The sequence below is a fragment of the Pleurodeles waltl genome, chromosome 3_1, assembly GCF_031143425.1.
Source record: "Pleurodeles waltl isolate 20211129_DDA chromosome 3_1, aPleWal1.hap1.20221129, whole genome shotgun sequence".
Lineage (NCBI taxonomy): Eukaryota > Metazoa > Chordata > Amphibia > Caudata > Salamandridae > Pleurodeles > Pleurodeles waltl.
In genome coordinates this window covers 1,934,604,193-1,934,892,550 of record NC_090440.1, presented here as the reverse complement: position 1 = coordinate 1,934,892,550, position 288,358 = coordinate 1,934,604,193, and the positions used below count along the sequence as shown (strand labels likewise).

Sequence of the window (288,358 nt, the reverse complement as noted above, 5' to 3'; positions counted from 1 at the left end):
CCTGTGCGACAGTCTTTTTTGGCGCACCACCCCCCATGACCACCTCCTCAGATTCCCTCACTACCACAAGGTAAACGTGCCCCTCGTCTCTCCATAGACCCCCTTTCACATACATTCATTTGTTTTAAAGCGCTTGTAAAGGCTGCCTTTACTAATCCACTCAGCTATCAACATAAAACATAGTTCTGTTCTTTGCAACAGGCATATTAACCCTCTACGCTATTTTATGGAGAGGCAAAGGTGTTGCTAGACAAAACTCCCATCTCTCTCCCTACCATGAACATTAATAACAAGAGGTATTTTGACATTTTACTTGTTTCCTAAAGGCTGGATGGACAAGGAACTTTTCAGCAGGTGCTTTTAAATCGCAAGTTTCTAAGTTATTGCAAAACACAGTGCCCCCCTGAGGTCAGCGCCCCCAATTCAAGTCAGCACCCGGTGCGACCGCACGACTCACACAGCCCTAAAGCCGGCCCTGGTCACATACCCTGTCTACCAAAGCCAGCACTCTGGGACTGCTCTATAAAGGCAACAATATTGCCTTTGGTCGTCGGTAGGCGTTGTACGCCTGACCCTTCTCCATAACTGTGACTGACCTTGTGCCCTTGGCCCCAAGGATGGTGGGATGCTTAGGACTAACAGGATTCAGTCTCTTCAAACCTATGACTCGGGGTACAAAGGTGTAGCTTTGCTATATCATCAATTGTAGATAGGAGATTCTCTGACAGGATTCCCTGACTATTAGCACCCTCATAATCATGATCAAATTGAAAATGTACTGCATAATAAATCGCCATTTAACTGTAAAATACCAATTTTACACTTGCTGAATTCTGCTGAATATCTGCTGATGTGTTTATAATACTCATGATCATTCTGTATATTTGTTATGTAGAGAAGTAATGCATAGTACATAACCATTTAATTGTAAAATACCACTCATTGTGTGTTGCTAGCGACTCGGTGTACAAGGGTGGGGCTTGGCTTGCTTTAGCATGAGCTGTAGATAAGAGATTCTCTGACAGGATTGTCTGATTCCAAACACTGTCTACCATTCCTGAAACTGATGACAATGCTCTTGAAGAAAGACACAAGGTATGGGCTTATGCCCCTGGTTCATCTGAGCTCATGCACTAATGTGTGCAGGGCAGAAGCACAGTTAAAAGAAGAGATCTGTTGATGTTACTGCCTACTCTGAAAAGGGCCATTGAGGTTAAAGTACGTTCTGATTTACCTAAATCCCAGTGTACAAATAGAGAACACATTATAAGAAAAAATGTTTAAAAAAGAAGACATCTATCATCTGAATTACTCCTTCACTCAAAAAGAAATAATTTTACTCCCAAGTTTCAAGAGTAGAGCAATTATAAAATGCTACAAGTTCTCAATCATACCAGGGTCCTTGGATGGAAGTCTGTATGGATGGAACGGCATCTTTCGACCACGAGACTTGTAGTGAGCAGCAGATAATCACCGTAGAGCTGCCAGGCTGGCTACACTGTTGTCTGTGATTTTCCTAGACTGGCTGGAGGTGAATGAGAAGGTACCCGCAAGTTATGGTGGTGACTACTGAGACCTCTAGAACACGGGGGAAGATGTTAGATGCAATTACAGACGGTGAAATCCAACTGGAGATAAAACCAGAGGATCGCCATGTGTCTTCTCACAGGCGTCAGTGTTCACTAAGAACGAAGAGTGGAGTAGATGCACGGGAGTTATAACACATGATGTACTACACAGACGTATTGTTATTAAGAACTGAATCTGATGTTTTCTGTACCTCTTTAAGGTGCCAACAGGAGGTCACTCACTGTCTCTCACGAGTTGAGATCCACGGGTATCAAAGTAAATGGAGCCACTTAGAGTTTGGTGGACGGGAGAACTGCAGTGTCCCTGTCTTGCCAAACGCTCGCATCCATTTCCCTATTTAGAGGTGGGAGAACTGCTGAACTTTGACGGTAGAGCCTACACTGGATCTGACTGAGCCTTAACTGATGCTCTTGCTTCACCACAGGAACACATTGAGGACCAGCTTTGTACTTGGGCCCACACCCCCTAAAAAGGACTGTGGCCACCTGAACCTTGTAGCACATTGACCTGCCCACCTGGTTGTTTGGCAGGAATGTCAGTGAGAGTCTTTTTCTGATGCTAAGTAGAAACGATCCCATCAAAACCACAGCAAATTGGTTTTATGAGATGATCATTTTCACTTTAAAGCCTTTAAACTGTTAAGGGGAGAACCAGACAGCCCTATGTGCCACCGTGGTAGAGTACAGCAGCAACATGCGGTGTCTCTATTTCCTCTCCACCTCGTTTCTGCACAGTAAAGAAGCAGAGCAAGAAAAAACACAACATATTGCCTTCTTTGTCAAAAGGTCTTTCTTTTGATATGTTAATTGATGTAGCACCTTAACCCAGGCTATTTCCTTTAGAGCCCGGCCCCTTACAAGCAGGTTCACTATCTGGCATTAAAAACAGGTCTTCGATAGACGAAATGTCTTTCGCTGCTTTGTCCACAAAGGCACAATCTTCTCAGGCCTGCATCATGCGATATCCACAAGGTGTCAACCTACATCCACAACAGAAGTAGGTAGCTCTGTATTCCATGATGAGTCCCAGGACAATCTACTTAAGACTGTATTTTATGATACCCAATGGGTTCACCTTTGTTTGCTACTGTATGCTATGATGATCGGAATAGTGCTCTATGCAGGGCCGGCTTTAGCGCTGGTGGTGCCCGGTGCAACAATCATTTTTGGTGCCCACCCCGACCACAGATTCCCTTGCTACCACCTGGCAAAAGTGCCCCTCATCTCTCCATAGCCCCTCTCTCACTCACATACGAATCATTTGTTTTAAAGCTTAACTAAAGCAGGCATATTAACCCTCTGAGCTACTTTATAGCGAATCTAAACTGGCTCTGGACAAAACTCATGTCTCTTTCTAGCAGGAAATTTAATCACAAGAGATATCTTGACATTTTTAATGCTGCACGAAAGCTGAACGCACAATGAACTCTGCAGCAGATGTTTTAAAATATAAAGTTATTGCTCAACACGGCACCCCCCTCTTAGGTCAGTGCCACCTTTCCAGGTCAGCGCCCAATGCGGCCACACCAGTATACCCCCCCAAAGCCCTGGTCCTATGGTACACCCTGCTGAAGAATCAAGAATCCTACAACACCAATCAGGGCACGTCTACATCAGGGCTGTATCCTACAGTACAGACGAATACACTACCAGCCCTGAACTTCATGCTAGGATGCCAATCAGGGTATCTGCACAAACTCAAACTTGTATTCTGCTCTAGGCACCTTGGCAGAATCAGGACGGTGCCCTACTGTAATGCCCACCATGTCACAACCAGCTCAGACCTGATTACTACAATGCCCAATGCTTAATGTGAGCTAGTGGTTGCATGTGGGGCCCGCCATAACTTATTTTTGCAGCACTTATTGTATATTATCAGACTTCGTCCTAGAACAACTGAGAGAAAAACAAAAGGGAGAAAGAAGGTCTAAGAGAAAGACAAATAGTGACAAAGGGAGAAAGCAGGGGCAAAAAAGAATGTACAGGAGTGAGATTGAGGGGCACGAAGTGCCTGGTGATGGATTAAAGATGCATGAGGGGGGATTCCGGACAGCGCAGCCCTGGTATTCGACACCACGGCCTTCTTCAACGCCGGCGGCAGCTTCTGGGCAAAACTTGGGCCCGGGCACATCTTACAAATAAAGTACTGACGGACACAACCGGCAATGACTATCATAAGATGCATGCTAGGCCACGGCGGACTGTCCTATATGCAAGAGAGCTGAACCAGCCTGGAGGGGCTCATAAGTACCTCAACACTCCTAGAAAGATGCTCGTGTGTGAAGACGGCATGCGTGACGCAGTAGGAAAGGCCACTTCTAACACTACTGGTATCTCTCTCTGCAGTGACTTCCTGCGGGGACTTCCTCAGCTCCTCCAGACCCATTCCATTTCCTCCCAGCCATGGACCGATTCCTTGGGTCACCCGCTGCATCCTGCTTCCTTGCAGCCTCGTGCCGCAGGGGCATCCGTGGGAATGTGCGGGCAAAAGCGGTGCACGCGCAGAGGCAGGAGGGAGAGATGCAAGCGAGGCGTACATGCAAAAGTAACATTCCTGTTATGTTCAGAGAGAGATATTAATGCTGCTGCCTCGTCAGGTTTATGAAGCTCTGTATAAATTCAAATTTGCTGGCCGCTTACAGCCCTGAGACGGCGTCCAGGAACCGGGACAGGGGAGGGGGCAAGGGTGAGAGGAAGATGAAGGTATATATAGTGCCCAAGCAGTGCCAGCTTTAGGACTGGTGGCGCCCTGCGCGACAGTTTATTGTAGCGCCCCCCCGTCCCATGTCCTCCTCCTCGGTTACACTCTCTACCACCCGGCACATGTGCCCCTCATCTTTCCATCGCTCCCCTTTCACATACAATCGTGTTTCAATGCACTTGTAAAGGCTGGCTTTACTAATCCACTCAGCTAGCCACGTAAAATATAGAGGCATATTTAAGAGCTCCTAGCGCCATTCTAACGCCACATTAGCGTCCTTTTTTTTACGCTAATGTGGCGTTAGAAGGCCAAAAACGCAGCGCCATATTTACAAAGTGGTGCAATGCATGCTTTGCACCACTTTGTATCCCTTTGCGCTACATTATGCCTGCGCCAGGCATAATGTATGCAAAGGTGGCATTCCTCCATTAGGGTGGGACAAAAAATTAGCACAAACAAATCTGACCGATTTCTTTGCATTACTTTTCTCCGGTACTTTTAACGTCTGCTCAGAGCAGGCGTTAAAAGGAGGCGTCTGCTGGCTACAATGGGCCTCTGGGTGCTTTGCAGAATTAGCATCAAAGTTTTTTACACTAATCCTGCAAAGCGCTGGACTAGCGTAAAAAATTCTGACACTAGTCCCTTAACTACCACCATGTTGCGCCGTATTTTAAATACAGCGCACACATAGTGGTGTTAGGGGAGTGCTAAGAGGCGCAAGAAAAGTGGTGCAGCACTGGGTGCAGCGCCACTTTTTTCAAATATGCCCCATAGGGGCATCTTTAAGAGCACCTAGTGCCACTCTAACACCACATGTGTACTTTAAAAAAAAGCTAATTTGGTGTTAGAAGGCGTAAAACGCAGCACCATATTTACAAAGTGTCGCAAAGCAGGCATTGTACCACTTTGTAACCTTTTGCGCTACATTATGCCTGAGCCAGGCATAATGTATAGGTGGCATCCCCCGTTAGGGGGCCAAAAAATGGTGCAATGAAATCTGACAGATTTCTTTGCTTTATTTTTTTCCGGCACTTTTAACACCTGCTCAGAGCAGCCATTAAACGGAGGCTTCCCTTGGTTACAGTGGGCCTTTGGGTGCTTTGCAGGATTAGCATCAACATATTTGATGCTTATCCTGCAAAGCGCCGGACTAGCATAAAAAATTCTGACGCTAGTCCCCTAACTACTGTCATGGTGCACCATATTTTAAATATGACGCACACATGGTGGCGTTGGGGGGGGGGTGCTAAAGGGTGCAAGAAAAGTGGCGCAGCACTGTGTGCAGCGCCACTTTTTTCAAATATGCCACATAGGGCAGTGCTTAGTTTGTAAATAAAAAGGTGCCGGTGCCCAAAGCCCTCCTCTTAAACATGTGGCTGCTACAATTAAATGTGTGAACATGGAATACAGAGGCAGCGTAATCCTGAAGCCATCTCGTGCCCCTTCAGTCCATTTACAGGCACCCCCCGCCCCTTCAGCTCAATCTTGCGGATTTCTGCTTTTTCCCATTTTGACGCTTTTTCATTTTTCTCTTCCTCCGTGTTTCCCATATGTGTCTTTTTCTCACAGTAAAAGCTTGAGGCAGAAAAATAAGCACCGGCCCTCAAAAATAAGTGCCGGTGCTACGCACCGGAAGCAACAAGCACAAATTAAGTACTGCCATAGGAGCATATTCAAAAGCCCCTAGTGCCATTCTAAAGCCACATTAGTGTCATTTTTTTACACTAATGTGGCATTAGAAGGCCAAAAACGCTACGCCATATTTACAAAGAGGCACAATGCATGCATTGCGCCACTTTGTAACCCTTTGCGCTACATTATGCCTGCGCCAGGCATAATGTATGAAAACGGGGCATCACCCTGTTAGGAGGCCCAAAACAATGACGCAAAGAAATCTGTTAGATTTCTGTGTGTCATTTTTTTCCGGTAATTTTAACGCCTGCTCAGAGCAGGCATTAAAAGGAGGGTTCCATAGGTTACAATGGGTCTCTGGGTGCTTTGCAAGATTAGCGTCAAAAATTTTCCCGCTAATCCTGCAAAGCGCCAGACTAGCGTAAAAAATTCTGACACTAGTCCCCTAACTACTGCCATGGTGCACTGTATTTTGAATATGACGCACACATGGTGGCATTAAGGGGGCGCTAAGGGGGTGCAAGAAAAGTGGCGCTGCACTGTGTGCAGCGCAACTTTTCTCAAATATGCCCCATAGTTCTGTTTTTTGCAGCAGGCATATTAACCCTCTATGCTACTTTATGTTGAGGCAAAGCTGCCGCTAGGCAAAACTCCCATCTCTCTCGCTCTAGCAGGAACATTAATCACAAGAGGTATCTTGACATTTTAATAGTTTCTTGAAAGCTAAACGCACAAGGAACTTTTCAGCAGGTGCTTTTAAATGGCAAGTTTCGGAAGTTATTGCTAAACACAGCGCCCCCCTGAGGTCAGCGCCTGGTGTGGTTGCACCGCTTGCACCGCCCAAAAGCCGGCCCTGCGCCCAAGTGTCCCAGGTCTATGCCTGATAAGCTGCCAAATGGGTCTAAACAAATGGGAGAGGAAGGATGGGCCGAGGGGAAAGTGAATGAGAGGTGCATTGGAGTAGAATGCTTCTCCCTTGGGGGTGCAGGTGGCAGGATGGGGATGTGTCACTTGGGGTGGGGGCAGGGAGAGAGAAATTTTGCTGAAGCCTTCCAGCATGGCAGCCATGGCATAGCAGCGTAACACTGCGCACCATTGCGCTTCCACGTGAGACGTTAGCACGCACATAGCCACGTGCACCTTGTGCACATGGAAGACAGGCAGCTGTCCTTCTGGTACTGGGGTCATGCGAGCCATCACAGCTAGTGTGAGTGTTTTCAATAGCAGCTTCTAATGCTTGCGAAGTTGCAAAGCTTTTTCTCCACAGACTCTATGAAGGTGCTGGGCCGGACTGGGAACCCAAAGCAGCCCTGGCATGTTTTGTCACACCAGCCCCCATAGGGCGCAAAGCAACAGGAGCCTGACCACTATAGTAGGGTCTTCCCCCACTCAAGTTTGGAAAAAAATGACAAAAACTGCATTCTACAACATTTTTTCATTATATGTTCAATTGTACACATTTTTAAAGCATAGTAAATGATGACCTTACAGAGCACCAGAATATAAGCAATCTTTATTGGAGCCTTTCAATAATACCATCACCCCCTAACATTGCCTCTCATCTCTCCATAGCCTCTCTCACATGTATTTCATTTGTTTTATAGCACCTCTCTTACCAGTGTAGGGTGTTGGAGAATTTTACATCACACACACATACCTAGACAGTGAATCATACCTATGTAAGGCAATGTATAGAAAATGTTATATAAGACAAAGGGGACTACAAGGTGTAGGATTCACAAGATCCGTAATGGTAGGAATTTTTTTTATTAAGTGTGCTTGTTCTGGGGAAGCATAAACTCAGGATTCAGAACAGGGTTGACTTTACTAGTAACAATTTATTTGTACTCAAACAAACCCTTTTTAGCAAAATTAGAATAATCAAAGACTAGGAAGAAACATTACTTTCTAACCTGTATCATGCTGTTTGCAGGTTGCTCTTTGATGATAACTGTGCTAGATTATGACTGTAACTCATGCATTACGAAGTAACAAAAGGATCTCTATGACAAATGCAGTATCATGCTGACCTATGTATATAAAATACTGTCATGTGATCTGCATAGTACACTTTCTTTGCAGCAGGCTTATTAACCCTCAGCGCTATCTTATCCCTCTGGGCTAACTTAGATAAACCAAAACTGCGACTAGACAATACCCCGATCTCTCTCCAGCAGGTACATTATTCACCAGAGTTATCCTGGCCTTTTATTGTTGCCTGAAAACTGTTGGATATAAAAGGAATTCTGCAGTGCTTTCAAAACTACTGCACTGCTATAAAACCAACCCCATGGTAACAAAAGCGCCCCCCATCCCTCAGGTCTCCCGGGAAAATGCCCAATGCCCGGCAAGGCCAGTCTGGCCTTGCAAAGGTGTTATTGAAGCGCAACCATCACAAATGTGCAAAAAGTTAGTCTGTGAAGACATAAGGACTCAGCGCAATTTCCGATTAAGTGGAGAATTTTCTCTCAAAATGTTTTTGTGTGAAAAAGCGCCTGCAAATAAATATTTGTGACGTTTCTGAAACTTCTCAAGATTTCGATAGTGCGAACTTATAAACTTGCGAAATTTCCATGCCGCCCATCCTCAGCAAGCTCATCACCTAGGAGTGCCACCCACTATTTGGAGAGTGGTTGCTGCCAGGGTCGCCCTCATGCACAAGCCTTGGGCCGGGCTGCAGTGGGAGTGAGGCTGCTTAATATAAGCAGATAGCCAAGTCAGCAGGTTCTGGTGGCAGGGTGCCGAGAAGAAGGGCGTAATCAACAGGCCAGCATTCTTGCTCCACGAGGCTATCATTTCATGCAACGAGACAACATCATAACAGCAAGTTCTGTTCATACGAGCCGCACTCCTCGCCGGTGATATCAATTCAGCTAGTGCTTCAAAATAATTGCCACGTTGTACTCTTTTCTGTCCCTGTATAGGGGTGAAGAGTGGTCGCTTTTAGCCTATTAAAACCAAGCTATGGTGTTGTGCATTTATAAGTTTGATGTTCAATTTGTAAAAAAAACAAAACAAACAAAAAAAAAAGTTCTTTGACCCAATGCTTTTCTTAGGAGCCAGCTGCAGGTGCTGCCGAAAAATAGGATTGCCGAATATCAAGACTGCTTGGTCTTGATTCCACCTCCGTCCTCTTCCACCACCCTCCACTTCCTGTCTCTTTAAATCACTCTACAAGTTCTTCTTTACCCTGCTCTCTCTCTTTGTTACTGTTTTGCTATACTTCTCTTCTGCTTTCTGTCTCCCTCTTCTGCTTTTTTTTCTCTTATTCTGGGTCAAAGTTTGATGGTAAAAATTAGGGGCCTGATTTAGAGTTCCGAGCACAGTATTTACTCCGTCAGAGGGACGGAGTGAAATACTCCATTGCCCTGATGGTGTACCCAACCTCCGAACTTATAGCAGTCCACCGGCCCCGCAGACAGCTCTAGTCATTGACAGGAACCGCCGTCAATGCGCTTCCTGTCAATGAGCTAACAGTTTGACAGACCGCTCTGTCAAACATGATAGCTGCCTGTCAAACTTTTAACTTGCTGTTTCTTCAAAAGCAAAACCCCAAAGTGATTTATATGTTTTTACTGCCCCTTACTGCTAGGTTTTTCATGGCCATTTGACCACCCACACTAAATCAGGCTGGTGTTGAATATCCAAAACTCCAACAACCCTTCCTCTGTTTCAAGGAGCATGCCAGTGACGGGGATGGAATAGGCTCCATTGCTGATATACTTAAGGTCCACACAACTGTAAATCAGGCAGACGGACCTTCAGTTTGGCAGAGAGGGTACTCTGTCACTGATGTGAAGGAGTACCCTGGTGCCCAAAAGACAGTATGAGCCCACCCACCTGCAACCACTGGCACAAACTGAGCACTGTCAGTATCGTTTGGCTACGTTGTGTGAATAACATTGTAGTTCAAATCCTGTCACTTCCCAGGCAAGGATTCTGACCCCACCACATTACTCAGTCCATCACAATAATCTTCCTGAAGATGCCCATACCTCAGCTTGTGAAGAGGTACTGCATTACAGGTAGCCAGTCTCAGGCATCTGGTCAGCTGGACATGAAAGTGGAAGCAGAACAGACAAGGTAGAATAGAACACAACAAAGCATAATTTTGGGGAGTTAAAAGGTATTCTATGGATTTTCACCAAGGGTGTAAAAAACTTTTTCGCACCCCTAGGTAAAAGGCAAGGAAGGAACACAGATTAAGGGAAAACAAAGATGGGAAGTGGACCAACAGTAGTGCTTAGTTCCCTTTCTGACACAGATCTCAAAGCTAGTGCCAGATGTTACTGGTCAAGGGACTTGAGGGTATGTCATGTTACATGTTTTAATAGCACGTATCTGTGAAATGCTTGGCCCTTTTGTACGTGTACTTGCACATGTATTTGTATATGGCTGTGGGTTTGCCCACAGAAGTTCATCTTTGGAGCTGCTGTTTATAGACCTTGCATGGTATAGTGAGAGTGGTGTTATAGAGGATGTTCGTTTTCCCTGGAGTTGTGTTCCAAAGGGGGACTGGGTCAATGCCATCCGCTGGCCAAAGGTGTTTTCGGAGGTGACTGTATCAGTTGTTTGAGCCCTTCTGCTTGGGGCTTTGGCAGACATTGCGCAATACGAGGTTAAATGGCACTTTTCTTCTAGGTGTTAGTCGACTGTATGGGAAGGTGTGTGGGTTGTATGGGGTGGTTGCAGTACTGAGAGTGTTTAAGGAGACTGTTGTTGGCAGGTCCCGGATAAAGAAAGACAGGATTCAGTTTGGCAAGTAATATGAGCCTTTATGAATAACGGCCGGGAGGACAGCACAGCTCTATGTCTGAAACCGTTCTCAAAATCATCAACTCAAGCAGCCCTTTTTATATACTGTTGCTACCTTGAATGCATCTTATCACTTGTCATGCATTTTGATTTAAGCGCTCACGTGGTACATTGTGTCACTGCTTTCGTCAGCATGAAGCCGCATTTCTCATGAGAAAGTGTCTAATTACACATTTGCAGAAAAGCGAAGGTTACATATCTATCACGTGCACATTTAGTGAAAAACAGCAATACCTTTTATCTCAAGTTCTAAGGCTGTCTGTAGCTCCACCTTTCCTAACTCCAGGCTTGGAGCCCTCCCCGACTGTCTGACCTCCCTCACACAGCTGCTGACCTTCTAGCATCAAAGCTTTTACATTCCTGTCCAGAAACTCCCTTTCCTCATTAACGTGGATTTGAAATGCGTGCCTTTCCTGTAACTATATCATTTGCAAGCTTCTAGGCCTTTCTACGTGTAGCTGCTTTGTGGATAACTATGCCTTTGTCTCTCTTCTCTGTCTCCTGCACTGGCCTTTTACTTGGATGCCATGAACACTCGGGGCCTGTATTTCTCTCTGAGCACATATGATTCTGCACGTTTTCCTCCCAACTTTTGCTTTAGCAAAAATGGGCCTTCTCTTTCCAGATTTTCAGTAACATTCCCCCCTTTAGTTGAACTTTCAACTACTATTCCACCCTCTCTACTACTTTCATTCATTTGGATATATACGTGATCCTCATCCTCCTTTACGTCCCTGACTGCCCTAGTAGTGAACATCCCACCTATCTTCTGGCTAACCTTCTTGCAGCATCCTACCACTAACTGAAAGATGCAGAACATTAATAACATCACCACAAGTACCGGGATTAACCCCTTAATCAGTCCTGATAACCAGGATGGTATCCATGCAAACCACCCTGAAAGCCATTCATTGGGGGCACCCCCCTCGTCTGCCATCTTCTTCCGTAAGTTATGTAGAGTCTGTATGGCCTCCGTGATTGTTCCATTGTCTGCATCGTTGGCCGGTATATATGTACAGCAGGCCGTCCCGATCTTGGCACAGACCCCACCCTCCATGGCCGTCATCAAGTCTAGCACATACCTATGTTGCATAAGCATCACTCTCACAGCCCGCATCTCTTCCTTGACTGGATTGAATCCATCTTCAGTTGCATTGATTGTCTTCATCAGTTCCCATCGTGTTATCTGCAGCCAGCGGGCCGTGGCCTTTGTTTGAACAAAGGGAAAGATGCTCCCAAAGAACAATTGGGCATCATTAAACAACCTGTGCTCTTGTGGAACGTCTCCCCAGGTTGCAGTACCCATGTATTCTGCATATCTCTTTTTTCGATGACGCAATAAAGTCGTTGGACGGCTCATGGGGTGATCATATAACTTTGAGATGTCCAGCCCTGGAATCACCAGGGAGGGGGTGTGCACAGTTACTAAGGAACAGAGACCTTTCCATCCGGAAGGAAGTCGCGAATGCAGCCATTCTCCGCATTGCCAATAATAGTCCATCAGACTGGAGGTGCCCCATTGCATATCAGCATTGTACTCGGTGGTGATGCAATTGATGTTCCTTCCCACAGGGACTGTTCCATTCCCTCTGAAACATAAAAAGAAAACAATTGGTGTTCTGCCTGCTCGGAGAGTTGTTGGTGTTTCCACCCAAGTTAATCTAGAGATATTTTCATCCCATATAGCCTGACACTTCTGCTGGGTGCTATTATCAGTCTGATTTCCCTTCCAGAGAGAGAGAGCTCTACATCCAAATGTTGCACCGTGGTACCACTGACCATGAACATACACTGATCCATTTACTCGAAAATATGGTCTTTCCTGACAGTCTTGGGACATGGGTGAAGCTGAATAATTCTTACAGAAAAGTGTAGATCTTGATATTCCCAGGAATCCCTGTTCTATTATTTTATTCTTCCAATTCCTACTTTTATATTTCAGTATTCCCGTCTCAGCCATCCTTCCTAATTTCACCACTAATTCCTTGCGATCTGTCAAGATATTTGTTATGCCGGCTAATTCCTCCTCATATTGTGTGGTGTTTACTAGAAATGCTCCCTGTCTTATCTGCAAGGGCTGCATTTGTGCTCTCATCCTGCAAAGGTACAAGTGCAATAAACATCGAGTAATATTTGGAAATACTTCTTTTGATGAATGTAGCCTATCTGTGTCACTAGCATGTGGAATCAAAGAACAAACAAAACATGATTCATTAGTAGTCTGCATGCCTATCTCTGTCATGTGCTGATACCATACATTGTCTAATAAGCTAGTATGAATATTGTGAGATATATTTTCATATTTATATACTTCTCTCTGTAAGCGCTTAGTATACTGACACATTGCCATGTGTGGACTAAGATACCATTGAAAGGTAATTGCTAACATAACAAAGTATGAACAGTAAAACAAAATCAAAATACATAACTGTCCACTAGTAGTGTCGAGTAGAAGTTCTGCTGGCCTCTTTAGGAAGGACGCTGTCCTTCGTCTTTGTCTTTGTCTTGCTGTAAATATTCCTGTGAAGATGGTGATGTATGACATGAAGCCGGGGACAATCGAACGTCTGATAGGTGTATCCATGGCTTCCTGCCCTCCACCTTCACCGCTGTGGGGGTGCTCTGGGTCACTAAGTAAGGGCCCTCGAACTTGCTGTCTTTCCATCGTCGCACAAAATTGCGGATGTACACTTGCTGGCCCACGGATATTGGACTGGTCTGCTGGGCTGCGTTGGTGCACTTCTCTTGTTGTGCCACCTGTTTAGAGAAGAACTTAACAGACTTCAGTAACTGAGATAGATAGCTACTCATTTCCTGTCCTAGGACTTCAGCTGTCTTTTGAGCATCTGTTCGCTGTCGAGCTATTGTTAAGGGAGTTGGCATAGGCCGTCCTGTTACTATCTGGTGAGGGGTCAAGTGATGGTCACTTCCTGGTTGGTTTCTAAGGGCATATAAGGCCAGGGGAAGGCAGTACAGCCAATTCTTGTTCATGGTGACACACAGTTTACTGATTTTGTTCTTCAGCAGGCCGTTAAGGCGTTCCACAATACCATTACTTTGGGGATGATAAACAGATGACAATTTATGTTTTATTCCTAAAGAGGTGCAGATGTGCTGAAACATGGCATTAACAAAATGGGTGCCATTATCTGAACGTATTGCTTCTGCAATTCCCCACCTAGGTATGACTTCTCGTATCAAAAAATTAGCTGCAGCTTTGGCGTCATTATGTACACATGGTCCTGCTTCAATCCACCTTGAAAAGGGGCAGACTACTACAATAAGGTATCTGTAGTTATTACATCTTTCAATCATGTCAACAAAATCTAGGTGCAAATTTTTAAATGGACCTGTTGGACGCGGTATAGTTGATGTAATTACTTTTAATGTAGGTTTTGGACTGTATTGTTGGCATACCGTGCATTCTGCAATGTACATCGTAATCATTTCAGATAACTGCGGAATGAACCAGTCTGTCTGTAATGTGGCAAGGAGGTATTCTTTGGCAGTGTGTGCAGGAAGGTGTAGTTGCTCAAGGGCAATATATAGCAGGGCTTGAGGCATCACTGGTTTGCCTGTACTTTCTTGCCTATAGATAAAATCTGTTGGTGACTGTATACACCCTCGCTGCTCCCACAACTCCCTTTCATGAGGTAGTGCTTGTTCTTGCAATTCGCGTAAGTGCAATCGTGCTGTCTCGGTGTATGGGGGTGGTAACTCAGTAACACTCTGTTGTCTGTTTATCATCATCCCTAACGTGTGTTCATCTTGTTCACTGAAGTTTGGAGAGGTTTTAGCTACTTCCTTTGCTGCCCAGTCTGCCAAGGCGTTTCCTCTGGAGATGAGATCTTGCTGATTGGTGTGTGCTGCACATTTTATAACTGCTACCTTAGATGGCAGTGCTAAGGCTTTTATCAATTGCTCTAATAGATCTTTATGCATTACAGGGGATCCATCAGATTTGAGAAATCCCCTCCTTTCCCACCGGCGAATACTAGAATGCACGGTGGTGGTGACATATGCTGAATCTGAATAAATGGTGACCTCTAGTCCTTCAGCGTGCTGTAGTGCTTCTATCATGGCCACTAACTCTGCAGCTTGTGCTGAGAAATGGGATGGAAGGGGTAGCTGGCTCACTATTTGTAAGGTGTCAGAAGATCCCTGCTGCTCTGCTCCAACAACAGCTGCTCCTGAATGTCGAATCCCAGTCTCCTGATCTATGAAAGAGGACCCATCAACAAAGAGTAACATGCTCCCAGGGATGGGGTCCTCTCTTATCTCACTCTCTTCCTCTGGGGTGTAAGTAGCACAGTCATGTACCTGCTCGTCCTCAGAAACTGGGTGCGCAAAGAATGTTGCTGGATTAACTGTGTGACACCGTACCACTTGCAAGGATGGTATTGACAGGATTACTTCGTATCCAGATACTCTCTGAGTTGTAAGAGTGCTTTTGCTTTTCTGTAAAATGGCAAATACCGCATGCTGTACATACAATGTTAAAGGTGATCCCATCACTATGGTGGCACTCTTTTGAACCGCAAAGGCTGCTGCTGCCAGAGCTTGTTCACATGGGTAATGCCCTTTCATGACGGGATCTAGCAGCCCACTGTAGTAGGCAATTGGTTTGTGTCCCATAGATGTCTTTTGAGTCAGTACTGCTGTCATTGTTATTCCATTACAATGACAAAAAAGGTAGAAATGTTTTTTGTAATCAGGTGTAGCTAACACTGGAGCATTGGTAATTGCTTCTTTCAGCTCCAGGAAGGCTGTTTCCCTGTCATTGGTCCAGTCTACTTTATTTGCGTTTGCGTGGGACTCTTTTAAGGCAGTGAGAAGTGGGGCAATTAGGGTGGCATAATCAAATATCCACTGTCTCACATAATTGCAGAGTCCTAAAAACTTCTGCATCTGTTTAGTGGTTGTGGGCTTAGGCATATTCCTAATACTCTGTACTCTGTCTGGTGTCACCCTCCTCCCATCTTTGGATATTATCTGTCCCAAGTAATGTACCTCTGTCTGCACATACTGTAATTTGTTCTTATCCACTTTGTACCCCTTTTCTGCAAGCGTGCAGAGGAGACCAATGGTGTCATCTCTACATATGTCTTCAGTAGCGCTGCAAACCATGATGTCGTCTACGTATTGTAACAAGGTACTCCTACACTTTATATTTGCTAAATCTTTCTTTACTATTCTGTTAAAAACACTCGGCGATTCACAATAGCCTTGAGGCAGTCTCATGTAGCAAAGTTGAGTCTGTTTAAATGTAAATGCAGTCAAATATTGGGACTCAGGATGCAGTGGCACGCTGAAAAAAGCGTTCTTGAGGTCGACCACTGAGAAATAAGTGGCTTCTTTAGGAATGTTTGTTAGTATGATTGATGGGTCAGGTACCACTGGAAACTCGGGTATCACTACATCATTAAGAGAGCGAAAATCTTGAACCATTCGCCAAGTTCCCCCCTTAGCCTTGCGTATCGGGTAGATTGGAGTATTGCATGGTGATGACTTCTCGTATATTACTCCCTGCTCAAGCAATGCTTGTATTGCTGGGAGAATACCCTCTTCTGCTTCCTTGGATAAGGGGTACTGGCGCATCCTGCGCAGAATTGCTCCAGGCTTTAAAGTAATCTTCACAGGTTCAGCCCCTTTGATCAGCCCCACATCATATGGACCCTTGGTCCACAGTACCTCTGGAACCTTTGCCAAGTCTCTCTCAATGATTGTTGGGTCTCTTGCATGTCTGGATGCTGTTCTGTATTGTAACTGTACTCTAATATCAATGTCCATTTCAAACACAACTGTCTCTGTTTGTGGGTAATCATCAAATAGTTCTTCATCTGATATATCTCTTAATTTTACCCCAGGATCTGTGAAAATTATTGATGCCCACATCTCCTCTCTCCTGTCAGTTGCGAATAACACAGCATATGTGGGTCTGATTTCAAGAGCAGATATTTCCAATATCATTTCACGTTCTTTAATAGGATCCACAAGCTCATGAGGCCTGAACAACAGTTCTTTTGGTAACTGCACTGTTTTCCCTTGCAGCGCTGGTGTGTGCGCTATTAGGGCATACACACCACGTAAAAAAGCTTCTGTATCAACAGGAGCTGCTCTGACCTGCTGTCCTAGCTCCTCATGAGCTATGAGGGACAATATTCTGCTCGGCGTAACACCTGGTGTGTAGCATACCATTGACCCATCTTCCAGGAAGGAGATGGTCATATTCAGTTTACTCATCAAATCTCTCCCAAGGAGATTAACTGGTGACTCTGGGGAATACAGTAACGGTCCTTGAATTTGCTTATCTCCCACAGACATGTTTACTGATTTGGTGAAAGGAACCCTACTCACAGCCCCAGAGAACCCTTGCGTGTCCATTGAATAGCAAGAAAGAGGTAATCTCCCTTCCTTAATACACGATTTGGTGGCCCCAGTGTCAATTAGAAACTTATAGGGGCGCCCTTCTATCGCTACCATCACAGTGGGTTCCTCGTCTGACCTGTGGGTTACCGATAGTATTGGACACACAGTGGCTATCTGCGGGCTCTGTCATTGCATATAGTTTTGAGGTGGTGCTCCCCCAAACATTTGGGGTGTTGCTTGGAAGGGGTTGCCTCCTTGCACTATTACCCCTCCCACCTGTGCCTGTCCTCCCATTGTATTGTTAACACCTTGTGGCCCGCCTTGCGGCATTGGCGCCTGAGGTGCAACCCACTGGGCTTGGGGCCCTAGCGGGGGCCCCTGCATGGCTTGCTGTTGGGGTGCCCACTGCACTTGCTGAGGCCTCATCTGGCCCTGTGAGGTATTCCAACCTTGCGCTCTCCCATCACTTCTTCTGGCTCTGCATTCCCGTGCAAAATGGCCCATCTTACCGCAATAATAGCATTGCTGTCCTCCTCTATAATTTCCCTGCCTTTTCCCTTGTGTTGTCCCTTGCTCTCTTGTAAAATTTCCCTGTCCTTTCTTCATGTCACTTACTGGTTGTCCCCCTGGTGTCTGCACCTGTACTGGCATAGTGACGGACATCGGTGGTACAGTCACGAGTGCCCCTTCTGTGCTTGGCTTTTTAAGTTTTTGTTGCACCAACTTCGCTGCGGCCCTTTCTGCTTGCTCTGTCCTCTCCTTATCTTTTTCTTGTTTTCGCTTAAAATAATGTATTATGTGGGCCTGTATTTCAGGCCACGGCTTAGCTTCTATTCCGACCACTCCATCTAAATTTGCTTGAATATCAGTGGGAAGGCCTCGCTTTAATACATTATAAAACAAAATTGCATTTCCTCCCGTATTTTCCCAGTTGCATCCTACTTCCTGAATCCATCGCTCTTTCATTCTGCTGATAAAATCTGCAATATCCTCAGTCGGTTTTATACTTTCTGCCATAAGGGCTCCAATGTCTGGCCTGTCTGGGTACGTCTGTCGAAGTGCATCCCAAACATATTGGCGGACATTGTTAAAAGATGACCCATCAAACTGTGTATTTATCAATGTTACCTGAGGGAACCCTGCTCTTACAAATATGGTATTTACTTCATCTCCCACTAATGAGCTGAGCAGGCTTTTGACATCTCCTAAGGCAAGGTTGACCCCGGCAGTATGTTTTTCAAAACTTCCTATCCATTTCCCTGCACCTTCAGACAACGGAGGCAATGCTCTCTTTAAATTTTCTTTGTCCATTTGTGGCCATGGTACATATGTAGGCACTTGCCCTCCCTTAAAGATAAGGGGCAACTGAGTTATTGGTTGAGGGCTCCCTGATCTGCGGCTTAATCTTGGATCTGGTCTGGTACTACGTATCACTTGAGTGGGTTTGCCCTCAGCATACTTTTCCCAGACTGCAAGGCATTCTTGCATGTAAGGGTAATTCCAACTTGGGTCACCCTGTCCATGTCGTATGCAATCTTCTGCAGTTGCTAAATAAAAGGGTTGAAAAGACCCTTGTTGAGGCCACGGCTTCCTTCCTTCTCTTTTAGTCCACTTTGCCAAATCATTTGAGAAGGGGTAACAATAATAACTACCCTCCTCTTGCTCTATTATCTCTATAGGTGTCAGTTCTGCCCTCTTTTTTACTGTTGACGGTCTTGTGGTGACTGAGACACCTCTGGCTGTCATTACTAATTCTCGTTGAGGGCGCGGGCGAAAATTGTATAACCTTCTATTAGCTCCTTGCTCATGTGCACCCCTATTAAATCCATTGTCCCATTCCTCATCCTCTTCTGCCCCCCCTATGCCTTGTGAGCCTTCTGGGGGCTCCTCATATGATGGCGTGTGTACACCTCCTCCCCGCTCCTCTTCTTCCTCCATCCAGTCCTCTGCTGCCTCTTTTAGTGTCTCTGCAGATGTGTCACCAAGCCTGAGAATAACATGCCCTGTAGTCCATTGTCCCCGAAGGGGTTGCTCTGCCTGTCCCAGTGTGTGTTGCAATTCACTTACTAGCCTGTCTCTCCCACTCAACTCTGGGTCAGCTCGAGGGGCTGAAGGGACAGGATCAGGGGTTGCTTCAGTTCCTTGTGCCTCTAACCTCTCGTCCTTAGGCTAAACCCGAACGGGATCTTGATATCCTGCAGCTGGCAGGATAGGGTACAACCCATAAGGTGGGGGTTCCTGTAGCGAATTCCCTGGGGACTCTGTTTGAGTTTGTGCCCCTTCTTGTATAGGTGTCACTGCCTCTTCAGGTGTGGTAGACTTGTCTCTTTCTTTCTCATGACAGAATACTTGCCACAGTGATAGAATAGCTTCCCTCTTCTGCCTTTTCTTTTTCTTGTATGTTGAACGAATGTAAGTCAATGTGTGTTCAACTATATCATGGTCAAATGTCCCATCTTTTGGCCATGGTTGAGCGTGGCCCTCAGTGCCTTTATGCCACTGTTTGCAATATTTTTGTATTCTTCCCTTGTCTGAAGGGAAAGTTTTCATCAAATGGTCCAAAGGGGTATCCATGATCCCCATAGGACGAATGTTTTCCTATGCGTACCTCTAGCAGCGTAACTGATGCGCTCTTTTTTCCCTGTCTGTTATCTTGTGAGTATTTTAATTATGCCACTGTCACTAACTCACAACAGTATTGTGTAAAGTCAGTCCTACTCAGTATTACCAGACTTCACATATATTGTTGTAAGACCGTATCTGTGGACATCAGCCATGCTTATCGCTAGTCTGTGTAACACTTCTTCTATGGTGATGTCTGGGGCAGGTGAATTTATGGGTGGTCTAAGTGGATTATTAGCTGAAGCAATGCGTGTTATCACATTATCATGTATGTAGATGAGTATTTGTGGTGCTCGGGGGTGCGTTGAGCCATTCATTATTTAAAGTAGTGAAGGCACGAATATCTGTGAGGAATGCATCAAGAAGAGCCTCTAATACAAGGGGTGATTGAGTTATTATTTCAAACCTCGGGGTGTTACATGGGCATGGGGGTTGGCCGTGAGCAAACTTAAATACTAATTTTAGCTCAAGTGTATCTGTTTCTTGCCACAGAGAATTATTAGCCTCAATCATAGGGATTTATTATCTAGTTTTACTTGCTTTGGTGTTATTTATTCGGGCCTCCTGCGTTTTTATTTTCACTAATTACAGCCCCTTCACAGAACTCTTTAAGGGTGTCTGTTGGGATGTCAAAAATATGGCAGAGATCTCGCACCCTCTCTTCTTCACTTATATCTGACTGCGTGACAACTGGAGGGGACACCTGCCACTTCTCTATAACCTGACCTTTATGATTGTAAAACACAGTATTATTTTTATTCTCTTTTTCACTCATTACTCATAAAACGCATTTACTAGTCCCTATTGCGCCTTGCAGGTCTGCAACCAGGGGTCTGACTGTACTCAGACTCTCACTAATATTTCAGCCCTGGTCGCTTCCCCTCAAAGACGCCTTCCAGAGGTTAGTAAATCTGGGAATCTGGTGATCAGAGCAAAATGTTCACACTTTTTACTCGGTCCACTTCACTATTTCCTACTCTAACCCCTCTGTTCTAACCGGAATATCTGTTAGGTATTCCCAAATGAATGTCTCTTCCGGGGGCTGTCCCCTAGGTAATGCACTACTTTCGTCCAGGGGCTACCCCCCTAGGTAATACACTGTTGTCATCCAGGGGCTACCCCCCTGGGTAATACTCTGAATACTCTAAGAGTCTTCCAGGGGCTACCCCCCTGGGTAATACTCTAAGTCTTCCAGGGGCTACCCCCCTGGGTAATACTCTGAATACTCTAAGAGTCTTCCAGGGGCTACCCCCCTTAGTAATACTCTAAGTCTTCCAGGGGCTACCCCCCTGGGTAATACTCTAAATACTCTAAGAGTCTTCCAGGGGCTACCCCCCTGGGTAATACTCTAAGTCTTCCAGGGGCTACCCCCCTGGGTAATACTCTGAATACTCTAAGAGTCTTCCAGGGGCTACCCCCCTGGGTAATACTCTAAGTCTTCCAGGGGCTACCCCCCTGGGTAATGCAGTACTATCTATTACACCAGCTAGTCTTCTAGTCTGACCAGGGAATCACAGTGTAGTAATAACATACCATCAAAACATTGCTTTAACACCCTAGCTAGTCTTCCGGTCTAACCGGGAAATCACAATTTATTTTTTAGCACACAGCATAATATTGCATTAAAACATTTAAACCCCACATAAATCATGCATGCATTTTGTCATATTATAGTTGCCAAAAAGAATCATGCAATTAAAAATAATAAGGTACAAGCCCGACCTCTCTTTACCCCTTTAGGACTGCAACATCTGGAATCCCCGACTGCCTGGTTGAATAGGCAGGTGTAATCTCACCTGTTTATGTTGCGCGCAGTGTTCTATTCAAGCAGTACAGACAGATTTTCCTTCAGCCGCGTCCGGAGAAGAGAAGGAGGGCTCCTGGCTGGCTCGCCAAATGTTGTTGGCAGGTCCCGGATAAAGAAAGACAGGATTCAGTTTGGCAAGTAATATGAGCCTTTATGAATAACGGCCGGGAGGACAGCACAGCTCTAAGTCTGAAACCGTTCTCAAAATCATCAACTCAAGCAGCCCTTTTTATATACTTTTGCTACCTTGAATGCATCTTATCACTTGTCATGCATTTTGATTTAAGCGCTCACGTGGTACATTGTGTCACTGCTTTCGTCAGCATGAAGCCGCATTTCTCATGAGAAAGTGTCTAATTACACATTTGCAGAAAAGCGAAGGTTACATATCTATCACGTGCACATTTAGTGAAAAACAGCAATACCTTTTATCTCACGTTCTAAGGCTGTCTGTAGCTCCACCTTTCCTAACTCCAGGCTTGGAGCCCTCCCCGACTGTCTGACCTCCCTCACACAGCTGCTGACCTTCTAGCATCAAAGCTTTTACATTCCTGTCCAGAAACTCCCTTTCCTCATTAACGTGGATTTGAAATGCGTGCCTTTCCTGTAACTATATCATTTGCAAGCTTCTAGGCCTTTCTACGTGTAGCTGCTTTGTGGATAACTATGCCTTTGTCTCTCTTCTCTGTCTCCTGCACTGGCCTTTTACTTGGATGCCATGAACACTCGGGCCTGTATTTCTCTCTGAGCACATATGATTCTGCACGTTTTCCTCCCAACTCTTGCTTTAGCAAAAATGGGCCTTCTCTTTCCAGATTTTCAGTAACAAGACTGTAATGTCAGGCTGTTGGCTTAGTGGTCTGTGTCATTTGAGAGTAAAAGTTTTATTTGGATGTCTAAGTCAGTTGAGATCAGTAAGTCTGTATAGTGTGATTTTCTCAGGGTGCACTATCTGTGCAGTCTATCTCTAGCTATTTCCCCTGTTCACTATTATCTCTTAATGGTGTCTCTATTTGAGTTCCAATTCTAAAGAGTTTCCTCTGTTCTGAGTATTTGTATGTTGCAACAATCACCCTTGGCCCTATAGATTAAAGGTTTGTGTGACATAGAGTCTCTACGACATTGGATTGGGGTGCATTCAGACTTTCCTTTTGGCCAGAGTGTGTGAGCGTGGTGTGTTTGTAAAATGATTATTTTCTCCACAATGGTGTTTATAGAGTAGGACAATCTTGCAACTCTCCAACCTAACCCGAGTGAGTCAGATTTATGTCATAAATTATCCCTGCAGTTTTCGAAGGATTTAGAAGACTGTGCTGCTGGCCTATCAGCTTGAATGCAGTACTGTGTGTTTTTGAACCTGGGATTCTATGGTAGTTTTGTGTGCTGCTAGCTCCAGAGCTCAATAGTAATGATGTTTGCTACGCTACAGACCACAAACCTCAATGATAGAGTCACATGCTACTTGTTCCACTGCTCAGTGGGAGGGCTGTGTGCTGGTGGGGCACAACAGCAGTGGGTGTCAACTGCTCGTTGTGAGATCTGCTGCTGGCTTGATGGTTATGCTGGGTGCAATTGATTCTCAGTGTTTGTGCTATGAGCCAGTGGGGGCACAACTGCAGTACTGTGTGCTCTTGGTGCGAGAAGGTGATCCGTGCTGCTGCTGGGTCAAGGCTATACGGTCGTACTTTGTGAAGCTGTCCCAGGCTGTGGAGTGTGCTGCTGGTGGAGGAACAGGGAGATGGGTGGGGCAAGCTGTGATAGGGACTTGGCCTGCTGCAGGCTCTTGGGCTCAATAGAAATATAAGCCACCGGCTCGATAGTAATCCAGTGGGCTGCTGGAGCAAGACGGAAGTTATGTGTGCTGCTGAGTGCAATGACAGTGATGCATGGGAGCGGCCAGAGAGAAGCAGGGTCAAGGCCAGGGGTGCTGGGAAGGAGAGGGCTGTGCAGCATACAAGAATCGGTCAATGTTGCTTCTTTTGATTTGTTAGCACTAACTTTTAACATTCAAGGACGAGATGTACTATTTACTGGTTGCAAAGTACTGGTACACATGTTTATGAACCAACCTATGAATCATTAGGTTAGTTCGTAAAAAACAGAAACAAATCGAGTCGCAATTCGAAACACCTAACTAATATTCATTAGGTAGATTGCAAATTGCAACTCAATCAGATTTGCCACAATGAGCCTGCAAGGGACCAAGCCACCACGTCTACACTGATAAAGTAATTTTTTTATTGCAGCTTGTTTCCCTCGAAGTTTCTATTAGTTAGATGTAATCCTTGATAGACGAACAATAGCTGTTCGCAGAGTGAGAGTGCAGTTAATGATTTTACACCTGGTCTTAGTTAATTAAATAATTCATTTTTCAATGCGTTTATATATAACTGTTCGCTGCCTATTTCTTATGGATTAAATTCTGTTTCTTTGCCAACTCCAGCTCCCCTATGTAGGATTTTAAAAAATTTCATTTTATTTCAGTCATTACATTTGTTTTAACTAAATTGGTTTGGAAAAAAGTATGTATTTCTTAACTGTAATGTTGTGCCGGTGTTGCTGCATAATACCACGTGCATTTTTCTCTGAGCAAGGACTTTCTTCTTGTGCCAAGCTATCAAGGGAGAGCCAGGCATTCTTCAGAGAACTAGGTTTACCCAGCAGGAATCAGACTGGTTTGGATTTAAGGCAGCTCAACCACATCTCACATCAAAACTGCAGCCCCCCTTTCAAACTGCTCCACGACCAGGTTTCTTTGTCTGGTGAGTATTATTATCTCCAATCTAAACTTCATTTCACCAGCATTCTTTGCATATACTTTCTTAAAGATCAAAGTGAGCTGCCTTTTCCTAAAAGTGAAACTCTAATAAGAAAAGCTAAACATGCCTTATTCACGCATTCACTTTGAATATAGTGTGTTCTATACTCCTTGATGCGCTAACCCTTTATTCTCCTCTTTGGCTGTTTGATGCGGGCTTGGCTAGACTCTTTTCTCCAGCGCAGACCCGCTGTAGCACCCACTCATATACCGTCTGAATATGGAAACATTACATTGTGTGAGTAAACACAGAGCTAGAAGGGTGTTGATGACACACACTGTGTGATTAATTCTGGCAGTTCCTGTCTGCTTGTCCTTCTTGACTTACTTGCTTCATTTCCTACAGTGAACCACTTTATGCCCATTGGCACGCTCAAAGAACACAGGACATTGATGGTGCCGTCCTCAATTGGTTTGACTCACACTTGAACAATCAGTTGTAGAGAATCAAAATTGACTCCTATTTTTCAGTCTTGTTGCTTTAGTTAAGGGGGTCTCACTGGACTCTATTCTGGCCCTACTTTTTCAACTTCTATACTGAACTACTTGGAGTCAAATCTAGGCACTTTGGGATCTTACATCATCAGCATGACGATGATACACAGTTATATCTCAAGATTTATTCTCCTAAAGATGTCTCACATCTTGTCCAACCTTAAAATCTGTTCAAGACTGGCTGATTACCCACAATTTAAAACCCAGCCGTACAACAATCGGGGTTGTTCTTAATTCATCATGTCAATCGACACTAAGGCCCATATTTATACTTTTTTAGCACCGCATTTGCGTCATTTGTGGACGCAAAAATGGCACAAACTTGCAAAATACAATTGTATTTTGTAAGTTTGTGCCGTTTTTGCATCAAAAAGCATCGCAAATGCAGCGCTAAAAAAGTATAAATATGGGCCTAAAAGTTTAATTCTGGATTTATTCACTTGGTATACTTGCCTGCAAACATGCTAATATTGACATAGCCATATTTGTGGGTGTCATTCTCAACACAAGACTCAGGGGGTGATTCTAACCCTGACGGGCGGCGGAGGCCGCCCGCCAGAGTTCCCCCCTCCAGAACACCGCTCCGCGGTCATAAGACCGCTGCGGTGATTCTGGGTTTTCCACTGGGCTGGCGGGCGACCGCCAAAAGGCCGCCCATCAGCCCAGTGGAAAACAACCTTCCCACGAGGACGCCGGCTCAGAATTGAGCCGGCGGAGTGGGAAGGTGCGACGGGTGCAGTTGCACCCATCGCGAATTTCACTGTCTGCAATGCAGACAGTGAAATTCCTTGTGGGGCCCTCTTACGGGGGCCCCTGCAGTGCCCATGCCATTGGCATGGGCACTGCAGGGGCCCCCAGGGGCCCCATGACAACCCATACCGCCATCCTGTTCCTGGCGGGAGAACCGCCAGGAACAGGATGGCGGTATGGGCTGTCAGAATCCCCATGGCGGCGCAGCGAGCTGCGCCGCCATGGAGGATTCTAATGGGCAGCGGAAAACCGGCGGGAGACCGCCGGTTTTCCACTTCTGACCGCGGCAAAACCGCCGCGGTCAGAATGCCCTGCGGGGCACCGCCAGCCTGTTGGCGGTGCTCCCGCCAACCCTGGCCCCGGCGGTCCATGACCGCCGGGGTCAGAATGACCCTCTTAATCTCCCTGCACAAAGCAACTTAATAAGCAAGAATTCATGCTCGGTTTGAAGTCTTCAACATTTTATCCCTGAAAAGATCTTAAGGGCCTTGAGGCTCTAGTACAACTCTTGTGTAGTCAACAATCCACTACGGCAACTCTCTTTTGATCTGACCTCCCAAAATGAATCTTGTCCCACTGAAAGCAGTGCTCCGTGCTCCTTTCAGTGTGTCGCACTGCTTTCAATGGACGAAATGCAGTTTGTCTCTGGAATCCACAGGTGTGGCTACATTAAACCAGTGCTACTAATACTCAAAAGACTTCATATGTAATCCATAGCTTTATATCAGACTACCAGCTTCACTCATAAATTTCCTCACACCTCTGCTTCATAATACCTTGCATCATAGTTGAAAATATCTAGCAGGCTGAGATCCTTGCGGAGCACAGAGTCACTGTCTCCAGAACCCTGGCATTTCAAAAGGAAAGCTCAATGTCACAATCCTTTTTGGCAGTGCTACTAAAATTTGGAACTCTATACCCCTGGGTTTATGTACGACTAGCTCACTGTCCAGATTTAAGTCTGATCTGAAAATTCTTCTTTTCCAAAGATACTTTTAAACTGCCTAGTTTACCTGCTGCTTTGTTGAGTGCCATCTTTTTGGACTCCTTCCTTAATTTACTCCCAGACCCTCTTTCTCACTTGTCTTATAAATTATTCTTCTTCTATGTCCTTACACACTACTTCCTTATACAGCCTTGGTTTGCCTCCGCTGCTCGATTATTATTAACTTCACATGACATTCCATAAGCCTCTATCATTGATCAAGTCTGAATAGCCTTCACTATTACGTGGGGCATCCAGGTGATCCTGATGGATGCGGTGCACTGTCCAATGTTTATCCAGTTTATTTCACATGCTTTCTCCTCCGTATCTTCAACTCACTGCTGTTATGTATTGTTACCACTGTTCGTGTTGTGGTCTGCTTTTTTAGGGTCGAGCTTGCGTTGCATGCGCTTGTGCATGCGTATCGCTTGCAAGACGCTTTAGTAGTTAGAAAAGGGCTCGAAGCAACATCCATGTCACGTCAGTGTCTTTCATTGGCTCGTGGGCTTGCCTTTTAAAATCTGCTTGCTTTCATTAGTGGATGGCATGCATACGTCATGCCTTTTCCAGTGGTTAGCCCTCCTCCAGCGCAGCTACAAGTACTAAAAACATACGAGGCTCGCTGTTTTCTGTCTGGTTTGTGGACTACTTTTTATCTTTTTTCGCAGCGTGATCTCGCTTTGCAGAAGTCGAGCCCTTTGCATGACATCGACCCTGTTACATAGTTAATTGCACTTTTGCCGGTTACATAGATAATTGCACTTTTGTCGATAGGTTTCTCTCTGAGTGAACTATAGCAGCACGATCACGCTTTTTTTCCATTTAATGTGGCAAGAAAAATACGGTTGGGAGTTTGCAACTGCTAGTAGCTCTAACTCGGAGAAATGCGAGACCCGTTGCATTGCAAATGCTTGTTTCTTATGTATTTAATTCATATGTAGGGTGCTTTAACTCTTTTAGGCAATGTTTGCTGTATATAAAACTACATAAATACATAAGATCCATGCGAATGAAGCAACAGAAAAGTTAGAAGGGACCAGCGGTAGGATGGCCAAGGGGGCTGGACTTCACCAGACAGTACTGGATTTTCAAGATCTATCCTGGTGTCTAAACCCTTTTCCTGAATCTAAATATATTTCCTGGTTTTGGGAGAGAGGGTACAGTGACCGTGCACATTAGTTAAAATGTTGGTAAAATTCATATTTTCTTATGTTGCTATATACAGCACACCATGGACAGAAGCTAATTGTATTAAAGTGCTCCCTCCTACACTTCCTGCCCGGTTCATGCAGCACATCTGGGGTTAAACAGCTGTGAATACCAGTCAAGGCTCAAGCTCACCTGCATTCCTCTGGACTTTATCACAGCCTGGCGGAGGAAGAGTGGTTAATCATAAACAATTGCTCTGCGGTGGTTCAGTTTACAGAGGGTTGTGACATTTTAATGCTGTATCAACACTGAAAAAGGGACCCTGAATGATTACTTTTCAGATCCAGACAGGGGGAATGCAAAGCACTCCCTTCAGGATTCAAGTATATTTTTTACCATCTCCCCCCTTGTTTTGCAGAAACACTAATTAAAGCTTAGCCTGTACTAGTTGTATAATTTCCTTTCTGGGGCTTGAAGTTTGGTTTCTAACAGAAAAGTAGGACTACATATCCAAGAATTCAGCCGAACCGGCACCGAAAGAGAGACAATGGTCTGACATGAAAAACCACCATTTTCTTTACCCTCGGGCTTCCAAAACGTTCTGAAATGTAAACAAAGCGCGCAACCTGTACAATAGCGGTTTCTTTGGTCTAGTTTGCCTTATAGGGCTGTGGTTGTGCCGTGTAGTGCTTCCATGCCAGTGTTTTCTGCCACTGTAGTCTTTCTGAGTCCAGGGCCAGTGCCATTGTTTAGTCCTACCTCTAAGACTGTTTCCAGTTTTTAGTTTTGAAATTCTGGTGACTCTAACCAGGACGCAAGTTCTAAGACTTTAGGGAACGTGTTGAACCTAACCCCTCTCTAGTTGATCTTGTGATCTTTCCTGCTAGTTTGAGGGAAGTGGTTTCTGCCCCTGTGTTGCAATGGTACTGATGTATGCTGTCGGGTGCCGAGTTGAAATTTGTGCTTTTTTTCCCTGGTTCGTCAGGGGTCCGAGGTAACACTAAGTGCGGGTGGCTTTAGGTCACAATGACAATGTTATGTACTGCAGGGGACCAACGGTATCACTATGTGATGCAGCACAGTGGTAGTGTTATGCGCTCTTAGGGTGATTGCAATGCTGTGCTTACCTGGGGCGCAGTGCTTAATTTGTAAGTAAAAAGGTGCCGGTGCCCAAAGCCCTCCTCTTAACCCTGCGGCTGCTGCAATTAAATGTGTGAACATGGAATACTGAGGCGGCGTAATCCTGAAGCCACCTCGGGCCTCTTCAATGCATTTAAAGCCACCCCTGCCCCTTCAGCTCACCCTAGCAGCTTCCTACTGTCTCTCATTGTGACGCTTTTTTGTTTTTCTCTTCCTCCGTCTTTCCCAAATGTGTCTTTTGCTCGCAGCAAATGCTTGAGGCAGAAGACTAAGCGCCGGCCCTCAAAAATAAGTGCTGGTGCTCAGCACCGGAAACAACAAGCACAAATTAAGCACTGCTGGGGCGCGACATAGTGATGTTTGCTGCTGGCTTGGTGGTATTTGGGGGTATGAAGGTAGTGCTGTGTGCTGTCAGGATGTGATGACAATGAGATGCTTCGCTGGGGTTCTTTAGCTGTGCGCTGCTGTCACATTTATAGTGCAAGCAGTGCTGGAGCTCGAAGATGGGAGCGCTGTGGGCTTTTATGGTGCAGTGGCAGAGCTCTCTGGTGTGCTTTCATGTGCAGAATGGTCATAAATGTATTACTGTACATCCCGAGGGTGCATGGTTGTGATAGAATGGATCTGGAAATAGGCAAATCATCCACCAGACTGACAGCTGCATAGCCACGTAGAGGTGCCCTGGCACACAGTCTGTAAGCAACCAAATCACTGAGAATCCTGGGGGTGGCATGGTTATAATCCTGAAGTGCCGGGCATAGAGTGTATGTTACAGAATTGTAGCTTAAGGTGGTGAAGCAAGTGCACTGGCAAGAAGAACCAGAGGAGTTAGGTCCATTGTTCCATAATGGCTGCCTTTACGCTAGAGGGCCCGTTGTACTTGCTTACATTAGGGTCCATGGCACTGTTGTTGCCCCACTGGTAGCTTATTCCAAAACATCCACCACCCTGAGAGCTGCACGGATACCCTATAATGCCCAATGACAGAGTAGGTCTTACTGGGTAGTAGGCTAGCTAAGGGAGTCCCCACACTACCACAGAGATTGCGTACATCTTATGACCATTCGATATATTCTAATATCACAAGAAAAGAGAAATCTCCCTGCCATACTGCTCCAGTGCCTCATGGCTTCTGACATCACCTGGGAGAAGGAACTCTTGCCACGGATCGTGAGGACACTTCCCTACGACCCTCCATCACGAAGGGACATATTTTCATAGGAAGCGCTTACGGATTCGAAGCTCATGCCCTCTGCCAGGGACCTCAATCTGGACTTCACTGATGGGCCACAATATGGGCTTAACATCCTTAAAGCAACTTCTGTGCCAGTGAAGAGGGGCAAAGGGCCTCACAATTTGGGCCTTCGGGTTCAGGCCAGGTCAAGATTGACCTCATTATGCTTGGTTCCTTCCTGTAATAACCAAATCACATGAAAATAATGGAATACAAACCTACCCAGAGGAACTAAAAAGGATAAGAAGCACTGGTTCACGAATTTTCATCCATGTGTTCAATACAATGTTATTTAACTTTATATGACACATAAAAGGAGGCACATACAAACAGCAGCGAATAGAAAATAAGAGAAAAAGTTCATCTAAAGCACACAATTCATGTTATATATAGATAGTACATAAAAGATAGCAAATACGGAAACACAAGATTCACCCAAATACATAATAGCTACCTTAAAATATACTTTCACGGCAATATTCTTAAATAACAATGTTTAATCTACATATTAAACTAACCTAACAACAAGAACTATACAACACGAAATATTTACATTTGCTAAGTAATCATAGGAGAGTTCAGATATTGACCGATTCGATCCGAAGGTCAAGGTATGAGTGAAATTAAAGGGAAAATGCAGAGTCTGGTAGAACAAGCATGATGTAAACATGCTGAATTATCTCGTGATGTTTACTATCACTTTTCATACTTCTGATGGGTGGACATTTTAAAGCTACCAATAGGAACAGAGAGCAGTTAAAGAGGTGACTTTCTAAGCCGAACTAGGCGGAGGTGCCAGAGATCTTCAACAGCAACCTACCTGGGGTCCGCGTGGTTAGATTTCTGCTTTCATGTGATGGCGGGAGCTTTTGTTATGCCAAACCGTGAAACAACTTTCGTTTTGAGCAGCTATGGCATTATTAGCCAGGCAAAATAAGCCTTCCAAACATTTCTTTAGGCTTTAGGCGTAAATTACAATATGGAGACTGTACTGCCCATTTCTATTTTCAAATCAAAGACGTTTTTTTCTCATTAGGAGCACTAGATATGCAACCGGAGTCACGTTACCGTGCGTTCGCCTGGGGTGCCTGAACGGTTTTATTATCAGGATTACAAATTCAGTAGTTAACTTTCAGGGCCAGCTGGCTTCTTCTTTTTCCTTTGTTAGGTCGCTGCACTGTCTCCACGGGAGGAGGACATATTTACTAAATACTGGTACATCGTGGGACGGAAGAGGTGCCTCAGGATTTATGCGAGGATGCTACTTACAGGCTTATTCGGCTTCATAATGAATTCCTCGCCGCACAGTAGTTGGAGGGAATAATCTGGTTGAAGAGAGAGAGAGTTGTTAGGTGCAGCCAGCCTCAGACGAACACTTGTTAAACGAGCAAGAACAGAATTATAGCCTTCTTTGTCCAACCCTCTATTAACTATTTCTTTGAGCAAACAACAGCGAAGTTTAGACTTTCAATCCCTATTATTTTAATTTACTGTCATTAGCAGTCAGTATAAGCAGACATCAAACTAAACCCTCAAGCCACTTCAGTGACTCCAGGTAATGTGGTGGCGTCGTACAGGGGCAGACACTCTTCACCAAGCTCCTCTGAATGAGGTAAATTGGAACAAAGTACTTTGTAAACAGAAAGCATCTCCCTGTGAGGCAGAAAAGCAGATTAGTGAGCTAAAGAGTATCTGTATTCATCACAGCGCTCAGTCAGTGAAAAAGTTTGTCTCTTTCACAGCAGACTCCATCTTAATTAAAAACGAAGGTCCTGATTTAGAGTGTGGTTTCTCTGTCATGGCGACAGAGTATTTTACTCTGTCACTGTTAGAAATAGGGTTTCTAGTTGGCAGTGGCTTGCACCCTGTCCAAGTAGGGACCCTCAATCTAGTCAGGGTAAGGGAGCCACACAGCAAAGATAATCCCTACTCACCCCCTTGGTAGCTTGGCTCAAGCAGTCAGGCTTATCTCAGAGGCAATCTGTAATGTATCTGTACACACACACACACACACAACAATGCAGTGAAAACACCAGAAAAGTACCCCACACCAGTTTAGAAAAATAGCCAATATTCATCTGAGCAAAAACAAGATAAAAACGTAAAAAATCCACAATACGCAGACAAAGATATGAATTTTCAAAGAATAAATCTTAGTATAGCCCATAGAAACATAATAGCTCCAACTGGAGCTATCACAACCTCCTGACAGAGTCACTCCCAACAGTCAGACGCCACTCGCAAGAGAGTGCGGGCCAGCCACAGAGTTGCACGGATCCCAGGTACAGTACTTTGAAAAACGAGGGAAGCAAAGACGTTGCTCAGAGTCAGGGAGGTAAGGTGTCGCTGGAGCTATTGCTGCGTCAGTTCCTTACTACTAACGGGGAGGTAAGGCTTCGTGCCTTACTGCTAGGCAGGGAAGGTGAGGCGGCGTCAGCTCCTTACAGTTGCAAAGGGAAGTAATGCGGCGTCGGTGCCAAGGCTCCGGTTCCTTATGATCCGGTGGGTCAATGAGTCCAGCAGGTCAAGATGCAAGGTGTCTATTTCGCAGTGTTGCGATCACCACAGGGACACAGGTGCTGTGACGCATCATTGGAGACATGGCACTCAGGACTCATGCTGTGGCGGGACTTCGGAGGCCCTTTGGTGGCATTGGTTGCAGTCAATGAACTTCGCGGCGACAACGGCTCCGGTGCAGGCAGGGGTGTGGAGTCAGACAGTGGCGCCGGTTCTGAAGTTGCTTTGGAGTCCATGTGCTTGTTTCTTCTTGGTTACACCAGAACACATTCCCAATGGCCCAGGAACTGGATTTAGCATCACTTGGCAAGTCAAGACTCTCAGCAAGAGAGCCCAGGTGCTTGCAGATGAAGTCTTTTATGTCCCTGAGACTTCTTAACAGGAGGCAAGCTCAGGCCAAACCCTTGGAGAACCTTTGGAAGCAGGATGTAGAAAGCAAAACCAGTCCTTTCACTCCCAGGACAGAAGCAACAAGGAGCAGGCCAGCACAGAAAATCAACAGGCAGAGTGGCAGTCCCTCCTACAGCATCCAGCTCTTCTTCCTGGCAGAATGTCCTCAGTCCAGAAGGATTCTAACTTTGTGGTGTCAGAGGTCCAGTACTTATACACATTTCTTTCTTTGAAGTAGGCAAACTTCAAAGAGAAGTCTTTGTGGTGCAAAAGACCCTGCCTTTCCCTGCCTGGCCCAAAACACACTCCAGGCGGTTGGAGACTGCTTTGTCTGAGGACAGGCTCAGACCTATTCAGGTGCAAGTGTCAGCTTCTCCCACCACTCTAGCTCAGGAAGACCCATTAGGAAATGCAGGGCACACTTCAGCTCCCTTTGTGTGTCTGTCTAGAGTGAATGGCACAGGCAGGCAGAGGCACAGAATGGTTAAGCAAGAAAATTCACCCTTTCTAAAAGTGGCATTTTCAAACTTACAATTTAAAAACCAACTCCACCAAAAGATGTGAGTTCAGAGACCCCAAACTCCATATCTTTATCTGCTCACAACGGGAAATTACACTTAAAAGATATTTCAAGGAATTCCCTGTATTACCCTATGGGAGAGATAGTCCTTGCAATAGTGAAAACCACAGTCAGCAGTATTTCACCAAAAGTGCATGTACAACACTCTAGTACATGTCCTACCTTTTAAATACACAGCATCCTGCCCAAAAGGCTGCCTTTGGGCTACCTTAGAGGTGACTTACATGCACTAAAAGGAAAGGTTTGGGCCTGGCAAGTGAGTGCACTTGCCAAGTCGAAATGGCAGTTTAAAACTGCACACAGACACTGAAATGGCAGGCCTGAAATATGTGAAATATGTTTGCAGGGCTACCCATGTGGGTAGCACAATCAGTGCTGCAGGCCCACTGGTAGCTTTTGATTTACAGACCCTGGGCACACCCGGTGCACTATTCTAGGGACGTTCTGGTAAAACAAATATGCCAATCATTGATAACCCAATCACCAATACTATTTATAAAGAGAGCACGTGCACTTTAGCACTGGTCAGCAGTGATAAAGTGCCCAGCGTCCTAAAACCAGCAAAAATGAAATTCAGCATAGGATCACAAACAAGAGGTCAGAAGCCAAAAGCCTGGGGAAACCACGCCAAGGACGGACAGGTCTAACAGTCACCATGACGTAGTAACCGCACTTCAAATTTAGAGATGTCCGCTGCCCCAGAAAACATCTCTTAGATTGGCAATAACGCCGCCATTACTGTTCCTGTCAATGCACATAAAGTGTGCCTTATGGTTCCGTCAACAAGACGGATCAGCACAGCACACTTTCAATTTCTTTTTTAAATGCGAAAACAAAATCCCAAAGCTCCATTTGGTTTTTGAAAATAAAGAAAGCAATGACCTCCTCATTATAGGAGCTATCTCCTATGTCGTGGTTGTCATTGGAATGTTTTTGCCACTATATTTTGGATGGCGGTATGTGAAAGCAGAAACAAGCTATTTGCTCACCCACTCTAAATAGGGCAGGCGGACAAATGGCAAAATCGCCAATGGTCCTTACTCCCTCGGGCCGTCCGAGGAGCATATCAGCAGCGGAGACGTAGCAGTCTCTGCCACTGACATACTGATGGTCCACCCAATGCTAAATAAGGTGGGAGGACCTTCAGGACAACAGCAAGGCTAGTCATTTATGTTTGCGACAGTATCTTTTCCGTGAACTCAAAATCAGAGATTTAAAAAGTACCATAGTTATTAGGCTGTTGTTTAAAATCTATAAATCAGTTGCTTTTTAACTCAAATATTGCTTGGTGTGAAGCTGGTACCATTTTGTGTGAATCATTGCTGGAGAAGAACCACAGACTTTCACAGGGATGACGCCATCTTGTACTGTTAGCTACATAGACCATCTATACCCATTTTTGCTGCTCCCACTAAGCCATAGGGAGAAGATTCCCCTTGGAAGTGTCCAAATGATTGCGACGGACCTTTGAATACTGCTTTCATGTACAGAATATCTGCCACATTTCTGTGTGGGGCAATTTCCCCTCACGCATATTGGATCTAAAGTCGAAATCACTAACTAAACTCCTCTAAAACAGCAATTAGGACTTTTGGTCGCCTTCATTACCAGATAATTATTGTTTCGTTGCCAGTTTGAGGGATTTAACTCTGCCTTGTTATTTGATTGAAGGTTCATATCTCTCTCCAATTATTAATATGATGGTACAGATATTTTTATACTGCAGTGTGTCCATTAGTATGTTATTGCAGCACTATCAAAGTTCAGGTACCTTCTTCGATTGGAATCTATGATTGAGTCATTGATTGGAGTCTGATTTCTGGTTGTGTGCAGTTAATATGCTGCTTTTCACTGTATTTTTGAGGTGTTCAGACTTCCAAATATTTCCAGTTGAAGCTGAGGTCAATAAAATACTGAATAAAAAAAATAGAAGGCTCAGAGCTTAACACCTCACCTCCCGTATGTGAGATCAGTTGAATGCGTTCAAAGGATTTCTCTCAGGAGTTGAAATCACTAGCTCTAAAGTTTGATCACAAGACTCTCTGAGGAGGGCTGTCACAAATGTGTAAAGCTCATGTTAAACTCTTCCATCGTCGAATGCACTACTTTTACATTTACCTAGCAAGTAGATGGAGTTTCCGTTCTGAGCAATACCAAAGAAAATAGTTGTGCTTTTGCTACACTAGGGATAACCCACTATGAGTCAACCAAAAACAATCACATTTTTTTCAGTGAAAGAAGAGTTCTTTAGTATAAACAATACATGAACTTTGAGTATCCGACTCCATGATCCGTGCAGCTGCTATGCTGCCTAGCGCTGACATAAACCCAACAGGAATGGGTTGGCCGAAAATTATACATACACAAACTGAAAGAGTACCCTTATGCCCATATTTACAAGCGGCCTGCGCCACCAGTGCATCACTTTGTGTCATTCACCAGCGATGCAGGCTGCACACCCATATCTACAAAGCCACTTAAATGGCCTTCTAGATATAGAGTAAGGCAATGCAGCACAAGTCGCTGTGTTGCCTTACTTTGCGTCAGGGAGGCGCTTCCATGGGTGTTGAATAGGTGTTTTTAACGAACACTCATGGATTTTGACGCATTCCCAGATATACAAGGTTTTGTAAACCTGGGAATGAGTCAAAAGCCTACACCTCCCCGGGGGTGGTATAAGAGTGACACAACAGGAAGAAACATCCTTATTTCTTGGAGTTCTTTCACCCTTTCCCAATGGTGCAGGGGTGCACAAGAAGACACTTGCTCGCCGCCCTGCAGCATGGGCCTTGTAGATATAGCCCCATGTGTACAGTGCATCACAGCCTAAAGAATCTGTTTGTGCTTCGGTAATAGGTGTTATTCTTTTACAAGGCAATAGAACTCTTTTGATTGGCTTTCAGCGGCTGTGGCACCAGAATGTAAATGCGCCCTATCGGTTATACACATAAAGCTGGCACTTAATCCACTGATCCATCACACCACTTTGTAGTTTAAAATACATGTAGACAAGTTCACAAATATAAAAGTTCATGCAAAGCCCATGACAATGAGCTCTGCTGTGTATCAGACCGCATTCTGGTGACACAGTCTCTTAATTTCATTTGAACACATTGACGACAAGATGGCAAGAACTAATCAGAGCCTCACAGTGCTGTTAAATACTGTTGACAAGCCCCATCGAAAGCATCTTCTTACTCCAAGTTTAGGTTACATCTCGAAAAAGCACAGGTTCAGCTGTTTGAGCAATGTCCCTCCTCCACGCCCAGGCACTGGTGACGTAGAGCCGAGGACACACAAGGACTCAATAATCGGTGGTAAGCAGTGGAAAGGCAATCCTTAGCAAGTCGCTGGTCTGTGTCTTTATACAGAAGCGGCAGCCATAATTCATACTATGAAGGTGAGGACCATGCAATTCCGAGTCTTTATACCACCTGAGCCAGGGGTCTTCACTGAGGAGATTTCAAATGGAGGTGAAAGGCCAAATAGTGAATATCTGGATGGTTCACAAGTTTCTCATTTAGTCAGTCACGGTCCAAGCCCCAGACCTTCTGCAGTAGCCGTCAAGGTGCAGTGCCTTTCCCTCATTCATTTTTTTTAGTGATTGGTTTCATGTGAGGTGCTCATGCAGGACAGGGCTTTGCAACGCGGGGAAAGATATACAGGGAGGAGTGAATAAGCCAAGAGAAAAGGAATCAGGTATACATGGCTGTTACAAGTTAAGCATAGCAGGCAGATATTTTAGGTTACTTACGTTCGGGTATGCCCAGGAAAGATGAGAATTTAGATAATGGCAGGAAACTTTGAGCACAGAACCTGAAAATCATTGCAAAAGCCCGGCTCCTAGATTTACCAAATGGTGTGATTCTGTGCAGATCACTGTCCCCTGTGCCTCAGAATCCTGAACTGCAAAACGTGGGAGTACTTAGACAGGCTAACACCAGAATTGAAATCCTTGTTAAAAAAGGATATTTAAGGTTTTGCAGCAAAGGGAGCTAGGCCAATGCACCATGTAAATATCCATGCACTATTGGTATCTTGGACCATTTGTAATTTGAGCCATTTGAACTTTGGGGAAACAGCAGGGGATGCCCTGAACAACATTGGGTCTTGTTACCTGCCGTCAAGGTAACTGTTAGCTCTTTCCCCCTTGGCAGTTGCATACTTTGGAGACAATGAATACGCAAGCACCAATGCACAGCACAGTACTAGAGGTGGGTGAGCCAAGAAGTCAAAAGGGGGAGCTAGGGCAGAGCCAAGCCTAAGGTTCCTCAGCTCTAAGAGCCCTTGCACGAGCTGTGCTATCAAACTATTTGGCATGTAAATCATGCAACAAACATCATGTAAAAAGATCAAAAATTATAATTTCTTTAACATGAGGAAGTGTTTCACCTCACTACATTAGATGATATGATTGCAATGAGAAGTACTTATTAAAAGTGATAGTTATTTAAACGTGAATTAGAAACATTTCTGCCCCCACCCTTGCTCTGAGGACAATGCCACTGGTGAGCTAAAAAGTATGATAATTTTCATGAGTACCCATATGTGGATTAGACTGTTTTTTATAAATGGAGGAACAATACAGCATAATAAATCAAACAATGAAACACGATAGGTTTATGTACAACACATTTCCTAAGTATTTGAAAGTGCTTTCTGATGCGATAATGAAATAAAAGGAGGCTTGGTGAAATAAAATATTAGACTAGGACGACACAATTTGGTCAAGTAGAGATGCCGGGATTGATCTCAGGTTTTCTAGTTTCACACTGTGCACATCAGCGACTAGATGGGAATCTATTTCCGTCTTCCCTTTTTTACATCAAAGGTTAATGCCTTTTCTTTAATTTGTGGTGCATGAGGTTAGAGCGTTGATGGCAGGCAGAAGCCACGGATGTGTTCCTCACACACAAAGGATTCCACACACTATAGGACAGGAGGATAGCGCTGGGGTTTCAGCTCATGCTACATAGATCGGTGTCTCCTGCAGATCCCAAGTTTCAATCCTAGCAGACCAGACTTTACCCTGCATCCTCTTGAGTTCAACCAGCAAGTCTGTTTGTAATGCAAGGATTATAAAAGGTAAAGGTATTATCGTGTTTCAAATGTGTCAACTCCTGCTGGATTCGCGGCTCTTGGCTTCGTGTACGTTTGAACAACGTTTGGGTTCCCCACATGAATACCCCGGACCTGGTTTTGCTGTCTCGGCCCTTTCATCTCTAATGATGTCTGCGTGTCCGCTATTTTTTCCTCAGAGCTGTACCTGAAAAAGGTAGCCACATACAGCTCATGTTTTCAACCAATCTATTTCTTCCCCTCAAGGGCCCTAAAAAAAATGTTCACTAAAAAGTCTTTAGCATTCTTTTGGTTAATCAAGATGGCTGCCCCGTTTTTCTGTGAGCTAGGCCTTCGCAGGCAGCTCGTTTCCACTCGGGAGTGTACAGTTCAGCAAGGCTAACGGAGCTCGAGCTTAATCTCCGACTGACAGCCCGTGTCCTGAGCACGGGTCAGAAACGTTTATGTTTGGATGCTTGCTGCTAAGAGCCTGAGGCGAAGAGAACATGCCCTGACTTGCAGTTTCAACCACATCTGAAAGAGTCATTGTTCGGTGGGTCCTGCGGCTGTCGTCTTCTCCAAGCACATCTAGGCTTCTCTCAGGTAGGAGCAGGCGCGGGGGATTCTGTCAACCACTGAGCCTCACTGACCAAAAAAAAGTTGTACAGCGGTGGCGTCACGGATTCGTGACCCGAGAATCACTCTGGTTTTTGAGGGAAGGGAAAAAGAAAACAAGGAGTCGATTGTATCGCCAGAAGGATCCTTGGGTGACAGGTGTCCTACGAGACGTTCTCTGGCCTTAGGACACATGTTCCTCTGAAGCAGAAAGTGGGAGGCCCAAGCCAGCTGGCAGCCTGTCTGCTGGCAGTGGCCTTCATTGCTGGAATTTAAAACAACAACTTGAAAATGTCACATCTCTACCACCTGTCAATAGTGTTGCCCAAAGTTTTGGCCTTTGTCAATGCTTTTTGCCAATGCTGAATCACCATTGGCAAAAAGAAAAAAATGCTTGTTTCTTGATGCTTAACAGCATCGGGAAAAACAAAAAAAGCTGCCACAGCATGGTCAGATATACGCACACCTGCATCACACGCATACGCAAGTATGCATCACGATGCAAGAGGCTTTTTTTAAAACTGTTAATTTACCGTTCCAAGATGACGGACACCAATCTTGGAGTGGTAAATAAAAATATTATGCAAAAGTGCACATTTAAGAAAAAAGAACAGGTCACTAACAAACTGCAGCTGCCTTGTCATCCAAAAAAGAAAATCAATAAAAAAAGAAGAAAACATTGAATGTCAGGGAGCAATGCAGGAGCAGGTGTGGAGGTACAGGTCAACACCAAGTGGGAGCAATGGGGAGGGCGGAACGGGAGAGCAATGGAGGAGGTGGGGGTGGTAAAACCAAACGAAAGCAAAAAGCTGCATGGGGCAGCGGTGAGGAAAGCAATGATTGAACTAGGCTGAGGATTAGAGCAACACATAGAGCATACATTGAGCAAATATGTAAGGAAGAGAAGCAGCACACAAGGGAGAAAGAGCAAGAAAGCACGTCACTCTTATAGAGTAGTGGCCTGAATGTAAGCAGTAGAAAGATATGTCATTTAATCAAAAGGATGGATAAACTATGCTTCAGAGAGTGGACAAACAGCAAAGAGGAATGACAGTAATTGAATAAGAAGCAAGCAAATGAGATTAATAAGAAAACTAACTAATGGTAAGCAATGGGCTGACTGAAAATCAGCTGTAAAATTTGGAGTAGTACACAACAGGTCTACACCATCAGACAGCTAAAAGCTGTGGTAGGCTTGACCTAAAACTCAGGGCGGGCACTGACATAGAAGTAGGACTACAAATTGGCACATATGATAGCCTTAGAATGATTGTAATGGCACACCCAGCTAATCCATAAATCCACAAACTGTAAAAGAAAAGAAAGAAATGTCAGTGTTACTGAGATTGTGTCCTTTGATTTCAGAAAGTTTGACAGTTGCACCTTTTCACCCATGAGAAGCTCATCCAGACAGGTTATCTTTGCATTTTGGAACTTTTAGCCCTGCATTTATAACAGTAAAAAGAAAACGATAAGAACCAGAAAGTAAAGAATGAAACCAGAACTGATAAACGCTTTTGTATCTATTTATGTGTGAGGAAGGGGCAGGTGGGGAGAAAATCCATAATATTTAATCTATTAAACTGTGAAAACCTGCATTAAAAACAATAGGCTGAAAACATTGCAAAATACACTTTTATTTAAATACCTCTCATCCATTCTGTGACCTATCCAAGTGGACTACTGGTAAGCTTTAGACTTTTCAATACCCACTGTGCAGTCAGAATGAGAAGAGACCAAGCAGCAGGGAACTCTTCAAAATTATTAACATCTGTTCATTTGAGATGTATTGAGAAAGGGCCAGTGGAGTGTGAGCACGCATATTTTAACAGTGCATGCTTACCTAACATTCTCTCTAACCAGGGCATTTATGTACTTTACTCAGATGTGCTGGGATGTCTGGGCAGACAGCGAAATACTAAGATTGTTCTGGTAAGTCCTGGATGTCTAGCTAGCCTGTTCTAATATCCACTTCCATCCCAATTCCCAATAAATTGCAAAAACATATAAAGCTCAAATGTCTTTGGTCCCTCTCATACAACTCAAATCGAAATGGTTGTTTACCTGTAGGTATAGTTTTGCAGCTTGAAGGACTTTCTGGATTAACATGCTGTACATTATTACACCATCTAGTGGTTAAGTCCAGACTTTTGTTCTTTGTTCTTTCTCTTTTTCTTTGTGGGCATTGGTAGCCATTTGGTGGTATGACACTCCCGGTATGCCCCTCCCCTTTGTGACCTGTGCCCCAGAAGCCTAGGTGCATGGTCACCATCTTCAGATTCTTTTTTCCCCTCAGTGACCCTCTGTCCATGTTTGTTTACGTTTTCTGCATAATGTGTATATAGATTTTTTTCTCTTCTTTTTTAAAAGTTTGTAAGGCACCTTTGTTCTGAGGAGGTTAATCCAGAAAATTCTTCAAGATGCAAAACCATACATACAGGTAAGTAACTATTTTGTTTTGCAGCGTGCATCTTTTTTTAATACACCTGTGGTGAGTTGATTTTGTAGAGGAATTCTTTTTCTCTTGGAGACTGTTGAAATCAGCTTCGGTTGCAAACAGATGCTTCAATACTTTTTGACCCACTTGTGCATCCTTATTAACTTGGATGGCTACACAATAATATTTTGAGAAGGTGTGTATTGACAACAAAGTGGCTGCCATACATGTCATTAAGGGAAACATTTGCTTAGAAGGCAATAGTATCTCTCTTTTTTTTGCTCAGTGGACTCCAGGGTTCTCTTCTAACTAAACTCCTGCTTTTGTGTAGCCCATTTGGATTGTTTGGACAATGCATTGTGCAATGGTACCTTTTGCTATTGGCAAGCCTTTGTGTGCTGGTGGATAGGTTACAAAGAACTGGATTCCATTCTTGACTTGTTTAGTTTTATCCAGGTAGAACATGACTACCATATGGACAGCAAGGGTATAGACAGCCCTTTCTGCCTGTGCATTTGGTTGTTGAAACAATCCCAGAATTTGAATGGTTTGGTTTACATGGACATGTGATACAACTTTTGTTAGGAAATGTGAGTTAGTTGGCATTACCACTCTGTCCTTGTGGATCTGTAACTAGGGTTCCTGTGTGTTAGCGCTTGCAGCTCGCCTACTGTGCTTCTTTTGCCATTAGGAATGCTGTTTTAACCGTTAATATTTTTTGTCCTGCTTTATGCAGTGGTTCAAACAGTTCCTTTATCAGCTATGTGAACAACAGATTAGGATTTGACATAGTTGATTGCGCAGATCTGTGTGGGGACATAGTGAAAAAACTTTGACCTAAGTGTCCCCCCATGTATGTTATAATGGCTGACAAGTGGACGTTTAGAAAAGTATATGATGGACAGTGTCAAACAAAAGAAGGACAAAAAGGGAAATCTGGGCCCCACCACAAGATGTCAGAAAAGATTCATGCTGCAAAATTATAATTATACATAGCTTTTTGTTTGTAAATAATATAGAGCCAACTTATAAATGTGTTTATGAGTACATGTAGTAGTCCTTCTGTAGTACTCATAAACGCAGTTCACATAGATAAGGCCTGTCACTTCTATATGGAGTTCTTAAGTGAGAGTGCTTAAAATTCCACTCACTTAGTCCTACGTTTTAGGTGTAAATGTGGAACTGGCAAGGGAAGTGGGTAAAAAAAGGGGACAAAAAAGTGGGTGGATAAAAGCAAAAATTAAGTAGATACACATGGAGAGACATCCATGAAAGAACAAGTTATTTGCACTTCAGTAAAGTTACACCCACATCTACTCCAGTAATACTATAGCCCAAGAAGGCTCAAATCTTTTCCACCCAAGCCTTGGAGTAAGCCACATGCCACACGAGTCGACTCATAGGTACAGCAAGAGAATCAAAAGAAATCAATGGAGGCAGGGAATAACTCTGCCAGCAGAAATTTGAAAACCTAACAAAAACAGAAAAGAAAAAAGGACACTGCTGCAGTACATATACATCACAATGTAGAAAATAAAAAACAAATGGAATTAAACCATGTACACCACATTGTACAAATATAAAAAATGAATGCACAAAAAGTCAGAACTATATCCATTGCATACACCTATGTATAAACAGTACAAGAATGTAAACAAAATAGATGCACATACATAGATAATTATCAAAATGTAATTTTTCATGATTTGAAGAAAACATATCATTCACCTCAGGTATAACAATACTAAAATGTACAGCAATTGTACACACGTATGTCAAAAGCATACAAGCACAGAACTGATGTCTGGTTCTACAGAGCTTTGCAGTACCAAAGGAAGAAGACTCATCCTAGGGCTTGCAGTCTATTCCTGTGCTTCCAGCAGTAATGTGTGTCAGGTTGGTATTTTTTTCCCTCACACAATGTCTGTTTCTCTATTCTTTTCAATTTGTAGAACTACATTTGGGTGATTAACACCTAAAATAACCTATAAACCTATTAGTAGCACGTTTACAGTCTTGTTTGAATTGTATATGCCCCATTACTTAATGTAAGGGGTGTGTGGGATATTCTAGCAGAATATCTCCACACAATGTTGCTGAATTGCACTTAGATGTTTAGATTCAACTTTCACATAGATTTACCCCTAGGCTTAATTCTACATGTGAAAATACTTTCATCCATAGATTTACTTTTGTGAATTGGGTCCTATATTTATATCTCTGTGCCAGTGGAACCAAGCTACACCCAACTGAAGAGCTCCAGTCAGGGATTGTGGGTTGCTTGTGTTTCGGTTCAGGGAGGGCCTGGCTTGGTTTCTGTTGGGGAAGGGTTGAGACTGATTTGCATATGGCTGGGTCCAGACTGAGGTGGTGGTGGGCAAAAGAATGATGGGTTGGAATGTTACCCTGAGTGACCGCCAGTGGTTAAAGTTATTGCAAACATTTCACCCATCACCTTTTGTGGTTTTGATGTAATGAATAATTCCATGCCGTCGGATGTGACTTTATAAATGTCCTCCTGATGCTGGGGAATTATTTAGAGGTTGTGAATCCGAGATCTGCCCTTTGCAAAAAGGACAATCGATCCTGCAGCATATATGTTCTCCTTAGATTGACTGTGGCACTTGACTAAGGCACTTGTCTCGCTCTTTCCCCAATACAAGGGCTTGTGGCCAGAATATAAAGCTGAGAAGGATCCAGTCCTCAAGAAGGAAATGTTACCTGTCCGTAACAAAGTCCTCCAGTATCTTTGACAGAATTACAACCCTACAAAAATGTGTCACAATCTGGAGGTACCAACGTCATTCTGTGTATCTGGGAATTATTCCAAGGTTGTAAATTCCTATGCTGCCGCAACACTGCAAAACGATTGCTACCATCCGGAAAATGTTCACTGTTCTCCAATGTCTAAAGTCCTCGATCGATGCGCCATGCTGCTATGGTAAACAGGCTAGGTCAAGGATGCCATACAATTAGAATGTCATAATTCACTTGGAGGACGTCCACAATGCAGAAAAACTACCAATAACAAAAGAAAATCACTAGGCAGGAGAACAATTTAGGGGCAAAGTGTCACTAAACCTCGAATCTAGATTATATGAACAATAATGCATTTCTTCAGTATGACTCACTGACTAACACTCTCGGTCCCTGAACTATGCTGAGGCAAAAAGCAAATGAGCTTTGACCGGGTTGTTATCGAGTGACTTGGTGACAGCTCTTCGCTGGTATTTAGTATGTTTAGTTAAACACGCCACGGAGATTATCGGCTGGGAGGCTTCTGAATTTCTTCCAGGGCGAGAGTTTCATCATGCTGATGGAAGGGCAGTTTCAGTCCATGACACACAAACCCTCGCTCCCTCCACGGATCGTCATGGCTGCTGGCAGCTCTTGATGGCCTATCGCAATCAGAGGCTGGCGCTGCAGATCTAGCACAGAGATATACCCAGACACCCATACATGGTCGAACGCACCTGCAGCCTCCTCCCACAATCCGGAAACATTCTGCATGCTCACTCGCATAGCCTGGATTCACATAGGCAACATACTCGCTCCCTCATTTGTAAACGGATTGGGCGCACTCGGTTTTCATTCTTTTTTCCTCACACACACAGCCCTCTCACAGTGTCCCCAACTATGCTGTGGAACCGGCCTCCTCACACTTCCCACCCTTTCCCAGGGACGCGGCTCACAGTCTCCATACACGCCTCTCGATTCAGGCGGGAGACTACTGGTTCCAAGGCTAGTTTCCCGCCTCCTGATTCCTGCATGCATACAACACGATTCCTCAGTGGGCTTCAGCCCACAGGGATTGGTTTTGGGTGACTCGGAGTGTCCACTGCCAGTAACCTGCTCCTGCTGGCAGTGCACAACATGTTTGTCATGCTCTTTCTGCCTGTCACAGCGCTTTCTCTGTGCTCCTGACAGTTAAGGAAAGAAACGCATATTGGCATTTCTCATATCCAGTCCTCTAGCAGCACACGTGCAAGTCCCATACATGCCAATAGAACCCCCTCAGACCTCTATAGAAGTCAATGGGAGAAATACATTCTTAGGATTTTTTTTTAAATATCCCACTTTCCTCTTATAAAATGTTGGCATAGATGCGCCTCCCACACTTTTAGCCACCACGCGGTCACCCAGATGGAACCTTCCCACACCCTTTCTCAAGGTCTCCACGTACTTGCTATCTCGAGACACTACCAACAGCCTCCTGACTCCACTTCCCCATAATTGCACTCGTTCTCCCAACACTCACCGTCCTCACACTCACCTAAATCATTCTCATACTCTTTTCCAGATTGTGTATAGTCTTCATGGTTTCTTTGCATTCTCTTCCAGATTCCACATTTTCTTAAATAGGCCCCTCACAGCTAACTTCTTCATTACCTTTTTGCAGGAACTCAGCACACCCTCACATTCACTCACAGCTTTCTCACACTTACACATAACCTCCTCAGCCACTCCAAAGACTCCACACACTAGCAGTCTCCACTCTTAAGTTCCCCACATGCACACCTATCTCACATACAACTTCCTGTCTGCCCTCCCTGCATACTCTGCACACTAAGGGCCTCATTAGAAGTTCGGCTGACAGTTTGCACTGTCCACCAAACTTCTGACAGGGAGGTTGCCGCCACACTGGCTACCTCCCCAGTGGACTCATTAAGATTTTCCTGAGTAATGCTGCCACGGCAGGGTGCACCAGGCACCATCGCAATGTCTGAACATTGCGATGGTGCTGGGTAGGAGGACCCCTGCACTGACCATGGCAAGTGCATGGTCAGTGAGGAAGCCCTCCTGTGCCCCCAGCACCTGTTCTCCGTCAGCCTTTTCATGGTGGAAAAACCGCCATGAAAAGGCTGGCGGAGAAGGGGTCGTAATCAGCAGGGCGGCGCTGCACCTGGCTGACTGCGATCTCCACCACCGCCAGGCCATCGTGATCACGGATCCCGACAGTGTTGGCAGTCTAACTGCCAGGGTCTTTTTTTTATTTTTTTTAAAATCTATTTTATTGGTTTATAATGCTTCAACTATAACAATTGCAGAATCAGGAACAGCTTCACAAGACATTTCAGATATGTGATCAAGGGGAAACTCTCACAATATAATGGAGAACACGGTTGTATCACATTCCATTGTACAATCTAAAGAGGGAATCATACACTCATTATTCTAACACACAGGCAGTGCAAAATTAGTGCAAAATTCAGAGTAAGTAAAACAGATGCAAGTGTTACATAATTGGACGTCAGGAGAGGCATGTGCCCTGAAACACCAAAGATTAAGATATGGGGGTTCGGAGCAATCTAAACGCACCTTCAATGGGAACAGGAACACGTAATCACCATCAGCAAGGAGTCCATCCACGATATCCCAGTATCTGCACTGTTAATGTATGTGAATGTGTACGGTCATTATGGGTAACCCTTTGGTCAAGGAATAAGGGTAAGAAGGTGTGATATGGGGTCATGCTGGATGTTAACCTCTTCAGGGTGAACGGATATCATTTCTAGCTTCAAGTTTCATCACAAGCATGTCCCATATGTTGTATCCTGTGCACAGCTGGCCACTATCGCAGAGGAATCCCAGAACACGCGCCCCCGCTCACGCCGATTTCTGCGTCAACTCGCACCATCTGGAAATCTCCAGCGGCAGAGTCGCCTTCCCCTGCATAGCAATTTGTCTTTTAAACAGAATAAATGCTCGGTCAGCAAACCTGTGGAGATATTTGTCCTGCTTGACTCTAGGATGGATGCTCAATAGGCAGGATTCTGGAGTGGGGGCAACAAGAGGTCTGTTATTTTTTTAAAATGTATTTATTTATTTATTTTGTGGTCCTCATTTACGTTCAGTCGTCCAGCTAAGGGGAGGGGGATCCTTTCAGTGCGGATTTTACGGATTTTACTCGTGGCCCAACTCTGCAAGAACGCTCCTGTCTGGAATACATCTGAGTTCTACTACAACCACTTTCCCAACGTACTGTCAAAGCATAGCGGTATACGCAGAACTGTATATAATCATAGGACCACGCCAAATTTACTGAATAACCGTATCCTCTCATATATCCAAGCATCCTTTCAGTGGGTTCCAGATTCTATTTCTCTTTTTGTCCTCCATCGTACCTAACTTCAAATTGTACATTAAAGAATCCTTCCAGTCCAAAGAGGTAGGAGGGAAGGCACTAATCCAAATTTTACAAATCTCCTCCCTCCTTGTGGCTAACAAGCATCATATAAAAAAGCAATTTGGTGCCATCCCTATTGATCTTCGATTGTTCATGCAAACATCCAAAAATAACTAACGGGATACTTACCTTAGAGCTTATGAGGAGTATTTTGCTAATTGCTTCACCAACCTCTTCCCAAAATGTACTGAGCTGTGGACATTCCACAAACATATGTAGATCATCTGCAGATGCCGACCCACAGTTTTTACATCTAACCAGGTTACCCTGGTCCAGTCTGGAGAGCTTTGCTGGTATCCAAAAGGCTCTATGAATTGAAAACAGATGATTTCTCCCTAAAGCAGCAGATTTAACTGTACTATACAAAAGTGTCATAGATACTTGCCATAAATCTTTCAGCTGCAGATCTGGCAAGCGTTCTTTACATACCTCTTCCGGAAGGGTGAATTCGGCGTCCACAATATCCATAATCAGCCAGTACCATCTTGCCACCTCCTTCTTCAGATGGATTTCCAAGTGCACCTGTTCCTCCAAGTTATTCGTCCCCTCACCTTTTCGTTCACGTTCCTCACCCAACTTATTATCTGGTGATATTTAAACTTAGAGAGCTTACCCCTTACCTCCCCATTAAGATTTTCATACGACCTGACATCTCCATTATAGCAGAATTGTCTCCACTCCGAAAGTCCAGTGTCTTCAATGGGACCGCCAGAGCATCTTTAGTCCACTCCGGCGAGCCTGGAGAGTCACAAACAGGGGCATGCTAGCTGTAGTACGGCAAGCTTGTAACCTTCCTGACCGCATGCGAAAGTCTTACTAAGTCCTGTAGCACCTTAAATCACATTTTCTTAAAGAATTTAGGATCTCCAAACTTATATAAAAAGCTCTTCTGCGACTCACAATTTCCTTCCATCATTGCTTTCAAAATATGCCCCAGCTCCGAGCAACCTGGCTCATTTCAGAACTCCCTCGCATTTTTCAAAAAGAAGGCCCATGCATAATTTTGCATATCGGGTACAGCCAACCATCTTTTCTCTTTCTTTCTTCTCAACTTTTTCCAGGCAATACGAAGACCCTTAGAAGCCCAAATAAAACTACTAATTTTACCCTGGAGTTTCCCTAATTCTTTGTTGTATATTAATGGTATTGAATTAAAAAACATGTAAATTTAGGTACAATCACCATCTTAATTAAATATACACACCCCACAATAGTAAGAGGGAGATTTAACCATCTCTTCATTAACTGATCTGCATCCCTCATCACTTTCATAAAGTTTGTTTCTGCTAATTTACTTATATCATGCATTATGGTGATCCCTAAATATTTAACCTCCTTTTTAATTACAAGCCTTCTTGTGTCCATATTCCGAACCATAACTTCCGTCTTTTGGTTATTGACGGCATAACCAGAGATTACCCCAAATTCTACCGTCACTTCTTCCAGGGTCGGTTCAGCCTGACTTAAACTAGATGCATAAATCATCAAATCGTCCGCATATAAAAAAAGCTTTCCAAATAGATTTCTACACATAAATGGAGGATTTCTCTGATCGCTTCTAATTCTGCATGCCAGTGGCTCAATATATAAGTCGAACAATAACAGAGATAGGGGGCATCCTTGTCTCGTTCCCCTTTCTACAGTAAAAGGGGGAGTTAGAGAGCCATTGACCAAGGGTCTTGATAAATCTTTTGTAATGTCCTAATAAAATTTCCACCCAGGTGATAGACCTCACATAACGTATTTAAGTAATCCCAATTAACCCTATCAAACGCCTTTGAAGCGTCAACCATTACGACCGCTAAAGGAGCTTGCAATGTGGTGGCTAAATCGATTATCCCTACCAAGCCCTTTGTCAGCTCATGCATATGTCTCCCTTTTAAAAAAACTTTCTGATCTGTGTGTATAAGCTTCCCCACAACTCCACCTAATCTGCCAAAATGTTTGTGAAAATGTAATAATCACAGTTTAAGAGGGATATCGAGCGGTTCGACTCACATTTTTTAAGGTCTTTGCCTGGTTTTAAAATTATTGTGATAATAGTTTTCTTCCAAGAAGGGGGGACATCCAATTGGCCTCTATAATGTTACTACACAGTTCCCTCAAGAACTTCCCAGACTTTATAGATTTCCATGGGTAGCCCATCTGGCCCTGGTGCCTTACCTAATTTGCCAGATTTTATGGCCTGCTCTACTTCTATGATCCTAATCGGTTCATTGACCACCATATTTTCTTCCTCACTCAAAGAAGCTCGTTCTAACTCCCCTAACCATCGCTTTACTGACTCTGATGACCCCTCTAGATCTTCTGTGATAATTCCTTAAAAAAATTGAAAAAGCTTTCTCCTACCTCCTTCCCACTTCTCCTAACCTCCTCTGGGTTTTCACCCCAGATTTCTGCCACCCTATTTCTAACTGTAGCCGTTTTTATTTTCTAGGCCACTATTTTGCCATTGTTTTCACCATACTCAAAATGCACCACCCTAATAGCCTCACATCTCACTCTAATCCTTCTGTCTATTACCACTGCCTGCTCCGACTGGACCTCCTGATCTAGTTTACGTAACTGATCAACTTCATCCTCCTCAAGGTCCATATGTGCCAATCTCTGCTCAATTTGCTGTACCCGATTTTCTAAGCTACTAGTCTCTTCTTTATAGATTTTCCTCTTAAATGAGACTACCCTTATCAGTCTCCCCCTCAAAAAAGCTTTGAAAGTGTCCCATATTAATGCTGGCAAAGCTTACCCTTTATTAAGATTAATAAATTCCTCTGTTTCAGCCCTTAGCTCTGCTACTACCTTCTCATCTAATAATAATGTTCTTTCTAAGGTCCACCTTTTCTCCCCCATGTTTACCGGCAGCCTAAGCTTCAAACTAAGAGTGGAATGGTCTGATAAATGCGCCCCAACATGTATTACTTCCTCCACCCATTTTTTTAAGCCACCGTCTATTAAGATATAGTCAATCCTAGACTGGTGTCTGTATGTTTTGTTGTTATAGGTATAACCTCTTTTAAGCCCCATCTTCTCTCTCCATACATCATATAGCCTAAATTGGGTCATCATTAATCGAACCTGAGCTTGCATCTTCTCATTAACTCTTGACCTGCTACGCGAGGACCTGTCCAGCCCCTAATTCAGCACGACATTAAAATCCCCCATCAATACTATAGGGTCCCAATATTGCAGTAAAAGCTGAAACAACTCTATCAATGGGGCTATATCATCTCTATTAGGCCCATAATATCCCACCAATGTGAAATTGCAGTCGTACGCGAGTAGTTTCCCCACAACCCACCTCCCGGATTTGTCTACCGGACCCTTAACAAAGGTTATATTAGTGTGATTCTTGATTAAGAAAACCACCCTCTTACTACCACCAGCATTGTTGGAGCTTACTATCTGCTGCACCCATCTACATGGTTTAAACACCTCGAAAAAGTCTTGCTTAGAAAGATGTGTTTCCTGTAAGACCAACTGCAGAAACCTCTTTTGTCTACTCTATACCCCTAAGCCATTAACATTCCAGGACAGGAAATTCAGATCTTTTACATTCATTCTCCAGAATTAGGCCCACGCCTACTCTCAGCATCTCCTCTCAACTCCCGCCTTTTTTTATTTTTCTTATTTTTTCACCTTATGCTCCCTACCCTGTGATCCCCATCACCTCCCCTATCACCCACCCCCAATCCACCCCAACCCTACATACCCCGGGAGAACCCACCCTATCTTATTAAACCCGGCATCTCCGCTTAGAGAGGGTCCACGTGCCGGACTCGGAGAGTGTTTTCGATGTCAAGCAATACATCTACACTGTTGTGTGCTGTAGGTGGGGTGTCATGTAGGATGCATAATAGTCTCCATATGTTTAGGAACGTGCTTTGACCCAGTATGAATCCAGACTGGTCTTCATGAACTAAGCTCCAAACTAGGGGAAGAAGTCTAATCGCAAGGATCTTTTCCAGTATTTTACAGTCGAGATTAAGGAGAGATAACAGTCAATAGAAGCGCACGTCTGTCAGGACACAACCCGGTTTGGGCAGCACTACACTCAAAGCCTCGTGCTGCGAGCCAGGGAGCTCGTCACATTTCTGTGCTTCTGTGTACACCTCTGTTGGGCAAGATGCGCTGAGTACACGGCCTAATAAGTCTATCGGCAGGCCATCTGTGCTAGGTGTCTTATTGCAAGCTATCTGGGAAATGGCTGTTCGTATTTCCTCCAGCTGCAAGGGTTCATCAAGGGCAGCGCTCTGCAGGGGGGAAAGCTTTGTCAGGGGGACAGCAGGCAAAAACTATTCCAATTGCTGGGGACCAGCTAGCAAATCTGGTTGATATAGCATACTATAATAGTCACAGAAGGCGTCGTTAATGGCAGCCTGTGTGGTAGCCATAGAACCATCAGTCAGTCTAATCGCTCCAAATGGGGTATGCTGATGTTCGTCGTGGACAAACCACACCAATGGTGTGTCTGAGCGATCATCTTCTGCGTGTAGTCTGGTTAAGTAATATTGGTGGTCATGTCGTTGTAAGCGTGTGACGGCTTTGTTAAACATTTTCCGTAGCTTCTGAAGACGGGTGGGTGCCGCCAAATGATTTGCGATTTCCTTCTCTAATGTGCGCATTTCCTTTTCCAGCTCATTAACTTCCCATTATAATGTATGCTGGGCCCCCCCACGTGGCTGAGAGGCAATAGCACCTCACTACTGTTTTAAGGGCATCCCATTCCGTAGCTTGAAGAGCAATTGAACCACTGTTATGTTTCAAATACTGTGCAATGCAACCAGAGAGTTCCTCTCTAAATGGAGTGTCCAATAAAGCCTCAGTCTGCAGACAGCACATGGGGATAGTAGAACGTGGTCTGCCCCACTGCACAGAAAGCAGTAACGGGGAGTGGTCAGAGACCGAACAAATAAAGTACTCTGAGTGCGCAACCATTTGACCTACAGACGTAGACCCCCAAATTAAATCTATCCTAGTATGGAGGTTTTGAACAGGGGAGTAGAAGGACTATTCCCTCTCCAACAGGTGCCCATTGCGCCACAGGTCGTGAAGCCCTCTGTCCCCAGCCTCAGATCACAAACAGTTTGGAAACGATTGATTAGGTTCCACATCCGGCACACAATTAAATCTCCTCCCCATGAACAAGGAGCCTTCGGGCCACTAAAGAGGGCAGGCATAAGAGTACTGAGGAAGTCTCCCTGGGCAAAGTTGGTCACGTAAACACCTACAAGCCACAGTGGTGTTCCGTCTTGCAGTTGCTTCAGAACAATGTATCGGCCCCCTGCATCCACCCTGTAGTGTTGCTTAACCGGTTCTGTGCCTTGGACGAGGTGACCTCGTCCCAGGCTACAGTTCCCGTGTGCCTTGGACGAGGTCACCTCGTCCAAAGCACGGGAACTTGGGGGAGCGCTAGCACGCCCCCCCCTGTGCACCCCCCTCCCCATCCAAGGCGGGGATGGAAGGGGAACACCTTCCCCTTCCACCACCGACCCCCCCCCACACCCACCTGTGACGTCAGCGCGCGCTGATTTGTCACAGGGGTCTCCCCCATCGCGCTAGAAGCTCTGCTTGCAATCCGGCTTTTGAAACCCCACTAGACACCAGGGATTTTTTCAGAAATTGACGGGTCGCTCCCGGGAGGGGGGGAGGGGGGGGCATTTTTCGGGAAGGCCTTTTCTGCCTTTTCTTGTTATTATTATTTTTTTTTAGGTGGGGAGCGACCCCTTAGGCAAGGGTCGCTCCCCTAGGGGGCAAATTATATTTAGGCCATTTCTGCCCCCCTTGGGGGCAGATTGGCCTATTTTGAGGAGGCCAATCTGCCCCCAAGGGGGGCAGAAACCACTAGACACCAGGGAGTTTTTTCTTTGCGTGAATTTCACGCAAGGGGAGCGACCCCTTAGGCAAGGGTCGCTCCCTGGGGGGGGGGGGAATTATTTTAGGGCAGAAACCTCTATACGGCAGGGCAATTTTGTTTTGTGTGTTTTTTTTTTTGTTTGTTTGTTTTTTTAGAGGTGGGGAGTGACCCATTAGGCAAGGGTCGCTCCCCTGGGGGGCAAATTGTATTTAGACCATTTCTGCCCCCCTTGGGGGCAGATTGGCCGATTTTAGGTCAATCTGCCCCCAAGGGGGCAGAAACCACTAGGCACCGGGGATTTGTTTTTTGGCGCCAATGTCACGCAAATTTATTTTAGGGCATTTCTGCCCCCCCCTGGGGCCGGCTGAGCTAGAGGCCAAAATCCACGTGTAGGCACTTTGCAAAAAACACCTCTGTTTTCTGTGAAAAAATGGGATGTGTCCATGTTGTTCTTTGGGGCATTTCCTGTCGCGGGCGCTAGGCCTACCCACACAAGTGAGGTGCCATTTTTATCAGGAGACTTTGGGGAACGCTGGGTGGAAGGAAATTTGTGCCTCCTCTCAGATTCCAGAACTTTCTGTCACAGAAATGTGAGGAACATGTGTTTTTTTAGCCAAATTTTGAGGTTTGCAAAGGATTCTGGGTAACAGAACCTGGTCGGAGCCCCACAAGTCACCCCATCTTGGATTCCTCTAGGTCTCTAGTTTTCAAAAATGCACAGATTTGGTAGGTTTCCCTAGGTGCCGGCTGAGCTAGAGACCAAAATCTACAGGTAGGCACTTTGCAAAAAACACCTCTCTTTTCTTTCAAAAAATGGGATGTGTCCACGTTGCGTTTTGGGGCATTTCCTTTCGCGGGCGCTAGGCCTACCCACACAAGTGAGGTATCACTTTTATCGGGAGACTTGGGGGAACGCTGGGTGGAAGGAAATTCGTGCCTCTCTCAGATTCCAGAACTTTCTGCCACAGAAATGTGAGGAACATGTGTTTTTTTAGCCAAATTTTGAGGTTTGCAAAGGATTCTGGGTAACAGAACCTGGTCAGAGCCCCACAAGTCACCCCATCTTGGATTCCCCTAGGTCTCTAGTTTTCAACAATGCACAGGTCTGGTAGGTTTCCCTAGGTGCCGGCTGAGCTAGAGGCCAGAATCTACAGGTAGGCACTTTGCAAAAAACACCTCTGTTTTCTTTCAAAAAATGGGATGTGTCCACGTTGCGTTTTGGGGCATTTCCTGTCACAGGCGCTAGGCCTACCCACACAAGTAAGGTATAATTTTTATCGGGAGACTTGGGGGAACGCTGGGTGGAAGGAAATTTGTGGCTCCTCTCTGATTCCAGAACTTTCTGTCACCGAAATGTGAGGAAAATGTGTTTTTTTAGCCAAATTTTGAGGTTTGCAAAGGATTCTGGGTAACAGAACCTGGTCAGAGCCCCACAAGACACCCCATCTTGGATTCCCCTACGTCTCTAGTTTCCAAAAATGTACAGGTTTGGTAGGTTTCCCTAGGTGCCGGCTGAGCTAGAGGCCAAAATCTACAGGTAGATACTTTGCAAAAAACACCTCTGTTTTCTTTAAAAAAAATGGGATGTGTCCACGTTGCATTTTGGGGCGTTTCCTGTCGTGGGCGCTAGGCCTACCCACACAAGTGAGGTATCATTTTTATCGGGAGACTTGGGGGAACATAGATTAGCAAAACAAGTGTTATTGCCCCTTGTCTTTCTCTACATTTTTCCCTTCCAAATATAGGAGAGTGTGTAAAAAAGACATCTATTTGAGAAATGCCCTGTAATTCACATGCTAGTATGGTCACCCCGGAATTCAGAGATGTGCAAATAACCACTGCTCCTCAACACCTTATCTTGTGCCCTTTTTGGAAATACAAAGGTTTTCTTGATAGCTATTTTTTACTCTTTATATTTCAGCAAATGAATTGCTGCATACCCGGTATAGAATGAAAATGCACTGCAGGGTGCAGCTCATTTATTGGCTCTGGGTTCTTGATGAACCTACAAGCCCTATATATCCCCGCAACCAGAGGAGACCAGCAGACGTAACGGTATATTGCTTTCGATAATCTGACATTGCAGGAAAAAGTTACAGAGTAAAACAAAGAGAAAAATTGATGTTTTTTTCACCTCAATTTCAATATTTTTCTTTTTCAGTTGTTATTTTCTGTAGGAAACCCTTGTAGGATCTACACAAATGACCCCTTGCTGAATTCAGAATATTGTCTACTTTTCAGAAATGTTTAGGTTACTGGGATCCAGCATTGGTTTCATGCCCATTTCTGTCACTGACTGGAAGGAGGCCGAAAGCACTTTTCTTTTTAAAAATGGGGTATGTCCCAGTAAAATGCCACATTTGTGTTGAAAAATTGGGTTTTCTGATTCAAGTCTGCCTGTTCCTGAAAGCTGGGAAGCTGGTGAGTTTAGCACCACAAACCCTTTGTTGATGCCATTTTCAGGGGAAAAACCACAAGCCTTCTTCTGCAGCCACTTTTTCTCATTTTGTTTGAAAAAAACGAAATTTTCACTGTTTTTTGGCTAATTTCTTGGCCTCCTTCAGGGGAACCCACAAAGTCTGGGTACCTCTAGAATCCCTAGGATGTTGGAAAAAAAGGACGCAAATTTGGCTTGGTTAGCTTATGTGGACAAAAAGTTATGAGGGCCTAAGCGCGAACTGCTCCAAATAGGCAAAAAAAGGCCTGGCACAGGAGGGGGAAAAGGCCTGGCAGCGAAAGGGTTAATGTATGGTACCCCCGGCGCTCACCATATCAGTATCCCTCCGACAAACGCGGATGAAGAGGTGCAATATATTCGTCCTCGCCACCTTTTCCTAAGTTTCCAAAGCCCACATTCTATGAGATGTGTCTCCTGTAATATGGCAAAGTGCACACGGTGATGTTTAAGAAATGCAGTGGCGGCCGGCAGCTTTGGGAGGGGGGCGGGCGGGGCACAAACACACACACACACAAACACACACACACACAGGCTCATTCTTTCACACACAGGCACGCTCATCCATAAACAACACTCATTCCATTCAAACATACACGCACGCACCAAACATTCATTTTACAAGATAACACACATTCATTCTTTCACTCACACACGCACGCACGCACTCACATCCATTAATAACACTCATAACACTCAAACATGCACGCGCGCACCAAACATTCAATGTAAAACATAACACACATACACACATACATACACACACACACACATACATACATACACACACTTACCTTTAGCCTCCGGGTCCCAGGAGGGTTGGGACTGCTGCCTTCCCTCACTGGCTGACCTGAGGTCAGCCAATGAGGGAAGGCAGCAGTCCCAGCCTCGTCACAGAGTGGGATGGGGTCAGTGAGACTGCTGACCCCACCCCACTCTGTGACGAAGTGTCACTGATTGACACTCGCCCTGGGCACTTCAGGGCTTAAACCTGAAGCGCCCAGGGAGAGTGTCAATGGGTGACGCTTTCCTCGTCACCCAGGGGAGGGCCTCGAGGCACCTTTGCTGGGCCGAGGAGGTCACGCCCATAAGGGTCGTGATCTGCTCAGCCCAGCAAAGTTCAGCTCAGGCAGCCAGGAGTCTGCACAAATCGCGCATGTCTGCTCCTGGCTGCCTGACCTGAACATGAAGAGTGTCTTTCAGGCTGACCTTTGTTCAGCCTGACAGACACTCTTCATGGGGTGGGGGGGCGTGGCCCCTCCGCCCTAAAGGACGGGCTGCCACTGAAGAAATGCATGGATTCGTTACCTTTTAGTAAGCAAGACCATACCGTGTACATTCCAGACATTACATTGTAGCGCGGGGCAACAGTATTAGTGTAGGTACCCTTGATAGAGAAATTTGTGTAAACGTGTGCATCGTGGTCAGCCCCCACAAGTGAGATTGTAAGTACCATGGCTGTGTACCATGGCTGTGTACCATATCTGTGTTAAAAATACCAATCCCCGTACTCCGATCCCCCCAACCACACCAATCTCACCCTCCCCATTCTGAAAAGTCAACTTAAAGAGAACTAGTATAACAACCATGAACATCAAACCCCAAAGCTGGTGGCACAGGGGTTCACCGCTAATTACTCTTGATTCAATAATGAGAGATAAACAAAATTCAGGGGTGAAAGCTGTCCATGTGGAAATCTTTGCCCGAGACAGGATAGGCTAATATGTTATGTATCTTGACCTTGGCCCTAAAATGGAAAAAGGGTAAGACAGAATAAACCTTTACAAGTAGAGGAGTGTGCAGTCTGGGCATGGGCATCCAATTGTGACACCGGAGGGGTCCACTCTATGCAGCCGGAGGGAACCATGTAAGACTGCAGGTGGACAAATGAGACTTGTCGGCAGTAACTACCATCTTATGTCGCATGCACTGGAAGTACCCCGAGACTGGTATTCCCAGTGTGTCTACATTCATGTTTCAGAGAACACCTGGGTGCAATACACCGCGGATGAAGTAAGTGCTGGCCGGACCATAAGCAACTATCAGAGATCATCCGCTGTCTGGGGGGTGAAATCAGGGCCTTTAATCATGTCAAGAAGAGTGGACTGGGAGCTCCTCGTATCTGAATCAGAGTTTGTCTGGGGATTATCCTTTAGCATCGCAAAGGCATTCTCAATATAAAATGCTATCTCCTGTCGCGCCTTAACTCTCTCTGCCGCTGCTTGGCTTTTAATGGATTTGGCTTGGGATCCATTCTGGTAGCTGCGACAGGCATGAGGCGTCAACCATTCCCCATGATCATGTTCTTCTGTCAAGGACTGAGCAATGCCCTTGGCGTGCAGCCATGTCCAAGCATCTGCAGGTGTAGAGAAAATATAATTCTTCGCGCCATCTATCACAAGGAGCCTGCAGGGAACATCAAGGCATATTTAATATTGTGTTCACAAATGTGTTACTTGATCTTTGTATAGGAGCTTCTTTGACATTGCACCTCTGCTGTAAAGTCTGGATAAGCCGTGATAGTAGCGCCCTCGCAGTGCTCTGGACCACGAGCCCGAAAGCTTTGCAGGCTCATATCTCGATCTCTATAATTGAGGAAGCAGGTGATGAGTGGGTGGGGAGGGGCACTGGGTAACAGCGGCCTGCCAGGGATCCTGTGAGCCTGTTGTATGGAAAAGAATTTCAGTATCTTCCCCTTCAGTACGTTGTCCATTAGCCAATGTTATAGAAAGTGCTCTGCACGTTGACCTTCCACTTTTTTGGGAAACCCCATGAAGCCCACATTATTACGACGAGAACGTCCTTCAGCATCCTCTGCTCTGCTATGTCTTCCACACCAAGCCACTTCATTTGTTCTTGAAGCTCTTGGACAGTGGGCCCCATAGTACACAGGGACGACTCAGTTTCCGCGACCCTGTCGGACAATTTGCGGTGGTCTGCTCAGAGAAGGTTGACATCCTGGGAAACAGAGTCTATCTTATTTTCCAAAGACGTTTAATGGCCAAAATAGCTTGCAATATTTTCTCGAATTGACTAGAGTGCGCCTGAAGTGTAGTTTCCAGGTGCTGCAGTGCCAGGTGCTGCTACCAGAATGGAGAGCCCTCCCTGACCGTCCTGCGGTGAGGGCCTGGTGGCCTTTGGGTTTCACCATCATGCTGCGGTGTCTTACTAACCCCTCGGTGCTGATGCAGCAAATCCCTGATGTCCTTGAAGCCTGAGAGTCAAACGCACTGATGTACCCTCGCCACGGTAAAAAGAAGTCCGCTTCAGGTGGTACCCACAAACCCCAAAACAATGTCAGTTATGCCCTCAAGTAATGTCTGTATCTGTGTGGGCAGAGCAGGGCAGAATGGGCAATGACCATCAACTGTTACCCACAAGGCTCTCCTCACCAAACGACACCCCCAAGCGCCAACACACACATCCAAGTGTTGTCTCCGCGTGACGTGGTCGGAGTAGGATAATAAAGCATGTGGCTCAGAATTATAGGTACATACAGAAGCATGGAGTTAAGTGCATGCAGACTGAAACCCTCCCCTCTTGTCCATCATGGGAGCCACCATGCAGGGGGACGCACTTAAGCTGACAGGTAAAGTCCCAGAGTAACTGAAATGTAAGGTGAAGATCCACCTCACCGAAGTTATGTGCACAGTCACTCACACGTTGAGCAATGGATGGCCTGTAGTGCAGAGTATCTTGCCTGGTCTGCGCGGGTCCAGATAAGTAGGCCCATATGTGGATGCACCAATTTGCACCTTTAGGCTCCAGCCGGCGATTGCACAGCTCCCCTCATGAACGGCCTCTTGCCACTTTCGAAGGCTGCCAATTCTTGTGCTCACCATGGGAGGGCTCGAGGTGAGGGCAAGCGCGGGTCTCCCAGGTTCGGGCGTGAGCACTGTGCCACAGAGTAGGCCTCACCTCATATTCAGTCCCGGACGCCACCTAGGGCACACCCCACAGGTCTGGGCTACCAGGCACCATGGTCCTCACAGTGTCCTCAATCCGGCAGCAAGGCCTGCTCAGCAGGAGGGACAAAGGCAGGAGCGATCACAGTCGCTCTGAGTCTGGTTCTGATCACAGGGCAACAGGACAGGCCGCACCGCCCAGCCCGCAGCACGCCCACCACGTCGCTTCAATCAACTAGGGGCCAAGTTCCTGGGAAGGAGGCCATCTGGTGAATCCGATATTATGCCCATGTCTGGCCGCTAATATTTATCCAAATGCTGCGGTCGGGTGGACAAGGTACATCAGGATTTTGTCAGGGCCTGAGGTGGCGCTGTACTCTAAGCATCCCTGCCAGCGGCCATCTGGCAACCGCCAGAGTCTTAATGTGGGGGTCAGACCACCCAGGGCACGATGGTCCTGACCGCGAGGCTAGCAGACTTAAGACCGCCAGCATCATAATGAGGGCCTAGGGGCCTGATATAGAGCTTAGCGGATGCATACCTGTGACAAACGTGACTGATATCCTTTCCACCTTACTTACAACTGCATTTAGAGTTTGGTGGATGGGTACTCCATTACAACCATGACAGATAGCCTGCCCACCTTATTACAACTGCATTATAACCCAATGCCCTACTCCTCGAAAAACTCTCTCATCCTCACCATAGGCTCCTCACAATCTCCCAGATTCTGCATACTCCCAACACTATCCTTACACTTTCCCTTTCATACTGTTCACACTCGTCCACATCATCCTCATGCTCACTCAACTGTGCACAGGCACCCTCAGCCAGCCTCACAGTGGCCCACAAATTCTCTGAACTGCTCCAGATCTTCCATATAGTCCTCAGTATCCCCTGTAAACTCAGTGCAGAAAAACGTGCACACTAAGTAACTGTTGTATATTCATCTAAAAATACAGTGCAAACAATGAATTGGACTCCATAGTCATTGTTTACAAAACTATCTTAAACAAAAGGGAAAAAAATAAATGCAGGTTTCTTGATTGCAAACTGTAGAATTGGGTAAAAGGTGTACAGAAGCAGCATGAGGCAGGTTATGTTTAAGAGAAAGCACAGTTCTGGTGAAATCCAGCGGTGTGTGTAAAGATTGACCACGCAGTTCTGCCAGCTAGGGGCACAAAAGTGCTACATCTTAAAGTCACACACACACCCATAAATTTTGGCTACCACAAAGTCTGCACACTCACCCTCAGTGTTGTTGCCCTTATCCACACACCCACCTACCAACTCAAAAAGATCACCCAGTGCACTTGCTCAACCACTGAGTGCAAATGCTAACTCACCAATGGCATACCCTCACCCAAAGACTCAGCATGGTCATCCACTGGCTCTACATGGTCACTCACTGACTCAGCATGCTTATCCACTGACTCCATTCACTGCCCCACTGACTCCACACACTTAACCACAAACTCAACACATTCACCTACAGACTTCACATGCTCACCCAGTGACTCCCCATGGTAACACACAAACTCCACATGCTAAAGCACCAACTCCACATGCTCAACTACACACTTCTTAAATGGTCCACATGCTCACCCAGTCGGGTTCACTGACAGAATATCGAAACCCTAAATATTGTGATACAAAAATATCGAGCACAAAAATATTGTTATCCTATACTTAAAAATTGAAAATACAAAAATACGAAAAAACAATATCATTTTACACTGATATAAAAAAATACATACAAAAATATAGAGGGTCATTCTGACCCTGGCGGGCGGCGGGAGTCGCCCGCCTGGCGGGAACCGCCAAATGGCCGCTCCGCGGTCAGAAGACTGCAGATGCCATTCTGACTTTCCCGCTGGGCCGGCGGGCGACCGCCAAAAGAGCGCCCGCCGGCCCAGTGGGAAAGGCCCTGCAACAAGGAAGCCGGCTCCGAATGGAGCCGGCGGAGTTGCAGGGGTGCGACGGGTGCAGTTGCACCCGTCGCGATTTTCACTGTCTGCTAAGCAGACAGTGAAAATCTGTATGGGGCGCTGTTAGGGGGCCCCACGACACCCGTTCCCGCCATCCTGTTCCTGGCGGTAAAAACCGCCAGAAACAGGATGGCGGGAAGGGGGTGGCCGCCATGGAGATTCATCCCATGCGGGGGAAATCCGGCGGGAAACCGCCGGATCCCCTTTTCTGACCGCGGCTTTACCGCCGCAGTCAGAATGGGCTGGGAAGCACCGCCAGCCTGTTGGCGGTGCTTCCGTGGTCCCCGGCCCTGGCGGTCTTGGACCGCCAGGGTCGGAATGACCCCCATAGTTTTTTAAGATATAGTTAAAAATAGTAAACGTTAAATATATTAACATGTAACAGTAATATAATGTAAATTAAATATATATAAATAATGTAAATATATATAATTTAACACACACATGCATATGTATGTTTATTTACAAATATATAATGTAAAACCTAATAATATAATAAGTTTAATTTATATTATAATTTACTATTTTGTTTCAAATGTAAAAATATAACAAGTGTTTATATGTTACCTAGTGGTGCTTGCCACTAGGTAGTTATAGTTAGGACTATGTTTCCTTCGAAAAATCTCTTTTTGGCTTCCTTATATCTTTGGCACCATTTGACGAATCTTCACGAAATGTTCCAAACAAGTTAGCCCGGTGATTATTGTTGTGCATGGGAAGTTTCGGGGTGATCCGTCAAGCGGGGGCCGAGAAACAGAGGGCTAAAAAAATGTTGCATTTCCCATGTTAATTCCCAAAGGACCTGTCAACACTTATACAGCCCGAACCACTGGACGGACTTACACCAAATTTGGTAGAAAGCTAGCTGCCGGTAAGCAGATTGTGCTTTTTGTTATTTGGTGTAAATCCTTTCAGTAATTTAGGAGATATTTAAGGGCAAATAAATTTGTATAACTCTGGCCGCAAATATTTGCAAATTTTCGCAAATAGGCCTGTGAAAAGAAGTGTTGCAATTGGCTGACAGCAACCTGACTACAAGATTGCAACTGCCATTTAAGTTCACGGGACACGGTCCTTGGGGGTGAAAATTCAAAGTGAAAGTGGCATAAGGGGTCAGGGTGAAGGTCCCCTTACCCCAGGGTTTTGATATAGGTATGTTTTAAGGGCAAAGTATAGGTTTCATATAATTTTGCATCCCGGCACACAATATTTGTGAAAATTCATGAATTTTCATGAATTTCTGTGAATTATTCACCAAATATTTGAGATTATGGAAAAACTTGAAAAAAACCACAGACTCGTTCATACACTAATTCATTCACTCATACATACACTCAGAGGCTCAGGCACCCACTCACACACCCACTCAGACACGCACCCACTCACATGTCCACTGACAGGCCAACCTGTGTTGCACGCGGCCAAAGCCATGTGTGGTACAGGGTTGGGTGGTTATAATGGCTTGCCGCGGTCAGAACCTACTGCTGTCAGAACACAACACCACATTGGACAGTTTGACTAAGCCACACCTGACACACATCCGCACACCAGACAACTACCCTCAGCACTATATAACACATCTTACTCTGGGACTTACTCGACACCACCGCCCCTGACGTGGCCTTCCTGACTGAAACCTGGTGGAACGACTCCTCTGCCCCGGACATCGCAATCGCCATGCCGGAGGGATACAAAATCACCAGAAGAGATCGAACCAACGGAATCGGCGGCGGAATAGCCATCGCCCACAAATCCACCCTCAAAATCCACACCCACACGGACGACACCCTCAAGACAGCCGAACACCTCCACTTCCAGATCCACACGGACCCCAAAACGACCCTCAGAGGAACCCTCATATACCGCCCTCCAGGACCAAGAGCCCCCTTCAGCGACACCGTCGCCGACCTCGCGAGCACCCACGCCCTTGCTTCCCCAGACTACATCCTCCTGGGAGATCTAAACTACCATCTGGAAAATAACAACGACGTCAACACCGCATCACTGACCTCAAACCTCCTCAACCTCGGACTCCGTCAACTGGTCAACACTCCCACCCACATCGCCGGACACACTCTTGACCCCCTCTTCACCTCAAGCAACCACATCTCTTTCAGCCACACCTCCGAACTCCACTGGACCGACCATCACTGCGTCCACTTTTCCTATACGAAAATCACGAACACCACTGCATCCCTCTACCTCCTCACCCCCATTGGGGAAAAATCACCCAAGACCAACTAACCAGCACCCTCGTCAAAAACCCACCACCCGACTCAACCGACCCGAGCTCTGCCGCCATCAACCTCCATCAATGGATCCTCGACTGCGCCAACACCTTAGCCCCACTCAAGAAACCCACCGCCAACCAAGGAAAGAAAAAACCAGCCTGGTTCACAGACGAACTGACCGCCTCCAAAAGCCTCTGCCAGAAGCTCAAGAAGAAGTGGATCTTAGAGCGCACACCCGACAACCTCGCCTCTCTCAAAGACGCCAACAGTGAACACCACCAACGGATCCGAGTCGCCAAGCGCGCCCACTTCACTGAACGCATCAACAACAACGCCCACGACTGCAAAGAACTCTTCGGCATCGTGAAGGAACTCTCAAACCCCAACGCCAACTCCAACGACATCCCGCCCTCCCAGAAACTCTGCGACGACCTCTCCACCTTCTTCCACCAGAAAATCACTACCATCCACGACAGCTTCAACGCCACTCCGCCGCCAGACCCCACCCCTGACATCTCCACAGACGCCTGCCGCCTCACCGCCTGGACCCACGTGGACGACACCGAAACAATAACAACCATGAACACCATCCACTCAGGCTCTCCCACGGACCCATGCCCACATCACGTGTTCAACAAAGCCAACGCCATCATCGCCCCCAAACTCCGCAAGATCATCAACCTCTCCTTCGACTCCGCCACCTTCCCAGACAGCTGGAAACACGCAGAAATCCAACCCCTCCTCAAGAAACCCAAGGCTGACCCCAACGACCTCAAAAACTTCCGACTGATCTCTCTCCTCCCTTTTCCAGCAAAAGTCATCGAGAAGATCGTCAACACACAGCTCGCCCACTTCCTCGAAGACAACTCCATCCTAGACCCCTCTCAATCCGGTTTCAGACGAAACCACAGCACCCAGACTGCACTCCTCGCCGCCACAGATGACATCAGAACTCAAATGGACAACGGCGAAACCTCGGCCCTCATCCTCCTCGACCTATCAGCCGCTTTTGACACAGTCTGCCACCGCACCCTACTGACCCGCCTCCATGAAGCCGGCATCCAAGATAAAGCCCTCAACTGGATCTCATCCTTCCTCTCCGACAGAACCCAGAGAGTCCGACTCTCCCCTTTCCGCTCCAAAGCCACCAACCTCATCTGCGGCGTCCCCCAAGGCTCCTCCCTCAGCCCTACGTTGTTCAACGTCTACATGGCCCCCCTCGCTAAACTGGCCCACCAACATCACCTCAGCATCATCTCCTACGCCGACGACACCCAGCTCGTCCTCTCCCTGACCAAAGACCCACTCACCGCCAAAACCAACCTCCACGAGGGACTAAAAGCCATCGCCGAGTGGATGAACGACAGCCGCCTCAAGCTCAACTCCGACAAGACGGAAGTCCTCATCCTCGGGCGCACCCCTTCGGCCTGGAACGACTCCTGGTGGCCCACCGACTTCGGACCCCCACCCACCCCAGCCAGCCACGCAAGAAACCTCGGCTTCATCCTGGACTCCGCCCTCACCATGTCCAAACAGGTCAGCACCCTGCTTCAACACCCTTTGAATGCTACGCAGAATTTTCAAGTGGATCCCAACAGGAACCAGAAAGACGGTGACCCAAGCCCTCGTCAGTAGCAGACTTGACTACGGCAACGCACTCTACACAAGCATCCCAACAAAAGACATCAAACGACTCCAGCGTATCCAAAATGCATCCGCCCGCCTGATCCTCGACATACCCCGCCGATGTCACATCTCCCCTCACCTGAAGGACCTCCACTGGCTCCCCGTGGACAAGAGGATCACCTTTAAACTCCTCACCCACGCTCACAAGGCTCTACACAACACCGGACCTACCTACCTCAACTCCAGACTCAACTTTTACGCCCCCACTCGTCAACTCCGCTCTGCCAATCTCGCCCTCGCCATCGTCCCCAGGATCCAGCGCAAGATCTCCGGCGGCAGATCCTTCTCCTTCCTCGCCGCCAAGACCTGGAACTCTCTCCCCACCTCTCTACGCCAGACCCAGGACCTCCTCACCTTCAGGAGACTCCTCAAGACCTGGCTCTTCGACCGCTAACAGCTCACTCCCCCCCCCCCAGCGCCTCGAAACCCTGACGGGTACATAGTGCGCTTTACAAATGAAATGATTGATTGATTGATTGATTTTGGCACAAGCCACAATCCTTTGCAACAAAAACAACTTTCACATACACCAAGAGTAGGCAACCACAAAGAGAGGCCACTCTTACACTATAGGCACACACACACCACATGCATCACACACCACACACCCGCACAGCTAACACACATAACAAGCACACACAAATCACAACTAGCATCCGTCACACATAACGCACCACCCACACACCATCACCCAACACTGCACTCTTACACACACACACGACAACCCCTCTCCTCAACACAACCACAACCATGTCCTCACAAAAGCACTCATGGTTCACAGATGACAAGTTGAGGGTCATGGTGGATGAAGATGTCAGGGTACAGCCACAAGTGTTTGGAGCATAGGTCCAACAAACGTTGATTGCCAGGAAAATGGAGTTGTGGTAAAGAATCGTCAACAGGGTCTAGTCAGTAGGCAACCATCCATGCACAAAGGACATGAGGAAGAGGTGAAACAACCTACGGGGTAAGGTACATTCCATGGCATCACAACACCAGATTACCGTGTACAAGACAAAACTGGCGGTGGGCCCCCACCTTCTCCCCACAGTTCACATTTTGGGAGGAGAAGGCATTGGGCATCCAACATTCTGAGGGCCTGACTGGAAAACCTGGGGGACTGTACTCTGGTAAGTACCCACAACTTCCCTGTCACACAATTGTTGTGTCCTGCATGCTTCCTCACCACTCACATTCTCCCCAGTTCACTGTATGTCTCACTACACCTCCCACCTATTCACCTAATACCCCTCTCTCCTGCATGCCACACCTCTACCCACACCAACTGCCCACACAGCCCTTTGGAAAGGCACGGATAGCATTAGCTAATACTATCACTATAACTCCCACAATGCTCTAGCCCATCTACGTCAAAACCTGGAATGTACACATCACATCTCTTGCACGTATGACTATTGTACGAGCTACACCAACTAGATGGTATGACTGAGGACCACTACATGCAATGACAGCTATGCAATGGCACACCACAATGGCAACCGAGGCTAAACACAGCTACAGCTCTGTGACAAATCCAAATGGCCACTCATCTAGATCTCCAACCCTGAAATGGACTGACCATGGTGTGGAAAGTAAAATGGCAGACTCCATGCACATGCACAACATGCAGCGACAGGACATTTAACCTTGCATACTCACATACTGTCCTCACACTGGGACACCATGGTGCAATGTCCAGCCATTTCGTGTGACATCTAGCAAGCCTGACTATTCACTAGGAACAGTCATGTGAAGTATCAGACAGTACCTGAACCCATCCACACTGCTATATGTACCAAGCCTGAATGACAGCACCCAACATGGCATATGGAACACATGTCACAGACTAGTATGTACCACTAAAGTAATGCTGTGCAGCATCTGTCATTGTCATAGCTGGGAATCATGTTAAGACACTGTATGCATCTGACAAATAGATAACCAAACACACTTTTTATATTTAACTCAGTGCCTCACTCCAGCCACAGGTACCTGTGCAAGTGCCACCATGGAGAGGATACCAGATACTGCCAACCCTCCTCAGGATGAAGGTCCCAGTGAGGACAACACGCCTCGTTGTCTGGACAGTGATGACCTGCCCATCTGGGACACCTGGTCAGGCTATGACTCCCTGCCTCACCCTGTCCACATCAATCCACCCCCATTGCTACAACATCACAGCCAATCCATCGTCCCTAAACCTGTGTTCCAAGGACTGTTCAAACTATTGTGTGCCCCAAAGTCAGGGACCTGACACCATGACACCACAGACAATGAAGGTCCTACTAACACTGGGAGTGGGCACACCATGCCAGGGGCACAGACACCTGGGGGCATGGGGTGAGGGAGGGAAGCTGTGGGCCAGATGAGGGGGCCCCCAATGGACTTGACTGACCAGAAAACCATCTCCCAAATCCTGGGAGCATACTAAAGTTCCCAGGACAGGATGGGCCAGATTATCACAATATTGGGGGAAAATCAAAGACTGCAGAGGGAATACCACCAGGACGTCATGTAGCAGTGGCAGGCCCACCATGCCACCATGGCCTCCATTGCAGGGTGCTGAGGGACATCAACACTACCCTACGTGGTTCTTCAACCCACCATCAGGCCTCTTCCGCTAGCAACCTTACATCTGCCCCGTCTACATCAGTGGTAGCTAGTGGGATGGAGGCCCTGCCAGGGTAAGCAGACGCCTCAGACACTCCTTCCTCTGTAGCAGAAGAATCCCCATGCAAACGTGGATGTCCACCCAGACATCCGGCTGGGGCAGATGCTAAGACCAAACCCACTGCCAGGAAGTGAACCTCACCTGATTTGTCTCCCTTGTGTGCCACTGAGACACCCTGTTGACTGTTCAGAGACATGACTCCATTTTCCCATGGCACTTGGATACTGAACCTGTGCAACCAACTGCTGTAGCAGCTACTCTAATGATTCCATCTACCATGCCCTCATTCATCACCTTTATGTCAATTTATGCACCTTTATTTTTACTTTCAATATTATGATATGCACAATAAATCACCATTGAACACAGCTACTATATATGTGTAATAAAACATCTACAATTGTTGTGCTTGCCAACTGTGGTCTGGTTATGCCCCCCCTACATTGAACAGGCAGTGTAATGGACAGCAGAGGGAGGCACCCTCAGCAGGAGACAAAAAAGTGATATGTCCCAGGACAGATGTCAGAGAGGTAGAAATCCAGCGCCACACAAGAGTATAGTCAGTATTCCAACATGCAAAATGACCATGACAGAGAGTACCATCAGGATGGAAGGCATGATGCCACAAAAAGCACATATGCAAGTCATGGATGTTGTGCCCAGTGTAGAATACGTCCTAGGCAGGGGCCCCCAGATATTACCACACATCACCAGTCACAGACTAATCACACAAATCATTTACTTGCCATCTGTCACGTTCAACCCTCATGTCTGGAATCATTTAGCAATGGCTAATGACTATTAACGCCTCAAGCCATAGGTAGCAGAGGCATAGATTAAAAACCACAGTCAGTGGGTGGAATAACATGAGAACAGGAGAATGTAGAAAGCACAGCTCAATACTGGTCTGTCCATTTGTGAAGTGAATGTAGGTAACTGTAGTGAACACACATGTTAGAGGTGAATCACTATCACAGTCCACCTTACATTCTATTAATCAGCTTCCACAACTCACACATAGGGATAGGACCACATTATACCCCCACTGATAAATCACGTCATGAGGACTATTCTCACCAATCTACCTCTGAATGTGGACATTCAAGACTTGAAAAACCCAACTCTACATACCTGTATGTCACTGGAAGTACTGATTGATGAGCTCTGTCATAGAGTCTGCTGCGCCTTCTTCCTCTGGCTCCTCATCACTTGCCATTTCAGCATTTCCAGCCACTGGTCCAGCTGCCTCACCCTCATCAGCTAACAATGGTATCTGATGTCTCAGGGCTAGATTGTGGAGCTTGCAGGAGGCAACGATGATTTGGCAAACCTTTTGGGGTGAGTAGAGGGGGGCACCTCCAGATATGGGTACAGGCACCTGAATCTTGCCTTCTGGAGGCCAAACGTGTGCTCAATTACACGTCTTGTCCTCCCGTGGGCCTCATTGAAATGGAATTCCCCTTCTGTGGCAGGGTACCTCACTAGTGTCAACAGCCAGTGAAGGTTTGGATAGCCAGTCACCTGTTTGCACAAATGTAGGACTTGAAATAATAGGTACAGCGACTGGGCAGATTGTGATGACAGGTGCCATAACGGTTAAACATCTACATAAGCATACATACCAAGGAGCCATGCCCTCTCTTTGTGTAGTTGTGCCATCATGTGTGGGACATTGCTGTTCCATAAAATGTAGGAGTCATGCACTGATCCTGGAAACTTGGCTGTCACTTGAGAGATGTACTGGTCTGCCAGACACACCACCTGAACATTTATGGGGTGGTAGTTCTTCCTGTTCCTATACACCTGTTCATTGGCACTGGGAGGGACCAGGGCTACATGGGTGCCATCAATGGCCCATATCACACAAGGAAAGTGTCCCATATCATAAAAGTCTGCAAGGGCCAAGTCCCCACATTGGGGGAACCTGATGTAGCTGTCCAGGTGCTTAAACAAAGCACAAAGTACATCCTTCAAGACAAGACTGAACATGGGCTGAGGCATCCCTGCTGCTAAGGCCACTGTATTCTGAAAAGAGCCTGTGGCCAAGTAGTGTAGCACTGACAAGACTTGTATAATGGGACGGATGCAATAGGGATTGCATATGACTGGCAAGAGATCTGGCTCCAACTGTGTACATAGATCCATGATGGTCTGATGATTCAGACGCTATGTCTGGATTACATGCCTGTCCTCCCTGGTTGCAAGGTCAGCTAGTGGCCGGTACCCTGGTGGTTGTCTCAATCTCCTCAAGGCAAGATATCTATGTTCAGAGGAGAGAATGTACAATGAGTAAAGCAGTCGGCACATGTAAGCACCACATGGTATTTTAGCTCACACTTAACACTATAGAGGATGTGTTGCACTGTTGACATATTCAATCACGACCATGATTATGCGTGTGTTACACCCTCATTGCTGCACACTGGTTGACATGTAAGTCGTATAGGACATATGTCACATGTGTAATTGAACATGTGTGGCTGACTGAGCTGTGCTGCACTGATCACACATTTATTATTGGAATCTACCAATATATAACCCTCACCTATGTGGCTCAGAGTATCTAAACATAGGTATCAACATTTATACAGCCTTAACACGTTATTGTGTCAAGAACGTCACAATTTGAAGTACTACCATGGTGGCACAAAATAGGGTCACACCACCATTTAGGCGAGTATGTGTATGGCGCACTTAATTAGGCTCATTCATTGATTAAAAGTGCACAAAATGGCATTCACTTGTCCTGCTGTAGTGGACAATTGGAAGTGACCTAAGTCCGCCAGCAGAAGTCGTCATGGCGGTAGGCGGTCGCAACCACTGTGCAACTTATCATTAGTTAACCCTGCTGTCTGTGGCGGACTGGGGTCAATGGCGATGACTGCCAGCGGTAACGGTCCTGTACGTGGTGGCCATGACTGCCATTTTCTGCAGCCTTGCTCACTGACTCCTGACACTGTTTCTAGCAAGACCTCCGCAACGTGAGCTGCTGTGTACTGCTTCTGGGAGCCATCATGCCACGTCCTGCAGGGAATAGGGCCCCTGCCTTCAGCTCGGAAGAACTGGAGAAGCTGGTGGAAGGGGTCCTACCCATGTATGGACAGCTTTGTTGGGCACCAAAGGACCAGCCATGTGTGATAGGGGTTGTGTGTGACGTTGATTCGGGCATGTGTACTGGCGAGGGAGTATATGCATGCAAAGGATATATAGTGAGGGCATATGGGCAGAAATATGGGTATGTGTGGGCACTTCTGTGACAGATGTGTAGTGTCCACACCTGGTGGTATGGTGCATGTGTACATGACTTTCTCCTTTTGTCTGTGTCATTCATGCAGGTGAACGTCCATCAGAAGAAAGGGATCTGGTGTGCCATCGCCAAGCAAGTGCGACCCTGGGGGTCCACAGCCGGCGGAGCACCTATTGTTACAAGCAGTGGAAGGACCTGAGACTGTGGGCCCAAAAGACTGTGGAGGCCCAGCTGGGGATGTTCTCCCAATAAGGGAGGGGTGCCCATCAGAAACTGACCCGCCTAATGGCCCGCATTTTGGCAGTGGTCTACCCTGAGGTAGATGGACGTTGAGGACAGTACAGCAACCACAATGCGGTGAGTACTGACTGTATCCAGGTACGTGGCTCTGGTTGTATGATGTTTGCTGTCCCACTGTAGCTTCAGTGGCAATATAGTAAGTGCAACATGTTTGTAGACTATTGGACATGTGTAGTTCCCACCTTGTCTGAGTAACAGATGTGGCTTCATGGTTTGCTATCAGTAAATTTACATCTCCTGTATCAAGACATCTCCATGTCTGCATTTGGAGATGGTCAAACGTGAGGTTGTGTATCACCCTACCCAATGAGTATGACTTGGTCCATCCATCAGTAAATAAGCATGAGTGGCTCTAAGGTGTTTGTCCACTACCATATATATTGATCATATGTATTTGCAACTGGCTGACTCATCTTTTGGTACATGGACTACAGACATCTAGTACTGGTACAGGTATATACTCCAAGTGAGGCAGCCATCTCTTTTACACCACAGATTGGGCCTGTATAGGACTGTACTTATGGCTTAGTTGTCACGTTGTAGATGCTCCTCAGACTCGGTGCGATGCAAATGGGAGTCCACCTCCTGACACCACCAAGTCACCGATAAAAACCACGGTGCATTGGAGTAATTAGGTGAGGGAAGGAAGGGGAAGGAACAGCAGGGAAGTGATAGCTGTAAGGAGAAGAATACACAGCGTTAATATCACATTAGCCTGTCTATTCTCGCAATGTCTCGCTAAAGCACCAACGACCGTACCTGCCAATATCTCCTGAGGGCAGGACTAGTCCAGCGCCTGTCTATGCTCCATCTGAATCATAGATGGACGCCACAGGCCAACGATGAACACCGATAATCTCTTATGGGTTGTTCAACACCCACTCTTGTACAAGATAGACATAAAATAGTGAGGAAACAAAACGAAGAGAGAGAAGAAAAAGAATGACGGTAAAACCCAACTCGGGCTCCTTTCTATAACTCAGTTAAAACACTGAGCCTCATGTCATAGTCACGCAAATGGTAGAAATGACCCATTCTTTCTACACCATGTACTGAAAAGCAAAAATGTCCCGGCAGTTCAATCCCCGCAAAAGTAAACATTAACACTGCGTCACAGCAGAATAAAAATGTTCTCCGGCTATGAAGACAACAGTTCATGAGTAACGAACAGTTCAAATAAAGGAACGCCGTGCCTCGGATACTAACTGTGTCCTGGTCGAACAGGATAGTGGGAAAAAGGCGAGGGAATCCGGCACCAGATCGCCTCACCGCTTACCACCTCTCCTTCATGTTTCGAAGATCCAAATGGAAGAACGCGAGACTCCCGACGATATCGGGAATATCCAAGACTTGAGGGAAACAGGAGAAAAACAAGTACTCCACTGGAAGCAGAACGAGAATCCACCCTCGGGAACGCCGTCAACAAGAGCCCTCGTTGACCATCCGACTTTGATCTGGGAAACGAATAACGCACAACGCTTCCTGGATGTGCGTGGTTTTACGCAACCTCTTCCGGCGATAGGCGTCATGGGATATGTAGTCCAGAAGTACTACAATATCCCGATCGTCAATGCAGGCGCCGCGGTTAACTCCTGACATTAGTAGGTGTATCCCCATTTTCAGTTCATCTTCAATCTATGGGGTATGTGAAGGTAGCAACAGTAGGCTAATATGATTTGGGTGTCTGATTTGGTATAAATGGAGTCATCATGCATTTCCATGTGCTTGACTTGTGGGGATATATCCTTCAACCCAAAGGGTTGGTTCTAGAGGAGGTAAGCGCCTAGATAGATCTTGCCTTTGACAATATGCTATGGCAATGCCATGTATGCCAGTGCCCTACAAATTACAGTGCAACATAACTCAGTTGCAGCCTACATCATGTTTCAATGGTTACTTGGGGTCACATCTGAAGAAGTGGGACAATGACTGCTAACCTTGGCCTAGCTGATGTGAATAATTTTGACTGATAAGGTTTTCTTTGACTTATGAAATGGTGATATGATCTTTATGTTGCATCATCATCCCTGTAGCTGCCCTATATAGTAGTGGGATATGTTGTCAGTGCAATGGCAGTCATGTAGGTCCATGTGTGCATAATGCGTACATGTCATTTCCATCTGACACGTGTGTTGTCTGGACTTAGGTACAGGTAATCAAAAGTCAGGAATTGTGTGAGTGATGTAGGTTTGCTCATGTTGTGAAGTGGAGCTACTGTAACTGCATGTCAGGTGGAATGGTAGGTGTCCTATGATGCAATATGTGGCTTCCTGAAGTTAATTACTTGTGACACTGCACTCAGTGGTTGTCTGTGGATGCATCATGTGGGCTATGGAGGCCATTGTAGAGGCGCATTGATGTATGCATAGCTCTGGTGTATATGTGTTAGGTGTCTGCAGATCTTCCTCTGTGATTGTGTCAAACTAATCACATGGCTGTACCCCAGACCTGTATTCTCCACATCAGATGTGACCTGTATGGAATTCCAACTTGTAATGGCTACATCGGTTAATGGATCAATAGTGGCATTTCTGTACAGAGTGTTAGGTCAGCCATATTATGTGACTGGCAGGTGCTGTGTGGTCTGTGAGTGTGTCGCGTGGGCTCTCATTATTCTAAATGAGACTACTGGATTTCTAGGTAGCAGGATCTATAACGGTGTGGGGGACTGAGTCTGACCCACGTGTAAAGAACTCTGTCACCCTAAATCCGGTTTTTGCTCCGGCTAACTAGCAGTGCCTCATTTCTCCCATGTGGAAGGAATGATTTGGCAGCCGAGCGCATGACATCTTTGGAACTTCTCAGGGAAGTCGTGGTTACTCAGATCCAAACCAACTCTCTTATTTCCAATTTGATCTCATATACAAATGACTAAGACAGTATAAGTTTTATATAATGTTTTTAATAAAACAACTGTATTTTAGATATTAAGGCGTGAGCCGCAATAACCAGAACGATACAACACAGTAGGATTGAAATAGTCACCAGGAGAGTAAAACATAAGAACAAAGCTATCATATTGTCTAACAGTTTCTACTCTCCCTCTGCTTGTTCTATTTAGAGCACAGCATGTTAAGCTTATAGGTTGCCTATTAGAATCACTGTGGAGACATCAGCCCTCATACCTGAGCAAAGACCTGTGATCTTGGTTCAGCATCTGCAACGAGGCAGTCAGCGTCTAGTTGTGGTTCCCTGGTCGGAATCTCCCTCTTGCGTGTATTGGGACAAGGAAGTGATTTTATAACTAACATGTCATCGTGATCACAAAATGTCCCTACGCAGGAATGCCAAGTCTAAACTCCTACCACGTCTATCGGCAATGTACCAGACTGTATCCTTGACTGAAGCACAGAGTAAATATGTTATGGAGAACTCCAGTGCTGAAGTAGGCAAAACAGTGTGATATGAATAAAAAAACAACACCGTAGAACTGGCTATTTGAAAAATAACAGTACGAAGCCTAATAAAAAGCATATAGAGCAAAGTGCACAGAGGCTCTAAGCTGTCAGCAAATGAATAAAATATAGGGCACAAAGGCCTAAAGCCTGAAGCTAAAGCGCAATGAATACGTAAAACTAACCACACAACACACAACACCCTCCCCTTGTCGGTAGCAAGTGGTTCCAATAATATAAAAGGATGCCCTAAATATAAACAATATCTAAAACAAGTATTTCGACAAGGTGAGAAGACAACAAAGTCATAAATTTAGGTAACATGTGATCATAAAACCAAATTCAACATAGTGTCAATTTCGTGAAAATCCAAACGTCAGATAGAAGCAATAGAACGTAGGAGTTCCTCCACTTCGATATATGTCAATATCGGAAGATCCACGCCACAAAGTACCATGGAGCAGGTGTGATCCAAAGCCCCAAAACCATTCAGGGCGGCACCCCATGCAGGGCCTATGAAAGAGACAATACCATCTTCCTCCAGGAAGAGAATCTCATAAACTGCCTCACGAAGCAAGCGCAACCGTAGTGCACAAGTCTGGGAATGAGCCCTAATCGGGAACATCAACAGATCAGTATCGACCATTGGAGGGCGCTGCAATGAGAGACAGAGAGCCAGTGCATGTTCAAACGAGCACCAAAGGCATCGAAACACGGGTTGCACACAATCCAAAACCGGTCTGAATGACAGAGACCAGTCACACTCCAAATTTCCCAGGAGTGTCGCTCCAAAATGCTGCATCATGCGTTCACGACACAGCTGCGCTGACGGGAGCAGCAATACAGGATCTCATTGTGACGGGACAGCCATTGCGAAAAAATAGCAACAACAGCAAGACTCCAGCCAATAAAGCCAAAGTAATCGGGAAACCCCCAAAAATGCTTCCGAAAATAGAATGTATAGCCGAAGGTATCAAACCGAATATGGAAGAGAAGGTATGAGCAAAACCAACACCAACGACTTTGAAAAAATGTGCAATACCAGCAGTGCTGGATGCATTAAATATACGTCCCACAAGTTCACTGAAGTGATTCGGAAAGTTAGTATTCAAAAGGGACTGCATCTCCGCCGATGACCTTGCCACCTGAAGTGCGTAGGTCTCGCTAGCAGATGTAAGGGCCACATGCTTTTGAAACAATAAAGCTTTTAGCCAACTCAACTTGTCGAAATCAACCTTGGAAGTAGCAATATGAGGCCAGATGTCCGCTACCTCCCTAAATTGAGTGGGGGGAAACAACACATTCCCGCAGCACGTAACGGCCTTGTTGACAACGACGATGTAAACTATTCCGGCATGCATGCCACAGCAGCGTTCCCTGTTAAGAACAATGTAACTGCCGTTAGAAAGCACCTGGAAAGTGTTTTTAATAACCGGGACTGGAACTCCCTTCAGATAACAAGCTAAGTTAGCAATCGAAGCGTTACACGCCCCGTGCAAGGACAGCTGTTTACAAACCATTGAATGGCTGACAGAAGCTTCGCATTCGCTGCCGCTAAGAAAAACCTCCTTCAAACCATTAACACATCTGTACTGAAAGGGAAGGTCCCACACCTCGTGTATGTAACTGTCTCCCAATAGTTCATATCTACCCACCGGAATGTGCTTCAAACACGAAGTAAATTGCAAAGTAGAGATAGGCAAATTAATAACCCCATGAATCAACCATTCAGCTGACGGAATCTCAGCTACTGTGAAAGGCAGTTTCTCTAATTTCTCAATATTTAACATAACATATGTCGCTTCCTTTTTAGCCATCAGTTGTTGTTGACGAGTCAAATTAAAAGAGATAAAGATCTCTCTGGCACGAACGTGCTGCCATGGAACGCGACCCGCCTTCAAGGTCTGAAGAGTCCAACCCAGCTGCATGATGGACCGCGTCTGACTCTGCCCATGATATAAAGACGACATGTCCGATTTAATAATGTCAATGGCAGAGGAAACAATGCTGTCAATCGTGTAAACACGGTCAGAAAGGGTATGCATGCCATTATCAACAACAGACAAAGGGGGTCATTCCGACTCCGGCAGTCATGGACTGCCAGGGCCGGGGATTGGCAGGAGCACCGCCAACAGGCTGGCGGTGCCCCGCAGGGCATTCTGACCGCGGCGGTTTGGCCGCGGTCAGAACAGGAAAACCGGCGGTGTCCCGCCGGTTTTCCGATGCCCTGAGGAATCCCCCATGGCGGCGCAGCTTGCTGCGCCGCCATGGGGGATTCCGACCCCCTCACCGCCATCCTGTTCCTGGCGGTTCTGACCGCCAGGAACAGGATGGCGGTGAGGGGTGTCGTGGGGACCCTGGGGGCCCCTGCAGTGCCCATGCCAATAGCATGGGCACTGCAGGGGCCCCCGTAAGAGGGCCCCACTTTGTATTTCAGTGTCTGCTTTGCAGACACTGAAATACGCGACGGGTGCCACTGCACCCGTCGCACATCCTCCACTCCGCCGGCTCCATTTGGAGCCGGCATCCTCGTGGAGGGGTGTTTCCCACTGGGCTGGCGGGCGGCCTTTTGGCGGTCTCCCGCCAGCCCAGTGGGAAACCCAGAATACCCGCGGCGGTCTTTTGACCGTGCAGCGGTATTCTGGCGGTTCCCTCCAGGCGGGCGGCTCCCGCCACCCGCCGGGGTCAGAATGACCCCCAAAGTCTGCATCAGATTTTCCTGATCAATCTGCCTCAACCGGGCTGCAGCCTCTTGTTGTGAAAGCTTCCAAATCTCATTATAAACCTCGTATAAGAACCTTTTCTTCCGTGGTACTTTGGGACCTGACAAAAAATCTTGTAAGTCAGTATCATTAGACAGTAACGTGAGATGTGACTTAACTGCATCCAGCGTGGATGACTTCAACCATTGCTGACAAAGCTTCCCCACACTGTATGTAGTTATAATATCAGCATGTTCTGGTGATACATAACGAGTGTCTGCCCTACTAGTCCTGAACCCCCCTGAAGAGGTGACAAAACGTTGATGACACACATTAGTGTCTACAGGCCATAATAACCACCCGCCTGGATGTAACGATGAAGTGTTAAGCGTACCATTTTGGACCCAATGTGTAAAGTCACTAAAAGTAGCATTTACATAGTGCTGCTAATTTGTTAATTTAGAAGGGACAGGTATACTAGGCAAAGTCAACTCCTTAATTGTCGCTAAGCCCAAACAGCTAGTCTGTTGTACTGTGTCATTGAGGAAAATCATTTGGACCGGGATAATACATGCTCTAAATAACGTGTCCCTGCCCCGCATATGCCAATTTTTCGAACCCCAAACACTTTTTAAGTCAACAGTTTTAAACCAGTATTCATATCCCTCGACCGAAAGTTTAGATACAAACAAATTGGAATACAGTAATTTAGTATCAGTCAATAACATTTGCTTATTAGAATACGGTGCAACTTTAAAATAGTAGGACTTAGCATTACGTTGATCATGCCCAGAAAAATATGCAAATTTATCATAATACGTTTTCGAACTCCTTGTGGAGGAGTCGAGCAATGTTCCCATTGCACATAATTAAACATGGGCTTAGGGCTACTAGCTTTATGAATAAAGTGGTGTCCATAATAGTTATAACAAAACATGTCACCATTATTATCTCTAAACTGGTAAGCATCTTCATCGTCATAGACAGTATAATATTGCAAATCCGTTAGCATAGAATCTACTGTCTTCACATCCCAATCATCAGAAACAATGCCAGGTATAACAATATCATTCATTGATAATTTGAGGACATACGGTATTTGAATCAATTCAGTGGGACCATATATATCAAACATTACTTTATCCCACACAATTCCATCCGGAACTGGTATAGCAAAAATGTTCACTGTGGACAAGTCTCTTCGAACCATATGAGACGAAAAATGCGGTTTTAACACAGTCTCTACGTGCTCAACGTCAGATCGATCAGGAAGAAAATGACCATGTATTATCAGAAAAAAAGTAACCACAAATCCCAACCATAATAAAATAGTCATCACGGACAAAAACAGCCAAAAATAGTTCCAAGGAAAAACAAAATATGTTCGTTTAAGCCATCCCATCAGCCGTCGTGGACAGAAGACATCGAGGACGAGGAGCCGGACCCATCATTATCAGCGTCGTTGAAGCAGCCAGAAGCAGTTCTAGCAAAAGGTGCAACTGTGAACGAAGAAGCAGGTGGAGGCTCTCGCCGTGGCACGCTATAAACCACATGTTCAGAAACGTCAGTAGAACGTACAGCAATTTGATCACAAGATTCCATATTAATCGCCGTCGGTGGAACAATCGCAAGATCATTATCCACCCTCCCCAAGCTCGGAGAGGAAACAGTGTTGGTGTAAATCACCTGCAGCGGGACTTCTTCCCCAGTAGTGAAAGGGATTCCGGAACTACTGGGTGTCCCTCTTGGTCTGCTGTGCAGAATCGGCCACATGATGTAACTTGACATTATCAATGGAAACAAAGCGATTTCCTTTGGCCCCTCGCAGCGGCGGTAAAATCACAGTTCTCGTGCCGCTCACCCCTAACACAGGGACTGGTTCTCGATAAGAAGGACCAAATTCTTTTTTAACTGCGACCTTTTCACGCACTAGATCCCCAATCCTGGGTATCCAACCAGTAGGTGTTACTGGCTCATCCTTAATTCCTGAGGAGGCAGCATTGGCAGAAGAGTTATCTTCACGGAATTGTTGTAAATCCTGCAAAACAGTGACACGATCATTTATGTCAAAGGGCGTATCTGCCGCCTCCACACCAGGACCATCTAGATCAGGAACATACATTTGTGTTCCAAACAGGCACTCATATGAAGTACGACCCCCCAGTGACCTTCTAGGCAAGTTATTAAGTGCTCTCTGTACTCCATATAGGTGGGCTAGCCAACCACGACCCGTACCTATAACTCTGGCCGTTAAGGACCGCTTTAAATCACGATTTAAACGCTCCACGACAGAATTTCCCTGGGGATGAAATGGAGACGAGAATTGGAGTTGGACCCCCAACGAAGCCATGGTGTCCCTGAATGCCTTAGAGGCAAAAGCAGGGCCCTGGTCCGAATAAAAAGCCGCAACTGCAAATATATCAACAAAGATGCACAAATCTTTAATAACAGTGCGAGCGTCAGCCGAGCGTTGTGGCCATACCCATACAAATCTGGAGCACGAATCTACAGCCACCAATATATATTTGTATGCACTATCTGGTGTCAGCGGACCACAATGATCCAAGTACACACACTGTAATGGTTTATTTGAAATCAGAAGGGGCGTCTGCTGCGGGCGTCTAGCCGACGACGCTTTAATCTGTTGACAAACTTCACAACAAAGGACATATTGCTTCGCCTCTTTATAGAGACCAGGCCACCAGTAACGAGCCTGTAAAAGTGAAATCGTGGCAGCCACACCAGCATGTGCAGAAGCCACCCCCTCATGTGCTGCAGAAATTAATCGAGGCCTCTCTAGTTTATTGGGAATTTCACGTACACCAATGCCTGGAATTGTAAAAGTAGCATTCAGCGCACCATTCAAGCAGTAACTATATTTTTAAGGAAATCCTTTAGGAAAGGGCGTGCCAGCAGCCGTAGCCTTTATGGCAGCCGAAATTTCTGTGTCTGGTTTGTAACTCGAACGAGTCACTGCGGCCACAGTGGCGACAGCCACTGTCGATTTCGCGGCTTCATCAGCCAAAGTATTCCCAGCAACGTGTATTCCAACGCGCTGGTGTCCAAGTGTATGCACAACATGGACGTTAGGAAGCGTTTCCTTCAGATCCGCAACCTTACCCCACAACATTTTATGTTTAATGGTGTTGCCTTTAGAATCTCTGAACCCATTCATCTTCCAATAGTGTAGATATTCATTGAAAGACTGAACACAGTAGTAGGAGTCACAGACCAGCAAGGTTAAAGTCGCTGTATCCGCGTGCTCCAACGCTAACAATAGAGCTTTGAGCTCAGCCAGCTGTGCCGTGCAATCTCCCAAGGTTTTAGTATAAGTATCTCGGGGGCAGAACACTTCCCCCTCCATAGTGCCGCTCACCACCGCACATGCAGCAGAATACTGTTGTTTAGTCCCAACCGCTGGTTGCGCAGAGCCATCGGTATACATGACCACTTGATATTGGTCAATAGGCAACGTACCAGCAGGAACAGGGTATTCCATCTCATATTGAAGAAATTCTTGAGTCTGCAGTTTAGGGTCAAATACATAATCTACATCAGTGGCTGTCAAAGACGTAGCCCATTGTATCCATTGCGGGTGTAAAGCTTTCGAATTTGGAACACTCGCTTTTGTAACTGCCTCTAAGACCGGAATCGGGGAAACGACAACGATGCGTTGACCCTGGGCCAGAGGTCTTTCTTTAATAACAGCCATCTGTACTACAGTGAGAATTTTCTCAGTTTGTGCAAAACGTTGCTCTGCAGCTGAATACAAGTGAGACTTGTATGCAATCGGGACTGTCTCCCCTTCATTAAAGGTGACATAAGTAAACCCAACAGCCCCAGGTATCACCCTGATGACTAAATGTGTCTTATTGTCCCGTGTGTGTAAGTGTTTAACTGCTAAGAGATCACTCTGTAACTCTCGCAGTATGTGTGTATGTTCAATCGTCCAAAATCTACTGGAAAAATTCGGGCGAATCAACTCGTATAAGGGTTTTATACGCGTCGCATATTCAGGAATGTAAGTTCTGCCAAAATTCAGAAACCCCAACAATGACTGGAGCTTCCGAACCGTATTAGGAGGCTGCAATAAAGCACATTTCTCCAAAAAATGTGACGCTAGGCTCTTGCCCTCACTCGACAACTCATATCCCAGGAAAATGACGCTGAGGAAGGCAATCTTTGATTTCTTAAAATTAAACTTATAGCCAATATCAGCAAACCCCACAACAATGCGCGATACACGCCTTAGATGTTGCAGAATCTCATCATCTGTCAGATATATGTCATCAACATATGATAATGCTTCAGGGTCGAACTCATGCAGCATTTCAGTTACACGAGCCGAAAACAGTCCTGGGCTATTCTTATACCCCTGAGGCAAACGACAATTTTTTTTCTGTGAGCCAAACGCACTGAAACAGGTATAGTCCGACTCTCGGGCGCTATATTCTGGCAGAAAAATCCATTCGAGATATCTAATGTTGTCTTGTTTTTTTTACGCACTATATTATTCATAAGCGCTGCGCTGTGTGAATTCTGTATTGCATATGTGCGTGTATGACTATTCAAATGTCGGTAATCCACCACTATCCTATATGAATGGTCCGGTTTAGCAACCGGAAACAAGGGATTAGTCATCGGCGAGACACAGGGCTCAATTACACCCTGGTACTCCAATTGTGTAAGAATTTTCCTAACCGATGCCCTAGCTTCAAATTTGATAGGATACTGCGGTTGTGGCTGAGGTTCGCCCTTTATCGGAATTACATGATAAGGTGATTGTCTGTCCCACCCCACGTTATTTCTATACAAGGCGGGAGCCTGTGCTAGAGCCCATGATTTACTATAGGACTCCGCTAGTTCTCTCGGAACAAGTGGTGAGAAGGAAGGTGTAATAACCTCCTCCCCAACTGGACAGTCGCGAACAAAGTCTGGTGGCCAATCCTGTTTGGCCAGTAGAACATCATATGATTTTACCACATGGTCCCAAAAAATGGCGTTTATAATACGGTCAATGTCCCCTTCCAATCGCAGAGTCACATTATATACTCTATCAGGATCAGAGACTCGCATATCCGCCGTCTCGACTTGTATGAAGTCATCAGTTGCTTTCACCTCCAGATGCTCTAGAAGACTCCGGCGAACTATTGTGACCTCTGCCGCGCTGTCTAACAGTGCTAACGCCCATGTCTTGTTCATCAAGAGAACTCTCTTCTGGAGCGGCATGTCTCACTGAGACAGCTGCCACTTTCTTCTTTTTAAATTGCTGTTTTTGTTGCAGCGGTTTCTCTTCTTGTTTAATAGAAACCTCCACTGAGCGTTGTGAATCCTGTCTCGGTTTCACGTACTCCGTCCTCCGCTCTGACCGGCCACCTCTCTCACTTCTCTTTTCCGAGGAGTCCTGAAAGGAACGAGATTGGCGTGTATCAGTATATTGATATCTATCAGGCGTCTTCAAAGTATCCCTATTCCTGAGATTATACTTATTCTGTGGGGTCTCCGGTTGCGGAGACTGCCCATCATCTTTCTTAGGTGTTTGCTGTTTCTTTTCCCAGCGCTTTGTTGAACCCTCAGGTTGTTGCTGTTTAGCATTATCTTTATTATTTTTACCCTGTAACTGGGGTTTTTGTGGTCTAGCCCCTAGGCTATCACTACCAATACTAGAATATGTTTCCGCTATTATTCTGGGAAGCTCCCGCTCCTGATTAAGCAGCGGAACATCCCGAAGACGCATTCGCACTGCTAGTGCTACTGCCTCTCCTTTGAGATTACTCAAAATAATAGAAGAAACTGTGGCAAAATTGCCCAGCAACTGCATGCCCAAATCTAAGGCAGGGGCAGCCCCATATTCATCCTGAATCTGTTTAAGCACATCCGGTAAATTAGCTAATGTCGGTGTACCGTGTGCCGTAGTGTAGAGCGCGGCAAACACCGTGCCCCAGGTATTACAAAGGTCCACCGGAGGAACCATCCCATACGGCAAACACATAGTCAAAATTCTATGTTTATCCTGAGGTCCCGTATGGGGAAATACTGCTTCCAGCGTATTATTTTTTTGCACCAGCCAAAATGGAGTCTCCTCTCGTTTAGCCGGTACTTTACCCATAACTGAGTGCACAGTGGCCGGATTAATACCCGGAACCACTGCCTGTGGGTGCGCTGGAGCAGCACGCGCTGCATTCGTATTTAGTGTCTGCATTACAAACTGAACTAATCGTCTATATGTAGCCGTTAATTCTGTATATAAACGACGAACTTCAACCACTGCCAATTGAGCAACCGCAGGATGTGGTGTATATGTAGCCAATAAAGGCCAGGTAGGACCATCATTACTCAGTGGACCTAACCTAACTTGTGCTACTGTGTGTGGGAGGGCGCCATCAAGCCAATTATGGTGTTCTTGATAAGATAGAGGTATTTCTAAATAAGCGTAAGCCCTGTATTGTCCAGGGACATTCGCAACAGTGTATTCGTGAAAAGTATTTGTTCCCCCATCCACTGCTGGAAATCCGACCCAAGAATAAAAAAGTTCAGTTCTATAGGCTGCATGGGCGTCCACCACAAAAGTGACTGGACCCCCCTGGACTGTCAGTCCATGTGTCAATAGATGTCCCGTGAGCGGGTGACGCATATTAATTGCTATATTCACTACATTAGGATTCGCCATTTTTATAAAAAATAGCTTCAGGTCAGAGAAGGCACACCAATATCGGGGTTTTTCCTTTCAAAGTTCAAGCTTGAACAACCAACCACTAAGCAATAGGAAGCACCTATGCCGTGGCGGAGGAAACCCTCAGCCCCACGGACGTCTCCGTATACGGGACCGAGGAGTCAAAATATATATGAGACCAAGAGAGTCAGTCGGACCTAAACATTAGAGCCTGACCAAACGTTGGCGGCGCCATGTCGCGTGGGCTCTCATTATTCTAAATGAGACTACTGGATTTCTAGGTAGCAGGATCTATAACGGTGTGGGGGACTGAGTCTGACCCACGTGTAAAGAACTCTGTCACCCTAAATCCGGTTTTTGCTCCGGCTAACTAGCAGTGCCTTATTTCTCCCATGTGGAAGGAATGATTTGGCAGCCGAGCGCATGACATCTTTGGAACTTCTCAGGGAAGTCGTGGTTACTCAGATCCAAACCAACTCTCTTATTTCCAATATGATCTCATATACAAATGACTAAGACAGTATAAGTTTTATATAATGTTTTTAATAAAACAACTGTATTTTAGATATTAAGGCGTGAGCCGCAATAACCAGAACGATACAACACAGTAGGATTGAAATAGTCACCAGGAGAGTAAAACATAAGAACAAAGCTATCATATTGTCTAACAGTTTCTACTCTCCCTCTGCTTGTTCTATTTAGAGCACAGCATGTTAGGCTTCTAGCTTGCCTATTAGAATCACTGTGGAGACATCAGCCCTCATACCTGAGCAAAGACCTGTGATCTTGGTTCAGCATCTGCAACGAGGCAGTCAGCATCTAGTTGTGGTTCCCTGGTCGGAATCTCCCTCTTGCGTGTATTGGGACAAGGAAGTGATTTTATAACTAACATGTCATCGTGATCACAAAATGTCCCTACACAGGAATGCCAAGTCTAAACTCCTACCACGTCTATCGGCAATGTATCAGACTGTATCCTTGACTGAAGCACAGAGTAAATATGTTATGGAGAACTCCAGTGCTGAAGTAGGCAAAACAGTGTGATATGAATAAAAAACAACACCGTAGAACTGGCTATTTGAAAAATAACAGTACGAAGCCTAATAAAAAGCATATAGAGCAAAGTGCACAGAGGCTCTAAGCTGTCAGCAAATGAATAAAATATATTCAGGGCAAAATGCACAAAGGCCTAAAGCCTGAAGCTAAAGCGCAATGAATACGTAAAACTAACCACACAACAAGTGGAGTTTTCTTCAATATCAAGGCACATTACAGAGGGACATGGACTGATCAGGTGTAGTTTCAGTACAAGTCTGATGTGCATTGTTCAGTCACATGTTATTCCAGTAGGTGGTAGGAGTATGGAGAGGTATGTTCAGGAATCAGGTAGTCATTTGTATTTCAGCCAGGGCATGATGTACATGCAGACGTGACTTTGCTGGTGATCATGTAGATTACTCCAGTCGTGCTAACTTACATGGAATTTGATGTGGGTGTGAAGCTTGACATACATGGGTATCTAGTAGTGACATATTGTGACATGATGTAGGATATGTGTAATGCCAACAGAGATAACCTAGCCAGGAAAGGTTTACCTACAGATGTGCATGTTTAAATGTGTGGATGTGAGGATTATGTTAACTCTCTCTCTCTCTTTCTCTTTCTCTCTCTCTATCTCTATCTCTCTCTCCCTCTCTCTCTCTATTTGTGTGCATCAGCATTGGCAGGCGAAGGAGATGGGGCACAGGCGAGTGGGGATGCAACAGGCCACGGGACCCGGAGTGCTGCAACCAGCTACAGTGAGGGACCCAGTGGCACGGAGGGCGAGGGGAGTGCCATGGGAAAGACCAGATCTTCCACTTCATCCTCGGAATCCTCCTCCAGTGGTCACTCCCTGGCGGTGGCAGACCCATCTTTTTATGCCAGGTCCCTTACTACCACCACCCTCCCTGTAGCTCCCCACCGAGTTGTCCGTGCCCGCTCACCCAGGACGGTAGGCCTCCCCTTCGCTGCAGGCATTCTGCATCTGCCCTAGTCAACCCTGCTGCCCTCAGTGAGAAGGCTATTGGCCTCCTGAGGTCGAACTCTGTGGGTCAGTCGACCATCGTGAATGCCCTCCAGGGACTAGCAACTCAAGTGCAACAGAGCAATGCGTTCCTGGAGGGCATTTACAGTGCACTGACTAGACTATAGAGATCCTTTCAGGCTCTGGCCTCCAAACTGACAACAGCCAGTTACCCTTTGTTTTCCGCCCCCTGTGAGAAAGTAGCCTCTTTCTAGCCTTGTTACCCCCACTTTTGGCCTGTTTGTGAGTATACGTCAGGGTGTTTTCACTGTCTCACTAGGATCCTGCTAGCCAGGGCCCAGTGCTCATAGTGAAAACACTATGTTGTCAGTATGTTTGTTATGTGTCACTGGGACCCTGCTAGCCAGGACCCCAGTGCTCATAAGTTTGTGGCCTATATGTGTTCCCTGTGTGATGCCTAACTGTCTCACTGAGGCTCTGCTAATCAGAACCTCAGTGGTTATGCTCTCTCTTTACTTCCAAATTTGTCACTAACAGGCTAGTGACAAAATTTACCAATTCACATTGGCATACTGGTACACCCATATAATTCCCTAGTATATGGTACTGAGGTACCCAGGGTATTGGGGTTCCAGGAGATCCCTATGGGCTGCAGCATTTCTTTTGCCACCCATAGGGAGCTCGGACAATTCTTACACAGGCCGGCCAGTGCAGCCTGAGTGAAATAACGTCCACGTTATTTCACAGCCATTTACCACTGCACTTAAGTAACTTATAAGTCACCTATATGTCTAACCTTCACCTGGTGAAGGTTGGGTGCAAAGTTACTTAGTGTGTGGGCACCCTGGCACTAGCCAAGGTACCCCCACATCGTTCAGGGCAAATTCCCCGGACTTTGTGAGTGCGGGGACACCATTACACGCGTGCACTATAAATAGGTCACTACCTATGTATAGCGTCACAATTGTAACTCCGAACATGGCCATGTAACATGTCTAAGATCATGGAATTGTCACCCCAATGCCATTCTGGCATTGGAGGGACAATTCCATGATCCCCCGGGTCTCTAGCATAGTACCCGGGTACTGCCAAACTGCCTCTCCGGGGTCTCTACTGCAGCTGCTGCTGCTACCAACCCCTCAGACAGGTTTCTGCCCTCCTGGGGTCCAGGCAGCCCTGGCCGAGGATGGCAGAACAAAGGATTTTCTCTGAGAGAGGGTGTAACACCCTCTCCCTTTGGAAATAGGTGTCAGGGCTGGGGAGGAGTAGCCTCCCCCAACCTCTGGAAATGCTTTGATGGGCACAGATGGTGCCCATCTCTGCATAAGCCAGTCTACACCGGTTTAGGGATCCCCCAGCCCTGCTCTGGCCCGAAACTGGACAAAGGAAAGGGGAGTGACCACTCCCCTGACCTGCACCTCCCAGGGGAGGTGCCCAGAGCTCCTCCAGTGTGTCCCAGACCTCTGCCATCTTGGAAACAGAGGTGTTTGTGGCACAGTGGACTGCTCTGAGTGGCCAGTGCCAGCAGGTGACGTCAGAGGCTCCTTCTGATAGGCTCTTACCTCTCTTGGTAGCCAATCCTCCTTCCTTGGTAGCCAAACCTCCTTTTCTGGCTATTTAGGGTCTCTGCTTTGGGGAATTGTTTAGATAACGAATGCAAGAGCTCACCAGAGTTCCTCTGCATCTCCCTCTGACCGCTGACTGCTCAGGACACCTGCAAAACCGCAACAAAGTAGCAAGACGACTACTAGCAACCTTGTATCGCCTCATCCTGCCGGCTTTCTCGACTGTTTCCAGGTGGTGCATGCTCTGGGGGTAGCCTGCCTCCTTCCTGCACCAGGAGCTCTGGAGAAATCTCCCGTGGGTCGACGGAATCTTCCCCCTGCTAACGCAGGCACCAAAAGACTGCATCACCGGTCCTCTGGGTCCCCTCTCAGCCTGACGAGCGTGGTCCCTGGAACTCAGCAACTCTGTCCAAGTGACTTCCACAGTCCAGTGACTCTTCAGTCCAAGTTTGGTGGAGGTAAGTCCTTGCCGCCCCACGCTAGACTGCATTGCTGGGTACCGCGTGATTTGCAGCTGCTCCGGCTCCTGTGCACTCTTCCAGGATTTCCTTCGTGCACAGCCAAGCCTGGGTCCCCAACACTCCTTCCTGCAGTGCACAACCTTCTGAGTTGTCCTCCGGCGTCATGGGACTCCCTTTTGTGACTTCGGGTGGACTCCGGTTCACTTTCCTTCCAAGTGCCTGTTCAGGTACTTTTGCGGGTGCTGCCTGCTTCTGTAAGGAATCCCTGAGTTGCTGGGCGCCCCCTCTGTCTCCTCCTCCAAGTGGCGACATCCTGGTCCCTCCTGGGCCACAGCAGCACCCAAAAACCTCTACCGCGACCCTTGCAGCTAGCTAGGCTTGTTTGCAGTCTTTCTGCGTGGGAACACCTCTGCAAGCTTCATCGCGATGTGGGACATCCGTTTTCCAAAGGAGAAGTCCCTAGCTCTCTTCTTTCTTGCAGAACTCCAAGATTCCTCCATCCAGTGGCAGCTTCCTTGCACCCTCAGCTGGCATTTCCTGGGCTCCTGCCCACTCCCGACACTGTCGCAACTATTGGACTTGGTCCCCTTGACTTACAGGTACTCAGGTCTTGAAATCCACTCTTGTTGCATTGCTGGTGTTTGTTCTTCCTGCAGAATCCCCCTATCACAACTTCTGTGCTCTCTGGGGGTAGTAGGTGCAATTTACACCTACCTTTCAGGGTCTTGGGGTGGGCTATTTTTCTAACCCTCACTGTTTTCTTACAGTCCCAGCAACCCTCTACAAGCTCACATAGGTTTGGGGTCCATTCGTGGTTCGCATTCCACTTTTGGAGTATATGGTTTGTGTTGCCCCTATACCTATGTGCTCCTATTGCAATCTATTGTAATTCTACACTGTTTGCATTACTTTTCTTGCTATTACTTACCTAAGTTTGGTTTGTGTACATATGTCTTGTGTATATAACTTATCCTCATACCGAGGGTACTCACTGAGATACTTTTGGCATATTGTCATAAAAAAAAGTACCTTTATTTTTAGTATTTCTGTGTATTGTGTTTTCTTATGATATTGTGCATATGACACCAGTGGTATAGTAGGAGCTTTACATGACTCCTAGTTCAGCCTAAGCTGCGTTGCTATAGCTACCTTCTATCAATCTAGGCTGCTAGAAACACCTCTTCTACACTAATAAGGGATAACTGGACCTGGCACAAGGTGTAAGTACCTCTGGTACCCACTACAAGGCAGGCCAGCCTCCAACACCCCTTTCCACCTACTTCTTCCCACACCTCTCTTCCCCGTCCCAGCCAAAGCACACAGACAGACAAGCATGCACGCACTTCAACATCCAAGGCTACAGCTGACAGACACAAGCACCACAAGACTCACCACCGACACGCACACAAACAACACCCACCTGCAGACACACCAACATACACTACCTGCACAGACTCCCCCACAAACCCCACCTTCGGGTTGGTGTGTGTTCTTGTAGTGTGTGCTGGTCATGGTGTGTGTAGTATGTGTGTGCTTGTGTGTATGTGGCTGTGTGTGAATGTGTGCGTCAGTGTGAGGGCACGTGTGTGTCGGCCTCGCCACCTGTTCCAGATGTGTATGTTGTGTGCCTAGGAACATTCACAAATTACAACAGTGACAGGTAAGTGTGGATAGTTACGGTTGGTCTTGTCGTTGCTGGCTCAGGAGTCGTTGGGCGAGCAGGAACAGTGGGAGGACGTGCAGTTCAGGTTCAATGGCGGCTCCAGCGGTATGGCTTCCTGAAGGTGGTGTGCAGCCTCAATCTGTCCGGCGGTAACATGCTTTCCGCCAGCCTGAAGGTGGCTGCCGCCACCAGTGGCAGGATGACCGCAGTGGCAGTGCATTGGCTGTATTCAGTTTTGAATAGCGCCATGGTCATAATTTGGCGGTCTTCTCCGCCGGCCTGTTGGCGGTACGACCGCTGCCACCAACATGGCGGCCCTGTGACCACCAAACTTGTAATGGCCCCCATAATATGCACAGAGTCTAAGGGTTTCCAGAGACTTAACAGAGGCTAAAGTAGATAATGCTAATGCTCTCTTTTGTGGTAGTGTGGTTCAGCAGTTAGGCTTGTCAGAGGGTAGTGCAAAGCATTTGTTGTACACACACAGTCAAGACATGAGGCACACATTCAATGACCAACTCCAGGCCAATATATTTATATTGGAAAAATATACCTTGTTACTTTATTTCTAGAACCAAAAGGATCTTGTTACAGGTAAGTACATTTGCAAGTAAGTATCGAGCATATGTATCAAAGACACTTTGATTAGGCAAATAAAACGGTTTACAAGCAAGTAACACTTTTCACTTTTAAAAGTTGACACAGTGCAATTTTCAGAACAGTCCTGGGGGGAAGTGTTAGTGCAGTTTTGAGGTAACTACTCGACTTACAGTTCCAGTCTCTGAGGATTAGGATGTCCACTGGTTGGGATTCAGGATGCTCTCAAACTTACACCACCAGCAACACGGGGCTGGCCAGGTGCAGAGGTCAAGTCTGAAGTTAGATTTTGAATGGGACCCTAAGGAGACTGGGGGCACTCGGAAACAGATCTGCTGGCAGGTAGGTACCTGTGATGTCGGAGGGCAGACCTGGGAGATTTAGGTGAGCACGGGGTGGGCTGCAGGGTGGAAACACAGCATCGAGCTCCCAATGCTTTTTCAGTAGGGGGACCCCAAGTGTCACAAAGGTGCTGCAGGCTGGGCCCAGGGGGTCGGTTCCAGGAAACCACAGGCTGGGCACAGAGGAGGACCACCTACTGAACGTTGCTGGAGTGGGGGATCAGATCCTCCAAGGCCAGGAGGCTGCTGGTGCAGGGGTAACTTTAAGGGTCGCCCGGTTCTCACGCAGTCAAAGGGTCCTCTGGATTTAGGCTTCAGGCGTCGTCTTGTTGGCCAGGAGGGGTCAACCCGGGGTGGACACAAGGTAAGAATCGCCTGGGGACCTGCTCAGGACCAGTGGGCCTCCTGGACTCGGGCAGTGAGCGTTGGGTGCAGAGAGGGCCGGACTCGCGGATTTGGGTGGTTCTGAGTCCTTCTTGGAGTTTCTTGTGGACAGGGCCGCTGTCCACCGGAGTTCTTGGTCCTCTGGTGGGCAGGCAGTTCTCTGGGGGTTTGCAGTGGACGCTGGTCCTGCAGGAAGCATCGAATTCTTGAAGCAGGGCTTCAGAAGCTGGAGACAGGCCGGTAGGGCCGGTGCCAAGTCAGTTGGGGTCTGGAGTCTTCTCTGCTGGGGTCAGCTTGGCAGTCCTTCTTGCTTCTTTTCTTTTTGAGGTCACCAGGAATCTGGTGAGCTAGGTTCAGGGGTGCCCCTAAGTACTAGATTTAGGGGCGTTACAGAGCTCAGAGGGCAGTAGCCAATGGCTACTGTATCTGAGAGTGGCTTCACCCTGCCTGTGCCCACTCCCTTTAGGGGAGGGGCACATTCCTAACCCTATTGGTCCCTGACCTCCAAACCAAGATAGAGTTTTCTGCAGGGAGAGGGTAACTTCAGCTCTGGACACATTAGGGGTGGTCCTAGCTGGAGCGTTCATTCCTTCCTGTTTTTCCTAATTTTCCAGCTGGACTTGCTGCCAAAAGTGGGGCTTCGTCGGTGGGCATCTCCACTAGCTGGAGTGCCCTTGGGACTGCAATAGGAGGCCTGAGCCTTTGAGGCTCACCACCAAGTGTTACAGTTCCTGCAGGGGGAGGTGTGAAGCAACTCCACCCAGAGAAGACTTTGTTTCTGATTCCAGAGGGCACAAGGGCCCTCACCCGGTGGGATCAGAAACTTGTCTTTTAGTGGCAGGCTGGCACAGACTGGTCAGCCTTACACTTAAGGGTTGGTTAAAATACAGGGGGCATCTTCTAAGATGCTCTCTGGGTGCATTGTATAAATAAATCCAACTCTGGCATCAGTGTGGGTTTATTGTTCTGAGAAGTTTGATACCAAACGTCCCAGTCTTCAGTGAAGCCATCATGGAGCTGTGGCGTTCGTAATGATAAACTCCCAGCCCATATACTTAATATGGCCACACTGCACTTATAATGTCCAAGAATGGACTTAGAAACTGTAGGGCATATTGCTCATGCACCTATGCCCTCACCTATGGTATAGTGCACCCTGCCTTAGGGCTGTAAGGCCTTCTAGAGGGGTGACTTATCTATGCCATAGGCAGTGTGAGGTTGGCATGGCACCCTGAGGGGAGTGCCATGTCGACTTAGTCATTTTCTCCCCACCAGCACACACAAGCTGGCAAGCAGTGTGTCTGTGCTGAGTGAGGGGTCTCCAGGGTGGCATAAGACATGCTGCAGCTCTTAGAGACCTTCCCTGGCATCAGGGCCCTTGGTACCAGGAGTACCACTTACAAGGGACTTACCTGGATGCCAGGGTGTGCCAATTGTGGAAACAAAGGTACAGGTTAGGGAAAGAACACTGGTGCTGGGGCCTGATTAGCCGGCCTCAGCACACTTTCAAATCATAACTTGGCATCAGCAAAGGCAAAAAGTCAGGGGGTAACCATGCCAAGGAGGCATTTCCTTACATGTGTCCAGCTGTGATTACGTCTGAATTCACCACACTACTTCAACTCCATTTTAAATACAGAAATTGTTTCAACTAATAAAGCCCTGCAACCACCCTCCAAAACACAACTGACTGCTATGTCGCTATATTCTCTATATTCTGCGGCTGCTGATAAAAAAATGCATGTATTGTGAAGTAGTGCGATAGAAACTGTTTAATGGCCCCTGGAAGCCGTTGACGGAAGTGTTTGCATCCTAAAGTGAGATTGAATGACAATGTGCATAATTACAAAGCCCGTCAGAAGAAAAGAAAATTAACTAACAAGGGAAAGGTACGAATGAGCCACGGAAGGCACCAATAAGTCTTACATTAAAGCAAATGTGGAGTGAGACTGTAGGAAAGATTTAAATGATGAAATTATATAATTCTTATTTGTAATGACACCCAAAGAACAAGTTACTTACCTTCGGTAATGCTTTTTCTGGTGGATACACTAGCTACCTGTGGATCCCTCACCTTATGAATTCGTCCTTGCGCCAGCATCCGACGGAAAGTCTTCTTCCTAGCTGTCCACGTCGACGAGGACGTCATAATGGCACAGCTTCACGTGACTTCGTCTGACGTCAACGTGCTCGTCGGCGTTCTGACGTCAGTTTCACCTCATTTTTTACGTGCCTTTGAGGCAAACAGGTGAGAACCGACCCATCAAAAACCGTAAAGAAAATTATATATACACAATAACATTTCCCATTAAACGCATATATTCACATAAATATAGAAAAACATATATATATATATATATATATATATATATAAATACATATCTCCAGATAAACAAAAATCAACCATTTACAAGATAACTGTGAAATCAGGCAGGCAACGGGGAGGCGGGAGAGACTGTGAGGAATCCACAGGTAGCTAGTGTATCCACCAGAAAAAGCGTTACCAAAGGTAAGTAACTTGTTCTTCTGATGGATACAACTACCTGTGGATGCCTCACCTTATGAATAGAGTCCCAAAGCCGTACCACACTAGGTGGTGGGTGCCCGCCTGATTACACCAAGAGATCTTGTAGAACCGAGCGAGCAAAATGACCGTCCCTCCTCACTTCAGAGTCCAAACAATAATGTTTTACAAAGGTATGGAGGGACGCCCAAGTTGCCGCTTTGCAAATGTCCACTAATGGAACTCCTCTCGCTAGGGTCGAAGAAGCGGGCTTAGCCCTAGTAGAATGGGGCCTGATACCTTCAGGAGGAACTTTCTTCGCCAGAGAGTAACAAACTTTTATACATAGGATGACCCACCTGGATATTGTTCGTTTCTGGACCGCTCTGCCCTTCCGCTGTCCAACATACCCTACGAACAGCTGATCATCCAGACGAAAGTCTTTTGTCCTCTCCAGGTAGAAACTCAGCGCCCTCTTAGGGTCCAACCGATGGAGCCTCTCTTTATCCTTAGTGGGGTGGGGAGGAGGGTAGAACGAGTGAGGGGTAATAAACTGCCCTATATGAAAAGGAGTGACAACTTTTGGCAGAAAAGCCGCCCTGGTTTTCAACACCACTTTATCAGGGAAAAACATGGTAAAAGGAGGTTTAACAGAAAGGGCTTGAAGCTCCCCAACCCTCCTAGCAGAAGTAATCGCAATCAAGAAAACAGTCTTTAAGACCAAGTATCTCAACGGGCATGAATGCAAAGGCTCGAAAGGCGAACCCATCAGAAATGTCAATACCAGATTCAAGTCCCACTGAGGCATGAGAAAGGGCGTGGGAGGAAACTTATTAACTAAACCCTTAATGAACCTATTTACAATTGGAGATTTAAATAAAGAAGGCTGGTCCGGAAGGCAAAGAAAAGCCGACAAAGCCGCCAAATATCCTTTAACCGTAGCTACCGTACAGCCTTTCCTTGCTAAATCAAGAGCAAACTAAAGAATATCTGAAAGGTGGGCCTTTAAGGGGTCTTTTTGATTCTCTCCGCACCAAACCACAAATTTTGCCCACCTACCGGCATAAATGGATTTAGTGGAGTGTCACCTGGACGATAGAATAACATCCACTACATCCGGTGGGAGAGAAAAGGAACTCCGGTAGCCCCGTTCAATCTCCAGGCATAAAGGTGCAGGCTCTGGAGGTGGGGGTGTAGAACCTGCCCCTGCGACTGCGAGAGGAGGTCTGCCCTGAGCGGGAGACGGAGCGGAGGGCACTGAGAGAGTTGAAGCAGGTCTGTATACCATACCTTTCTCGGCCAGTCCGGAGCCACCAAGATGACTTGGGCCCGGTCTTGACGAACCTTCCTCAGAACCAAGGGTTCAAGGGTATGGGGGGAAACGCATAAAGCAACTGGCCGCTCCAGGACATCTGAAACGCATCCCCCAAGCGCCTTGCAATGGATACAGGAGGCTGCATAACAACGGACAGTGCGCGTTCTCCCGAGTGGCGAATAGATCCACCTGAGGCGTATCCCACATCCCGAAGATGTAGAGGACCAGGTCCGGATGGAGACGCCATTCGTGATCTACTGAGAAGTGACGACTGAAAACATCCGCACGTACATTCAGTGCTCCGGCCAAATGATTTGCTATTAAGCAAATCTGATGGTCCTGAGCCCAGGACCAGAGTCGCAGAGCCTCTCTGCAGAGAAGGTACGACCCTACACCTCCCTGCTTATTTATATACCACATTGCGGTAGTGTTGTCTGTCAGGACCTGAACTGACTGACCGCGAAGGGAAGGGAGGAAGGCCTTGAGTGCCAAACGTATCGCCCGCAACTCCAACAGATTGATATGCGACATCTGTTCCGCTGGAGACCAATGACCCTTGATCTGCAGGTCCCCCAGATGAGCTCCCCACCCTAGAGTGGAAGCATCCGATATTACTGTGGCCACAGGAGGTGGTAGTGAAAACGGTTTTCCTTGGGAAAGGTTGACGTCCACTGTCCACCAATGAAGATCCGGTACAGCGTCCCTGGAGATCTTTATTGAATCCCCGAGCTCTCCTTTGTGCTGGAACCACTGCCTGCGGAGGCACCACTGAAGAGCCCTCATATGCCAACGAGCGTGAGTGACCAACAGAATGCAAGAAGCAAACAGACCTAGCAGGCGTAAGACCTTGAGGACTAGAACTGCCGCTCCAATTTGAAACATTGGAATCAGTGCCTGAATGTCCCGAACCCGCTGAGGCGGGGGTAGGCCCGAAACAATGTTGTGTCCAGTACTGCCCCTATGAACAGGAGGCGTTGAGAGGGCTCCAGGTGAGATTTGGGTACATTTACTGAAAAACCCAGATCGAACAACAACTGAGTTGTCATTCGCAGATGAGACAACACAAGCTCCGGAGCCTTGGCTTTGATCAACCAATCGTCCAGGTAGAGAAAGACCGCTACTTCCCTCCTTCTGAGATGTGCTGCAACAACCGCCATCACCTTCGTAAAAACCTGAGGTGCTGAAGTAAGTCCAAATGGAAGGACCGCAAACTGGTAGTGTTGCGTCCCGATCACAAACCGGAGATACTTCCTGTGCGACTTGATTATTGGAATATGAAAGTACGCATCCTGAAAGTCGACAGACACCATCCAGTCTCCTTCGTTCAACGGCAATAGTACCTGCGCTAGGGTCAGCATTTTGAATTTCTCCTGTTTGAGGAACAAATTCAAAATCCTCAAGTCTAGAATCGGTCTTAGGCGACCGTCCACTTTGGGAATCAGGAAATATCTTGAATAGCACCCCTGACCCCTTTCCTGCAACGGCACCAACTCTATTGCGCCCTTTGACAACATGGTCATGACCTCCTGTTGTAACAACAGAAGATGGTCTTCTGAACAAAATGAGGGACGGGGGGGAAAGGGAGGAGGGGACTCCTGAAAGGGGAGAGCATAACCTTTTTCCACTATTCTTAACACCCACAAGTTTGGAGAAAAAGACTCAATCTTCCCCCTACAGGAGAAGTATGGACAATAAAGTGGGGAAAACTAGGGCTGCTTCTGCTGTTGTCCACCGGAGAAGGAGGATGAAAATGAAGGCTGCTGGGCTGGCCCTCTAGCTCTACCCATACCCCGCCCTCTAAAGGCATGATAGGGTAGATTGGCAGGTTGCTGGGCCAAGTATTGGGACCTCCGAAAGGCAGAGCCACGTGTAAACCCCCTAAACCTGCGAAAAGGTCTATAAGATGCTGCAGCAGAAGTCTGTAAGCCCAAAGACTTAGCTGTTGCCCGACAGTCCTTAAACCGTTTAAGGGCAGAATCCGCCTTGTCTCCAAAGAGCTTTTCTCCATCGAATGGTAGATCCATTAAGGTGGATTGAACGTCCGATGAAAATCCAGAAGACCTTAACCAGGCATGCCTCCTAGTAGCCACAGATGTTCCCATGGCCCTGGCTACAGAATCAGACGTGTCCAGGCCAGACTGTATTATTTGCTGTGCAGCCGCCTGCGCATCCATAAAAAGAGACCCAAATGACTTTTGCATCTCCTGTGGCAGATCCTTGGCCATCTCTTTAGCGGAGTCCATAAGGGCGTGGACATATCTGCCCAGCACACAGGTTGAATTAGTAGCCTTGAGCGCCATACAACAGGATGAAAAGATCTTCTTCGAAGACTGCTCCATCCTCTTGGATTCCCTATCAGTTGGGACTCCAGGGAATGCTCCAGGAGCAGACTTCGCAGAACAAGACGCCTGGACTACTAAACTTTCAGGAGTCGGATGTCGTGACAGGAAAACCGGATCTCCTGGTGCGCCCTTATGTCTCCTCGCCACTGCCCTGTTCACTGCAGGAGTCGTAACTGGCTTCCTTCACAGGTCCAATATAGGCTCAGTTAAAGCCTCATTGAAAGGCAGCAAAGGATCAGCACTGGACGCTAAAGGATGCAACACCTCTATGAGCAGGTTAGTTTTCACCTCCGCCACAGACAAAGGCAAGTCCAAAAACTCTGCTGCCTTCCTTACCACGGTATGGAAGGATGCAGCTTCTTCTGTAAACTCCCCCAGAGATGCAATGTCCCACTCCGGGGAAGTATCCAGCCCACTTGCAGTGGCCAGACCTTGGAATTCATCCGAAGGCTCAATCTCACCTTCCACCAGCTGTCTGTATTCTTCTTCCTCCAAAAGTCTTAAAGCCTTCCTCTGGGACCGAAGATGAGTCTCCAAAGCCAGCGTTGACAAAGAATCCATCGACGCCGAAGACTTCGAACCTCGGAAAGGCCCAGGAAGAGATGGTTGACTTCTGGCCTCACCCGGCGCCGGCACCGGCGCCGACACGGAGTCCAACGATGACCTCCGTGGAGTTGGTTGGCAGGAAGGCGATGGAGCCGGTCTGGAAGGAGACATCATCGACGTCGAATGGTGCGGCGATGGCGTCGGCTGACGCAATGGTGGAGCCACCGTCACAGGTGGTGAACTCCCAGAAGAAGATACCCTTGGTGCCGATCCGACATCTGCTGGACAAAAGGGCATGAATGGAGCTGCTTTATACTGCGCCGGAGAGCCCAAATCAAATGCCAATGGCCCCGTGGGACCCGCCGGTGCACCAGCAGGGGCCATAGATTGAAAAACGGCATACATTGCATTAAAAAATGCAGCCGGATCCGCCCCTGGAGCCGGGAAAGCAGGGTACTGCTGAGTCGAGGACTGCTGTACATTAGGCTTCCTCGACGCCGGTGAAAATTGAGGGCTATGGTGAGCAACCTCAAAGACAGATGGCGCCGGCGACAACTCCGGACTCCTGGGCTGAGGCGTCACAGTAGGGCTCATCTCCCATGTCTTCTGGCATCGAGAAGACCTCGACCTCGATCGGCTCCGCTCCAACCGGTGCCGAGAGTCATGACGGCGCCGTGAATCACGATGACGCCGCTTCTTATGCTTTTTTGGTGAAGCATGGGAGGAATCCCTCTTATGGCCCTTCTTCTTCGCTTTCGCTAGAAAAAGCTTCGCCTCACGATCTTTTAAACCCTTAGGGTTCATAGTCTGGCACAATGAACATCCTTCAACATCATGCTCAGAACTAAGGCACCAAATACAGTCCGAATGAGGGTCGGTCACTGACATCCGACCCCCACACTCTCTACATGGCTTGAAACCGGACTTCTTTGGAGGCGATATTGTAACCACCAAAAGACGCAACAGTAAACAACGAGCCAGGAAGAAAACCGTTGGCGTCAAAGGCACGGAAAAAAGGAAAACTGATGTCAGAACGCCGACGAGGACCTCTTATTGGCACGTTGACGTCAGACGGAGTCACGTGAAGCCATGCCATTATGACGTCGACAGCTAGGAAGAAGACTTTCCGTCGGATGCTGGCGGAAGGATGAATTCATAAGGTGAGGAATCCACAGGTAGTTGTATCCATCAGAAATTAAGATTTCTAAAGGATCTGGCAATGGATTCATGGTATACTCTGTGTAAAGCCTTAAGCAGAGGCTCATACATACTATTCAGGCTCACACTTCCAATTGACCACCCCTGCCACCATACCATTACCGCTGCTCCACTCTCTCCTCATTCACAAACCCCGTGACCCCTCACCTTGCCCTGTGGGCTCAATTTCTCTCTGGTTTTGTAAACCACAGTGCTGACAGTAACCAGAACAAACAGAGAAAGCAAAATCACTGCATGAGACGCAGAAACAAGACCACAGCGAAGTGTCATGAAGAAAGAGGTAGGGCACTTTGGCCTTGCGGCAGCTGTGTCTCGATCAGACTCCCCACTGTCCTTTGTCGCAAAATATAACAGAAGCAAAGGAACATTTATTAAAGTAAAAATATATATGTAAGGTCGAAAAAACGAAGTGGGGTATGAAAGAGAAATCAGAAACAAAAATTTAAAAGGAACAGTTGGCTAAATTATGTACCAAACACAAGTAACTGCGACGTGACCCATGTGCTATATATCACACATAAAAAAGTAATTTACACTTTTAATTTTCTTGATATTGTACTTGTTTTTTTTTGTAAATAAAAATAAATATCTTTCTCTGTTGTAAGGAAATGATGGGGTAAAGTGGACAATGTGGAAGGTGCAGGAGGGGGAGGTAAGAAGCAGAACTGGGCAATAAAGAGAGAAACGATCAGAGGAGCCCACTTTGAAGCTGGGGAAACGGGTTTGAGTCTTGACTTTGGCTCAACATGCTGTGATTCTGGACAAATAACTTAGGCCGTCATTATGAGTCTGGCGAGCAGCAGAGGCCTACCGCCAAACTCGTACCGCCATCTGATCACCAGTGAGGCCAGAACACCGCCGGCCCTATTACAAGTTTCCCACTGGGCGGGCGGAAACAGCGTTTCCACCCGCCAGCCCAGCAGGAAATAGGGCCTCAACATTGACGCCGGTGCGGTGGCAATGTTGAGGTTCGGTGGGTGCAACAGCACCTGCCACGCTTTCCACTGCCTGTTATTCGGGCAGCGGAAAGCACAACTGGGCTGTCCATCCTTTCCATTGTGGTCCAACAACCATGAAAAGGCTGGCGGATTGGGGAGTCGTAATCCGCCGACTGGCAGCAACCTGGCGGTGTCGGCGGTCAGACCATGGCGGCTCCGGCACGGTCTTAATGTGGCAGTCGGACCGACACGACTGCGGCGGTCGGACCGCCACTGCAAGTCTGGAAGTATGAAGACCGCCAGACTCCTAATGAGGGCCTCAATTTCTCCCTGTACATCTGAATACAAATGGTGGTCATGTAAAACATTCCGTTACCTTCGGTTTAGTTTGTGCTAAACAAACACATGCACTACAGAGAGTGGAAGACAAAAGTAGAAAATAAAAATAGTACCTCTGGAGCGTGCACGGCCAGTGGAAAAACACCAACTAGCAGTCACTGACCGCCAAACAGGAGGGGTACTTTGTCCGAGCTCCAGGGCACAGCCGATGCCCAGAGACAAAGTTCTGCTTGATGATATCAGAAGCGGCTGCTAACCAGTCAGAAGCAAGAAAAAGAAAGTGACTGGTGAAGCATGCAAATGGTAAGTACTGCTTGGCCTGTGGGTGGGATGTAAGCCCTTGTATGATTTTTTTCTGTTGAAAACAAAATACTTCGCAAGCACAGCGCAAACGCTGTGCAGGCAAAACCTAAAAAAGGCAAATCTGCATTAGTTAGAGGTACTTTCACAGGTGGAGATTTGCTTATTTTTTTGTGAACTGTCCCCATTGTCAGTAAGTGGTGGGAACAACGTTGAATTGTCTCCAACTTTAAGATCTCAATCAATTCATCAGTGATTAAAAAAAAGACCCGAAAATCTTTTTGGTTTGAAAACATTTGGCTAAAAACAAATCACAACAGGGCCCTCACTCATCAATAAGGGGCCTGATCTCTCCAACACTAAGGGCCTCATCACAACCCTGGCGGCCGGCGGTACACTGGCGGTAACACCACCAACAGGCTGGCTGTGTACCGCCAGTGTATTATGATCGTAGCGCATTAGCCACAGCCATACTGCTGGCCCATCCACTTGACCGCCAGGCTTCTGCCAGGCGGTCATAAGCCCCAACCGCCAGTCTGTCCATGGCGGTAAACCCCGCCATGAAAAGGCTGGCAGTAAGGGGCCCCCAGGCACAGCCCCATCGCACAGGGCAGTGAAATGCGCGACGGGTGCTGCTGCACCTACGTCACATCAACATTGCCGCCGGCTCTATTATGAGCCACCGGCAATGTTGATGTGACTTTTCCGCTGGCCCAGCGGACGGAAACTCTGTTTATGTCCGGTGGCCCAGCGGAAATGTCAAAATAGGGAGCCACAAATAGCGCCGGCACTTGTAAGACCGCCAAAGTCATAATGAGGGCCTAAATCTTAACTGAATGCACACAACCGTACCAACATGACAATCTCATCAAAAAGAACTGTGGGCACAAGTGCATGACAAACATCATCCCACAGCTCTCTAGGAACAGTACCATCTGAAACATCATCAGTCTAAACCACCATAGGCGGGTCCACTAAGCATGCAGAACCAAGCACAAGCTCGCACCTCCCTCAGCTATGTCACCCAGTGAGAAGATGCGCACTCACCTCCAGAAGGCATAGAAGTAATATGAAGACAGGAAGAGAGATTAGAAAGTAGCCCTCTCCCTTTCGAAGCTGACAGAGATCCAGTAGGTGAAGGTCTCTTTCAGATTCAGATACTCTATAAATAAATAAATAACACTCCCACCTCTTCTCAAAAATGGACACTATCTGACTCCTTACTCACCTTGGATTCCCAACACTCCAACAAAATTCAAATTCACTTACAATAGAAAAAAGCAACAAGTTGTATTCTGCATACCGGGATATATACTTGGGTAGTGTTAACTGGAGGACTTGGCCTGCCATCCGAGCTGTTTTGAAATATTCAGCTGCGTTAAGTGGAGTACATGTAATGTTCAACACAAAAGAAACAATTCTTATAATAAAACTACACCTACGTCATTCTGTAATAACATAATTTATTTATGATAATAAATAAGTATAATGAAATGCGTATAACAGTAATTTTTAAATGATGCACTGTTTATCTGGAAGAGGACATTCCACAAGCAATGAGTTGTTTATTTGGGACACAGATAACATGTAAATATGTGCAGGCAGTGCAGTCAGGAAGTGATTGATCAGAAAACGAAAAGCACTCTGGGTAATGAAAGCAGATTTTTGAGTGCCCAGGCTTTCTGCAGCAGAAACAACACATTTGTCAGAGTAGCATAGCCAAAAAGGATAAGAGGAAATGGAAACACATCTTCACGTGCCCAGGTTTTGTGCTTCCTGTAGGAGGAAATGAGCATTTGTAATGCAATACGTCTTGCATTTGTGATAGTTAGAGCTACTGGCGTTGTAAATGACAATGACGGTCATTATGACCCCGGCGGATGGCATTAATATGCAGGAAAGTACTGCCAGCAGGCTGGTGGTGCTTTTCTCCATATTAAGACATTGGCGGTTTGGCTCAAGCCAAACTGCCAATGTACCACACCGTCCGCCACGGTGGTAATGACCACCGGGCTGGAGACTTCAGTTTCCAGCTTGGCTGCCGTCACTAGCCCACCTGCCGCCATGGTTTTCGTGGCTTCCTTACCGCCACGAAAACCATGGCGGTAGGCACTATCAGTGACAGGGAATCCCTTCTCTGTCACTGATAGGGGTCTTCCCCGCCCCCCTCCCCAGGTTTCCCCCTGCTCACCTTTCCTCTCCAGACCCCCCCTTCATTCATGCACCTTCATTCACACAAGCATTCACACACTCATTCCCACATTCATCCATGCATGCAGACATCCATTCACACACACATCCACACACACTTACATACATACAAGCACACACGCATTCACACAACATACATGCACTCACACACCCATGCATAGACACACACACACAACACGCATTCACGCACGCACAGACATACACACACGCACCCCCCACACACAAAACACTCCCCCCGTCCCCTGTCGGAGCACCCGACTTACCTTGTGTGAGGGGGTCCTGCAGCAGGAGATGGGTCATGATACGGTCTGCAGCAGTCTACTGGCATGGCTGCTGGCAGCATCGTCACCTTACCGCCATCTGCAGGCATGGCCACAGCCGGATTTCCGCCATCCTTCTGGCGGAAATCCGTCTGTGGTCATAATAGGGTGGACAGCTGGTAGCCGCGGTGACAGTCTTTTGGTGGCCGTCGCCGCGGCAGATGGCGGTATATACTGGCAATGTTATAATGAGAGCCAATGTCTTTTACCTATGTGTTTTGGTTTGGAGTGTTGTGGATGTATGCCAGGTGTCACAGCAACCCTCCCATGCCTGTCGCTGCGAGAGAGGACACAACAAGGCCGCCATCTTGGCCTCATTCCTACAGACTGGCTGTGATACTTTCTAGTGTGTTTACCTAAACATTTATAGCACCAAACAGAGGCACCTTTGTGGCATTTAACCCAGAGAATGAGGGGGCAAAAGAGGCAGTCATATATTTCTGTGTGTTAAACTTTTAAAGGCATTATTCCTCTGCATTGACAATACCAACCTAACTTAAAACACTGACTGTATACAGAGAATAACAAACGTGACATCTTAACTGAACAGGAGGCTTTAAATGTGTTCAGATTGGTGAAACAGAGTTTCAGTGGTAGATAGGCGACAGGATAGGTTCCAGAGGTGCAACATCTGTGACCTTGGGTCAGTATTTTAAATGGAAATATAGAAGGGCTGGTACTCTGTATTCATTTAAAGCACTGCCTTGGGTTAATAGTCTTCTGAAAGCCCTGGTTTCAGGACTGGACTATGTAGAACAGATACGTGTACCTGAATCACCTGGGACTTTATGATGCCTTTTCAGTGCATACATTGGTGCACTGGCTGATGGTTTTGAAGTCAGAATTATCTCTGTCGGAGTGGCCACTCAAAATTTGATTTGAAGTCTTGGACTTGTCATCTGGACTACTCAGAGTAGAGCGGGAAACCTGTGTTTGGACGATAGAGTGTTTTTTTGCCTAGACCACTGGTGCACAGTGAGGTTCCTAAAGGGCTGGTTCATTGGTATTGTTTTGGGCTATGAAAAGGATTCAAATGTATGTTTTTTGGGGGAATCCAAGGTAGGTACAGAACCATGTCAGAGTTTCTTGATACCCACATAAGATAAATTATGCAAAAATAATGTATATGGAAATTATTTACACAGTGGTTACCCTGCAAGCCTGACATGGATCCCATCTGTTTGTTGTCTTATACAAAAAAAGACTTCAGTCATCACAACACATTTAGGTTACATAAGCCGTGGCTGGTCCTGGTGGCCACAGTTTATGAAACAACAGTTCTCCTGTTTAAAACATCTCCTGCCCATAGCGTCTTTACTGTTACTGTCCAGGATTGACTTTGAGATGTAGTCCTTGGGGTGTGTACCCATATAAACAAACACACATATGTTCCTATAGACACGGTGAACCACTAAGAGAAACACCAGTAGAAGCAGGAGTGAGAAAAGGGCCACCTGATAGGGTCACAAATATATTTTCTTGACATTGATTTTCCATGTACTCGGTAACCACGGCAATCAGATATAACACATAGAGTTTACATCAAATGATGCATGGGAACTTAGTGGAGTGGTTACATGAAGCCTGGGGTTGGAAGGGAGGAGAGCAGGTTAAACATTACTGGACTGAGACAGCCAATGCGTGGATTATTATACAGAGGAGTCCAGAAGGTGATGGTGAGGAGCGCTCTGCACCTGGACGACTGTGGGGGTATTTGAGATGGTGCCTCTTCAAACGGGAAGAAATGCTATACAAAGTCTGTTTTAGTTTAGACAGCGCTTCCGGAAGTGGCATCTGCAAGGTCACAGTAGCTCTGAGGGTATTGTCAAAGCCATGACACCAGTGAATTCTGAGAGGAGGAAGCAATGGAGTTTGCTCCACTTTTGTGCCCTGTGATAAGCTGCTCTTCTCACTGTGGTGCCCCTGTGTTAGCTTCTTTGCACCACAGGGTTAGGAAAATGACTGCCTCTACTAACTGAACTCTATTTAAAGAGGCCCAATTTACAACCAACGGCTAGATGTTTTTTGCTATCAAGCTTGAGGCCATGAAGTGCTAGGGTCTGGAGTCACAACTCCTTTTGGAGACAACACCTTTCGCCATCTTCTTGCTAAAGCTATCCAATGTGCTTGGCTGGTGACCCTCCGGAGGGTTTCAAGAGCATGTGATATCGCCCAGTGTTAAGCTCTTCTCAAGGCAGTTGGTTAATGCACCCACTGCAGAGGTCTTGACGGAACGAGAATGTCACAGATTACAATCTTAACTTAGCTTTTTCACCTCTTCATCTCTGCAAGGTTGATGCAAATGAATTATAGCGATTTTGTTAAGAATGGCACCTGCTTTGCAGCGCTATGAAATGGCAGAACCTGTATTACCAAGCACTACACAAAAAAATTAGTTATTCAGAGCTTTCCCCAACACGCACCAGAAAAAGACCTTAGGGGAGAAGATGTGGTATAAGGGCTGGAGCTGCCAACTTTGGAGCTGGGGACACTGTTCGAGTGTCGGTGCTGCCTCAACATCCTGTGCTTCTGGGCAAATCACTTAATCTCCCCTTGCTACCAAAAATGAATGTGTTCTTGTGTAATGCAACCAGTGCTGTGCTAAATGTTGAGTTTGTGATACATAAAACTGGAAAAAAACGTAAATAAAAAAGACCCGCAGACATCGCAAAGTAACTGCAAGATGCCCGAAAATAAGTAAGAGGAAGAAACATACCTGCCAGGAGCGCGATGCGGCGAGGCAAAAGAAAACAAGGGGGTACGGGGCAAGCGGCCATGGTGGCACAGGAGTTAAAAAGTGACAGCAGAAGAGAGTGATTGGGTGGCGGGACAAGCAAGAATATGGCGTTATGGAGTGTGATTTAAGCACAGCGGATGAAGCAGTAGGGTGCATGTACAGTGCCCCCAAGCTCACCATTGTAAGCACATTGACTCACAGTAAGTAGCAGGAAACCAAGAAAAAAAAGTCCCCTAATGAACAGATAAACATGACAAAGTGTACTTATACAGTAGATAGTCCCTGTCCAAAGAGAAAAGGTATGGACTAAGAGACATGACTGACCACTAGCAAGCAAGGATTTTTAAATGACACTGACATGAACAAATTAAATGGCTTTAAGCCCACAGAAGTAAGTATACATAAAGTATCATAGAAGCCATACACTTACACTTTACTAGCACTTCACATGCCGCGGCTTGGAAGACCATACTCGCAGCAGCAAAAGATAAACTATGACATGGCACTCAAATGGTGCTGGATAAAAAAATCAGCATTCGATAAGAATGTTACGCATGGCGTAGGACAACTGGCAGCACTGCTGGTATTTGTCTCTGTGAATCTCCTGAGAAATGCACAGCCGGGCTTAGGATAACATAAAAGGCTTTAAGACATACCATAAATATGTTATTACTTTATAGAAAAGTCACATATACTGACTGCATAGGTAGAAGTTAGTAATGTATTTTTACTTTTTGCCTTTATAATTTCATGCACATATGTAGCCCCTGGGGTTGAAGACAGGGGTTTGGGTCAGATGTGTGATTGGTGTGCCTCCTTTATATGTGGGCAATAGAGGTGGAATCCAGAACCTTTAGGGACAGAAAGATCTAAGAATAGTTGGGACTGGAATTTATTTCACAGGAGGGTCTTGTCAGCCATCATGAGGATGTCACAAGTGCTTTTTTGTCCCAGTCTACAACCCTGCCCTGCATAATCTGAATGGCCTCCATTGGTTAGAGATTCCTCAAATATCAGCCAGTCCTGTTCAAGGAGATGAAAGGTGGGAACTCTGCCCTTTCCTAGGAAGCCTCTGACATACTGCGCCATTCCAACTACTTGGCTGTGGCTTTTATCTCTCCCAAAAGAATGTTTCAGTTTGCCTTCATGTCCAAACCTCGATCAGCCTATTCCTTGTAGATAGTATTGAATTTTACCTCTTTGCTAAGTAAGAATTAAGGGGGTCATTCCAATGTTGGCGGACGGCGGAGGCCGCCCGCCAGAATTCCCCCCTCCGAAATACCGCGCCGCGGTCAAAAGACCGCGGCGGGTATTACAAGTTTTCCCCTGGGCTGGCGGGCGGTTGCTGAAAAACCGCCCGCCAGCCTAGGGGAAAACGACCTTCCCACGAGGATGCCGGCTCGTAATCGAGCCGGCGGAGTGGGAAGGTGCGACGGGTGCAGTGGCACCCGTCGCGTATTTCAGTGTCTGCAAGGCAGACACTGAAATACTTTGCGGGGCCCTCTTACGGGGGCCCCTGCCGTGCCCATGCCATTGGCATGGGCACGGCAGGGGCCCCCAGGGGCCCCGCGACCCCCCCTACCGCCATCCTGTCGCCATGAACAGGATGGCGGTAGGGGGGGTCGGAATCCTCATGGCTGCGGAGCGCGCTCCGCAGCCATGGAGGATTCACACGAGCAGCGGAAAGTCGGCGGGAGACCGCTGACTTTCCGCTTCTGACCGCGGCTGAACCGCCGCGGTCAGAATGCTCGTTGGAGCACCGCCAGCCTGTTGGCGGTGCTCCCGTGGTCGGTGGCCCTGGCGGCCACCGGCCGCCAGGGTCAGAATGACCCTCTAAGTTCCATTTAATTCCCTCAGAATCAAGTGAGGAAGGGGTTGTGCATGCAGATAGGAAGTCATTGTTTCTTAAGTGGGTGGAGCGTTTACATCTTTTGCAAAATAAATAACCTTAATGAATAGTTTCTCTTTTTACAGTGTACTTTAGATCTGCCCATTGAGATAGTGTTAGTTGTCTTGCCAGATATTGTTTTCCCCCCCCAAAAATCCTACAAGGCTTCATCTATTGCTTTTTAAATTGTCATTCACATTTTGCTTCTTCCCATGTAGGTAGCATACACCATGGGAAAATGGGTCAGCCCTCTTCATTCATTGGCTTCCTTGACTTTGAGTGACGGCACAAAGCCTGTGCACATCCATCACACCTGCCTAAAATAGTTAATTCCTCTTCTTTGACAAAGCTGGCTCAATATGTGCTTTATTTATTGTTTTATCTTTAAATAACTGATATTTATTTGGCCTGCACTTTGGGTAAAGTTGCTGTTATATAGTATGTACCCGGCATTGTAACACTGGAGCTGCTTGCGTTTAGGCTCACATACGTCTTGACTTAGGGCCTGATTCTAACTTTGGAGGACGGTGTTAAACCGTCCCAAAAGTGGCGGATATACCACCTACCGTATTACGAGTTCCATAGGATATAATGGACTCGTAATACGGTAGGTGGTATATCCGCCACTTTTGGGACGGTTTAACACCGTCCTCCAAAGTTAGAATCAGGCCCTTAGTCTTGTTTCCTTTACAAATAATAATAATAATGCAAATTGAATGCATGGCACAGCTGAAAAGCTTGTTATTTAAAACTATCACTATTACATTTCAAATTCTTATTTCAAGCATACGATGACCATATTCAGGGGGCAACATGTTTTTTCTTTTTCTATTTTTTGGCATATTCTTGCCCCAAAAAATGCAAAATGGCACCAGCCAAGGCCTGACCGTTTGCTTTTTCAGTGTGGTGGTGGCATTGTTGACTAAACTTGTTCACAGCTGTGAGGTTGTGCCACTATAACACGTAATCACTCCAGGCACCCACATTCAGGCATCACAGTCTTCACATCCACAAACCACATCCTATGGCATTAACAAAGTGTTCACGGGCCCCTTCTGATGAGGAGGGTCTCCTATTTACTTACCTGCAAGTAGCCCACAGCTTCAAAAGTGCAATAGAGGGATTAGGGGAATAAAGAAACGTGTTATTTTACCAAGATGTATTCCACATCTTATTTACAGTCAGTGGAAAATCTTTTTGGGCGTTAGTGTTACATACAAAAACAGTGTGAATAGATAATGTGGATAAAGCATTACGCATTAGACAGTGTAATAGTTGAGTCCTAAGTACAGGACATCAGGCAGTGATACAGTGGATAAAGCATCTCCTCTGTAGGATTCTGTAGTGTACGGAGCATATTTAACATTCAAGCCTTGCTGAATAACTGCATTGTTCCTTCCTGGATATCAGTGCGGTGTACATCCAGGGTTATCAATAATATAAGGAACCAAACAACTCTTCTGGAACTGTGAGAGCAGAACACGTCTGATCAGGAATACGCAGGGCTCTTGCACAGTAGTCTAGAACCTCCGAGGGTGTAGCACTGTGGTACTTCATTATTCATAAGGCTGGCATCACAGTGGCCCGAAATCTCCACAATGCTGCCTCTCACACAGGGGCTTCTTCTGCTGCAGCTGGAAGTAAACAAAACACAACAGTAAACAAATCAATTCATTCAGGAGTTAAATGCATAGGATCAGAACCAAAAGAACAGTTCCTCACTGCCCCTCCGGCTGGAAATCTTTGACTGTGTGAATTGTACTTGTTCAACAACCACACACTCTGTCTACAAATAAAAAAAAGCATTTGCAATGCAAAAGCTCTTGCGTTTGCTTGAGTTAGAGCTACTGGCACTGTAAATTCATAACTGCACTTTTCTTGTCACATAAATTTGTCAACACTGCCTCATAGTTTCATCTTTTCCTGCCATATACTTCAAGTGGCCCTGCATATAACTAAAGCACTTCCTTTTACCTTCTTCCTCCATCTGCAGCAAAAAATGAAAATGTTGCAATTTAGCATCTTAATTTAAATCTGCCATGCTAATTCCAATAGGATACCACTTCCACCATCCCACCATCAGAGCTACTGGCTGGCTAACACAGTTCCCAAAAGAAGACACAAGACAGCCACAGAGGAGAAATAAACTAGAAGGGTCACCCAAACATATCAAGAGTGTTCAAAAAGTCATAGTGTAATAAGGATGTTAAGTCAGCTGAATCATGATCATAACCGTAACAGGGAGAGATTATTAAAACATATACAATTATCATATAAACATTTATCAGAAATAAACTTTTCACATTAGATTGTAATGCTAAAAAAAACCTATAGAGCACCATAACAAAAATATCATATGTAAGAAACATGGTCATGTAACCATATTGTTAGCCCCTACAGGGCATAACCCCATGATAAAAAAAAAACCAGGAGAAAGTAATGCAGTGTAACCATATACTTAGCCCCTAAAGGGCGTTTTTAGGGCTAGTAGGCCTACTGCAATGATATTACAAACATGGCCTTTAAAACAAAACTTCTCCTAGCTGCAAAACAAATGTTCTAGCGATTAGAAAGCTTAAAAGACTCTGAATGGTGGGAGGGATTATTATTCTGGAGTCCCCACTGACTTAGAGTGGGGACCCAGAGTTGATGTAGACAGAGCGTTTTGAAGGTGGTCCCACTATCTTAGGATCACCACTGGCTGGTTATGAGCAAAAATGTTTTATAAAAGTAATGCCCTGCAAAGCGTTATGGGGCGAGTTTTCGGGCCGCAAATATTATAGTATGCTGACTGCAATGCTCAGAACATCCCCTAGAGGACATCAAGATAAAAATAGCATTTGGAAGAAACATGGGGCCAGAAGTATCAAACAATTTTGCATTTGCAAACGGTGTGAATCGCAAAAGTCCACCATTTGCAAATGCAAAATAGCCTTTCAGAATTTATGAAAGGCATTCATAGTGCATTTTAAGGAATCGCTAAAATAGCGATTCCCTAAATAGGTAATCGCAAATAGGGAACACCTATTTGGGATTACCTATGCACATGTATCATGCATTTCCTAAATGCGAACTGGGCATTTAGGAAATGCAATTACCAAAAATTCAAATTTGGTGGTAACACTGTGCAATTTTTTAAAATGCATCAAGAAATGCATTTTTAAAAGTGTCATGTAGCACACACATGCCCTTTTACATGTGCACAATTTATTTGGGAGGGTGCATAGAAGGGGGCCTTAGGACCCCAGCAGCCCTAGATTTGTATTACCTAAGTTGCAAATTCCTAGCAGGAATTTGCAAATTAGGAAATGCAAAACCATTTGCACCAATGGGCCTTCGGACCGATAGGGATGAATGGAGTCCCATTCCCTAATAGCGATTGCGAATTTTAAGAAATGCAAAACGGGTCTTTGATACATCTAGCCCATGGTCATGTAACCATACACTCAGCCTTTAGAGACCATATTCACAAGAAAAAAAGAATGGGAGAAAATAATGCAGTGTACCCATATATTTACCCCCTAGAGGGCATAGTGAATTACCCATTTTCAAGGCTAGCAGGCCTATTGCAATGCTATTACAAACAAGGCCCAGAAAACCTAACTTCTCCCAGCTATAAAACAAAAATGTCAGCCATGACAGAGCTTAAAAAGATAATGAATGGTGGTAGGGGTTATTATTTTGGAGTCCCCACTAACATAGTGTGGGGTCCCAGAGATGATGTAGACAGAAAGAGCACATTGTGGTCAATGTTTTGAAGGTGGTCCCATTGTCCTAGGACCACCACAGGCTGTTTTGTAAAAAGAATGTCATGCATTATCAGGCAAGTTTCTGTGCCACAAATATTTTAATATGTTGATGTGACTGTAATGCTTAAAACAGCCCCTAGAAGACCACACAATGAAAATAGCGTTTGCATAAACATGGTCATGTAACTATATAGTAAACCCCTAGAGAGCATAACCACACAAAAATAAAATGGCAATAAATAATGCAATATAACCATATATGTAGCCCCTAGAGAGCGTAGTACAATACACATTTTCAGGGGTATCAGGCCTATAGCTATTATATTACAAACAAAGCCCTTAAAACACAAGCTATTGCCAGCTGTAAAACAAAAGTTCCAGCCATGAGAGTGCTTAAAAAGACATTGAGGGGTTATTATTTTGGGGTCCCCACTAACCTAGTGTTGGGACCCAGAGATGACCTAGACAGAAAGAGTGTGTCCTACTGAATGTTTTGGTGGTGGTCCCATTGTCCTAGGACCACCACAGGCTGAGTTATGAGCAAAAATGTTTTGTAAAAGTAATGCCCTGCAAAGCATTATGGGACAAGTTTCCCGAGTGCAGTGAATATTGTAGTATCGGTCCTCCGGCTGTGCTAGGAGAGCCACTGCTTTTAGGATTTCTGTTTTATGTAAATCATTTACCAATCTCAAGTGTTTTAAGAGGAGAGCCAAAAGAAATTACTAAGATTGGGTAACTGTGAATAGTGTGACCAGAGCTCCAATACTGCTGATCGAGTTCACGCTGTTGGGCCTGTTCGCGCTGTGAGTGCCATGGCTGCAATGCAACACGAAGGGGAGGGACAAAAGTAAAAAATAGTTCACCTACGCTGAAGTATATCGGCAATCGTGCAATAATCCATGTAACAGGGGCAGTCTGCAAGGCATAACAAAAAAAAGCCTCAAGACAGAACAAACGAAAAGCATTTACCGATGACATCAAGTGATTTTTGAAAGGCATGCCCAGGAACGAATTAAAGTGATGGGCATGGTTACTAGCCCACAATAATTACAACAGGTCAAAACGCTTGCGCGCTCACCCTAAAAAGGTTACAATGACAGTGACCTTTGTTCAACTTCAAGAGGTTGGAGTGAGCAACAAGATAAACCTCACAATAAGAGCATGTAGGTGTTGTGCATAAGGAAACAATGATCACAATACAGTGAGAAAAAAAGCATGTGCAATGTCCACACTAGGGTTAAATTTAAATTAATAACAATATAGTAATAAAAGTAAGGCAGTAAAACAGATTTGGATTTAGAAGTTATGCCACAAATTAATAAAAGGCTAAAACTATGGTAAAAGTACTATTTTACTAAATGGAGCAAAAAAAGTTTATTCAATGGAAAAAATATCTCTTCAGCGGTATGAAAAACTGTTTAAATACAAAGCAAACATGTGCAAAAGCCCTGCTAGAAAGAAAAGGAAGGAACTGGAGGAAAATATTCAGTATAAAAAATAGTCTTGTCGCTATATGCCTACTAGAAGACAGCAGAGCAACAGGAATACGCAGCAGGCATTCAAAGTCTAAGCATGTACAGAAGCCCGAAGGGCTCTGGAAACGTTGGTCACCTTGAGTCACGCTGTTTCTCCATGGTGGTATCACAGGCACACCAAGTTCCTGTCTGTCAAGAATCTTTAAGACAGGTGTACAGTGACCCAAAGCACTTGTCAAAATTGTTGTAGGAGCATCCGACTATTAGAACCCAATTCACATAGGTCTAGTTTATCCCTCACAATTGTTAACACAACAGTGCAGAATGCAGCACATCAATTAATTAGATATCTAGCACAGGTCAGCCACTTCATTTAGACCCAAGGGGAACTCTGTAAGCACCAGCTTCGTAGAGCAAAGTGTTTGCCTTTCAGCCAAACAAGATTTCCACAATGCATATACAATCACTATCACTCGAGCCTCGTTCAGGAGACTGTCTGGAAACTATCCGGTCCAAGTGATTTAGAGCAAGTGATATGTCCTTCGAATTCCATAGATGGCCAAAGAATAGCTTCCTTGTGGAACTAGCCTTTCCTGCTTTCAACCTGCCTGTTTTTCAAGTATATTTTTATTCAGAATGTCAGTCCAGTAGTGTTCCAACTTTCTCATTGTTACATCTATTTGCTCTTTAATTTGTGCTCTAGATTTGATTCATTGACTTTCTTGCCTTGATGGCATTAAGCTGTTTTGTGTGGGTGATTTAAAAGTACATTTTCATCTGCTTTTATCACATTTTGGCGATGAGTCTGAGCACACACTGCCGCATTTTTGAGGGAAGTGGTGCACTAAGTTCCTACTGGGCATTGGTTGTTTACCAGTCATTGTTTCTACTGGCTGATGATCCAAGCGAACCTGAGGCTGCTGACTCTAGTGAAGCCAACGCTGGCGATTTTCAAGCATTCACTAATCTAAGGTTTCAGCAGTCATTTTCTTTCAAGGGGTGGTAGATTCGAGAGTTGTTCAGGCACACTCTCTATGCCACTTCACAGCACCATACTGAGAGGCAACTCTGTGCCATGAATCTTCTGGCACCAACGTATGATCGTGTGGTTATTCTATACTTCTGATTCCCCCAGACGAGACTACTGAGCAGCATCTCAGTGCTTTGAGCCACCCGGCAAGGACGTCAATATGTGCCTCCGTTTTGCTGCCTTCATCAATATGTAAATTTGCCAATCCTACATTCTGTCTGCAAGTGTGCATTCTCAAGCCCCTTTCCTCATCATTGTCATTGCACACACGTGCTTTTGTGTGACACACATCATTTTTGAGGGTTTATTAAGCATATTACAAGGGAAGTACTTAGAATTCAGTGATATTATTTGAAATGCTTTCATTTTATGCACTTTATACTTATTTTGCTCATCTTTGTCCAGCTGCCTTCCTGCAAGTGTAACTAATAACAATGAGCATGCTATGAATCCACACCCACCTTGCTTCAGTGGTACAAATCAGCCTAGCATGAGATGGGAAATGGTTGAGTCATTTAAAAAACGACAAGTTAGGAATTAATGGAGATTCTTTCGATTCTAAAAGAAAAAGCCTCTCTTGTTAACATTATTTGGTATGGAAGCTGAATAATTTTTTGAACACTTGCCACCTCTTCAACCTCTTTCAAGTGTGGATGTAATGCATAATGATTGTTTTACCAGTATGGTGTCCGTCCGTGGCTAGGTACAGTAGAGCAGTGCTTCAATCTATAGCTAAACATTGGGAAATACGTAGATGCCAAGAGAGGGTCTGTCCATTTAGCATTCATGGACCGCTCTTGTGCCTTTGAGTTGGTCAATCAGTCTGAACTTTGGGATATTATGAAGGGACTAGGAATTGATTAAGCTCTTATAAGTCTCCTAAGAAGGTTGCATTGGGATACCATGGCAAAGATTCATTATGGGGTAAACGGCGAACTCTCCGCTAAGATTAACTCCACTTTGGGAGTTCGACAAGTTTGTGTAATGGCCCTGCTGCTTTTTATGCTATATATAAACAGGTTGGAAGATTTTATATGCTGCTCAGGGAGGGATCAACTTCTTGTGGTTACAGGGCTGTACTGGTCTTACTTTACGCGGATGACACCATCTCTAAAACTGCTAATGGTTTCCGATCTCTTTTGGAAACCTTAGCAACTTTTATGGACAACCTAGGCCCTAAAACTAAGCTTAATAAATCTTACATTATGGAAATTGCATCAAAACATTTCAAAACCAAGAAATACAAATTAAGTGGAGCTGCTTGCTATAGTGTAAAACTTTAAGTATTTGGGTCTTACTTTTGATGCCCAGGAGAATTGGGATCTTTTAAAAAACACTGTAGGGCGGATGAACTCCAAAGGGCCATAGAGTCTGGTTTTCATTTTGCACGTAGATTGGGGCACAAACCAGTGAAGAAGATTTTAAGTATTTACCAAAGTGTAGGTATAGAGAGCTATGGGGTCAGCGTTTGGGGCTATTACGCTGCAGAACAACTTCAGCTGGTTGAAAATAAATTATTGAAGACTGCTGGCCCGACCTACCACAAGCCTCTTCAAATGTTATGTGTCCCTCAGACTTCGGGCTTGATTTTATGGAAGATGCTGTCAAAAAAGTCCCTCTATTGTTTTGGATTAAGATTTTGGGTAATCAAGGAACTGGCTTCCCAAGAGAGATCATGTCCGATTGTCTACATGTGAGAATGCCCTAGCGATTCCTTGGCTACATTATGTGACGACTACATTAAACGCACTAGGTTTCTCTGAGCTATTTCATAGTCCACGGCATATTGATACACACTCAAAAGCGCTGGTTAAACTGTCCTTCTCCCAGAGACAGATGAGAAGTCGCTTGCAGGACTTTTTGAAAGCTAAAGTGTAGAATCTCTTATGGTCTCATTAAACAGTCTCCTGTCCTGGAGCTTTACTTACAATATGTTTTTAGTACTGAATATAGATTTTATCAAACTCATTTACGTTTTAATAATATTCACTGTTTAGTTGCCTTTCCATAACAGGGCACCTGGTTCTCGAAGTCTCCAGTTCTGCCCGTGTGATAATATAGCTGATCACAGCACTCTGCACTTTATGCTGTTCTATGGCCTTTACAGTAGCGATCACAAATGGTTTATGGACTCAATTTTGTGTTTTGCTAACATAAGGCAATATATGTTGGCCCTAATTTCTTTGCAGCAACTAAGCAATGACAGTGTGGGTATAGCAGTATTGAATTACACATGATGTGCTTTGGCCACTAGGAAGAGATACGGGACTTCATCCTGAAGCTTAATGGTCTTTAAATCTATATTCTTTTTTTTGGTAGGTATCTTACAAAATATGGCAATCAATATTTTACTGCATGGTTCCAACATTTTTAATAACATTTTTATATTTATTTTAATATCTTGTGCTTTTATGGATAACATAAGTTGAATAAAGGTTCTTTGATTGTTTTATAGAAGAACCTCACATTGTGCTGGAAAGATTTAATTTGTACACTAAATAACAGCAATTAAATTAACCTGCGGGTTCATATGTTTCAGCTTTAAGAGTATTAGCTAGGGTTTGCACTTTTGGTTCCACAAACTGAAACTTATATCAGAAACTAATTAACTGTTTGCTGTTCAAATAAAAAGAGAGAAGAAACAACGGATAAGTTACCGTAATCCTTTTCTACAGGAGACTATTGAAATGGCAAAAAGTGTAGAATGTTCATTTGCTTCTTGATAATCTAGTTTCTGAGGTTGCTTCAGTGTGGACTAAAGATAGTTTCAACAAAGGACAATTTGTTTAAATAAAACATTTTCCTTCACAATCTTTGTACAATAACATCTAAAAAGTTGTGTCGTCTTTGTGGTGTGAAGACACATTCTTCCCAATGTAAAGCATGTCATAGAAGAGGAAAACACTGTTTTAAATGAAGCAAGATGGGTCATTTTTCCAATGTACATATGTCCATATTATACAGCAGAGTGTCATTAATTCAAGATGTTAGCGATACTGATGATTTTCAGGATAATATGGTATGGTATGTGATTATGATTGACACTGTGGATACTAAGGTCAAGTGTGAAAACAATGCTGAATATTAGGAAAATAGTACAGTAGTGCAGCCACAAAATACTGTTACCATGACTGGTGATGAAGGTGTGTTAGAATCAATAGAATGAAGCCAAATGCTTGCTGAGGACGAGATTAGTGTTGTGGATGTTTGTATTGATGAGGTATTGTATATTCCTCCTGTGTATGAAATTGTTGTTGATGGTAGGAAATTAGTCAATCTGGTTCGCATTTACTATTCTTTCTGACACATTCTTTTATAATAATTGGCACAGTAAGAATTTGGAACCAAATTATATCTAAGTTTTTGCTTTTGGCAGAAAATAAATTCTTATGACTGGTTATTTTGTGCCAAATATTCCCTTTCTCCATAGATTTATCCTTTGTAAGTGTATGGTACCGCAAGTATTAGGTTGGCGTCATCAGGGGAAGTTGGAGATTTCTTTAAATCCCAATGCTAAGAGTCCGGAGAGTATTTCAGATGTGTAATTTATGCTCCAAAGGTTAACAACTATTAATAAGAACATATATTAACAGAACAATAAAGTGTCAATGTATGCCTGGATATTATTTGTATTCAACCCTTTTTCAGTTTGTAAATATATGTTTTTTATGATTTAATCACTAAATGTGCCTGTTGTGTATTATTTTAAGTCTTCTTTGGTTTTATTCTATCTAAAATCACAACATGAATGACTGAATCTGATTCTTTTTTTGTCACTCAGGGTATCTGAATAGTTTTAAAACATGCTATTGTTTCTGTTTGAATGATTCCATTGTCTGCTATTTACAATATTATAGTCAATTACCCAAGCTCACAAGAGGTTATTAGGTCGCACTTTTGCTCTAATTACGGAATGAGATACGGCTTCTTTACAATGAGAGGGAAGGTCAGCTCAGGCATGACTATATACCAGGCTGCATGCTAAAGCCTCTGGGAAAGGAGTTCTCAAAGACAGTCATCTACATATGGATTCAGAAAGTGTCCCACTGATATAAATTTTCAACCACTAGGACCATCACTCTTGGTATAAATGTTTGGTGCTAAAGACAATTCAAAGGGAAGAACACTAAGCTCAAAGTGAACATCATCTACCATCAACTTCAGAGAACGACTTTTGGTAATCCTCTGCAAAAGGAACATGAAAAACAGGCATCCTAGAAATCAAAATGTACTAACCAATACGACTCCTAAGAGGCATGGAAAACCTGCTGCAAGGTGAGGAACCTTTATGTCTTTCTGTACGCATCATTTCAAGTAGCAGAATTAAAAATGGAACACAGACCTCAGTCTTTCTTTGGAATAATAAAGGAGGATCAATAAGAACCCTCACTCAATTGCTCCTTTCATCAAAATAAAATATATCTCTTTCAACAAGATGTTTGTACAGGGGTATAGTGGAAGTGTTGAGTAGAAATGGATGGAGGTTTCTTGCAGAGATATAGAAAACAACCCTGCTTCAGAATATGTAGAACTGACTGCTACTAGGTTATTACTTCTGTTAGAAAGATACCACTTGTCTCCAGATCAAAGTGCTGTGCAGAAGCGTGGACGGGGGAAGGGCAGAAGAGGTCACCATATACCTTTTTCACCTCCCATGCCCTCAAATGAATAAAAGGGCTGTTGATGTGGCTGGGTTTGACAATGCAGGTTGACGCTGATGGGCACACTGATTACTGTATCCTCGAAAAAGTGTATTCTGCTGGTGACGTTTTTCAAGATGACTGGTCAAACACAGGGCACAAGCAGTCAATCAATTCTCCTTGAATTTCTCAAGAGAGGAGTATGCCTTTTCCCCAAGCAATCTTTTGCCTTCAAATGGCAAGGAAGTCATCTGAGAAACTGATAGTCTCCCATCCAAACACGTTCCTTAAGTTACACATTAGAACACATTGATGTGCCTGGGAGGTTGATGCATGTAATCTGCAGAAACACTCATCCATTATAAACCATACTTCTAAAATGACACCAAAAAGTAACTGGTGGTATGGAGGAGTATTGGTAAATTTGTGCTATTTTAAAATACAATATTATGAACAAAAAGTTCCTCATTTCCAAATGAATATGACCAGCAATTCAAAATCTTTCCGTTTCCACATACGCTACCAAAGCTCATGATACCCCAATGCACACTTACTTCTCTGATGATGTTACCATGATGTTATTAACATGAAGGTTAAAACCCTAGTAAAACCCATTAAGGCCCTGAACAAATTTCATTTCTAAAAGGCCAATAAAATTGCCATTCTGACTAAGCAGGAATGAAGGTAGATGAAGAAGAGATTTCTTGGAAAGGTGAAATAACACAGCAATAGGAATGGACAGTTGGTGAACATATAATTCTGCATTTTTACAGCCTATCTGATGCATGATTAAAATGCTCTCTATAAACTGTGCCGCAGAGTGGGTGGAGTTCAGTGTCTAGTATTTAAGACAGTGTTGTGGCCAAGTGGGTGGGCCATCACACCCAGTGCTTTCACCTAATATATTACAATGGTAACAATGAGGTGGAATCCATTGCATTTTAAGGGAAAATTGTATGTGACGAACAAGTAAAGGCTCTATACTTTTAGGACACACAGGGACAAGGTCTACAAATCTGAAAGTGCTACCTATAGGCATCATTGGTCTTTTCGTTATCAAAATACCGCACTACAAGCACTAGCTGTGTCTGGAAAAACGTCATATACTAAACTTGGTTGAGAAACTCCGCCCAAATATAAATAAAAATGCTTCGTCAAACTTGACGTTTTCAAGGCTGTGGACATATACAGGTGGAGTATGCCAGTTACAAATATTACCGATGTCATCAAATATTCTTCTTTCATATCCCTCCAATTTTTCATTGTTCCATATGCTCTCTCTTTTCGCCTACAGCTAAGACTTATCATGGTCTTCGGCTAATCTTTCCATTTCATGCCATGCTACTTCATAAACAATATTGACCATTGGATTTTCACTAAACAATTTGATATTTCGAAAAGTTGGAGGTTTGTCTGCCTCTCCCTTTTGTATGTATGTATGTATGCCTCCTCCTCCTTTATCTCTTTAGACATAATTTTCCTTTTCACTATGCCAATTGCATACGGAACTTGTTTTTAAGAAAATTTCTCTTAACATAAGGAATGAACTTTGGGTTTCTTTGGGTCTCTGTTCTCTTTTTTTCTCTTCCTGTATTTTGGATTTGACACTTCCATTGTCTCCCTATTTGCAGTGCATATTCTCTCACATTGCCATTGGCACTTCCTTAGGTAATTTCATTCACATACCAGCTATAGGTATTTTTTTTTCTCACTGGGGTCACTGAAGGGCTTTACTTTCATCTATAGCACAAATTAGATATTGGGCCTCTATTTATTCACTAATTCTTTCCTCTACCTCAGATCACACTTGGCAATTGAATATTTGATGACATCCGTAATATTTGTAACTGACATACTACATCTGTATATGTCCACAGCCTTAAAAAAGTCACATTTGACGAAACACGTGTCGGCTGTTGTTTTTTTAACACAAGAAATGTATTGGCTCTTTGACAGCATGCACATTTCTGTCTTACTGGAAAAAGTGATGTGTTTTTCCGAGACACCATAGAAGAATAAATTGAAATCTCTACATACCTGTGATGTGCTGTGGTTTCTTTTCTTCTTATACATGGACTGTAGCCTTTCCAGGCGACAACCTACGCACCCTGTGGCTGGGTGACAAACCACTTGGGCACTCCTCCCTTCAACATAGACTTTACCGCCATGGACTTCTTATGTATACTTTAGCCTAAAACTTGGGAAGTGCGCACCATCTTTACACAGCCACTTTGGTTGTTGTTATTTGTGTATACATAAATAAAAATGCTGTTTGAATATTTTAAATAAACAGTTATTGTGTATATATGACTTGTGGGTTATCACAGACACCAGCCCAAACATACTTGTACTTATGAAAATAAGTTGTACATTCCTATTAAATTCCTCCAGTTCTCTCTTTCCATGCATCACATACTCACGTTTTATCGCCAGCAGTGTGTTCCCGTGACAACATGCCACTGACACGACCACGTAGGGGTAATTCTCTTCCAGCTGCACAGGCTTCGGTGTGCCAGAATCCTCATCCTTGCGCCCCAAGCGTCCCCTGGCACCCTTACCCCAGGTGTACACCTCACCATCTGTTAAGAGAGCATCCAGAAAATGAATGCAGCACCCCAAAGCTTTCACAGATTCACAGACAATGGAAGGACTCTGTGTCCCCACTCTTCTACCTGGTGCCCATACTAAAGAATGTTACATTGGAGAGAATATTTTACCGAAGAGTTACTTTGGCCTCAGTAGGTTTCCTGCAATTCTTAAACATCTTCTGAATAACAATTTACCTCTCTTATCCATGTTTGCCTAGTTCTGTCCAAATAGCTGTAAAGTGCTGCCCTCCCATCACAATTACATTTGAGGGTCTGAATCTTGGGAAATGCCCCCGGCCACCTCACCTGCTCCGATGGCTACAGTGAAGGCATCTCCACACGCAACCATGGTGAGCTTTGCGCCTTGCATCCCAGAGACCAGGTAGGGGACACGGCTGTTGCGACGAGTGCTAGTGCCAAGCTGGCCATGCTGGTTACTTCCAAATGTGTAACACTGTCCGGACACTGAGGAAATAAGAGAGCACCGAGAGGATAAGGAGATAAGTGCAGATATTCAATGCAGACGTTGAAAACAACTTGCCACTGACTGAAAAATGGTAAGGTGTGTCTCATGCAGGAGATTCTGTCTGTATCTTCACTGGAGAATGGAACAAGATTCAAACAGTGCCAGCAACAGACTATAGTGGTGAGCTTCTGTGTAATCTATCGCACACTTGTTTTCACAAAGATCTAAAAATGCTCCTATTAATAATGTGTAGGTTAAGCCCAATTAGCAAAAGAAAACAGTTAAAGATAAAATATACAAGGTTTCTGGCCTCAGTACAAGACTGGATCAAAGAAGAAGGTGCGGCTGAAGGACATTTGGGGCTCGCTGGCCGCTTACCTTGCACCAGAGGTAGCCGATGGTCACTCACTAGTGACTGAGAACTAAAGTACGGATCAAAATAGGCTTGTGTAAAACTGTCACTTATGAAAACAATGATCGGATTTCATTGAGGTGGAGGCATGAAAAAACATTCTATTTGTATAATTTATTTGATTCCATTCTGATAAACGGTAAATCCAAGTATGAGAGATGGAACATGGTCATGTGATTAAGTATGAATGATATGATATTTGCGAATGTAAAATAACCCATCTCCTGTCCAGATGAGTAAGTGTTCAGTTTAAGGCATATACACTCAGATAATGCTAACAAAGCTCTGTTGTTAAACATGAAGGAGGTGATTCTAACTTCGGCGGGCGGCGGAGGCCGCCCGCCAAAGTTCCCCCACCAAAATACCGCTCTGCGGTCGAAAGACCGCTGAGGGTATTTTGGGATTTGCCCTGAGCTGGCGGGCGGCCGCCAAAAGGCCGCCCGCCAGCCCAGGGCAAATCAACCTTCCCACGAGGACGCCGGCTCAGAATTGTGCCGGCGTAGTGGGAAGGTGCGACGGGTGCAGTGGCACTCGTCGCGTATTTCAGTGTCTGCATAGCAGACACTGGCATGGGCACTGCAGGGGCCCCCAGGGGCCCCGCGGCACCACCTACCGCCATCCTGTTCCTGGCGGGAGACCCGCCAGGAACAGGATGGCGGTAGGGGGTGTCAGAATCCCCATGGCGGCGGAGCGCGCTCCGCCGCCATGGAGGATTCTGCAGGGCAGCGGGAAACCGGCGGGAGACCGCCGGTTTCCCGCATCTGACCACGGCCGAACCGCCGCGGTCAGAATGCCCTGCGGGGCACCGCTGGTCTGTCGGCAGTGCTCCCGCCGACCCTGGCCCTGGCGGTCTCTGACCGCCGGGGTCAGAATGACCCCCGAAGACTAGAGTGAAGGCTGTTTCAATAGAAAAAGGTCATAGAATAGAAAAGATTATTACTTGGAAACGGGTTTTACAATTAAAAATTAAAACATTAATAAAATATAAAAGCTTCGAAAAATACATAAATAACACGATATATTTAATAAATTTAATTCAGATAAAATAAATGAAGAAAAAAATAGAGTTGGTAAAGCTCAGTTATAGCAAAGCTTGAACTATCTTATCTATAGGCATGCAAAATGCTGAATAAAATGAGCGATCAATGGGCAAGCCTATGCAGAGAAAACATAGACGAAAATGCTAGCATTAACACAGCCCATGAAAAAAAAACAAAAAATCACCGAATTCAAGACATGCCACAGCTTAAACATCAATCTTGAGTGACTGACATAAATCTATTTGTAGCAAATCAAAGCACTTTCTGACACTGATGCATATTCTGTGATTGAAACCTGCCTCTAGAGACTAAGGCATACCAACTCATGGTACTTGTGTTACTGGTCAGCAACATGTTCTTAAGGGGATCCTTCAAATGCTTTATACCTTTATACTGGAAAGAGCTAGCTCTGGCTCTCCAAGACAGAAAGTGAAATAAGTTAGTCACCGAATGCTAAGACATGCCACAACTAAAATATTAATCTTAAGGAGCTGTTCTCTTTACAGCAATGTCGAGGTACTTTATGACACTGTCCATTTTTTGCTGTTAGAACCCATATCTAGATACTCAAGGGTGCTAAACATGGAACATGCACTTCAAGGACCTTTTTAAGGACAGGGTGCACAGTCCCCATGTCCCCTGGTGTCCCGTGGCACAAACGGGGTCAGTGCTCCCTCTTACAATGAGCCACAAACTTGCAGTACCCTGGAGGCAGCGCATTTAGTGAACTACAGAGCAGCTGCTTCAAAGCAGGTCTGTGCTTCACAGTGCAAGCGCGTGCTGCCTGCACTTTAAAGAGAGGAGAGAGATCCCCCTGCAGGTGGATGCAGTAAGTAAATGAACCTGCCTGCAGGAGGATGTCTGGAGAGTCAATGGGACCCTTTAACCTCTCACAGTCTAATACAGCCCAGTCTTGTGTTCTGGTTTTAAGGCCCAAGTGAAAATCTAGTGCCTATGTATCGCCAGTCGGTCTGGTACAGCGCATTAGAGTAATCTGAACGCAGGTGTGGTCATATTTCAGTCTTTGTATTCTGCCTCCATGAGAGGGACGGGGGCCAGGGGTTGCAACATCATATCTAAGACCGTAGAGTCGATCTCCTCACTTTGTCTGTTCTCTGGTTTCACCAAAAACTTGTACTGTGTCCCCCTCATTGGTCTGCTATGGGCTTTTTCCACAGTCCTCATAGTTCTTCAGACCGCAGTGTATCATCCTCGGCTGTTGCCTATTTCTCTGCTTCCATTAGCCATGTGCTCTGAGGTGGTCCTTCAGTGGACCGTACATGCATCACTATCTCTCCAGGCATTCACCAGAGCAAAGTCAAGAAATATTTTGCCAGTTCTTTTCATTTTCTGCCAAGTTTATAAACTCGTCTCTATGTAATGTTCTCTGAAGGTCCATAGTTATATGGGCTGAAAAGAGAGTTATCACACGGCAGCCCCAAACCATATGCATAAAATCAACATCTAGATGAATACGTCTCGGTATGCGGGACGCTGTACCGAGGGTAGGTCCAGAATGTAGGACCATTAATCGCAAAAGATTAATTTAAGTCCACAGTACGTGTGTCCCAAGGAGCCTATTCTTAAAATAAGGGATGGGCAACCTGACTAGGTAATTACAATGTAAGTGACTGTTTCACCTTTGAGTTCAGGAGACTTAGATATTTTTGATTACTATATCGTTTTTTGGAGAAGATAATTTGTATTTGGTCCTGATGAAGCGTCAATGGATCCAGTGGGACCGTAAGGACGCGAAACATGTTGGCCTTGATATGTAGAGCCACTATGTAATTTATAGCTCCTCTCTATATACATATATTTGCTTGTTTCGGAGAGTCATTCGAGCATTGCACTCTTATTTGACCCTCACCTTTTCTTTTTAACCTTGGTCTTCATCCATCCTGTACTGATTAAAGTTTTTGATGTTTTGGTATGATGAATAACCAATTTTAACTGTTATATGCTCTCTCCATTTTTCCACTCCTAGCGTAAACTATCACGCTTACTCTAGTTGAGCAACACGGCATAAGAGCCCCCTTCGGGGAGCCCACCAAGCATTGCAGTGCCGGCTTGGTGAGGAGCACTTCCCGATGATGATGCTTGTCATCCATTGTGATGCATGAGGGCTCTTGCTCCTGATAGTTCAGGTCCCCTATTAAGCCAATGAAGTCTTGGAACAGTGTACCTTTATTTATTGTACGTCTCGGGCAACCCTTGACTTAAGTCCCCGTTATGATGTTCAATTTACCAGGGGTGAGGTAGATGGTATGCAAGTAATTAAATTAAGTGCACCGGAAACAAGTGTTTCTCGAGGCTCTGCTTGGATGTTCGAGTACCTGCTCCCATTACTTATCCTTGAAATGTCAATTTTTACTTCCTAGATACTTTGTAGTATGCTCAGAGTGCCCATGATAATTGCTAAAAGTGTTTTCTATAACCAGGACACTAGCCTGCATCCCCTGCCGTATGTAATGCGATCTGCGGTAGGTCATGAGTCACCAGTTTATTCTGTCATTCCAAATATCCCATATGGAATGTGCCACCACACAATTGAACTGTGTGTCCAGCAGCCCTTGTTCGGTGACTGTAGAGGCCAAACTTCTAAGAGAACAATTGGCATACAAATTGTCCACCGTTTCTATCCCTACAGCTGTCCATTCTCCTAGGTGTCTGATAGGGAAAAACCTGATTCTAAGAATGGGTAGTTCGACTATGGGTAATGTTGGGGTGTATAAAGGAATTCTGATGCTTTTCTGTCCGTTTCCAGCAGTGTATGACAATTCTGCGGAGTCTGGTTGGTCGTGTATCTGTATTCGTATGGCCAACAGGAGTGTGATCAACTTTCCTTCCCTGGCTTTCTCTCCAGTCTTCTCTTATTTCTTTGAAATTAAATTTGGCAAGTTACTTGGCCAGCCACTGCATCTAAGTGCTTGGTAGTATGCTTCAACCTCAGCAATTACAATCCCCATCCACACTATGAAGTAAATAAACACTTGTGAGAAATGTCTGCTCTCTCTACAATGTCTGCATTGGGCATGGTGGTGTGATGCCGTCCCCGACAGAGTCTCTCCCTCTGTGCCCATATGTCGATGGTACAGCCAGATGGAGAGAGCCCCAGAGTAGTATTTGGGAGATGCGAAAGACCAGTCCAGGGCACATGACCATTTAGAAAACCCAGCTCAACTTCAACCATGATGTGATATAATAGCCCTTCAGCAATTACAATCACCATTCACAAAAAAAAACCTGTGACGCCAGTCCACTCTAACTACTGCCGCAGTCAGGCATGTATATGCCATAACATTACACTATATTATGTCTGTACTAATGATATACTCACAATACCTGTCTTAACGATGTTGCTTTACTCACTTTACCTACTCTAACATTACTACTGAATTGTACTGTAACTACATTAAGGCTTCAATATTGATAGTCAGTATTTACTGCATTTTCGAAAAAATGTTTTCCGATTCTAGTTTCTCTGAATTGGTACTGTTTGAGATCTATTTTTACAAACCCATTGAAGTTCTCAGACAGAGAGAAGGGGGGTGGGGGGTTGGTGGTGGGAAGAGGCTGAAGATGGGCCCCCTCCCAGCTGGCTTAGCTGCACCCAAATGCCATTACTTTTTGCTTCAGCACGAGGGAGAAAGGTACAGTGCTGCACAAGGTAACAGATGTCACTCTCGGATTAAGTGTGTGCATTTGCTGTTTTTTTTGTATTCCCATAGTCTATAGTATCTGGTAATACCACTACTTTGGCAGAAGTATTCCTTTCAAGATAATTGGTACAGTTGTTTGTTGAAACTATTTACGAAAGTCATGAGCCTACCAAACAGTGCATGAGCTGTCTGTTGCGAGGCACGTACACAGAGGGGCTTGGTCCCACTCATTGCTTACCACTGGTTGGCTTTCCTTGTCACTCTCCTATGGCTGCTTCTTATTCGTGTTCCAGCTTGTCAATCTTGTGTTTCTCCTTCTGGCAAGCAAGAACATGTTTTTATTACAATATATATCCTAAATGTTGAAGGAAGTTGTTCACCAGTTCATTATCTCAAGTGTGACGGTGGTGTTGCAGAAAATGACAGCTATCTTCTGGCTTAGTTGTGAATAAATGAACTCCGATTTGGTGACAAAACCTAGCAGCACTTAGAGCGGAAACTAATAGCTCTACTGGGTTCCAGATTTCGTTGAAAGCCCTTCCTACAGTGCAGAGTCTTTTATGGCAGTGACCCAGCCTCCCTGCACACCAAATTCTACATCCACCAACACTCTCTTTCTAACAGTCCTCCACCACCTTACTACTTCAGCAGAGGTTGAGCTTCTTCTTTTCCCTGAAACCTCAGCTGAGTCCCCTTTGCAGAGCAGAGCGGGCACACCACGACAGTCTAAATCTCTTCTCTTCCCAAACCTATGACAGCAAACGAGGCCTTGAACAGGTAAGCTCCTAGAAGCAAACCAGTCTGCAGTGTTGTGCGTTCTATGTAGATTTAGTCAGGTAGGGCATATTTATACAGTCATGCTCAGAAACATGTCTCTGAGTATTGGTCTGAAGGGAATTGGATTTCCTCAATTAAAAAAAAATACATTTTTCTTAGGCCTTTTTTTATTGAAAACATTACAGGCATTATCCGACTGTCATTTTAAGCAGTATAGAGAGTGATTAACTTCAGAAGTAACATGGGTAACAATCAGTTACAGTCATATGACATGAGTGGTGGAATGCTATGTGGAATAACCATGAAAACGTAGGAAGAATACTATACAGGTATGAACACATTGGCATGGCGAAAGCACTAGGGGGTAGATGAATGGGAAGCTACTGAATGCCCTCCCTTGTTTTGTAGATTTTATTGTCTTTTCAGTTACTGATCCAACTCAGATGGGTAAATACAAAAAAAAAACTGCCTGAGTCATTTTTTTGGCATGAGCATGTGTGGTGCGTGCATCTACAAAATGACACAGCGTGTGCATCAAAGGCTAACTTCTAAACTTTAGCCACGTTGCACAGCATTGTGGATGCTGTGCAGCGTGGCTAAAAAATGTTGACAAATAGGTCACAAAGCCTTTGCCAATGCTTGTTTATTTTATTTAAGGGTTCTGCTGAAGTATTATTTGGACAATATGTCTAAAAGTGGTCAAACACTGACATTCAGATAGTTTTTAAAGTGGTCCAAACTTTTTAAGGACTCCTTTTTTAAGGGTAAGCGCAAAGCGCTCCGTCCCTCTTCTAATCTCTCTTTAGGGGGATTTTAACCACGCCCATGTTACGTCAGTCACTTTCATTGGTTTGTGGGCTTGCCTTTTAAAATCCGCTTGTTTTCATTAGTGAAAGGCATGCATACCTCAGGCCTTTTCTGGTGTTTAGCCCTCCTCGAGAGCACCAGTAAACTACTGGAAACATACGAGGCTCCATGTTTTCCGTATGGTTTCTGGACTACTTTTTCTCTTTATTTCGCAGCGCGATCATGCTGTGTTTTCCACAGTGAAATCACACTTGTTTTTTTTTTCATTTAATGTGGCAAGAAAAGTCCGGTTAGGAGATTACAACGATAATAGCTCTAACTCGACGTAATGCGAGACCCGTTGCATTGCAAATGCTTGTTCTTCACAGCGTTCTCTTACAAGCCAGCAGCAGCTCATATAAATGTATCACTATCACTGACCACAGGGAGGAGCCTCCCACTACTGGCTAACAAACTTTGCTGTAAAATGAACTTTGTGGTTGCTTTTGCTATGAAGTTAGTCGGGGCTCCTGTGCTGTGGGATTGTGAGGCAGTCAACACAAGTGATTGCTGCACTGACATAACAGGATACACAGGCTACGAGTATGTACTTCCAACAACGTGCCCCCTAACACGGTGGTTCTTAACCTTTTGACTTCAGTGGAACGCCCACTTAATTACTACTGGAACACAAGGACCCCCGCCTAAGTAATTACTATGATTTGAACTTTAAAACAGTACATGGAAACACATATATATAAAACAAATACACAAATTATGGCATATGTTTTTTAATTCACAAAGTGCAAAAGTTGACATTTTAAAGAAAAAGGGTTTTTCCAAAATGTAGTTTTAATTCTGAAAGACGGATCCATTTTGTTGTATCCTGCTTGTTAGATTACGCAATTATGTCATGGAATGCCACGGTCATGAGAGTTTCTCTGAAGTACAGTTAAGCCAGATGGGCCATGGCTGAGCATCTAACTATATCTGCTCCTGGTTGGGTCATTTATGTGTCCATTGAACTTCCACAAATCCTCTCCTAATCTACTGGTGTTGTCTACATGTTTCTGTATGCCAGCTTCCATCACAATCATGGTAGCGAGATTTAAAGGAGCCAGCGATGCGTATAGCTAATCTGCTCTGCGTGGATTTAATCAGTATGAGATAAGAACCTACTCTTCATAACTTAAAAAAGGGTGCTGCTTTCATAATTATGACTCAACCAGTGCCTTTCCTACTTGAAGCTCTATGATGAATAAGCAGCCCTGCAAAAGAGAAAAACTGCTTTTGGGAAACCCATTTCCTTTTTGCAGTGGTTCCCAACCTTTTGACTTCCGTGGACCCCCACTTTATAATTACTGGAACCCGGGCACCCTCACTAAATGATTATTGGAATCCGGGGACCCCACCCTAAACATTCTTGATGATTTGAACCGCAAAACAATACACAAAAAATACAGAAACAAGCATTCATCAAACACATACACAAAAGATAACACCTTTAATTTAATTTGCAAACAAATATAAATACATTTAAAATATGTAATTTCAATAGGCAGGTTGGAGCTTTTCTAAAGTTAATTGAGGTCACACATCGTCCATACTAAATTCTGTTTGACGCACCTGCACTGCTCCCACAATTAAATCTGAGGATACTAATTCAATTTTTAGCCTCCAATTTCAAATTCCTTGACATTTACAGTACATTTTAAAATTTCCCATTGTACATTTACCCACTTTATTTATATACACTTTGTTAATCTGTTAATATTATTTAATTTTCTTAGGAGTCGTGGACCCCCTGAGGAGCCATCGCGGACCCCCAGGTGTCCCCAGACCACAGGCTGGGAACCACAGCTTTGGTTGCCAGGTGGTTAGGAAATCGTCATCCCAGTACCCTGTAAGGTTATGTTATTGCTAAAATGAACTGGAAATTATTCCTGTGAGAGACTTCCAGTGAGAAATGTGCTCAGGATCACAGGGGTGTCTGGGGATAAACCAAAGTTACCTTCATGTCCAATGGGAAGTGGTTTTAATGTGAGATTTTTAACTGGGGTAACTCTGCCCAAGATAAAACTGCTGTGTGTCAGTTCACAGTAGTGAGTGTTCAATGAGAGGTTTTTTTAACAAGAAGGAAATCTGTTTCTGCTGTGTGGTAAGACTCATGAGAAGTTAACTACAGTGCTGCGTAATATTTCACATCACTATGTGCTAAGGAGTACAAGAAATGGTTAAAGATTATTGATTTTAGCGGTGACTAATGTTTGCGACAATTGTGTTAGAATTCTGACAATAAAATATCTCTTGGACATTGCACCTGAAGAGCACCTTGAGGTACCTCTCCTTTGGAAAGTTGATAGTGCGTCATTTCTAAAATACCAACGTTCGAGTCAGTGCTGTAAGACACTGCGTTTACGAAGTGCGTGCTTACTGATTGTCGGTGTGTCATCTCCTTTCCTCGCCAAGTGCTGGCTGTTGGATTGTGTGTGACGAAATGCAAAAAGGAAGTGTTCTCAAAGCCATCATGTCTTCTTTCACGCACAAATCCTCACATATCATTCATGGCCTACATTGTGGGCGGGGGCTGCGGTAGCTCATGCAGCTAGTTTGGCACAAAAAAAAATGTTAAAAAAGCAATCCTACCATTTGCTTTTATCGTCACCCGGTGGGAGCCTGCATCGTCCAGAGATAAGTTATTGGGTATCAATTTTTTTTTCTTCCCCCACTGACGTAGTTTGACTTCTAAAAAACTGCTATAGAACTTACAGGATTCCACGCTACATTTATTAGAAGTAGTTGAGCATCACTGACTTCTCTGTGCTAATTAAAGATTTTTCTGGTGCTACATTTATTAGAAGTAGTTGAGCACCACTTCTATGTGCTATTTAAAGATTTTTCTGGGGCTGGCTTAATGGCAAGTTAATCAAATTATATCAGAGCATCGCCAGTTTTAGGAAGAAGTTTCCTGCAAACACTTTGTATTTCTGCTTTATTAATGATTTAAATGTGTAGGGTGACTCAAAAGTATGTGTGTTAACATGTGTTCTTTGCGCTATTGCACCATTTAATGCCCAATGTTTTCTCTCAGATGGTCTTTTGTTAGCAAACAATATGATGTTCAAGAAAGTTTTCTTTTTTTCCTGATTGAAATTAAAGTATATAATAATTGTTCTTATCGGAAGAGTTTACTATGTTCTAGACTTTTTTATGCACTGCTTCTAATGTGCACTTTGTTGGAATATGCTGTAGCTCTTTTCCCCAACTTTGGGGGTGATTCTGACCCCGGCGGTACTAGACCGCCGGGGCCAGGGTCGGCGGGAGCACCGCCAACAGGCTGGCGGTGCCCCGCAGGGCATTCTGAACCGCCGCGGTCAGAAGAGGAAAACCGGCGGTCTCCCGCCGGTTTTCCGCTGCCCTTCTGAATCCTCCATGGCGGCGCAGCTCGCTGCGCCGCCATGGGGATTCAGACACCCCATACCGCCATCCTGTTCCTGGCGGTTCGCCCGCCAGGAACAGGATGGCGGTATGGGGTGTCGTGGGGCCCCTGGGGGCCCCTGCAGTGCCCATGCCAATGGCATGGGCACTGCAGGGGCCCCCGTAAGCGGGCCCCACAAAGAATTTCACTGTCTGCTTTGCAGACAGTGAAATTCGCGACGGGTGCAACTGCACCCGTCGCACCTTCCCACTCCGCTGGCTCCATTCGGAGCTGGCTTCCTCGTGGGAAGGGTGTTTCCCACTGGGCTGGCGGGCGGCCTTTTGGCGGTCGCCCGCCAGCCCAGTGGGAAACCCAGAATAACCGCAGCGGTCTTCTGACCGCGGTGCGGTATTCTGGAGGGGGGAACTCTGGCGGGCGGCCTCCGCCGCCCGCCAGAGTTAGAATGACCCCCTTTGTCTTCTATTGAATTAAATACACTTCATGCAGGTTTTTGCAGTATTTTCATTTTCCTGTTTTTTTGTCCACTTTCAGGCTGGATGTTATTTCCTTATGGTATCGATATGGTCGAATGTACTAGTACATGGTTAGAAGTGCCAATACTAGAATTGTTTGCAACCTATTGGTGAGATGTGCTTGGTGTGTGTGTCTGTTACACCATGTTTATTCCATTCTCCCTGAGTGGTTGAGAAGTTGTTTGACTTGTGTTGAACCCTGTTCTGTGTCATTCTCCTTCTGTGGCAGAGAAGTTGCTTGGGTTTTGTTGAACTCTGTTTCATGGGTTGTATTGAATCCTGTTCCGTATGATTTTCCCACAGTAGCTGCGAAGTGATTGGGTTATGTTGAACCTTGTTTCATATGGGTTACGTGTACCATGTTCCATTGGTTGTGATGAAAACTATTCCGTAAACATTTGCAACAGTCCTTCCTGAGTGGTTAAGTATATGTTTTTCATATTGTATTATAGTCCAGGGAGACGGGATAAGTGTGTGGGTCGAAAGATACCTGTTGCTAAAACACAAGATGCCCTTACAGGGGATGAGTGTGTGGGGTTAAAGATACCCTTTGTTATATCACAAGATGCCCTTTTAGGGTAGTTGAAAGTTTCCCAATGCTAAAACATAAGATGCCCTTTTGAGGGTTAAAATATATCACATACCTGTTTCTATGTTTTTTGCAGTTTCCTTGGTGGGGTGAGGGGTTGTGTCAGTGTTTGTGTGAAGTGTGGTACTTAATGTTTGGTATTCTATGTTCTAAAACTGTGTTACACTTAACTGGCCAACTGTCGTCGTTTCGTGGGGGTCTTGACTGTGGCATGTCTTTGTGATGTCCTTTTTACATGCACATTTGATGACGTTGTGAAATGTTGCACAGTGTGGTAGTTTTGCAGTCTGCGTTTTCAAAGTGCTTCTTAAGGTAGGAGGCATTGTTTTTTGTTTCTAAAGGAGTGAGATATGTATTATCCTGCTTGTCAGATTACTCAATGATGTTATGGAATTGCAGGGTTAGTGGAGTTTTCTGAAGGGCGGTTGAGCCAGACAACCCATGGCTGAGCCTCTAACTACATTAGCTTCTGGTAGGGTCATTTATTTATCCATTCAGCTTCCACAAATCCTCTTCTAGTCTACTGGTATTGTCTGTGTATTTCTACATGCCAACCTGCGTCACTACACATATGCTAGAGTCTACCTTATTTCTCATTCCATTTCACTTCTAATGCATGCTCCCTTTTTGTCAGGGTATACCAGTGCAACTTCAATTAAGGCCACCAATCATCCATACTAGGTTCTGTTTACTGTACCTAGGCTTCTCCAACATTAACATACGGATGCCACATATTTTTTTCAGAATTCTTAAATTCCTTCACATTTACAGAGCGTTTTAAAAGTAAGTTTTTCTTATTTATATATATTTCGTTTATTAATCTGCTAATATTTCATTTTGTAACCAGTCACAGACCCCGGAGTAGGCACTGTGGGCCCAAAGGGGTCTGTGGTCAGCGGGTTAAGAATTGCCCTAACACATCGGTTATCCCAGCTACAGTTAAGGGTGCATGTAAGCACACCGAGCTATGCTTGCTTCCTTACTCAAGACATCTGGCGATACTGCTAAAAGTAACGCATGCTTCTGAGACACCTGTACCAAATGAGGTGTAGTGCCTGCAGCATCACTCTCTCACTCCCATTGCTTCTACCACAAGAAGAACCCTTAGATTTAAACATGAATTGAGCTCCACAGCCCTCCCACTGACTGCGCCGGGTTGTCCAAGTTACAAATGCCGACCTTTAACAAGCATTGGCAAAGCCAATAGATCTCACCTATGCAAGAGCTATTGGCTTTGCCAATGTGTTTTAGCCATGTTTTGCACCAGCGTGGCTGCTGTTCAGCCTGGCTAAAATTTAGTGGAATAGAGGAGAGTTGCATGGAGTGTCGTAGAGTGGGATGGCAAAAGGTGGAGTAGAGTGCTGTAGAGTGGAAGGCAGAGCGTGTTGTGTATTGGAGTGGATAATGTGGAGTTGCATAAGATTGCATACACTGGAGTGGCACAAAGTAGAGTGGACTGGAGTAGAGTGCACTGGCATACAGTGTCGCAGAGTATAGTAGCGTAGACTGCAGTTGCATTGAGTGCAGTCGCATTGAATTCAGTGGCATACAATGCAGGGTCGTAGAATGCAGTCACGTAGATTAGAGTGGTGCATAGTAGAGTGCAGTGGCGCAGAGTGGAGTGACGTAGAGTGGAGTAGAGTAGAGTGGCATGCATTGGTATTGAGTAGAGTGGAACAGGGTAGAATAGAGAGGCATAGTGTGAAGTGGTGCAGAGTGCAGTGCCGTAGAGTGGAGTGGTGCAGGGAGCAGTGGCGTGGAGTGGTGTAAAGTGGAGTGGTGCAGAGTACAGTGCAGAGGTGTGAAGTGGTTTAGAGTAGAGTGGAGTGGCGTAGAGTGGATTATTGGTGATGTGGTAGCACACTGCCAATAAAGACAACACATTTTCAATTGAAATGACCATTACATTTGCAGAGACATATAGCTTTACTAATACAACTATATAGAGCACAGATGGAAATGTGTGGAAATTGCATTACCTAGTTTAATGATTCATTTTGATTATATTAAAGTATTTGTTTCCAACACACTTGAGAAATAACAAAAAATTTGCTTCATTTGTACATTCAAAATTCTGATATAGTCTGAAATACTTACACAGTTTTTTAAAATGTTGTAGTGTGCTAGAAACAAAATCTTTCTTACCCCAGTATCCAGCAAGATTGTCACATAAATCCTCTCACACTGAAGTCAGAGAAAGAAAAGTAAACAAGCGCCCTTGGTGGACTGCGCCTGACATTTGACCTCGGTCTCTGAATGCACAGCAAATGTGATGAGATAAGAACAAGATTTAAAGGCCTTTTTAACACAAAGCAAGTTTGTGGAAGAATACAGAAAACACGGTTTAGGCTACAGGAGGAACAAGCTCAACCTGTAGAGCCAAAAGAAAATAAAGCCAGCAAATGCAAGGCCAGAAAGTGTTAGTTGCAAACCACAAAGCCAATGGTAATCAACAAGCAGAAAGCATTCTTAGGTTAACATTCTCAAAGTCCCCCAAGATATATTTGGCAAATCAGACAGCTGCGTTGTCTGGTAGACTGCAACCTAAAAACTACTGTAAAATTATTTTGCTAAACCATTATATCTACAGGACGATCTTAAAAAAAAAAGGGTGACTGTTTATCTTCTGGCATGAACACCCACGTGCCTCTGGCTTGTGGAGCTCTGTATGTCCACCTCAAGCCACAGTTTGATGTCCACCAAGTTAAACGTGCTTTCAAAACTACTGGCAATGCACATTCCTCCTGGAGGCACTTGATAATGACAAAATATGCAAAAAGCATAAAACTACACACAGCTAAAATATTGCACGTTGTTAGTCATTACAAAATCTTCAGGGTTGTACCCAATGCACTGCAATTACGATTATCGCAAAAGTACCAAACAATGCGCTACATTGGAGCCACCAACATTAAATTAACAAAGATATATAGAACTGGGTCCTTGTATTAGAACCCTGCATGTATGACATCAGCAACCCTGAAGAAATGACACTAGAAAGCACTCTTGGGCCTCAGTGTGGTAAGAAGCGCTATAGCTTTGCTACAATACTTTTAAGTATGATCTCAGTGAAGGGGTGATTTTAAATTACAAGACGGTGAAAAATAAGACAGCCCACTCTCACGCCAAATAATGAATCAGCTTTCACCTTCTGTTGTTGGCTTAACATGCATGTTTTTCTCGATCTTTTAAATAGAGCTAGCTGTGCAAACTTCCCTTTGTTATAGTCCCTTGGCGATGGGGCTTTCTGGTTTTGAATCAGTTTTATGAAGAAAAAAATATTAAAATCAGTTCAATGTGTTTGTGTTTATGTTTAGAAGCCCATTAAACACAACGGTTCCCTCTGCCCCCATTAAATCCAAATGAAATGTTGTGGGCTATTTAAAGTGGAGAATAGAGATATGAGACTGCATAGCTACATGACACAGTCTCAAATGGCACTATAGAGAGTGCCTCCTCTGTCCCATACTGCAGAATTAGTTTGATATGGTTTTCTTTAAGTGTCTTCCTCAGGCTGGCATGCAGACTGGGGCTTTTTAGATCAAGCCTACCAGACAGCGCAAGCTGTCTAGTTGCAAAAGACATATTTCGTGCTTACCAAAAAGACAAAGGACTTGCATCCCGCCTATTATTTACCATTGGTTGGCTTCACTGGCACTTTCATTTGCCTGCTTCTCATTCGTGTACCAGCTTGTCAATCTTCTGTTTGACCATCCCCTTGAGCATAGCCTCATTACCATCTCTTTTACTGGCTAGATGCAAAGCTTCCACTGCTTGCTTTTAGGAAAGCATTCCAAGAGAGTTCATGAGTTTTCCAGCTATATCCCCCCGTTTACTTTTCACCCCCTGCTCCATGGTACTGCCCCTCCCCTATGTACTACTCTCCCCTACCGCACTTGTGTTGTTAAGTGCTTTCCCACTGGTTGGGATTACCGTCACTCATTTGGCTGCTTCTTATAGCAGCTTGTCAATCTTCTGTTTGTCCCTTCCATGGAGCATAGCCTCATTACCATGTCTTTGGCTGCATTCAATGCTTCCACTGCTTGCTTTTAGGGAAGCACTCCATGAGAGTTCATGTGTTTTTCAACTATATCCCCCTGTTTGCTTTTCAACCCCTGCTCCACGTTACTGTCTCTTGCCCATGTGCTTCTCTCCTCCACTGCACTGGTATTGTTATTAAGTGCTTTTAAACTGCGTTTTAAAATTGTGCTTTTACACTCCTTATTTACCAATCCATTCTGGATTGGTTAATATGAAGAAAAAAAAACAACAACATTATTTACTAGGCGTTTGCATGCATGTTTAACGCAGAATCACACAGCGGCCACATCATCCTGCTTTTTTTTTTTTTTTTTTTTTTAAGAACAATTCTTCATAACAGCCACAATGTTATGTAGTATGGCACAAAAAAGATTGGTAAATCTAATAAGCTTAACAGGTGAGACCTACTGGCTCTAACAATGCTCGTTATGTCTATTGATACCCAACCCCTCAATTTTTGCAAAGGTTTTCTCAAATTCTACTAATTTTGTAAATGTTATATGAATTCATCCATTTGTTTAATTTATTACGTGCACATATGTGCAGCTGCCGTAAGGTCGTGCAGAGTCCAAGACAACTTTCCCCTGTTAAAGGAGTTGGCAACTTATACAATCCAGGGAAAATGCATTGTCATTGAAGGGCAGGGAGAACAGTACAATTTATGTAGGTGGAAAATAAAACAGGTGAGGGGACTTGAGAACAGGTGAATTGTCCTTATCTAAATATAGGGGAAAGTGCCAAAATCTAGCAAAGTATGATTTAAAAAAAGTATCCCCTTCAAAGCTAGTAGCCGCATTTCTCAGGACATGATAATAACAGCAAACACATGGAGGAGCTTCTTTCAAAATCAGAGTAAAAATATGGCGACAACAGTTAGAAAATCGGTACCTACAATTGCATGACCTGTATAAAATCCAAAAAGTTGGTATGCTGGAACACAGCATGAGAAAGCCAGGGCAAACTCGCTGTTAATTAAGACCAAAGTAGACATTTCCTCCACATAGGAATCTCAAAAAGGGTAAATACCTCCAAAACTAATTGCACTACCATCCGCAATGGAGCCTCGTAGAGCCACTTTACTATTCTGTACTAGACACAAACTATGCTACTTTGATCGGAGTTTATACGCTATACCTTCACACTTTACTACACTCTACCTGTCCTAAGAAGCTTCTTGACAGCACTGAAAGTATCTGCCTCAATGGTAACTTCCTATGTAGTCCACCTGCTATTCCCTAATGCTTCTTATTCCGTTCCCTGGATCTATTTTAACATTCCACTAACAATTCAATTTATTCTCAGCACATTCCAGGGCTAATATAACTTTATCCTAAGTCAAGTTATGCTATCTAAACACATTTACCTTTACACAAACTACTTTCTAAAGCTTTTACAAGCTGACACTCTGGAGCCTATTCACAAAGGTAACTTACACATGAGTAAATCTACATGAGTATGTTTACTCATACACTTTTGAGTAACTATACTACTTTGGGCTTTTCACCATTTACAAATGTAAATTTACTACAAAGTGTAGATTTACATGTCTCCATCCCTGAAACGTCTGGTAGAGCTAAATTAACAACTGTACCTTTAGTATAGCCACAAAGGAGCAGTAAAATGTCCAGCACCACACACAGCCAAGCACTGATAATGCAACATCAACTCCCATATAAAGTAATGGAGGTAGGGAGGTAAATTAGAACGTCATAGGAAATAATATTAAATTAAATGATTTATTTTAAATAGTTTAAAAATATATATATACATATATATATTTTTAATAGTAATACATTGCTAAAAAATAAAACATTTTTATTTAATAATATATTTTAATATTTTTTTGAATGAAAAGATACCATTTTTATATTAGAATACTATTAAATTGCATTTAATTAGTTCTAGAAATTAATATATAAAAATAACATATTAATATTAACATAAACATATTGTTACTAATTTTTTCAAATTGAATAAACTTGTCAACATTTCCCTGAACTTTACCATACGGAGATCTCTGTGGATTTATTTGTAAATGTATATATATTTCTTGTATGGAGACTCCACAACTGAAGCAGTGATCTCCATACAGAAAATGATAAGAAAGGTGGAATCACCGCACATAGGTTGGTGATTGGCATTTTGTATGAACTATAGTACTGTTATGTACTAGGAAATGCAGTTTCTGAATAGGCCCCACTGTGTTCTTCATACAAAGTGTTTTACAGGACACAGTGCAACCAGAGACAGATAACAAATATGCTGTGCATCATCTTTGAGCACATCTCCTATGCTGGGGTGAATATCGCCCCTAATATTGTGACATGTTGGGCTCCAGCCCAGTTCCCTAAAGTCATACCTGTTATTGCAGCAGAATGGGCTGTCCCAATGTCTACAGAGAGGATGTCCTCTTCATTCAAGGGTGCAGACCGCACAGGAGTGAAGGTGTATGCTTCATCCACTTGCTTCTCCTGTGGGGGTTCACCCCCTTCAGCCGTGAGCTCATCTAGGCCAAGTTTATTGAACCTGCAGAGGAAGCACATGAATGACAAACAAAAGATCACAAAACAGCAGTCAACCTTTTTATAAATCAAAGCCAGTTGATGACCATCCAAAATGTGTTCCAGGAAGATGACAGGCCCTCTCACACTGCAACTGTCTCTTGCCATAGGTATTGTTTGTATCTGCAAGAATGGCATGAATGCAGATTCATATTTTCACTCCCTAGCGCATCTCTAATGTGCTCAGGCACTGCAACACTTATTTATGAAGAACCTAAACTATTCTAAGTTGCAAACTCTTCTGCAAATTCCAGGTATAGGACGCTTGTTTTCAAGGCCTGGCTTCATCAAGAAGAGTAGGAAAATTTAACTTGATGGTTACTCTGGTACTCTTCTTTACAACTAGTTGCCAATACCTCTAGCTACAGACAGAAAACCCCTGCCTAACACATGTTGTCATTTAAAAGAACCTTAGGAGGGGCAGCACTCAAGCCCTTTTTAACAAATGTGTTGCCTACTATTACTATATATTGTTTTTCTGACTGTGCAGTTGAAAGACAACGTATGCTTATAGAAGAAGAAAACCCTATGCCGTCTCTTGGGAAACTGGAAATTTGAATTTAAAGGCTTCATGGATCAGTGAGTTTGACCACAGCATACAAAGACGGTTTTCTTCATGTATAGTAAACCAAAACACAATACATGTGTGGCCATAGTTTTAACATTTTGATCCTTTATTGTTTTGCAATGCAGGTTTTGGTGTCTTTGGAGTAGGTCTTGTTAGTGGAGGGAGATTTAATTGGGTTTGGCGTAGAGGTTTATGAACCTCCACCTAATCCATGTGGACTTTTATTGTTTCTTGATAGGATCTTTAGTAGCAGCCCATGATGGCAAAGTTGTTACTGACCAGAGACTACGAGCCATTAATACTCTCTTTTCTCGGGAACCAGGCACTCAGCTAAATCAATGGTAAGGGATGTTGTGTCAAACCAAGCCCCTTGCAGTAGGGCAAACAGATAATATATAATATTTCATTTCCAAGTTGATATATTTTGTGAGCTAACATGTCCTGTAGTTTAGGAGAAGTGGGCAAAGGCTTCCCAGAGGAGTCTAATGAACAAGTTACTTACCTTCAGTAACGCTTTTTCTGCTGGATACAATAGCTACCTGTGGATTTCTCACCTTATGAAGTGGTCCTTGCGCCAGCATCCAACGGAAAGTCTTCTTCCTAGCTCTCCACGTCGATGAGGAAGTCACAATTGCACGGCTCCATGCGACTCCGTCTGACGTCACCGTGCCAATAAGAGGTCCTCGCCGGCATGCTGACGTCAGTTTCACCCATTTTTTACGTGCCTTTGAAGCGAACAGGTGAGAACCGACTTCCACAATAACTCCAATAAATACATATAAACATAAAACCTTCATGATGGAACATAATCAAAAACCATCATTCATATATACAGGAAAAAATATCAATATACACATATATCTATACAACCATATATCCTAGTGCAATCAGACAGGCAACGGGGAGGCGGGTGGGACTCTGAGGAATCCATAGGTAGCTATTGTATCCACCAGAAAAAGCATTATCGAAGGTAAGTAACTTGTTCTTCTGATGGATACAAACTACCTGTGGATTCCTCACCTTATGAATAGAGTCCCAAACCAGTACTGCACTCGGAGGTGGGTGCCCGTCCGATTACACCAAGAAATCCTGCAAGACAGATCGTGCAAAATGGCCGATCCTCCGAACCTCAGAATCCCACCAGTAATGCTTTGCAAAGGTATGGAGGGACACCCAAGTTGCCGCCTTGCAAATGCCCACCACCTGGACTCCCCTTGCCAGGGCCGAAGTGGCTGACTTAGCCCTGGTGGAGTGGGCCCTGATACCCTCAGGAGGAACTTTCTTTGCCAGTGAGTAGCAAACTTTTATACAAAGAATGACCCACCTGGAGATTGTTCTTTTATGGACTGCACTGCCCTTCCGCTGACCAACATACCCCACGAACAGCTGATCCTCCAGGCGAAAGTCTTTCGTCCTCTCAATATAAAAACTGAGAGCCCTTCTAGGGTCCAATCGATGGAGTCTCTCTTCCTTTAGAGGGGTGGGGAGGAGGGCAGAAAGAGGGAAGGGCAATAGTTTGCCCTATATGAAAAGGAGTGACAATTTTTGGCAGGAAAGCCGCCCTGGTTTTCAGTACCACTTTATCAGGGAAAAACAATGTAAAGGGGGGCTTTACGGAAAGGGCTTGAAGCTCCCCAACCCTCCTATCAGAGGTTATAGCAATTAGGAAAACAGTCTTCAGGACCAAATACCTTAAAGGACATGAATGCATGGGCTCGAACGGTGAACCCATCAGAAATGTTAAAACAAGATTTAAATACCACTGAGGCATATGAAAGGGTGTGGGAGGAAACTTATTAAGCAGGCCCTTAATAAATCTATTTACAATCGGAGATTTAAATAAAGAGGGCTGGTCCGGGAGGCAAAGAAAAGCCGATAGAGCAGACAAATAACCTTTAACTGTAGCCACTGAACAGCCTTTCTTTGCTAAATCAAGAGCAAATAACAAAACATCTGAAAGGTGGGCATTCAAGGGATCTTTCTGTTTCTCTCCACAGTAAATCACAAATTTAGCCCACTTACCGGTATAAATGGATTTAGGGCCAGATGTAGCAAAGGGTTTTTCCCATTCTGTGTCAATGGGAAAATGTGTTTGTACATATGGCCCTTAGTGGAGTGTCACCTGGACGATAGAATAACATCCACTACATCCGGTAGGAGAGAAAAGGAACTCAGGTTGCCCCGTTCAATCTCCAGGCATGAAGGTGCAGGCTCTGGAGGTGGGGGTGTAGAACCTGCCCCTGTGACTGCGAGAGGAGGTCTGCCCTGAGCGGGAGATGGAGCGGAGGGCACTTTGAGAGTTGCAGAAGGTCTGTGTACCACACCCTTCTCTGCCAATCCGGTGCCACCAAGATAACTTGGGCCCTGTCTTGGCGAATCTTGCTCAGGACCCGAGGAATCAAGGGTATGGGGGGGAATGCGTAAAGCAACTGGCCGTCCCAGGGTATTTGAAACGCGTCCCCCAACGCTCCTTGCATCGGATACTGGAGACTGCAGAACGGCGGGCAGTGCGCGTTCTCCCGAGTGGCGAATAGATCTACCTGCGGAGATCCCCACATCCCGAAGATGTACCGGACTAGGTCTGGATGGAGACGCCACTCATGATCGGCCGAGAAGTGCCGACTGAGACTGTCCGTACATACGTTAAGAACCCCGGCCAAGTGATTTGCTATCAAACAAATCTGATGGTCCTGAGCCCAGGACCAGAGCCGAAGAGCTTCTCTGCAGAGAAGGTACGACCCTACTCCTCCCTGCTTGTTTACGTACCACATCGCAGTAGTGTTGTCCGTGAGGACTTGAACCGGCTGACTGCAAAGGGAAGAGAGGAAGGCCTTGAGGGCCACATGTATCGCCCGCAGTTCCAACAGATTGATATGAAACATCTGTTCCACCGGAGACCAATGACCCTTGATCTCCAGATCCCCCAGATAAGCACCCCACCCTAGAGTGGAGGCATCCGTAACAACTGTGGCCACTGGAGGTGGTAGTGAGAATGGCCTTCCTTGGGAAAGGTTGCCGTCCACTGCCCACCATTGGAGATCCGCTGCAGTGTCCCTGGAGATCCTTATCGAATCCTCGAGATCTCATTTGTGCTGAAACCACTGCCTGCAGAGGCACCACTGAAGAGCCCTCATATGCCAGTGCGCATGAGTGACCAACAGAATGCAAGAAGCAAACAGACCAAGCAGGCGTAAGACCTTGAGTACTGGAATAACCGCTCCATTTCGAAACATTGGAATCAGAGCCTGAATGTCCCGAATCCGCTGAGGAGGAGGGTAGGCCCGATACAATGTTGTGTCCAGTACTGCCCCCATGAACAGGAGGTGTTGAGAGGGCTACAGGTGAGACTTGGGCACATTTACCGAAAACCCCAGATCGAACAACAACTGGGTTGTCACCTGCAGGTGAGGCAGCACCAGCTCTAGAGACTTGGCTTTGACCAACCAATCGTCCAGGTAGGTGAATACCGCTATTACCTTCCGCCTGAGATGTGCTGCAACCACCGCCATCACCTTTGTGAAGACTTGAGGTGCTGAAGTAAGCCCAAACGGAAGGACCACAAACTGGTAGTGTTGTGACCCCACCACAAACCGGAGATACTTCCTGGGCGACTTGAGTATAGGGATATGAAAGTACGCATCCTGCAAGTCGACAGACACCATCCAATCCTCTTTGTTCAACGCCATAAGTACCTGCACCAGAGCCAGCATTTTGAATTTCTCCTGCTTGAGGAACCCATTCAAAATACTCAGGTCTAGAAATGGGTCTCAGACGACCGTCCTTCTTGGGGATCAGGAAATATCTTGAATAACAACCCTGACCCCTTTCCTGCTCGGGAACAAACTCTACTGCACCCTTTAATAACATGGCCAGAACCTCCTGTTGCAACAACAGGAGATGGTCTTCTGAACAAAACGAGGGACGGGGGGAAGGGAGGAGAGAACTCCTGAAAGGGGAGAGCATATCCTTTTTCTACAATATTCAACACCCAGGAGTCTGTTGTTATCAACTCCCACTCGCGTAGAAAAAGAAGACAAAGCCTTCACCCTACAGGAGAGGCATGTTCGATTAAGTGGGGAAAACTAGGGCTGCTTCCCCTGCTGTTGTCCACCAGAGGAAGAGAATGATGATGAAAGGTGCTGCTGGGCTGCCCCTCCCTCGCCCTCTAAAGGATTGATAGGATGGATTGGCAGGTTGTTGGGCCGAGTACTGGGGCCTCCGAAAAACTGCCGCACGACCAAACCCTCTGAACCTGCAAAAAGACCTATAAGGGGCAGCAGGGGTAGCCTGTAATCCTAAGGACATTGCTGTAGCCCGGCTCTCCTTAAAACGTTCAAGTGCAGAGTCTGCTTTCTCCCCAAATAGCCTTTCACCATTGAAGGGCAAGTCAAGTAAGGTGGTCTTTACATCCGAGGAGAATCCGGAGGACCTCAGCCAAGCATGCCTCCTTGTAGCAACAGATGTCCCCATTGCCCTGGCAACTGAGTCTGTTGTATCAAGGCCAGATTGTACAATCTGCTGCGCCGCAGCCTGTGCGTCCGAAAAGAGTGTTCCAAAAGGCCTCTGTGCATCCTGTGGCAGATCCCCGACCATAACCTTAGCTGAGTCCATAAAGGCATGGACATACCTGCCCAGCACACAGGTAGCGTTTGCAGCCTTGAGCGCCATGCAGCAAGATGAAAAGATCTTTTTTGAAGACTGTTCCATTCGTTTGGACTCTCTATCAGAAGGGGCTACAGGGAACAAACCAGGAGCAGACTTTGTGCAGCAAGACGCTTGAACCAGTAAACTCTCCGGGGTTGGATGACGTGAAAGGAACCCAGGATCCCTGGGTGCTCCCCTATGCCTCCTTGCTACAGCTCTATTCACAGCCAGAGACAAAACTGGTTTCCTCCACAAGTCCATAATAGGCTCCAACAATGCCTCATTGAAAGGCAGCAAAGGATCAGCCGAGGATATAGAGGGATGCAGCACCTCAGTTAGCAGATTTGTCTTCACCTCTGCTGCAGATAAAGGCAGGTCTAAATAGTCTGCTGCCTTTCTAATGACCGAACGGAATGTTGCTGCCTCTTCCGTAAACTCCTCTGGAGATGAAATGTCCTACTCCGGGGAAGTATCCAGCCCACTGGCTGACCCCAATCCTTGGTATTCATCAGAAGGCTCTACAATCTCGCCCTCTTCCAACTGCCGGTATTCTTCTTCTTCAAGGAGACGCAAGGCCTTCCTTCGAGATCTCAAGCGGGATTCTAGCCTCGGCATCGACATCGAATGCACCGACGCCGAAGTCACCGCTTCCGAATCCCGACTAGGCACAGAACAAGATGGATGGATCCGAGAATCACTCAGACCTGGCGCCGACACAGACTCCAACGGTGCCGTTTTCGGAGTTGGCTGGCACGCAGGTAATGGGGCCGGTTGGCCAGGGGATAGTATCGGCGTTGGCTGACGCGGTGATGGCAACGGTGCCACGGATCTAGATGGTGACGCCATACCTCGTGGAGACATCATTGGCGTCGACCCGGCACCCTCAACCGGGCAAAACAGCATAAACGGCCTCATCTTATATGGAGGCGGGGAGCCCATTAAAAATGCTAATGGCCTGTGGGACCCACCAGTGCACCAGCAGGGGCCATAGACTGGAAAACAGCATACATGGCATTTAGAAATGCTGCCGGGTCCGCTCCCAGAGCCGGGAAGGCAGGATATCTCTGGTCTTGATCCTGCTGCTGCACATCAGGCTCTTGTGGTGCCGGTGAAAACTGAGGGCTATGAGGAGCCACCTCATAGACTGACGGCGTCGGAGATACTTCTGGACTCTGGGGCTGCGGAGTCACAGTAGGGCTCACCTTCCATTACTTTGACGTCTAGCAGATGGAGATGGAGACCTCGACCTCGATAGGCTCCGTGTCGATCGGCGCCATGAGTCATGACGGCACCGTAAGTCATGACGACGGCGCTTCTTGTGCCTCTTGGAAGAAGCGTGAGATGAAGCCCCCTTATGGCCCTTCTTCTTAGCCTTCACTAAGAAAAGCTTGGCCTCTCTTTCTTTTAATGCCTTAGGGTTCATGCTCTGGCACGATCCACACCCTTCGACATCGTGCTCAGAGCTAAGACACCAAAGGCAGTCCCCATGCGGATCAGTGACCGACATCTAACCGCCACTTTCATTACAAGGCTTGAAACCCGATTTTCTCGGGGGAGACATTGTAACTACCAAAGCTATACACTATGCAACGAGCCAGGAAAAAAAACGTTAGCGTCGAAGGCACGGAAAAAAGAAAACTGACGTCAGCACGCCGGCGAGGACCTCTTATTGGCACGGTGACGTCAGACGGAGTCGCGTGGAGCCGTGCAATTGTGACATCCTCGTCGACGTGGAGAGCTAGGAAGAAGACTTTCCGTTGGATGCTGGCGCAAGGACAAATTCATAAGGTGAGGAATCCACAGGTAGTTTGTATCCATCAGAAAGTTTCTTATTTTCTGTACACTGTTCCCCTCTTCTAAAATGGAAAGCCAACTCTGATCTTGGTATTATTCTAATTATCAAAAAGGTGTAGTTGAAAAGAATATCAGGTCCGAAAACAGACTGAATTATTTTGTTGATAAGCTTTCTTTCACTGGAGATTGAAAACGAGTATTGACAGAGCTGATAGTTGTGCTTGCATTTTTAGTCCTCAATAAAATATTTAAAAAGAAAAAAAACATAGTGAAAAAAATAAAAAAGATAGCTTTCTGTAAAAAGAAAAGGCTACTATGTACTTGTAGTTCTGGTTCTGCATCATAGGAATCGTCATTATAGTCATAAAGGCTTGAATAATTCTCCACTGTCTGACCAGACCCCGGAATACCTTTCTGAATAGCCATTCTTTCATGGGTTGAACATAGTGGAATGTCTTTCAACCACTGAATTCATCCAGAATTATGTTCACTGGAAGCTTTTTCCTGACTATTCAAAATGTTTCCATGTGACATTAAATTTATTAAGTTACATCATCTCTCATGTAAGTCCTTTCAACATTGTGTGCATGAAACTAAAAATGCAGCCTGATAAGCTTACATTAATTGTAGACAAAACGAGGGTCTGCTCCTTTTACAGTCGGGGAGACAGCCTTTCCCATAATACATTCTACCAGCAGTTACCTGCCAAAGCCAGTTCTTTTTTTTTTGCAAACCAAGCATACCAATAACTTCTATTACTATGCTGCAGTTAGGTCAAAGAAGTAAAATGTAAACAAATGCTTTAGAAACCCTTCATATAAACACTGCTTTCATTTAAAAAAGTTTCTAAATGTGTTTTGACCAACTTTAGCCTATGTCTGAGTGTCTGTTTCTAGACAGTAGGGCCTAGTGAACATATGCTGTGTTTTCAGCTTTCCCTCTTGTGGCTTGGGTCTTCGGTTTACCTGGAGGAGGATGGTTTGGGGGGTAGTCACAAAGAAAGAAAAGCTACTATTCATCTGACATTAGATTGTTTAGAAGTAGCCAGACCTTGCCTAATATAACCATAGTGTCATAATAGCCCATTAGTCCTTTCTTTAGACTTATCTAAATAAAAACGTAGTACCCTTCTTATATCTAGAGAGTGAAGAGTTATTTCTACTAATGTAGATGGGTTAGGAAATAAAGTAGGAAGAGTAAAAGAGTGATTTATATGAAAATTAGATACTACCTTGGGTAAAAAAAGGAGGGGTGAGTTCTTAAGACTAGCCTGTTGGCATGAAAAACAGTGAAAGGCATTATTTGTTACACAGCTTGCAGCTCACTAACTCTTCTCACTGACGCAATTACTGTAAACAAGCTTTTGTCCATGACAGAATTTGTAAAGTAGATTTATGTACAGGCTTATAAGGGGTGTTAAACTGTTTTGGTAACACCAAATTTAGTTCCCATGGAGGTGGTGGTCTTCTTATTGGATGGAAAACTGTCTTAAGACCTTCAAGGAAGTCTTTCACTCCAGGAATTTTCTTTGTTGGACCTGGCCCTCTCTGCAGGGTGATCACTAAACTTTTGACCTTCACTCCTCATATTTTTGATGAACTCATTTTTGTTGGCCCTAGGACTCTGCACTCTTTAACACTGCAAACCAGTGCTAAAGTGATTTTGCTATCTTCTTAAAACATGATGGTATTGGCTTACACCCAGTAGGCATATTTTATTTACTTATAAGTCCATAGTAAGGTGGCATTACTTGTACTCAGCGCCTGTAAATTAAATACTACGAGTGGGCCTGCAGCAATGGTTGTGCCACCCATTTAAGTGGTACTTTAAACATGTCCCAGGCCTGCCATTGCAGCCTGAATCCAGTTTTAAACTGCCATGTCGACTTGACATGAAAATAAATCCCCTTGGTGAGTCCTAAACTCCAATTTTATTACACATAAGTCACCCACCATTAGGTTCTAGGTAGCTTATAGGCAGGGTGCTGGGTAATTAAAAAGTTGGACATGTACTTTCAAGATTTGCATGTTCTAGTAGTGAAAATATCCTAAATTTGTTTTTCAATACTGTAAGGCCTACGCCTCCCATAGGATAACATAGGGGATTCCTTATTACATTTAAATAAGTTGCAATTTCAATTGATAGCAAGTAGCTATGTCATGCTTGGTGTCTATAACATTGCAATGATAAACCCTCTTTAATGGTAAAGTCAGACTTTTCATTACAATTTTGAAAATGCCACTTTAAGAAAGTTGGCATTTTCCTGTACTCAGCACTTTTGCGCCTGCATCTAGCCTAGGTTACATGACTGGTTGTAGCTAACAGTTAGACTTTGTAAATTCCTCCCAGACAGTCCCACAATAGAGGGATTAGGAGTGCCTCAAAGGGCCATCAGCTAGCAGGATGGGGGGCAGAGCTGGGCATAGCCCCACTTACGTTGCCTCCCGTGAGTAGGGATCCCGGTTTTATGTTTTTTTTTACATTTCTGTCTGTATTTATCTGTATCTATTTTTTGGCCATGAAATTAGTATTTATTCAGATTTATTTTGTGGTTTGCGAATAAGTGAAGTAAAAAAATTTAAATTTCCACATTTCTTTAACTTTAGCACATGCAGCAGTCAAATATAGCAAAACAATCCACCCACAGTTAACTATTAGCAATTTACTACAGATATATTTTAACATATGCCTGTGTCTGAAGATATCTTAATCTGTTTAACTCCTCATGCTGTCTATCTGATTATATGTTGTCTTGAAATTCACAACACACAGCATGGAAGGTCACTCATTACAAGCACAAATTTCAGTATTTTTCCACTTTTAAAAATAAATACAGAATGGAAACGTGTTGTTTTCTGTCTGTATTTATCTGTAAAAATCAGTAAAAACGGAAAACTGGGAGCCTTAGTTATGAGTTTTGACTCTTCCTAGAATTATGTCAGCGTTCCCCTCACAGTAATGGGTAACTGAAGGGAGGTTGTAGGTCCATCATTGTATATTGCCTGACAGGTTACTCCCTCTTAAGTGAGAAGTTTTATGGGGAGTGTTTTTTGTTTTTAGTATCTTCTTTGATATTGTCTTTGCGGTTGCGTATGGTGTTGCTGAGGTAGGTATGGCCATCGCAGGCATACCAACACTGGCAGAAATACCTTTTGTCTTTTGGTCTGTATTGCTGTTTAAAAATTATTTTCTGCTCTTTCAGTCCTACAGATTTCAAAGTCTCTGCTTTATTTTTTATTTTTAGCATTCCTTCTTATATGTGCTGGCTAAAAAGTGCTGATCATGCGAATTTTAAGTTTGAAATCTTTAGATTTAATAGGTTTCAAATATGATGAACAACACCATGAAGATACTGAAATTCCATGACAATAAGAGGATGCTGAATGTTCAGGTGAGTCCACTGTAGTGCTTATAAGTTGGTTAGACACCAAAGAAACCTTCTTTCAACATTTCCATTAAATCTTGTTGTCTGTTTGGTGGTGAATCCGAGGCAAAAGATTTCATGCTATCCTATATTTTCCTGTGGAACCTTCCCAGGAGGGCTGAGGCACTGGCATTTTTCACATGTGTGGCGGCTGTCCCACACATCCTCCTCCTGTTGATTTCAACCTTTTGCTTTTAGTAACTTATCCTGTGCAATACGTGGTAGTCTTGGTACTAGACGTAAAAGTGGTCTAGAAGCAGCTCCTGGTTTAAGTGCTGGTTGTGAAGTCTCTAATGGGATATTTAATTTCAGTGCTTCTCTAGCCAGTACATCTTTAACTGTTAGGATGTAATCTACTGGAGACACTCAAGAACGAGAATGCAAAGGAAAAATAAATGTGTAGTATGAGTGAAATGCTTTTGAATAAGGAGAGCTAGAGTTATTCTGCAGCTAAAGCGTGAATATGATACAGGTCTTCTGTTGGTAGATATATTTAGAGGAGAAGAAGGTATTTACTTACTCGGGGAGATGGATGTCACTTGGCAAAAGGTCCAAGGCAGTGGTTTTCATGCTTTTGAATGCCATATCCCTCCCTCCCCCAGTGGCAAAATAAAAATCATTGCGCTCCCCTCAATTTTTTTTACAATTATTCTATTAAGATGGCAATGTTTAAATATGTCTAGGCTTATTTAAACATTGCAGTTAAGCTATGTTACCTTTTTAAAAATGCAATTTTTTTTTCTGCTTAAAACAAAACACTGTTAGCTGCATAATGCTTCTTTTGGCTAGAGCCTGGCGTTCCTCCAGGGATCACTTGAGGCCCCCCAGTTTGAAGACCCCTGGTCCAAGGGTTCCTGAGGTGTTTGAACCAAATCCTCAAATGTGATTATTAGCCTCAATTGTTATAATGGCAATAGGGCCAGGTCGGAATCTTCTGCCATTGTCAAACGTTGAGTTTTAAAAACTCTAGTTTCTTCTCTCTTTTTCTTCCTAGATATTCAGAGAAATCAAGCTTGGATTGAAGAAAACCTAGACCATCCTGGTAGTGATGATAATATGATCTGAGGTTTCTTTGATGTCGATGGAGAAGCATTGATTTACATCTTTTCAAAGTCACCAGTGACTGAGACACCGGTGAGCTAGGTCTCTTCAATGTTGAATCATGCTCTGCTCGGTAACAGTGAACAGGCTGTCATTGATCTGACCATGGCTGTTGATGGCAATCTCCTCAATGTCCACCTTGAATGCCTTGACAGCATTTGAATGTCTTGCTGCTGGTGTGTCTGAGTCCGCGAAGATACATCCACTGACGGCAAGAAGACCGCAGCTGAATCCTTCCATAAGAGTGAGATCGGTGTCGACAGGAATGATGATGATGTCTGTGTTTGCCAGGTGTTTTCTTATCTGTAGGTCTCCCTCTGTGGAAGCCTTCTGCAGATGGTGGTAGGGTGAGAAGCAGATCTTTCTAGTCTTTCTCCTCTCTTTATATGCCTTCATATCCTGCATCAAGCTTCTCAGTCCGATGCCTTCCCTGCTTTTGAGTGTATTTTGGACATTTGTTTTAATTTTTTTTATTTTTTTTTTTACAAATGTCCCACTTTTTAAGTTTTGCATCCCTGCCTGCTCTCCAGGAGGCAGGGCTTGGAGGAAGGCCCTACCGGACAGGGCTTGAAGACAGCTGCAGTCTCAAGCCCCCAGGACCTCGCACCAGCCCTAGCTGCACCTGGGTGACAACGACTGGAAAACAAGGGGGTATCAGGGACACTACTAATCTGGAAGATCTTGTAATTCATGCACAGTGAGTAACAGAGGGGGCTTTAAGAGAAGACTCACTCGACCTCCTGGAGCCTGTCTAGGCTTAAAAACTGAAATGAGCGATCATCAGGACTTCCAGGCCATCCCAGCCATTGGGGCGCACCACAGGAACTTACTGTGTGCATCCAGATGTCCAGTTTTCAGAGTGACCAGAAGTTTGAACTCGAAGGACAGCCATTTGATTGCATTGTTACTTCTGAAAAAGGATTCTGCTCACCTTGGAGGGGACACAAACTCTAATGTCCGGGTTCACAGAGCCCAAGCTGGTTATCAGGAAAGGGGCTATAATGGGGCCTCACTGAGCTCCAACTTGGGGCCCAGTTAGTGCTTCTGAACCCAAACAAGCAGGGGCAACCTTCCTGCACCCCAGAGACCTTATCCTGTGCATGTTGCAACACTTTGGGCTGGAGAATGGAGCCCAGGGATGGGGGCTTCCAAACCAGGCCCACTGGAGCTCTGACCCAGGGCCCAGTTAGAGCTTCTTATCCCAGACAAGCAGGGGAGGCCTTCCCAGCACTGTGGGACCCAGTACATATGGCCCTAAATGTCCCTCTGCATCCTATCCTCTACATACACTACAACTGAATAATGTACATTAAACCCAATAAGCAGAAGGACAGCATCTCCCTAAAAAACTCAGTGTCGGATTTGTTGGCCCCATCAACATTTACCATCACAGTCCTAAGGTTGACCACTTCCCTAACTTGAGTCTTTGAGAGAATCTTTTCTCACCACCTACCTAAACCTGAAACAACGAAATAAATGTGATTTTTAAGTACCAATATAGGCTGTTGTCAGTTTAAACCAAGAAGAACCAGAAAAAAGTAATTTACATTTTTTAATCCCCCCCCCCATCCTCCACATCTGGCTAGGTGGCGCTGACCCTCTCAAACTGTATTACACGTTATCTACCCGGTCAGGATCTATCTCTTTATTCAGGGTTTTTCTGGGTTATTCTCTACTCACTCATTCCCACATGGGATCATAGAGTAGAAGGGTTCTAGCTTTGTTTTTTTTGCACCAATTCTTTTTGTTGCTGCTCTAGTTGCAGGATCTATATTGCTCCGTTTAGAGATCCTGTCAACCGCTCTTTCTCCCTCCAGGTGAAAGTGATTATGAATGGGTGTCCCTGTCTGTGTTTTATCAGCTGCGACTTCAAGGAGGCTTTCTCAGTTTCAAATGAACTTCTCTTTTGTAGCATGACGCTCTTGGTGGCTGCATCAGTGTCACCCATGGCCATTCCTCTGTGCACTGCTTCACTTTATTTTGCTTTGTGGATTTGGAGGCTCCTTCATTCTGCTTGGCACCACTTTGCTTCAGCATGAGCCTTATCTTGGATGTTTTCCCCCTCTAGTACCTATGATCACCTTTACTCTGTTTCAAGAACTGGGACTGCTGTGGATTTCTAGCTTTGGGCCAGAACAGATATACACAATAAAATGTCACCAACGTTAGGGGCAAGCTTGATGCAGACCATTTCTGGTGGTTCCTCGTTTCTGCATTCTCAGTCACTCTCCCATGTGGCTCTTGGGATCCCCACAGTATCTATGCAGAGGATCTGTAGCTACCAAGAAAAGACTTCAATAACTGAATGTCTTCTTGGTCTCCCAATGCAAGGGTTTATATTCAGTGCCCTTGCTTCTCCCCTCAGGTGAAAGGGCTCTTCTCTCTCTGCCCCATTACGAGTTACCCCTGAATTGCAGTTAACCTTTTGTGGTAGGTGACCCTGAGCTCCCTCCATCTCACCTCACTGCTTTTCTGCTGGAAGGACCAATACCAGCAACCAGCCGCTCTCCTCACTGTGTCCTGCTGCCTCTCGCTGGATTGCACTGTTTCAAATGCAGGTGCCTCTTCCTTGCTCACTGCAATGGCTACTACCTAGATGCCACCATGCCTTATGGTTCAGGTCTATTGTTCCCAATCGAAGAGAAGGCACTTGTAAATGTAGGCATCTTGGGAGTACAGAAAAAACATCCAGTGTTCCACCTTAAATCCCTCAAAATCTAATATTCTGTTACTACTAAGAAGGACTCCATTAATAGGAACTGTTTCAGGTCAGACAAGTTTGATGTCCTGGTTTGTTTGGATTAAAGTAAGTTTTTCTGGAATAAATACCTTAGGATCTCTGATAATCTTGATCATCTGTAGTGCAGATAGGGCGAGATGTTTTTGGGTCTTCAGCAGCAACTCTGTCACAGACCGCTGAAACTTTTGAGGTGATAAATGGAGTATCATGTCAAGAATAGCCTTCTCTGCATCACTTTCCTCTCTCTCTGGGGATGTGTGTTCTTTGATTAAAACAGGAGAATTTCACCCCCAGAATAAAGAGTAAGGCAAAATATTTTGGTGTATAACTAGCAAGCTTAGCAGAGCCTTTTTGTTTAGAAGAAAATCATATTTTTCCTGTCTACTTGGTAATTTTGTATTCAGAAAGATATCTTGCCTTGTAATCTTTACAAGCCTGGCTCGGTTGAGGACAATCTGAAAGGCAGACAACAAAGCATTCAATGATACTGCTATGAACACATCAGAAATTTAACTTGAAAAACTGCATCTGCAGATGGAGAAAAATATGCTTTTCCATCAAACAGTAAATCCAGTAAATGTTTTAGCTTACCTGATTTAGGATAAGAGGTGTGAAGCTATGCAAGTCTTTGCATGAAAACAGCGGCATTCACTGCTCTAGACAGCTCATGTGTAGGGGCTTTGTCTTTTTTAAGCTCATATGTAACAGAACGTCTTTGCTTTGAGGAAGCCACAAGACAAATTCTTCAGCTTAATCAGGAATTAGTTTACATTGTATTTCATCTGCAGGATGTAACATGTTGCAATGGAAGGAATAATTTTTCATATAATTTTGCTATTTGTTATCATCACATTTATGTGGAACTTTTATTTTTTGTTTTGGGATATATGACAGAGTTAAAGCAAAAAAACAAAACAAACAATTTTTACTGTACTAAAAGATAACACAGAGTTTTGATATGACCTTTTTTTTACTAGGGTTTCCAAAGTATTTGGCTCCTTATCATGAATGGAATCTGAGGGTGTACAACAGTTTACCTTCCCTAGGGAATCTGTAGACAGGATACGTATAGTTTGTGCAGCATACACCCAAGCATTCCTCAAATGCACACAATAGCTGCAGCAAAGGCAGCAGCAGATTCTAACAGACACACTCAGAGCAAGGACAGCGTAGGCTGCAACAGTGCAAGCTAATCTCATGCACATGGAGCAGGTAAAGGTCTGGTGGCTCTTGGCAGCAGGTCACATTCCTAGAATTGCTTCCTAGCACAGGTAACTTTCACACAGGCCACCGGTATCTTGCATCTGGCTCAGACATGGATGCTGACTTAGCTGCCATTTTTGCTAGGCTCATCACAATGATGGTTGTTTAATCTGGCTTTATAGAGAACTGAGAAAATTGATCAGTTACTTTTTGAAGAGTCTGGAACTGAATATCTACTAACTTATATTGGGGACCACTGTAAGATGAACATTTCTCCAATGACTCCAATGGATTGTCAAGAGAAGAGAATAAGAATCTTACTTATTTCCGACCTGTGTAGAAGAGGATGTGGCAGGGTGGGGTCATTTTTTCATCTCTTGTGGGACTGCCCCATAATCCAACAGTTCGGGGAAAAGGTGGTCCATATCATTGTCCAAATCACGGGCCTCACAATCCCAGCGGAGCCCAGATGGTTGATGTTGCACATATCAGAGGATGAGCAAGGCCAAGGCATCAAAAGACATGGTTGATGCTGGGGGCAGGGGTGGCAAAGAGAGGTATAGCAAGAGCCTGGGGAGCATCTAGACCCTCAGACGTTCACGCCTGGGAGGAAAACATAGATTGGTGTTATCACGCAGATCTGATTATCAGAGTCGGGAGTGCCCACGAAAATTAGCCAAGATATGGTCACAATCAAGTGCATACAGATGCTTGTGAATGGACATCGGGGCATGGTAAAGGGGTTGGACTAGGTCACGTAAGAAGCTATCCACTAGGATATCGCTGAGGGACAGTTAATGTTAGGAAGGTTTATATTTTAATGGATTTTTATCTTCCTGATTTGATTGCCTACAATGACGAGGTATTGACACTACATACTCTCTCTCCTCTGACCACGGTTCATACTTTGTGATTGAAATTGTTTCCAATATATGAGGCTGGGCAACTGTTTAATAAAAAATAATTTAAAAAAAGAATCTTACTTATAGTGAAATGAGACTGATTGTTACTGATAAGGTTAGGGCTGCTTTTAATTCAAAACAATTTAAAATGAGAACCAGTAATAGAAAGGCAAAGAAAAATAACCTAGAAGATGATGACTTTCTTCACTGATTCAGATGCTGAGAATGGTACAGTTAGGAAGTTCTGTAAAAGAAGTAAGTTTGCTACACAGCAAATATAAAGCACATTTAAAAATAAAAACCTTGTGTTGCAGGTTTTGTCAAGGAAATATATTTTAAGGGAAAGACAGAAAGTGTTTTCAGGCAAGCAGGATTTACCCAATAGTCTAGGATCCACCTGAGGTCCGAGGAGGGTGGGTAAGAAAAGTTGCCTTCTTCATAAGAAAATTAAAATTGTTTCACAAACTCCTTTGACATTGTCTAAAGATGATCTTTTGCAGGGGATGTGTTAGTGTTGCAAGATAATAATGACCTGGATTTGTTTGATGGCAATGTAGAAGACAAATATGTAGTTAAAAACATCAATAGAGACTCTCAGGGTACAGAGATGTCTGAGCCTGGGGCACTCCATCATCCTAGGTCAAGACAATGGTGGCCCAAGGACACTGTGGCTAAATACTTTATTTTAAAGTAACTGAAAGACCTTTCGCTTTCGGAATGTTCAAGGCGTGTTGTGGTTGACAAAGTTTGCATAACACCAGAACTGGACCCAAATGGCCAGGTACATGTTGAAATTGGAACAGATCCCAAGAAAGGATTATAGAAATCATTACAAATATGTCAGGATAAACTACTAGAAATGTAGGCCCGGTGGTTCCTATTTTGATGTGATGAGGAATCTACAACCAATAGATCACTCCAGCTGATTTTGTATGTCTTAGGGGATGGATTCAGCATACTGTTGTTTAAAACCAATTCCACTATTGCAGCTCAAAGGAGGAAATCAATTTTCATGAAGATTGATCTGAACATGTATACATGGCTGTGGTAGAGGATGGTTTAAAATCACAAGGTCTGTTATTTGATTAGAATGTCCTTAAGGATTTATTAAAGTATGCAGCTACATTTACTAATCTAGACAAAGTCCAAACAACAATGAAGAGAATGTTATCAAGAGATGATTTTGTAGGACCTGGAGAGGGAAAGTTTGCTTCCCAGGCCGCGGCCCATGGAGACTTCAAGGTGAATTTCAAAGTCAGCAATTTTACATTAGATGAAGATGGATGTCTGGAGTATTTCAGACAGTCATTTTTTCACCCTCAGCCAGGGAGAGGAACCAAAGGAAGAAATAATGGTGGCAGGGGAGAAAACTTTAATATTACCACAGGCAAGTGCAGTTTTCTGTTCCAATTGTTCCCTGTAAAAGGGAGAGGCAGGTTGGGATATCATTTGGAGGCATGGAGAAAAATACCTTCATACCATTGAGTACTGGATGGAAGCAGTGATGGGTTACAGAGTGGGATTCTTGGAGGAGGAACCAGTTCAGGTTTACTTTCAACATCAGATACATTTTTTCGGAGCAGGAGGTTTTGGTAACAAAAGAAATTCAGCGTAAGTTACAAAAAGGAGCAATATAAAAACAAATCCATGACAGAGGGAGCAGGCAATTTGTTTTAGGTAAAGCAGAAAAGCAAAGAGTCCTAAGTTCCTAGTTTGAGACTAGTAATAAACTACACAGAAATAAATCAGTGGGTGATATTGTCTTGTTAAGGATGGAAGGCATACTTCTACTGAGAGATATCATCAGAGCTCAGTATTGGATGATTTGATTAGATCTAAAAACTACACTTATTGTATGATTGCAATACACAAGGAACATTAGCAAAACGTAGTTTTCTGCTTCAGAGGACAAGTAGTGGGAGTTTACTTGTTTGCCCTTTTGTCTTTCTTCTGAAATATGGTGCTTTTTGAAGTTCTTGAGGCTGGTCATGGGTTATAGAAAACAAAGAGGTGTTACAACAAATTGTGAACAAAAAGAAATCAATGTTGAAACTAGCGAAGAAAGTGGAATTGTTAGTGTTAGTAATGGATGTTGAGTAGTCTATGTTGCGTCTCCATTCAGAAAAGATCAGGTGTGGAACTAACTGAGGAAATCACAGAGCAGAGAAAAGTTTCCACTGAAGGATTTAGCCAGGATAATAAGTCTGTTATCATCAACAATTCAAGCTATTTTCCTGGGACCTTTTGGTGGATAATGAATATGGAGATCTTGAACAGCAACGCAATTTTTGAAGACAGAATAGAGACTTTAATAGAATAAGATGTGAGTCAGCAAGGATGGGGTGCAGCAAAAGGCCTATAGGCAACTGAGGGTGGAGTGAATGGACCAAGAAATAGCAGAACTTGCACATAAATCGTTTGGAATTGGTTACAGGATCATTTGCCTTAAACACTTTCATAGAATGAGGCACCAGACCGGTTCTTTTGAGAATGAACAATGTGTTGGCTGTTCAGTATGTGAATTGTATGTGTTAACTCACCCTTGGCCTACACTGGTTTGGTGTGTCGTGCTGCGCAGCACATGGGTGGTGTGTGTGCGCTGGGTGTGTGTGCCTGACAAGGGTTCAATACAGGGATAATGCATTGCTGTACAAGGCGTGCATTTTGAATATAAGCACTGGGTGTATGTGTACCTTTGAGCGATACAATGCATGAAGAATGTAGTGCTGTGCAGTGTGCGCAGGTTAAATGTATGTGATGGGTGTATGTGTACCTGTGAGCAGTACAATGCATGCAAGATAAATGTGTGTGCTGGATGTGCGTATGAGTGTTACAGTACATGTAGGATACACTGTTGTGCAGTATGTGCCTGTTAAATGCAAGTGGTGGCTGTATGTCTGCCTATGAGTGGTATAGTACAGGAAGGATTCAGTCCTGTGTGTGTATGCTGTATACATGCACTGTCTGTGTGTGTGCCTGTGAATGGGTTCCATTTTTGAAGACCCAGGCCTGCATGGAGAAGCATGAGGCGAGGAAGCAGAGGAATCCCCCAGACAGATTTGTGTATTGCTGCATTTCTGTAAACTCGGTAAGACACACATTGGGGAGAGCAGAGCCAGGCTTCCACTCTACACCTGAAAGGGTGCTCTTTGATTCAGTGAGAGGTCACAAGGAAGGGGCAAGAGCACATCTCAGGAAGAAGATGGGGTGATAAGAGAATCATAAAGAGTGGGCAGGGCCATGGGCTAACCTTTTGATATACATATCGCTGTGGCTTACATCCAGGTGTGAACTGTAATCAGTTCCAAGGCCTGTGTAATGGGGCTATCAGCTGCAGTCTCACTCATACTGGGACAGACTACTTTCAAGAGGAAGAGAGGTCAGAGGAGTGGGTACTTAAAAAAAAAAAAGAAAGCAGACTCCCAACATACATTTCAAAGACTAAGGGCTTCATTTTAAGTTTAGAGGGCAGTGGAGGCCCCCCACCAAACTCTTAGGGATGGAAAATACCCACTCCGATTTCCTCCCACCGGCCCTATTATGAGTTTTCTGCTGGCCCAGCAGAAAACTCACCACAACATTGACGCCGGACTGTAATCGAGCCAGCAGCAATGTAGCAGTGCGTTGGGTGTGACAGCACCCGTCGTGCTTTTCACAGCCCATAATTTGGGCAGTGAAAGGCGCGACAGGGCTGTCCATGAGGGCCCCTGCATTGCCCAAGCCAAGTGCATGGGTGGTTCAGGGGCCCCAGCACCCCGTCTCGCTAGACTTCGCAAATGCCGGGGGAGAGGGGACCCATAATCTCCAGGGCAGCGCTGCTTGCAGAGTTACCCTGGTGGATTAAGACCGCCAGCACCGCCAGGCTGTGGACTGGCGGCAACCTGGCAGTGCCGGCGGTCAGACCGTGGCTGCTCCACAAGGGTCGAAAGGTGGAAGCCGGACCGATGCTTTAATAAGGCCCTAAGGCTCTAAATCACATTTGGAGACTATAAGAAGGGGAGCTTGAGACACCAAAAATTGTCATCTGCCAAGCAGCCAGACAAGCTGTGTGAAGAGGGAAAGCCCTACAAGATTTCTGCCTGTGATCAGGACTGGAGGCCAAGGCCTGCTAGTCTCCCCCTGCTGGGCGAGAGGACATAATTCAGGGAATCCAAAACCACCTGCTGTAGAGCCTGACGTACCAGCGCCTGCCTGCTAGCCAAGACCAGGAAATCATTGCAGGAAGCGAGGTCCACTTGGGTGCCCTGTTGAGTGGACTCCCTTTGCGAAGTGTGCAGAGATGGCTGCTGCACCAATCAGGTTATTTGCCCATGTGCAGGATTGAGCCAGCGACCCTCGTATGCCAGAGGAAGGCCGCCATGAATTGAACTGCACCGATCGATCTGGAGCCCATGCAAGGTAAGGAGCCAGCAAGCCTAGATGCAGGAGACGCCACTTCAAGAAGACTGCCTTGCTGTGAGGGCCGTAGCCCTTGTGTGGTAGTAAGCAAGGAGGGGCCGCCGCTGAGGACTCTGCTGTGCTGAATGGGCCGGAGCCTGGGTACAGGGAGTATACAGTGTTTCTGCCTTCAACAGGATGGCTGTGCTGGATGGAGGGCACGCTAAAGGGGTTTTGAGGCTGGGTCAGACAGGCTGCTTGGCTCAGTATTGCTGGTACTGCAGGAGCCTAAAATGTCCCCTTCCACATCTACGGTAGGGGCAAAAGGCCTGCTGTTATGGGTGGGTCAAGAGGGAAAAGCCAAGGGATCTGGAAGTGACCCTACTCTTGCAAAAGTGCATGAGCAGTGCATCAGCCTTGTTGCCAAAGAGGCAGGAGCCATTGAAGCGCATATCAATCAATAAAGACTGGACATGTGTGTCAAGAACCCAGTGGACCTTAACCAGGCGTGTCAACGCTGTGCCACCATAGAAGCCATATCTCTACCCAGGGAGTTAATGATGCCCAGTCCTCACCTGATGGCAAACTTCGCTGCATCCCTGCCGTCCACTACAGCTTGTTTAAGGACAGCACAGCCTGGGAAGCAGCAGCGCAAACAAATTCCACAGTGCATGGGAATATCGGCTGAAGAGGTATGCAGTGTTACCGACTACAAGGCAACGCAGGTTGAAGAAAAAAAGATGAGCTTCCCAAAGGTGTCCAGCCTCTTGGATTCTCTATCCCGTGGTGTGGTAGGGAACATGCTTGAAGTGACCTTTGCTGTAGAAAGCTGCACCACCAAGCCCCCAGGACAGAGGTGCTGGGAAAGGAAGATTGGATCTTCCAGGGTAAGATGGTACCAACAGACAATCATTTGATGCTAGGAGCCGATGTGCAAGTTTATGCCCAGGAGCACTTGGGTGAGAGCTTTGTTAAAGGGAAGCACTGGTTCAGTTGGGCCTACTCTGGATCATCATCGGGAATAATAATAGTCTTGTCATCGAGGGGCACAGGGGAGGGTGCTGGAAGGGAATGAGCCAGGGTGAGTGGAGGCATTTTTGTGATCAAGGAAATCAAGCCTATTTTGTTTCAGTAAGACCTGAAATTTGAGATTACAGTACTTCACAGTATTCCTAAAAATGGGACCCGAAATCAGATTTAAAATTGAGGACTAGTAGAATTTTCTTGAATAACTGACTACAGAAAGCTCTTCTAATGAAAACCGAAAAATGGCACTAAGCATGAAGTTCTGAATTTCAACTGTATTGATCCATAAAAAGAGAGAGAAACTATAGATATTAAAGACTAAGGCATAGAGGTTTTTTCTTCTTCAAGGTCCTTTTTCTTTTGCTGTTTACACTGGTGAATGGGCTAGGTCAGGAGACAAGCCGCCACTGATGATCAAGATAAGCCTTGATCTCAACTCATCATTATTTCTCTTTGGAAAAACAGATGTGGTTTCACCCTTTTATGGTGTGCCGGCAGTTCCACTAAACTGAACCTACTGATACTGAGACACTGCAGTAGGCCAGGTTTAATGTCTCAGTGAAAGGATGTAACCCATGTCTGATCGCTACCAGTAGCTTAAAAATTGGCTGGTAAGGTTTCCAAATCTTGGAAATCAGAATTTGCAAAGGGATGTGCTCAGAGATCGAACATTATACAAGGTCAGTGGTGGGTCCCTGAAAATGAGTAAAACCACCTTCACATCAGTAGTGGTATACTATGCAGACTCAAATCGTGAACCTAGAACTGAATCACTCTCAGCTACATGTGAAAGGCTATTTCCTATTTCAAAGTCAGACCTCCCAACTCAGGTGTCACAATGTGACACATGATGTCAGCTGCTTTCACACAGTCTCTTGATGAAGAGGCAAAATCACACAGTGGAGCAAAAGATGAGGTAGAAATCCCTTCAAAGAATGGGTTTCCAGCACATGTTTGGAGATCAGACACAGTGGCGTCTATTACGGGGAGTAAAACCTCCCCAGGCCATTGGCTGAAGCCTTAGACACTTTATTGGGGGTTTTTGAGGGTTGAGGGTGGGTGAGCCCCGTCTGCTTTAAGTCCCTGCCCCCTCCTTGCACGTGGTGGCTTTTTGTTTTAAGGTTGGCAAGTGTGCAGTCAGTTGTCACTGATATATATGAGACACTCACTGCAGATAGCCTCAAGAGACCCTAACAAACATTCCGAGCAGAAAAAACAGGAACTCGTTGGTTAAGCAGTTGCAAAGGCAAAAAATACATACTGGTGTTACCTGGGAGAGGCACAGTTATTTGTCCTTCTTGACACGCCCTGTAAACAGCAACAGGCATTTTATATTTTTCTAAAAACCAATAAAGCTGGAGCAATAATATGAAAAACACCCATTACTGAAACTGGGAAATGTAACATAAAACAACAACCTTGCAGCTCAAACTCCTAACTGATTCCCACCTGACCACTGAACCCTAAATGAAACTGATCACTGTAATCTCATTTTGGAGAAGGTCCCAGCCACTAGGCTGAACCAGCAGCATTCAGCACAAGTGCCAAGCTATTTGGTCCGCAGTGTGCAATAAAATAATAAAGTCTGGAACCAACTCTACTGTCAAGCTATGGGGTATTAAACATTTTTCATTATCATTGAGCCCCCCTGCTTTCCTGGCTACATTGGGCTGCCACACCACTGCCAGGAATACCAGGTGATGGACCTGCAAAGCACTAACATTGAACCTCTGGCTGCAGACATGTCAATGTATGCCGGTTATTTTTATTTGAGACACAATCTGTTTTACTTAAGTAATGGCAACATTTTAAGAAAGTACCATTAAGCAAGGTTTACCCTGACTCCAGTCTAACCAGATCAAGGTTACGGCAAGAACATTCAGACAATGAACATATATTGGAACAGAGTTTAAGTACTCACCTGTTGCTCCCACAGGCCAGCATCTTGTTCTTCACAGTGAGGATCATGGAGCTGTCAATGGCACACAAGACCTTCTGGGGCTCGTGGTCTGGGGGCACCGTCACCTGTTGTGGGGAATTATAGGATTCTTGACTCCCTAGTCCCAGTCGGCCTGAAAAGAGGAAGTAAAATGTCGGACTGTTGTCATCTTGGATTATCATGTGAATCAGCGATGATCTTCACCATCAGCACATGAAACTGGTGGTACTGAAACAGAGCCTTTAACAGAACTGGTGTTGTTGCCATGCAACCTTCTGAAGTAAACTCATCACTATAAACACAATATCAACATTATTTTGGTGGAGAACTCTTTTAAAGTCAGGCTTAAACAGTGACAATTCCTACCATTGTCTCCTCGGCCCCAGGCAAACACTTCTCGCTCATTGGTAACAGCCAGAACATGAGACGCTCCACAGGATACATGCACTATCTCATACCCCAATAAGGCCTCCACAATTTTAGGCTGTAAGACATAAGACATGCAACAGTTCTTAAAGATTGTTTTTATACCATTAATATAATTTGTTATCACCTCATCTCTCTTACTCATCCTGGAACGTATTATACAAATCATAAATGTTCTAGACATCAACATTTCAGCAGGATGTTCACTTAGGAACATGGATACTCCTGCTGCCTAGGCTATATCGCAACAGCCTGTGTAACATTGAAGCTGATTCCGTTTTTATACATAAAGGCTAGAATCCCCTTATTTTAAAAAAAATGAGGCTTGGTTACAGATGTGTAAAAACCTAGATCTCCTTGCCCCTGCTTCGGTGTCATGATGTGGAAAGGAGCTTATCTTCTTCGTCATGATGTTAGGGAAGATCTTCTGAAGGACTGGGAAGACGTAGGAAGGAACAAAATACTTACCTTTTTTTATGTGTTTTATTGTGCTACTGTAGCGTCTGTGTCGTAATGTTTTTTTTGTAATTTTTTTTTTACAGCAGTAGCCTGGAGAGAGTACAATTGTTGCTTCAATCATGTCTTGTGTATGCTTGCACCCACCAGACAGGACAGTATGGGTTCATAAAATGTGACTTGTGTCAGTGGCATAGGTTCTACCTAATTTCTTCACTCCCCATGAGTAAGTAAGAAGGCTTAGCTAACACAACGGAAAAACAAAAGGAACATAGAGCCTTATTTAGCAGTTTGGCAGAAAAAGAAGTGAATTGTGTCAATGACACTCTATATGCAGTGGGCAAGACATCTGCCACCGTTTGGCAGTAGTCCAGGTCCACCAAACTCTAAAAAAGGCCCATAATTATATTTAAATTAGAATCACTCTTTCAGAAGTGGGCGTTGACAAGGAATATAAAGGAATATATTTTTGTCCATTTTGACAAGGCATTCCAATTAATACTTCCTCCTGCAGAGTCCTCATATTTGAAAACCACCTGTAGAAAACCAACTGTCAAGCGAAATGTCTGAGTAATATCTGAGGGGAAAAGTCCAATCTAGAAAATTGTACAGCAATACCCTTGCAGAACAGACATTGTCCCTAAGGCCATGAATCTAAGCAATAATACTTTTAAAAATATGGAGAAATGACCAGGTTGCTGCTTGACAAATTTCTGCGACTGGGACACCACAAGCCAGAACAGATGTAGCTGTCAGTTCTCTTGTGAAATGGGGTTATATCCTGATGGCTTCATTAAAAATAAAATAACAGTAATTTAAAATCCCAAGAAACAGACAATTAAAAATAGTGAAACCAATGGTATATTGAAGAATGGTGTCTGGTTTGGAAGCATTATAATAGCATGGGAAACTGATTCCTTGTATACAATGACTAATTGTGGAATAGTGATGACCTAACAACTAAATGACTAATGGAGATTGTATCAGCTTGTTCTTTCCAGGTTATCTAGCATCAACCCCACTGCGTCTCTACCTCCTATTAACAATTTTTCTGAATTTCTCTTTTTGAATACATTTCACTGCTGTTTTGAAGAACAAAAAGGTCTGGATTTACACCTCCACCCAACAGTTTCTACTGACTGTTTCTGTAATAGGACTTGGACATCATCTTCTCTTCTGACCTGATGTTGAGGAGAGGACTGTTCCAATTAAATGGCAGGAGGGGATTTGAACTTCAATGGATTACCATTTTGCACAATGCTTTGTGTTGTCCATTAACTATGCCTGGTGAATTTAATTTTTCTCTATATATGAGTGGCTGCAAAGAGGATATGTGGAGTCATATTTAGGTGCTGGCATGACCTCTTCTTCCATTGTTTGCATTCTTTGGTAGCAAGGCTTTATTGACTGCTATAGATGTTTATGACAGAAAAAAGATTTGAACCCTAGGTGCACAAACACAGTTTTTGATGCCCTGTCATCAGGTCATTGAAGCTCTTTTGTTCTTGTGAACCACTTTTGATGTATGCGAGTCTTTATCCAGTACATCTCATAATCACACAAACAATGCGTTCCCAGAAAATAGGAGGGTCTTAACCATTTGTTGTACATCAGGTCACAGGGTCATCGGCTTTAAGACGGTTGTCTCATAGATATATTGTAGCAGTGTCCATAGGCTTATGGATCTGATAAACTGAGCATCATTTAATTGGGTTATCGTAACACCTTTTATTTATAGTCCTTAAAATGGCAAGAACTGTCCTGTAGTATGAAGAATTATGTATAAACAGATTATTTCCATTATTATTATTATTATTATTATTATTATTATTATTATTATTATATGTAACAGCAGCACTGTTGACTTTGTTGGAGACTAAGGGGATGGTCTAGGATTTGGTGGGCAGCCCATCATATTTTTAAATATCCCTTTCCCATACTGAAGGGATCTCTAAGTCAAAAAAGCATTAGTAGATGCTGAACAGGTGTCGTGCATTTTCTGCTCACTACGGATTTTTGGGTTTTTCACAAACAAAACCCCTGAAAAGCAAACAATTGTGAAGACCTGAAAATGAACGGCCTTGATACACCTGGAGAAATATGCACTGGGAGGACTCCTGTACACAGAGCAGACCATTTGATGCATAAAAGGTAGGGACGCTCTAGTGGAAAGGTTTCTGACATTGGGTCAACTGGCAGTCACTTAGTGGGTCCCCACCATAAATGGAGTGGAGAAATTGGGAGTGAAAGACTGAAAATTCAAGGAGGTTCTCCCATCCTACCAAACTAAGAGTAATTTGTTTAACACGTCCTGGACATTTTGGGGGTTATTCTAACTTTGGAGGAGTGTTAATCCGTCCCAAAAGTGACGGTAAAGTGACGGATATACCACCAGCCGTATTACGAGTTCCATAGGATATAATGGACTCGTAATACGGCTGGTGGTAAATCCGTCACTTTTCCGTCACTTTTGGGACGGATTAACACCTCCTCCAAAGTTAGAATAACCCCCTTTGTATCTTATCATGGTGTTTGCCATCATGCCACTTAAGTTATGGACCACAAACAATTTTCTTTGTCTTCTTATCTGAAGGAAATCATGAGGATGGAGTGGATGAGCATATTTTGTTCACTAGAGAGATGACCACATGATCCGACTCATGTTCCACTAAGAAAAACAGGTGCTTTGCTTCCACAGTGGCTTCCACATTTTCACTCAGTACAGGTAAGCAACCTCAATAGTGACTGGAGTTAGGAAGAACTGCACCACTGCCCTTACATGCACTGCACTAATGAATGAATAGGCTTTGAGGGTGCACAGTGCTATAGGGTTGAAGATCTGATTGTATGTGCGAACATGAAGTGATGAGTTCAGGATGATCCCATGCTAAAATGTCAGGAAAGGTAGTGATTATCATAATTTTATAAAAATCCTTGATGGAGAGCTAACTGAAAAGGAGTCGGAGCGTGACACTATGATATGTCTATTATGTGCCACATAACATTCTAGAGTAGTGGAACTGAACGCTGGTGAACAATTCCTTGTAAGCCAATGGTGTGAATAGGCTTTCTGTTTCTTAGACCTTCCTTGCTGTAATCTGGCAGTTTGACCACCTCACCAAACGTGCTGTTTCACTGACTCATTGAGAGACAGGAAAACCTGAGTTTCAAATTGCGGAGCCTCACCCAGCTCAACTATTGGAAACCCTCCATCGACATCACTTCTGCAGTTGACAGTCAGTGTTATAATGCCTGCCCTAGTTGTGATGGGTGAATATTCTTATCTGCCATCACCCTGAAAAGTATGGCAGTCACACACAAGAATACCAAACACTGGCTCCAGGGAATGTGAGAAAACTCCATGTGCAACAGGACCATTGATATGTTTTGTTTTGTAGAACACAATCCCTGCCTTTTTTGGGTTGAGGGGTGACTGTTTCTATAGAAAAGAAAACAATAGTGATGGGCCGGCATTTCAATTTTGCCAAAAGGGCTTCCACTGTGCCGACAGGCAGGTGGAGCATCCCTTCTGAGTCTAAATAACCTTTATATTATCTTTAAAAAGTTATCCAAGGTCTAGTTTTGCAACTTTAAACAACACCCTGACCAGCTTTAGGACACACCACTCTCTGTGTTTGCTTACACACATCTCACTTTAGTGGGTGACTGGATATTGTGGACAGATTCAGAAAGGGTAACCAGTCTGTCTTAAAGGAGGCCACACAGGATTTCAGGTGGAGTGATACAATCAGGCCACACTGTATAAATGATTGTTTTAACTGCTTTTCTTTCACAAATACATTACAGACCTGGGAGACATCATTGAAGTTTCCGTGCCCGACACATCCATTGCTGCCACTGCCAAAAGTCATTATGATTCCCCGGTCTGTGGGAAGACAAGAGAGTGGGCTAATACACTGGTGAAGAGAGTTATATACAGAACACATATCACCTCACAAACACCTTGCACTCATGATACCTTACCAGGGAATCGCAAAAGTTCCATGGTTGTCTACACCAAACCAATAGCCCTTTACTTCCTCTTCTCCACTTCCTTATCTGTCTCACTCTTCTATTCCCCATTGTTACAGTCTTCTCATTCTTGCCCTTTCCTCTTGCTCATCTTTCATTCTTATATCTTCTCTCTGCAAACTTTCCTTTCTCCTCACTTCTTTTCTTCCTTTTATCCTCCCTATCGTTTTTTCCTACTGCCCTCTGCATTATCTCTGTGGCACAAGTCTTCTCTCTGCCATTGTAATATCTATCAATTGCCTTCTTCAATATTTCACCGCATTCTCAGCCTCTTCCTCTCTGCCTCAAACCCTTTATGTAGGCTTTACCACCCACTGACTCTACTGCTCCCCATCTTCCTTCACGTTATTTTCCCCTGTTGCACTGTTCCTAATGCCTTCTATCCATTCTCTCCCTCTCCTATTTCCTACTTTAGCCACCTCTCTCCCTGTTTTCCTCCACCTCCCATTTTCTCAATATTTATTCCTGCTATCCTGCTTCCTACCCCTTGTTCTCTTGACACCTTCCCACTCCAGTCCTCTTGCATGCAATATAATGCACTTCCTCACTTTACCCCTCCTGAAACACCTTTTCTGTCCAGTCTTTTACATCTAACCCCTTACATTATCCTCGGTTTTCTCATCCTCATGGAGTTTTAATATTATTTGCTTCTCTCCATTAATCCTTTATTGCCCTATTCTCCACTTACCACTGTCTTCCTTGCCATCTCCCCTTATCCATTTATTTCATTTTCCCACTTACAATATGTATCTTCTTCCTTTCCTGCTGTGTCATGCACTTTACCTATCCACTGGAACATGTCTTAGTAAGACTGGGCTGGCCAGTTAATGTGTTTTGTGACACATATAGGTACACAGCAAGTGTATCAATGTCCACAAAACAAGGCTTACAGTGGAGGTACCCAATTTTTAAACCACAAACATGATTCATTGACACTCCTTCAAACCTGAAAGCTGGAGAACATCAGAAAGCCCTAAGCAAGAAGCAATGGATACACCAGTAGTACCACAGTACTCTCACGAAGATGACATGAATTTAAAACAATTGTCTGACAGCAGACTTTTCCAAATTTGTATTCGGCCCAGGTCTTCTGTGATATTAAAAAAAATATTGACCTCACACCCACATTAAAAAGTGCCTATACCTGTAAGGCAGGTGGTGAACAGATCCCCGCAGGACACATGCTTGATTGTGACTCCAGACTGGCCCTCCAGGAAGCGAGAGATGAACTGTGGATGTGCGTGCTCCACCGACCCAGGCAAGGAGGCCCCTCCAGAGCCCAATGGAGGAGCCTAGGTTAGAGAAAACATATAAAACACTTAAAAAAAGTAATGGCTAAATCAGGATCTTACAAGAAAGTAAGTACTCTGTGAGAAACCAATAATAAATAGGTTACAAAAAGCTTACAACACTACAGCAACACTGCACGAAGTTATCTGCCTGGTACACTAGTACTCTTTCTTTGATATTATCAATTGTTTTCACATGCGTTTAATGTATACCATTCAATATCAATTCATCCAACATCAATTCATGTTTACCAAATATTAAAGGGGACATCTGGTGAATTAAGTCACAATGTCAGGACTCCAACAGACATCACTAAACAAAGCAACATTTTTAAATGCCTACTGATGATGGTTGTTATTGATACAGGACAAAGGGCCTGATTCTAACTTTGGAGGACGGTGTTAAACCGTCCCAAAAGTGGCGGATATACCACCTACCGTATTACGAGTCCATTATATCCTATGGAACTCGTAATACGGTAGGTGGTATATCCGCCACTTTTGGGACGGCTTAACACCGTCCTCCAAAGTTAGAATCAGGCCCATAGTATTTTTTTTTTCTACACTGGATGGTTTCTTTAAACATGGTAGTATTCACAATTGTGGCCGGTGACATTGATTTAAAAACACAGTCAGAGTGCGTTTACTACAAAAAAGCCTACCCTACTAGCTATTTTAAATCTTGAGCAAAGTACTACACATATAGCTTACTACTTAAAAGGCCTCATTGAGAAAGACGGAGACATTGCAAATCAATCTATGAAATACACAAACGCTAGAAGAACTGTGTTAAAAGGAAGTAATATTTTATTCTCCTGCTCAAGATCTTTTATAAATTCACATGATTTGGAAAGAAAACAACGCCAAGAACTTCGCATGTGCTTTCTTATGAATGGAAACAATTATTCTGCACAGTTTCAGTGTCTTGTATAGGTGATAGTGCTTGCAAATGCCATTTGATAATGCCCATGTTGTACTCTTACAGATGTCTACTAAAAGTCTCTCTCCATCTTATGAAGCATGCAGTGATCCTGCTTGTTGGCATCTACTGATATCGATATAACATAAAAGTATGCATTAATTAATCAAACAATGCATTTCCTAAGACTGACTATTTTTGCAAGCCCAATGTTTTGAACAATAAGTTAGATGTTGTGGAATCTTTTATTCTAGCATTGCAGAACCTAATCTCTTGTTGCACCAGCACTCAAGATGTGGGTACATTGTTCTTCTGGAGATAATTGCAGCTAAAATCAAGCATTGGCAAAGCCCTTAGGTCTCGTCTTTGAGACCTACTGGCTTAGTCAATTCTTTTGGCTGATGCTATGCATGTGCAAAAGAATGATGAGCACGTATCCATCATGAGATTACATATATTTTCATTCATATTTTCTTTTCTGAATAATGTCTAAAAAATCTTTATTACTCTTCAAAATTGTACATACTTCATATTCATAAAAATGTTTGCATTTTCGACAAAGCAACTTCTATCCTACGTAGAAGTTAGTTTTGTACAGTTCATAAATTGGAGTATTTATATTCATAGAAAAACCCAACAGTTGTTAAAAAACAAATCCATCATGTACAGGACAGCCAGAGCCAACCGGTGTTTGCTCCCTACTGGTTAATGAATTTGAATATATAACTTGTTTGTCAGATGGGTAACTGGCATAATGCGTAATAGCCAGCACAGGGTCAAATGCATCTTTATATCAAAGTAGAAGTTAAGTGTAAACATAGATGTGGCACTGCTGCTAACAATCTGAAGTTTGTTAGAAAATACTTGTAGATTGTACATTGGGACACTAACATTGTGATTGTTATTGCAACGATGAATAGCCTACTCTTATACTAGAAAATATGACTGTGCATTTAAAAATGAAAAATAGCAGAAAAAACAACATCCCAACATATGGTATCATCTGACACTTCTAGATTTGATTGTTAAGTGTCCATCTCAGATGACACTGTGAATACAGGAAATAGATCAAGCACTTTTTTAGAGCAGTTGAAAAAGACGAGGCTGGCAGAATCTGCTGAAAACAGGGAGTGCAGAAATCTTCAGGCAAATGAAAGAAAAGAAAAGAGGAAAAGGATGGGGGCAGAAACCATACAGGAAGAAGGGCAAATGCAGGGTGTAAAGACGAGAGCACAGTTGAAAGGAAATAAGATGTAAAAGATACATTTGTTGTTAGCATACCAGATAGCCTATCAGAGCATGAATTAAAGGTTTTACAAAAGGGATAATCCTTCGCTTCAACAAGAAATTTTGATGGGTTTGAACTCAGGACGGATTTGTTTAAATTTATGAAAATGCTGAAATTGAAAAACAAAATTGCCTCTTCACCCAAAATTCCTATGGGAATATCCACTACTTCTGACATACCTGATACAACCATCAAGAACTTACAAGACTTACATGTTCTGCTACGTTTGGAAGATGAACATGGTCCTGAGACAGAAGACATGGTCAGGGACATGGAAATAGATGATAGTTTCACCAAGAATACCTGTTTGACTAACAAATCCTGCTTTGTTCTTGCTTTTCCTAGGGATACTGTAATCAATGTGTTTTCTGGGATAGTGTGACATGACATTGATGACTTTAAAAAGTGATAGGCAAGAATAATTTGACAATGAAAGAACGACATCCACTGAATGCACTGAAAAAGGATTGGAATATCATTATACGACAAGCAGACAAAGAGGGAAATGTTGTTCTTAACTTTAATGATTATAATATAAAACAACTAACGGTATCAACAGATTATGAATTCTGCAGGGGCATTAAATACAATAAGATGCAAGAAGAAGCCTCCTTAATTCAAAATAAATGGTATAATGATGGAATGTTAGGTCTGGAGGAGTATAGCTATATTGACATCAAAGACCCAGTGATACCCATAATCTATTTTTGGTCCAATACACACAACAGTGGTAAAATTCCACCTTGTAGATCTATAATATCGGGCACAGACTTGAGTACTGAAAGAATATCAGAGTGCATAGATATCTTTTAAGCAACCCTGGTTACCAGTTTCTCGTCCTGTTTTAAGGAGATGAAAGGCTTATTGAGGAAATTACAAAATATTCCTTGGGATAATAACTTATGTCTTGTGACGATGAATGTCAAAAGCCTGTATACCATAATCAAACATACAGATGGATTGAAAGATTTTTTTTAAAACTAAATCTGTAAGCTTTTATAGGCATTTTAAAATGACTCGTGAATTTGTGGATTTTGTGCTAGATAATTATTTTTTGTAACAAGAAGAACTCTACCAGATGTGTGACATATGGGTGCCAGGTTTGCTCTCTTATGCCAATCTGTACATGGGTAGGTATGAGAGGGAGCATGCGTGGACTGGCTTACTTCATGACGGCTACAATAATGTAGCTCTGTGGATCCCTTATATCAATGATATATTGGTTATTTGGAAAGGCTCACAAAAAGGCCTCAAGGATAATCATAGATATTTGAATACAAATGATGTTAATGTAGAAATGACTCATGAGTATCATCAGACGTCGATAACATTTTTGGATTTAGAGCTATAGGTAAGGGATCAAAAAGTATGAATAGATCATATAGGAAGAAAACGGCCAGTAACAGTATCCTTCATTTTAGCTAAGGACATCCTTACAATAAAAAACAAAAATATATCCCATATGGTGAGTCTAACAGGCATAAGAGGAATTGCACCTACCAGAATGACGAGGTACTTGTTGAATCAGACAAAAGAGTACATAATATTCAGAGACAGTCATTATTAAGAGCTAAGAATAAGAATATTGACAATATGGAAAAACAGAATGTCAGATTTATTACTAAATTCTGTGCTGAATATGGTAGGATAAACAACATTTTAAGGAAACATTAGAATATCCATAGAGTGGATAAGGATCTTAGTAGGACTGTAACAGAGAAAATATTGGTGATGTATAGGAGAGCAGAAACCTTTAAGAATATTCTTAGTCCCAGTGATACAGTAATATTCTTGGAAAAGTAATCTGCAAATTGGATAATAGAGTAACCATGTGGTTGTTACAAATGCAATAACTGTATTTGCTGTAAATGTATTGCCACTAAAACTACATTAGAATAATCTCCTACTTAGATGCTTTAAAAATTGTAATTCCACGTTCTGTGTCTATGTGACTGTATGCCTTTGTGGAAAACAATATGTAGGTCAACTGTACGTCCACTAAAAGAAAGATTAAAAGATCATTCCAATGCAATAAAGAAAGTAGATAATAAACCTCTATTGAGTCAAACTTTTCTGAAGAATTTAATTTGAAAACATACAGAAAATATCAGCTATAGGCATTGATCATATAAAGGCACATCAAAGAGGGGGAGATAGGACTCATAAACTGTGCATGAGGGAGACCTGGTGGACAGAGATTCTGTGGACGGTTGATCATGGTCTACACATTGCTAGAGAAGCTTACACCACACTGTAAATCCCATTTGATACACATAATCAATCAGCAATTTGTAAAGCGCACTACTTACCCATGAGGGTCTCAAGGCGCTAAGGGGGGGGGGAGGTGACAGAAAGGGAAGGTGGTGCTGCTACTGCTCGAACAGCCAGGTCTTGAGATGTTTCCTGAAGGTAAGGAGGTATTTTGTCTGGCGCAGATGGGTGGGAAGAGTGTTCCACGTTTTGGTGGCGAGGTGTGAGAATGATCTACCACCAGTTGTAGTTCTGCGGACGCGTGGGACTGTTGCGAGGGCGAGGTCGGCGGAGCGGAGATTCCGGGTCAGGGTATAGAAGGAGTGCCATCTGTTGATTCTTTGAGGATTTCATCCTCTTAATGGAGAGTTTTTATAAGCACTCAAGGTGGATATCAATTAGAGTAAAGAAATAATCCATGATTCAAATTCCATCAAAATCATGATAAAACAGTTAACAACTAACATGGCTGTTCAAGTGGGCTTTGGTTATTGACTGATATCAAGTATTCCTTCTTGTTGGCTTGATTATTATGAATATGTCCATTGATATCAGGTGTGGAGTTAAAATAAAACATGAATTTTATAATTTTATATGAATGTAACAGGAAGGATTGGAATTATATATGTAATAACAAGAGGAATAGGATGGCATTCCTCAGGATTTCAAAACATTAGAAGGCGTTGACCAAACAGCTAGCACAATGTACTAATGAAGATGATTCAAATAGATAAAGGAGTAGCCACTAAGATTTTGAGAACATTAGTGGTAAGCTGATTTCTGGAGGTAAATTTAATTTAAAATGCTGATTTTTTATGCTCTCATGGATCAGATTCAAGTTTGATTTGTGTTATTTTAAAAAAAGAGAGCTTTAAAAGGATAAATTGGGCTATGGTGTATATATATTTGATTGGGATAAGGTGGTATTGTCTGAAAATTAATGGAATTTGCAAATATCTGATTATATAGAATGAAATGCATATAATATTAGCCAGGTTTTTATGTTTGCACACTGGCGTTTTGGCATTTCCTGTGGCATGAATTTAAAAAGGAAATGATGGAACAGGATTTGAATATTTAAAGGTGATGGGAAAGCGAAGGAATTGTTTGCTGGTTTGAGGACGGAAGTCCATGAGAGGAGGTCATGCTGGTTTCTCAGGTTTGTAATTAACGTACAGAGATTTTGGTGTGTAGGCATGTTAAAAGGGTTTCGGTTTTGGAAAGAAAATTAGTTCAGCAGCACGGTTAGGTACTATTGTGCGCCAAGAAGCGGTGGGTATTTAAAAAACCCATAGGGGGTATGGTAAGCAAAGGATAATGCTATTGTAGAGACATGTAGACTTTACTGTTGACTTTGTTCCGTGCACAGTAATAGAGAACCTTGTATTAAATGTAAATTGCACAATACTGTGGAGGATCTATTGATGACTATGTTTATGAAGAGTAAACATAGATGTCATTCAATGGATTAATCAGTTTTGTAGGTTTTGATGTGTAGGTTATGCTCCATTGGAGATGGTGGCAATGAATAAGTGAAATAAGTGGAGTTTGGAGACAGTTCAAATAATTGGTATTAACAGTGATGTTGGAAGACAAGAACTGCATAGTGTGCACAACAGTATACAGGCATTTTTAACCTCCACAGACTGTGATCAGTGACTAAAATAAGCTATTGGTTTGTACACCTTCTAGGAGGACAGAAATCTATGCAGCAGGGACAATGATAAATCAACTGACTAGGTTTGGCCTAAATAGAACTGATTTGTCATTACACATGACAGATTGCTGCAGATGTTACTATAGAACTAACTCGAGAAGGATTTCTATATATTTTAGGCGAGAAGATTTTTACAACATGAGCTGTAACAATTACATTTTGCTACATAGCATTGTGTCACATATTGATAAACCTTTTGTGAAACTGTAGAAGAAAAACTGATGAAGATGTGCATGATACCATTGTTAGTAGAAGTTGGGAAATGCTCTACCGGTTTCACTAGACTAAAATTGGATGGAACTCATTTAACATTACACCTTAAAACAATACAAGATATCTGTGAACACTGGCGTATATTGAGTCTGTGATTTCTCTTTCAAAGCATTATAAATAGAGTAAAAATCATATGAGCTATATTAATTGTGCAATTAACCAATATGCAATTCAAACTTTGAAGTTTTGATTTGATTTTTAGATTTGTTAAGGCTGTATTTAATTTATGTGAAGGAAATAGCAAATATAAAATCATGATTCTTGAGAAACGTTTTTGGAAAATTGTGGAGGAAAAATATTTAATTATCAGAATTACTGGTGTTATTTGAACTTACTGTGGAATGTATGCTTTTCTTAACAGCCCGACAAAAGCGGTCACTTTACTGTGAAACACATGTTGGCTGTGGCTCAACTGTACATGATGGATTTGTTTTTTAACAACTGTTTTTTTTTCCAAGAATGAAGCAGTTTTTATGAAAGTGAAGTAAATATAATTTTAAAGAGTAACAAAGATTTTGTAGACATTTTTTCAATAAAGAAAATATGAATGAAAATATATGTAATGTTCTATTAGTAATGAGTTCAGCTGCAAGAGAGGCTGGCTCACTACTAGTAAAATTAATTTGAATGTATAACCTATCTGTCAGATGGGTTACTAACAAAATGGGCAGTAGCCAGAGCAGGGCCAAATGCATCTTTAGCCCAAAGTAGAAGCTATGCGCCATGACTTCATGCAGCTGCCTCATTCAGTAGGTGCGAGCATGCATAATGACGTATGTACGCACATGCCTCATTATGCCTGTGTGCCACCACTGAATGACATAGGCAACATTTTATTTACTGAACTGAATGGTGGCCACCACTTGAAATGGTAAATAAAAATAAAATGTACCTTGCCAAAAGCGCATCTGTGAAAGCTGCGCAACCCTGAAGCAAATGGGAGCTTTTGAGCCTTCCATACAATGTATAAATAAGCATTTTAAGTTCCGCAAGGGCTGGGGGAGCAACAAAGGAGCAAGTTGGAAGAATGGTGAGTCGGGGGCAATGTACATAGAGCGGTATTAAATAAATAAAACAAATTAAAAAAAATAAAGCTGGGTTGGGAGTGGGTATCCAACAGAAAAGCAAAAACAGACAAAGAGAGCAAGTGGGGGAGAGGAAGCATCATTGAGTGTGGACATATATTTGGGAGAGTGGGGGGCAAGCGGCACATGTGGGCAAAGAACTGGAAAACACATGCACTCTTATGGGTTGCCTAAGGAAAATAAAAAACAGTTCTCTAAATGTGAGCAATGGAATGATACTTGTCAGCCAAACAAGAGAATAGTAAACAAGGTATGCTCCAGGAGAAAAGCAAACACAAGAAAAGGAAGCCAGGCCTTGGAATAATAAGCAAGCAAATGAGGGTGACAATAAAGCCAACCACTGGTAAGCAATGGGTGGAGTCAAAGCCTCAAGTAAGTTTTTGGTATGGTTCACAAAGCATTCTTGCCTCCAGCCAGCTAAATGTTGTTTAGTAGACAAGACCTAAAATGTAGGAAGTGACTTGACTAACTACATAAAACTAGGACATCTTGATGGATAGAAACCTCTGAGGCAAAGACCTACCTTATGTTTATGAAAATGTTTTATAGGGTATCACACTAGACGCTGCTTGAAATTTACTAACCCTTATACTGGATGTAAGTACAACAATTAACACATTTTCTGAAGCCAAACTCAATAATGATCTATGCATCTTATCAAATGGCAGTCCATCACTTTTGGTAATGCTACCTGAATCTTCTCTGATGGCCTGGGTTTCTGGAACGAAGGCTAGTTCCTTTTAGGGGACCTTCGAAATGACCAATGACTGGGGGATATAATCATTGAGAATGATACTGGCTTCTTACTGAATTAGGATTGAAAAAGACACAGAAAGACACACCCTGTTCTAATCCACCTTTGGCATTAGTACGGCCCGAACAGTTCACATGATGCAGTTGTTTTTCTCTGCACTAAATGCTGAAATGGGTCCGCTTTTTGGATAGAGTCCCTTTAATGCAGTTGGTCCTCCACTTTTTAAGTATTCAATTTTTTATTTATTTAAGCATGAGCATACACACATCAGTAGAAGATGGTGGAAGAAACGTTTATACTATATACTGCAACAAATATAGAGTATATAAGCAGTAGTTATGATGAAAACATACAAGACAGGAGATTCAAGAGCATATATATATATACCCACACAGTAATATAAAAAAATCAGCAACAAAATATTGCCAAAAACATCTTGGACACAAATATAAATTTTACATTCTTTGTATGTGAAGTCAATAATGCTGGATACAAAAATGTAGAAGTTTAAAATATTGTCAAAATGTAGCCCTTACAAAGATAAAAATAGATTTAATAAAAATATTACAATAAAAATATATATTTTAAAAATTGTTAAACTACCTTTTAAAATTAAATCAAAAACATGTATTCAAACAATAAAAAATAATCTGAAAAAAATAAAATTAGGCATGGAGACGTCAAATTAACTACTCTCACTCCAACCTGACTAATAGTAGGGAAAATGTTGGACTTTGGAGGGGTCAGGTTTATTATTACAACTCTGAAATAAGTAACTGAAGGGAAAGTGTTGGACTTTGGGAGGGTTACATTTATTATTATAGCCGCCACTGCAACCTGAGCAAGAGTAGAGAAAATGTTGGACTTTGGAGGAGTGAAAAGTACTATTTCCACTCCAATGTAAGCAACACTACGAAACCTGTTTGATTTTTGAGGGGTCAGAGTCTCTATTCCCACTCTGCCTCAAGAATCAATATGCAAAGTGTTGGACTCTGGAGGCGTAAGATTTACTTTTCTCATTGCAACCTGAACAGTAGAGAAAGTATTAGATTTTGTTGGGTTTAGATTTACTATTCCGCAGCAACATAAGAAACAGTACAGAAAATGCAAGACTGTGGAGAGGGTTACATTTACTATTCCCACTCAGACTTAAGCAACAGATCTGGGGTGTATGCGAGCAATAGTGAAGTAGGTGTGAAGAGCTGCAAGTGTTGCATTGTGTTCTGGACAGAACCAAGTCTCATTGATAGCTGTGGGATGGAGTGGTGGTGGTGGTGAGAGCCAAAGTAATCTGCAATATATGACATCTTGTTAAAGACTGAGAAGGTGTTCTATAGACAGATTGATATGTTTGGGAGATTGTTGTTTTCATATATATTTAAGTGGCAGAAACTATTCTTGTGACATCAGAGTTCGTAATATGCCATCAGTGAGCTACAGAAGAAGGAAATTATTACCATGATAATTATGTGAGGGGTTCTTAGGCCAACTGAATGGTAGACCAGACATTTTGGGTTCTGGTTTAATCATAATCTCTAATTTGGAACTGTCTAGGCATAAGAAGTTGCCTCTCACTCAAAAATAGACAGATGCAGGCCTTAAATTGCTTGAGATCGCAACATGTTGGTCTTGATTGTGTTCAAGTCGAATGTGTATTTCAGTGTCTTCAGTGTATATACAGAATCCAAATTCATGTTACAATATTTGGAGCTAAGTAGGTACAATTAGAATAAGAGTGTGTGTGATAGATTTATGTTTGTGGGAAATACTTTCTAGATTTCTAAGGTTGGGGTACCAAGAGTATAATAATATGCCTAAATGGCTGACCTTTTTTCTTAAAGTGCTTTGTAGTAGCAGTTGTGGAATGGTTTAATGGTTGGTTCACTCAGGGCACTGCACCGTTGTCTTGGATAATAAGAAGCAGGGCATCTCTACCCACCAATGGACCAGCATAACTGAGATCTACAAAACTGTCTTTTAAATGTTATGTGAACACCCTTGATCACATAACTAATGCCCTCATGTACCATCCTGAGTCCAAACATGACCAGAAACTGCAGCAAGATCGTGTCCCCGGTACATAAAACACACACACTCTTTCTCTCTCTTTCTCTTTCTCTCTCTCATAATCCAAATCCCCCTACAGGCTTCTCCAACAGGTAGCTCTACAGCTACCTGTAAATAGCTTTGTGTGTGCAGACCAGCCCAGTTAGGGCCTGATTATGAGTTCGGCGGATGGGATGACCCGTCTGCCGAACTTCTGACGGGGAGGTTGCCACTATACTGGCTATCTCCCCGCCGGGCCCATTATGACTTTCCCGCTGGGCTGACAGCCAGAAACAAAGGTTTCTGCCCGTCAGCCCAGCGGGAAAGTGGCAGCAGCATTGTCGCCGGCAAGGCTGGCAGAGAACCAGGTCGTAATCAGCATGCAGCGCCACCCTTGCTGATTGCGACCTGCACCCACCGTCAACCCATCGGGATCACCGATCCCGGTGGAGACAGTGGTACCCTGGTGGTCTGACCGACAGGGGCGTAATGTGACAGTCGGACCGCAAGAGCTGTGGTGGTCCTGACTGCCACCACAAGTTTGGTGGTCTACTGACTGCCAGACTCATAATCAGGCCCTAAATTAGAAGCTTATGCTTGGTTTAATTAATATATGTATATCAAGATATTCAAAATTGAAACGTGTATGTTTTTAGCACATTTTTCATAAGCTGATGTTTAGAGAAAAATGGTTGAACTTTCAAAATATATTTAAAGCACGTATGACTGATCAATCATGTGGTGTCAGAAAACGTATTACTCATATTATTACCTCGGTGCTAGAGGCCTTGCAGCTCTGGCTGTTATGTAATACCTATGTAGAGGCATTCAAACTGATAAAGACATTTTTACATTACTGCTAGCAACCCTGCCTGAAGCACTGAGGTGATCACTACTGAGAATCTTGCATGGGATGGTCACTAATGTTATTGTCTCTGATAAGGTCAATATTACAACATTAATAATATCAGTAACTCAGGAAGGTTTTCATTGAACATAAGTAGCTCTTATTATAGAAAAGGTTGGAGACCACTGCACCAGACCCTCACACATGCACAAACACACACATACACAGACACAAAGGTGCTTTGCTGTTCACCTTCAAGTACACATACCAACATGTTCATGTAGAGCCTTTCACTGTTGCTCACCTCCCACATGATGAGTCGCCCAGATTTTGTCACTCCAGCTTTCTGGGTCCTTCCTGCAGACACCTGCAACACCTCAGTGTTCAGCATAGGCAGTCGTAGTGGGGAGGAAATTCCACTACCCCAAGTGTATACGGATGACAAGGGGGGTGGGACCCCCGGCTTCCCCAAAGCTGAACCAACACGGCCACCTGCCAGTCAGAAAAGAAAGACACTATAAGCTGCCTTGAACATGCAGAGGACAGCCTGAATTCTGCAATATTTCTACACAGGAGAGCTGTTGCTGAAAAAGGAGGGCTGACTTCTCTTGGAGAGGGACTGCTAACTAGCCTCTGTAACCTATAGTGTATTTCAAAAGAGAAGAAGCACTGTGTCCAAGGTGGGAAATGCACCTGCAACTGTGAGTGAATCTGTATAAGGTAGTTTACTATACTTGGGGAGAGAAAAAAAGCTTATTTGGTGGGTTCAGTCTGTATGTGTAGAGAGAGTAGACCCTGCAGAACCTGACCAGTTACAATCCACTCCACACATGGAAAAGATGTTTGATACGTAAAGGAACAAGAAAGGCTGTTCCTGTCACCCATAGCATAGCACAAGGCGGCATTGCCCTCTGTAATCAACACTGTGCTTGATAGCAAGATTATGTCCAGGTTTCTCTCCAAAGACATATCAGCTTCACTGCGCATGTTAGTACAAGACTCCTTATCACTTTGATCTAGATTTGTGAATTTCTTTAAAATGTGGCTTCCTAGCGGTTAGGTTCTAGTCTATAGGTCTTACCCCTGGCCCTGGCACTTGGCACCCTTCCTCCAGTCCTGCCACGAGACATTGGTTGCCCAGCAGACAGTGGCTTCTCACTCCTGTCAAAGAGGAATGTAAAGAGTTGATGTGGTTAAAAGAGCCATAAACACATTCCATATAATCTGTATTTGTGAGTTCTGAACAGGGCATAAGGTAACAATAGTTAGGTGATACAGAGCCATTCCACACACCTTTGCTATTCTAGCCCCAGTCTTCGTAATGAAGTCGTAGCCCTCATTAGAACAAAAACCGTTGATGTGTGGTACAATGTATCCAGGGCCTCTGGTCAACTTTCTGTTGCTTATTGCTATATTTGGGTGTTGGTACTAATGAGGTACAACCAATCCTCAGGCTGTGGTAATAAGTGTGAAAATGACTAAATAATTAAGTAATGGTATCATAAAATGTGCTGCATCACTCAATATAACTTGCTTTTTTGTGTAGAATAATTTACTCAACCGTGTGGCATCGTTTGGCCTTCCTCTACCACATAATACCAGTGGCTATATCTCACTGAACCAATGACCTTGCCTTGGAGAATGTGGTAGCCCATATGAAACCTAATAACCACAGCTTGGGAAATGTAATGTGCATTACAAAACTTCAATAGTTCCTCTGTGGACAATGTGGTGTATAGAATGAAAAAATATATCCTAATTTATCGGATGCCTAGATAAAGGGCCTGATTTATAGTTGTGAATACGGTAATTACTGTGTTAGAGCGACAGAGAAAAATACTACGTCACCCTGATAGAGTAACCGTGCTCTGCATTTAGGATGTCCGCTGGCTCAGTGGGCATCTCTTAACATTGGCAGGAACCATTGGGTGGGCGGTTGAATGGCCAAACCTCTGACTGCTCTCTTTCCATCTGGTCATCTGAGGAGTATGTCAGAGATGGAGACAGCGTGTAGTCCCCATCGCTGACATACTTAAGATTTGCCTAACTGTAATTCAGGTGGGCGGACCTTCAGTTTGGTACTCCACCAAACTCTAAATCAGCCCCTCAGTTATTACATCCGGAAACATGTGACAAAGAACGAGAACTATTGGCATTGGTTCTTTCAAATGTCAGTTGTCAACAGTGGGAAAATACAGTGTCTCTTCATTTCTATTACTAAAGAGAAGATAAATAGGACGGATTCACAAAAACAGTTATATACGGTTGCGCATTTATGATGTTTGCTGAGCAACAAAATATTGCAAAAGTAAGTCTGGAGAGCTCAAGCCTTGGCAGGAGCAACTGTACAATCATTTCTAAGGAGGGAACGAAGCTGGTGGGATGCTTGTGAATGTCCACATATAGACAAGCTTGCAGGCATTCAATTGTTAAAGGCGTATGGTGCTTTTAAATTCTCACTCCCCACCTCTTGCTTGGGATTTACCCCAGTGTAATATTACACAAGTCTGTGAAACATGAAATGGGAGAAAAAGAACTTAGGAAAACAAGATATATTTTTGTGACTGCCTTGCACTCATACATTAGACCTCTTATACTTGTAAAGTATACTTGCAATGGATGCCTGAATTTAGCTCACTGTCTTTGTACAAACTAGTATTCTTCTGTGTCCTTCACAGGATTTCTTTCTACTGCTGGATGAACTAGTAAGGTCTGGAATTCCAGAACAGTACATCGGAAGAGCTGCATCTTAAAATCACCTATCTCCACCGATTATTATTTGACTTCCATAGGGAAACAACACATCTGAACCCATCTTGAGACTCTAGGTGTATGTTCCGGATGATATGGGACTTAAATCTAAGGAACCAGAAACTATATTTGTCAAGATTCAGAGGCCTAAGTTTCAATAAGCTTTAAGCATTCATATGTGCATACTTGACAATGGATGACATGCAACCAGCACCTACATTTTGCACGGTATAGAGGACTGCATACAGGAGCTACACTTTTCAATAATTTCAGTGAGAGAGCAAAGCAAAGCAGCATCCAATCAGGGTCAGAAGAGGGCCCTCCTTTCTGTAAACTGACGAATTCTATGATTCTTGTCTGCCATGTTAATTGTGTTTGGTAGAGACCAGAGACCTTATTGTAGAAAGAGCCCTGGGGCGCAACAGGCATGTGCTCCCTATTTGGCGGTCCCAGGACCTCAGATGAGTGTACGGCCCCTTCTGAAATACTAATACCGCTGGTGCACACACAGTGCCAATGCTATTTCAAGAGGGCATTCCGCCATTTGCATGGGGACATGGCCCTATGTACATGAGGGAAATATTTTGCAAACATGCCTGTAGGAGGGCATGGAAAATGTGCCACAAAAAGGTGGTACACTTTCAGTGCGCTTCCTAAAGGCACCCTTCTGGAGGGGAGAAAGGGGGTCCCATAATCCGTCCAGACATCGCCTTGAACGAGGGTGCAGTCACTCACTTCACCCGCCTCTTAAAGTGTGGATGGTTGCCACCTACACTGTGAAATATGGAGCGGCTTTAAACAGCCACTCCGTATTTCACTTAAAAGTGATGCTCCAAGGGCAGCCAGAGTTCGCAGCTGCCCTGGGGGCAGCTCACTCTGCATAATAGGAGCACTTTCCCTGTTTACGCCCAGCGCACCTATTTTAAGGCGTGCCTTAGAGAAGACAGGGAAAGTGTGCCCTTACTGTTTTACGGTTTCAGGTTTATATTTAGTATGTTTTTCCTACGTAAGCTTCAGTGTCTACTTTTGTGGTTAACAGCCTGTGAAGCTTCCAATGTTAGGTACTGCTGTGACAAAAACTTTCACTTAACATGTTGTAGAAACTACCCTCTGCTGATTTTGCATGTTAACCTAATCTATTAGTTGCCTATGATTTACTTCGATTGCTCTAATCTTCTCAGGTTTCCCTTCCACGTTTCTCTTTCTTCAAGTCTTCCTATGTGACTAGGTTCTAGGTCACTGATATGCAAGACAGTAAGGGCCACCGAGGTATCATTATGATCTTGCAGCACTGCCACATAATTTATAATCTGTTGCATAAAAGTGCAATTTGTACAACAAAAAATTATTTTTGCTCAAACTAATATAATGTTACTTAGAACGCTGCATAGGATATGGAATGCAGCTCTTTAGACTTGTTAGAAATTAGCAAGCAATGATTGTGGTATTGACGCCTTAACAAAGAGAGTATCTCTTGCGGATGAGTTTTATATACCTCACGTAGTCTATACCATATATTTTGTCTTCAGTGGAAAAAATAATCCTAAACATTTGAATATATTTCAAACAGAATGGTAGGAGTGGTACATTCTTTATAAAGAAAATGTTTCATTTAACTTGTATGGGAAATCAGATTGAAACTGCAGGGTTCTTAAAGTAGCGTTTATTACAATCAGAATATACAATTACACACATTTTCCAACTTTAGGCACAATATCTTAAATCTTAAAGGGCCTGATGTAAGAAATCTTCATTAAAAAATGTGGGTGCAAATTGTATAAATAGGTCCGTTCACAAAATACTGAATAGAAGTGGATTGCAATACGACCTTCCTCCCCAATATTCATTAGATGCGACTCACCATAATTGGATAGCATCACAAGAATGGTACAGTCACCAAAACACCATGTCTGTGATCGAATTTTAACCCCTTAGTTGCTGAGCCTTTTACCCCCCAGTGCTGGGCCCTTTTTTGGCTATCTGGGGTACTTTGCGCTTAGGCCCCCATAACTTTTTGTCCACAAAAGCTATCCACAACTTTTGCGCCCTTTTTTCTAACATTCTGGGGATTGTAAAGGTACTCAGAGTTTGTGGGTTCCCCTGGAGGAGACCAAGAAATTAGCAAAAATACAGCTAAAATTTGGTTTTTGAGTTTTTTTTAAAATGGTGAAAAAGGTCTGCAGAAGAAAGCATCTGTTTTTTCCCTGCAAATGGCATCAACAAAGGGTTTGCGGTGCTAAAATCACAAACTTCCCAGCTTTCAGGAACAGGCAGACTTGAATCAGAAAACCAAATTTTTCAAAACAGTTTTGGCATTTTACTGGGACATAACCCATTTTTACTATTTTTTGTGCTTTCAGCCTCTTTCCAGTCAGTGACAGAAATGGATGTGAAACCAATGGTGGATCCCAGACAGCTAAACATTTCTAAAAAAAAGACAACATTCTGAATTCACCAATGGGTCATTTGTGTAGATCCTTCAAGATTTTCCTATAAAAAGTAACAGTTGAAACAAAACAATATTGAAATTGAGTAGAAAAAAAAACAGCCATTTCTGTCTACCATTTCTTCTGTAACTTTTTCCAACTATGGTAGATTTTTTAAAGCAATGTACCTTTACGTCTGCTGGACCCTTCTGGTTGCGGGGATATATATATAGGTTTTGTAGGTTCATTAAGAACCCAATGTACCCACAGCCAATAAATGAGCTGCACCTTGCAATTAATTTTTATTGTATACCGGGTATTCAACAATTTATTTGGTAAAATATATAGAGTGAAAAATAGGTATCAAGAAAACATTTGTATTTCCGAAATGGGCACAAGATAAGGAGTTTAGAAGCAGTAGTTAATTGCACATCTCTGAATTCGGGGGTCCCCATACTAGCATGTGAATTACCGGGCATTTCTCAATATTACTTCTTTCTTACACACTGTCTTACATTTGGAAGCCAAAGATGTACAGAAAGGCAATTGGCAATAACACTTGTTCTTCTGTTTGTGGTGTTCTGTGTTCCCCTAAGTCTCCCAATATAAATGTACCTCACTTGTGTGGGTAGGCCTAGTGCACACGACAGGAAATGCCCCAAAACACAACGTGGGCACATCACATTTTTCCAATGAAAACAGATGTGTTTTTTGCAAAGTGCCTAGCTATGGATTTTGGCCTCTAGCTCAGCTGGCACCTAGGGAAACCTACCAAACCTATACATTTTTGAAAACTAGACATCTAGGGAAATCCAGGATGGGGTGATTTGTGGGTCTCTCACTGGGGTCTGTCACCCAGAATCCTTTGCAAACCTCACAATCTGGCAAAAAAACACTTTTACCTCACATTTCGGTGCTGCACACTTCTGGAATCTGAGGGGGGACACAAACTTCCCCCACCCAGCATTCCTCCAAGTCTCCCGATAAAAATGGTACCTCACTTGTGCAGGTAGGCCTAGTGGCCGCAACAGGAAATGTCCCAAAACCGAACGTGGACACATCACAGTTTTCCAATGAAAACAGATGTGGTTTTTGCAAAGTGCCTAGCTGTGGATTTTGGCCTCTAGCTCAGTTGGCACCTTGGGAAACCTAGCAAACCTGTATATTTTTTAAAACTAGACATCTAGGGGAATCCAGGATGGGGGTGACTTGTGGGGCTTTCACTGGGTTCTGTCACCCAGAATCCTTTGCACTACAAAGTGAGAGAAAGTGTCAGTCTCACTCTCTCTCTTATTTTTTTAATACGTGTGGTTTCCCTGGGGTGCAATTGCAGCTACCAGGAAAACCATACATATTAAAAATAAAAATAAATTACTCCCCCATATGGGTCGACCCGTGTCGAGAGGGCCAACCCGCCATTTTTTAAAATACTTTTTAAAAATGTTTTAAAAAAACTATTGTATCTCCTGGGGGGGGGGGGGGGAGGGATAGGGATTGATCGCCTGGGAAAACCCTGATTTTTAAAAATTATGTTGCCCCCATGGGGGGGTGGGGAGTGGTGACGGCCTCCCGAAGCAATCCCTTGGGCCTAGTGCTGTTTCCTGGCCATGGATCACGCATCTGGGGAGGCCATTTTGACCTTTTTTTCCCCAAGGGAGTGGTGGGAGGACGTTAACCTCAATCCTCCTCAATCCTCCGTTGGAGGAAAAGTGTGACATCAGTGCGCATTGCTGATGTCACAGATTGGCTGGAGTGGGGTGGGGGGAGATTTGGAAGATCTTCCGTGTCTCCAGAGTGAGTAAAAAAAAAAAATCCTCCATGGCAGAGCACCAAAGGAGTTAAAAAACCCTCCCTGGCATTGGCTACTGATAGTGGCCCGCACCAGAGAGCGTGTGCGTGAGTCGCCCATTGGCCGACCCACGCACTGGTAGGGTTGAACTACACATTTATATTTCTAAGACACGTTTTTTCAGTTAGGCCTTTAAACACACGTTACATTTATAAATTACATTTTAGTACTTCCATTTTTATTAATAAAGTTTGCTCTTTAACACTTCTCTTTGCCATCACGATCTGTGGACTGCATGTCAAAGGAGAGGGCCCACCCACTTACAAGGTGGCAGACCACTACCACCTCACCCTCGAAGAAAACCCGGGCCCTAGTGATGTTTCCTGATCCAGGGCCAGGAAACAGTGCCAGGAAGGCATTGTTGGAAAGGGGAGAAGTCTCCCCTTTCCACTGATGCCTCCCTGGCATCTGGGGAGGCCGTTTTGGCCTTTTTTCCCCACCGGAGAGGGGAGAGGACACTCACCTTGTCCGTGCTGCTGCTCCAGTGGGGAAACTGTGATGTTAGCGCGCCATGGGCAGGAAGGGGTGCGGGGAAGACGTGGAAGCTTTCCACGTCTCTTAGGGGTAGAGGGGGCATGGTGAGGGGAGCACAGCAGGATTTTTAAAACCCCTCCCTGGCATAGCCCACTGATGGTAGCCCACACCAGGGAGGGTGTGCGTGTGTCCGCCATTGGCCGACACTCACACCAGTGGGGTGAACAACATTATTTTTTTAATGCAGCCTAATTTCCTTAAAGGATGTGGTACTGCATTTAAGAAGACAGGTTATTGTTTTCTAATGTTTGTTTGATAGTTTGCATTGGTCTCTTGGACCAATAACTATTCTCCAACAAACCCTTCTTGTATATTCACAAACAGAAAGGGTCCCAAGGGACCCATTCTCTTTTGCAAATGTGCTATCATCCCAACTCAGAAGTCAGTAACTTTTCAATGTTTTGCAACCAGATTACAGTATTGCTATTTGTAACGGATGCCCTAAACACACCTCTTCCAAACAAGGATTCCTTATGGATTTCTAAACCCTTTTTGTGATTCTGTAACATGTTACTGAATTGCAAAATGGATTTAGTACATATCAAATAGCCATTTAGCGGTCACAACACTGTAATTTTGCAAACTGCAGACTTTGCAACCACAAAATTGCATTGTACATCACGTTCAAAGTACTTCCAGTCAATTGTGAAATACATATGAAGTTTACACTGTTCTGCAGGTCTGTTTTTTCTTGGAGAGGGGGGCAATCCCAATATAATTCCAACAGTAAGCTCCAACAAACAGATTTCAAAACCTAGCTGGGCTGTGCAAAGCAAAGGTTTTTTTTTAAACATGTTTTTATTGGCATTTCACAGCACTAGCAATACAGTCATTGATTACATACATCTATTTAGAATCTGTTAGAAGGCCAGTGATGTATGTGTTAGATAAAGTGTCTCACATTCAGCGACAGCAAATCCCCCTCACATAGATCCCAATATGATTCACAGGACCATGGCGTTGTATGGATAAGTGTCACAGCAAAGGCTGCCTCATAGTACAACATCCTCTGTCATGTCTAACTTGAGATCGACCAAGCATTGGTGGTTTGCAAAAATATTGTTCAAAAATCAACAAAATATAACAGCATAACCTCGACAACTGTAACTATGGCTGATCCAGATATCTCTTTTATTTAGCTTCTAGGTCTATCAGTGCGAACATCCCTAGGAGCAGTATCTCTGTAGTCAAGTTTTGGCATGGAAATGCAGGGGGAGGTAATCTTGTGCGCTCTTTAGGCAATGCTGTGCATCATTCATATCTGGGTTTGTCTTATATCTACGCCATGTGTGCTGTGGGAGGGGGTCAAGTAAGGGGAGGGAGAAGAGCACCCACCACCCCACGTCAGTCCTCTAACAGTCCACCTCATCTGCTGGCTCTTCTGTCCTGTCCTGTCCTGAGAGCTTGCCACATCTTGACCCGATTCCCCAGAGGCCTGCGTGGAAATCTAGGAGTTCTGAGCCTCCAAGGCCTCCAACATGTCACCCCAAGTTTCTATGTCTCACTCAGCGTATTCATCAGTACAGACCATAAGCGTTGTCTTTCTTCTGCAGTCCCCGATTCCCTGAAGTCAGCCCTCTATTTCTGCAAAAGGGGGTGTTTTGTATGAGCCCAGTGTATTGTAATGCGGCGTCTGGCCAACACCAACCCCAGCAACGCAAACCAATACCGCAGGGGGGGGGATTCCTAATAAGCAATATTTGGGTGATTGGTCCATGCAAACTGCTGTGACTACCTTCAGATCGTCAATTATAGTGGCCCAGAAGTTGCTCAGTTAGCGGCAGCTCTAGGTCATATGAATGAAAGATGCTGGTGTATGCCCACAACGTGGGCAACTGGGGGCATGGGCAAGGTAAATCCTATCCAGTCTCTGGGGCATGAGGTACGAGTGGTGTAGGTAATGAAATTGAGTTAACTTAAAACATGCATTACTAGCCACCTCCTTTACTTGTGCAAGGGCCCTCTTCCACTCCGCATCACTGAGTGGGAGTTCAATCTCGGGCTCCCATCTGTGTCGCACCACTGTCACATCTGCTCTGCGGTCTGCCTTGAGGGGCTTTATAGATCCGAGATGTCAAACCTCAAGTGACCCAAGGATCTAGTAGGGTCCCCCTCACTGCTCGTCACTCCCATGGCCCCGCCCCTTTAAAATAAAAGGATAGTAAACAAAGTTTATTATCCTTTTCTTTTAAAAGTTCTGCAGCTGCCGCTGCTGGTTAGGAGGGGGGGCAACAGTCCTCCGCCCTAATGGAGGAGCTGCCCCTGCAAGGCTTGTGGAGCATGATAATCTGAGCCTTACACATTGAAGCATGTAACAAGTCCAAACTCTTAGATTCTTGGAGGGTTGCAAGTAATTTGGGTAACAACTGGGCACCGTAGGCCTCGTAATACTTGACCGGCCACATGTCAGGGCCTAGGGCTTTTTGACGCATGATTCCCCCCAACCGCTTCCTTGAGTTCCTCCAGCTGGAGGTCTTCTTCTAACCCATCCCGCTGTGCCTCTGTGAGGTGGGGGAGCTCCAGCTCTGTCAGGTAATTTCTAATCTCTACCACTGTTGTGTGTTGTCCCCTGGTATAAACAGACATCAGATGTTTACGCAAAAGTCTATTTATACTTTCTTGTGTTGTCACTCTTGTGCTATCTATTCTCCTTAGGGACAATATGAGCGGGGGTGGTCCTTCTCAACATAGTGGCCAGGCCAGCAATCGGCCTCAGTGGTCACCCTCCCTATGTAGTTCCTTGAGGTCAGTCTATCGAGTCTATCTCATAAGTCTGCCACACGGCGGCTTGCCTGTAACTCTGTCTCTCGGGTTCCATCAGTTTTCAAATGTGCCTTCTGTATGTCCGCCAGGGTAATATTGGCCTCTTTGAGGTCCTGCTCTTGTCGGCAATGTGTACCCCCTATCCTTGATAATCATTGAGTGTGTCCCACCCCGAGCCTCTAGCCCCAGCTGTCAACCGATTTGTATCATAATATCTATCTATAACACCGCTAAGCTCCTCTCTGAAGAGGGTGTCTCCCAAAGCCTCTGGTCGTAATCTCCAAAGAAGGCTGATTGCGCCCCACCTGCCACTCCATTGACACTGAGGCATGATCAGACAGGAATCTACCCAAGATCTGGACCTAAGTGAGTGCCCCTGCCATACCGTCAGTCACAAGGAATCTATTAAGTCGGCTATATGTTTAGTGGGTTGCGCTGTAACAAGTATATTCCCGTGTCTCAGGGTGCGTAGCTCGTCAGATGTCTGTGCACTGCAGTCTGTCCATTACAGCCTGCAGCGCTCCGGCCATGCAGGGGTTGAGTTGGGGCTTGGAAGTTGCCTGTCCAGTTCTCCTGCAAGTACATAATCAAAATTCCTCACCCATACCAGAGGAAGCTCCAAGTAGGGAGTCAATTCTTTCTCTACTTCTGGGAAGAAATCCCCATTGTCTATATTTGGGGCATATACATTCAATAGACAAATTTCTAGCCTGTTCAGGAGTCTATGCACCCGTATATATTGCCTAATAACATCAGCCTGGTAGCCTTGAAATAAAAAAAGGCACCAGTGGTGAAATCCAAATAAGGACCCACGGCATAACTAGAATAAGTTGCAGAATATAACTGACCCCTCCATTTCCTATGTAGTTTAGTGACCTGGGTGTCTGTCAAATGCATCTCTTGTATTAGCGCTATGTGAACTCCATGGCGGCGTACATATGTTAGCACTCTATGGCCCTCATTACAAACTTGCCGGGTGGGAACCACCGGGCGGCTGCCAAGGTTGAACCGCCGGGCGGCCGCCAATGCGGCCACACTCCTGCGGGGTCTATTATGAGATCCTGGTTTCTGCCCGCCAGCCCAGCGGGGATCTCGGCCGCAACACGGGAGCAGGCGGTGTTGCGGCTGTGCGACGGGTGCAGTTGCGCCCTTCGCGCTTTTCACTGCCTCCATGGGGCCGTGGCAGGGGGCCCCACGACTCCCCTTTCCGCCAGCCTTTTCATGGCAGTTTTTACCACCATGAAAAGGCTGATGGGAGGAGGACTCGTAATCCCCTGCGCAGCGCTGCAAGCAGCGTTGCCATGTGGAATTTAAACCGCCAGGACCAATGTGCCGGGAAACCACCGGGGCTAATGTGTCGGGAAACCGCAGGGCCCTGCGGTGCGACCGCGGCGCTTCCGCCGCGGTTGTAATGCCCCTGGAAGCACCGCCAGCCTGTTGGCGGTGCTTCCTCCAAAACAGCCCTGGCGGTCAAAGACCGCCAGGGTTTTAATGACCCCCTATGTCTTTTAACGTATGAATTTAGTCCCCAAACATTCCATGTTATAATTTTGTATCTGGTACCTATTGTGCATCAAGCATGTCTAGAGTTTCAATCAGACCCACGTCGAAAGTCAACACTGCCGACCTTGCGTTTTGTTGGTTAATCGGATCAGCCATCTTTTCCCCACACCCTCGTATAGACACATAACGAGAATCTGTGCATCCCCAACCTCTTTCAAGTTTCCCCCTCACTCATTCACTGTTTAAACATACCAGTACTGTTGCGTGGTTAAACAACCATAAATGATCTGCATTACTAAGGTACTCAACTTTCCCCACTGACTCCTTGCACCCTACACATAGACCTAACTCTTCAAATTCAATCCAGCAACCACCACAACATGTATTTTGTGCACAATCAGGCTGGTTCCCAGCAGCCCCAGATGTCGAGGTTCGCGCTACCTTCCAGCCTTAGGTGCCACCTCAATCACTCGAAATGCAATCTCTCAATATGTTATCAATGGTTCACATTTGTGTTTAATTCCATCAACAAAAGGATCATCTTCAAAGTCCTCGTCCACGCTCACAATGCCCTCCACAACACTGGACCGGCCTACCTCAACGAACAAGTAAACTTCCACACACCAACTCGACAGCTCCACTCCGCCGACCTCGCCCTCGCTACAGTCCCTCGCATCCAACGCACCACCTCCGGCAGCAAATCCTTCTCCCACCTAGCCGCCAAGACCTGGGGCTCCCTCCCCACCAACCTACGCAAGACCCAGGACCTCCTAACCTTTGGAAAGCACCTTGAAACATGGCTTTTTGAGCAGTAACCGGCAACCCCACCCCACAGCGCCTTGAGACCCTAACGGGTGAGTAGTGCGCTTAAGAAATTATTGATTGATTGAATTCTACCCACTCACACTTTACTCACACCAGTCCAATCGTCACAACAAAGTTGTCTCCTCCAGGCCACAGAGGTGAGGACCAATCACCCATGTGTGGTAGCCCCTTCATCAGGGCAGATCCAGTGAGTGTGTCCATGAAAGTGAGAGCAGGCCCAGACCACTGCAATCGTCCATCGCCAGCTAAGTCCATCATAGGGCCTGTCGATCAACGCAACATGAGGGTTGGTGTCCCAGTGGACCACACTGCCATCATGTTAAGTGTCTGTCCCAGTCAATGATGTCAGCGTGGGATCGCCATCAGACCCCAAAGCTGTGACTTTCTCTACCAGCGATTCTGCTGCTTCTCTTTCCAGCTGCAGTCTTTCAGGATTTAAGCCGGGCCTTTCAGTTTGTCCCGCTGTTCCCCAGGGTCTTCTATCTCTAGGGTTCCATCCTGTCATACCACCACTCTCTGAGACAGCAGAGTCACTCCAGATCCTCTGTGCACTCTCCTCCCCGCGACTTCTGAGTGAACCTTTGCCATTGTGGGACATATGGCCAGACAACGGACCACGACCCTCCCCATGTACTTCAAGCCAGTCCCAAGCTGCTTCTGGATTGTTAAAGAAATGGGCACGGTCCGCATGCAGCACTTTTAATTTTGCAGGGAATAGTAGCATATAATGTATACCCATTGCCCTCAGTTTTTGTTTCACGCCCCCAAAGGATGCTCGGAGTCGTTGGACCTGCTGCGTGTAGTCTAGAAAGATCCTTATTGTATGGTTGTCAAACTTGGAGTCACAGACCCTATAACTGATCAATTTTGAGATAAGGCTGCAAGGCGGGGCTCCTACTGGTGGCTTGTGGGTCAGGGCCCTATGCGCCCTCTCCACAAAAAAGACAGGGGACAGTTCTGCACTTGGGTAAGCCTTTTGTATCCACTGTTCAAGGAATACCTCCGAATCCTGGCACTCAACGTCTTCCGGAAAACCCACGAAGCGGAGATTAAATCTCTGAGACCTCCCCTCCGCTTCCTCCGCTCGCCGTTCCAGTACTTCAGTTCCCCGGGGTCTTCCATCTCTTCAGTATTTCAGTTTTTGCAGAGAGGGCCTTGAAGGTGGTTTTTAGAGCAGCCACCTCACCCTGCAATGTGGTGACATGTTGTTCTATAGCCAGTGACCTCTCTGTGACTACTAGGAAATATGCCTTGAGTAGCCCAACATCAAGAGAAATGGCATCTATTTTGGCTTGAACCTTAGCTCTAGATTCCAGAGGGTTCATTCTGTGGGTCTGATCCCCTCTTAGTCGTCGAAGGGCAGAAGAGGCAACCCCTCCGGCCTCTCAGGAAGGCCCCAAACAGCCCCCCGATCTGCAGCCGCTTCAGTGGAAGTTCACAGGATGCGGGTGACGGCCCGATACCCATCCGCCTCCAATGAATGCTTCGCCCTTTGGCCAGATCATAAATCAGACAGGGTGTGGGCCACGGGGGCGGAAGGTGCCGCAAGTCCCTCACTCCAGCGTGCGATTTGTTCAGACACATGCCTCACTGGACTCCCACCTGGTTTCCTGCGTGTCCACGCACGCTGACAGATGCCACCGCCGGGTCAGCTCACCACTGGATGCCCTAGAGGCACTGATGAGCACTCAGTCCAGACACCGCAGGCAGAGAAAGAAAAGTCACTCCAAAGGTACTACCCACCAACAGGGGTCGGGGCCCATTAGCAGTCCACGCATCGGGCCCAACGACCCTCCCAGCGCCCCCCTCCCCATCCCCTTCAGTCTCTGGTGGTCCTCTCTGCTCTCCACCTCCCAGTATCACAGGCCTCCAGCTGACCCCAGTGTTAGGCTCTCCTCCCCAACACGAAGCGCATGTAGGCCAGGAAGAGAAACAGAACTCTTCTAGGTCCCCCGCCGTGGGTGCGTGCCCGGTAGAGTCTCCGCAGCTCCCTCTTCTTCCCCACTCCTCGGAGGGGTCAGAAGCTGCGTCCCTCCTCACCTTCAAGGCCCCCGATAGGCAATTCTCGCCAATGCAGCGTCCCCAACACCAGGCCCGTCTCTCGACTGCAGCTCCGCGCTGCCTATGCTCACTTCATCTCATCAGTGAGTGCTTACTTGCGGAACGGGGCCACTGCGCTCTCGCCATTCAGCATGGGCCTCTGCAGCTCCCCAGGCCCCAGCCGCACAGTGAGTCTCTAGACTGGAGTGCCCCAGATGGCTCTGCACCACCCGACTGCTGCTCCCGGGGAATGACTCCTTCCCCTGGTGTCATTAAGCTGTCACCAGCAGCAGTTCTGGGCTCAAATACTCCTGATGTGAAGCATTCCATAGGATAATTTTGTGGCAGTGGCAGAGCTCACAGAAGTTCCATCCGCACGGTCATTATCTTGGCCACGCCCCTCCATGCAAAGCAATGTTGGGCACCAAGCAAATTGGTCTATGTTTGACATAAACTATATAAATATGAAAGGTAGAAAAGGCAGTATTGGTAACATCCGTGCCTGTTTTCTCCGTTAGACAAAATCAATATATGTTAGTGAGTAACATTTCTAATAGTATCTGGTAAAGGTATAGTTTCCTTTATACCCAGATATGTTAAAATGGTATACAGCAATTTGCCACAGAGAGAGTGCATAATTAGCTTTTTCCTCATCACACAATTTCGCCAAATCTGGTGCATAATCTGGTGGCCCGTCGTCACATACTTCACTTGGCGTTAGTAACTCTTCTTATTCTTGTGTGATTTACAGGTCTCTTTTGCTCCTTGTAGTTTTAAGGGAAGTTTTCCTTCTTCTTACCCCCAATTTTCCAACAGTAGGTATCTGCATTGTTTGCGTTAGCTGACAATTACCTGTCCATTTCGGTCAGTTGGTGAGTTGTTGTTGTGCCGTCAATTTTTAACTATTTTTTTCACACATAACACAACTGACAGCGATTTCTCTACTGGCCTTGAAAAGCTCTTTAGGGTTGAGTATCCTGTTCTCAGTGAGGACTACAGTGTCACTTTTCTCTATTCCACTATACTAACTCAATTATAAGAAAAGAAAGTACACCCGCGTAATCAGTTCCCCTTGATGAATTGGCGCTCCGGAAGGAAGAGAAAAGAGGCCACATGTTTCAGGGTGAGTGCCTGCCAGAGAAAAGTTTCTCTTGACATTCATTGTATGTGGTATAGGAAATGTAACTGCTTCCTTCTCTGCAAGCTTTCTATTGCATGATATTAGGTGCATTCTAACACTGGGGCACCAAATGTATGCCTTGCAACAAAGGGGTGGTGATGATTCAGTTCTATTCTTGCAGGAGAGGCGATGTGTTGGTCCCTTTCTGGCAGGGGGGTGATGCGTTGGTTTTCTCCCTGCAATAGAAGTGATGCGTCGGTACGCACGTAGGAACAGCACGCACTGCCACGTGCAGCAGAGTGGTTAAGCATCATCGGTTGCTTAGCAACCCATCGCGGCCAACCACCAGCGAGGAAGATTACATTTACGCTATTACTAGCATATCGGAGTCGTGTGAGGAAAACGTATGTGGTGTAACTTCTAATAGAGCTAGAAGACCTTTTTGTAACTTACTTATAAATGGATGTGAGATAAGAGTAATGGCTGATTCAGGTTCACCGTTTACCCTTTTGAGTGAGAAAAAGTGGAAAGAGTGTTTTGAACATGTCAAACTTAAAGATTCTTGCATAAAACCTGTAGGTTATGGAGGGAAGCCTATAGAGATATTGGGTGAATATAAAGGTAATGTGTACGTTGCAAACAATGATATTTGTTTGTTTGGGGTGGAACGATCAAAAGAAACTGGGAATTTTACTTGATATTAACAATCCTGCAGAAGTAATTTTAAGCAAAGATTACAAGCAAGTGCTTTCTGTTAAGGGTAACACATGGGAGGATGAGTTTCCTGATGAATTTCAGTAGGCACGTGGGATGTTCAAGGGTTTTACACACAAAATTAAATTAGCAGAAAATGCTATTCCTAAAGTACATAAAGTTTGAAGAGTACCTTTAGCTTTACGAAAGGGATTAAGGAAAGAGCTTGACAAGTTACACGAACAGGATGTCATTGAAAAAACAGAGTCTTCTGATTGGGTTGCTCCAATTGTAATTGCACAAAGTCAAAGGGTCTATGCATATGTGTGTGGACTTGCTGAATCTGAAGAAAAAAAATTGGATAGATCATCATCCTTTACCTAACATAACTGAGATGTTGTCCACCTTTAAAAATGCTAGCAGATTTAGCTTATTGGATATGGCTTCCGCGCACCATCAAATCAATCTACACCCTGAGTTAAGACATTTAACTACGTTTATCACGCCCAAAGGTTTGTTTCAATTTAAACATATGCCATTTGGTTTGGCTTCGGGTTCTGCCATATTCCAGAGTGTTGTGGGTAATTTGTTTAAAGATCTTGGGGGAATCATTGCATTCCAAGATGATGTCTTAGTTTTTGGAAAGGATCAAAGTCAACATGACGAAAGGTTGAGACAAGCTTTTTCATTCTTAAAAGACAATGGGGTCACTCTCAAGGCAAACAAATGTAAATTTAATGAAACTTGTATTGACTATTTAGGTTACAAAATATCTCAACAAGGAGTGGAACCTAAGGCAAGCTTAGTTAAAGCTATTGAAGATTTCCAATCTCCTGTTAATAAGGTTCAAGTTAGGTCTTTTATGAGATTAATTGAATTCTATGCCAGATTTGTTCCCAAATGTGCTGAAAAGACTCATAACATAAGGAATCTTTTGAAGAAAAATGACAAATTTGAGTGGTGTTCAAAGTGTGAGCAAGAATGTCACATCATAAAAAAATGAAATAGTGCATGCCACTCAGTTAAAACCATTTGACACTATAGATGAAATAGTGATTATGACTGATGCCAGCCAGAAAGGTTTAGGTGCTGTCTTATTGCAACGTAAACTTGGTAAGGATTCGCTTTTTTTGAGGGGTGCTGAATCTACTTATTCTACCATAGAAAGAGAGGCCCTTGCGTGTTGGTGGGGGATTATGAACTTTAAAGCTTATTTGTCGGGCGTGCATTTCACTGTCAGGGTGGATAATAAACAGCAGTTATTTTCAACTAGAGGCGCTCAGCATGCTACTTCCAAAATTGCTAAATGGCAGCATATATTACAAACATATGATTATCATATTGAGTACGTGCCAGGAGCTAGAAATTTATTAGCAGATTATCTTTCTCATCTTCATAGTGTGTGTACAGATAATGAGGATGAAGAAGGTAGAGAGGAGGATGATGAATTGGTGTGTACTGTAAATTGCCACCTGGATGGTGCTGTGACTGAAGAGGAGTGGAAAGAAGCGTGTAACAATGATGAACAGATAAGTGAAGTGATACAAGGAATTCTACAAGGGTGGTCTGAATGGAAATCCAGTGGTAAAGTAAGGGAGGATTATAAACAAGTTTTTGATGAGTTATCTGTGGTTAGTCAAATTCTAATGAGGTCTAATGTTTTAGTTGTACCGAAGAGCTTAAGAAACGAGGTACTAACTCGTGCCCATGAAGGGCATATAGGAATGCGGGCTATGAAAAGGAGAATACGTGAACATTTTTGGTGGCCAGGATTAGATAAAAGTGTAGAACCCTTTGTGAGAGATTGTTTAATGTGTGCTGTAAGTGATAAGTCTCAAGTCACTTTACCTAGTCCTGTTGAGGCAATAAGGGTACCAAACAAACCTTGGAGCAAAATTGCTATTGATATCATTGGTCCTATGGTACTATCCAGTGGTGTGGTTAAATAAGGTGTGGTATTAATTGATTTTACAGTCGTTGGCCAGAACTCAAGTTTGTAAAAATGCCCAAGTATAAAAAAAAATATCAAAAATCTTGAATCTGTTTTTGACAGGGAGGGAATCTCTGATGACTTTTTGATGGATTATGGCTGACAGTTTACTTCTACTCAATTTTCTAGTTTCCATGTACACATGGGCATCAGGCATGCCAAAACATAATTGTATCATCCTAGAAGCAATGGTCTAGTAGAACGATTCAATAGAGTCATTAAAGAGAATGTGCAGTTGGATAAAGCCAATGGTTTAAATTGCAAATTGGAACTTAAAAAATTGTTATGGGTGGTGCGTACTACTCTCATCGCGGATACAGGAGTAGCCCCATTTGTGCTATTGAGAGGTAGGGCTCCAGCAACCAAATTAACAAGACAGTGGATGGGTGAGTTCGCCTTTGACAAAGTCATGATTGAGAGGGTAAGCAGAAGGAGAGAGCAAGCTCAGAATAAGTATGCAAAGGAACCAAGAAGGACAATTTGTGTGAAGGTAGGAGATTGTGTAAAAGTTAAGAGTGCAGGTATCATTAAAAAAATTATTTATGTACTAGCAATGACAAGGATGTAATAGACAAGGAGGAAGGACTAAAATCTAGAGCAGTGGTCTCCAAACTTTTTAATGCCGCGCCCCCCCAATTGGAAAATAAAAATCCTTGCGGCCCCCTCAGAATTTTTCACAATTATTTTATAAGGATGGCAATGTTTAAATATGTCTAGGCCTATTTAAACATTGCAGTTAAGTACTGTTACCTTTTTTTAAATGCAATAACATGCTTCTTCTTAAAACAAAGGCCTGTTATCTGTACAGTATAATGCTTCTTTTAGCCAGAGTCTGTCCCCCCCCCAGGATCACTTGGGGCCCCCGAGGGGGGCTCGTCCCCCAGTTTGAAGACCTCTGATCTAGAGTGTCTTCAAGGGAAAAGAAGTTACCAAACAAGTATCGAGATTATGTGTTATTTAATTAACTTGTTCCATATCTTGGTGTTGGAGTTCCAATTCAGGGTTACTGATACAAGAGGTTGTGTTTCTACTTATATGAATTAGTTAATTATTGTTTATGTTTTTTTACTTTTATTTTGATGTCATTCTTGAATTTATTATGCATTTATCGTTCTCTTGCTATTTTAATGCAATTGTATGTTTTCCATATATATATTTGTTGTTATGTTAAAGGGGAAGATGTGTTGGGTTCTCTTACTTGTTGGGTCTCGTGGTTGTTATTATATGAATGAGCACAAGACTCAACAGAATGTCAAGAAAATGGAATGTGGGTGACAGGAGAGGGGGCAGTTAAAGAAGAAGCCGCTGTGGAAGGTTGTTCCTGTATGTCGTCCTCCATTTCTACAATAAACGTACCTTTTAAGCACAACTTTATAGTACACTTGTCAGGTTGAACTGGCAGTTAAAACTGCCAACACAGATACTACAGTGGCAGGTCTGAGATATGTTTACAGGGCAACTCATGTGGGTGGCACAATTGGTGCTGCACGCCCAATAGTAGCATTTGATTTGCAGGCCCTGAGCACACACTGTGCACTGTACTAGGGCCTTATTAGTAAACCAAATAAGCCAATCATGGACCAACCAATCACCAATACCATTTAGACAGAGAACACTTGCACATTAGCAGTGGTCAGGTGTGGTAAAGTGCCCAGAGTCCTACAGCCAGCAAAAACTAAATTCAGCACAGGATCAAGCACAGGAGGTCAGAAGCCAAAAAGACAGGAGAAACCACGCCAAGAGCTGACAGGTCTAACACATGCTTATACAAAGTGACCCAAGAAGATAGCATCTCTTGGACCCACAATATTCAGGCTTTGATCCACGAGATGGAGACAAACACGAAGGAACCACAGAGTAATGGGCGTAATGCATAATCCAAAAATGAATATCTGGCTCAAGCTGATGATCATCAGAGACATTGAAATGAATACGCTCACTACTTGCCTTCTCATCTTCACACTGCCCACATCCGTGTAGAGGTTGAGCAGTGCGCGGATGCAGATGGGAAGGGCCATGATTTCCCTCAGCTGTGGTCGCTTTGAAGGATCCAGGTTCAGCATGCTTAGGATTAGGTGCCGCAGCTCTGGGGTGTAACGGTCAGAGATAGGAGCAAAGGTCCCGCTCATGATCTTCAGCACCAAAGCTGGCAGATTCTTGGTAGGGAAAGACACAAAGATCACAAAGTGACTACTAGAAACATCGATGATAGTAAACACAGAATTGTATAGCTCAGGGACAGAAGAAGAACAGAGGGTCATCATTCAGCAACGTATTCAAATCTGAAACCTATAGAAGAGACTGAGTCCAGCCAACTAACATAAAAGCAGTGCAGGAAACAGCACAGTTCTGTGGAGCTCTAAGACATACAACAGAGTGTTCTGAATCTTAAAGTGAGCACAGTAGTGCACTGAGGAGTCTATGGAGAGTACAACAGTGTAGCACCGAGCTAAGAGTACGCACTGTCAAGTGGTGTGAATACTCTTATGGGTAAAGCACACTGCTGTGTTGCCGAGAAAGGACACAGAAATAATAATGGTTGAAGAGGGTAGTACGCAAGCCGACAGAGAATGAGTATCCAAATTAGATCAAGGACAGACAATGGATCCTCTGCAGATTTTCAGGATAACTACTCACTACATAGACGAGCCACACTTACATTAAAGCATGGAAAATTATTTTACATGAATATTCTGAAAATCTTGTATGAACTTGGCATTCATGGACCTCCGTTAGAGACACCTACATCAACAGCACAGCAATGTATTGTGGAGCATATAGAGCACGTGCCGGAGTATTGGAGGGTTTATAGAAGGTGCCCCAACGTATTCAACAGAGTATTGTGCAGCGTACAGAGGGTGTAGCAGAATATGTCTGAATAAAGGAAAGGTACATGTAAATATCTGCAGAGCCTACATAATGTGTAGATAATAGCTGTGGCACCTACATACAATAAATAAAAGAACCTAGGAGCTTATAGAAAGGATATAAGAAGCATGGACAAAACACCGCGCAGTGCAGCAAAAGAAAAATGCTCTTTTCAGGAAGCAAGAGGGTGATTACGCTTCTAAGGCACACAGTCTCATATGCCTCTTGACAGAGGCTGAAAAGATAGGAAGCGTGAACATGTTATATTACAATCCCCTGGTCTAGATAAAGAATCAACAGATTACATAACTGGGATCTAAACAGAAATATATAGGCCACAAGTTAAAACACTGTAATGTTACTGTCCTGTAATACATCCCTCCCAAAATGTGGGAATTGCTATCTAGCCGATTATGTCAACAGGAAACCTGGTGTGACTATAAAGGGGTTTCATATCTTTTTTTAGGAACAATGACAACATGGGTGCTTGAAACAGAAAGTGTGGAAGGTAGTGTCTTAAAAACTAGGTGGCTTAATATCTGTAATGTTTTTCCTGTGTAGTGAGTTGTACCCTCCCGCCCCACTACTAGAGCACAAGCATACACGCAAGCATGTGGTCCTTACTGCAGCTTCGAAGGCTCTCTTCAGGCTGGCCAGTTCATACAGCACACAGCCCAAGGCCCAGATGTCGCTTTTCTGGTTGTAAGGCTTCCCTTCACACAGCTCAGGAGAGATGTAACATGGAGTCCCCACAACCTGCAGAAGTCGGGAGAGAGTTAGAGGATGAGTGAGATCAATGTGTGTCATAAAGAGGGGTGGTGGAAAAGTCAATCAAGGAAAAGCAGGTAGGGATGTGAGAGGGGTATGGCGTAAAAAACAGAGAAAAGGGATTAACATAGGGAGATTGGTAAAAACAAAAGGCATAAGAGAGGAGGCCAAGGGGAGGAGAGTGTCACTAAGACATTATGAGAGGGAAGGACAAGATAAACATATGTATCAATATGCCACTGATCATGAAATTCAACACACCCACTTAACTTCACAAACCATCACAACCCTGTCCATAAAAAAACACATCTTTAAATGTTAAAAAAATAAAGATTTCTAGGCACCGAGATGGTAGAAAATAGGTTAAATATGGTTCTGCAAAAAGTTGCAACCTTTATTAAAGAGCTCGTAGTCAGCACATTATTGTTGTTTTTGGCAGTATTATGTACGATTTAATATTTTGACAAACAACTGCAGCGAAACATGGAGCAATCTTACAAAAATACACAACAGGAAAAGGAAGCATGAAAAGAGGTTAGAGGGAAATGGTGTCAGACATAAGGAAAAGGAAAAAAGATGCTCAAAATGTACAAGTGTTATATGGAGAATTTTGGGAAAATAAATATCCAAACATTTCTGTTAGTCATGGCGACAGAGCCAGGGGTCAGGTAGCTCAGTTAGACGGTTCAATACTGTAGATGCAATTGCTAATCAGAATACAAACCTGCACGCAAGGAGGTTTTTTTGTATAAAGAAAGCAAATAATCTTTTAGAACATTTATGAAATCAAATAATCAGACATTCATGTCACGATTCTTTCCATAATATATAAATAAGTGTTTGGGGAAATTCTGCAATCAAGATAAGTCAGAAAACAGGGTGCAAAAATGGATTGGCCTGGCCTGTTGCTGAAACGAGCAAACACTGAGGCTAAGCTAACTCCAGCCAAAATGGTGTAACACCACTAATAATGCTTAAAAGAGAAGACTCAAGGAAGCAAATGACTCACGTGAAATACCAATACTCATTTTCTTATAAAGATTACTACAGTTTATGTAAAAAAAAAAAGCCACAGTACACATTAAAAAGCACAAACCTATAGTATATAGATGTAAAATCATCATTTAGCATCAAACATAACCTAAATGTGAACCTACAAATGGTGCAACAGCGAATATTAACACATTTAACACTCCATCTATCTTTGCTAGGAAGTGCTTTATGGTGTTGCTCTCCTCTTTTTCCCATCATGAAAAACCTGCAAATTCATTAGGAATCATAAACTGATAACACACCAATATATCTGCATGTCATCATGGATTCTGAGATTTTCAATCAAATAATGGAACATTAAGATTAGATTCAAGATTAGAAGAACAAATTTGTCTGCAGTTAGCAATGCTGATTCTTTATAAGTGGAACTACTTTCACTAAAAGTGCATTCCCTTTTTTGGGTGAAGTCTTTATGGTTTTCAAGAAACGTAAAGGTTACCTGTTGGTATGCACGTGTACATACGCCTAGTAACCAAAGTAGTACAGAAGTCGTTAACTGACTATGAAGAATCAACTCAAATAGCTCTTGTTTTGGTTTAAACATTCAGCCATTAAAGTAAATCCAAACTGGAGTTCTGGATCATCCTCTGTGATGGACTTCCAGGGACTCACACCTACTTTGCCTTCAAGATACCCTTATATTAAGTGCTGGTGCATATCAGGACAAAAAGAGATTTAGCCATGCCTTTACAACCAGTTAATCATTAATTTGTGTTTTTCAGAAATGCGCTCATAATCAGGCTCTTCTGTATTTCAAAGAAAACGCGACATCTCATCATCCTCCTAGAGCAGTGAGAGGCTTGGAGCAACATCTACCATCTGTCGCAAAAATAAAAGTCTAGGCAAGGGCAGAGGTAAAGTTACCTGTTTGGTAATTAAGTTTTAGAACCCTCTCACATTCCCCCAAAAATCAATATGACCTTTAACATGAATTCTCCATTAGTTCCACAAGAAGATACCGGGGCTGAGGAAATATCAGCCCAGATATGCATATGTTTACTACCTGGTTAGAACAGGTGGTAAATGTTACAGGGGCGTTCCTTATTGGTTCTGGGGGAGATGGAGTGCTCAGAGCTAGAGGGAGGACTGAGTTTCTTTTACTTCACCTGGGGTGTGGGATATTTCTGCTTCCCCCGTGCTGAAGAGCTGAAGTATGAGGGCGGCCAGATGCTGAGAGTAGCAGCTGCCCACAGCCCCCTCAGCTAGTCGCCAGTCTCCAGGTTCAGTGTCTCGGATCCTGCAATTACCAGGACCAAATAATTTCGGGCCCAAAGACACTGGAAAACTTGTAGCTGCTCAGAGATCTATTCCGCTAGGGAATACCACTCCAAGCAGCTGGTAATGAGGGCCTTGGATAAAAGTTAAAGTTCAGCAGTGCTAAGTGATCACACCCAGTTACCATACTCATGGTATAGTTAACAAAAATAACTACTAGTGCTCAACAAATTGGCTTCGGTAGCTGGAAAGAGTCAAGATTGTGACTGTAACAGAAGGCTGTGACCTTTCAAATAGCTTATGAATAGCTGAGCCTTGAAATGGTTAAGAAGGGAATACTGAGACATGGTGAATCTTTTTATGACTTCAAATATGGAGGAATTGGAAGACTAAGGTGGTCATTCCAACCCTGGCGGTCCATGACCGCCGGGTTGGAGGACCGCGGGAGCACCGCCGACAGGCCGGCGGTGCTCCAATGGGCATTCCGACCGCGGCGGTAAAGCCGCGGTCGGACCGGCAACACTGACGGGCTCCCGCCAGTGTACCGCCGCCCATTGGAATCCTCCAAGGCGGCGCAGCTAGCTGCGCCGCCGAGGGGATTCCGACCCCCCCTACCGCCATCCAGTTCCCGGCGGTTCTCCCGCCGGGAACCGGATGGCGGTAGGGGGGGTCGCGGGGCCCCTGGGGGCCCCTGCAGTGCCCATGCCACTGGCATGGGCACTGCAGGGGCCCCCGTAAGAGGGCCCCTAAATGTATTTCACTGTCTGCTGCGCCCGTCGCACAGCTTCCACTCCGCCGGCTCGATTCCGAGCCGGCTTCATCGTGGAAGCCTCGTTCCCGCTGGGCTGGCGGGCGGCCTGAAGGCGGCCGCCCGCCAGCCCAGCGGGAAAGTCAGAATTACAGCCGCGGTCTTTCGGCCGCGGAACGGTAACCTGACGGCGGGACTTTGGCGGGCGGCCTCCGCCGCCCGCCAAGGTCTGAATGAGGGCCTAAATATTAAATCATCGCAAAGACAAAGTCAAATAGTTTTTTGAGCAGTGCTTTTTTTTTAACACTGACTTTGTACATTACTGTCTACATTGCCCTTTGGGTAGAAGGATAGGAGAGAAGAGTAGGGAGAAAGCACTAGGATTTCCTCTTAGGAGCTATCACCAGTGTGAGGGTGTGACACAGTAGCAAACGCAGAAGAAACCACACATTATTAGTATGGTTCCCCTCGCACTCTATCTCTTAGGTTACTTTGGAATTAGCCTCTTCTCATTGAAGGTACACCGTTTCTTGTTCCTATTTGCACACCAAGGTATTTTCACTCCAGCTCTCTGGATTTTGGAGGTCCCTGCCACCAAAATGTGTTACCACAACACCTGCCTCCCCATCCTACCAAGGATTGGGATTTTTTTACTGAGAACAAACAGAATGAAAATGTATCCAAATATGGTCAAGGGTGTCTTAACCAATCTGCCTCAAAGCCACCAGAGCCAAAGACCAGTGTTGTCTTACACTAGAAGACAGGTAGGCAAAAGGCCAAATTCTTCAGGCAAAAAGTTATTATTCTAAAATAGAAGGCTGAAAACACATTAGACCAACCACAAGCCAGGGCTGATGCTATCAACCCCCCTGCAGATTTTTTCAAACCTATAACTTGTGAGAAAAGGAAATCCCAGGAGGAGACAGCTGTCACCAGAAGAATAAGCAGCGTCAGTGGTGGCGGTTACAAGAGCAGACTGATGTTGAAGTGAGGCACATTGTGGTGCAAATTCAGTGGCATGTGGGGATAATGGAGGGTTGTTTGTCAAAGGAATCAAGGGAGTGCACAGGGGAAGAGTGTGAGGTCCCCTGAGCATACTGAGTAGCTGATCAAAAAAATGTAAAGAACATATGGAAAAAAATTAAACCTCAGGCATTATGAGTGAACCACTCTCAATGTATACAAGCTTTAGCTTTGTCCGTGCCTGTTTTGCTTTGTCATGCTTTTTGTAAATATTTATTATTTGTGAAACCTGCCAATATAAGAACTGGCTAAAAACTAAAACAGTTTGGTCTTAAAAATCACACATTGCTGTAATTGTCATTGGCACTGTTTTGTGTGCAGATGACCTCCTGGTGAAAGAGCAAAATGTTGCGACTCACAGTATTGTGTTTCCAGAACACCCTCCACCCCATCCTACCAAGACTGCCAATGGCTGAACTGGGCCGACCCACTGCTCCATGCTGTAGAGGGTGGAAGAAAAATGTTAATGAAGCAACAACAGTTCCATGGATGAAGAGGGCTGTCTGTAAGCCCCTATAAGTATATATATATATATATATATATATATATATATATATATATATATATAAATAATTTTAGTAGAACAAAAAGGTCCTGGCTAATGCCGGACCTAAAGGTTTAGTGTCCTGACAAAGGTCTGTATTAACAAAGAGAACCCCAACTTGCAGTCATGAATATCTAGACTGCTGGGGCCTTTGTGCTGCCTTCCTAATGCGTGCTGTTGCTCTCCACAATCATATCACATCACAGGTAAGTATGTGTGTGCCCTTGCTAGCAGGCTTTTTTGGAAACTGGGGCAGGGATGCTAGAATGATCGGTCTGATGATGGGATGGAGAGTAGAGGAACATAAACACCCTGCTACTGAGGGTTTTGAAAGGCCTAGTTCATCTCTCTCCTCAGGATCTGGGTCCTCTCTTACTGTCACATCCTGGCTACAAAAACACTGTCAGGCCACGTTTCTCCTCCCGGCGTTACCCCAGGTGATGCTTCTATTCTCGGACCTCCACCCTCAGGCTCACTTCTTTAGCCGACCTTAGTGAAATGTCATTTAGGGGGTGGTATTCACAAGCAACCTATAGAACACTACTAGTAGAGCAATAGTTTTAATTTGGTTATTTTCACAGTCATGAAAGAATTTACAGAAACAAAGAAAGATGCTCCTAGACTAACATTCTGAAATTACTGTGCAAAAAAGCAAAACTAATCATAAGTGCGTGTGATTTTCAACCCTGACTATGCAGAGAACAGCCAAGGACAGACACGTGTCTGATTGATGCATTTTGTAAACATTAGTCAACGATATGCCACTCTGGATCCTGTGAATTGAGGCAAAACCAGCACTTACATTTCCTAAATTAAAGCACCCAGAGTAGCAAGGTCATTGCGGCATTATGAGTAACTCAGCATTCCCAGGTAGCAATAACAAAACCAACCGGGATTACCGGTCCAGGTGTTACTGGTGGATCACAGTTGATTCCCTATAGGCTCCAATGAAATGAAAATCTGGAAATTCTGGGCATTTTACCGAGGACAAAAGTATAACCTGGTATGACCTGGATGATTTTTTCCCAATAACAAAAAGCAGGATTATCACACAAGCCAATGGCAGGAGCAGTAAAATTGGACAACGTTATCTTATTGCAGGTGAAAAGCCCTGTTTATGGCCAAAACAGGAATATCACGCTACTCAAAAGAAGGGCCTTAATATTTTTCAGTACGACGAAGCCTGTTACTGTCATGCTACAAAATGTACTCATTTCCACTATGAAATTGGACATGATTACCGTAAAACCAATGAATCCAGACTCCTGTACCGTAAAATTGTCTCTCCTGCTTTATTAAAGCAATGACAGATGAGCTACAGTGCCCTTAATAGACTTGGATTTTGCAATCCCCGTGTTTGGAAATTGCATGCAAGGCGACCCCTCATCTCAGCTCTCCAACAAATATATTCACCAATATTGGCTGGCGTGTAATATTTTACCATCACAAAATTGAGATTTTGCTCGCAGAAGTGCGACCAACAAGACAAATCATGCATCTCCTCTCACTCTGGGGTCACAACAGTACGGGGGAGAAGGATAGCTGGTTCCAAATAACTGACTGTTTAGCTCCCTTTGCCACGGGAATAACAGCAAATGTCAACAAATAACGTTTGACCCTAACGCGACCACGCAAAAGGCTTGTTTAAATCCGGGGTCAATCCCGTAAAACTGTAATAACGCTATCGCTCGGTATTACTTGCAGATCGGCACTTTTGCACAAGAGCATGGGGAATCACCTGCAGTAACCGTGTTACACATGTACCACATGTACAGCACGTGTTCCCACCTATATCTGTGCTTAGTTTTCAACAGCCTTATACTTTTCACAATTGTTTCTGCGACATGATGTGGAAGTGCTGCAACACTGATGTTGCATTGCCCATCACTCTAAAACAGCATGTCAGATTGCGCTGGTGGTGCCCTGTGCAACAGTCTTTTTTGGCGCTCTCCCCTCCCCCACCCTATGACCACCCCCTTGGATTCCCTCACCACCACCCGGCAAATGTGCCCCTCATCTCTCCATAGCCCCCCTTTCACATAAATTCATTTGTTTTAAAGTGCTAGTAAAGGCTGGATTTACTAAAACACTCAGCTATCCACATAAAATATAATCCTGTGCTCTGCAGCAGGAATTTTAACCCTCTATGCTACTTTATGGCCCACGACAGCAGTTCAGCGACTCCATTACCGACATACTCCCTGGAGACTTAAACTTCCACCTCGAAAACACCAACAACACCGCCACCCTGCTCGACAACCTCTCCAACCTCAGCCTCAAACAGCTCGTCACGGCAACAACCCACTCCGCAGGACACACACTCAACCCTATTTTCTCCGCCAGCAATCACGTCTCTTTCAGCCACACCACCGAACTCCACTGGACAGACCACCGCTGCATCCACTTCTCTTTCAAGAAACCCACAACACACCACCACCCACAACGGATCCCACACCGCAGTTGGAACAAGGTCACCGAAGACCAACTTATCGCAACCCTCTCCCAGAATCCACGCAGACACCACCGACACTGATGCAGTTGTCCGCAACTTCAGGCAATGGGTCAACACCTGTGCCAATACTCTCGCCCAAATCAAGAATCCCTCCAACAGACGCACCGACAGAAAGGCCTTCTTGTTTACCGCCGACCTCCACGAATCTAAGCAAAGCTGCCGAAGACTCGAAAGAAAGTGGTGCCAAGATCAGACTCTGGACAACGTCACAGCCTTCAAAAACGCCATCCGCATACACCACCAACTCATCTGAGCTGCCAAGAGAATCGCATTCAAATACCGAATCAACAACGCACACAGCCACAAGGAGTTCTTCAACGTCGTGAAGGAACTCTCTAACCCCAGCTCCAACGCCAATGACATCCCGCCATTCCAAGACCTCTGCCACTCCCTAGCCTCCTACTACCACCGCAAGTTTGCAGACATCCACTACAGCTTCAGCTCCCAGACCCCCCCAGCAAGTACGAACACCACAGATTCACCTCCAACCAACCTCCTGTTCTCCTAGACCCCATCAGCGACAACGACACCATCGAATTCATGAACACCATCCACTCCGGCTCTCCATCTGACCCCTGCCCTGACCACATCCTCAACAAAGCAAGCTCCATCATCGCACCCCAACTACGGAAGATCATCAACTGCTCCTTCGAGTCCGCCACCTTCCCGGAGAACTGGAAACACGCCCTCCTCAAAAAACACAAGGCAGACCCAAAGGACCTCAAGAACATCTGGCCTATCTTCCTGCTCCCCTTCCCGGCAAAAGTCACCGAGAAGGCTGTCAGACAACTAACCCGCTTCCTCGAGGAGAACTGCACCCTGGACCCTTCCCAATCCGGATTCCGCAGCAACCACAGCACTGAAACCGCCCTCATCGCCGCCACCGATGACATCAGAACCATACCGGACAGCAGTGAAAACTCATTCTCCTGGACCTCTCGGCCGCGTTCGACACCGTCTGCCACCACACTCTACGCTCACGCCTCAGCAATCCTGGAATCCGCGGCAGAGCCCTGGACAGGGTCACCACCTTTCTCACCGGCAGAACCCAGAGAGTCCGCCTCCCCCCATTCTGCTCGGAGGCCACCGAAATCATCAGCGGCGTACACCAGGGTTCGTCCCTCAGCCCGACCCTCTTCAACGTCTACATGGCCCCGCTCGCTAACATCGCCCGATCCCACAACCTCAACATCATCACATATGCCGACGACAGCCAGCTGATCCTCTCCCTCACCAAGGACTCCGCCAAGACCTACCTCCACGATGGAATGAAGGCCATCGCCGAATGGATGAAGAGCAGCTGCCTCAAACTCAATTCCGACAAGACGGAAGACCTCATCTTTGGCTCCACCCCCTCTGCATGGGATGACCCCTCGTGGCCTGCCACTCTCGGAACCACTCCGACTCCCACCGACCACGCACGCAACCTTGGATTCATCTTGGACCCCTCACTATCCAAGACCCAGCAAGTCAACACCATCTCCTCCTCCTGCTTCAACACCCTCAGCATGCTCCGAAAAGACCTACAAATGGATACCCACCGAAACCAGAAGAACGATCACGCAAGCCATTGTAAGCAGCAAGCTGGACTACGGCAATGACCTCTACGAAGGAACCACGGCCAAACTCCAGAAGAGGCTGCAACGCATCCAGAACGCCTTTGCACGCCTCATCCTGGACATCCTCCGCCATTGCCACATCACAGACCACCTGAAAAACCTGCACTGGCTCCCAGTCAACAGGAGAATCACCTTCAAACTCCTCACCCACGCTCACAAAGCACACCACAACACCGGACCAGAATACCTCAACAGACAAGACTCCTTCTACAACCCGACCCGGCATCTCCGCTCCGCCGACCCCGCCCTCGCAACCGTTCCCTGCGTCCGCAAAACTACAATCGGCGGTAGATCATTCTCGCACCTCGCCGCCAAAACGTGGAACACTCTTCCCACCCACCTGCGCCAGACCAAAGACCTCCTTACCGTCAGGAAACTTCTCAAGACCTGGCTGTTCGAGCAATAGCAGCACCTCCCCCCCTTCCCTTCCTCAGCGCCTTGAGAACCTCACGGGTGTGTAGTGCGCTTTACAAATTCCTGATTGATTGATTGATTTATGGTGAGTCGAAGCTGCTGCAAGACAAAACTCCCATCTCTCTCCCTAGCAGGAACATTAATCACAAGAGGTATCTTGACATTTTAATTGCTTCCTGAAGGCTGCAGCACAAAGAACTTTTTAGCCGGTGCTTTTAAGTGGCAAGTTTCATAAGTTATTGCTGAACAAAGAGCTCCCCTAAGGTCAACACCCCCCAATCCAGGTCAGCACCCGGTGCTGCCGCACCGCTCGCACCGCCCTAAAGCCAGCCCTGCCTGTGGTAATTCAGCGGTTAATGCTCATTATACCTTCAAATATAATTTGGAGCGCAACTCTAAATTTCAGCAACTCAATTACAGGAAATACGCCACAAGTCACAAGAGCATCAAAATTGACGATGGACTAGCAGCAAGGCAGAATGATGATAGAGCAGTGGTTCCCAACCTGCGGTCCGGGGGCCCCTGTGGGGTCAGCAAAGCCTCCTCAGGGGAGCCGCGACTGCACAGAAAATGAAATAATATTAACAGATGAGATCCCAGGGTTTCAGTGATGACTCTGTGGGGGGGGACCCCGGATTCCAATAATGATTCAGTGGGGGTCCCTGGGTTCCAGTAATGATAAAGTGGGAGTCCACAGCAGTCAAAATGTTGGGAACCACTGTTCTAGATCGTTAACATTTACATTGGACTAACAACAGAACGGAATGCTGCTGTTGTGAGAGCTTCACTATTCACAATGGACGAACACCAGAGGAAAAAGCACTTTGGAAAGGTTCAACTTTCTTGAAGGATTGACACCAGAACGAATTGCTGCTGCTTTGAGAGCTTCAACATTGACTAATACCAGTGCGGAATACTGCTGTCGAGACAGCTTCAACATTCACAATGGGTAGCCCCAAATCGGAATGCCGCTATTGCAAGACCTTCAACATTAATGATGAACTAACAACAGTGCAGTCAAATTCTGCTATTGCAAGAGCTTCAACATTCAAGATGGAATAACACCAATAAGGAATGCTGCTGTTGTTCAGCTTCAGGGTTTACGGCAGGGAATGCTGCTGCTATGAGCGCTTCAACATTCACTTTGCACTAACTGCAGAATGGAATGTTGCCGTTGTGGATGCTTTAACATTCATAATAGACCAACAACAGAGCAAAATGCTGCTGCTGTGACAGCTTAAATATTCATGACGGATTCACACCAGATCGGAATACTGCTGTCATGAGACCTTCACCATTTAATAGGGACTAAGACCAGTGCGGAATGTTGCTGTTGTGAGACCGTCAACATTTACGATGGACTAACACCAAACAAGAATGCTGGTATTGTCAGACCTTCAACATTCACAATGGACTCACACCAGAGTGGCATGCTGCTGTGGCGAGAGCTTCCACGTTCATGATGGACTAACACCAGAGCGGAATGCTGCTATTGTTAGACCTTCAACATTCAAGATGGACAAACTCCAATGAGGAATGCTGCTGTTGATACACTTACGATGGACTAACAGTGCGGGATGCTGGTGTTATGAGAGCTTCAACATTCACAATGGACGAACAGTAGAGCAGAATGCAACTACTTTCACATCTCCATCATTCATGATAGGCGGAAAAAAGAGCGAAATTCAGCTGCTGAGGGAACTTCGATACTTACGATGGACACCACCGTAGTAGGATGTCGTTTCGCACTGTTACCACCACCCTGACTAACCCAAGTGAACCAGAGTTACAGCCAGATATCTTGGTCCTAGGGCGATACTGCAGTTTGACATGTCGTTCTCGCTGAGGTGTCCCAGTCTTATCTGAGGACCCTTGAGTGATATCACAATCTGACACCTGCTTCCTGAAGTGATGCCAGCTGACAGTGTATTTTTTAATACAATGCCTCAGTTTGGGATGCAGAAAAAGCTGGCAGAAAGTCTCCCGGAGGTCAGATTCCTAGAGAAGCCAAACTTACCTCCTCTAAACTAGAACATCCGGAGTACAGCATTTTGGATATTGAAACAAAATTCAAAGAGTTAAAATAATAAAATGCTACAAAAGAGGAGAAAAAAATAAAATAGAAAAGGACGCTGTAATAAACTGTAAGATTTAGAGTTTTATGAAGGCAACGTTGAGAGATAAAATGTGGAGAGTGGTAATGGTTTAGAACAGAGGAGGTGTGGGATGTGTAATTCCTCTTATTAAAAAGCTATTGATGCCCTGCCAATCGGAGCTGGACTCACTAATTCCAACACTGGCGAAGAACGATTACTCTTGGGGTGCTGGAGTTAGGGACCAGCTTGTGATACTTATGCGGGTGAAGATCATATGAGGATCCGTTTTTATGTCAAGACTGATGCGAAAAATATTTTTTTGCGTAGCCTATCATGTCTGTGTCTGTTCTTAAATTGTGCTTCATTCCAAAAGACGATAACGTGGACCAAAGGAGACAGAGGAAAGAGCAAGTGCGATGCTGGCACATTGAATATCAACAAACACTGTGCAACGCAGGCACTCATCGGTATCTGCACTGTGCAACGCAGGCACCTTGAGTATTTGCACTGTGTGATGCAGGCACCCACCAGTATCTGCACTGAGCAACGCAGGGACGTATCAATATCTGCACTGTGCAACACGGGCACCCCGAGTACCTGCACTGTGCGACGCAGGAACCCATCAGTACCTGCACTGTGCGACGCAGGAACCCATCAGTACCTGCACTGTGCGACGCAGACATCCAGAGTATTTGAAATGTATGACGAAGGCACCGAACAGTATCTGTACTATGCAACGCAGGCACCTATCAATATCTGTACTGTTCAAAGCAGACACCCTATCTACACTGTGCAACCCAGGCATCCATCAGTATCTGCACTGTGCGACGCAGGCACCCTGAGTATTTGCACTGAGCAATGCAGGCCCCCATCAGTATTTGCACTGTGCAACGCAGGCACCCTGAGTATTTGCAATATATGACGAAGGCACCGAACAGTATCTGCACTATGCAACGCAGGCACCTATCAATACCTGCACTGTACAAAGCAAACACCCTATCTACACTGTGCAACCCAGGCATCCATCAGTATCTGCACTGTGCGACGCAGGCACCCTGAGTATTTGCACTGAGCAATGCAGGCCCCCATCAGTATTTGCACTGTGCAAGGCACGTACCCTGAGTATTTGCACTGTGTGATGCAGGCACCCAACACTATCTGCACTGTGCAACGCAGACACCCTATCTACACTATGCGACGCAAGCACTCATCAGTATCTGCACTGTGCTATGCAGGCACTCATCATTATCTGCACTGTGCAATGCAGGTACCCATCAGTATCTGCACTGTGCAATGCAGACATCCATCAGTATTTGCAGTGTGCAGCCCAAGTACCCTGAGTAATTGCACTGTGTGACGCAGGCACACGTCAGTATCTGCACTGGGCAACGCAGGCACCCTTTGGTAAGTTTGCTGTGAAATGCAGGCATCCTTCAGTATCTGAGATGTGTAATGCAGACACCCTTCAGAATCTACGCTGTGCAACACAGACATTGTTCATTGTAGGCTCCATTCATATCTACGCTCAGCAGTGCAGTTACCTGTGTTGTGCAACGCAGCTATCCATCAGTATCTGCACTGTGCAACACAGGCACCCTTTGGTAACTTCGCTGTTCAATGCAGGTATTGTTTGTGCCGAGCAACCGAGCCACCCGTCAGCATCTGTGCAACGCAGGCACCCTTCAGCATCTGTGCAACACAGGCACCCTTCGGTATTGTGTTGTGTAAAGCAGCTACCCTTGTGTATCTGCGCTGTGCACCACCAACGCCTACTGGTATCCTCGGTTTGCAACGCAGGCACCATTCAGTATTTGTGCTCTGTAAAGCAGCTACCCTTGTGTATCTGCGCTGTGCAGCACCGACGCCTACTGGCATCCTCGGTTTGCAACGCAGGCACCATTCAGTATTTGTGTTGTGTAAAGCAGCTACCCTTTTGTATCTGCGCTGTGCAGCACCGACGCCTACTGGCATCCTCGGTTTGCAACGCAGGCACCCTTCGGTATTGTGTTGTGTAAAGCAGCTACCCTTGTGTATCTGCGCTGTGCACCACCAACGCCTACTGGTATCCTCGGTTTGCAACGCAGGCACCATTCCGTATCTGGTCTGTGCAATGCAGGCAGCGCTTGGTGGCTGGTGAGCAAGAGAGCTCTGTAGGGCACACTGAGAACTAAAAGCAGTGGGTGAAGGTCCAGCTGCTGCACTGACAGCACGTGTCTAACCTTTGCGGAGGGATAGTATTTTTTCGAGTTAATATGTAACGGAGCAGTGTTTACTTGAAAGCTCCAGATTAGAGGTCATATATTTGCCGATCTGTGAGCACCTTCCGGAACTGACAACCTTTGTAGAAGGTCGGAGCAGAGGTGAACCTAGCCTGGTATCGTTGAGCGGGTGTGGGATCGATGGGGCTGCAGAAGGGGGGCGACCTGAGCCTAGCGTCAGACGGGGTGAGACCAATTAGTGTGAGACCCATTGGGCTGCAGAACAGGAGAGCTTTGGGCCTAGTGTCAGGCTGTATGGGATTCATGAGGTTGCAGGAATGGAAAGATATGAGCCTAGTGTCCCTAGTGTGGGACACATGAGGGTGTACCACAGGGGAGATCTCGTCCTCTGGTGCATGACAGTGTGGGGCCCATGGGAGAGCGCAGCCTTTGTTTGTGACAGAATGGGTAACCAGTGAGGCTGCAGATCATAGCTCTAAGCCTAGAGTCAGGCAGTATGGGAATCATGACAGTGCTTAATTTGTAAATAAACAGGTGCCGTTGCTCAAAGCCCTTCTCTTAAACACGAGGCTGCTGTAATTAAATCTCCCAGCACTGAATACTGAGGCAGCGCAATCCTGAAGCCATCTCGGGCCTCTTCAATCCATTTATGGCCACCCCCTGCCCTTTCAGCTCATCCTGCAGCTTTCTACTTTCTCCTTTTGAGACGCTTTTTCGTTTTCCCCTTCCTCCGTCTTTCCCATATGTGTCTTTTGCTGGCAGCAAATGCGTGAGGCAGAAGAATAAGCCCCGGCCCTCACAAATAAGTGCCGGTGCTCAGCACCGGAAAAACAAGCACAAATTAAGCACTGAATCATGAGGCTGCAGAACAGGGGAGATATGAGCCTAGTGTCCATAGTGTGGCCTCCTGAAGCTGCAGACCAAGAGAGATTTCATCCTCTGGTGCCAGTGTGTAGGGCCCATGGGAGAGCCCAACCTGTGTTTGTGACAGAATGTAGGAGCCATGAGGCTGCAGAACAGAGGAGTTCCGAGTCTAGTGTCAGGCAGTATGGGATTCATGAGTCTACAGGAAAGGGGAGATATGAGCCTACTGTCCATAGTGTGGGATTCATGAGGCTGCAGGAAAGGGGAGATATGAGCCTAGTGTCCATAGTGTGGGACTCATGATGCTGCAGGAAAGGGGAGATATGAGCATAGTGTCCTGTGTGGGACAATGAGGCTGTGGAACAAGGGTGATATCATGCTGATTGCATGAAATGCATGTCCTGCAAGGCAGCAGAATAGGAGGGACCTAAGTCTGGTGTCAGTGAATGATCGTGAGACCCATGAGGCTGAAGAACAAGGGAGATCTGAGCCTAGTATCAGGGAGTGAGAGACTCTAGAGCATGGGTACTCACAAACTTTTTCTCGGGGGCCAAAATTGCAGCATGGTTTGCGGCCGAGGGCCGCACTGAAGTGACAGCGGGGGGCGGGGCTTAGAGGGGGCGGGGCTTAGAGGGGCTAGATTTAGTCATTAGTGATATCTGGCGCGGATAGACTGCTTGCTCCTGTCACCCTGATGGACACAGATGGCACAGCTCGGAAACACAAATATCACGTCTGTTCCTGTCTCTCTCCCAGATGGCTAATTTCCGCTAAGTTGCCACTGTTGACTCTACTTCTAGCATTTTAATGTTACACCCCCGAGCAATCCCACTAACAGCTCACCTCTGGAACATAAGAGAATTAATGGTTCAGCAATACGAAATAGATTGATGCAATTGCAAAACACATCTCGGTTGGGGTAAAATAGGAAGGCATGTTCATTTAAAATTAAAAAAAAGTCCTGGTTTCACGGAAAGCGTACATTAATCTCTTTGGACGGAGGACCAATAAAATATTGCAAAAACTCCATATCACTATTATTTCTAGTGGCATCAGCCCTCGGTATTCCCTTTCTGACTGCGCAGCAATTCCCTCCAACAACTGCGGCATGTCAGTAAGTAATAAAATTAGATTTTCCTCTGTGGAGAATGAGATAAACAAAATGTGTTGTGCCTTAATTAAAAATGAATCGGATGATCTTAAGATGTGTGATACCTCGGGGATCGCACTGTGGTGCACGTGCACGTGGCACTAAATTTCGTTAGGGAAGAGAGCAGATACTTAGGGATTTAGATAAGGGACTAATTAAGCCAAGCCGAAGTATCTACAAAACCGTATTTAATGCCATTGCCATATAGATAATGTTTAGGCCACCACTCACTCGCGGGCCGCCAAGGTAGGTCCGTGGGGCCGCTGGCGGCCCGCGGGCCGTACTTTGAGTAACGTTGCTCTAGAGGCTGCAGACAGGTGTGTTCTCCTGGTGTCAAGGAGTGTGGAACGCAGGAGAGAGCCCGGCCTGGTGTCTGTGACAGACTGTGAGGCTGCAAAACTGGGAAGATCTCAGCCAAGTGTCAGTTAGTGAATGTGGGACCCTTGAGGTTAAAAAACAGAGTAGGTCTCATCCTAAAGTGTCTGTGACAGCGAGTAGGACCAATCAGGCTGAAGAACGGGGGATATCTGAGGCTACTGTCATGCACCACGAGACTCATGAGGCTGCAGGCCAGGGGAGATCTCAGCCTAATGACCAGCAGTGTGGGAATCATAAATGTGAAGAAAAGGGGATAACTCACTCTGGTTCCATGGAATGCATGCCCTGTGTGACAGCAGAACAGGGAGTCAGTGGATGAGCATCGTACCCATGAGGGGAAATCTTATCTTCCTGTGTTGGGAGTGTGTGGGTGTCATGAGACTGGTTGGCTCACTTGCACCTTTTCTTTCACACTGACCTCAATGGGCAATCTGGTTGTCACATCCCGGAGTTTATCCTAAGGATGCTGACTGAGAGTGATGATGCAGGAGAGAGAAGGGGGTGGCAAAGAAAGGATACCCCCATTACATCGACATACTAGCTAAATCGATGCCCCCTATGAACTATCCACTAGCGACAAAAATAATTAAAGTAAATAACTTGATTAAATGCAATACATTGAGAAATACAATAAAAAACAAAAGCAAACAATAAATATTAAAAACATATAGGCGGAGGGGGATGTTTGTGGGTTTATCCCCAAGATACATTTCCATATTGATTGTTATTAGAGTTTACATTAATTTAAATTAAGATTTAAATTAAGAATAATTAAACTAATTACATTTACATAAAAATAAGTTAAAAGTTAGGGTAAGTATTAGTATTGGAAAGGTGAAAAATAGGAGTTAAATCAATTATGAATTAAAGATAGGCATACTATGATTAAATATGATAGTAAAAATGTAAACAGATATAAAAGCTATCATAATACAAGGAAGGTCTAGCATTAATGTTAGATGTAGGATTAAAATAATTAAAAGTCATTCATTTCCAACTATTTTAATGGTTAGTCTAAGGGTTCAGATTAGAGGCAGGTTAAGGACAACATGAAACATTAAAGATAATTAAAAATATCAATTAGGTACATAAACATGGACATGCTGAGGATAATAATTAAACAACATTTCATTTAGCTGCAACAACAGTAATATAATTACAATCAACAAAAATTCATTAAATACAAAAAATTAAAAAGGAAGCAGCTGCATTAGAATGGGATCGCGGTAGCAGTGAGACACATTAAAAACGTACCATGATTATATAGTGGTTGTTATTGACATGCCACCAGTGATGTTGTATATCAATGTAAGTTTAAAAGATGTAGTGACATACAACCGGAACACCATCATTTGACAACATTTTTGAGTAAATGACAGATTGACCAGGGATTGAAGGAAGTTATCGTAACCCCTTTCACTTTTCTCTGGTGCTGGGGTTCTTGCAAGCACTATCTTGTGGCTTGTGGTTGTTTGAAGAAAAGCGCTCGCCAGAATGCTGAAGCACTGGCCTGCCACCATGTTTGGACAGTGCAGCTGGGACAAGTTGTGAGCACACTCTGGACTCATGCTTCCACGTCTAAGTGGCGTGCCTAATCAGTCCCACAGATGTTATCTCCAGCACACCTGGTGACAGTTGCCTTCAAAACATCTGAATGCCAACAATACTGGTGGAGAGAATCACAACAATTGATCATCCAGTGATTGACGTATGAACAGAGGTGTGGAATTTAATAAAATATCTACTAGCAGCTGTTATACACATTAGAGTAGCACCTGGATTGGATAGAGTAGCTTGGCTGAATGCTCCTTCAGGCCCTTGAGGCCTGTGTTTGGTCTCCACCCAGCTGTCTTAAGACAGGTGAGTGAAGAGCTTCAAAGTGCGCATGTCACTTTGGCCAGCGCAAAACAGCCGGCCAAAGTGACATGAGCACTTTGGAACCAAGCCACTGCGCCAGTCCTTGGCAGCAGAGGACAGTCCCCCATTTCTCCCTGTTCAGGAGCAGGCTGGCAGCTGCGGCGCTGCATAGTGAAAACAAAAATTACAATGAAATAATTTCATTGCCATTTTTGTTTTCACATTTAGCGCGCCTCGCAGGTGTTGGGGGGGGCGAAGCTCCCTCGCCCTAAAGAAGAAACTGCCACTGTCCGCTAGTCCAGGTGACTGGTTGCTTCATAAATCTACTTGTCCTGTAAAAAAAAGATAATACTTGTCCCTTTTGTGCCACGGAGTGCGGCGACAAATTATGGAAGCAATCTCATTATTAAGAGCTCTGATAGTAGCCTCTCTGATTGTGCCAGGGATAATACTATAGTAAGACTTGAATATTAGCAGTTTCTTCATTTTGCCACATTTCTGCAGATCTTCATACTGTGGCTGGAGGTAGAAGTAAGCAATAGTTCCAGGGTTGGAATGCCCTTTTGAATCTGTGCAAACCTACTAACTTACATATTTTTAAGTTTTCCACCAGCTGTTCTCTAATCTTTTCCCATAGCAAGAAAGGCTGGAAATTTACTTCTTCGAGGGATGGGGAAAAAAGTGGTTGAAGGGAAAAGTGAACTTGCAACGCTCAACAGATTTTCACATGAGCATACATATGCATACTTGCTCGTGCTAAAATACAGTTAACAAATATTTTCTAGAAGTATGATTTCCCGGTCTACTGTAAATTCTTGTGAATTCATGAAATACGTAAATCTGCAGTAATGCACTCTTTTGTGACTTTAAGACTTGGGCCCCTAATTAGGTCTGATGTTAACCAAGACCTTTTATAAAAGTTCTATGTCTCTATTCATCTGTTGGCTGGCTTCACTGTGTGTGATAACAGTCTGCTCTTTCACAATCAGCAAATCTGCACACAAAGTAGTTTTGTTGAGTGCCAGGAACTACTGTGGCAATGTGTGCTTTTTAAGACCCAAGAATATTTTTGCTTTTTACCCATGTTTGTTAAAATGGTGAGGGCCCTGCAGCACCCACAACAATAAAGTGTTACAAAAGCCATGTCAGAACAAGACACGGATTGACAAAACCAACCAGACTACCCACCAACGTGGGACATTTTGGCTTTGCCAATGCATGTATGCATGTTTATGTTCATTTTGCCATAATCGTGTTGAAACTGGTTACACTGATTTTCCAACACAAATATTTTTGGGAAATACTAGCATGCATTAACACATTTGACTAAATGATTTTTCAAAGAAATGGTACCTAACAATTAAGAGTAATTTAGCAAAACATTTTTTCTTTAGCTGCATTTTTTAGAACATTTCATTTTGAAAGCAAAGGATCTTCAATCTTGCTTTTAAGCGTCTACAATTTAAAAAAAAAAACATATATCTTTATTTGCATGTATAGGTAAAGAAAAGGAACACATAACCACATTAGGACAAAATAAAATTGGATAATTATAAGAATAAAGGACGTGTGCTTACATCGCTGATCTCAATACCAGAATTATAAGCAAAGAAAATAAATAGTAAGACAGATGAATGGTTGAAGTTGTTGGAAGGAAAATCAAACAGTGTGAATATTTATAAGTGACTCAGCACAGTGACTGCTGCTATATCTATGCGAGGGTGCATCAGAAATATTGGTAAATAAACAATACAATACTGGAGCTTTAAACTGTTCCGGCTGGTGATTTCAGAGGCAACCACGGAAGGGAAGAACTCTCCGTGGGGCCTGAGATGAATCAGATCTATGATCAGGTGGGGGGCTTGGTGCACAGACTTGAAAGGTATGAAGGGAAACAAAACGCAAGGGGTTACCCATTGAGGCTGCATGCTTCGGACGCTTCTGATTATTCAGAGTAGCATAGGGAGATCTCTGGGGTAGACATCAAGCAGTATGTGGTGAGTGGTAAAGAGCCTCCTGTGCCGGTGTGTGGGGTCAAGGTCTCTTCGCCCAGAGAGGGTGGGTATAATTTAAGTAATTAAGTAATTAAGTTATGTGTCCCATAGCGTGGTTATTCCACCTCCCCTGTGCAAGCTGCAGTCGTAGCTGAGGGCACCCACCTCTGTTGTGGCCCAATGAAAGATTGTCCGTAGCTAGCAGTCAAGCAGGGGTGGAGTAGGGGCTTTCCATGACATGGCAATTAAACGTTTAAACAGAGTCAGTGCTAGATCTACAAACTTCAGATAATGCTTGGTCTGTTTCGTTTGTTTCGTAACCACTAATAGACAGAACAGTGGCTCTCGTGACAATAGGGTATCAATGACATCTGAGACCTGGTCCAGCACATGGGTCCAAGTAAGTTGCAATGGTGGGTATTTCCATGTCATGTGAAGGAAAGTGCTATCATCATGGCACGTTGCTGGTGTGTTTGGAAATAGTTTATGTAAGTGTGTGGGGTCAGATAGGTTTGGTGTAGATAATTAAATTGCATGAACTTCAAGAGGGCATTATGGGAAACCCGCTTCACCTGTGCTAGAGCCATGGTCCATTGTTTGTCAGTCAAAACCGCGCAAGCCCTGCTTCCCTCTACGGAGTACAAGTGCATGTATGTAGGAGATGTTTCAGTTTGGGTATGCTCCACAGTGGGAGCTCAGGCGTGTAGGGGAGTGGCATGTTTGTGGGTTGGATAAACCAGTTCCAGACTAGTTTTGCAGTGCACGCAAGCTTACTCATCGGGTTGGACAGTACATCAGGTGAAGTGAGCCATTCAAATATATCACGGTCCTTGAGGTCCTATTTAACAATAGAGCCCTCAATCGTGATGTCACCAGCTAGCCCACGCATTGGCCACTGCAGCTGAGCTGCGGCAAAATAACGTTCCATGTCTGGGACCCCCCAGTCCTCCCTCATGAATTGGACGCTGGAGTGTGACCATGGAAACCTTATCACGGCCCTCCCCCCACCCCAGTCCTGTCACCAACCCTCTCAAGGTCTTAAAAAAGGATGAGGTAGGCATCATGGTAGCACTGTGAAAAGGTACAAAAATCACGGGAGAATTAACATTTTGGCTATTGATGCCCGTCCCATGGGAGAAAGAGGGAGTTATACCCAGAACAGCAGAGAACTTCGGACCGAGCTTAAGGCTTTGCCGTGATTACCATCAAGGCAATCAGCATCTTAGTGATAAACGTTGGCCCCAAGGTAGCGGAAGGTCTCAAAGGACCAAGGGAGACAACCCTCTTCAGAATCTGCACAGTAATTCAGCTCGGTGGGGAAAAATACAAGACTTGCCCCAGTTAATTTTCAAGCCAGTCAGTTCCCCAAAGCAGTCAAGGAGAGCATAGAGTGCTAGAAGAATATTAGTGTGGTTTTGGATTTAGACCAAAACATCGTCTGCATAGAAGGATGTAATATGACATTCTGAGCCAATTTGGATACCCCACTCAAGTCCCCGAGTCACAGCTGGACCGCAAGTGGCTCCATGGCCAAAGCAAAAGGCACTGGCAAGAGAGCATCCTTGACGCGTTCCTCTCTGAATAGGGAAGGAGCGAGAGATTTGTGCACCAGTGCTAACTTGCACGCGAGGGTCTGTGTATACTAACTTTATCCAACCTAGGAAGCTAGGGCCCATCGCAATGTGCTCCAGTACATGCAGGAGATATTGCCAATTAAGTGTGTCAAATGCTTTCTCAAAGTCCAGGGAGATCGCCACAGGGTGACCAGTCCTCCTGGCACTGCATCAATAATATGACATAGTCGGTGTATATTATACTGTGTAACTCTTTGAGGTACAAGGCTGCATTGGTCTGCACGTACAAGTGCGCCTAGTATCAGGAGCAGTTTATTTGCGAGAATTTTGCTCAGCAATTTATAATTAATGTTCAACGTAGATAGTGGCCGGTTTGACCCCATTTCAAGAGGGTCCCTCCTGGGTTTGGGCAACACCACTATTAAGGCCTCACATAAGGAGCTGGGTAATTCACCCCAGTGGTGTGCCTCTGTATACATTTCTAGTAGACTAGGAGCCAGACTAGCCCGGTACGTGACAGGAAACCCGTCCATGCCCGGAGTTTTACTACAGGCTATTTGAAGGATTGCCGTATGAATCTCTTGTATTTGGATAGGCTGCTCCAGGTCCGCTGCCTGGAGTGGGGATAGGCTGGGGAGAATTAAATTCTCAAGGTAGGTTCGAAGTCGCGCTGTGTTAGGTTCCAGAGGCAAGGAATACAATGCCTCATAGTAATAGGTAGAGGCCTTGTTAATTCCAGCCTGAGTGTTTGTGATTTGGATCGTGTTGTCTCGTATTGCTCCAATAATGTTTCTCAGTGTTTCCGATTTCAGTAGCCATGCTAATGTACGTCCCGGTTTGTCACCTTCCCTGTGTTGCCGTGCAAGGTAGGACTTATAGTCCACATCACAAAGGCGTTTCAGGGCTTCCCGATATTGATGCCGTATGTCAGACAGGAGGGGTTGAGCCTCAGGGGACTAAATCGCCTCTTTTTGAAGGACACAGATGCGGTCCTCTAGTGTTGAGACCCAACCCCCCAAGACATGGTTATACAGTTGCCTCTCATGACCACGTTCATGGCATCCCACTCGACCCCTCGAAGTCCCACAGTGCCTGCATTTTCTGAAAAGTACGCAGAGATATCATTTCCTACGTGTCTTTGTATGCTGTGCCCTGTAGGGCCTCTGCTCGAAGTCTCCATTTCAGTATTGGTGTCCTCTTACTACCCCAGTGAGATGTGAGTTTAAGGGGATTATGGTCTGACAAGATCTTCCCTAAGTATTCAGAACTATGAATGCGGGCCAGCAGTCTGTGGTACTTGGTGTCCCAGTGCATAATAGGAGTATTCCCTTTCCCCAGGGTGGCCCTTACACCAGACATCATGGAGGTCTAACACTTCAGCTCAGTTCTGGAACTGTTTGGTAGCATGTGTGCAGGTGTGTTTGGGAGAGGAGGCACCGACAGGTCAAGGTCTGTGTCCTGTATACAATTGAAGTCCACGTCCCAGAGTCCTGGGGCTTGCTGATTAAGGAGCAGACAGGGGGAGAGTGTGTTCAGTAACATGCCTTGTGCCACATTGTGGGCGTACAACAATAGTATTGTAACGGGCAGCAATCTAGCGTGCCCTCTAGTTGGACATAACAACCCTCTTTGTCAATCTGGACTTGTAATTTGGTGAAGGGAACCCCCGGGGCAACACAAATCAGAATTCCCCTGGCATAGGCTGAGAACCCCGTTCCATAAATCTGACCACGCCATTGCTTCTTCAAATTACTGAGTACCAATAATGTGAGGTGTGTTTCCTGTAGACAAGCAAAATGCACATGACGTCTTCTGAGATAAGCGTATATCTTATGCCTCTTGACAGGGGTTGCCATACCCCTGGTGTCCCAGGTTAAAGCAGTATATACAGTGGCCATAATGATAGTATGTAATCTGTTTGGAGCTGCTGTTTCCCCCTTTCCCACACAACCCCACCGTTACTTTTATGTCATGTCTGCCAGCCGGGGAACTAAAACAACAGGGTAAACATTTGTAACAACTCCCCGAACCCTGGAATGATTACCATTCAGCATCATGCCACAACCACCACAATTGCTCAATTGGTGCACAAAGGCCCTTAACGATTAGTAGTGTCCATGCAGTGGAAATAAAGCAGGAGGTGATCAATATTGTGGAGAGTTCAGAGGCAGGCCCACCAAGGAGAAATAGAAAGTACCATCCGGAGCATAACTGATGAAAGTGTAAATCCTTGGTATGGGCAGGTAGAGATAAATGTGTCAAAAACATTGGGAGGCAATAGTGACAAGAGTATTCAGAGCAAAAGCCCATAAGATCAGGGATAATCAGCCAGGTGTGTAGTAAGGATTGGGCGTTTAGGAGGAGAAACCCTGGAGGATTCGGAGGCGCCAGTGTCGGAGCCAGAGTCTGAAAGGCAGGACACAATCCAAAAAGGGAGCACCCTGTCTTACATTTCAGCTCGATAGCCCCCAAAGCATCATGATAAATGCAGTCATTATAATGAATTCCAATAATATTTCAAAAAGTCTTTCACCATAAATGGGTGCAGCAAGTGCTGTAGCGTTGTAGAATGTTTTTCACCATAAGTTGATGCGGCGAATGCCGTATCTCCGCACACATGTTTCTGGCTTTCGTCCGTCATCAGCGGAGAGCAAAGTGTGGCAGACGGAGTTGCTTGAAATGCCGCCTAAACGTATTCTCAGGTTTTTGTACCACTCAGTAGGCGCACAGGTGCTTCACCAGAGCTCGTCAGCTCAAAGGCTCATGGGAGCCGTTAAATACACAATCCAAAAAGGGAGCACCCTGTCTTACATTTCAGTTCGAATAGCCCCAAAGCATCATGATAAATACCGTCATTAGAATGAATTCGAATAATATTTAAAAAAGTCTTTCACCATAAATGGGTGCAGCAAGTGCTGTAACGTTGTAGAAAGTTTTTCACCATAATTGGTGCGGCGAATGCCGTATCTCCAGACACGTGTTTCTGGCTTTCGGCCGTCATCAGCGGAGAGCAAAGTGTGGCAGACAGGGTTGCTTGAAATGCCGCCTAAATGTATTCTCAGGTTTTTGGGACCTTAGTGTCTGGGAGGAGGATTGCAGAGTCAAATGCGATGTCTTGGCCACTGCCTTAGCCTGTTCAACAGCAACCTTGGCCTGCGAAGGTCTGGCCTTGGAGGTCTTGTGCCTGCGCCGACGTGAATGGGGTATCAACCAGGCATCCTCCGGGGGCGATGGTCTGGCAAAGACTGTACTGCGCCCTTTGCATGTAGCCAAGTCCACACTTCTTATGGACCGGTAAAGAAGTGGACCTTTTTGCCATCAGTGACATGAAGCTTAGCCAGAAATAAGAGCACATATTTATAGTTTAAGTCTCTGAGGTATTTCTTAACCATGCCATAGAAACTTTGTAGCTTCTGTACTTCCGCCATGAAGTCTGGGTAGGCAGTAATCTCAGCGTTTCCATAGTGCCACAAACCTTTCATGCAAAATAACTGAAGAACCAGATCACGGTCCCTAAAATTAAGCAGCCAAGCGATGATGGGTCGCCGTGGAGCACCTGGAATGGGTGGCTTCCCTAGAATCCTGTGAGGACGTTCCACAGAAAATAATTTAGTGGGTTTGCCCGCCAACACAGTATGAATCAGTGAGTTTTCGGCAAAAAGCTCCACACTGGGGCCCTCCACTCGCTTAGGGAAGCCAAGTAGTCTGTTGTTGTTATGCCTGGATCTCCCTTCGGCATCCTCCACTCTCTTGTGCAGGGAGTTCACAGCTGTTTGAAGCCATATCAACTGCAATTGGAGTTCCTGCTCCGCTGGTTGGAGGGAGGTGAGAGAGGATTCCGTTGCATCCACCCTCTCTGTTAGGTTACGATGATCAGTGCGCAATAAATTGACTTCAACTGAGATGGTGTCTATCCTGGATTCCAGTGATAATTTAGTTTTTGAAATCACCTGCAGGATCTTGTCAAACTGAGCAGAGTGCGTTAGAAGGGTAGATTGGAGATGGGTTAATGCTTCGGCTAGTCAATCAGGCTGATCGTCATGTGTGAAGTCCTGCAGTGAGGGCTTATTAAATTTGGGCTTTCCCATCATGATCTATGCCACTGGCTATGAGTCCATGAACGTCTGTGGAGAAGCTGCCTGTGTTGGGGAGTGCAGAAGAGAGAGGCAAGTACAAACTGTAATATTCCTGGTGGCATCAAAGGCGAACTAAAGGAGTTCGCGGTATCCCACAAGTGGGCTGCACTATCAAGCAGAAGAGAGAGGGTGGGCTGATAATGCCATCAAAATCCCAGAGGTCTCATGCGGTGTGGCCCCCTACACAGGAAGCAAAGCATTTGTCCACTCAATCTGTCCAAGCGATTTGGCACGGAATGTTGCCCAAGTTCATAAGAGTCATGGTTGAGAAGGCAGGAAGTTCACACCAGAGTCGGGTAGAATCAAAGATGAATGATGGGTGTGGGAATGTTTCTTTTAAGGTCACATTACAGCACTGACCATGTACAGAGAGAGGGTAGGGCATCATTATTAACCAGATAAACAGCCGTTAAGTAATGGGGATTCTGGAACAAGGGACAGAGGGTGCCAGAATGCTTCTTTGGGTTGTTACTACCAATTCCTCATCAGTGAGTAAGTATTGGAGGCAGGCATCTCCCTCGAGCACAGATGCCCACCCTGGTAAGTCTCTCCGCCGACAGCCAAGGATGCCACAGCAGCCGCTAGTACGGGTGTATGTGCAAAAGTTCCTTCATTCATCTCAATTGTTCCTCATGGAGACCCCAGGCTCTCAATAGCTACTCTTGGTGTGTAACATGAGGGCTCAGGGCCTCAGCAGTCTTTGGAGGAACTCTTGTCTCCTGCCTGCGGTTCCCCGTGCTCTGCCAAAAAAATTCACCTTCTACTTTGTTGCTTTGTTGCCACCCGAGGCACTGGCAAGCACCAGAGGGGTTGCGCAGAACCACCTATTCACTCCGGCCTCGGACCCCACTCAATGGTGCAGTCGCTGGGAGCGGCCCGCAGTCCCTTCTCCAGCGCAGGCTCTCCTCGCCGTCTTCGTCGCCGCTGGTCCGGGCAGGGAGCCCACTCCGCCTGCGGCAAGTCTGCTGGCGGCCTTCACCGTAGCCACAGGCCAGTCCCACTTCCGTCGTGGATCAGGCAGGCCCTCCCTTGGGTCCAGGGCACCCCAGCCTCACCAGGAGCAGTCCCACACCACAGGATTACTTGGAGCAAAAACCATCGGTTGGCGGGTGCATCAAGGGTATGCTCTGTTTCCACGACTTCCCTGAGGGGTCGGCGTGTCAGGTTTAGGTTGCCACAAATCACCTTTTTCTTACAGGGTTGGGTGAGTCAAGCGGGCAAGCCAGGAATTTGGCTGACAGCTTCCAAGTGGTGTGGGGTTGACTCAGTCTCCCACACTCGGTGATGCTGCCACCCTAAACACGCAGTCTTATTATCATAATAGGAACCGCATGACGCACTGTCATCTTCCAAAAAGACAATCCATGCCCTGAACCTCAATATGTTAATTCCAGTGGTATCAATGGAACATGTTACATGATGACCAGGGCAGTATGAAAAGGAGAATGCCAGGGGTTTAGGGTTTGTTTGAGAATGTAGGAATATCTGTCAAGTTATTTTCTGAAATATTTGTACAGCAGTTTTTTAGGGCATTCTCCTGCTCCTGGTTCCCTCTTTCTTGCACAGTCCATCATTCCCATGGTCCTCTACCGAAACCTCAGTAGAAGTCTGCTGCCCCCCTCCATCTTCCTTTCTTACACACTCTCAGAAATCAGTGGTCATCTCTTAATCATACTAGTCTACCTGGTGAATTACTTTGTTTTACATGCACCCTGCCATCCCCAGGGGCCTACGGAGCTCCCATTCAAGCTTACTCACTTGCGGGGCTCTTTCAAGGGGCCCAGTTGTCACATCCCCACAAACCCCTTCACATTTACACAGTCAACAGGACAAGGCACATCCCTCCTTCTGATTAGCTCATCTCTTTTGAGATGCGCACACACATACATGCACAGACTTTACAAACATATGCACTCTCTGCAGTGTTCTCTACAGCCATCTAGCTCACTTTGTGAGTTTCATGTTAAATTAGGTATAAACCAAGTATACTTCTTCAGACACACAAACTCTAGGAATCTCTCAATTCACCTTTTCGGCTTCTACGGAAGGGGTACATACCACACGTTTCACTCTGCCTCACATACAGATATAATAAACTCTTATGGTGTCCACAGACTAATTTCTTGGAAGGGATACATACTGTTCACACTTCTCTCTGTCTCTTATACCCATATAAATTCTAGAGTTCTCTCTAATTCACCACTCAGCCTCCTCATGGAAGGGGTACGTAACATATACGCTGACTCTGCTTCCAATACACACATAAGGTGTGGGGGTCACCACTGCTTTTAAACCTACCTTTCAGACTTCTTACAGAAGGGGTATATACCTTGTACACTTCCCTCTGCCCAATGTACAGGTATAAACTGTGGAGTGTTCATAATCTTCAAACTCCCATTCTGGGCTACTTATGAAAGGAGGACATGTAGGTTACATTTCACGATGCCCCAAATACACATATAAACTCTAGCATTCCCAGAGGCCTTCTCATGCTCACCCTGGGGCCGCTCACAGAAAAGGTACATACCGTGTATGCTTTGCTCTTGCTACTGAGGATCTTAGAGATGCCAAAGTCACCGATCTTCACAATCATGTGGTGCTTGTCCAAGAGGATGTTCTGCGTCTTAAGGTCCCGGTGCAGGATAAGCTTGGTGTGCACGTGGTGCAGAGCCAGCAATATTTGTGCAAAGAAGTGCATGATGGTATCCTCATCCAGCAGTGAGTTACAGCGTTTCTGGATGTACTCTGCCAGTGTGCCTCCTAGGTCAGGAAGAAGAAAAATGCTGAGAACTAAGATACACCAGCACCTTGTACATTGAAGAGCAATAGTCCTACCATAAATCTAACTTCTTCTTTCTACCCATTTGGCCCATCTCCACACAGGTTTTTAAAAAGGTAACTTTTGGGCATCAGTTATCTATCAGACTCCTAGACATTTTAGCCTCCATACCTAAGTACAATACATATACAAAGCTTCTCATCACCTTCTGGAAACAGAATACTCTAGAATGTGGACAAATGCTTAGTAGGCCAAGACCAGGGGTGCTTCATCAGAACACTAAGTGAGGCAAGCCACTGGCAGACTTGAACTACCTTCAGCTTTGACAATGCAGGTTTCTAAATCTTTAAACAAAAACACATTACTGGTATTATTTTCTCAATGAGCCTATCATCCGTGGATGATTTACTTATAACTATGCAGCCTCATTATTCATTTCTTTTCCCCTTTTCTAGAAGCAATTCAACGCCTAGCTTTTCAATAAGTTAGGATGTGTTTCTGTGTAAATTGAGCATGAATTCTAACTACCAGTAGTTTAGTGAAACCGAAGGTCGAGTGCTCAGATAACTTACAAATCTGTTTGCACAACATTTTAAAACGTGTACATAAAATGAAACAGTGTACCACGGGGCTTTCAGAAACCCCCAACACACTATATGGATGAAGGGAATTCCAATATGAAGCGATACATAGATTGTGGACCACAAGGAGTCCAAAGCCCCCTGACATGCTGAACAAGTAAGTAAGCATGCTGCAAATAGGAAGCATGAGTGCAGAAACCGCACTGCCACACTGTACAGACCAAGGACAATGAAAAATAATCACTGTGGCACCACAAGGAGACACAAGAGACCCTACGATGCTGCAGAGAGAAAGGACATTCAAACAGTAAGGGTTCCATGAATTATTTTACCACAAGGAGTCAAGCCCTTCTGTATTGAAGAACATTCCAATAGTAAGTGAACCATAGATTCCAATACCAAGAGGAACCAAGTCACACCATACTGCACAGAGCATTACAATATGAAGTGTTACATTAATTTAGCAATACAAGGAGACTAGAGGACCTCTGTCACACTGTGCAGAACAAGGGCATTTCAATAGGACATGCTCCATTTATGTTGATACAATTAGGACATTCACTAGACAGTTCTTAAAGGGCAACCTCAAGTAAATCTGGTTACTCTAGACTTCAACTGGGTCTTCTCCTCTATATGTTTGTAATCTCACTAATTGAGTTGTTTGACAATTGCTCGAGGGAAGTGTAGGAGGCTGGACTGGCTTGTAGTGAGTACCAAGGGGTACTTGCACCTTGCACCAGGCCCAGTTATCCCTTATTAGTGTATAGGGTGTCTAGCAGCTTAGGCTGATAGATAATGGTAGCTTAGCAGAGCAGCTTAGGCTGAACTAGGAGACGTGTGAAGCTACTACAGTACCACTTAGTGTCATATGCACAATATCATAAGAAAACACAATACACAGTTATACTAAAAATAAAGGTACTTTATTTTTATGACAATATGCCAAAGTATCTTAGAGTGTACCCTCAGTGAGAGGATAGGAAATATACACAAGATATATATACACAATAGCAAAAATATGCAGTATAGTCTTAGAAAACAGTGCAAACAATGTATAGTTACAATAGGATGCAATGGGGAAACATAGGGATAGGGGCAACACAAACCATATACTCCAAAAGTGGAATGCGAACCACGAATGGACCCCAAACCTATGTGACCTTGTAGAGGGTCGCTGGGACTATTAGAAAATAGTGAGAGTTAGCAAAATAACCCTCCCCAAGACCCTGAAAAGTGAGTGCAAAGTGCACTAAAGTTCCCCTAAGGACAAAGAAGTCGTGTTAGAGGAATAATGCAGGAAAGACACAAACCAGCAATGCAACAACTGTGGATTTCCAATCTAGGGTACCTGTGGAACAAGGGGACCAAGTCCAAAAGTCACAAGCAAGTCGGAGATGGGCAGATGCCCAGGAAATGCCAGCTGCGGGTGCAAAGAAGCTTCTACTGGACAGAAGAAGCTGAGGTTTCTGCAGGAACGAAAAGGGCTAGAGACTTCCCCTTTGGTGGACGGATCCCTCTCGCCTTGGAGAGTCGTGCAGAAGTGTTTTCCCGCCGAAAGAACGCCAACAAGCCTTGCTAGCTGCAAATCGTGCGGTTAGCGTTTTTGGACGCTGCTGAGGCCCAGGAGGTCGCAAATTGGACCAGCAGAGAGAGGGGACGTCGAGCAAGACAAGGAGCCCTCTCTGAAGCCGGTAGCACCCGGAGAAGTGCCAGAAACAGGCACTACGAGGATGCGTGAAACGGTGCTCGCCGAAGTTGCACAAAGGAGTCCCACGTCGCCGGAGACCAACTTAGAAAGTCGTGCAATGCAGGTTAGAGTGCCGTGGACCCAGGCTTGGCTGTGCACAAAGGATTTCCACCGGAAGTGCACAGGGGCCGGAGTAGCTGCAAAGTCGCGGTTCCCAGCAATGCAGCCCAGCGAGGTGAGGCAAGGACTTACCTCCACCAAACTTGGACTGAAGAGTCACTGGACTGTGGGGGTCACTTGGACAGAGTCGCTGGATTCGAGGGACCTCGCTCGTCGTGCTGAGAGGAGACCCAAGGGACCGGTAATGCAGCTTTTTGGTGCCTGCGGTTGCAGGGGGAAGATTCCGTCGACCCACGGGAGATTTCTTCGGAGCTTCTGGTGCAGAGAGGAGGCAGACTACCCCCACAGCATGCACAAGCAGGAAAACAGTCGAGAAGGCGGCAGGATCAGCGTTACAGAGTTGCAGTAGTCGTCTTTGCTACTATGTTGCAGGTTTGCAGGCTTCCAGCGCGGTCAGCAGTCGATTCCTTATCAGAAGGTGAAGAGAGAGATGCAGAGGAACTCGGATGAGCTCTTGCATTCGTTATCTGAAGTTTCCCCAGAGGCAGAGACCCTAAATAGCCAGAAAAGAGGGGTTGGCTACCTAGGAGAGAGGATAGGCTAGCAACACCTGAAGGAGCCTATCACAAGGAGTCTCTGACGTCACCTGGTGGCACTGGCCACTCAGAGCAGTCCAGTGTGCCAGCAGCACCTCTGTTTCCAAGATGGCAGAGGTCTGGAGCACACTGGAGGAGCTCTGGACACCTCCCAGGGGAGGTGCAGGTCAGGGGAGTGGTCACTCCCCTTTCCTTTGTCCTGTTTCGCGCCAGAGCAGGGCTAAGGGGTCCCCTGAACCGGTGTAGACTGGCTTATGCAGAATTGGGCACATCTGTGCCCAACAAAGCATTTCCAGAGGCTGGGGGAGGCTACTCCTCCCCTGCCTTCACACCATTTTCCAAAGGGAGAGGGTGTCACACCCTCTCTCAGAGGAAGTTCTTTGTTCTGCCATCCTGGGCCAGGCCTGGCTGGACCCCAGGAGGGCAGCTGCCTGTCTGAGGGGTTGGCAGCAGCAGCAGCTGCAGTGAAACCCCAGGAAGGGCAGTTTGGCAGTACCAGGGTCTGTGCTACAGACCACTGGGATCATGGGATTGTGCCAACTATGCCAGGATGGCATAGAGGGGGCAATTCCATGATCATAGACATGTTACATGGCCATATTCGGAGTTACCATTGTGAAGCTACATATAGGTAGTGACCTATATGTAGTGCACGCGTGTAATGGTGTCCCCGCACTCACAAAGTTCAGGGAATTGGCTCTGAACAATGTGGGGGCACCTTGGCTAGTGCCAGGGTGCCCTCACACTAAGTAACTTTGCACCTAACCTTTACCAGGTAAAGGTTAGACATATAGGTGACTTATAAGTTACTTAAGTGCAGTGTAAAATGGCTGTGAAATAACGTGGACGTTATTTCACTCAGGCTGCAGTGGCAGGCCTGTGTAAGAATTATCAGAGCTCCCTATGGGTGGCAAAAGAAATGCTGCAGCCCATAGGGATCTCCTGGAACCCCAATACCCTGGGTACCTCAGTACCATATACTAGGGAATTATAAGGGTGTTCCAGTAAGCCAATGTAAACTGGTAAAAATAGTCACTAGCCTGTTAGTGACAATTTTGGAAAGAAATGAGAGAGCATAACCACTGAGGTTCTGATTAGCAGAGCCTCAGTGGGACAGTTAGGCACTACACAGGGAACACACACATATAGGCCACAAACTTATGAGCACTGGGGTCCTGACTAGCAGGGTCCCAGTGACACATAACAAACATACTGAAAACATAGGGTTTTCACTATGAGCACTGGGCCCTGGCTAGCAGGATCCCAGTGAGACAGTGAAAACACCCTGACATACACTCACAAACAGGCCAAAAGTGGGGGTAACAAGGCTAGAAAGAGGCTACTTTCTCACAGGAAGAAAGTTACCAAAGGGCTTTCTCGTGACAGTAGTCTGTGGGAATAAAATATTCTTGTTTCTAGAGCCATTCTTCAGTTTTATTAAAAAAGGTCCTTTCCTTTACCTCCCTAGTACGAGAGGCTGATCAGCTTCATCTAGAAAAGAGCTCTGCCAGATGTTTGGTGTGAAGTTCCCTTGGAACTACCATTCAAATTCATCTACCAACGGAATCCATGTCCACTCCCTGGATTTCAGCCTCTAACTCTGCAGAACTGGGTCAGATTTAGTGGGTTCGTGGTTTGCAGACCTGATAACTCTGGGCCCAAAGTCACTTAGAACTGTGGGTGGGGGAATTTCACCACAGTTATAGCTCCCAGTGAAATTCTGTCAATCGTGTAACCTTGCAAAGATACTCAGAAGCTAGCAGCAAGGACTAACCTGGTGCATACTCCATAGCAATCATCAGGGCTTTGTCCTCCAAGAAGTTTTCATAATATTCAATGATGTTGGGGTGGTTGAGCAGCTTCAGCACCTGACACTCATTCTGTGCAGCCAGTCGTTCGTCTTTGGTCATCTGCTCTACCGGGATGTGTTTGATGATCACCAGCTTCTGATCTGACTTACGCAGGCACAGGTGCACAATTCTACAATCGAATCAACAGAAAGGTGTGGGGTTATTTTAAAACTTTGGTGGAGAACCATAAAGCACTATGCATTGCTAAAGCTAACAAATAGGCCTCACCTATGGACCTATTCGTTTTGCCAGTGGTTTTAGCAATCCTACACATCATCCCAGATGTTGGGCAGCACGGCCAATGAATAGAATGAAAGTTGCTGACACGGCTGCCCTCGTCATTTTGTAGGTATGCACACCACACATGCATGTGCCTACAAAATGATGTAGATGCTTTCGTCCTGTTTAGTTACTGATCAGAGTTGGGTCGGTAACTTAAAAGAAAATAAACACACTTTTTTTTGTAATTGTTTGGTAGAAGCAACACGGAGGGCATGGGTGGGGGAAGAAGAAGCAAGGGATGAGAGAGTAATGTGGAGTGGGTGGGAGAGAGGCATATGAGTGAATAGAAAGAGGGGGGTAAGAACGGTGGAGAGGAGAAGCAACAGGCAAGAAAGAAGGACAGCGCAGGTAGGAAGGACAAGCAACAGGTGAAAGAGCAACGTAGAGAGCAGGGACAAAGAAAAAACAATGGGGGAATACGCGAGCGCAACATGGGGGGATGGATGGAGAGGGGAAAATCACACGGACGACAGATAGCACCAACAGGGAGTACATGAGGAGAGAATTCCATGAGGGAGACAGCTGGGGGAAAGTGCACTCTCATGGAGTGCTGAACTGAAAAGAAAAAGGTAGGGCTTGAAAAGCAACAAGTGGAAGCACAGAAGCCATAATCAAGAGAGATTGTAAAAAGGCAATGTTCAACGGGAGGGACAAACATAAGACTGATAAGTTGGGCCACTAATAAGAAGCATGAGGGTAACAGACCAGCCAGCCAATGTTAAGCAGTGGGCAGGCTTCAAGCACCTGTATGTTCTTGGCAAGTGCACAAAATGACTCACAACAGACAACGCATGCGCTGTCTAGAAGGCTCGACCTAAAAACACATGAAGTTAAATAGGGGTGTACTGAGAGACGGAAAGTACAGCCTTCACAGTAAATGTGCAGTACTTGAATCTTTTCTGTGAACAAAAGAAAACACCTAATTTTAAACAAGCAATGAAAACGCTTGTGATCACAAGTATTCACAAATACCGTTTAGATGCTTCATATGCACAAATACAGTTTTTCACGTTAATGGTACATACATCGGCTCACCTCCTAGCGATCCACATACACAAACACACCCATTCTCATTAACGCCATCACTGTACACATGCTTGCCCTGATGGCCACTAGCAATGGGCGTCAACAGTACATGATGTGTAGATGTGAGTGGTGATATAGAAATATGCAAGACTCCCTCAAGGACATTTTCACTTGCCAGTAACATATGCCATTAGTGCCCAATATGCTCCACTGGCAGACAAGGTGAACCAGCGGCTCCTCATTGGTACCAAGAAGCCACTCTCTGCACTGACTAAAAATGGCCCCTTCACTGCCACCAAGAAGGTAGCGTCCACACTGGCCAAAAAGTAGCCATCTATGACAATGGCAGGCCCCACTGGAACCACAAGTGCAAACACCAGTGCTGTCAACTCAAATACTAGTTATATTACTGTGTCAACTACCAGAGCGCTACTTTTCCAACTATCTCTGCCACATCAGTGGTGACCACCAGTGCCATGACTATGGCAAGCACCACTGTTGCTTCTGTGCCTACCATCACTCATGCCTCCAAGACAATCAGTACAACCACCTCTATGCTGTCAACCACAGCCACCTCAACTACACCTATGATTGCTGTACCAATAGAAAACACACATACCATGTGTGCCCAAACCACTGTTTGGCACGCTGCCTTTGATGATACTGGTACCAGACTCACTTCCACAACCACTGCACTACCCATTGACACATAGGGAGAAGTTGAAGCTGAGGTTTATCAAGGAGATACTACCTCATTTGTATATAAGGTAGGGTGACCATATTTTCTGAATGAAAAACCGGGACAGACACAGAAATAGTACTGTGTTTTGGCTGGGGCCAGATCATGGTTACAGAAGGACTATACTAAATATATAGCTATTAAAGGTAAAAAAAACGAATTTTATATCTGGACAGGTGGGCTCGCAAGAGTCTTGTAAGACTCTTGCGGGAGTGCCAATTTGAAAATTGAGCATTCTGATTGGCCCAGGGAGGTTTTTTCCCCCTGGACCATCTCGTGCCTGTGGGAGTCAGACATCCGCAAGAGCTTTGTTCAGCTGCAAGCAACATGAGAAAAGAATAGCTGGCAGCAATTACAGGACTAGAGGACTTAGTCCCCGTCCTGAAGTTATTAAAAAAGAAAGATATATGGGGGCAGGGTAGGGATACCCTGACCAGATAAGCCCCATAGGGGGGGGGGGGGCCCAAAGGGTCCCGCATGAGGCCAAAAATGAAATCGGCAAAAACATGCAGCGATCCCACTAGATTCTCACAGAATCAGAAAAAAAACAACCCCAAAATGGCAGCCAGGCCAAATTCCTGAGTTAGAGGCCCCGGTTCCAAATTTGTCAAAAAAGGGGATGTGGGGCCACGTTCCCCCCAAGCCACTAAAGGCCCCAGGGAGTGAGGCTGAAATGTGTTAAAAATGGAAGAGGCCCAAGCACCCCACCCTCTCTGAGCCTCTGAAGGCTCTGGGGACCCCATCCACTGAGGCTGCAAAACTTAAGTAAAACAATAATGGCCCCAGGGACCCCATCTCCCAGGCTGGCTCAGTAGCTATGTCCCGGGGAGCCCACCCCCAGAATTTAGCGGTTTTCCTGCGTACAGCAGTGCGGGCTAGGAAACCTGTGTTTGCTCTCCCTTTGAGGGCGAATTTTCAAAACTCCAAGTCCGCTCCCAGTGGGTGGCAGCTTTGAAAATGCTCCCACCCGTTGTGAGAGGAGTTTTGATCTGCTTCCCTGCTCACACTTAAGCACTCAAGATTCCCTGCCTGTACTGGGTCCTCAAGGCTGAAATCGGCCCGGGTGGTGGGGGGCCCATGGCCCCCTCACCATTAAATATATTATATATATATATATATATATATGGCCCCTTGAGATGTTAGGTCCCCAGGGTCTAACAAGGTTTGGGGAGGGGCCCACCACACATGGCCAAAGGCAGTGTGGGTTTGGCTGTCTTTGGGGGGGGGGGTTGGCCATAAAACCAGGACTTGTTGCCAACATTCCACTGTGCAGGGCATTCAGACGTGCACAGCGTGAGGTTGGCTGCATGCGTGGGTTGGCTGCAGGGCCTGGCTGCAAGCCGGGCCCTACGGCCATCTCCCGCTGTGCATGACTGAAGGCCCTGCGCAGTGTTGGGTTGGCTGCCTTTACGAGGGCTGACGACAGAGTGTGGCCGCAGGCTAAACCTTGTGGCCAATCCCCCAAGGCCGTGCACTGCGTGGGGCTGGCTGCACGTGGGGGATAGCCAAGCCCCCGCTGCACACAACCAAAGGCCATGAGCAATGGGGGGGGTTGGATTTATGTATCATAATAAAATATGAATTTATTTTTAAAAACCTAGATATTCATTGAAAAAAACAAAAGGTTAAAGTAACATTATAGTTAGGTGTACTAAAAAGATCTGCTTATATTTAAAAAAAACCTTAGCAAATTACTGAAAAAAAACAAAGGTCAAAATAACTTTATAGTTATGTGAATTTGTAAGTAAAAGCATTAAAGTTTTGAATTTAAAAAATACAGATATTGACCAATTATAGTTAACAGAGCTAACTATAACTTGGCCGCCACCATGCACTGGTTATGACTTCGCATATGACATCACTCATAGCATGTTCTATTACATAATTTATGACATCGATGGTGACATCAAATGACATCATAGATCAGATGTCATCAGTGATGTCACTGGTCATGTCATGAGTAATGTAACAAGGGAGGTCATAAGCAGTGCATTACATGGGCATCAGTTATAGTTAGCTCACATAATTATAATATATGAATTCTGTAACGTCCCTGTAACCTTTGTTTTTTTCAGTGAATTTCTAAGGTTAAATTATTCTATTTCCTAATTATAACCTCCCTCTAACAGTTTTTTCAGTGAATTTTTTTTTTTTTAAATATGAATTGTACTACAATTACACCCATGCATTCAATTTAAAAGTAAGATTAACAGAACAATGAATGGTAACTTACAGAAACTTTTTGTAAATGCAATACAGCAAGTCTTTCTCTTTTTTGTATTCATTTTATTGAGCCACGGATTCGCTGCAAAGCCACCAGAAATCTGCTGCAATTCCAGGAACACATACAAACATGAACTTTCCATTGGATACACTATGGGGGTCATTACGACTTTGGCGGTACCAGGACTGCCATGTTGGCGGCGGCGGTCATATCGCCAATGGGCCGGCAGAGAAGACAACCAAATAATGACCATGGCGGTCTTCCCAACAGAAGACAGCCAAACCACCACCAGTGCAGTCATGCCACCATGGATGGCGGTAGCCAACTTCAGGCCGGCGGACACCATATTTCCACCGGACATATTTCGAGGCTGTACACCACCAAGATTTTTGCCGCTGTCGCATACCAAAGAAACCCTGCCAGAAAACAACTATATAAAAGGAGTCACTTACCTTCTGAAAAACATACCGATCTGGAGCCGCCATGGAACCTAAACTGCACGTCCTCCCACTGCTCCTGCCTGCACAACAACTCTGGAACCAGCAACAACGACAACTATCATGAGTACACACACTTACCTCACACTGTAGGGAAAACCCAAAGTACACACGCACACACAACATACACATCCGGGACAGCTGGCAACAGCGACACACACATGTAGCCACACAACCATACGCACGCGCACACACACACACCACGGACAACACGCATGTGATATATAGACACCAACCCGCAGACTCACAGCACAGTCCAACACAACAATGCACAATACCACCGATTCACACAACACCACAACCGCAACAACACAAACGCTTCAGCAAGCAAACACATTACACACCTCCACATGACACTACACACATGCAACAACACGTAACAACACCGGACAACCAATATACACAATCACACAGCCATACAAGGAAGCATACGTCATACCATGCTAACACAACACACAACGCTTCTGACATATCCATCACCACACACACGCACACACACAAAACCACACAAGGGAACACAACACCACCATTACACAATCAACTCTAACAATACATAATTAATCAACATACATGCATGTACCAAACACAAACATATCCTATACACAATATACAGCCATCACAATGGGACAAATGGAAGGGCCACACCTACACATGCTACCCAGACACAACAGCAAGCACAACCAAAACACACACACGTCACACACACAAACCAAAGCAGTGAAAAACAAAACAGCCATGTTGAAAGAAAGGCAGGACAAGTATGTTACCATTGAACCAACAACTGGTTGGCCCAGATATATTAAATACATAAATATGGCAATAAATAATTAACTATGTACAAAGAGAAGGCCATTGGCCAGTCCAAAGTTCCAAGTGCTAAAAGCACAAATGGCACTTGTGTATGCCCCTGCATGACTCCTGACTGCTATATGAGCTCCACAGGGTAGGGGCTCAAGGGGGCAGGCAGGCACCTCAGCGATTAGGGGGGGGGGGGGCAGATGGAGGGATTTGGGCCTAGGTTTGGGAGGCGTCTTTGGGTTAGGGCATGGGGGGGCTTAAGGTGAACTTTAGGGGAGGGAGGGCTGGGTACAATTGGGAGGGGTCAACATCTTGGAGGAGCATGGGTACTAGCAGGGGTGCCAATGGAGAACTTGGAGGTGGTAGGGCTGGACTTGGGGAGGGACACAGACCGTTTGGGGGTAGCACGAGGTGGGAGAGGAGTAGGGAACAGGGAAAACTCAGAGAGGAACACCTTTTTAGACACACGGGGAGGTCTTGGCAAAAGCGTTTGGGAGTGGAGGGAGAGGGAGTAGTTGTAGGAGGTGTCTTGGTTGATGTCTTGGGTGCAAGTGCATGCAAGCAATGTTTGTGGGTGCCTGGTGTCTGTTGGATGGGTGAGTGCAGATGTTTATGTGTCTTGGGAGGAGGGGGGTAGGAGGTGCTGGGAGATGCCACGCTGGATGGGTGACAGACTGTTGGGGTGGTGTCTGCAGGTACAGAAGATGTGCAACATGTGGGGGTGTTGCTGGTTGTGGTGTCTACGGATGTGGTGACTGGGGTAGATGTCTGCGGGTCTGATATTGTGCTGACTGTGGGTAACATAGGAGTTGTGGCTGGATCAGTGAATGTTGGTGTGGTGGCTGCAGGTGTGTCTGGTGTAGTGTCTGTGAAGTAGGGGGTGGGGGAAGTCTTCAGGTGGGTGTTGTTTGTGTCATGCCGGTGGTGGGTCTTGTGGTGCTTGTGTTTGTGTGTGCTACCCTTGGATGTTGAGGTGGATGCATTCTTGTGTGTCTGTGTGTCTTGGCTGGGTTTGGAAAGAGGGATTTTGGATTGGGAAGAGGTAGACGGAGTGGGGGACTGTAGACAAAGGGTGACTGGCTGCCGTCAGCTTGGAGGCCAGAGAATGAAAGGATCTCTTTAGGCCATCATCCCTACTTCTCATCCATCATCCCTACTTCTCATCCATCACCCTTACCTCTCATCTATCATCCTTATCATTCATCATCCCTACTTCTCATCCATCATGCCCACTTCTCGTCCATCATGCCTACTTCTCTTCCATCATCCCTAGTTCTCATCCCTACTTCTCTTCCATCATCTCTACTTCTCATCCATCATTCTTATCATTCATCATCCCTATTTCTCATCCATCGTGCCAACTTTTCTTCCATCATCCCTAGTTCTCATCCCTACTTCTCTTCCATCATCCCTACTTCTCATCCATCATACATCCTCTCTACTTCTAATCCATCATTCCTGCTTCTCATCCATCATCCCTACTTCTCATCAATATTTCTCATCCATTATACCGGTTTCTCATACATCATACCTACTTCTCATCCATTACCCCTACTTCTCTTCCATCACCCCTACTTCTCTTCCATCATCCATACTTTTCATCTATCATCCTTACTTTTCATCTATCATCCTTACTTCTCATCTATCATCCTTACTTATCATTCATCATCCCTACTTCTGATGGATACAACTACCTGTGGATTCCTCACCTATTGAATACTCCCCTTGCGCCAGCACTCAACGGAAATCTTCTTCCTAGCTTCTGCACGTCGACGAGGACGTCACAATTGCCCATGCGACGCCGTCTGACGTCATACAGGCAATAAGAGGTCCTCGCCGACGTGCCGACGTCAGTTCCCTTTTTTCCGTGCCATTCGAACGACGGTTATTCTTCGAGGGAGCTACTGTTACTACTCTACGTAGTTACAGTTATTTTTGCTGTTTCTTCTTTGAGAAAAGATAGAATGTCACAAAGAAAATCCGGATTCAAGCCCTGCAATGAGTGCGGTGGCAAGATGTCAGTTACGGACCCACATACAGACTGTTTGTGGGGTCTCAGCTCCGACCATGACGTTGACAAATGTGACTCTTGTCAACGGATGAATCCGAAGGCGTTAAAAGAGCGAGAAGCAAAGCTCTTTTTGGCGAAGTCTAAGAAAAAAGAAAAGCGGCGTCATCGCAAGTCATTTTCTCCGAAGTCGCATCGGCATCATCGTGACTCCCGGCGTCGTCGTGAATCTCGGCGCCAGTCGAGTAGGGAGAGATCGCGTTCGAGATCGCCTTCAGCTCGACGCCGCAAGACATGGGAAGTGAGCCCCACCATCTCTCCACAGCCGCAGACGCCGTTTGCATCACCAACTTCGCCGACGTCGCCTGTGAATCCTCCATCGGTGTTTGAGGTTCCTCAGCGTCAGGAGTTATCACCAGCTTCTCAGACACCGGGGCCGGCGCCAATGTCGCCTCAAGTACAGGCTCCTCAGTATACGGCTTTCCCAGCCCCAGGAGCCGACAGTTCCGCATTCTTGAATACGATGTTTACAATTTTTCAGCAGATGGCTCCAGGTGGTGGACCGGCTGGTCCTTCGGGCCCCTTGGCTTTCAACATGGGTGCTCCGGCTCCGTTACGACCGGAACCTTTTATGCCCTTTCTTCCCATGGGAAATGTGGGCTCGGCGCCGGCACCTATGGCGTCAACCTCTCAACCGGTGACGCCGAGTAGACCTGTGACGCCGAGTAGACCTGTGGCGCCGGCGCCGGAACAGTCTCCTGTCCGCCCTTTGCCTCGTAAGCGCCAAAGAAATCCATGGTGCCGATGGATCCGGCGTCGGATGGATCCGAGGATCGGCGTCAAGCTTCGACGTCTGCCGAATCCATGTCGACGCCTAGAATTGAGGCCAGGTTGCATTTGAGGAGGCTTGCTCTTTGCCTCCTTGAGGAGCAAGAATATCAGAAGCAGGCATTGGAGGGAGGAGATATTGAGGAATCTCAGGGAGACCTCCATGGTTTAGATACAGCCAGTGGTTTGGACACCTCTCCAGAATGGGACTTAACATCGCCTGGAGAGTATACGGAGAAGGCTGCATCATTCCACTCGGTTATTAAGAAAGCAGCTGATTTTTTGGACCTTCCTTTGCTGGTGTCTGAGCCTAAGCCTAATATTTTAACAGAAGTATTGCATCCTGCTTCAACAACTGCAGAGCCACTTCTGCCTTTTAATGAGGCTCTGTTAGATCCAATTCTGGAAATATGGAAGAAGCCGGTGTCATCATCAGCAGTGAATAGATCGGTGGCTCGAAGATATCGAGTGGCTCCTGCTGACCCAGGTTTTCTGTCCAGGCACCCAACCCCTGAGAGCCTGGTGGTTCAGGCTTCATGTTCATCCCGGTCTGCCCCAGGTTCATTTCCAGGTGTGCCTTCAGACAGAGACTCAAAGAAGATGGACCATTCTTCTAAAAAGGCTTTTTCGTCATGTAGCATGGCTTTAAAATCTACTAATGCTACATGTATTTTGGGAAGACACATTTACGCCCTGATGGATGAAATAAAGTCGTCCCATACTGAGGTGCCTCAAGAGGTGATGAGCCTGGTTTCTGATGCTCAAGCAGCGGCAATCCAAGTAATCCAATCTGGACTGGATACGACTGACTCTGTAGCCAGGGCTATGGGTACTGCTGTTGCTACAAGGAGGCAAGCCTGGCTTCGTAGCTCTGGTTTCTCGTCTGATGTACAGTCAACCCTGTTGGATCTTCCCTTCGATGGGGATAAACTTTTTGGCTCCAAGGCGGACTCTGCCCTAGAGAGGTTTAAGGAGAGTAGGGCCACGGCGAAGTCTTTAGGCTTGCAGGCCTCCTCTTCTGTTTCATCCAGATTTTTTAGATGGTTTAGAGGGTTTGGTCGTGGTTCCTCCTCCTCCTTTCGAGGCAGATTTCAGCAACAACCCGCCTCTGCTCTCTCCTACAGATCGTACAGGGGGAGGTGTAGGGTCCGAACCGGGGGAGCCGCCCAGCAGCACTCTGCCTCTTCCTCTGGAGGGGTGCAACATGGGAAGCAGCCTTAGTCTTCCACCAATTCTTTCTCATACCACTCCTGTAGGAGGGAGGTTATTGCACTTTCTCCGCAAGTGGGAGGTTATCACATCAGACTCCTGGCTCAACAGCATTGTGGGGAAAGGCTATGCCCTTCCCTTTTGGGAGTTTCCTCCCTCCATCACGCCCCGCCCATCCTACTGTTCAGAAGAGCATCTTCTGTTGCTAGAACAGGAGGTTCAAGTCCTCCTTTCAAAGGGTGCGGTGGAGTTGGTTCCAGAGCAGGAGAGGGGTCAGGGTTGTTACTCAAGATACTTCCTGATCCCCAAGAAGGATGGTCGGTTGAGACCAATCCTGGACCTTAGGATCTTGAATTGGTTCCTCAAACAGGAGAAGTTCAAGATGCTGACCCTGGCTCAGGTACTTTTGGCGCTGAACGATGGTGATTGGATGGTGTCCGTCGACTTGCAGGATGCTTACTTTCATATCCCGATACTCAAGTCACACAGGAAGTATCTCCGGTTTGTGGTGGGATTGCAGCACTATCAGTTCGCGGTCCTTCCGTTTGGTCTTACTTCAGCACCTCGAGTCTTCACAAAGGTGATGTCGGTGGTTGCGGCAGAGCTCAGAAATAAGGGGATAGCGGTATTTCCTTACCTGGACGACTGGTTGATCAAAGCCAAGTCTCCGGAGCTTGTGTTGCATCACCTACAGTCGACAACCAGTTGTTGTTCGACCTGGGTTTTTCAGTGAATGTGCCCAAATCTCACCTAGAGCCCTCTCAGCGCCTCTTGTTCATAGGGGCAGTTCTGGATACAACATTGAATCGAGCCTTTACTCCGCCTCAGCGGATTCAGGACATTCAGGCGTTGATTCCAATGTTTCAAAGTGGAGCGGTCGTTCCAGTACTCAAGGTCCTGCGTCTGCTCGGTCTGTTCGCTTCTTGCATTCTGTTGGTCACTCACGCTCGCTGGCACATGAGGGCTCTTCAGTGGTGCCTCCGGAAGCAGTGGTCTCAACACAAAGGGGATCTCGAGGAATCGGGAAAGATCTCCAGGGACGCTGCGGCGGATTTAAAATGGTGGATTGCGGACGGCAATCTTTCTCAAGGAAGGACGTTCTCGCAACCTCCGCTGATGACCATAGTAATAACGGATGCTTACACTCTAGGGTGGGGTGCTCATCTGGGGGACCTGGAGGTCAAAGGTCTTTGGTCTCCAGTGGAACAGATGTTTCATATAAATCTGTTGGAGTTGCGGGCAATACGTCTGGCTCTCAAGGCCTTCCTCCCTTCCCTTCGCGGTCAGTCGGTTCAGGTCCTGACGGACAATACTACCGCGATGTGGTATATAAACAAACAGGGAGGAGTAGGGTCGTACCTTCTCTGCAGAGAAGCTCTGCGGCTATGGTCCTGGGCAAGGGACCATCGGATTTGCTTGGTAGCAAACCATCTGGCCGGAGTCTTGAACGTGCGTGCGGACAGTCTCAGTCGGCATTTCTCGACCGATCACGAGTGGCGTCTCCATTCGGATCTAGTCCGACAAATCTTCCAGATGTGGGGGTTCCCTCGGATAGATCTTTTTGCCACTCGGGAGAACTCGCACTGCCCGTTGTTCTGCAGCCTCCAGTATCCGGTGCAAGGAACGTTGGGGGATGCGTTTCAGTTCACCTGGTGCGACCAGATACTTTACGCGTTTCCCCCCATACCTTTAATTCCTCGAGTTTTTAGGAAAATTCGCCAAGACTGGGCCCAAGTCATCTTGATAGCTCCGGATTGGCCAAGAAGGGTATGGTATTCGGATCTTCTCCAACTCTCTCTGTGCCCCCTGTTCCGTCTCCCTCTCAGGGCAGACCTCCTCTCGCAGTCGCTGGGGCAGGTTTTACACCCCCACCTCCAGAGCCTGCACATTCATGCCTGGAGATTGAACGGGGCAACCTGAGTTCCTTTTCTCTCCCACCTGAGGTAGTGGATGTTATTTTATCGGCCAGGCGACACTCCACTAAATCTATCTACGCTAGCAGGTGGGCTAAATTTGTGATTTGGTGTGGAGAGAAACAAAGTGATCCCTTACATGCCCACTTATCGGATATCTTGTCTTTTGCGTTGTCCCTAGCACAGAGGGGTTGTGCAGTGGCTACAGTCAAGGGATATTTGTCGGCCCTGTCAGCCTTTCTATGCCTTCCAGACCAGCCTTCTTTATTTAAATCTCCATAGTGCTAAGATTTTTAAAAGGTCTCATTAATAAATTTTCTCCCACTCCTTTCATTATGCCCCAGTGGGATTTGATCCTAGTCTTGACTTTTCTTATGGGCTCGCCGTTTGAGCCGATGCACTCTTGCCCTTTAAGGTTATTGGTTCTGAAGACTGTTTTCCTTTTTGCAATTACTTCAGCAAGAAGAGTGAGTGAGCTGCAGGCTCTATCTGTAAAACCCTTGTATACATCTTTTTATGGGGATAAGGTGGTGTTGAGGACCAAGGCTGCTTTCCTGCCGAAGGTTGTTTCACCCTTTCATATGGCCCAGACAATTACTCTTTCCTCGTTTTATCCTCCACCTCATCCTTCGAAAGAGGAAGAAAGACTGCACCGCTTAGTCCCGAGGAGAGCGCTGAGCTTCTACGTGGACAGAACGAAGGATTTTAGGTTGGAGGATCAGCTCTTCATCGGGTACGTGGGAAAGAGGAGAGGAAGGGCAGTCCACAAGATATCACTCTCCAGGTGGGTCATTCTTTGCATTAAACTGTGTTACTCTCTGGCAAAGAAGGAACCCCCTGATGGAATAAGAGCTCATTCCACCAGAGCTAAGTCAGCCTCTTCGGCCTTGGCTAGGGGTGGTCGACATCTGCAAGGCTGCAACTTGGTCATCCCTCCACACTTTTGCGAAGAATTACTGCTTGGATTCGGAGGTTAGGAGGGATGGCCATTTTGCACGGTCAGTGCTGCAGGATTTCTTGGTTTGACCATTCAGTCACCCTCCACCAAGTGCGGTACTGCTTTGGGACTCTATTCAATAGGTGAGGAATCCACAGGTAGTTGTATCCAACAGAAGAACGAGTTACTTACCTTCGGTAACGACTTTTCTGGTGGATACATTAGCTACCTGTGGATTCCTCACGGTCCCACCCGCCTCCCCGTTGCCTGTCTGGTCTAACCAAGTTATTCTTGGGTGTGCTCCTCTTGGTATTTGAGGGCTTGCAGATATATTGTATATATTTATGTATTTAAAAAAAAAAAAAAAAAAAGATTTTGGAATGATGTTTTTATCTTTTGGTGTTATTAAATATTGTTATATGATTGATTGTTTCAATGGCCTATTCGTCTCAGGAACGTAAAAAATGTTGGTACTGACGTCGGCGAGGACCTCTTATTGCCTGTATGACGTCAGACGGTGTCGCGTGGGCAATTGTGACATCCTCGTCGAAGTGCAGAAGCTAGGAAGAAGTGCTGGCGCAAGGGGAGTATTCAATAGGTGAGGAATCCACAGGTAGCTAATGTATCCACAGAAAAGTCGTTACCGAAGTAAGTAACTCGTTCTTCTCATCCATCATGCCTACTTCTCTTCCATCATCCCTATTTCTCATCCCTTCTTCTCTTCCATCATCCCTATTTCTCATCCATCATTCATCATCCCTACTTCTGATCCATCGTGCCTACTTTTCTTCCATCATCCCTAGTTCTCATCCCTACTTCTCTTCCATCATCTCCACTTCTGATCCATCATACATCAGCCCTACTTCTCATCCATCATTCCTGCTTCTCATTCAACATCCCAACTTCTCTTCTATAATCTCTACTTCTCATCCTGCGCCCCATTCCTACTTCTCATCCATCATACATCATCCCTACTTCTGATCCATCATCCCTACTTCTCATCCATTATCCCTACTTCTCATCCATCACCCCACCTCTCATCTATCATCCTTACTTTTCATTCATCATCCCTACTTCTCATCCATCATGCCTACTTCTCTTCCATCATTCATCATCCCTACTTCTCATCCATCATACATCCTCACTACTTCTCATCCATCATTCCTGCTTCTCATCCATCATTCCTACTTCTTATCAATATTTCTCATCCATTATACCTGTTTCTCATCCATCATCCCTACTGCTCATCCATCATCCCTACTTCTCATCCATCAGACCTACTTCTCATCCATTACCCCTACTTCTCATCCATCATACATCATCCCTACTTCTCATCCATCATCCCTACTTCTCATCCATTACCCCTACTTATCATCCATCACCCCTACCTCTCATCTATCATCCTTACTTTTCATTCATCATCCCTACTTCTCATCCATCATGCCTACTTCTCTTCCATCATCCCTAGTTCTCATCCCTACTTCTCTTCAATCATCCCCACTTCTTATCCATCATACATCCTCACTACTTCTCATCCATCATTCCTGCTTCTCATCCATCATCCCTACTTCTCATCAATATTTCTCATCCAGTATACCCGTTTCTCATCCATCATCCCTACTTCTCATCCATCACCCCTACTTCTCATTCATCATCCCAACTTCTCATCCATCGTGCCTACTTTTCTTCCATCATCCCCAGTTCTCATCCCTACTTCTCTTCCATCATCCCCACTTCTCATCCATCATACATCAGCCCTACTTCTCATCCATCATTCCTGCTTCTCATCCATCATTCATCATCCCTGCTTCTCATCCATCGTGCCTACTTTTCTTCCATCATCCCCAGTTCTCATCCCTACTTGTCTTCCATCATCCCCAATTCTCATCCATCATACATCAGCCCTACTTCTCATCCATCATTCCTGCTTCTCATCCATCATCCCTACTTCTCATCAATATTTCTCATCCATTATACCTGTTTCTTACCCATCATCCCTACTTTTCACCCATCATCCCTACTTCTCATCCCTACTTCTCATCCATTTATCCCTACTTCTCATCTATCATCCCTACTTTTCATACATCATACACCATCCATACTTCTCTTCCATCATCCCTACTTCTCATCCACCATGACTACTTCTCATCATCATGACTACTTCTCTTCCACAATCCCTAGTTCTCATCCCAACTTCTCATCTATCATCCCTACTTCTCATCCATCATACACCATCCCTACTTCTCTTCCATCATCCCTACTTCTCATCCATCATCCTTACTTCTCATCCATCATCCTTATAATTCATCATCCCTACTTCTCATCCATCATGCCTACTTCTCTTCCATCATCCCTAGTTCTCATCCTTACTTTTCTTCCATCATCCCTACTTCTCATCCATTATTCATCATCCCTACTTCTCATCCATCGTGCCTACTTTTCTTCCATCATCCCTAGTTCTCATCCCTACTTCTCTTCCATCATCCCCACTTCTCATCCATCCGGAATGGGTGACTGTGGGGCCCCCATGCACAGCCCCGTCACACATTCCACTGCCCGAATTACGGGCAGTGGAATGCACAACGGGTGCTACACTGCACAGCCACATTGCCGCCGGCTCCATTAGGAGCCGGCATCAATGTAAAAGCCCTTTTCACCGCAGGGCCGGCGGCCAGAAATAATGTTTACACCGCCGGCCCTGCAGTGAACACATAATAGGGCCGGCGGGTCATGATCGCACTGGCGATCTTTCGGCGGGATGAGTACAGCGGTCGGTTTGTCCCTCATTAGGCAAACTCATAATGAGGGATAAAGACTAAAAGAAAAAAAATAATGAACAAAATTAGCTATATATAAACACTGCTAAAAGAATAAGAACCACAATATCACATCAACGTCTGGCAATAGAGAAGAGGGAAATTCAAAATCAATTAAATTTACCACCCACCAGGTGATAGCACAGCCTTTGACGAGGAATGCATGTACCTTGTTAATGACCAAACAACCCAAAGCAACTAAGTGATCCTTCTGAGAACCTGTATTCTTCACTGGGGCATCTCCAGCAATGGTCTGATCCAACATAACCTAAAATCAACACACACAAAATGTTCCATGTTACATCTAATAATCTCTAAAAACGGCCTGCTCTTAGTGAATGAATCTATACCAGTAAACTGGTCTGATCATTTCCTTATTACCTTCACCTTACAATTCTGTCATACCATAACAATGAAAAGAGCAATTAGCTGGTGCAGAGACACCAGGAACTTAAACATCAGTATACTAAGCAACACTACTCAGAAGGAAATAACTCCTATCACTCCTATCACATGCATCAATGAGTTGACCTCCCACAGTCTTGAATGTATTTCTGATCATTTTGATGATGTAGCTCCACTCCAAATCAATAAGAAACTACCCAAACCATCAGTCCCCTGGTTCAAAAAGCCCTTATATGAAAAAAGGAAGGACTTAAGACTTCCAGAGGAGAAATAGAGATCGATGCCATCCACCACTAAACTCACATCTGTAAAATACAAGGTCCATGTACAAAATACATATCTTTTGAGAGAAATCTAACTACTATAGATCCTTCCTGGACCAACTGAAGCAACTCTTTTTTTCTGGCCCAAACTGCTAACAGCCCCTGCACGTCAACTTCCTTCAAAATCTGATGACCCACCATCAAAAGCAGAAGAGTTTCTACAGTATTTCGATTCCAAAGTAAAATCACTTCTACATCAAGACATCCATCCTACCCCACCATTAGTGTACACATCCAAAGACATTTGGCAACTATTTAACATCATTATGAAGGAAGACCTACTAAAAACGATAATGAAAACCAAACCCTCAAACCACTTTGTAGACCCAATCTGGAGCAACATTGTGAAATACCTTTATACCTACATGCTCCCCTACTGGGCAAAATTGATTAATCTCTCTCTCAGCCAAGGAACATTTCCTGACTGCCTCAAAACTGTACAAGTCACCATTTTCGTCAAAAAACCCTCCGCAGATACTGACCTCAACAACTTTCACTTGATGTCCAACCTGCTTTTCCTCACAAAAATCACTGAAAGGTGTGTATCAGAGCAATTCACCCAACACATCAAAGAAAACAACCTCCTGGACAAATGTCAATTCAGTTTCAATCAGGAATACGGCACAGAATCTGCAAAGGTGGCCAATGATGAACTTCGAATCGTATCCTTAGGAAACCTCTGCCTCTTGATTCTTCTCAACCTATCATCATCCTTTGACATAGGTTGGCACAGTCAACAACTACACACGCCTTAACACACTCAATAACTGATTAGCATTGATGGCATGGTCCTTATTTGGTTCAAAGTATTCGTCATGGGCAGTTCACAGAGGATAAAAATTAATGACTGTCTCTCAACACCGATGGCGGTTGAGCAGAGCGGTCACCCAAGGGCCTGTCCTTGTCCTGACCCTATTCAACCTGTACATCAAGTCTTCCTCAAGCAACCAGGGCTCTTGTGTTATCAATATGCTGATGACACTCCTGCATCCAAAGGTCTCCTTGTCAAGCAACATCTTGCACCTGTTCAAGACTGGATGACTTATTCTCACCCAAAACTGAAACCTTCCAAAAGTGAATCACTCCTCATCTCCCTTTCGAAATATAAATTTCTGCGACAATCCTGGATGGACACACTCAACATCCTTATTGTTAACAGTGCAAATCCCTAGGAGTCATCCTTGACAAAAAGCTCAACATACATTCTCAAATTAGCAACATCGCCAGAAATGTGCACTATCAACTATGTCTTCTCTGGGGAATGCACTGCTACATACAGAGAAAGATCTGAAATCAATTGCTCATACACTCACCCCTCCCCCTCTAGAATTGACTGCTGTAACTCTCTCTTGACTGGTATAACCAAAAACCCATCTTACCCCCTGAAATCAATCCTACACTTGTCAGCATGCTTCGCCTACGGGGCTAAATGGAATGACCACATCACACCTATGCTGTTCACTCTCCCCTGGTTGCCCTTTGAAGCCAGTGCTATATATAAGATGGCTTGCATCACCCATAAGGCCTTACATACACACACACACACACACACACACACTCATTACCTGGCAGATAAACTCAAGATATCAGGAGGTTCAAGTCTGTCAAGAAACACCAAAGCATTGCTACCTTTAAAGCCTGACCTTTAAAAAGGAATACCTTATGGCACAATCCTACTCGGGTAGAACTCACTACCTCCAAACCTATGCACTACACCTTCATTGCAGACCTTCAAAACAGCACTTAAAGCCCTCCTCCTTAAACAGTATTTTAGCTATGTCACTGCAACTAATGTTTTCCAGAGAGAAAATGTTCACTCACTTCTTTGTACAAAAACTATACTACCCCCATTTCATTAAGCTCTTACCACGTTTTCCCTGCTGTATATACCTTTGTACAATTTGGTTTTCTGTAACGACTCACCATTTCGTAATTCTTGGCCTTAGGTAACTATTTTTTGTGATATGTGGTAATCTTGACCCCATTGTAACTATCTGTAACTATCAACGTAACAATGTATGTCTACTGAGAAACCCTCTAGGACCTTTGGGTAATGTCTGTGCTACATAAAAATGCATAAATAAATTTTTTCAATGAATATATAGAGAACCAAAAAATCACCCTATTGGGGAACACCCCTGGATTTGTAAACTTCTCAAGGGTATTAGACTCTCTAGGCCTCCTCAACCCAGATACGCAGAACTATGGGATGTCAACACAGTTCTTAATCTGTTAACCTCTTGGCAGGATAATCACCTTCTGTCGAGAAAGGAATTGTCCGCCAAATTAGCCATACTTTTGTGCCTCATCTCATGTAAGCGGGTATCAGATATCAGAGCTCTGGATGTTTCATCTCGAATCTTTACCCCAGAGGGAGTCACTTTTACTATCTCACGGAGAACGAAGAATCTTACCAGGTCAGTATCCTACCCAGCTTTCCCTGATTCACCAAAATTATGCGTCGTTAGATGTCTTAAAGTGTATGAAGAAGTGACCGTGAATCTTAGGCCTGCAGGAGAAAATCAATTATTGATTTCTTTAAAGAAACCATTTAAGGCGGTTTCTTCTCCTTCCATTGCCAGATGGGTCAGATGGATCCTGTCTGAGGCAGGTATTAATATTCAGGTGTTTGGCGCCCATTCGACTCGAGGAGCCATGGCTTCAAAGGCTGTACAGGTGGGTGGTAGATTAGAAGACATTATGCATGCGGCTGATTGGTCTTCTGAATCTACTTTTAAACGTTTTTACTTTAAACCAATTCATGATGCAGCCTCTCTGGTGGTGAGTAAGCTTTGAACCTGCATAATCCTCGCCTCCGGTCCTGATATAGAATACGAAATTTCCTAGCTATCGTGAAGGAAAGTTTCAATTCTATTAAGGACACGGAGGCGAGGATTATCCCACCCACATACTACTCACGAGTCTGTTCCCACCCGATCTGGTCTTCGTACTGAGGTGGTATATATCTTTGCAAAAAATGTTTACTTTCATTAAAGGGAATTGATAACTATTATGCTTGTACTTTGGCATTACAGTTTCAGAACGTGTATGTTTCCATTCTTTCATAACTACGCATTGTGACATTATTTATTAGTATAGCCCCTAATATCATCATCTTTTGTAGGTTCCGAGGCTACAACCAATTGATTCTACCAGGATTCTTTCCGCAGTGAAGTCGAGGACGGTTGACGCACCTGGGAATATTTATATGGACGTGATTGGAGGGTCCTCATTGGATGCTGGTTACCATGGCGGCGGCTTCATGGAACTTGTAGTTTTTCTGTTCATATTGTGTTTAACTTTGAACTTGCTAATTAATAAAAAGTGAAGAAAGATCTGCATAATCCTCGCCTCCGGTCCTGATATAGAATTGTGAGTTTTCAGTCACAAACTCAAAAATTAGCCAGGCCAACTGAGCTGTTCATCTTCTTAAAGTTGTTAGAGTTGAACTCTGAGCTGAGTGAGGAACTAGATGGGTACTTTGCATACTCTGTACAAGCCATTAAAGAAGGCAAAATCAGACGAAAGAAGGACTAACTACAGGAAAGTAGTAACAGCCATAATAACAACATTCAACATCTAAGGATCAGTAACAGCTCATGTGATTTAGACTTATTCAACATCTATCTCCCATCTGGGAATCTGAACACAGTTTTGACAACTCTAAGCATATTAGGCAATTTTATCAATAATGCCTGAAGTGGAATATCAGATCACTCATCTACACAGAGAAACGCCAGGCCCTTATATTATACTTCTGTGTGGAGACTTCAATCCAAATCAGATGCGTCAATGGCATACCTATATGTGTGTGTAAGGTGGAGGTAAGGCAAGGCCTGCCCAAATTTTTTATTAACTCTTTAGGGTTCACCAGACGAGATGGGAAACTTAATGCCTTCTTAATGTCTAACCATTCTTATTTCCTTAACGGTGGTACACCTATGTACTGCTCAGAACAGCCTACTAATTGAAAGAGCTTAATTGATTACTTTTTCATCAACCCAAGGTCCTGGTATCTGGCTGCTAACATGCAAGTCACAAGAAGGCAACCCAATAATATATATTTTTTTAAAGATCTTTCTTCTCCCATATGATTGACAGAAAAGTCTCCTGCCTAACGGACTCTGAAAACATGTTTGTTAGACCAAACGGGAAAAATATTTCCTGGAATACTACTTCCCCAAAACAGCTTTGTCTACGAGCGGCATGTAATCAATGGTCACAATCATATAAGTAATTACTAGACCTAAAGAAAACACCAAATATTAGAAGTCGTCCAGAAACTAGAATTATTGTTCTGTTTAACACGCACTTCGGGCAAACACTCAACAAAGGCTAATAATGGTTCTGTGCTCTTCTTCATGAAACTCAACATTGAATGGTTTGATTTGGAATGTGCAAAACTCAAGCAGGCCCTAGCAATTGCTCTAAAAATAGGTACCACTCAGAAGATGGGGAAGCACATTTAAAGTCACTGAGGCAGTACTTCAAACATCTCATCAAATACAAGAAAAGGCATCTTGACTTAGAAGCTTTGGCGATCCTTGATCAAACAATAAAAGATAACATTAACAGAAGCTTTTAGCAACTGGTTAGCTGGGGTTGTGAGGGTCCAGCACGAAATCTGGAAACAGCTATCACCCTACTGCATGGGTTAAGCACTTTGCAGCAACGTATGAAATTATCAGCAAATTTATTTTTTGGAGGGAGCCAGCAAGATCAACGGGAAACCATTACTCACCCGACTGGAAGCTTAGGCTGAAGAGAATAGGATTCTATTGCCTTTATAAGCTGGCTATATAAAAGCGCACGGCACAGTTGACCAAGCCAAGAGGTTGCATAATATATGCCTACATACAGAACACAACCTTGTTCATGACTTTCATCGAGCTGAAAACTGCTTTTGACCTGGTCAACAGACACATCCTATGGCAGAAGTCACAACCTTGGCTCACCTGATAAGTTTGTGACTGCTTTAAAACAACTGCATAATGGTTAAAAAAAATCTGCAGTCAGATATGGCCCCAAAGGAGAAACCACGTCCAGTTTTTAAATATTATCTTAAGAGAAGGGTGTGGCATTATGTCATTTTTGTTTAATCTTTTTATCAATTATGTTGACAAAATATTTTTTCATTTTATTTGGATTTTCCATACATTAGGGGACATAAAATAATAATTCTGTTATTTGCGGAGGATACTGTCCTTCTGTACTGCACTGAATTATTAATGCACAAGCTGCTTAAAGGATTCGAGAACTGTTGTATATATAAAAGAACCTTGCAATTCATACATTAAAAACGAAATTCTTGATCCTAAACTCACGAGGAAACCTGAAGAACACATTCAAAATCTTTGGCAAGGCACGAAGCAGAGTCGATTATTATGACTATCTAGGTATCAGGTTCAACTAGAAGCTGTCGTGGACCAAGCAGTATTAAAAAGTGAAGTCATCTTGAGCCAGTATGCCTATTTGGTGCTAAGAATCTCCAATAAGTGCGGCCACAGACTAACTGGACCTTCCTTACAAGTCTATCAAATGAATGTTGTGGGTTTCAAAAAGATGACTGGTCTAAGGAAGGCTGAATACAGATTTTAACGTAGCCCACTACGTAGACCCAGGATCTCTATGGCGGCGCTAAAGATGGACTTGGTCTTAAAGACTATCGAAACAAAGCTAGCACTTAAACCAATCCTGTACTGGGTACGAATTTGGACAAACCCAGAGATGGCTGTCTACCAAAAAGCCATGTGTGAAGTTTGGACCATCAGTAGTTCAAAAAGTTGCCCTGGTTCAGTCACATTGCAAGTACTCTATCAGCATTAGGTTGTGCTGAATTCGGGGCTAATCCCAAGATAATGACCCCTCAAGCGTGCAACTAATGAACAAATATTGGACCTGCATGAAAGCAAAGCAGGAGGTGAACTCATGAATCCATTCCAGGATAATAAACTTATTGCCCAGTTTGAACAGTGTATGGACTGGCTATTTCCAGAACTGAAAAGGTTGGTGTACGTAAGGTTTAGGCTAGCTACATTGCCGGTCAAGACCTTTACCAAAAAGTGGACCAAGGAAGCTGTGAGCTCAGCCTGCCTGTAATGGCAATAAAAGTGGAGACAAAACTATAATGCACTTTATGCTACTTTGCACTAAGTCCTTGCAAGCAAGGAGGCTGTATTTACAACCGCTTTTTAACAGATACAATATAAGACATTGCAAGGCTCTTCTGCCCTTATACCTCCGATCTGACTCTGATACATTTTATATCCTGGTGACTTCTTATATTTACACCACCTGGAAAGTTATCAGAATTACATGAACCTGGGTGTCTCCTGTTTTAGGTCACGGGAGTTTCAATTGCTCTCTTAGGTACCACACAACTTTAAGCAGAGGGAGTCGAACAAGCAGTTCGGGCAATGAAGAGCTCACAATATTTACCTGAGGAGGGATAGAACTTTTTAGCACTTGATAAATTGCACTTCTTGTCAACTTATTTGCACATTTATATTACTATATTGGTAGATGACATAGGAGGAATTTGACATAGCAACTGAGTAGCTTCTAAAGGTCATCACTTATAAATTATGATAGAAGAAATTTACATTTGCGAATTTGCACATTGCAACATCAACCAGCAGTTCAGAGACCATGAGCGAGAAGTACCTGCCCCTGAAATTAAACTGCATCTAGCCTTGCGTGGGCAATATTTGCCAAGTATTTTTAACATGTGATAGCTGTAGGAGGCTGGCCTGGATTGTAGTGTGTACCAGAGGTACTTACACCTTGTGCCAGGTCTAGTTATCCCTTATTAGTGTAGAAGAGGTGTTTCTAGCAGCTTAGGCTGATAGAAGGTAGCTATGGCAAAGCAGCTTAGGCTGAACTAGGAGACATGTAAAGCTCCTACTATACCACTGGTGTCATATGCACAATATCATAAGAAAACACAATACACAGATATACTAAAAATAAAGGTACTTTATTTTTATGACAATATGCCAAAAGTGTCTCAGTGAGTACCCTCAGTATGAGGATGAGAAATATACACAAGATATATGTACAAAATACCAAAATTATGCAGTCATAGCAAAAGGAAGTAATGCAAGCAATGTAAAGTTACAGTAGATTGCAAAAGGAGCACATAGGTATAGGGGCAACACAAACCATATACTCTAAAAGTGGAATGCGAACCACGAATGGACCCCAAACCTATGTGAGCTTGTACAGGGTCGCTGGGACTGTAAGAAAACAGTGAGGGTTAGAAAAATAGCCCACCCCAAGACCCTGTAAGGTAGGTGTAAAGTGCACCTACAACCCCCAGAGAGCACAGAAGTTGTGATATGGGGATTCTGCAAGGAAAACCAACACCAGCAATGCAACAACAGTGGATTTCCGGACCTGAGTACCTGTAAGACAAGGGGACCAAGTCCAAGAGTCGCGACAGTGTCGAGGGTGGGCAGGAGCCCAGGAAATGCCAGCTGAGGGTGCAAGGAAGCTGCCACCGGATGGAAGAAGCTTGGTGTTTTGCAAGAACGAAGAGGACTAGGAACTTCCCCTTTGGAGGATGGATGTCCCACGTCGTGAAGAAGCTTGCAGAGGTGTTCCCACGCAGAAAGACCGCAAACAAGCCTTGCTAGCTGCAAGGGTCGCGGTTAGGGTTTTTGGATGCTGCTGTGGCCCAGGAGGGACCAGGATGTCACCACTTGGATGAGGAGACAGAGGGGGCGCCCAGCAAGTCAGGGAGCCCTCACAGAAGCAGGCAGCGCCCGTAGAACTACCTGAACAGGCACTTGGAAGAAGAGTGAACCGGAGTCCATGCGAAGTCACAAAAGGGAGTCCCACGACGCCGGAGGACAACTCAGAAGGTTGTGCACTGCAGGTTAGAGTGTCGGGGACCCAGGCTTGGCTGTGCACGAAGGAAATCCTGGAAGAGTGCACAGGAGCCGGAGCAGCTGCAAATCACGCGGTACCCAACAATGCAGTCTAGCGTGGGGATGCAAGGACTTACCTCCACCAAACTTGGACTGAAGAGTCACTGGACTGTGGGAGTCACTTGGACAGAGTTGCTGAGTTCCAGGGACCACGCTCGTCGTGCTGAGAGGGGACCCAGAGGACCGGTGATGCAGTCTTTTGTTGCCTGCGGTTGCAGGCGGAAGATTCTGTCGACCCACGGGAGATTTCTTCAGAGCTCCTGGTGCAAGAAGGAGGCAGGCTACCCCCATAGCATGCACCACCAGGAAACAGGCAAGAAAGCCGGCAGGATGAAGCGATACAAGGTTGCTAGTAGTCGTCTGGCTACTTTGTTGCGGTTTTGCAGGCGTCCTGAGCAGTCAGTGGTCGATCCTTTGGCAGAAGGTGAAGAGGGAGATGCAGAGGAACTCTGGTGAGCTCTTGCATTCGTTATCTGAAAAATTCCCCAAAGCAGAGACCCTAAATAGCCAGAAAAGGAGGTTTGGCTACCTAGGAAGGAGGATTGGCTACTAAGAGAGGTAAAAGCCTATCAGAAGGAGTCTCTGGCGTCACCTGCTGGCACTGGCCACTCAGAGCAGTCCAGTGTGCCAGCAACACCTCTAAATCCAAGATGGCAGAGGTCTGGGGCACACTGGAGGAGCTCTGGGCACCTCCCCTGGGAGGTGCAGGTCAGAGGAGTGGTCACTCCCCTTTCCTTTGTCCAGTTTCGCGCCAGAGCAGGGCTGGGGGATCCCTGAACCAGTGTGGACTGGCTTATGCAGAGTTGGGCACCATCTGTGCCCATCAAAGCATTTCCAGAGGCTGGGGGAGGTTACTCCTCCCCAGCCTTCACACCTATTTCCAAAGGGAGAGGGTGTTACACCCCCTCTCAGAGGAAGTCCTTTGTTCTGCCTTCCTGTGCCAGGACTGCCTGGACCCTAGGGGGGCAGAAACCTGTCTGAGGGGTTGGCAGCAGCAGCAGCTGCAGTGGAAATCCCGGAAAGGCAGTTTGGCAGTACCCGGGTTCTGTGCTAGAGACCCGGGGATCATGGAATTGTCTCCCCACTGCCAGAATGGCATTGGGGTGACAATTCCATGATCTTAGACATGTTACATGGACATGTTCGGAGTTACCATTGTGACGCTATACATAGGTAGTGACCTATGTATAGTGCACACGTGTAATGGTGTCCCCACACTCACAAAGTCCGGGGAATTTGCCCTGAACGATGTGGGGGCACCTTGGCTAGTGCCAGGGTGCCCACACACTAAGTAACTTTGCACCCAACCTTCACCAGGTGAAGGTTAGACATATAGGTGACTTATAAGTTACTTAAGTGCAGTGGTAAATGGCTGTGAAATAACGTGGACGTTATTTCACTCAGGCTGCACTGGCAGGCCTGTGTAAGAATTGTCTGATCTCCCTATGGGTGGCAAAAGAAATGCTGCAGCCCATAGGGATCTCCTGGAACCCCAATACCCTGGGAACCTCAGTACCATATACTAGGGAATTATATGGGTGTACCAGTATGCCAATGTAAATTGGTGAAATTGGTCACTAGCCTGTTAGTGACAAATCTGGAAAGCAGAGAGAGCATAACCACTGAGGTTCTGGTTAGCAGAGCCTCAGTGAGACTGTCATCACACAGGGAACACATACCGGGCACATACTTATGAGCACTGGGGCCCTGCCTGGCAGGGTCCCAGTGACACATAGACTAAAACAACATATATACAGTGAAATATGGGGGTAATATGCCAGGCAAGATGGTACTTTCCTACAATAGCAGCTTATCATAATACCGTATTTGCACTGCACTATTTAATAACGTGTATTTTATGTCAGTTCAATCATTCATTCTGGCGCTCACTTGCATATTTTGAATCGAGTGGATTTATTGCCCTCGTTCACAAGCTCGGTCTTATTTGTCTGCTCATGAATTGCATATTTGCACCTTTTTAAATGCCCTTCATGCCAATTCCGTGTTAGTTTACTATTTTAGCTAGGGCTGCTGGCCAACTGACGTAAAAGCTAAATTGCCATAGCAAACCAACAGCTTAGCCGAGGTAGCAATAATTTAGACTGATAAATGGCTGAGCATGTATTCCGAGATGATCTGCTAAAACACATATGGTCGGCTGAAAATTTAAATGTTGCCTCAACATATGCTTTATTGCATGGCCTGCAATTATCTGTCTGCATAGGAACTGCCTATTTATGTGAGGCAGGGATCGAACTCACTCTCTTTTCCATGTTATGCCTTTTATGTTACCTCTGTGTTAGCCCAATGTTCTGGTTAGTGGTGTTGGCTATCCGATGAAAGCTCTAAAATACGAAAGCAAGCTGCTAGCCTGGTGGGAAAAGAAACAGAAGTAACTGTACAGACCAGTTTGCCTGAGTGCACAAACTAATCCTGAAAAACAAAAATACCAAAAACATTGGACTAACAAATAACCCCGAGTTCAGAAGCTGCATGCTGCCCAGCGTAAAACACTCAACGCATCTTCAGGGGTAGTAAATGCTATATGCATTCAAATACAATTATCGCATCAGCATGTCGGCTTTAAACCACTTTGTGGCGCCTCTCCCTAAATTGACAATACATAGATTTTATACACACACGAGGTATTAAGCTGATAGGCAGAAAAATCACGCCTGTTGCAAAGAATGTGTTAGGAGTTGGAATCTTGATGACAACACCATTACAGCTGTTATCTCTATGTCTTTACCTCAGTCATTCGCACCATACTTTGAAAAATATATACTCTGTAATTTATACGTACTGTAACTTCAAAGTCCCATTCTTCAACAATTTGTACTTTCCTTCTAAGGTGCCGTCTCGGCAGATGCACATAGGTACAGCCATGTCACAAAACGTCCAACAGTTGAAAATAAAATAAATCTTAAAGAGCCTAACCGCCCCGTAAGAACATTACCACCGATACATGCCGCAATCCCTCCCTAACACAGACGTTATTTCTTGTATATATCATTCCCCGAAAAGCATTGCCTAAGATACAGAACATCTTTCACCCCTGCTTACTTATTATCTGACATACATAACTATCCCTTCAAAAGAGGACATACGAAGATCGAACTCAGAATCAACAACCTTTCCTTCGTCTAATGTTTACAACAGACACCAAAGAGCAGGGAGGGATCAGGGTGTTATCAGATATAGGGAGCCCTAGCGCAGAACCGAGCATCTTTCAACTTGATGTTAATGATCCCGATCCAAATAGCTTAGAGTATACAGCCCCCGATTGGCTCAGTCACCCGCCCGTCACGTTTAACGCTCCTCACCCGAAAGCCCCGCGGCCCACTACACGGATCCGCTCGTACTTCTCCATCTCTAGAAGAAACTTCCACCGTCTCCCTGGTAACGCTTCCGGCTATACCGATCGCCATCATAGACACAAAAGACAGACTACAGATGAAGATGGGCGAGGGGCATGGCCAGAGAAGAGAGACTTGCTTTATAGTAGTATTCATATAAACAGAAACCGTGCACTAATCTGGAAACGATCGAAAGATGCCATACGGATATAAAACCAGCAACGGTACCAATAATCGTGGAAGAGCAACAAGCACTAACGAAATAAGTAGATCTGACTTTTATTTAAGGCATGGCATGGAGAAAAGCTTTTATTTTTTAGGCCACAGCCTACCAGACAGCACAGCTGTCTGCCTATGCTAAAGACATATTGGGGACTTTCAGGAAGTTGATCTAGGAATGCATTCTGCCCATTGCTTGCTTTTGGCTTTGTGGATTGTAAACACATTTTCTTGCTTTCCATTTGCTGGCTTTATTTGCTTTAGGCTGTTCAGGTTAAATTCGACCCTCTCCTTGCCTAAACCGTATTTACGATATTCTTTCACAAACTCTTTTTCTGTAAACAGGCCTTTAAATCTTGTTCTTATCTCATCATGGTTGCTGTGCGTTCAAAGACTAAGGTCAAATGTCAGGCTCTGTCTTATCCTTCTTGTGCTCCCTTTCTGTAAACAGGCCTATAAATCTTGTTCTTATCTCGTCATATTTGCTGTGATTTCGAAGACCGAGATAAAATGTTAGCGCTCTCTTCCGGGGGTGCTTGTTTTTTCTTCTCCCCGCCTCCCCTCATGTTGCTGTTGATTCTTATTTATTTTCTACTTGCTTCCCCGGTCAGTGTTGCTTTCTCAGCATTGTTTATTGTCATCCCCTTGCACCCACTACCAGCCTCCCATAATTACTTTAAATGAGATATAAATTATGTAATCCATTAAGTAGGAAACAAATATTTTATACAGTGCAACTAAACAGCAACAAGTGTTAGGCGTGCTAGTGCTAACAGCCACCGTTTAGCTTTTAGAAGCTTTCTTTTAGCTGTTTCAAACCTTAATTTGCCTCTGCTTCAATATAAGTCAATGGGCACATAAATTTCCCCAATTTGTTTTTAAGTCTCCCACTTTCCAGTTTTATAATGTTGCCATGTATGCTATTCTGTGTTCCCACACGTGTTCCGATAAAAATGGCACCCCACTTTTGTAGCTGGGCCTTCGGTCTGTGACACAAAATGCGCCTAAAGCAACCTTGAAACATCACATTTCACCCAGCAAAATAAATGTTTGTCTTTACAATGTGGGTAGCTGCGGATTTTCCCCTCAGCCCAGCTGCCACCCAGGGCAACTACCATAGCCAAAAATTTCAGAAAAAGTTACACCAGAGAAGTCCTTGATGGTGTGACTTGCGTGCTTCTCATAAAGTTTTGTTTCCCAGAAGCACCTACAAACTTCTCACTAAAAAGACACGTTCCCGTGAGGGAAAGTTCCAGAATCTGTAGGGATCCACAAATTCCCTACCATGCAGCATTTTCATATGTCTCCGGATACAAACGTTACCCCCACTAGTTTTTGTGGGCCTACCGCCAGTGACAGAAAAGGGCCAAAAACTCAACATGGACAGTTCACATTTTAGCACTCAAACCAACTGACTTTTTTGCTATTGATTTTGGGCCCTATCTCCACTGGCACCCAAGGAAATCTACTAAATCGCAACATTTCTGAAAAACAAGACACCCAGAGCAGCCATGGTGATGTGACATATGTGTTTTTTTACACAGAAGTCCTTGCAGCCTTCAAACGTTGGCTATAAACACACATTTTCCTCATATTTCTGTGAGGGAAAGTTCTGGAATCTGAAGGGATTCACAAACTACCTGCCCCCCTAGTATTCCTGCATGTCTTCCAATAAAAACGGTAGCCCACTTGTGTAGGTGGGCTTAGCACCCACAACAGGAAAGGATTAGTGGATTTTGGGCCTGGGCTCGGCCGGCATCTAGTGTAACGTACCATACACGGACATTTCTGAAAACTAGGCACCCAGGGAGGCCAGGGTGGTGTCACTTGTATTGATCTCAGGAGGTTTTTTTTTTTACCTGCAACAACTTGTAAACCTCAACCTGTGGTAAAAAAAAAAATGCATTTTTGTGAGGGAAAGTTCTAAAATCTGCAGGGATCCTCAAAGGTTCTACCATCAAGTTTTTTTACGTCTCAATGGTACCCAACTTGTGTGAGTGGGCCTAGCTAACGTGATTGGAAAGGACCCAAAACTCAGCCAGCATGGACAGATCAAATTTTTCCATTCAAAACCAACCTTTTGTGCACTGTGGGTATCTGTGGATTGGGGCCCTAGCTCCATCGGCATCCAAGGAATCCTGCCAAACCCAGATATTTCTGAAAACTAGAAACTGGGGGAGTGCAGGGTAGAGTGGCTTGCGTGGATCTCCTGGGGTATTTCCTACTATGATCACCTGATGCTTTGCAGGGAAAGAGAGCTATTGTTGGAAATCTGAGTAGCTAAGCTTTCCTTTGTGGTACTGTCTCCAGGGAAAGCAGAGAACATGCTGTTTTGGCCCCATTGTGCTCTCAGGGAAGCCAGGAAGTGGTTTCCTGGATGCCAGCCTGCCAATGACATAATCTTGTCACTGCTGTGATTAAATCATAGTCAGGAGAGATACATCAGTATGGGCCAGAGCAGGAGATGTAGAGGGGGAACTGGACAAAGAGGAGGGCACAGGCATAAGGCGGGGCAGCACACAACAGCTACTGCTCCAGTGGTCGATCTGTGGATGTGACCACTATGTCTATAATGCTGGACTGGGAGCACCACAGAGGTAGAAGTCATGTCCATCGCGCCCAAGGAGTTAAATGCTTATTGCATACATTTTCCAAAAATTAAATGAACATGCTTAGGAAAAGCCAATAGATTTGGCATTTGGTGCCATCCATTTGTACTTGTTAATGCTTGTTTTATTGTCTCATGGTTTTGCAAAACTTTATTGTTGAAGCAGGTGCTGGACCTGTGTCAATTTAAAAAAAATGATGGCTAAAAGTAATTTTGGGCTCAAAAAGTACACATTGCCAAAGTAGTCCCTGGCACTGGAAGGAGCTACTTTGTCTGTGGATGTGCTCCTTGTGAAAGGGAAGAATGCTGTGACTCGGTAAAGTTAGTCTGTGGCTAAAGCACTGCCCCATGCTGTACTGTAATTGTGTTGTAATTGCATTTATATGGCGCTTACTACCTCGATGAGAAATAAAGCACTTTACTGCAGGTAGCCCACTTCTCCAGAAGCAAAGGTTAGTAGTTAATCTAGTGGTTATTGTTGGTTATCAGGATTGTATTCAGAAACGGGGTCCAGATTTTTCATGCATTGACTCCATTTTATTTGTGGTAGATTAAATTAATAGGAATTAAATGTGATCTTTTGGGCAGGCGGTTAATGTGGGTTCATGCAGATGGTTCATGAGATTATTAGATTAGCTATGGGCGATTAGGTTAGGATAGGTTAGATCTTTAAATTGCAGGGATATGCCTTTCAGAGGAGAGGTTGTGATCTTTAAAATGAGGTATGTGCAACTTGCATAAATACAATAATAGTGATTAAGGCAAAAATGCATGTGACTTAGAGTAGGCTGTGCTTAGAGAGATGAGGCATGCAGAGAATGGAAGTAAGGTGAGGGTCATTCGAAAGAAAAAAGGACGCAGCAGTTGGAAGTCTTAAATTAAAACCAGTTTTTCATGCAGTGTTTTAGATATATAGAGACTTTCGTTTGAGATAGCATAAAAACTGTAGAAATAAATGCCTTAATGTGCATTGTGAGATAATGCTGGATTAGTTACTTTTGATAGGCATATATGCCAAAATTTGGGAACAGATTAGATGGAGATTTATAAAAAAAGAAAACAGTTCACTTTCATTTGTCCACAATCTTACACTGAAAGAGTAGAAAGAGGACCGAGAAAATGACTGGGAAGCAGACTGGGACTAGGAGAAGGGGTAACAATAGGACTAGGAAGAGGATAGGAAAAGGGATGGATAGAAAGAGTAGCAGAAAGAGGACTGAGAAAAGCACCAGCAGAGCTCCTGATTTTCCCAGGTCCACGTGTGTGCAGATTATCATGGCCAGGTTTTTGCCTTGCATTCTAGGATTTGTAGGCCCTATTATATAATGCATCAACAGAACTACTAGTTAATTTATGTGAAATACATTTGTGGAGCAAACTAACAGGGCTTGTCACTAAAGGAAGGCCATATAACTATTATAAGAGAGTGAGAGAGAGAGAAAGAGAGAGAGAGAGAGAGAGAGAGAGAGAGAGAGAGAGAGAGAGAGAGAGAGAGAAGTTAAAATAGCCAGGTTTTGATAGCTTTGCTGAATTTAGCAGGAGACTTTTCCGAACAAATAAAATTTGAAGAGTTATAAAGTTTAACTGATGCAAACGAAGAGCCCTATCTACAAAGGTAACGGGTCTGGTATGAGGGATGTTGCCAATAGCTAATTAGTTGACAGTAGGGTCTTGTTAGATTAATAAAAGTGAAACTAGTATGTCAGAATTTGAGGATTGTAAAGATGCCCAATTTTACAAATAAAAAAGTATTTGGGTGTAAAAGGAGACACAACTCTCATTTTAGTGCTACATTGATGCACCTTTTCTCAATGCAAGTGAAAAGAAGCGAGAGCACTTACTAGGAATGAAACCTTTAGATAGGCACCAATGAGCAGATGCCAGGATCTTTTTGTGGGAAGAATGCGAGAAGACCTTGGTGAGCTGATACAAAATCACCTGCAAGAGCTGACTTTAATAATTTCTAAAATCCTACCTTCGATGTGCCAAATGCAGAATGAGGCTACACTTAGCTAGAATGTTTTAGTAAATTGTGCAGTGTACAAAGACAGGAAAACATTATGGAGGTACATTTAAAATGTATATTAGGGTACAATACTACTAAGGCTTTAGTGATCTTCAAGAAGGGAAAAGGACATACCAATTACGTTTTTAGATGTAACAGTTCAAGTTAAGGAACACATGGGCATTTGCATTTTCATAGTATACGTGTACACATTAGGGCAAGTGGATTCACTTTCGCAGTGGTAAGCAAAGCCTCTTTTTGATGGATTAAACTCTAAAATGTGTGTGGACATCTACCAGCTTGTTAGAGGATGTTCTCAATATTCCAACCAAATACAATGTCAGCTTCATTAGTGTACCCATAAAAATGTGCCTCTAGATGTTGGAGAATGGCAACCAAAGATTGCATGTGTCAATGCTTTTTTCATTAAAAAGGCTGATGGATGGATCGGGGCTATGAGTGAGTCTTTAACGACGAGAGCCCTAAAGACAAATTACAGTAACACTCAGAGAAATCCACATTGGAAATGCCACACAAGAAAATCCAGATTAGATATTCCAAACATGGGGTAATCTTTCACAATACAAACTATTAAAGTTTATCAAAATTTTGGTATCAAAACAGAAGGCAAAACAATATGGTTAGTTAATATTCAAAAAATGCAAAAAGTACAGTAATAAACAGACCATCATGGAGTCTGCTCCCTAAAGGATCAGGAAGGAATCCTGACTCAACCACAAAATGTTGAGCCTTTATAGGTTCACCATACAATCACTATAGCATGACAATGAAAGGTGTCTAATATAACTATTAGGTAAATAGAAAACACATCACGTAGTAGTATTAACTACATTGGCCCTGTATCTAATAAATACTCTATACTATGCCTTACACAGAAAACAATACAACATTCAAAATATAAACAGCATCTATGTAAAATATTACATTTTCTAAATGCTACAGTGCAAGCAAGACTAATGAGCAAATGGAATATCATATACTTATTTAGTCAGGGAAGGGTAGAAGCAAGGCTCTGTGGTGCACAATCAGGAGAGGGGGGCAGAGTTAGTCACGTTTTGCATCAGTACAAATTAGAAATCTGCACTGGAAAGCACAGTAGGCCTGAAGCCTACCCCATGTCAATGCTAAACAGAAATACTTTATAGCAGACACAATAAAGACTACATTTGCGACCCCCTAGTATTTGTGTGCAAAATTATTTATTGTGGAATCTGCATCCAGGCATATTAAAATTACAAAGCAGTGGAGACAGGACAGGACTCTGTCGGATGCCACAGCTCAGCTCAAATTCTTGGAGGGGGATAAGAATGGAGGTAAAGAGGTAATCGGTTGTTGGTCACAATGAAAGGTGGGGAGTCAGTTCATGACAGTATGTCAGAGACCGGCTCTAGTTAATGCTTTAATTAAGATAGAGTGGTCAATGGTATCAAAAGCTGCAGACAGATCTAATGATACCAGCGCTCCAAAACCCTTTACTGCCTTTGAAATCTGACCCCCAACTCTGCTGCTAGCAGCAGATGGCCGCCCAAAGGTTTTGCCCCCACTTTAGGTGGGAAAACTGGCGGGAAAACTAGCAAGGATAGAAGGAGTGGCCATCCCCATCCTGCACCACCCCTCAGGTGTGGCAGGCGAGGTGACCACTCCATTTCATTTTTCTCCATCTTAGATGGCAGGAAACTAGCCAATCAGGGTTAGGGATGTGACCCCTTCCCACAGGACGTGGTCACTTAGTGGGTGTAGCCACCCTACTGTAGGTGGTCCATTGGCCACTTCCTTAGGGCCAATGTCCCAAAAAACCCTAAATGCAGTATTTATTGGGCATCCCTAGAACAAGAGATTAGATTTGATGGGCACAATAAGACCAGGAACAAAGAAGACTCAAGGCACGAGAACTGAAGTCCTTCTGCACAAAGAAAAAGGCTCCAAACCTCATCTTCTGCTCCAAGGACTTGACAATCGCCGATGATGTGTTGCCTGGAAATCTGAAGGACTCTACAAAACCCCAAAGCACCTCCAGCCTTCTAAAAATTGCCAAGAACCTCCCCTCCCCGAGTGAAGGTATCACTCTTCTGCAACCTGAAGGCAAGGAACCTTGAGGTCCAGTTCACTGACCTGCTGCTGCCCAATGAACCAGACCCTGCAGCCCAACCTAAATTCGCCCAACAGACACAAATGACGAAACCTACCTCTGTGGCAAATTTGGTGGCCCTGGGACTTTCAGGGGCTGTGGCGTACCACTATTCGGGTTACCGGACCCTCAACGTCAGATACCCAGAAGCATAGTCCACTCCGGACTCTCAAAAGCCCAGAAGCAAGCACCAGTCGAGGTACTTTAGGACACCCAAGGACCATCCCTAGAGTGGCCTTGCTGACCTGCAATCCACCCTCTAAGTGACCTGCTACTGGCTCCATGGACTCCAAGACACACAATTCCTGGCTGACCTATATTCGCTGCACCCAGCCTCCCTGGCCCTTGTATCGACCAACCAGCTGTGCTCTAGAGATCCCTAACGCCCTGCGAGCTCCACCCTGCAAGGTGACCCACTGGGCTTACTTTTAAGTCCATCTGTGCAATGTTTTTCCAAGTGGTCGCTCTCTATGTTGTGCACCAGCTTCAAGACTTTCAGCCTCTGCCCCCGCTTGAATCGGGAACCGCTCAAACACTAGGAAAAGGTCTATGAACAGGACCAAGAAGAGAACAAGAACAAGGAAGATGACTAGGAAAAGGGCTATTAATAGGAAAATTACGTATAGGATTAGGAGCAGGACTATAAAGTGGACAAAGAAGAAAAAGAGAAACAGGAAGAACTATAAGAGGAGTAGGATGAAGAGTGGGTGAGAAGGAAGCCCACGAGTAGATGGAAGAAGAAGACCAGGAGTAGGAGCATTAGGATCATCTGGCATATTAGGAATCCGAAGAAGACCACTAGAAGGCTCAAGACCTGAAGGTGGAAAATAAGTACAAGGAGGGATGCCATGACCAGCAGTAGATACAAAACTAGAAGAACCAGGACTATCGGGATGACCAGAGGGCCATGATCAGGAGGACTGGGAGGAGGAGAACCAGTGAGTTTAGGAAGGGGAGGACCACAAGGATCAGCAGCACTTGGGCAAGAATGCATCAGGAGTACCAAGACTAAGGGGGTAAGAGAAAGTTGGCCAGAGTTGCCATAAGGACCAGGACTACAAAGAGGACCAGGAGATAGAGGAACAGGATAGAGTGTATTTGGAGGAGAAAGAAGATTGTGGAGCACAAGACCAAGATCCGAAGGAGCAAGATCAGTAAGAAGGACACGAGGATGATAAAGAGGGGCACTAGGAAGAGGGGAAGGATGAGGCTAAAAGTCAGGAACTCCCAGAAGACCAGCACAAGCATCCAGAGGATCAGGTCCAAAGAATCAAGACTAGGAGGTATTGGACTAGGAGCAGGATAACTGTGAGGAGGACTGTGAAGACAGGAGGAAAAGGAGGACCAGGAGTGCAAACAACTGCAGGACCAGAACAGGATCACCAGGAGATCAAGAGAACCAGGAGAACCATATCCAGGCAGCCCAGGTGGGCGAATAAGAAGCGCATGATGAGTATGAGGAAGACCTACAAGAGCACCAGGATGATCATCATCAGGAAGACTGTGGAAACTGAGAATAGGACCAGAGAGAGCAGGAAGATGAATAGGGGAGGACCAAGAGAAGGAGGTGCCCCATAAGGACCATGCCCACTAGAAGTACCACGACTAGGAGGACCACAAGCACCATCAGTGATTTTAGGTCATATGTATTAGAACCATCATTTAGTTACAGACGGCAGACCTCTCATAAAGGTTGCTTAGTTATGCTTCTTAGACCAAATCCCCCTTGTAGACTTTCCCCTCTTCAGACAACTTAAAGTATGTACTAGGCTAATTGTGCTGATAAAAAGGTGCCACTCTGCCTAGGCTACAACATCCAATGCGCAGACTGTGCACACGATACAAAAGGAGACCTCACCATCATTTAGATGTCCATTAAGCCCTATACATTGAGCGGTTCATCAATACCCAAGTAATTCAAGCTTTTCACTCTGCCATTTCTTACTATCACCAACCCAAACAGTCACCTTCAATCCAATCTACAGGATGCAGTTAGTCGCTGAGGAAATCTCTGATCTCATGTTTAACATACCTCATAGAGACACAAGCACCAATGAACTGAAAAACTCCCAAAATACACTCCTTAGTGCCCAGGGCATCATGCAACACCCCCCCAATCTACACCTTCCGAAGGCAATATCCTTGAATTTGTTTTGACAGTATCTCTGACAATCCAGTGCAGGCCCTCATCACTCTCTAGATTTGACTAGTCATCTTCCATCCCCTTCTCTTTCCTTCAAACCAAACTAAAACATCAATGTAGACCTAAATATGAAAGATATATGTATTGATTACTGATATCCCGACAGGTGTGCTACAAGCATTTATCAAGTTCACCCTCACCTAGAAGCCAACAACAGACTTGAATGGTGTGATACCGTAATATTGTCTGACATAATATTGTGTTGAAAGTATCATCTACAAAAGTATCACTGAATGGAGTAATGAATAGAAAATCTAAACCCAGTGGGATAATACTTTTGTAAGTAATATTGAGGGCGCAATATTTATGTCAGATAGTATTGCTCTATACAAAAGTTTGACTTACAACCAATTTGAACACGCTCCTAAGTTTATACAACACTGCCATGAAATCCATGTGGAGCTCTGCATACCCTTAAAAGCATGAGCTTCCAAACCCTCAGCACTATGTCACTCTTAAAATCTCACTTAGAACAAGCATAGCATCTACAGGCAAGAAACGAAAGGAAGACAAACCAAAACCATATACAGCCTCTCAAAGCTAAAATAATCCACTTAGCATTTACATCAGCCAAAGCCACCTTCTACACAAGCATCATCACTAAAGTCGGCAACAGAAGCAAAACACTTCAGGAGGGATCAAATACTCTGCCAGTTCTCTGCCAGATCACACAGTGCCTCACTCAATTACCAAAATCAATGCCATCAACCACTTCTTCACTGAGCAGATAAACAAGACCGGAACACACAATTACAACATCGAAAAGAGTGACACCATGACTTCAGATCCCACCTGAAGCCATCACCAAGTGGACTGCTTTCACACCCTTCTCTCATGGGGACCTCACTGGTATCCTAAGCTACTTCAAGGCCACCACCTAAAAAGACACCATTCTACCCTCATCCATCATGGAATCCCTTCACTGACATGACTTCACAGCCTTCCACAAACTCGCCAAAGCCTCCTTCAACCAGAGAAGGTTCCAAGATGACCTTAAAATAGTACAGATCCTCCCCCTACTGAAACAGTGTGATGATTCAAAATAATCTTGCCATAGACTTTTTTCCATTCATCTATAAGATAATTGAAAAAGCAATTTCAATTCAACTCCAAAATGAGATTAGCAAACACCACATCCTCTTTGATTACCAATCTGGCTTCAAACTATACTGCAGACCACTACTCCTCCTGTAATCAGTAATGCCCTTCTGACCACTGACACACATGTCCCCTTCCTCCTCATTCTGTGCAGCCTCTCACCAACCTTCGACATAATAGACCACCAAATACTGATTGATATGCTGGAAACATACATGGACATCTCTTACAAGCCTACAGCTTTTCACCTCCGACTCCATTTACCACCAATTGATTCAGTTTGGAACTGTAAATCACCAAAACTCCCTGTCTTCTTTGGAGTACTCAAGTTGTCAACTTTTGTCCTATCATCTACAGCCTGTACGTGGAAACCCTTGACATACACAACTCACCGACAGGAGGCTTATGTTACATTAATAGCCAGGTGGCACAAAACTGTATCTGAAAATATGTACTGCTCAACACATCTAGCAAATCAAAATCTTTCTCAATGCCATCAGAACTGGATGGCTAGGGCATTCAAAAACTCGACCTAGACTCAATTCATGCTGTTCACGAACAGCAACAATCAACCACAAATCTAAGCCTGCCACACTGAAAATAACCTGATGGTTTCACCACCCAACTGATATCCAATGCAAAATCACTTGGTTTCATCCATGCCACTGGAAACAGGGGAACACATCACCAAGAAAACTAAAAACAATTGAACCAGCTCCCCATCCTGAAGAGAGTGAAAACTTTCCTCCCTGAAACGGACTTCTTGACAACAGACAAAACTTTTATCCCCTTGCGCTTGGCCTGCTTTAGGGCCATGAGCAAGGAAGGACTGTGTAAGTCTTGGGAGCAGGATGTCCTCTTCAAGAAAGAGTGTGCCACTCGCTATGCAGCCTCATTTGACTGTTGCACTAGTGAAAATGCTGGCGCATAGACCTAACTCCAAACATCATGAATGGTAGTCTACTAATAATGCAACGGATTCAACTGGTGAAGGGCGCTGAGAACAACCAATGGATTGACTGGGTAGCCTGGTGAGCATATGACAGTACTAATGCCTGCTTCCTTTTTACAAGGGACAAAACAGGTTTCCAGCTTACTGTTCTGGCTAGAGTGATGAGACATCTAGAACACCACTTTGCCCCTTCCATATTAACAGCCCACATATCCAATTTACTCTCTGCTTATACTTTCCTACCTCCACTGATTATCAGTTAAATATGGAAACATAATACTGCAGGCCTTGTGACAGCCAGAAAGTATATTTGAAATAGGACTTCGAGTTGCCCCTTTCAGAGATCTGTTGTTTGGAGCCAACTTTCTCCAGCCATCAACTTTCATAGTGCAGGTGCCATCTATCAATGTTTAAGGGGTACAGGTGGGAGTAGGAGGGCGGTAAGTGACTGCACCTGTCTGAAGAGGAAAAGTGTTTCCCTCATTTGCATGTGGCCATGCCCCCATACAGACGAGGGATCCCACTCTTAGAATCGCTGCAATGCTATATGTGTGTGCCAGGGTGATTTGTTTTACAGAAGAGGCTGAGCATGCATCTGCAACCTCGTCTATAATACCACAGTGCCCCAGAGGCCCAGAAAGCAGGCCAGACCTGCCCATTGCGTCTCTCTGGCCCTTTATCTAATAGAGGCCCTGAAATACTTAGATCATATAGTGATATACTTGCTAGACACTGTACATGACTACAAGAGCAGAAAAGTATGTTGCTGCATCATTGTTGGTGATAGACAATTGATGAAAATGAAAAAGGAAAGAAGGTACTTGTGGAAAAAGGACACTACTGTATATGACATATCAACAGAATTGAAGAAACATGGGGCCAGACATACAAAACCATTTGTGATTTGCTAAATCACAGGCTTTGCAAACGATACCTGTTTTTTTTAGGTGTATTAAACCCATTTTGCTATTCAGTAAGGGTTTTTCGAATCGCAAAATGGGTTTAAAAATGCATAGCAAAACACAATTTGGAAGCTGTGTGTTTATGGTGTCCCTTTCAAGTTGCGATTTACAATATTGACCCTCATTATGACACTGGCGGTAAATCCTGCTTACCGGCATGCTAAAGGCCGCCAACCTACCACCGCACTGGCAAATATCCGTTCACCATATTATGACACACATACACCAATCCGACAGAATACAGGCACATACACGAATCCGCCAGACCAAAGGTCAGTGATAAAGTGGCGGTCCCAAAACCCACACCGTTATGCCCACAGAACAACGCCCATCACATTATGACCCACGAATCATCACGGCAGACATTCAACAGGGGTACATACCGCTGCGCTTAGAATGGACACCCACATACAAAACAACATTACATTGGACATTACCAAAAACACACACCTGACAACCATACACACACCACACCCACACCACTATAAAACACACACCCACAGTACCCACAACCCCCTATGTACAACAGTTGCCACCAGGAGACTAAGGAGAGCAGAGACAACTAGACACACACACCACATACACCCATACACCCCTCACGCACTCCACATCACACCACATTACCCAACACACCCTCACCAACACACATTACACAACACCCATGGCACCACAACGGCACCCCCGTTTCACTGAGGAGGAGTTAAGGGTCATGGTGGAGGAAATTGTCAGGGTAGAGCCACAGCTCCTTGGAGCACAGGTACAGCAAATATCTATAGCAAGGAAGATGGAGCTATGGCGGAGAATCGTGAACAGGGTCAACGCCGTGGGACAGCACCCAAGAACAAGGGATGACATCAGGAAGCGGTGGAACAGCCTATGGGGGAAGGTACGTTCCATAGCAGCAAGACACCAGCTCGCCATACAGAGGACTGGTGGTGGACCCCCTCATTCTCCGGCACAACTCACAGCATGGGAGGAGCAGGTACTGACAATACTGCATCCTGAGGGACTCACCGGAGTGGGCAGACGACTGGACACTGGTAAGTCAATTTTTAACAGTTATCACCCCCCCATACCTGCATGCCATCACACACTCTCACCCTCACTCCCATCACTCCACCACATCTCACTCACTCCACCAACACATCTCACTAATCCCAATGCCAGGCACTGCATGCTATACCAATGCATGGACACCCCTCCCAGCCCTGCATGGACACTCATCACTAAAGCATGCACAGCATAGGGAAACTAACAATCCCACAATACAGCAACATACACAAGCAAAAGCTGGCAGGGTAACACCAACCATAGAGGGGAAGCTACAGAAGTGCAAATGTCATACACTTGAAGCATAATATATAATTTACATCCCCACAGGTACCCCAGCCACTGTCACTGGAGAGGAGGTGCCACCACTATCCAGTCCCCCAACAGAAGAAGCCCCCAGTGATCACAGTAACTCTGGACTTCTGGATCTGAACGACCTACCTGGCCCATCACGGAGCACTGGACAGCCGATCATCCAAGCCCACTCACAGACCACCACAGAGCCTCCCCCATCAGGAACCAATACCACAGCACCCACCCAGCGTACCTACACCTCTGTTCCAAGGACACGTCAATCAGCAGTGTGCCCACCTATACAGGGACCCCAGGCCACACCTCGCCCCCAAGACAATCAGGGACCTTGGGTTTGTGGCAGTAGGCACACCGTTCAGGGGACAGAGGCACAGGCCAACAGGGACACTGGGAGGACTGCTGTGCGCCGGGGGGAGGACAGGAGCAGGGAACCGACTCTCTAGGAGGCACTCTCCGAGATCCTGTGAGCCTACCAACATTCCCAGGACACGATGGGCCAGATCCTTGACAATGTGCAGGAGGGACAGTATCAGAGGATCAGGGAGGACTTGCAGGCCATTAGTAACATCCTGATCTCCAGAGCAGGGATGCTGGCAGACATGACCAACATCATGAGGTAGGCAACAGCACACCAGCGGGCCCTTACCACTAGCCAGTCATCTGAACAGCCCTCCACTTCCGCTGACGCTAGTGGCCAGGAGGCCCCGCCACAGGACTCACAGGCCACCAGCACCCCTCCCCCTGCAGCAGGTGAACCACCCCGCAAATGTTCCCTGCGACCCAGACAGAAGCCAGATACACTTGCCAAGACCAACGCCAGGAAATGAGACTCTCCTGATTGTCCCCCTTGTGTCCCACTCTGTCACCTTGTCCACCTTGAACTGCCATTGCTCCCCTACCTATGTCCCCATGGACACTGAACCTGTGCTACAAACAGACTGGAACAATATCCTGGACTTTTCTCCATCGTCACCCCATTCCATTGCACTTTCCCCCTATATTTTAGCACAATAATAAACACTCTTGGATAAAACTCAACTACTAGTATTTCATGTATTGCAAATATGTATTGATTGAAACAGCTACAACCATTGCAAATGAACTGTACATAGAATGAGCATAGAATTAATGGCCTGTTGCTGGCCGTTATGATCACATCAGGACAATGTTGTCATACCACCAACATATGTAAAATGAATATCCATAGGTAACAGTAAGTAGGGGAAAGAAGTGGGTAATACCAGCAGCCTAAAGCCACACAGAACACACAAAGAGTCATAGAAATGTGAAGCTGCCCTGTCTCACCTGTGTGTCATTGGAAGTACTGACGTATCACCAATGTTCTGTTGTCCACATCCTCATCTTCTGCCTCCTCATCCTCACTGTCCTCAGGGTCCACTGCTGCCACAGGGGCATCTCTAGTCTCCTCCTCCTGCAGAAAAGGTACAAGGCGTCTGAGGGCCAGGTTGTGCAACATGCAGTATGCCACTACTATCTGGCAGACCTTCACGGGTGAGTAGCACAGGGATCCACCTGTCAGATGGAGGCACCTAAACCTGGCCTCCAGGAGGACAAAGATCCTCTCAATGATCCTTCTGGTTCGCCCATGTGCCTCATTATAACGTTCTTCTGCCCTTGTCCTGGCATTCCTCACAGGGGTCAGCAGCCATGGTAGGTTTGGGTAACCAGAGTCACCTGCAAATATTGAGGGGCAACATTTAGCCACACACTATCCAATATGGCCAACAGCATAGGCATACACCAAGATATACTGGGTGGGAACTAAGGCTCACCTATAAGCCACACCCTGTGCCTCTGTAGTTTGGCCATCACATTTGGGATGCTGCTTTCCCTTAGAACAAAGGCATCATGCACCAACCCAGGATACTTAGCATTGACGTGGGAGATGTACTGGTCCGCCAGGCACACCATCTGCACATTCATGGAGTGGAAACTCTTATGATTTCTGAACACCTGTTCATTTTGCCAGGGGGCGCGGGGGACAAATGCAATATGTGTTCCGTCAATCGCCCCATTTATATTGGGAATATGTCCCATTGCAAAAAAACATGCCTTCACAGTGGCCAAATCCTCCACCTGTGGGAAAGCAATGTAGCTGCACATGTGTTTTATCAGGGCAGACAAGACTCTTGCCAGCACTATTGAGAACATTGGCTGTGACATTCCTGCTGCCAAGCCCTCTGTCACTTGGAAAGAACCAGTTGCCAGGAAATGGAGTACTGATAGAACTTGCACAAGAGGGGGATCCAAGTGGGATGACGGTTAGCTGAGATCAGGTCAGGTTCCAAGTGGGCACACAACTCTATAGGTGAGTATAATGTGCCTGTCCTCCAGTGAAGCCAAGTCCACCAGGGGTCTATACACGGGGACATGTCTCCATCTCCTATTCATCCACAGCGGTAGGTATCTAAGGGACACAGGAGTGAGTAGGCTGTCACATTTTGAACAACTATACCACAACAGCAGTCCAAATCATGCAATCATGTTTGGGGACAGTGTAATTTAAAAGTATGTGCTTATATATCCTGTGACTCATGAATAATCGATAGGCCTGTTCACCCCCCACTGAAATGGCGACCGCCTGTCCTGTGTGGAGGGACAGGTGGAAGTGAGGTAATGCCGCAGTCTATGGCAGGCGGAGCACCCACTGTCGGAAACGGTGGGAGGACCTGAGACGCCGGGCACGGACGACCGGGGAGGCCCAGTTGGGGATGGCCTCCCAACGAGCAAGGAGTGCCCGTTGGACCCTGACCCCTCTGATGGCCCACATACTGGCAGTGGCCTGCCCTGAGCTGGATGGGCGCTTGAGGGCATCACAGCAGCCACAAGAGGGTGAGTACAGTGGCTATCATTACAACTTACGGCTGGTGAGGTGGTATCCGGGTGGTGGTTGTGTGTCCTTGGGTGCCCCTAGGCAAGGCCAGACATAGCAGCATAGGTCCTCAGGTGGCTATGGGTTTGAATGGAAAATACTGCTTACCTAGCTTGTTAGTATTTACTTCTGGGCAGGGCTGCGTGGGTCTCAGGTGTGCTGCAGTTGGCGGTGTGTGCCCCTCATCATGCCTTGGTGACTAGCCATTTCATTGGTAGTGCAATGCATAGTACGTAGGCCTGTTCCCAGTGTGTGAAGGTGCTGTGTACGCCAATGGTAGTGTTGGTGCAGTCATTGACCCAGTGTATCCTTTGTCTCTCTCCCCCCCTTTGTTGTTTTGTCATCCTGTCTTTATGTGCATTAGCATCATCTGGCGGAGGAGCAGAGGCAGCGGCGACAGAGGGAGCTGCATCCCATAGGACCCAGGAGGCAGAATCCACTGACGTCAAGGGAACCATAGAACACTGCAGAGGCATCAGTTCGCAAATAGGCAGGCACCTCAGGGGGGGCACCTCAGCCGGATGCGGGAACAAGCCCACTGGTTCTGGAGGGGGCACATCTATCCAGATGTGGTCAGGATTCGAGTTGGGCCTCCGATTGTGCCCTGTGGCCATGTGGGCCCTTTGAACTGGGTAGTGTCCCTTTTTTTTATACAAGTGTACATATCTGTTTCACGGCCAAATGGGATTATTAATTTTGATGTTGAACTGATTACAATCACTTTCGTCAATTCCTGTTGTCCTTGCATTATTCTGCAGGTTTTCGGGGTTAAATTGTTTTTGTAGTGTAGCTGGTTGTGTGTGTGTGAATGGTGTGTGTGTGTCACTCTCTTTTTTCTCCCACCCTCCCTTGTGTGCTAGTCGGCTGTACTCACCGTCTTCGTCGGCGTTGGTGTTCCAGGTGGAGCATAACTTAGAAGATCATCAGAAAAACTTGCAGTTCGGATTCCATGGTGGCCTGTTTCTTCCCTGTGTCTCCAATGTTGAGTCCTTTCACTTTTGTGCTCTATTTCCGCCAGGCTTTTGTTGACGTTGGTACCGCCCCGGTAAAGGTGGCGATTTGCAGGGTCTTATTATGGTGGACGGAACTTTGACTTCCACCTGGCTGTGGTGGCTGTTGTTTCCGCCCTAGCGGTTGGTGTGGTACATTGGCTGTCTATCAGAGATATCACCGCCATGGTCATACTTTGGCCGTACTAACAGCCAGCCTGTTGGCGCTATTACCGCCACTTTATCACCCACTGCCAGGGTCACAATCAGGGCCATTATGTATCAATGTTTTGGCACTCCAATTTCGATCACAAAACATTGATGGGTTACCAACTCCTCCAAGGAGTTGGTAATCTATTTGTAAAGGGGGAAAAGGTCCCTTTGGGATCCCTTCCCCTTTGTTAGTATAAAAAATAAGTTTTTTCGAAGTGGACAGTAGTAGCTCTTTTATATTCATTATTTTTAAATGACGTGTATATATTAATTTCTTGCATTATACATGTTTTTATAAACTTTAAAAAAAAGAATGTATTAATTATTCATTTAACCGACTTTCATTCTTCTGATCTGTTTTTCTATAGTGGCTAGTGATCAACAGAAAGGCATATTTATGGCAACATTTTTATTTGTTTGCATCATTACAGAAAAGTCAACTGTTTTTGTTATTCTACACTACAGCACTATATCATTTTAATCTGACTTTCATTAAACCAATTCTAACTTTCTTTGCAACAAATTACTGCATTTTGGTATTTTTAACTTCACACAACAGATTCAGTTTTTATTCTTCATATCTGCACTCATGCTACCTTTTTAATATGAAACAGCAAGACACCAAGGATTTACATGGTTTGTGGGAAGAGTGATGGTGTAGCCATGTATTATAAGGAATAAAATACCTTCTACCGTACGTTAAAGAGATACTGCAAGTCACCTCAGAGTTTGCTGACCTTATACAAGTCTTTGGCCTTCAGCCTTGTTCCTCTATATGGTCATGGAACTGCTCTGCAACTTGCAGTATCCTTATTCCATACATAATTAGTGGTATCTGGTGTCAGACTATCAAAGTATACTTTGAATCTTCACATGCTGTGGAGATTGTTATCCCACGAGTGTATGAAACAGATGTATGGACAGACTAGCCATGTTTGGTGCAATCTATGTGTTGGGAGACCAGTCCTTACCCATCTTGTGTACGCTTCTCGAAGGGGAAACCGCCTAGAATTCACTGTATTTATGAAAAAAGTGTGGCACACCTGAAGCCATCTTGATGGATTCAAAGCAGTAAAATCTAAAGAATTTCCTTTAAAAATGAACATAATTACGGGGTTCTTTTTGTCAAAGAAATTATGATTAGTGCTCTGGAAAGTTAAAATGAGGACAGGTTGTCTATGAGCTCTTGTTGGAGATGCTTGGGCCCGTATTTATACTTTTTTTGCGCCGCATTTGTGTCGTTTTGTGACGCAAAAACGGCGCAAACTTGCAAAATGCCATTGTATTTTGTAGGTTTGCGCCGTTTTGCATCAAAAAGCGGCGCAAATGCGGCGCTAAAAAAAGTATAAATACGGGCATTGGTATTTTCCCTGTTTTTTGCCTTGACTTTATTTTCTGGCATTAGAACTCAGTCCAATTTACCCTTGCTAACTAGTGTTAAAGTGGCTGTTCTCTCACTTTAAACATGGAAAAATTGGTATATACCTGATTGGTTTATTTAACTTGTCTAAAGGTCCCTAGTATATGGTACTAGGTATACCCAGGAGCTGGATATTAAGTTCCACCAGTGGACTGCAGCACAGTGGACTGCAGCATGGATAGTATCATCCAGTGCAGTGGCACCTTAAAGCATGTCAGAGAGCCTACCACAGTAGCCTGGCTGTGCTGTCTTAAACTGCAAATTCAACCTGTCAAAATACCCCTTTATGACAGGCCTCAACCTTCCTTTCAAATATCACAAAGTCACCACTAAGTCGGCCTAATTGTCCATAATGCAGGGTTAATGGCATTTAAGAGGAAGACATGTAAAATTTTAATGTTAAAGTGTTCTTACAGTGACTAGTACCTCAAACCTATTTTTATTGTAGTAGGGTTGACTGTTCCATATGAAAACAATGGCATACTGTATCAAGTTTAATAAGTGTTATCTCTGTTGAGGAAACAAATGAACTTTTTACACTTTTTGAGACATATTTATTACAATCTCAATTACCTGGAGAAGTTGTTTTTTTATTAAATATTTTAGAAATATTACTTTTAAGAATTTACCTTCTGCATTTTGCTCTCCCTCTTTCTAAAGAACATTTCAAAAGTGAGGTATGAACTTTCTCCGAGGACAGGGACAAAAGGCCATGGGTGTGGGGAGATGTTGTTATGCCCTTGACAGGATGGCCTGTTGGTTGGGCCCAGAGACTTGATTAACTTCAAAGAAGTCTGCCCTATCACAAGCAGATGTTGTAATATATAACAAAGTAGAGATCCTCCATCAATTCGGTGGAAACAGCATTCCATCCCAAATGGGGTTTAAAAATGTCCACGCTCATATTGTATGTTGCCAATTGTAGAGGAATACAACAATCATGTTAATCTGTGGTATCATTTACAATTCATACAGCCCAAGTGGGCAACTGTCCTATTATTCTCGAAATTCATAATATTTCTTATATTTCCTTGGCTCCCCTGGGCCAGACACGTTAGTTTTAGGGGAGTGGGTGCGTGTCTCCCTCCCGACCTCAAATGGGCCTCAGGGACTCCTTCGCCCAGGGCCAAAAGATAACTTGAGAGAGGGGAGAATGGGGCCCCACTCCAAAGCCTTACAAGACCCAGGAGACCTCATCCCTATCGGGTGGCTCTTTAGCTGTGTCCTGGGGAGCCCACCCTTAGGACACAGGGGTTTCTCCTGTACACAGGATCCTGGGCAGAGAAAGAAGAGTCTTCCCACCCGACAGGAACTTTGAAAATGCTCCTGCTTGCTGGGAGCACACTTCTCTTTCCCTGCCTACACTCTTGCAGGCAGAACAACTCTGATTGCTCCCATCCGTCTGTCAGGAGCCTGTTGGGGCTGCAGGGGCTCTGCGGTTTGCCCCAGCCTTAACATTATGTTTTGCAGTACCCTAGATGGGAATGGAGCACCCACTTGTAATGGATTAGGCCCTGGACAACGGGGGTCCTCGGATCTCTTAAGCCTCGGAAAGGGGACCAAGCGCCCCCTCCCATAATTGGTCTTTGGCCCTGGAGAATGCTCATGCCCCCCTCCCCTGATATAAATGTCCTCAGGGATGGGCTTCCCGGGGCCTTTCAAGGCTTAGGGAGGTGGTGCCTGCACCCACTCTCCTATAACTAATCCCGAGCCCAGGGGGATGGAGTCCCTGGGGCTCATTTGGGCTCGGGAAGGAGATTGGCGTCTCTCAGACCTATAGAGGCTCAAGCAGGGAGGTCATGTGCATAGAGGGGAGTAGCCTACAGTGGAGTTGCATAGTGTAGAATAGCGCAGAGTAGAGTGGTGTAGAATGTAATAGTGTAGAGTGGAGTGGCATGGAGTGGAGTGGCTTAGAGTAAAATAGTGGAGAGGTATAGAGTGGAGTGTCTTAGAGTGGAGCGGCATAGAATGGAATAGCTTAGAGTGAATTGACATAGAGTTGAATAGCATATAGTGGAGTGTCATATGTTAGAGTGGAGTTGTAAATCATAGAGAGGAGTGATGTGTCGTGGAGTGGAGTGTCGTGGAGTGGAGTGTCGTAGAGTGTAGTTTAGAAAGAGATAGATTTTGGAGTGGAAAGAGTCCTTTTTGTTAGTAGATTTAAATACGTTCAGTAGTGTTAAAGATATAAAGAACAAAAACGTAGGGGGTCATTATGAACATGGTGGTCCAGACCGCCATGAGGACGGTGGCAGAAAATACTGCCACCGGCATGGTGGTTTGTACCACCATATTACGAACACTGGGTGACCGCCACAGGAGGCCCTCCGCCACCACCAGGGTACCGCCGTCAGGTAGCCTGACGATGGCAGAGTTCTCTATCCGACAGTGCAGCGCTGCCTGATAATAGCTTAATGGAACATTTTAATTTGCATGTTAACCATTTTAGTGCGGGAGACACTACCTCCCTGGTGTGTGTCACGACTAGTGGCCGACACCAGGGAGGGGGTTAAAAAATCCTCGGGTGCATTTGTTTAAATTTAAAAATACCCCGTGAGACATGGAAGATCTTTCTTGTCTACCCCCACCCACCCTTTTGTGATGTCAGCGCGCCTCGCTGTTTGTTTTCTCCATCCTTGCGGCCTCTTCCAGCTCCAGTAGGGAAAACAGCCCCAAACAGGCTTCCTGACATTTGGGAAGGCCTCATTTGAAAGGGGAGACTCTTCCCTTTCAAATGAGGCCTTCCTGAACTGGTTTCGGGCCAGGAAACCTCACTAGACACCAGGGATTTCACTTGGGGGGGTCAGCTCCCTCGGCAAATGGGCCGTGACACCCCCCCCCGGGCATATTATTTTTTTAAAAGGTAGGTTTACCCCTGGGTAGATATAGATATATATATATATATATATATATATATATATATATATATATATATATATATATATATATATAAATAAATATATATATATATATATATATATATACAGATCACTTTTGTCAGCGTGTTTCCCAGGGGGCTGTGATCAGCCCCCAGGAAAACCGGACCCACATATAAAAGTGATATATATATATATATATATATAGATATATATATATATATGTTCGCCACCAGTTGTCTTGCAGTTGCAGCTTGCGACTTCAAAGCAATGCACATACTTCAACTGACGCGTTTCAACTGTAGCTTTTAGGCAGCAATAAAAAAGTCAGGTAAGCCTTGTGATTATGTTTCTTCTTCAAAAGGATCAGACTTTTGTCTAGTGGCAGTTTTGAAGCCATAAAGTAGCGCAGAAGGTTTATATGCCTAGTTCAAAGATCAAATCTGTTTTTTATGTAAATAGCTGAGTACATTAGTAAAGTCAGCCATTACCTGCGCTATAATACAAATGAAATGTATGTGCGGGGGGCTATGGAGAGATGAAGGGCACCTTTGCTGGGTGATAGTGAGGGAATCCAAGGAGGAGGTCATGGGAGTGGGAGCACCAATAATGATTGCTGGACTTGGCGCTAGAGGTGCTAAAGACTGTGACGATTGGTATGTGACAAGGTGAAGCAATAGTGTGTCTTTTTTTTAGTGTTGTGAAAGAGCGTGCTGATTTAGGGAAGAAGCGATGGTAAGGTGACCTCTACTGTTCCACGTATCCCAAACACCCACCCACCAGCAATTTTGTGACTGTCTACGTAGTCTAGTGTTTTAGAGCAACAGTTTAGCTAGTAGCTGAGATGGCATCTCATTGGATGACTGCTGCTCAAGCCCTCACCCGGATTATAGAGGACAGCTCTGACGTAGGGTCAGAGACTGAGACAGCAGATACTGCGTCAGCATCTGAGGGATAGGACAATGGCGCAGACTCTGGGAGTGATTTTTCAGTCGGAGGAGTCCCATTCTATAACTCCTCTTCCATTGATTCTGAGGGAGGTTATGAGGACAGTCCTGCGGTCCCTTCGCAAGCACAGTCTGTGCAGCGGGACAGTAGCGGGTTAGCCCAACCCAGAGAGCAGGTGCATGCGGAGGCAAGCACAGAGAGTGCACTCTTGGGAGCTCCCCAATTTAGTTCAGCCCCAAATTCCACCACCCAAATCGTAGTGTGGAGACATCAAAATTATCTATCACAAAACAACCTGGTTTTGTGAGGCAGGCACCTGTGTTTTTGGTCCTGGGCTCCGCAGCCTTATAGGGAAGCCTACAAACCCAGACATTTCTGGAAACTAGACATCCGGGGGAGTCCACAGAGGTGTGACTTGTGTGGATTCCCCAAAGTATTCTTACCAAGAATACCCTGCACAGGTGAAATGTTGAATAAAAACTATTTTTTTTCTTGCACTTCTGTCACACAAACTACAGGAATATGCTGGGATCCACAAAGTTCCTACCACCGAGTGTTTCCCAACCCGACCTGATAAAAACGATACCTCACTTGAGTGCCTGTACCTAGTGCCTGCGTCAGGAATGGATCATCAAAGGGTCAACAGTTGTCCTCATGTAAGGACCAACATTGACCGTTGTGTGATCTATTCCTGTTGCGGGCACTAGGTCTACCCACACAAGTGAGGTACCATTTTTATCGGGAGACTTGGGGGAATGCTCGATGGAAGGAAATTTGTGGCTCCTCTCAGATTCCAGAACTTTCTATCACCGAAATGTGAGGAAAAGTGATTTTTTGGGCCAAATATTGAGGTTTGCAAAGCATTCTGGGTAACAGAACCTGGTGAGAGCGCCACAAGTTACCCATCCTGGGTTCCTATAGGTGTCTAGTTTTAAAAAATGCACTGGTTTGGTAGGTTTCCCTTGGTACAGGCTGAGCTAGAGGAGACCAAAATCCACAGCTAGGCACTTTCCCAAAAAACACGTCAGTTTTCAATGTAAAAAGTTGATGCGTCCATGTTGCGTTTTGGGGTGTTTCCTGTTGCGAGCACTAGGCCTATCCAGACCAGTGAGGTACCATTTTTATCGGGAGACTTGGGGGAATGCTTGGTGGAAGGATGTTTGTGGCTCCTCTCAGATTCTAGAACTTTCCATCACCAAAATATGAGGAAAAGGTGTTTTTTGCCACATTTTGAGGTTTGCAAAGGATTCTGGGTAGCAGAACCTGGCGAGAGCCCCATAAGTCACCCCATTCTGAATTACCGTAGAGGTCTAGTTTTAAAAATGTGTAGGTTTACTAGGTTTCCCTAGGTGCTGGCTAAGCTAGAGACCAAAATCCACATCTAGGCCCTTTGCAGAAAACACGTCCTTATTCTTCGGAAAAATGTGATGTGTCTTTGTTGTGTTTTGGGGCATTTCCTGTCGCCCGCACTCAGC

At 44.9% G+C, this 288,358-nt stretch overlaps 1 protein-coding gene across 1 annotated transcript; it reads right to left on the bottom strand.

The window, feature by feature from the left end:
- Positions 1–109,528: 109,528 nt before the first annotated feature.
- Positions 109,529–264,067, bottom strand: NEK8 (NIMA related kinase 8). Its single transcript, XM_069226202.1, has 15 exons — positions 263,954–264,067; positions 236,622–236,827; positions 231,612–231,844; positions 203,545–203,676; positions 202,000–202,208; positions 182,640–182,719; positions 181,863–182,050; positions 170,235–170,382; positions 168,868–168,944; positions 164,543–164,660; positions 164,159–164,309; positions 140,257–140,423; positions 122,480–122,638; positions 122,006–122,164; positions 109,529–110,325 (listed from the first exon to the last, which is right to left on the bottom strand). Exons 1-15 carry the CDS (start codon positions 263,998–264,000, stop codon positions 110,300–110,302), a joined length of 2,100 nt encoding a protein of 699 aa, XP_069082303.1. The 5' UTR covers positions 264,001–264,067; the 3' UTR covers positions 109,529–110,299.
- Positions 264,068–288,358: the final 24,291 nt, after the last annotated feature.

Bases quoted from the DNA above. Each gene is read 5' to 3' on its own strand.
- NEK8 (XM_069226202.1), bottom strand. From the start codon at position 264,000: ATGGAGAAGTACGAGCGGATCCGTGTAGTGGGCCGCGGGGCTTTCGG. The intron at 202,209-203,544 runs GTAAGGACCACA...TTCCCTACCAAG, and splicing joins AGAGAGCCTTCGAAGCTGCA to AATCTGCCAGCTTTGGTGCT. The intron at 168,945-170,234 runs GTATAGGCACTT...GTCTTCCCACAG, and splicing joins GTTCACCACCTGCCTTACAG to ACCGGGGAATCATAATGACT.